General features: G+C 35.3%; 3 protein-coding genes across 3 annotated transcripts; 2 read left to right on the forward strand and 1 right to left on the reverse strand.

The window, feature by feature from the left end:
• Window positions 1-22,483: 22,483 nt before the first annotated feature.
• LOC102802448 (low-density lipoprotein receptor-related protein 2-like) lies at window positions 22,484-218,575 on the reverse strand. Its single transcript, XM_085495716.1, has 93 exons — window positions 218,431-218,575; window positions 190,996-191,106; window positions 190,617-190,733; window positions 189,953-190,069; window positions 189,457-189,579; window positions 186,722-186,829; window positions 184,667-184,783; window positions 183,621-183,752; window positions 182,632-182,748; window positions 181,551-181,673; window positions 180,418-180,581; window positions 179,360-179,583; window positions 178,494-178,691; window positions 178,029-178,234; window positions 176,831-176,971; window positions 173,880-174,083; window positions 173,383-173,581; window positions 172,186-172,510; window positions 167,163-167,259; window positions 166,165-166,293; window positions 163,442-163,566; window positions 161,218-161,365; window positions 159,376-159,489; window positions 157,910-158,026; window positions 157,419-157,538; window positions 156,458-156,580; window positions 153,480-153,611; window positions 148,523-148,639; window positions 146,309-146,437; window positions 144,932-145,054; window positions 143,955-144,080; window positions 142,355-142,560; window positions 138,988-139,172; window positions 138,189-138,417; window positions 136,278-136,452; window positions 135,643-135,768; window positions 134,869-135,053; window positions 134,394-134,537; window positions 133,360-133,454; window positions 132,780-132,948; window positions 131,436-131,538; window positions 128,821-129,063; window positions 127,916-128,014; window positions 119,621-119,809; window positions 117,594-117,729; window positions 112,855-113,029; window positions 111,836-112,061; window positions 102,328-102,456; window positions 101,784-102,014; window positions 100,644-100,812; window positions 99,521-99,679; window positions 96,349-96,581; window positions 93,798-93,932; window positions 92,467-92,592; window positions 91,307-91,423; window positions 90,021-90,146; window positions 87,894-88,019; window positions 85,269-85,391; window positions 84,607-84,738; window positions 81,796-81,927; window positions 81,367-81,486; window positions 80,668-80,793; window positions 79,255-79,371; window positions 76,314-76,439; window positions 75,413-75,547; window positions 74,074-74,332; window positions 73,637-73,765; window positions 73,252-73,428; window positions 70,826-71,049; window positions 69,748-69,993; window positions 59,403-59,519; window positions 59,115-59,237; window positions 56,923-57,042; window positions 53,371-53,496; window positions 52,192-52,308; window positions 51,058-51,174; window positions 42,690-42,809; window positions 41,928-42,065; window positions 41,606-41,731; window positions 41,288-41,413; window positions 40,880-41,020; window positions 40,105-40,230; window positions 39,373-39,510; window positions 38,904-39,048; window positions 36,962-37,102; window positions 35,473-35,693; window positions 33,731-33,904; window positions 33,058-33,180; window positions 32,355-32,445; window positions 31,109-31,176; window positions 29,533-29,626; window positions 26,872-26,977; window positions 22,484-26,103 (listed from the first exon to the last, which is right to left on the reverse strand). Exons 1-93 carry the CDS (start codon window positions 218,504-218,506, stop codon window positions 25,771-25,773), a joined length of 13,815 nt encoding a protein of 4,604 aa, XP_085351842.1. The 5' UTR covers window positions 218,507-218,575; the 3' UTR covers window positions 22,484-25,770.
• Window positions 218,576-254,027: 35,452 nt separating this feature from the next.
• LOC144362639 (UDP-galactose:fucoside alpha-3-galactosyltransferase-like) lies at window positions 254,028-255,086 on the forward strand. The gene has a single exon (XM_078013750.1). The coding sequence runs from the start codon at window positions 254,028-254,030 to the stop codon at window positions 255,084-255,086; it is 1,059 nt and encodes a 352-aa protein (XP_077869876.1).
• A 26,325-nt stretch (window positions 255,087-281,411) lies between these two features.
• Window positions 281,412-282,458, forward strand: LOC146728973 (uncharacterized). Its single transcript, XM_085495717.1, has one exon. It carries the CDS (start codon window positions 281,412-281,414, stop codon window positions 282,456-282,458), a length of 1,047 nt encoding a protein of 348 aa, XP_085351843.1.
• The last annotated feature ends 5,900 nt before the right edge of the window (window positions 282,459-288,358 follow it).

The following is a 288,358-nucleotide window of genomic DNA, read 5'->3' on the forward strand; positions in this document are numbered from 1 at the left end:
CTCTATACAAGATTCAATCTTTCATGATGAATTTTGATCTTCCGCCATTTTTCGTCATTTTCACTTCACTGGAAAGGACTTTCTCGCGTAGTTTGTTGAGTTGCCGATCTTCTTCTTGAGCTTGTTGAAGTTTTTATGCAGATACCACCTCACCGACAGCTTTGGGCACTTTCAGTTCTTTGATTGGCTTTAGATTGGCTAGTTTCTGAGCTCTGGTCTCCACAGCATTTGCCAACCCTGGTTGTTCTTGACTACCCGTCGTACAGAATCTGCCCGTCACTACTGGTTCCTTCCATGATGTATCCGGGTGGGACGCATCAGATACACCCTCAATATTCCCCAGTATCAGGTCATACACAGGATTCATGCACAATGCAGTTACATCACCAATAAAATAAGGAGTATTCACTTTTATTGTGGCCACTGGCACTTTTCGAATGGTTCCATCAATCAGGACACACGTTTTGTATTCACCGGTCAGCTGTCTACTTGACACTAGACTTTTTCGGACCACCACACTACTGCAACCACTGTCCCGCAAGACACTAACCAGTTTCCCATTGACTGTTCCCTTGGTTACTGGCATCCTTTTCACACCATGTGTACTGCATGCAGCACTCATCACTGGAAGCTTGTGCCCGCATGACAGAAGATACTCTTTACTTTGTGTGGCATTAGTTTCACCTGGCTCCACTGTCACCACCATACATGCATTACCTGTATCACCTCTTATAGACTGTTGGCAGCTGCTGCAGTGAGCACAAACTTGTCCACCATCTCCAGTTAGCAAGGCTGCCGTCTTGTGGGCCTTGGGTCTGTTTCTACAATCTTTGGCCACATGACCCACTTTACCACATATAAAGCACTTTCCTCTAAATTGACTGGTTTGGCTAGTCGACTTACCACATTGGCTCGATGAGTTACCAGGCTTTGAGTTTACTGTTCGCTGCTGACCCCGTTGGTTAGGTTTAGCATTCCCTTGCAATCCCCAATTTCCTCGTGCATCCAAATATTTTGAGGCTGAAGAAACCATTTCTTTGGCGTCCTTTGGCCAACGCTCTCTTATAAACAAAGCTAGGTCTTTGGAACATCCACAAACAAATTGTTCTCTGAGCAGTAAATCTGCAAGCCCTTCATAGGTATTTGGTGTGCTGGATAGTTCTACCCATCTTTCCAAGTAGTCACCAATACGGACCATAAACTGCTGAGCGGTTTCATCACACTCTGGCTTTGATGAACGGAACTTATCATGGTAACTCTCTTCAGTCAGCTGGTATGCCCTCAATAGTTCTGGTTTCAATGCATCATAATCATTAGCTGTTGCAACTGGCATTCGATTATATGTAGATACCCCCTTACCTTGTAACAAAGCACTGAGGTTCGCAGCCCAATCACCTCTTTCCCACTTCTGGGCAGTGGCATAGCGTTCAAACCTTTTAAGGTAGGCGTCCATGTCATCGACGTCTTCTCGGAAGTCTTGTAATCTAGGAGCACGTGCCTTAGCAAAATCGAAATGGGCCGCAGGCTGTTCTGCAGCTTCCCCTTTTAATTTCAGTTCTTGCAAATGAATTTGCATCTGTAAAAGTTCTTTTTCATGCGCCTCCCGTCGCCTATGCTCCTCTCTCTCACTAGCCCTGTTGTCCCTCTCTTTTGCCTGCTCTTCTCTAACAAAATCTTTCAAGGCACCCCCTTCCAGTCCCAATTCCTTCCCTAGCCTAGACAGTCTTTCTGCCTCCATACGTTGGTGCAGCGCAGTTTGCATACCCCTCAATTAACTACCCAAGCAGCATTGTACCCACGCCACAGTACTATATGGCAAAACACAAGCTGGCTGGTTAGTTGGAAGTCTTTAATCTAATGGCTGGATAAGGAAATCAACAAAAGTGACTAGAGATGACAGTTTGGCGACTATACAAACGCCGACAGTCCTCATTTGAAAATATAATTACCTTGTCACAAGTACAATAATAAAACTAGAAACTACATAGTATTACAATCGTCTTGTTTAACAGATTACGAAATATAACTTATGAAATGCTGCCTCTCAGTCTTAATATGTACAAAATTATATGGTTACAATACAAGTAGCACAGCAATACACTTGTTCACACTCGACAACTGGCCGCGAAAAGAATCGCATTTGACAATCTTTTACGTGCAACTAAATTTACACAAAATATATGCACAATATGAAATTAATTACTTACATGAGAATTCTTTCACACACTTCACGCTCAGCAACGGAGGGTCTAGAGGCCGGTCCCACTGAACCCCGCCTCGAGTTATCCCCAGCAACACCACACCACCACGCCGGTCACACCCAGTACTCAGCCACGCTGCCTGTGTCAAATTGACACAATACTGCTTTTTGGAAGTACCGAACTTACTTCCACTCGAATAGCAGAAAACTGGCTCAGAGAGCACTAGAGCGCAATACACCAATATATGGATACATCGACTGCCTAGAAAAGCTATGGTGCGGAATTTCTTCTAACCCACTGAGCAGAGTAATCTGACTTGTTGCTCCTTCACAGTCCAAAACGAAGTGTGCTTCTAACAGCACTACACTGTACTGGCTAAAACAAAGCCCTACTCATTAGCATAACAATGCCTAATACAGCTTCCACCTCAGCTATGTGGGCACCTGTAATTCCAGTGCCACCCATAATATGACAAATAACATGATACTATACTGTGGAGGTAGATCACCCAAATACAAACCCATACGCTTGCTCAAAACTGCAATACACACCAACTACCGCGTCATGGTGAGCAAATTGCTAGAACGCCAAATTACTCAGACTGAGGAGAACGTTAGACACCTTGTCCAAATTAAAATGAATATTCATCATTCCTAAATATTAGACACACAAACATAAAATTAAAATTCAAAACGAGAACAAGTAAAGGTTACAATCTTGGGTCTTTAAAATGCGCCGAAAATATAACTCAGTTGTGAAATGTCATACGCGCGAACGAGGATAGATATAGAGGGGACACGAAGTGTCCGTCCTTGCCTGAACTGAAATTATTTACATTTTAGTTAAGAGAAATCTGTATTTACCCCTGGGGTATACAACTCCTCCTCCTGGTTTTATTCCAAATACATGATCCCAAGGGAGATCAATGAGATTAATCAAAATTTAAATCGCTCAATATTGTGAGATAAAATTAAAATAACTAAATAAACGAATAAATAATTAGTCATGTCGTGTTTGTCAGCTCGTTTGATTATTGAAATTAAAACTATAAATATGCAAATTTGGGTAGAATGACCAGTATTATAGGCAATGCCCCTTAGCAAAATAATATGGCTATTCATAACAGCAGCTTATTTAAGGTTATATATACTTGTTCTGAGGTAATTCTCACCAATAAAGTAATTATGAAATTTTTTAACTGTAGATGATATATGGCCTCCTCGGCTGGAGTGTACATATATCACGTGTTTATCCGCGTGTGTGAGAATTGCGAATTTCCTAACCGTAATAATAAAACTGATTTATGGATATAATTTTTTTCTAAAATCAATCATAACTTAGCAGTTCCGAAAACGATTGTAGTAAGAAAATGTTGGGGTTATTTTCGTCACGTAATTCTTGGTAGTGTATTTAAGCCTCCTGGTCTTAATTAAACTTCAGGCAAACTTTAGAAGCAACCGGACTGTAATTAATGTAAACCGTATTGGAAATGATTGAAATGAATACAATAGCAGCCTCGGTATATGTTTATGTATATATGTACATAATTGAAGGTTAAAGATGAAGATATTTTGACGAAATAAACATAGAACTTCAAATCAATAGTGGCAGACTGCAGATGAAGACTCGTACTGGTTCGTATGAAAGTATACATCACTTTTGAATTCTCCCACTTTAATGAGAGAAACTGATTTATTGAACTCATGTGGAACACAATTGAGCATGTTTAATCACGAAAGACAGTGTAGTAATTACTCATGGAATGAGCAATCCATCTGGTACGATTTACATTACCGTGCATCAGCGGGAAACATTATTCGTATGTTCGACCATTTTAAAGTAACAAATGTATTCTTATGTTTAAATATGTAAACATTAATGATTGTTTCAGCGGCTTAATCTGGGTACAACATATGGCATTTTGATATATATTCTGTAATACAAATCATTAGAATTATTGTGTAAACTCCAACTGATCCTAATGCATTGTATCCCATATATTATTACAGTCCAGTGTGATAAAGCAGTGTAAATATGTTCGACATTTCTGTGTTCTATACTAGAAATATGGGTAGTATGATTATTATTATTAAACATTGCATATCGCTGGTAATCGATTCACAAACATCTAAATGTACATGTGCTTGTGATTTTATGCTGGTTGTTGTGATTCATAGTTATTAATTTCATTATTTTTAGTAGTTTCAGTTAAAACACTCATTTCTAAATCTAATTTCCAATTTGCCCGTTCAAGTACATTTGTTCCATTCATATCTATCGATTATTTCATTGATTGCATAATGTTGCCAATCACAAAACGATATATTGATAGCTCCAAAATAAACACATTTATGAATCACAGGAATGTAAGCGCGGTAATTATTTATGTAATGCGCTCTACAAAGTTTAGAACACGTGCTGACAAACCACAAACCCTGTTATTTGTTTGCGTACAAAATGCTGTGACAGCACTATATAAAATTAAATAAATTTGATATTGTTGGGCCTTTTATTTTCTCTGTGTATGCATGCATAAAACAGTCAAAATTATTAGCAAGAGACTCAAATACAAATCATGTGTAATGAGTCATATTCCCATATCACAGTAGCTTAACGGAACATCATAATATACGGACTGTTAAGTTGTACCTTTTTTCAAGTAAATGCTATGACATAGTATGTGAACAATATTATTCCGTCCATTTGTCAAGAAATTGTAGTCGTGTCAAATCTGTACCAACATTTAATGTGTTTGTGCTTGTATCAAAACTTCATGCGAAACCATCTTTTAGAGTTATAAATGAAAAATCATTCCCAAAATTGTTGTTCCTATGGTAACCATACCCATATCTGTACCAAACTTGAAACTCCATGTAGCAAAGGCAACCCCTAATAGAATTTTCATGGGAATCCATCAATAAAGTTTTACGTTATGAATAAAAAACACTCATCAAACATTTTCCTATGGTAACAATACCGATGCTTTTCACGGGCAACCACTCCCAGAAATTGTTAATGATAGTCCATCTATATATACATATATTTGTATTTCCCTGCTAACAAAACAAAAAAAGGGTTGGTTATTGTCAACCCAGGGATACTCTTATCCCTAGTGTAGACAATTGACTGATGAATACTCAAGTCTACATCTATTGTTGACTGTTGTTGCAACCACGTGATACTCCAAGTAACTTTTTCAAACCTTTGCTATTCCTGACTTATGTTGACTGGTGAAACAACATGAAACTCATTTCAATCATAGTGTTATCTGTTTTGATCTATGAATATTCATGTCTACACCTATTATTAACTGCTGCAACCTCCACATAATAAGTTCAGTCGTTTTTTGTTGACTAGTGTAAACCTCGTGTTTCGTGTTTGTTATGAGTGAAACTAGAGGGTTGCACGCTTAATTTACTTGTTAATTTTCAAATGTATTGAATGAAAGCATTAATTCTACATAGCCTGTTAGTTGATTCATAATTGTCAAATAAATCTGAAATTCGTTTTTTTTTGTAGATCTATAGTCTCCGACTTCTTGGCCGAAGATCGACTTCTTTGGTCTGATCGAATTCACCAAACCTAAATGATTATTAAAGATGAAAACCCATGGGATGTTCATACTAATGCTTCAAGACATAGGTAACAAAACAAGACGTGCACTCAAATTAGGCTTATAATCTTATAATCAATGTCATCCAGGATTCATGAACATAATCAAGACCAATTGTTGCTTCATCATCACTGAAGGAAAGTGATTACCAATCATGAGCGTCAGAGACTGGTCTTTTTCATATCAAGGAAATCCAAATGCAATCTCTGGCTTCCAGAGTTTGCTGTTTTTCCTAGTACAAATTTTCTATCTCGATCGTATCCTGCACCAGTTTTGATTTTCAAAATCTACACTTGCTGTTCTCTTCTTTATCAGATTCACCTTATTGACAGATATTTAATCAGTTACATCTGTAGTAAATCGCTACCAACATTTATAATTATTTACTGGGATTTGAGCAGTTGATGCGGCGATGAACATTCCTTCTTCTCTGCTAAAATTATATGTCAGCTAGCATGCAATCGAATGGTCTCATCCACCAAACCATCAGCACGTTTTAATGGTCAAATTTCACTATCGTTTACTATATCTTACTCTTCCCCCACAAGGGTGATGCAATGAGTGGAGGTAAATATATAGACAATGAAAATCATTAGATAATATCAATACAGGTTGTACCATACTTTCATTTATCGACTAAGCTTCTGCACGTCCCTGATATTTCATTCTACCATGTTTGATTGATGTACAATCTATAACAGCACATGCGCTTTCAATAGAAATAGACAGAAGCATCAATGCTGCTCACACATCAGCAAAATAACTGTCAAACGATCTTGCTGAGGTTTTTGTATTGCCGTTGTATTCATTGTGATTATGCCATATGCCTGTAGTCTTTGATGCAGGATTAGTATCTCAGTTAGATAAGTAATTCGTAGCAAATCTGCAGTTTGAGAATTTGTTTGATGCCTTGCAAATAAACCTTTTGCACTGTCAGAAAAGAATTATTTTGTTGTTTAGTGGTCAGACCAACACGTTACTCATAGATCTCACCATTTTGATTCAACAATACGTTATCTTGGTGCATATACATGTCCAAGCATTGGCAAGAACAGTTTCTCATTAGACATGATGGAAGACTTGCAAGTGAGATAGATCTTTCCAAATAAGATTTTCCTTACATCATTCGGTTATCAGGTCAGTGAGACACGGGCGGCCTAGAATGCTAGTCAATCGCTAAAAGAGAGAGCAGAAAGAGTATGGCAGTCCAAGAGACATATGAAAGAAAGAGAAAATATTGAAATGATTCTGCTAAATAAAATACTGATTGACAGATCGAGGTTTGGGCGGCATTAATAATTTTACTTACACACCCCCTCTCGTTGGAATGTCGTTATCTATTTGGCGGCAGTACGTTGATACTAATATGAGATTGGAATGTACATACACCTCTCTCAGCTATTGGGAATGGTGTCAGAACAAGGGGTGCTCATTCAAAAACCTTATCTTTTTTCTTCTAAAGGCGTAGACTAGAATCAATAAATTCATATTTGCTCAACCAGGCCACTATATGGTCTTTTTATGATGTATTTAGTTTTCATCCCAACTCACATTTCAGTGATGCCAAGACATAATGTTCTGACTAGCTCAGTATCATCGACCAACACCAGGAAGGATTAAGGCATGTTATTCGTTACAGATTCCTTACTTGTTGAGACGGGGCGGGTTCTGCAGTTTCTACACTGGAAATATGTGCTTTACTCTTATCCCTTGTTGTTACCATTCTCTTCTCCAGTGATTACTATTGTACACTATCACATATGTAGTATTACTTTCCAAACCGCCCTAGGATCTTTCATTATCTTGAAAAGTTAGTGGCTAGAATGTTTTTAAACCATTGCACATTATAAATGAGTGGCACGTAATGCCCCTTTAATTTGGTTTTAGGTTATTTTTTCTAGGACAATTAAATTAAATTTTGAAAGTATTACGGTGACCACGAACTTACCTCATGTCTATGTAATAAATCACACACCTTATGCGAGTATGTTCCTTGTACTAAACCATGCGGAAAGATTGGAACATTAATTACAATATCTTACAAGTCTGGGGGTATTACTTAAGTTTATTAAATTAATTTATATATACGACCAAGACTTCAAGACTGCACTTCATCTTCTTAAACATCGTCCAGCTTTGTGGATATTGGCTAGTACCCTAAAAGCGCCTCAGCACCTGTAATTGGAAAAAAGACGTGCCCTCGAAGTCTCGCTCATATTAAAAATGGGTTGTATTATTAAGTGGTAAAACTAATAAATTCAAGACTTCTATAATATCACCTCACGTAGTCACAGAGTTCCGATGTAAGGTATTCGTAATTGTGGGCAACAACAAACCGATTAAAATGAGAAAGGTAGAAATGCATGTTTCATTGATGCCATTGGAATAGCATTTATTACCATTTAGGTGTTACACATCCCGTGACAGTGAATGTAACAATCAGACGCTTTAATTACTCTAGATGTTCCTGTCATACAACGATCTTAATATATATTTCATACTTGTCCATGTACTTTATTAATTATGTGTTATACGTCTAGTCATCAAAATAATGTGATATTATCACGAGTATCCCAAAGTTGCAACACTCAACAATATGGACAGACATTATGACAGGAGTATCCCCTTTGGCATCACGTGAGGCCACAACAGCCAACACTAGTGGTAAAAAAAAGTATCCTGATGATGCAACAGTCAACACTAAGGGTGGACACATATATATTAAGATTGCAATAGTCAAGATATTGATAGACAGAAGATACTGAAAGTGGAACAACACTAATGGTATAATAGCGGTATACCTTGGTTGCTTCAATCATTAGTTAGTGTAGATAGGAGTATCTCGGGGATGCACTAAAAGTCATTAATAGGAGTATACAGGGTACCCCACGGTTGCTGCAGGCATTAGTTAGTGTAGACAGAAGTGTCTCGGGGATGAACAAACCGTCAACAATAGAAGTATATAGGGTACATTTGGTTGCTTCAGTCATTAGATAATGTGGACAGAAATAACTCGAGGATGCACCAACAGTCAACACTGAGGGTTGCCTTTATCGATTGGTTCCATTTATTTGATTATTTATTATATGTTAATTCGTTATTAGTTGATTTTGCATTACATTGGTAATCACGTTAATAGACATTAACGGTCGGCATAACATTAGCAGTTGCTACAAAACGTGCACGACTAACCGATCATTTTGTTTGTTAGCAAACCGATATAATATCGAGAACAGGGAAACAGATGAAAACATCCAAACGGAAACCATGGCGCGTGCAAACCGGAATGCATGCCACAGGAACCCTGTCACAGTGTCTCCGTATATGCATCAAGATTGTTGACATTTTCCATTTAGAAACGTATGTACACCTCCGGGTTATATAAGATATGGATCTCATTTCAACGTCCCCGGAGTTTAAGAGTTCAGAAAATGCGATCATTGACTCAATTAATGGAAATTTCGGTCACGAGACTGGTAAGGTGCTACGTAGTTAAAAATGAGGTTAATGTCTACCCCGAGCTTTGCGCGGATGAACATGCCATGCATATTCATCACTAAATGTCTAATGTTGGCTCATTAGCATATTGTGTGCTATTAGAAGAACCTGTAGTTGCATGACTAGAAATGAATTACTAAATCAACACATATTGTACTGAAAAGGAGTTAAGTTGTACACCTGAACATGGGTACTAATATCAATAATATATGAATATTTATTTGTTTTTTCCTTTTAAAATGTGAAGTTAATATTCAGTATTCAGCAGTATAATAAGAGGCAGTGATCTTCTAGCAGAATTCATTGCCATTGACGCTGCAGATTGGGGAATACTTGCTGTAACAAGATTGTACTCTTCGTTCAGTTTGGACTAAGTGAACTTTGAATCTGAATAGGAATTAGCATCTTACGGTCCAGCACAACCAAGTTGAATGTGCTGTAGTCTCTGTACACAGTAAACCAGAATTCCTACTAGTATTGCGTTTGCATTTATTTCAAGCCAGTTAGAGTAAAGCTTGAAACATGGTGTCAGAAGAAGTGATCTTGAACTAAGGAAACTAGGAAGACAGTAGCACCGAAGAAACGAAGATAAATGTCCTGCATTTAGAAAGAATTGTCACAACTGTAAAAAATTAAACCATTTTGCATCATGCTGTAGACAAGACAAGGCAAAACAAAACAGAGGGGTATCTACACCATTGAAGATAGTGAACAAGCATGTGGGTATGAAGAGATACAGACTGTAACTCTTACACTAGCAGGAGAACAAATTTATAATGTGACAGAAAGTGAATTTCCAAAACAAGTCTATGCCACTATGTATCCTGTAAATTTTCAACTGGACTTAGGGGCTACGTGTAACATAATCCCCATTGGAAAACTAGCTGGTTTGGAACAATAACAAATCATAGACCCTGGAAGATTACTGATTATGTACAATAATGCAACAGTGAAGCTAGTGGGACAAACTAAAGTAAAGATGGTGAATCCCAAGAATACTAAGCGATACATAGCAGAATTTGTTGTTGTAACGGATGAGATAGGCATTTCACTACTTGGTAGTGGAGCAATACAGCAGATGAGATTGGTGAATGTTCAACATGATCCATTCATAATAATTAATAAGGAACCAAAGAAAAATCCAGTATTGCCAGTTAGAGTTACTGATGGTCAGGTGAAGCCAATCACAGCTGAGCAGCTAATCAATGAATACAATGATGTATTTGAAGGCACTGGATACTAGCTGTGAAATATTACTTGGAGATGGGCCAATATGGGAAACCATGTGTCCACCCACCAAAGAAAGTTTCAGTCACTATAAAAGGACAACTCAAAAAGGAACTGGAAATGTTAACAAAAGAAAACATAATCACACCTGTAACAGAACCAACACCTTGAGTATAAGTCTAGTGATGGTTGTAAAGCCAGGAAAGATGAGAGCATGTATAGACCCACGTGATCTCAACAGAGCTTTTAAGAGAAGTCACTACCCACTGCCAACAATAGAAGATTTGTTGCCTGAAATAAGCAATGCAAAATTATCCAATGTATTAGATGCACAAAACTGTTGGCATGTTGAGCTAGATACAGTAAGCTCTTTTTCAAAACCTTCAACACTCATTTTGGTCGCTATCATTGGCTACGTATGCCATTTGGTATTTCAACATCACCAGAAGAGTATCAGCGCAGGCAAGGCCAAGCAATAGAGGGTCTTCCTGGCACTAAATCAATAGTGAATGTCATATTGATCTACGGAGAATGTGACACAGTTGAAAAAGGAACACCAGATCATGATCAGAAGTTAAGAGCTCTAATGAAAAAAATGCAGATAGCGCAATTAAATAAGAGCAAGATAAAAATGAGGCTAAAACAAGTTCCAATTATTGGGCACCTCATTACAAGTGAAGGACTGAAACCAGATTATGTGAAAGTTAAAGCAGTGTTAGAAATACCTGAGCCTACTAATGTAGCAGGTATTCAGAGATTCATTGGGTTTGACAACTACTTGAGGTAGAAGCCTACTCATGAATTAAAATACCCAGAATTTATTCGTTTTGCGATAAACTGTACTTCGAAGCAATATAAGAGTATTGACCTAAAATAAGTTGGGGTCAACAGCCGTTTTGGGGGGAAATTGATGGTTGTATTTTAGTGGAAAGTTGCCATTTCGACACTATTATAACAATTTTACCACAGGTTTCTATGACAGAGATATTATGCAATATTTCCAAATCTAGCTAAGAACAACTAAGAAAGCTAACCCTAAAAAAAATGACTGACGTTGGTTAGACACACATGACAAAGCAATTGAGGAAGTGAAGCAGTTGGTCACAGCACATCCAGTATTGAAGTACTATGATGGGAAGGAAGAATTGATGCTTCAAGCTGATGCGTCAGAATCAGGTTTGGGTGTAGCGCTCACATAGAAAAAAAACCAGTAGCATTTGGTAGCAGAGCATTGACGAATACAGAAACTCGCTGTGTTCAGCATGGGGCCTTTCCAACAATATACACATGGTAGGTCTGTTAACGTACAGTCAGACCATAAACCCTTAGAAACAATCTTAAAGAAGCTATTACAAAGTACCTCGAAATGGTTGTAGAGAATGTCGTTGAGACTGTAGCATTACAAAGTGAATCCGAAGTATTACCCAGGAAATCAAATGCATCTTGCAGACACGCTGAGTAGGGCAAATTTACCAAACAATGTAATAGATGACTTGCAGACAGAACTAGAAAGTGTTAATATGGAACAAAGCCTGCTCATTTCGGAATCAAAATGTCTTGATGTAAAGCAACATACAGACAGTGACAAAAATCTCAGATTTTGAAGTCCAGACTGGATTCCCACAGAATAAGGCAGGACTGCCTGCATTGATATATCCTTATTATCATGTTCGTGACGAGCTTAGTACATATAATGATATAATCTTCAGGGGTGAGCGTGCAGTTATTCCCAAGACACTCAGACAAGACATGCTACAGCGCATACATTCACCACAACTTGGAGCAGAAGGATGTATAAGAAGAGCCAAAGAATGTATATATTGGCCAAACATGACAAGTGAAGTAAAAGATTTCATAAGTAAGTGTGAAGTGTAAGTGTACATTGGATAAATAGCAACTGAAAGAGACATATGTACCACACAATGTGCCAGACCGACCTTGGGCCAAGGTTGGAATAGACGAATTTGTCCATGATGGAATAAATTACCTAATAACGGTAGATTACAATTCCAATTTCTGGGAAATTGATTACCTAGAAAACACCACAGCAAATACAATCATCAAATTCTCTCGTCATGGAATACCGGACACCTGCCTCTCAGAAACTGGCCTATATGAAGCATCAGAGGAATTTGACAAATTTAAGAAAACATGGGGGTTTGAACACATTACGTCATCCCCTCATTAGCCATAAAGCAATGGAAAGGTGGAAAATGCAGTAAAGTCAGCGAAATCCATAATGTGAAAATCACAGTTAGCTGGAGCAGATCCATACCTAGCGATGCTCGGTTTTAGAAACACCCCCACACAAGGCATGTGTACAAGCCCAGCACAGAGGTTGATGAACAGGCTGACAAAGACCCATCTACCGACGACAAATAAAATTCTCAAACCCAATATCGCTGGGAATGCTTTCATAAGTAAGTACACAGTAAACCAGAATTCCTACTAGTATTGCGTTAGAGTAAAGCTTGAAACACCTGCCAGGCGATATTGACATACGGCCGTTTTACTCTTCAAATTTGGCGCAATCTGATTAAATTCTGGTGCACCGAGAATTTAAGTGAGGTTATCGCTGCTGCACGCATGCGTATTGAGTACACCGCGCCTATTTTACTATGGCAGCCTTTACGGATGTGAATATCACCAACTGTAACAACGCCGTTGATCCAGGGCTACTAAGCGTAATCTTCGCATTGATTCAATGCAAACTGTACAGTGAATTATATTATATTATATAGTTTTCACTTTAGAATCCAACATGGGCTATGATGTTCACGAACCATACAAAATGGAAACCCGTTGCAAGTCCTGTATAGTACTTACTTTGTGATCCACCTGTTCAAAGAAAATAATGTACACCTACTTTTTCTGCAACTTGTCCAAACAGATTTGCTTTCAAATGACGCCGTTAAAAATTGTAAAGTTTCTGAAATAAAATTTATGTTTCTGGTCAGAAAATCGCTCTTTTGAAAAACTTTTGACTAGAAACATTTTGTAGTGCGAGGAATTACATGGCTGGGACACAGAAGAAGATACAATGTTCTGAATATCAGTAATGAATTTGAAAATAGAGGTCATGAAATGTGCTGGTCTTTTATTTGAAACCCGAAACATTTTTTTTAATTATTTGCCAACCCAGAAACATCAAGAATGTTCTAATGCATACTTTGCAGTATCCTCGTAATAACCTCATAGTAATATTTAATTACTAGAAAATATTTCACTGGCAAAACTGATTACCAAATTGCAAGAATAAAATGGGTTTTGTGCATTTTATTAAATGTTGTCTTTCAAAATTAAATTTAGAAAACCGTAACAGAAAAAGAATGGTTTAAATTCGATTTGTTTTTATCAATGACATTTTCCAGGCATATTTATTGGACTGTGAAAATCCATTACACTAATAGAAATCTACACACAAAAACCCAAATAGATTCAGGTTTTTTTTGTATGAATAATAATAGTGATATTTGAATCAGAATCAGTTAGTAGTGTTGCATATTATCATGTTCAGTGCTGATCATTTAACTCGAAAAAGATAGTCTATGTTAGGTATTCAAATCACAAAGGCTTTCAAATCATTTTACATTTATTGGTCTAAACACGTCTCCAAACCTCGAATATTTTTTTTTTTTGCTTTTAATTTAATTCAACCCACGAATGTCGATTGCCATGGTCAATGTGACAGATCAAGATATTTTAATTATAACAACGCTATGAATTAGTAGATATGCAAATTTGGGTGGCAACATCAGAATGTACTGATAAAGTTCACCACATCCAACGTTTGGTAAGAGGTGACGTTTTAAAATCTAAACAAACATGTACTTATAAAAGTTCAAACCATAGATGAACTATGAACGTGTCTGGTGTTATGCGCATGCATTACGAGTTCATCCGCGTATGTAACAATTGTGAATTACTTCCATGGAAATAAAGCATGGGGCGATTTTTCGCTTAGGCAAAGCGAAATGCATGGCACTACCTGGCCACTTAATTTAGTTATATATGAGATAATTTTACAAAATAAATGGATTATTTTTTCAAATTACCTTTGCCAATCTGATAGTGCTAAAATATATTCTCTTCTCATAGCGCTCATCAGCGCGTATATAAACTGTACATTTCCTCAATGTAATGAACTCCGCAGATTTATAGATGTCATTTGATTTTCCGATAAAAATAAAACTAAAAGAAAATAGGTTTATTTCCATCAAGACCGCTGTGTTAGTGATATCCACAAAATAATCAAAATCACAATATCGTCGTATATTTTGTTATGTTATCTACTGGGGAAAACGAGATAAACATTGACACTCCATGATGGAAGTCTATTTCTTTTGTTTATCTGCCTTTGTTCACGGTAACAGACATACTACCGACACTCCGTTGGAAAAACCTTGTAGGCTGTAATATGTTTTCCTGTCAAAATACTCATAACAAAAATACACGAGTAAACGTTAAGCCGGAAATCTCAAAATTCGTGACAAATTGACTACCAGGTACGTTACCGTACAGACCTATATATCTATGCTTTCAGATGAAATTTGGGTTGCTATGGTACCATGCCTCGTAAAATGTTATAACATTTCTGAATCAGAGATCTTATGCATCTGTTCAGTAACCTTCGTATATATATATTTCATCTAACTAACCATCATGAATAATCAATTGCCCAGCTCATCACGTAATCGCGCGTAATCACCGCTATTGTGTCCGAGTACTGAAATTACAGTTGATTGGTTAAGCATGTACACAATGTGACTTCGACTAATTAAACCTGATATGAGGTAAATGTTGTAATATACATGTATAATGTAACGACAGTAAGTTAAAGCGGGGACTCGTCACCTGCGCATGCGGCAGTCCACCATAGTGTGTCGCTATTTACAAACAAGCGTCTATCACGGGCCTTTGTGTATTCTGCGTGCGTTGTTATCATCACTTGAGGTCCCGACCCCTCCGCTTTAAACGTTTGGAAAATATTGCTTGTGCCGTTTATGTAACATTACAAGCGAATATTTTTATCAGAAACTGTTTGGAATGGTTTCCATGATAGCGTAGCGTGGACTCCCTGCACTGTGTAACTCACAAGAACGCTTGATTATATAGGTTTACGGCAGAGTAACTTGATCTTGTATTATCATGATAATTAATAAGCAGATATACAAATGCCATGTTCTTTTTTCTATACACTGAAACGAAATTGATCATGTGTTTAATCATGTGGGGTTTTTTTTGGAGGAAAAGATACCACAAAAAAAAACCATCGTCGACACTATTACGTATTCACCTAGAGGCCCTAAACTGCAGGTGATGGTTTTTGATAGCGGATATAAAAAGTCGCTGGAAAGATTAGCATATTTGGTGTGTAATAAACACCGAGCGTAACTATGCTAATTAATATGCACATATTGTTGATACGTATATGTAAATATTATAATGTTTTCTGTGGATGAAATTACTTTGGGATATCCTACAAAACATATGCATAACAGTATAGTAAATAGATTATTAATAATAAGAATTTAAACAATCTTGTATCTTGTATCTTTTAATCAATTTCCAATCATTTTGGCAGTTACATTTCCTAGTTGAACCTGCTCGTATTCGGACAGAAAAAAAAATGTTGTTTCCGGGTTACCTAACTAAAGGCTAAGTAGTGAAACCGACAGAGCTTCTCGTAGCTCCCCGGAGCTCTGCGGAGCTTCTCTGGGGATATAATAGCTCCCCGAAGCTCCGCAGATACCGGGATGGAAACCGCTGGTTTGATTTTGATCACCTCCCTTAGCCAAGGTTGTCGGCAGTAATTATTGTCGTGATGTATGTTAGTTTCTGTTGACTCTAAAACTCGTTTTATTTCTGTTGATTTTGAATGTGATTATTATACAATTATTAACAGCACAGCCGGATCATGATTTTTTTTTTTTTGAATAGAGTTGTTTATGCGTTAGGGCCACGAGTTTTAAATTTATTTTTTATTTTCATGTACTAGTATGTCCCTAATAAGCTTCTGTAGTTTTGTGTAAACTGATGTATGAAGTTCATATCGAAAGTCCGACGACCGTCGTCATACATGACACAATGCATGTGATTGGTCTGTTTTCGACGACCTCTCATTCTTACCAAATGTTATCTGCTATACCTATGCCATTATTAGCCAATCAGTGAGCACGTTTTATGTTTAAAAGGTCATCAAAGTACTCGTTGACGATAGCGGTATTCGATTACACATTCAAGATATCGAAGTCGAGATATGAGTCTCGTATCTTTGGCGTTACCGGAGACTGCAGGTATCGTTCCGAGATGCTGAAACTTAACAGTGTTATCGCACGCGTCATCATATGCCCGCGTGGTTAATGAGTTTTCACTTGTAGCTGTGAAGTTTTTACTCGATGTAACTGTAGATATATCACTCAGAGTAGCTAGCTGCGTCTTCAATGTACCCGTCCGACTCTAATCGTTACCTATCAGTTCTATCTTCAATGCTCCAGTTTTCGTTTCATTTTCAATATATATAGCGAGGAGAAAAACGATGTGATGGTAATCATCGTAGAGTGAGCATCCGATCACTTGACCGGTCGCGTACTTGCGATGCAACGTTACGACAAATGTTATTGTTTCGATTCAGAACTAACTGAAGTGTTACATGCTCCAAATTCGCGTTATATACATTTTATTGTAATAAGCCGGTTTCCTCAAAAACAAATAGAGATATCTTCGAAAATATAAAGTCGCCTGGCTGTAAATGTTACTTTTACATCCAGTAAGACATGCAAGGTATAAGTAAAACACCCACGTCCACCAGCCTGCTGCCTCAGCAGATCTTTTGAACACGTCTGTTTTTGAAGCACGCCCTCAAAGATTAAAAAGTCATGTAAACGTTGCTGGAGAAACTCGTTGCAGTTCTGTTTAACGTAGATGGACATGTCTTCAACATGAACAATGATTATGTTAGCGTGCATAGAGAAAATGTTTCAGCTAGTGTTATTGTTATACTATTTTATAATTCTTAGATACTGTCTAAACGATGAAATTATTGTAGAGTTAATTAACTTGACCTAATTAATGGATATTTCAGTCACAAGACTGGTGAGGCGCTACATAGTAAACATGTCATGCATATTCATTACTAAATGTATGATGTTGGTTCATTTGCAAATTGATCGTTTGATGATTTTACCCGATGGCGCGCTCTCTGACAGATATTAATTAGAATTATTAGAAGAACCTGTTGTTGACTAGAAATGTATTACTAAATCAACACATACTGTATACGAAGAAGAATTCAGTTGTACACTTGAACATGGATAATAATTATAATTAGTATTTATATGAATATATGAATATTTATTTTTTGAAATGTGAAGTTAATATTCAGCATTCAGCAGTATAATAAGAAGCAGAGGTCTTCGAGCAGAATTCATTGCCATTACTGCTGTAGATTGGGGAACACCTGCCAGACGATATTCACTTTTGGTGCAATGATCTGTAAGGTCAAACATATTTATATTGAATTGTAGTACAGGGTCAAATTCTTATGCGTATATTTTATATCTGTTTTGGGGTTGTGAAAGTGTTACTGTTTTGAACTTACTATATGCGCAAGATGTTTCGTGTAATTATTTTTGCTTATGAGCTGGGTCGACTGTAGAAATCAGCTTAAAACTTCTTAGTTTATTAAGCATATTGTAACCAGAAGAAAAATTAAAGTCCAATTACATAAACATAGATTTATTTAGAAATCATTTACGGCATTATGAAACATAGAGTTATGAAGGTAAGAGTTATTATTTATATTATATGTATCTTACCTTCATAACTATATACCTCCAAGATATACCTCCAATTCTTAGCTCTGGTAGTAGGGCTACATGTTGGGCTACATTACAGCATTTATGCTCAAACGGCGCAATTCAGCTGCAAGGGCCGAACTTCGGAGATGTACTCTACGCACTGTTGAGCTACTCATGTGCTCGTTAATTATTAGTTTCGTATCCGCAAAATGCCATTACATAGAAATATCTGCATCCCTGATACAAAACGCAGTAATATATGGCTTATAATGAAGTTATTAGAAATATTCCTGAATGATGTCACAAATGAATGGGGATGCCTCGAGAAACCTTGTTAAATTCAAAATGTATGCATTCAAAAATAGGAAAGCTTCTTATAGTGATTTAACCGAGACTAAAATATGTATTAGTTTGTTTTTGTTTGTTTGCATTATTTGTAGATGGGGCTTTTAATAGACTTAAATACTAAAGCATAATTCACTGGCATGAATGATTAACAGGTTGTAAGAATAACATATGTATAACACCTGAGCATCTATTTTGAAAACACAAACAGAAAGGAATTATAGTTCAATCCGATTTATTTCATCAATGAAATGTTTCAGCTATAATATTTATTGGACTGGAAATCTTTTAACCTAATTGAAATCTACACAAAATGCATATGAATGCACAAAACCCAAAATAGATTCAGAGGTTTTGTATGTATAAATAAAAACATGCATAGACAACTTAGTGATATTTTAATCAGAATTGGTTAGTAGTGTGGTATATTATCATTCTGACCATTTAACACAATTCGAAAATGAGAATATATGATATGTATTCAAATCATAACGGTTTTCAAACCGTTTGACATTTATTGTCGTAAACACATCTCCAAATCTGTGTTAGTGATATTCACATCGTGATAAAATTCACAATATTGACGTTTATTTTGTTATGTTATCTACTGAGGATATCAAGGTAAACATAGACACTCTATGGTGAACACTAGTTTTTTTTATCTACTTTTGTTTACTAGCTACGACCAAATAATCACAGACATATACTACCGACACTACGTTGAACAGGACAGTCATTTCATGTTTGGAAAAAAAAATCCATCACCCGGTTTGCTCAGGATATCTTCCGCGCAAGTACTAACCACGCAACTCATTTCAGATTAATTCAACTGCGGGGTCGGTTTGGCAACGACTTAGGCCAAATATACAAGCAAATTCACCAACTTTTCAATTGCTTATTTTTTATCACAACTTTCCACGATGTTTTTTAACATTTTACGATCAGCTCGTGTAACATTCGCTAATATTGGCTGCCTTCCTCTGGCTGTTATTCATGTTTCGAATTTACAACAACGGGGTTCGATAAGCCAACAACTTAGGTTACTTATATAAACAAATACATCTACCAATTTTGCAATCGCTTTGCACAACTTTACAAAAAAGTTCACCGTGATTTAACAGCTGAAAGCCACCATGTGACGACTGCATCAACAATTTGTTCTTTGAAAATTGAGGGGATTTGAAAACATTCCCTGAACTTAAAAAAATACAATAATTTCCACGACTTTCTACCATAAATGATTAACATCACAGGAAGTTGCCTCATACCCTTTCCATTTGTTGATGTAACCAAAAGAAATTCCATCACCTTATCGAACCCCGTAGTTCTAAGAGCGGACCATAAAATGTTTTTAAAAAAAGTGTGTAAAGTTGTGAAAAGCGATTGAGAAATTGGGGAGTTGGTTTTATGTTTCACCTAAGTCGTCGTCATGCCGACCCAGCAGTTAAATTTTAAAAAGCTTAAATAAATGATTAGAAAATACTCCATATAAAAGCAAATTATCACAACAGCGAACAGAAAATGGTAGACAAACTTTTTAGAAAGTGGTGAAAACCTATTGAAAATTTGGTAGATTCATTTGGGAATGTGTCCAATGTCGATTTATTGCGGATAGACCAGTATTCGGGCCCATGGGCCTAGACGTCCACGTATTGTCTTCTGCAACCAACCACACGAATAAATCGACAGGCCTCTGACAATGTTGGTAAATTTATAGGGCCGAATGAATAAAACGTTCGTGCTGGACACGTTCCCTTGTACGTACCTTATTGACGTTATAGAAATACACAAACGAAAATGGCTACAACTTGAGACGACGCCTCCACCGGCGTGAATAGGTTAATGCACGCGATTTGTTTAATACACACACGAAAAAATAATCATTCAAAAATAGCGCCTCCTACAGGCGCAAAAGGTAAATGCACGCGTTTTTTTCTTCTTTTTACACATACACATTTTCATTCGACCATTTTTCAATGCACATACATTTAATGAACACATGCACATATCAGTCATTTTAAAACACTCCATTAAAACGCACAGTCACGCCGTTTTTAAAATGCACACATCATTTTAAACACACACGGCACGGCCTCCAATAGGTTCGTAATTTTGAATTATTAGTACGTTGTATTCTAGTATACACAAAATAATAAATTTACATTCCGCGCCTCGTAAACGTACAAAATGATGTCTTTAAATTAACACTGCTCGGGAAATACGTTTGTTAAACATAGTATGATTTTGAATTTACATATTACCGCCGATGTTTTTTGAGTTGTCTACTTCTACTGTTCCGTTTTAAATATTATCGAAATCATCCCGTTATAATGTAATTAGTCTCTCCGGGAAATTTCATATTCAGAAATTAATTAAAACGATAACTCCCATTGTGGGTATTATTTCAAAATTGAGACACTGTGTTCCTAAATCAATCGTAGTAATGATTTATAAACTCATTTATTTTACTAAATTTGTCATATTGCATAGAAGTTTGGGCCATACTTATGAAACAACCTTAAAGCACATTCTACAAAAACGAGTTCTGAGGCTAATTTATTGGTCAAACTTTTTTTATGATCATTCCAAACCACTCTTTAAAAACATATATACATGATCTATGTAAATTACAAACAGGAATGTTAATTTTTGATCTGAAAATAATAATCATGCGAGATGTGTGCTAGATTATTTTGACCAAATTCAGCACTCGCACAGTACAAGATCTGTAGAAAACGCAAATTTCTTTGTAGAAAGGAAACGTTTAACTCAAAGTCAACACAGCCTAATTTAAGGTAATACCTTATTCTGGAACTCATTGCCAGTGTCATTAAAAAATATTACCTCTCGATACACATTTAAACAAGGTCTTAAAAAGTATCTCTGTAATAAATAACCCAGTATTGACTCATGTAACGGTTGTCACTCTCAGTTTTAAGTATTCTGATAATTTGACTAGTTTATAATTAGGGTAGGGACATGTTTTACTAGTTCTTTTTGAGCTATTTATCATGTTCCACATCATAATGACAAAGAATTATGTATTTAGCAAGTACCCTATTGTATTTACTTTTTGCTGAAACAAAATATACAATACAATACATTCGACAGAGTGGGGGGGGGGGAATATACGAGATTCCAATGTTTCATAATAAATGTTTTCGATTAATAATTGCCCTTTAACATAATATTCATGATATGTTTACGTCATAACAGTATTAGCATATTGTGTACGCACTTCCCATGCATCGGGTCCTTTTTCTGTATTCCACAACGCATTTGTCATCACAGTGATGTCAATTGCAGATTATATATTGCGCAATGTTCAATATATCAATGAGGTTTGTCAATAAAACCTAACTGATGGTGCTTAACGTTGTGTTCATATTCAAAGCCCACACATAAGTGACGCTACCAGATGTATATACACAAGCTAACAAGCCACACCAACCCAGCGACTGCTCAGATAGCAACAGATTTGTACACACTCCCACCAAGTCATACGCTGAAATATGTAATTACAATTCTGGCACCCCCATGAACATGAACATCAGTACATACCTCGTACTGCAAGCAATGCTATTTACATTTGTTTATCAATTTTCAGCAGTATCGTGTAAGCTACCATGAGCTATTTGTAAAATATAATTATATTTTCACAGTTCTACAAAATGGCAGTCGGCCATTTTGGGATTATATTACAGATCACCAATCTCATTTGAACAGACTGATCAAAGGTTTTCCCTTATAGGGGATTCAGTATGTGGAGGTCATGCGGTAGAAAACAAACCAAAGATGAATTTGGGATACATTTTGTGTAAAAAGCTTTATTTTCATTATAAACGGGACATATATTTTGTACCTTGAGCTGACGAGGTTAAAAAAATAGTGTTATATAAATTAGTAAATGTACGTTTAAAATAATTTTAAATACTTGTTTATTTAAGTCACACATGAGCAGATGAATTGCATAGATATATATTGATACAGACATTAAAAGGTAATTTGGAATTTAAAAAAAACAAGCCATGCATGGCACAGTCCCCGTTAGTTATCAAATTTAAGATATATAGTTTTGTTTATAGTAATATAGCTGGAATATAACCATGTCAGGAATATGATTTTTTAACATTAAAATGATTGACAATTGTATCTGATCGTCAAAAAAGTACTTGTCCATATTGAGAGATATTGCTCTGGAACAGCATTCAAAATCAGCCATTTTGAATACATGTATATATATAACATGACGTATAACGAATATATAAAATTTGAATATAATCAGTCAAAGCATGCAAGAGATATGGCTCTAGAAGCCCAATCATTAAAACAAAATGGCCGCCAGACAGCCATTTTGAATCCGATCTGAAAAATAAATGATGTGCATCAGGAACCTGTAATGTCTAACCTATGTACCAAGTTTGAACGAAATGCATCCATAAATGCTTGATATTTGATGATTTTTTAGCACAAAAATGGCCACCATTTGGCCATTTTGAATAGGATCGTCAAACCAATATATCTGTTCATCTATGACATGATGTATATTGAAAATTTAAAATTTGAACATAATCAGTGAAAGCAAGTCAGAGATATGGCACGAGAACCACATTCATTAAATTCTTATCTGAAAAACAAAATTATTTGCATTAAGGTCCCATAATGTCTAATGTATATACCACGTTTGAACAAAATCCATCTGTAAACAGCAGAGAAATGCTTGAGTTTGACGATTTTTTAGCACAAAAATGGCCGCCATTCGGCTATGTTGTATCAGATGGTGAAACAAATTGACGAGCATATGTATACTATCATGTATGATGTATGTATGAAGTTTGATTGTGATTGGTCCAGGCATTTCTAAGATACGCACTCAAAGACGCACGGACGGACGGACGGACGGACACACGGAGGACAAAACATAAGTCCTCGTTTTCGGACTACGTCCGAACGGGGACTAAAAAGATTATTACTCTAAAAAATGGACAGAAAATAATCCAACTTTTTTGCAAGTATGCACACCAATCTTGCTACAATCTAACTGTTTATGGAGGCACACAATACTTGGCTTATTGCATTAAAAACAAGCAATGCCAGTTAGCAAATTTAAGATGTATAGTTTTGTTTTTATAGTAATATAGTTGGAACATACACATGTCAAAGATATGGATCCAGAAGCTGATGCTTGATTATGATAATTTTTTAACATTAAAAGGATTGACATTAAGTCATCTTGTTAGGTATTGCTCTAGAACAGCATTAATTAAAACAAAATGGACACCGGCCGGCCAATAAGCAAATGTAACAAACGCTATAACTATCATAACTTAATTGCCATATTTGATTGGCAAGTGTGGGTATTCCTCATAATCACCAAAATACTAGGCATGTCGCATAGATCCTAGACTATACAATGAGATATTACTAGCATTGCTTCTAGGCATTATTATAGTAGTATATAGCGAGTGGAATGTTGGATAGATCCTAGAAAGTTCGGAGGTACAGTTACCAAGAATCCGTAATAGAGTCTGTTTTACAAAATATTATCAGAGATCATTTATCCTTGACAAAAACAGATTATAAAGTTTACAATGAAAAAAAAGAAAATTGATATATTTGGCTACAATTAAGCATTTGATTACAAAAGAGCCTATATACAATAGAGGTTCAACCTGCTAGAATACCGGTAGCTAAAAAAAAAAAACTGGTTAGAGTAAACATGAGGTATAAATGTGGAAAACAATTGTATTTTTCCGCCAAATTTCATAAAGAAGATCATCAATAAAACTTTATTGCAATACATCAATACAGTTGTTTTGCTATTAAATACAAAGTTAGTGAAGAATAATAATTTTACTGACACAATGGATCAAAAACTGTTACTACGTGTATCGACTTTCGCAATTCCATGATTTGTGGGTATTCGGCGAAGACTAACTTGCTGTCGTGGAAAAACAAAATCTAATGTTCACTGATACAGAATTTTGACCCTACCTGGTTCAATATTTTTGTTCAAAACAAAGATTAATAATTCATAATCCAATAAAAAAAAAATGGATAATTACAGCATTTGGTCCATCTGCATTCTTGAGATCATGAAATCTATGAATAGTGATTGACTGTACAAATATTCAATGAATTGAGTTATAAATTAAAGCGAGGGAGTCGTCACCTGCAGTTGCCTCAGATGGCCACAGTGTGTCATTGTTTACAAACAAGCGTCTACCCATGAGTCTTTGCGTTTTCAGCGTGTGTTGTTATCGTCGCTTGGGACTCAATTCCCGCGCATACGCAGGTGACGACCCTCCTGCTTTGAAATGGTAGTTGATTCTAATAATCGACAGAACAGGTCGGCTGTAGACGCATCTCTAAACACCATCGTCATAATCAATTGAAGAGATCAAATACAGATCTATTAGATACCTTTAAATTATACAACTATCAAACCGGTTAATGGAATAAGACTGAATGGAATCTACATGATTTGGTTTCTTATAAGTTCAAATAATAAATAAAATGCCATGGATTAACATTTTGAGTGTCATATGCTCAAAAGTATGTTCACATTTTTTGTAATTTTCACTAAATTCAATCTAAATTTTGGGCCGAACAGATGACTTTTGAAATTGCTTTAAGTTTTTGATCAACAATTTGATAATTTAAATCAAGATTTTCTGAGGAAAAGAGCAGACTACAATTGGAACCTTTTTTTCGCCAAGACAGTTTTATTTTGTGATCAAGTGATTTTGCAGTTGACTTTGGTAATCAAAGCGTTAATTGCATTAGTTTTGATTATTAAAAAGAAAAATATTATCACATGCTTTGGCGGTATTGGCAGCATTCATTTTTATCGCAATGCAAATGTGATAATAAAAAAACATTTATTGCAGAGAAAAGATGAGCATACAAGGTTCTTAGGGCTTGAACACCCAACTGTTTTAGAGAATGGTAAAATAATTAGATAACAATAAGATTAAAAAAAATGGTGACAAAATTTAAAACCTTGTTGCGGAACAGATTAAAATATTGCATTATAAATCTACCACAAAATCCTATTTACACATATGAATACACTAATGTTCGAAAATTAATGTTCGGATCTTGTCACCAACTCTGCTGTGTCTTCTTCGTCGTCTTCAGTCGGATTATACGCTGGCGACATGCCAGGCGGTAGCGGCTCTTTTACCTCGGGACTCGTCACCTGAGGTGGGGGTATTATTTCTGATCCGGGAACTGGAATGTTGAGCACCACATCTGTGGCTGCAGCACCGCCAATTTCAGATGAAATTGCAAATTTTTCAGGATCTGGTGGATCCGTGGAAGATTCACTAAGTGGCGGTAGTTGTATGTTGTATATTGGGTTGCTGAATGATGTGGATGACGTTGAATCGATCTTGAACTCTCCTTGCAACACAGGTTCCTGGAGAACACAAGGACAGAAATAAACATTCATTTACATTGATTAATCGCAAGTCGTTCAACAGCTTGGTCAGAATAAATAAATGTATTAATCACTGAAAATAATAAAACTCTGTAAAAAAACTATATCAGCACATGGTCAAAAATGCTTCTGAACTAGTTTTAACATTCAAATTGTCCTTTATATGCAGTAAAATACACGGCCAGCATTGACATGGTCAATAATATTGACATTGTATGCAAATACTTTCTTTCGTTTACATAGGATGCAAAAGCACTATACACAGCACACAATGGAAATAATATCCTGCCAATACACTTCAACATTAACACAATGCAAAATGTTATTGCTATTTTAGGTTGTTAATTAATTGCTAATTAAATTATAAATACAAGCAATTAAATGATGTAAAGGTCATTACATGAATACCGTAAAGTAAGTACTTGATCAGGCTGTATCAGCTAGGTGATTGTTGATATGATCACAATCATACTTATTCTGCATGCATTGTGTATACATGTACAAGAACAGGATGAAACATGATGCAAAGCGGCAACCGTGGCGCTTTAATTTTTGACAAATCTCAAAAAATCTAACAATAATCATCTGAAAAGTACAGAATATTTTTACATATTGTAAAATATTTACTAAATTTTATCATCATTTTAGACCATATGACTCGTTTCAGATATTGTCAATTTATATCAACATTAATGGGGTGAAAAAATACACAATGTACACTGAAAAGACAATGAGCAATAAGCATACCCCATTAGATGTAACGTCTGTATCATCGCTTAGATATGATGGTGTACCAAGATCTACATTCATACCATTACGGAAGGATACGCTTTGCTCACTTGTGTGCTTTGCCCTGTGAATAACAAAATTGTATATACATATTATTATCATCAGTCATCCAATTCACACCATCTATTTATTGTATCCTTCCACACTGTAGTGTACACAAGAGCTCTGAAATTATGACTCAGGAAGCAATTAATTATACAACCTAGGACTGAATAGCATGTCCATTGCATGTATGCTGTGAGTCTGCAGACCTTGTACAAATTATACAACCTAGGACAGAATAGCATGTCCATTGCATTACGCTGCAAGTCAGCAAACACTTGTACAAATTATACAATCTAGAACAGAATAGCATGTTCATTGCATGTATGCTGTAAGTCTGCAGACTTTGTACAAATTATACAATCTAGAACAGAATAGCATGTCCATTGCATGTATGCTGTAAGTCTGCAGACTTTGTACAAATTATAAAACCGAGGACTGAATAGCATGTCCATTGCATGTGCATGTATGCTGCAAGTCTGCAGACCTTGTACAAATTATACAATCTAGGACAGAATAGCATGTCCATTGCATGTATGCTGTAAGTCTGCAGACCTTGTACAAATTATACAACCTAGGACAGAATAGCATGTCCATTGCATGTATGCTGTGAGTCTGCAGACCTTGTACAAATTATACAATCTAGAACAGAATAGCATGTCCATTGCATGTATGCTGTGAGTCTGTAGACCTTGTACAAATTATACAACCTAGGACAGAATAGCATGTCCATTGCATGTATGCTGTAAGTCTGCAGACCTTGTACAAATTACACAATCTAGGACAGAATAGCATGTCCATTGCATGTATGCTGTAAGTCTGCAGACCTTGTACAAATTTTACAATCTAGAACAGAATAGCATGTCCATTGCATTACGCTGTAAGTCTGCAGACCTTGTACAAATTATACAATCTAGGACAGAATAGCATGTCCATTGCATGTATGCTGTAAGTCTGCAGACCTTGTACAAATTATACAACCTAGAACAGAATAGCATGTCCATTGCATGTATGCTGTGAGTCTGCAGACCTTGTACAAACTATACAACCTAGACAGAATAGCATGTCCATTGCATTACGCTGTGAGTCTGCAGACCTTGTACAAATTATACAATCTAGGACAGAATAGCATGTCCATTGCATGTATGCTGTAAGTCTGCAGACCTTGTACAAATTATACAACCTAGAACAGAATAGCATGTCCATTGCATGTATGCTGTGAGTCTGCAGACCTTGTACAAACTATACAACCTAGACAGAATAGCATGTCCATTGCATTACGCTGTGAGTCTGCACCCCTTGTACTAATTATACAACCTATGACAGAATAGCATGTCCATTGCATGTATGCTGTGAGTCTGCAGACCTTGTACAAATTATACAATCTAGAACAGAATAGCATGTCCATTGCATGTATGCTGTAAGTCTGCAGACCTTGTACAAATTATACAACCTATGACAGAATAGCATTTCCATTGCATGTATGCTGTAAGTCTGCAGACCTTGTACAAATTATACAATCTAGAACAGAATAGCATGTCCATTGCATGTATGCTGTGAGTCTGCAGACTTTGTACAAATTATACAACCTAGGACAGAATAGCATGTCCATTGCATTACGCTGTGAGTCTGCAGACCTTGTACAAATTATACAACCTAGGACAGAATAGCATGTCCATTGCATGTATGCTGTGAGTCTGCAGACCTTGTACAAATTATACGACCTAGGACAGAATAGCATGTCCATTGCATGTATGCTGTAAGTCTGCAGACCTTGTACAAATTATACAACCTAGAACAGAATAGCATGTCCATTGCATGTATGCTGTGAGTCTGCAGACCTTGTACAAATTATACAATCTACGACAGAATAGCATGTCCATTGCATGTATGCTGTAAGTCTGCAGACCTTGTACAAATTATACAACCTAGAACAGAATAGCATGTCCATTGCATTACGCTGTGAGTCTGCAGACCTTGTACTAATTATACAACCTAGGACAGAATAGCATGTCCATTGCATGTATGCTGTGAATCTGCAGACCTTGTACAAATTATACAACCTAGGACAGAATAGCATGTTCATTGCATGTATGCTGCAAGTCTGCAGACCTTGTACAAATTATACAATCTAGGACTTAATAGCATGTCCATTGCATGTATGCTGCGAGTCTGCAGACCTTGTACAAATTATACAACCTAGGACAGAATAGCATGTTCATTGCATGTATGCTGTAAGTCTGCAGACCTTGTACAAATTATACAACCTAGGACAGAATAGCATGTCCATTGCATTACGCTGTGAGTCTGCAGACCTTGTACAAATTATACAACCTAGGACAGAATAGCATGTCCATTGCATTACGCTGTGAGTCTGCACCCCTTGTACTAATTATTCAACCTATGACAGAATAGCATGTCCATTGCATGTATGCTGTGAGTCTGCAGACCTTGTACAAATTATACAACCTAGGACAGAATAGCATGTTCATTGCATGTATGCTGTGAATCTGCAGACCTTGTACAAATTATACAACCTAGGACAGAATAGCATGTTCATTGCATTAAAGTACTTACTTTCGTTTGTTTCGAATGAAGATGTAAATTAACACGACAACAACAAAGCCAAGTACCAGGACAACAATAAACACTGCCAGAAGTACATGAGTATCTATGAGAAAACATAGTTAAATAGTTGATGCCCTGTAATCTCAAATAACCAACTTTCTTTTGACAAGAATATGTGCAGCACATTAAATTAGGTGGGACATCAATATTTCTGGAAATGAACCCTAATTTTGCAGCCAACTGAAACAATTTTAATTTTCAGTTTTTACTCAAAAATTAGATCATTTTTGTCCCAATCTGAAGAGAAGTGCAGATTATAAAAAGAACTATTTTGTGATAAGAAGGAGGAACTGGTGGTGACTGGGGATTATGCAAATGAACCAAATAAATTATTATGCAAATCAATAAATTATTATTATTCATACATTTGGTTTCATTATAATGTGATGATGAGTAATTATTATGCAAATTAGATAATTATTATAAATGTATATAAACCCAAAACTAATTAGATCATCACAATGTCTTATATATCTACCAAAATTCATTGAAATAAGATGATAAGTATATGAGATATTGATTTTAGTAAAATTGATTAATTATGCAAATTGGGTAATTAGATGTGAATATTATTAACCCAAAATCAATCAGGTCTGTGCATTGTTCTATGACATCTATGTACCAAGTTTCATTGAAATGTGATGATTTGTACTTGAGATACAAGTGGAAAAGCCGAAAATTGACTAATTGCAAATTAGGTAATTAATACGAATGGATTTTTTACCCCAAACTAATCAAATCCGTGCACACTGGAGTCAAAAACAGCTACTGTAAAATACTTTATTTTCGCTGGAATTAATTTTCGCTGAAAAGGTTTTTTGGGCGTTTTGTATGGAATTTATTTTCACTGATTTTTGATGAGTGTAATGTGAAATATAGGAAAAAAAGTATATTCGCTGGATTTTATTTTCACGGAATCATCCCTTCAGCGAAAATAGCGAAAATAAATTCCAAGCGAAAATAAAGTATTCTACAGTATTTTAATTTTTAAAGATACCATAGTTGCTCTATTCAACATCTCCAATAAAAAATCACATTTCATGGACTATCATTAAAATATTATTTACTTTGAACGCAGTAAATATGCAAATGTTGTACTTTAAATACGATATTCAAATATGATAATCATCATTTAAATCATTAAGCATGCAGGTTCTAATTGGGGAACGAAATAGTATACAAAGTGGGGATATTAGGGTATATATATTTTCACCAAAAATTTCTCTTGGTTTGAGGCGTGACTAGAGTAAATAAAATGTGCATGTGAATTTACAAACGATGTAGGGTTGCAATGCAACAACTCATGTTGTATGTAAATTATGAGAAAATAATAATATTCCAATACTAAAATTCAGATAATAGACATAACCAATAGCTATCTACAAGTCACCTAACACCCATTTGTCATTTTCATTCAAACATTGACAAAGAAAAAAACCTCCTTATAGTAAAATTTATTTAAAACAAAAAAATTGTAATCTTGATGAGCGTATTTCTTCCTGTAAGTCTGATAGAATTGACTTACCCCTATCGCCAGCACCTTGCTTTCTGGCTAGTATCGAACAAAACTCTCCTTGCCAGTCACCTTGGCAACTAAAAACAAACATAAGGCAAAAACTGTAAGAACTATTAATGCATCACAAGAGGGCAGTGGACAAAATTATTTTAATCTGTATGTGTATTTGAGTTGAAGAAATTCAGGTTTACGCATAAGCCATATTGGTAACACATTCTGGTACCGTAAGGCCAGACTTTTATTATCCCTTGTATCGCAAACCCTCCGAATGAACAGGAGCCGAAAATGAAATAAAAATAAATTTTTATTTCAGCTTAATTTCTCGCGCCCGCTGACTTGTAAGCGCAAAAAATTGCTAAAAAAATATTATTTTTATCTTAATTTTTTTACTGCCCGCCGCATAACAAATCCAAGTTGCATTTTCGTGGGAGTATCATGATCAAAGTACCGAAGTCTCGCGCAGATGAGAAACAAGGTTATACATGGAATAAAATTATATTTAATTTCTTCTCTCCAATCAATTATATCACTTACAATTCTTTGAGAATCACACAAATCTAACAGGGAAAAAAAGAATTAATTTTATTTTTTTTCCCGCCCTCCTCAAAAAAATTGCCTTATAAAAAACCTGAGAAACAAGGAAAAAAAAAAAGTCTGGCCTAACTGTTACTGACAATATATTTCAACATTTGTTTAACAGTTAATGTTTGTTAAACATTTGGGGAGAAAAATTTTCAGTGATCAAGATTTTCTCGACTATAAAAATCAAGGGCAATATTACGAGTTGTTTTAGATAAATTAAACAATTTAGCGAAAATTAAAAATGTACCAACCATAAATTTGACATCAAAGACAGACGAGATGACACACGAATATCTGAATATATGCTAACTGATTTCATCTTGAGAAAAATAAACCCTAAATTTCTGATTCAAGCAAAATTTCAACCTTTTGTCATCTTTGACATTTCCCTCAGGGCCTTCGGTAACAGAGACTTTCGTTAAATTTCAATCATCAAATCACAGAGATCCTCGCAACAAAATGATTTACAGAAAATTGTCCATTTCGAAAATACTGTTACGGTACATCTCCCACAATAAATTGCAATAAAAATAGACATTGCAGCATAAATAATTTTTTCCCCCTAAAACATGAATTTCATGTATCCCACACAACAAATACATATTTGTGAATAAATTGTTCACAACAAAACTGGACTGTGGTATTTTTGCTTTGTTTTGATTATTACACTTACACACACACTATAGTATCATTGACTAAATTATGACATAGTCCACCATTTTGACACTGACATCGATAAGGGTCCTCCCTAGCTGCTTCTTTGGCTGAAAATTTAAATAAAACAAAAATAGATTTACTTTATTCAAGTGACTATCAAGTGTACATAGATTTGATTATTGTAATAACAATTTACACCTGCAGTTAAAAGCTGGATTTCAGAAAAAAAATTCCATAAAGTCATAAAAAATGTGATTTATATAGTTTTAGTATTCAAATATTTTAAAATTTTGCAGATATTCTAGATTCAAATCAAAGATGATGACGCTTAAAGAGGTTCAAGCCAAATTAAATCATCCCATTAGAATACCAAAAATGAAATACACAAATGGGGTAACCAGAAGATTTTTGAGATACAAGAATCTAAAATCATGGAAAATTGTCATTTTTACACTCTGGTTTCTAGAGTGACAATATTTATTCGTATCTCAAAATTTTTTTATGGTGATCTCGACAAAATTGTTAACGACATTGGCGACAACAATGACATACATGTTACAGGCTACATAGCATAAGCTAACCAGGATGCATCAGAAGGTCTTTAAAACTTAAAAAAAAATATGCTCACAGCTGACATCACTGAACATAGAGTTCAGGATTGGCACAATACTGGACCTAAGAATTGCAAACTCAATAAATTCCTCTGAAACTATACTTACGTCCTTGGCATACTGTGTAGCTATTTATCATGAAATTATCTCCGTTTGGACAAGCACATCGATAACTGTTAGGAACTAGTAAACATAGATGGCTACATTGACCTGCTTTACAACGTGATGTTTCTATATAGAAAAGATACATGTATGATTATTAAAATTGTTTATTTTATATACAGACAAGAATATTAATCAACAATGCAAGTGCATTGAATATTGTCAGCATAAATTCAATATTAACTACAGAATCATTCATTTTTAATAGTCTAAAACTTTGTTTCCTGACATGTACGATTCTTGATTTTTCTACAATGTTGATGGTTACTGTATTTTAACGCTTAATTACTCGAATAAACAGGATCTTATTTACTTATTTACCGTACAAGTCATCCCAACCCAACTGAATGCAAAAAACTATTTTGTTATCGCATAAACTCACTTTGTTTATGAAAAACATTTCATAACTAATATTACAGGATGGATCTTTGTGCCCTTGTACCCCCCTAACAATGGGTAAAATATATCCTATACTTGGGCACAACAACCATATTCGATCAGTTAAAAATGCCCAAAATACAAGCCCCAATCATGTGGAAAAGGCAAAAGCAATTGTTGTGCAAGTTCATGCAAAGAAAGGAAAACAATAATATGCTGTCATGATTAAACATGAACTTACCGTGTGGATACCTGACAAAATGATGAATTTTTAACGAGACGGGTAGAGTTAAGTCGCCAGCAACCACTGTAGGAATACCTCTTCCAAGTTTGTCACTCTTCATAACAGAAGTGTCATTGGTCCAGTACAGAAAGCCTTCAAACACGTCAAGGTAGTAAGGGTTGCCCAACAGTGCTGGAACAAATCATGTACACATTAGCCATAATTGTAATTATTTACGTTACATGTATTATAACATTACATGACACTATATGAAGTTTTTCTGGTGGCTTTTACAAAGAAGTTAATGAAAGAAATAACCTGGAGTAATAGCACATGTAATAGGATATTAAACTGAGGAAATGCTACAATTGGTACAATATTATATATGAACTGCTAAAAGTATGCTAAGTTCTATCTATTAAAGCCAAAATTCAACATGCAGAAATGTGTCAGGTATGATTTTGAGTATCTGGAACAACATCTGTAGGAAGATTTTGCCAAAGCTACAATAATAATAGATAATTGCATTACAGTGCCCTCATGAATCAGTTAGTTGCATTCCTCAGTAATAGTTCTATGTTGAACAGAATAGCTTCAAAACATGGTTCACTTATATTGGAGCTATAAACGTAAATGTCTCAAACAATTATGCTATGAAGAAATTAAGAACTGCTTGACAAACAAGATTTGAATGCTTGTCATTATTTCTACTGCATTTTAAACAGCACCCTCTATCATGTTTAGTGCTAGAACTGACTGCTCAGACTGACTGGAGACTAAAGTTTTTTTTAATACATAAGGTGAACTTTAAATTGCTGAAAGTTTATCTACATTTATGGATGAGCAAAGGTAAAAAAAATGTAGCATTATATTATACATCTATAAGAGAGGCAAGAATATTATATCGATTAATTTTGCTTGTTTATAATAGCATATTATTATATTAAAAGGAAATAAACCCTTAAAACAGAAAACTGAAGATATTATCATGGAATGAACTAGTATCCAATATCAAATTGGTAGCATAACTATATCTATAACAATAGTTTGCTAAGAATAATATTTATGCATATTAATGAGGTTACATATATTTTATGCATATTAATGAGGTTTAATGGAAATGTAATCAAATTGTGAAACAAAGTAAAGTTCCACAGTAACTCACCAAATGATACTCATATCAAGCTTGACTGAAATCATCTAATAGCTGCATGTACATGTGACAATATGCAAATTTATTTTAAACAAGCAGCCTGTCGGCTGAGATAGCTCCACTGTTAGCAGGGCACATTACAATTAAAAAATAACAATATGTATAGTATCAAAGCAATCGGACTTGCTGTTTTCAACAAGAATTCAGAAATATCACTTTTTACCAAAAAAGACAAAAATAATCATTAAAATTAGAGAATTGAAGATATCATCATCAAATGAACAAATCTGAGAGAGGTCTACCCAAGGTACATATACACTAAGTATCAAAGCATTCAGACTTGTTTCCAAGAAGAAGTCGAAAAAGTAAAAAGTTGACACAGACGACGAAGGACAATCACTCATATGATCAGCTCCATTCGACAAAGTCGACAGCGGAGCTAAAAATCATGACCAACATGTTGAACACATTTAACTGGGTATAACACAAAACAATGTTTCATAGCAACCCACTATGTGTATGATGAGTTGCCAGAAATTGTACAATTACACACCCACCCAGAAACACCACTCATCCTACAAGCAGCTGAGCGAAAGTCAAAACTTACGTCCTGATTTCAAAACTTTACGGTTACTGCCATCGTAGTTCATTGTCTCAATCAAGTTTTCTTTTTTATCACACCAGTAAATTCGATCTCCATTCGCAAAATCAATAGTGATTCCCGTTGGTTCAACAATTTGATCTGACACAAGGACTGTACGATTCTGGCCATTCATCCAAGCAGCTTCAATTCTAGGAGATAATCCACTGTCCACCCAATACATCCAGCTGTGGTGAGAACAAAAATATCAAAATTACTAAATGATTTTTTCAAGCCATTACCACATTGTAGATTTCACTTATAGTTAGGTACATGACTCAACATTGGAACTGCTTGGATAATTTGCTGGCTCAGAAAGAGTCAATGGCTAGTCTGCTAAATATTGTACTTGCTTATGCATCTCTAAACATAGTTAAACTATACATGGTCTGTAAATTTAAGGGTAGGCAGATCATAGCATAGGGTGGGGATGGAAATATTATTACATATGTGGGGCAGCATAAGATTGAGAGATGGACTACAAAGGGTCTAGCATGAAATTGAACGCATGCATGGCTTTCCACTTGCAAAAGCAAAGGCCCCAATCAATTCACTATTAAGTTTCCCCATTACACACTATATCCCTTTTAAAAAAAGAAAACTTTCAAAAATCACCAAAAATACAATTTTTGAAAGATCAATTGTGAAATCGATACCGGCTAACTATATTACAGATTAACCACATATACAAGTTTGATAATGATCGGTTGAATATTATTGAGTTATCATGTCCCCAAGAAAGTTTACGACAACGCTGGACATTTTACCACTGATAAAACTTTCCCTTCACTTCATTACGGGCAATCCAATTAAAGCACAAATCATGTACACCAATTAATTGTCAACTAGATCATTTTAATATTACCTATTTAACCAATAGCACACCTCGTTCTTTACCAAGTAATGATATGATAATGAGAATTTGTAATTGACATATACTTATTAATAAATATTATGGATATTGTTATTGACTTTCTACTAGGAATATATGGGTCACAAAATTACCTTTTTTACCGTTTCACCACCAGACTTTCTTGTGTCAAATTTGTTTGCACCTGTTACTCATATTCTTCATTATTTCTAGAAATGAACCCTAATTTTGGAACCGACAGACGAAGAAATAGTCAATTTTCAGTTTTTATTCAAAAGATTTGGCTATTTTTGTCCCAATCTTCTTAAGGACTAAAAACAGGACTAAATTGTAAATTTGTGATGAAAAGAGGGAACTGGTGGTGAAAAGGTTAACCCTGGGAAAGTCAACATTTGCACCTTTTGCAATACAAAATACAAAATACAGAAAACCTTTTACCATAATAATAATGCTGGCACAGGAAAAAAAGATGGAGACTATTAATGGGTGAAAGCAATTTTAAACTTATTCAAGTACACTTATGTTAAAATAATGCCACATCTAAACCTCACACAGCAATCAGACACTCTCTAAAATGAAACGTACCCTCTTCTTGGATTCACCACGATGGCGCCAGGTCGGCCGAGTCCTGTACTGATCAGAGTTTTCTGATATCGCCCATCCAACATAGATACCGAAATTTTAGGCAATGTAGTGTCATCACCAATGTCTGTCCAGTATAATAAACTGAAAGGGAAGAAGGAAATAACAGCTACTGATTGGTTAATAAGACGCACACTCCATGCTTTATGTTTAGTTTATTGGCCTGTGAAGCGCATACAAATTTAAAACAACCAATAAACGTCAGTCCATGGGAGGCATAGTCAACACATTCAGCACGAAAACTTGTATACTAATTTGGGTAATCTTATCACATACAAAAAAATGTATTACTTTTCCCATTTTTTTTTTTAAATGTTGATCAAGAACAATTTTTCCATTAGGTCAGCAAGGTAAACGTGTCACAAAAATCTGAGCACAGGGCTATAACAAAAGAATGAAGAAATACTGTGGAATACTTTATTTTCGCTGGAATTAATTTTCGCTGAAAAAGACTTTTGGGGCGTTTTGCTTGGAATTTATTTTCACTGATTTTTGGTGAGTTTAATGTGAAATGTAGAACAAGCAGCCTCTCGACTGAGATAACTCCGCTGTTAGCAATGCACATTTCAATTAAAGAACAGAAGATATCATTAGAAAATGAACAATATGCATACTATCAATGCAATGGGACTTGCCGTTTTCAACAAGAATTCAAAAATATAATTTTTAACCATAAATGATTGTGGTTTTTAGCAAGAAGAAAATATCACTTTTTACCAAAAATGACAAAAATATTCATCAAAATTAGAGAATTGAAGATATCATCATGAAATGAACAAATTTGAGAGTGTTCCATATGTAGTATCTATATATGTAATATCTGAAAGCAATTGGACTTGTCGTTTTTAACAAGAAGTCGAAAATATCACTTTTTACCAAAAATGACAAAAATATTTACCAAAATTAGAGAATTAAAGATATCATTACAAAATGAACAAATCTGAGAGAGGTCCACATGTAGTACCTATATATGTAATATCAAAGCAATTGGACTTGTGGTTTTTAACAAGAAGTTGAAAATATCACTTTTTACCAAAAATGACAAAAATATTCACCAAAATTTGAAAATTGAAGATATCATCATGAAATGAACAAATCTGAGAGAGATACACATGTAGTACCTATATATGTAATATCAAAGCAATTGGACTTGCGGTTTTTAACAAGAAGTCGAAAATATCACTTTTACCAAAAATGACAAAAATATTCACCAAAATTAGAGAATTGAAGATATAATCATGAAATGAACAAATCTGAGAGAGGTCTACCCAAGGTACATATACACCAAGTATCAAAGCATTCAGGCTTGTAGTTTTCAAGAAGAAGTCGAAAAAGTAAAACATTGACACGGATGCCGGACACTGCCGGACAATCACTCATATGATAAGCTCCGCTTGACAAAGTCGACAGCGGAGCTAAAAAAAAGTATATTCGCTGGATTTTATTTTCACGAAATCATCCCTTCAGCAAAAATAGCGAAAATTAATTCCAAGCGAAAATAAAGTATTCTACAGTAGTTTATTATTTTAAATTAACCTTTTCACTACCGGACTTCCTCGCCCAAACTTTTCTGCATTTTTTTCTTATAATAGTCAATATTCCTGGAAATGAACCCTAATTTTGGAGCCAACAGACCAAATTTTTTTGTCCCAAACTTCTTAAAAAAGTGCAGACTAGTTTGCGAATTTGTGTTGAAAAGAGGGAGCTGGTGGTGAAAAGGTTAATCGCATCACATCACATCAAATCAAATCATATGTAAAGCAAAAAAATAGCAGGATGTCGGCCATATTCATAAATATGATATAGAATATAGCTGGTACATGATTTCATAGAAAGTGAGCATGTTTATAAATCATTGTATATTAATTATACATTCAAACCGTACCCTTCTACCCAATCAACTGCAATTCCTTCCGGTCTGATTATGCCAGTGATACCCAGGTCTTGTGAGAATCCCACCTGTTCTGTCAAGTATGGTAGATAAGAACGCTTTACTGTCTGCAGTGAGGTATCTGTCCAGTAAACAATTGCTGAGAAGAAATTGGATGTTATTAGGATGAGGTCATGAGATTCAGATAACAAATAATTATATGTGCATACCGGTAATTAATTAGATATATGCATAATTAATGAGGTCACAACGAGTTTCAGCTCACAGTATTTATGCATCACAGCAAGTAAGATTTTAAGCATTTTAAATTGAGTATTGCAATAAGCTGAATGTTTAATGGAGCTTTACAGTTGTATGTTTTTATCATGGACTTTTCTTTTTTCTATTGTGCGCCAATGACAAAGATGCATTAAAATTACACAATGCTTTAACCTCACGCTTTCTAATTTGCATAAAAACTTACATTGGTTCCCATCAATTACATAGTAGTCCATTGCCCATGACCTTTTCTCTCCGGTGACAACATCCCCAAATCTATTCTGTTTTGGATTGTATCTTCTTATCTCTGGACCATCAGTATACATTAGGATCTCATCATCACCTGTGAAGAAACCAGGAAAACACATTCAATGAATGGGGTTACAGAGAGGTGTTCAGGTCACAGAGAGGTGTTTGGGTCACAGAGAGGTGTTCAGGTCACAGAGAGGTGTTCGAGTTACAGAAAGGAGTTTGGATTACAGAGAGGAGTTCAGGCTACAGAGAGATGTTTGGGTCACAGAGAGGTGTTTGGGTCACAGACAGCTGTTCGGGTCACAGACAGATGTTCGGGTCACAGACAGATGTTCGGGTCACAGACAGATGTTCGGGTCACAGAGAGGAGTTTGGATTACAGAGAGGTGTTCGGGTCACAGAGAGATGTTCGGGGTCACATAGAGGTGTTTGGGTCACAGAGGTGTTCTGGTTACTGAGAGGAGTTCAGGTTACAGGAGAGTAATTACAATTTACAGAGATGTTCAGGATACAGACATGTTTAGAGGCCTTTTACACTTATAGACATATAGTAAATATATTTGGTTTAGACAACTTTATGATATTCAGAATTCATATTATCATATGAAAAATATTGAATGTGGTTGGTAATTTTGCTTTCCTGACAACATTCTCAAATTCAGCTGTGAAGTTTAAGAACACTTACCTGAAGCCCTACAGTGTGATCCGTTCCGGTATTCATCTAAATAGCCACTTGAACACCCACAATGATATCCACCCTTGTTATTCAAACATACCTGCATACAAGTCGGCTCCAAACATTCATTTACATCTAGAATAAACCAGTTAATGAAATTACTAAATATGGCTTTTCCAATCGATGACCTTTGACCTCAATTGGCCTTCACCTTTCCACATTCGAAATATTAATTGTCTCGAACAATGTGAACTGTGTACACTGATTTTTGTTTTAAAATACGTTTCCCATACCATTTTGTACTTTCCAAATGATGATCAATTTCCTAATTTTTTTCAGAAAACTAAAATGCACATATCAAATTATTGAAATCACATCTTGCTTCTGCACAACAGCGCCCTCTATGTTACTTGGTAACTATGCTATTTTTAGATTATGCTAATAAAGCTGTTCTGTACAATGACCGCTATTTTTGGATTGTTGATATGTTGTCTGCTGGTCAACTCTTTCAAATACACAGCAGTCTGCATAAATACTCGTGGTCGGCGACATCAAATGAAGCATGTTAATGTTTTGAGATGTCCCACTGTCACAGTATTGGTCAGGAAAATGTTCAAAAAAAAAAAAAAAAAAAATGGACAGCAGAATTTAGGTTGCACTTCAAGTTTAAGAACATTCAAAAATTGAATCACTGAGCTTTGATCTTGACATGACTTCAAATTGTGAATTTCGAGCTCTGCAAGAAAATATTTTAAAATGTGTCCAAAAAAATAAAGTTTCTAACCTCTACAAGACCTCTTGTTACCAGGCACAGCTTGGTAGCCATCACCACAACTACAGAGAAAACCATCGGCTATATCCAGGCAATGGAGTTCGCAGCCGCCATTATTAACCAGGCATTCATTCAATGTTTGACCAGTTTTATCTGTAAAGAAACGGCGAAATTTTATGACTCGTCTTTTCAAATATTTCTTAACAATATACTGTATCAATTGTATGGAGTAATAAATACATATAATTGCCAACACAGAGGTTATTTTGTTTCAGTCAAGGGAAACAAAAAACTATATTGAAGTTTTCATTTTAACATAATTTTTAAACATGAAATTGTAACATGATTTCATATAACTGAGGTAATTTAAATAAGTTATAAAAATAAAAAGCTTGATGATAAACCCTTTTTAAAACTTACGGCAACCAGCCTCATCACTTTGATCCCCACAGTCATCAAATGTATCACAGACACTAAATACTGAAACACAGCGTTTATTAGAACATTTAAATTCGTCAAGGGTGCAGTCTCGAATCTCTGGTTCACCTAAAATATCAAAACAGATGTATTATTATTTTGTGAATTCTGGCTCGAAACGAATTCGAAAAATCAAACACAAAACTGTTATGACTACCAGCCACTAGTGCAACCATGAAAACACAGCAATCAACTTTCACCTAGTTTTTGGTGCTCATATGCATATTCGTGGATAATACAAATGTATATCTGAATACTCACACATATAATGCGTATTTTCATCACTGGCATCACCACAATTGTCAACACCATCACAAAGTCGCCATCTTGGAATACACCTATTATTGTTGCATCGAAATCTGGAGCTTTCAGGACAGTCTATTTCAGCTGTTTTGAAAAAAATAGATTATGATTCTAATCCTAGGGAGTATGTGAGTATAACAACTGAATGGGACTGGCCGAAGTTGCCACAGGGCTCCCTATGTTGGATATGATGAACATAATCAGATACAGCTAAAGGTACATAATGTATATCACTTGAATGTAGCTCAAACGAGCAAAATAAAAAAAAATTTAATCTTACCACAGATCATATCTGTCTCATCCGACCCATCACCACAGTCATTATCACCATCACATCGCCATGGTAATGGAACACAGACTGTATTGCTGCACTGAAACTTATTGGCTGGGCAGTACCTTCCATCTGGATAGCGGGGTGCTTTGTAATATTAAAAAAAAAAATGACTACATACTGTACTCCCTCCCTTTTCACCTTTTGCTCTGCAAAAAGCAATTTTTGTCAGCTTACACACGTAAGAAATTTTCAAAATTTTTTTTTAAATAATTGAAATTAAGCTCAATAGCCAAAGAGAAATTATATCCATTTGGTCAAAATTTTACAAACAAATTATAGGAAAAATACATAAAGTGCAAAATAATGATGTGAAAAAATGAAAATAAAATTTCATTTGAGATTTTATAACTGAAATGTTTGGCTCCATATGTGATTTTTTATAAAATATTTAGAAATTGGCTCAGTTACTGATTGACTCTGTTATTAATTTACTGTATAAAGGCACTCATAATATCAAAGTAATAAATGTATGAGAATTTTGTGAGACAGAAAAACCTGCAAAACTTGTAGCAATCAGCTGTTATTTGAAAGCATTCAGACAGTGATTTAATTCTTAAAATTATGTCCTTACAAATTCTCTCACTTTAGCAAAAACATATAGAAGTAAAAAGAAAATTGTGCAAAGTACTTCTTCAAGTTTCTTTTATCCATTGGCTGAAAAGTAAAATAGCAACAGAAAATATCAAGTGAGAGGAACGATATACTTACGACAGTCAATTTCATCAGAAGCATCATCTCTACAATCTTTATCCCCATTGCATACATAGCTATCAGGAACACAGTGACCACTAAGGCATTGAAAGTAACCGGGCACACAAGTTGTCAGGTCTGAATAAAAATGATATATGCTTGAAACAGTGACCAAAAAACTAATTTTTGGAATATGCATTCATATTTTGAGCAAGCAACAATCGAATTTGATCCATAAAAAATACAGTTGATAATGTTCTGTACAATGAGATATTATTAACTATTTCCATGGTTATAAGTGTTTCAACAATGTTCTGGCCATATCACAAGCAGTTTATTTGGTTGTTTCCATGGCAATTACATTAAAAAACCAGTCTTGTTACAAATCTCATGAAGGTCAACCCAAGAACCCTTCACACAAAGTATCACTATCGTAAATGGGAGCTCTTAAGGTAGCGAGAAGGGAAATTTTCACTTTTTTCTTGATTTTTCAAAAATTGATAAAACGGTTACTTTAGACCTTGATACATCACCCCAGGTTTACAAAAGATCGAAATTGCGAAATAACGTTGCTCAAATTAGTGTTTTAAAACACTAGCAGAAAAGACTACAACTGCCGTTTGGTGGATATTTGCATAGTGTTTATCTTTGGAAGGAATTAAATGATAACATCTTATCTGTATACTCTGTTGTTGACGATTCTGATATAACGGGTGGTAAGCTTCCAGTTGCAAACAATGCGTGTTTTAATTAACGTCCATTGTCAGCATTGTTGTCAGTCGAGACTTCGTCGGAGACTGAAACATGGTCATACAGTACTCATTTCGCCCAACCTTCCGCTTTTACATCGACCGCTTATCGCTTAATTTCCGACCACGCGGTCTTGTCCGACCGGAAACCGACCGCATTTTAATCGCGTTTTTTTTTTCGCTCGCTCGCTCATTGAAAACATTGACCGCTCGCCCAAACACTGAAAACTGGCACATGGGTGGTCGAAATGGTGGTTTTGATAGTAAAGTGTGAACATACAACTAGTATTAACTATTATTACATTCTGAACGACACTTCAAATCTAATAGTTGTATTACACTTGTATCGTGAAAGCAACTGAACTGGGACCTCTTGTTACGTGTTTTGGGTGCTTGTTCTAGATGTAATATTTATTTATTTTTTATTTTAATGAGACAGTTACGTGAAAAAAGCCTAGGTAACTCCTTTTGACAGAGCAGAGAAACGAGGAAATGTTAGTGATTAATTCCAAAAATAACGATATCGAATCCACATCGGTCCACGTCTGGTAAAATTTGACATTCAGTTTTTAAAATTAAGTCACGATCATTGAATGAGCTCGGTCTATACCGTATACGTACCGCAAAAGTGTTCCCACAAAAAATATTTTCGACTAAAAACGGCCACATGTCCTGAAAAAATCGAACAGAGCTTGACATGTATGAATAATTTATTGGGCTTAAAAGAAAAACGTGTCAAATTTAGTTAAAGCCATAACTATTTGGTGGCCAGTCGATGAACAATTCAAAACTCAGGATTCACACGGAAGTCCTTCAGGGCTGAAAATCATCGACGCTACTCTGGTTTACTTTATGTCACAACTTGCAGAGAAAACTGATTCGCGTGAGCTCTAATGTATCTTAGCCTAGTATTTTCTTTTTGAACTAAGGTCAAATTCCATCAGTTTGTCAAAATATATGTTTTTCAGCGAATAATTTTGAAGCCTGTCACAGCACAAAAAACTATGTGAATCGACGCCGGTGATTGGATTGTACGACGACCCTTCAATTAGCGTCAAATATGCTTTGTTACAACATCATTGACTGGCCGAGAGTCACCTGAGCGGAGCACGAACTGGGTCACAGAACCATATTTGCAAAATAACCACACCCACATTTTCAATCTTTTTTAGCGCGGAAGTTGCCAACAAATGTAAAAAAAATCGTGAATTTCATGGATTCGAATAAAATAAAGCAAGCGATTGATAAGGATGATTATTAATATTTTCCCCGATGCTCTTCGAATTTTTATTTTTTTTTATTTCAAGGTAAGAAATGGCTAGTTGAAGTTGCATCGTCTTCAATGCGGTTGTTTCACCGCGAACAACTCTAGCTCTGTTTTGGGCATGGTTTAGTTTGCGATGTAAAATAATACATATATTAAAATAATAATACTTGATTAATTATTTGGGGTTTCAGCCCACAAATTACGGACATGCTCTCCATGAATTACGGTCAATGTTTGTCTTCTGTCGGCTGATTGTCACGGTGTTGATCGACGCCCTTCCTAAACTCAGTATGGAGAAACCAACGGGGATCGACATTCCAAACAAACAATCGAAATTATCAACGAAAGACGAGATTTTTCTAGATATTTACAAACATACTGTCATGACAAACATATGTAAAATTAACAAATACACAAATACGTGTAATATTAGGTTTTATTTTAGGCTTAGAAATATTTTCTTTCACTCAGCCCATGCATGTAACTGCCATTTAGCTTTACGGTCCTTCAGCATCGGGGGAAAACAACAATAATTATACAAAACACATTGCGACAACTCAACAATCAGGAAAGAAACCCCAGACAACCATGTCGTACTTGTGTTGAAACACATTTTGTATTTTACATCAGAATATTGTTTAAAATAAAATATTCAGTCCAAGCCAAATCGAAGTCAAAGGGTCATGTTGCGTGCATATAATTATATATAGTTAAAACAAAAAAGTATTTGAACTTTTGTCAGGTGTTCAACATCTATAAAAAACAGAAAGACAATTATAAGACAATGTGAACCTCGGAAATTATTCTGTTAGTCCGAATTTTAAATGCGCGCGAGTGAGCAGGTGGGCGGTGATATTTCAGGGTTTGCGCGGTCGAAAATAAAGCGGAAATTGTCTGTTCGAATTCAACAAGCGGTCGCAAAAGCGAGAGAAAAGGGTGATTGGAAAGCGGAAGCGGGCGGGAGGTTGTGCGAAAGGAGTACTGTAACTTTGCACAACTTTCTTTTAAATCGTTTTATTTTCCAAGTCAATATTCTATTTTACTAATACATTTTTTTTCTAACGCAATGGCGAAGAAAAGAAAGAAAGCGTTGACAGACGAGGCAAAGAAAAATCTGCCACTCAGTGTCGCGTTCTGACACAGCAATTTTTTTCAAACATCGGCCATTTTGTTTCACCATGAAAACCGTTTTATTAGATGTCTTATCAGAGACACTTGAAGGATTAGCTTGTTTGTAAACTGTCAGCGTGTACAGTGGGACAGTAATGTTTGTCAGAGGATTATCCTTCGTTGTTCGTTTGCATAACAATGGAACGTTCCTGAGTACGGACTCAAATGCCAGCAGTTTTCTTCATTTTTCACGCTCGAGCTTGAAATTATTAATTATCTGACACTCTTTATGAGTTCTATGATATCAGTGGTTAATATGTTTGGCCATTTTAAGTGTATATTTATAATAATGCAGCAAATTTACAGTGTTTTATTAACCAAAACTGTTTTTCGCGTTTTTCTCGAGTTGAAGTTTTGATCGAGTACGACTCATTGGGACCGCCGCCAAATCAAGTGCGTTCGGACTAGGACATTCAAACTCGCAGTTATCGTTCAAAAGATAATGATGGTGCGAAATATGTCTGGGTTTTTAAAGAAAATGCTTTGTCACAGAATAATAGTCTGTTAAAGGTGCCAAGTATGAAATAATTTAAGGACAAAAAAACAAACCTGCATAGAAATCGGAATAATAGCTCTTTTGATTATCGGAGACGCATTTCAATGGGCTTGATTACGGACAATGCATGACGTAAATTTCACCAGGAAATTCCGCAGTGTGCTCTCGCAATCGCGTACTTAGTCATTTTTACAAGGTTCGCCATTTTTGATGTCACGTGATAATTATGTAAACAATGACTGTCCAGTTTGTGCGAACTTGTACCTCTATACTTAGTCTTTTGATATATATAACCTAAATTACTGTTCTGAACGAGACAACAGACAGAGAATGTTTTATTTAAAAACGTCACAAAACCCTTCTCGGTATTATATATCCAACATGTCATATATTTTCTGAAAGCTTATTATACAAACTTTGTAAAACTTGTTTTTATTTTAAATATCCAGAATGCGTTTTTGATTTTGGGTCAAAAATATGCTTTTTTGGACAAAAGTGGTTTAAAAAAAATTAGCTTAAAAACTTCAAGTCCGTTTGTGGGTAAAATTACATCACTGGCTACCTTGGCATACTACTAATTCAAATGCGTCCACTCATCTCTCTAATGGCTTTCAAAGTCGCACAGAATGACCTCAAAGTTCACTCTTTTCTATTTTTGCATAATTTATATATCCATGTTAATTGCGGACTTGTTATTTTTGTTCCACTCGCCGTAATAAACTGTCCGGACGCATTTTGAAGGGGGAACACCTTGTCAATAATGTGTGCAAATTTCGAGGCAAATGGCCAAAGCGTCTATCAGCTATTTTAATTTAAAACCCAAGAATTCACCAAAAATAGAAGACGAGAAAAAGGCTAATTTGCATATTTGCGCGTTAAACCGGGAATTACTGCTTTGTCATACTTTGTCATACTTTCTAGACTATTGAAATTGAAAGTTAACGTATAGACATAGACATTTATGTAAAATCGTTGGACCAGAACAACTGCTCTTGAATTTATAAATCAGAAACACGTCATTCATACCAGTGTTTTGATGGGGTCGGTAAAAACACGTGGCAATGCCCAGTAAATATGACGTAATCTCATGAATTATTAAACAGGGGGCGGTCCTAGGAAGGTGACCTTTTATCACGATCAAAACATCATGGCTTCTCTTCGATGTATTTTCAATAAAAAATCTACGAGTATTTCAGAGCCTATGGTTTACCGTGAAGAGTACAAAGTGGGATATTAAATTATTTATCCTTGATGATTTTTATGTAGTATTGAGAACCAACTCCAGGAAGCGAACGCACAATAATGAATAATCGCGTAATCCTAGAATCGAAACACGAGGCACAGAAGTTTTGTTCATCGTTTCCAATCCCATTTTTCCCAGTGCAACATATTTGTTAAAAGAAATATTTGCATTCTGTTCGTTTTTTAAGGAGGCATTTTTTTATTTTTTCCGATTTTGGCAACGCCTTATTCAGGGATTTTCTAAGACAGTCGCAGACAATCAGCGCACGGATGTACGTACAAAACATGCTGTTGTAGTGTGTACTACCGGCGACGGTCGCCTGCAAGATGAGAGCTCCAGCTCCTAGCGTAAAAGTTTTAAAATTTCGACCGGTTATAAATAATTAGTGTTGGAAATCTGACATGTTTTAAGAGTGCAAAATTAAGGTGCATTTTCGAGCGGTTGGATTTTTCTGAATAGAAATCGGCAAATGAAAAAAATAGGAGTGCGAAACAGTGTGCTTTGTTAGTTTTAAAAAAATGGAATGTCCGTCAAATTGACGTAAAATTACCCATTTTTCACGGAAAAAGCAAAGGTCGTGGCCGAGTTGCAGGCTAAAAAACTCAAAATTCAAAACAACTTCATCAATCAGTAAGTATTATGACAAGGAAAACAAAACATCAGACGCGGAGAAGCGGTCAGCGCGTCAAAAGAGTTGTTACCGTAATGTATCAAGTTACCTCTGTGATTTATTTTTCATTGAAATTATTTGGTTGTTTTCAATTAATTTTAGCGTACCTCTGCAATTTATTTTAGCATTGTCAGTTGTTTGCTTCATTGAATTAAACGGAGTTCGTCCGGTTGCAAACAAAGCTGTCTCGCACCACCTAGCAAAACTTGCGAATGATCGAAGTACAGGTACCCATTGGACAAAAGATACACAAAAGTTTGTATCTCCCCGACCCAGTGCAATATATCCGGTTAGAATCAAAGCTCACGTGTCCCTTATTTGAGGGACCAGATTCTGCCGTAAATTCGGGATGAGATTTAGAAAAAAATAAAATGGGACTTTTAAGGTGTATTTTGGCGTCATTTTCAGACATTTCAATCATTTCTGATGCCTAAAATAGAGTCTAAGTTTTACCGTAGTCATTGACGCCTATTCAAGAGTATGATGTTTATTGTGACTAGAGTGAATGGGTAAGCTTCGTTTCGACAATGAGCAGTTATCACTGTAAACAATGTTAAATTATTCTTCACATGCTCAGTTTATTTTTTGAGAACAATTATTTAAAAATAAAATCTCTCAGTCAATCAGAAACTCGGATTCATGCCTTCAGGGAAAGCCATGTTTGGACGCTCACATCGATTTTGTTTTTCGTTCGGTGGGCTGATGCCTTCAGTGTAGCTTTTGCCTCTTCCGACATAGAAATCATCTGAATCTTCTTTCTACCTCTCTTTCTTTTCACACCACGCATAATGTATTGATCAAAATTAGGAAAAAACGCTGAGGAAATATAATGTTTGGTTTCCTAGCGAGCGAGAACTGATTTGAGAATAATTGCACACGCGCGTGAATTGAATGAACTATGACCCGTACAATTTCGATTTGCATATTGTCAATCAAAGGTCTTGTTATTTGGTTACTCATGCAAATTAGGCAATTGGACATAAACATTGCCACGTGTGAGTGTTTTTTTATTTTTAACCAGGAAATAAACAGCAATTTTAACGGTGTTCCAATAAGAATTCATTGGTCAAATTTTCACAGAATGTTCTTTAGATAAAAATCTATATAAAAAACGAAAAAAACTATTTTTGATTGAAATTCACAAATAAACTGCATCTCTACCTTAAGTTAACGAGACTATTATTTGTGTTGAAAATTACGATTTTCACATTTATTTATTAATTGATGAAATGCACTATAAACTTTCATATGATAAAGTCAACATAACATAGAATGTCATGTAAGTTGGTTAAAATGTAGATTTTCTGAAGGAAAGCAAGGCAGCCTCAGTAGTGTTTTCCAAAATCAACAACACAGGTTTAATCTGTGTGCTTATAAGTTTCAAAGATAAACTCAAGACAAAGCAATGTTAGGATGTGTTATCAGTAGCTATCTGACACACAATGAGTGTTTCCAAACATTTGAGTGGTTTGTCTCCGCCCCTGTTTGTTTCACAGATTAGTCATTTGCATATGAATGTGTCAGACACAAGGTCACACAGCCACAGAAAAAAAATCATTGATTTTGGTGTTTTCATATGCCGAATTTATCCAAATATAGCTATCCCATTCCTTTATTTTTTTGGTTTCCAATAGCCTTACACATTTGGATGTCCCTACACATGTTAAAACAGACCTTGATGGGAAAACAAATTGATTGTGCCGATAAACAAGCTTGAAAATCTTTGCTGTGACTTCATGGACGTTTTCTAGGAGTTTATGTTTTTCAAAATACAAGGTCTTTAACAAAAAATAACGTATACTTATTGTCGTCGGATTAACACCAAATTTTCACAGCTTTAAGGTGACAATGAGAGGAACTTGAATGTGTCCAGACAAACTATTTCATCGAATATTTACCAACGAGTTGTGGTTTGAGTTGGGGGCAATGCGACTAAAACAGTAATTGAAATTCAGCACACTATTTTTTAAAACGCGTTGCTTGAATAAAACTGACCAGACACATTCAATTTACCAGACTATTGAAAAACTAGGAAAAGTGAAAAAAATACTTCTTACCGCCAGCATAAATGCGTAATTATTTTTTTTACAGAAAAAGTCATTTGTCACCTTTGATTGAGTAACGCGTCGTAGAATGCAGATACGGGCATGCAAAATACACTTGTGAAAAGCTTGAAGTCTGGCGATTCTAAAAATATATACTTTCCCGGGTCTATTTGTAGTCATTCAGTCACAATTAGAAGATGAAAACAAGTATGCAAATAATAGTCCCGCTACCTTAAATAATTGGTTGGCTTAATACAAGTAAATTAATCTTGTTTTTGTTTTTGTCTCACCACCGTATACCAGACAGCGTTTGTCATGTACTTTTTTTTTTTTTTTCCCAGAGGGGATTTTGTCATCTGCTCTGTATTTTTTTTTCTGTATTACAGAATAAAAAAAAAAATTGTTAAAAAAAAAAAAAAAAAAAAAAAAGTATCGAAGCAATTGGCCTGGTAGTTTTCAAGAGAAGTTAAAAAAAGAATTATTGACAGACAATACCCTATATGAGAAGCTCTAAGCTATCATCTTTGATGATAGCAGAGCTAAAAAGTTAATTATAATATTCATATGGGTAAATAGGATTTTTTTTGTCAACAATGTTCACTAAATTTCAGTAAAATGTGTCCGCTATGGTTATAAAGAAGAAAATCTTAAACAGAATTGCACATAAACCAAAAGTTATTACTAAAAAATTTGTAAATTATTTGGAGCAGTTATAGAAAAGATTAATGAATATTTAAAAAACTCACGGCAGTTCTGCTCATCTGAATCATCTTCACAATCGTTGTCATGGTCACAGATCCATCTACTAGGAATACAAGCACCGTTGTCACAGGCAAATTCACTCTCACTGCATGAACGAAGAGCTGTAAAGACAACCAAATTAATAGCACAATGAGAGAAAAAGCATGATTCAAAATACTCCCATATAGTACCACGTTGATACATTGCGTTATGAATTTCAGAATTTCACATAAACCAAAAGTTATTACTAAAAAAATTGTAAATTATTTGGAGCAGTTATAGAAACATACACAAAGCATCTACAATTGCTCACATGAAGCTCAAACACAACTGTGTCACATTACAGATAGACTCAATGGAAAGGCCAAAGTCATACATGTATTCATTCATCAATGAATGAAACTTTGGGATAACCTTGGTTAAGGTCTGCAGGTGATTTGTGTTTGACTAGGCCTTGTTGATGCTGGGATAAGACATTAAATTGTCACAATTATAGGATGGTCACATAGACCAGTTCCAAACATGAAATATGTTTTTTTTGTGAAAATGCAATTTTATGTCAGCATTTGTAATTAATTTGCACATGCACATTAAAATGAGATTAAATGACGGGAACTGTTGCTTGGCACTGAATAGGGAAGTTGTGCTATTTGATTAATTGTTTAATGGTGTTCTGAGATTTGTTATGTGTGCTGTGAATGATTAATAGCACATGTTCACAATCATTTTGTTTTGCTGTAAGAACTCCATGCGCTAACAATTCAAATCCTGTTGTGATGTGCCTGCATTGACAACGAAAAATACACATACACATGTACCTCATTCAACTCATTAATAACAAACTCCAATAAACCAATAGTAACATCTTAAAGTGCAACTTGAAAGTCATTTTTGATTCCCTATAATTTGTTTTTTTTTAATTAATATTATTTCATTATAAAGATTAGTATTCACTGAATATGTTGAAGCCTTGAAAATGAGGAGAAAAAAATCGTAAATATACAACTTTTTTAGATATCTATCAGTGATAGATATCCATCTTACTTTTATCAATACAACTTAACAGTTCATTGATCTCAGATGAAAAGATTGTCGATGAGTGCTTTCATCTATGAGAAACACAAAATGAAATTACTTACTGCAACTAAGTTCATCCGAGCTGTCGCCGCAGTCATTGTCACCGTCACATACCCATCTCTGCGGTATACAACGGTGATTGCCACAGCGGAATTCACCAACTTTGCACTCTCGAGATTCTGAAATGACAAATACAACACTTCTTAAGATTGAAGCCTACTCATGATTTTAAATGCCCAGAATTTTTTTTTTTTCCCAATAAATTGTAGTTTCTGGCAGCTTAATATCTTTGAGCAAACGATGGTTGCATTTTAGTGAATTATAGTTTGCATTTTGTCAGTATTATAACGCTTTTACCATAGGTACCATGGCAGAGATAATATGCCATATCTTAAATTGTAGGCTGGTGACATAGGCTGAAAAAATTATATATTGTGAATGTTGGGGTACGTTTTGTTGTTTTCAGTTATTTCAAAAATCCAGGCAGTAAAAAGTGGTGAAAAATGCATTTTTTTAACACTGTGCTCTATGGAATTGTTTTAAAAATAGCAATTTTTGAAAAATATTAGGGCAAGTTCCTCCAATTTCGTCACTGTAACACACATAAAGCTTCACGATTCTGCACAATAAACCAATGAACATTGTCATTCAATTTATTACTAACTTTCTCAAAAATTATGAGTAGACTTCTAACTTATATGTCAACAGAAATCATTAATGTATATCAATACTGCATTTAAATAAAGTCCATGCAAATTAATGTTACAGATTCGATATATATAGCGGTGGGACATATTGGCTTAGGAACAAATGAACAAAAGCACAAAAAAAAAACGATTTTCTAAAACCAACCATAGAGGGCATTCTGACATTCAATATTGAGTGCACAATGAAAATGTTTCGTAACACTAACCACAGAGGGCACTCTATAAAAAGATTTTCCAAAACCTACCATAGAGGGCATTTTGACATTCAATAGTGAGTGCACATTAAAAATGTTTCATAGCACTAACCACAGAGGGCATTTTATAAAAAGATTTTCCAAAACATACCATAGAGGGCATTTTTGACATTCAATAGTGAGTACACATTAAAAATATTTCATAGCACTAACCACAGAGGGCACTCTATAAAAGACTTTTCAAAACCTATCATAGAGGGCATTCTAATCAATGTTCACTAAGCTTGCATTCATTAAATTTTTCAAATGAAATGACACAAACAATGAAGAATTTACATACCACATTCCTCTGGGCTTTCATCGCTGTTGTCACGGCAATCATCTTTCCCATCACAAACAGACCATTCAGGGACACACCTATAGTTGCTATGGCAATCAAACCAACCAGCCTGGCATGGTCTTAATCCTAAATAAAAATCACAAATTTTGAACATAACTGTAAAAATCGATTCATTCACAATTAAATCACGTACGTTGTATAAAAGATAAATAAATTTTAGCTTTCCAAATATAATCATGTTCAGAGAAGATCAATGTTTACTATTTCCCTATCACTTAAACCACTTCTGGTTTGTATGACTACATTCTATCTATGACAAAAAACCCCACACCAATGCCTCACTTTTGAAACTAAATTTCATACCCCATAAACATATCATGAGGTTCCATTATAGTATTTATCCCTTTGTGACATTCCAAAAAATATCACGTTTACAGTAATGAACTTAAAAAATATTAGGTTGATAAAACGTGGACAATCATAGAATGCTTAGTGAACGCCCCTTGGAACTGGGAGGTTCCAACAGTTCACTCAGGAGTATAAATCAGAGTACAGTTTGTCATGCCTTTGAAAAATACCGTTTGGGTTTGGGAGACCAGCTAGTTTGAATGTATAAAACAAGCAGCCTATCGGCTGAGATAGCTCCGCTGTTAGCAATGCACATTTCAATTAAAGAACTGAAGACATCATTAGAAAATGAACAATATGAATAGTATCAAAGCAATCGGACTTACAGTTTTTAACAAGAAGTCGAAAATATCACTTTTTACCAAAAATTACAAAAATATTCACCAAAATAAATTAATTAGAGAATTGAAGACATCATCACAAAACGAACAAATCTGAGAGAGGTCCACATGTAGTACCTATATATGTAATATCAAAGCAATCGGACTTACAGTTTTCAACAAGAAGTCGAAAATATCACTTTTTACCAAAAATGACAAAAATATTCACCAAAATTAGAGAATTGAAGATATCATCACAAAATGAACAAATCTGAGAGAGGTCCACATGTAGTACCTATATATGTAATATCAAAGCAATCGGACTTGCGGTTTTTAACAAGAAGTCAAAAATATCACTTTTTACCAAAAATGACAAAAATATTCACCAAAATTAGAGAATTGAAGATATCATCACGAAATAAACAAATCTGAGAGAGGTCCACATGTAGTACCTATATATGTAGTATCAAAGCAATTGGACTTGCGGTTTTTAACAAGAAGTCGAAAATATCACTTTTCACCAAAAAATGACAAAAATATTCACCAAAAATAGAAAATTAAAGATATCATTACAAAATGAACAAATCTGAGAGAGGTCCACATGTAGTACCTATATATGTAATATCAAAGCATTTGCACTTGCGGTTTTTTACAAGAAGTCGAAAATATCAGTTTTTACCAAAGATGACAAAAATATTCACCAAAATTAGAGAATTAAAGATATCATTACAAAATGAACAAATCTGAGAGAGGTCCACATGTAGTACCTATATATGTAATATCAAAGCGATTGCACTTGTGGTTTTTAACAAGAAGTCGAAAATATCAGTTTTTACCAAAAATGACAAAAATATTCACCAAAATTAGAGAATTAAAGATATCATTACAAAATGAACAAATCTGAGAGAGGTCCACATGTAGTACCTATATATGTATTATCAAAGCAATTGCACTTGCGGTTTTTAACAAGAAGTCGAAAATATCAGTTTTTACCAAAAATGACAAAAATATTCACCAAAATTAGAGAATTGAAGATATCATCACGAAATGAACAAATCTGAGAGAGGTCCACATGTAGTACCTATATATGTAATATCAAAGCAATTGCACTTGCGGTTTTTAACAAGAAGTCGAAAATATCAGTTTTTACCAAAAATGACAAAAATATTCACCAAAATTAGAGAATTAAAGATATCAACATGAAATGAACAAACCTAAGAGAGGTCTACCCAAGGTACATATACACCAAGTATCAAAGCATTTAGGCTTGTAGTTTTCAAGAAGAAGTCGAAAAAGTAAAACATTGACACGGACGACGACGACGGACAATCACTCATATGATAAGCTCCGCTCGACAAAGTCGACAGCGGAGCTAAAAATATATTGGGTAGCTTTTTTTTCTCCAATGATGTACCTTCTAATAGATTATTTCCATTATAACCATGCATCAATAAAGGTTTGAAATATAAACAAGCAGCCTATCGGCTGAGATAGCTCCGCTGTTAGCAATGCACATTTCAATTAAAGAACTGAAGACATCATTAGAAAATGAACAATATGAATAGTATCAAAGCAATCGGACTTACAGTTTTCAACAAGAAGTCGAAAATATCACTTTTTACCGAAAATGACAAAAATATTCACCAAAATTAGAGAATTGAAGATATCATCACGAAATAAACAAATCTGAGAGAGGTCCACATGTAGTACCTATATATGTAGTATCAAAGCAATTGGACTTGCGGTTTTTAACAAGAAGTCGAAAATATCACTTTTCACCAAAAATTGACAAAAATATTCACCAAAAATAGAGAATTAAAGATATCATTACAAAATGAACAAATCTGAGAGAGGTCCACATGTAGTACCTATATATGTAATATCAAAGCATTTGCACTTGCGGTTTTTTACAAGAAGTCGAAAATATCAGTTTTTACCAAAAATGACAAAAATATTCACCAAAATTAGAGAATTAAAGATATCATTACAAAATGAACAAATCTGAGAGAGGTCCACATGTAGTACCTATATATGTAATATCAAAGCAATTGCACTTGTGGTTTTTAACAAGAAGTCGAAAATATCAGTTTTTACCAAAAATGACAAAAATATTCACCAAAATTAGAGAATTAAAGATATCATTACAAAATGAACAAATCTGAGAGAGGTCCACATGTAGTACCTATATATGTAATGTCAAAGCAATTGCACTTGCGGTTTTTAACAAGAAGTCGAAAATATCAGTTTTTACCAAAAATGACAAAAATATTCACCAAAATTAGAGAATTGAAGATATCATCACGAAATGAACAAATCTGAGAGAGGTCCACATGTAGTACCTATATATGTAATATCAAAGCAATTGCACTTGCGGTTTTTAACAAGAAGTCGAAAATATCAGTTTTTACCAAAAATGACAAAAATATTCACCAAAATTAGAGAATTAAAGATATCAACATGAAATGAACAAACCTAAGAGAGGTCTACCCAAGGTACATATACACCAAGTATCAAAGCATTTAGGCTTGTAGTTTTCAAGAAGAAGTCGAAAAAGTAAAACATTGACACGGACGACGACGACGGACGACGACGGACAATCACTCATATGATAAGCTCCGCTCGACAAAGTCGACAGCGGAGCTAAAAAATATGAATAGGTAGGGTTATCAGAAACAATTATTTTTTTCTCTGCATTGTTTAGAAGTTGATAGAAATTTCATGGAAATGTTATAATGGCATGAACCATCGATCACCCTCATCATCACAAAGACACACTTATTATCGTTCCCAATATATCTACAGCAGGAGTGGCTGGCTCACTTACTGCACTCAGCTTTTTCATCCGAGTCATCCCCACAATCATTATCAAAATCACAATGCCATGCTTCTGGAATACAAAACCCATTGTCACATGTATACATCCCGACATCACAAGTACGGGAATCTGAAATAGAAATAATATTGTTGACAAATATTATTAATTCTAAAAGGAAATTAAGGTCACTTTTTTTTGTTAATCTACTTATATTTTACTTTGGAAAAAACAGCACATCACTAGACATTACTGAATCATGTCCTATCATTCTGCTTCTGCATCAAAATATTTTTGTTTTGATGATAAATGGTGTCCACTTTCCACATTCAATATAAAGTGTTTTAATTTATATGCAGATTTTCTGGTCCAAATTTTTCTGCATTTTTTCTTATATTCTTCACTATTTCTGGAAATGAACCGTAATTATGGAGCCAACAGACAAACTTTGGCTATTTTTGTCCCAATCTTCAAAAACAAGTCATTGTCAATGACACATCCCTGTTCCGTTCATATTTGAGTGACATATACATTCAAAGCAGATCATGACTGAAATGCACCTGCATATGTACAACACATTGTGCTAAATCTGAACAAAATGCATCCATGCATGACTGAGATCCGGTTCTGGAATTGTGAAAATATGTGATTTTGATGCATTTTCGGCCTTAAAATGGCCATCATTCCGCTATTGTTAAGCAGATCATGAAACAAATGCACATATCTATTTGTGACATGATGTACCATGTGTGTGTGAAGTTTGAACTTGATCAATCCAGACATGTCTTGGATACGGATCCAGAACTGAATTCTTTAACAAAATGGCCGCCGGTCGGCCATTTCGAACTTCATCCGAAAAAAAAAAAAAGACGTGCATCAAGGTGCTATTATGTTTAATGTATGTACCAAATTTGAACAAAATCCATCCATGCATAACTGAGATACGGGTCCGGAATGGTGAAAATGTGCAATTTCAATGCATTTTCGGCCTTAAAGCGGCCCCCATTTGGCTATCGTTAATGAGATCATGAAACAAATGCACATACATATTTGTGACATGATGTACCTTGTGTGTGTGAAGTTTGAACTTGATCAATCCAGACATGTCTCGGATACGGATCCAGAACTGAATTCTTTAAAACAAAATGGCCGCCAGTCGGCTATTTCGAACTTGATCCGAAAAAAAAAATGACGTGCATCAAGGTCCTATTATGCTTAATGTATGTACCAAATTTGAATGAAATCCGTCCATGCATAACAGAGATCCGGGTCCGGAATGGTGAAAATGTGCGATTTCAATGCATTTTCGGCCTTAAAGCGGCCGCCATTTGGCTATCGTTAATGAGATCATGAAACAAATGCACATACATATTTGTGACATGACGTACCTTGTGTGTGTGAAGTTTGAACTCGATCAATCCAAGCATGTCTCAGATACGGATCCAGAACTGAATTCTTTAAAACAAAATGGCCGCCAGTCGGCCATTTCGAACCCGATCCAAAAAAAAAAATGACGTGCATCAAGGTCCTATTATGTTTAATGTATGTACCAAATTTGAACAAAATCCGTCCATGCATAACTGAGATCCGGGTCCGGAATGGTGAAAATGTGCGATTTTGATGCATTTTCGGCCTTAAAATGGCCGCTATTCGGCTATCGTTAATTGGATCATAAAAAAAATGCATGTGCATATGTCCCATATAATGTGTGATGTATGAGTGAAGTTTGAACTTAATCGGTCCATGCATGTTCGAGATACAGGTGATCACGGACGCACGGACGCACGGACGGACGGACGCACACAGGGCAAAACATAAGTCCCCGTTTTCGGACTGTGTCCGAACGGGGACTAATAAAAGGCAGACTATAAACAAGACTATTTTGTGATGAAAAAGGGGGACTAGTAGTGAAAACTTTAATGCTTTTGGGTCAGACATCCATGTGGTAAGCTAAGGTAGACTCCTCTGTTAATAATAATGTAGATATTTTGGACCACCAGCTACAAAAGACTCCCTAGTTAACCAAGTATTATTCAGTATGATTGTACACTGCAATTGTTATAACATCACCGTCAAAATATAGAAATATTTTGATAACACAAAATCAGAATAATTCTAGATTGAATACATTCCCAAACATGATGAAAATACTATTGACACTCTGCGGATGTTGAACAATGCATTATGGGTAATTCCCAACTTACCACAAAAGTCTGGGTCCTCATCAGAGTTATCTTTGCAGTCATCGTCGCCGTCACATAAAAAATTCTCTGACACGCAATGGTGGTTGTTACAGCGAAACTGTGATCTCTCACAGCTACGTAGTTCTACGCAAGCAAAAGTACATAGAATTGTTACAGCAAATCTAATAATCTAAGAAATTTTCTTTGCACCAAACAAATCTTACAATGTCTGATCAAAGTCTACAAAAATGTTTCGTACAATCTTGTACACTCATTAGACACATTGTTTCTTTGATAAATTGTACTTACCACAGTGTTCCTCGTCAGACATATCACCACAATCATTATCACCGTCACAAATCCACACAGATCGTGTACAGTTGAAGTTATCACACTGAAACCAACCTGGGTTACATACCCTTATTGCTGTAAACAAACCAATAGCATAATATGAACGGTGTAAAATTGACCACTTTGAGTGCAATTTTAGTCCATTATTTTATTATTGTCTTCAATTTCTTTGTTAATTTTAGAAGTAATAGACATAATTTCTCTTTGCTTACAGTTCCTAATCAACATTTTCGAAAAAAAAATACATTTTTTGAAGAGTTGATTTTGGCACACAAAAAGTTGAAAAACAAATAACAAATAACAAAAACAGTACAATCATTGTGACCTCCTTATGATGAATTCAACTTCAAACTATGTGGTTATACAAGCCAGAGCATTTCCCAATGACTTCCATAAATATCTAGCTCTGACTACAAATAACTCATTTGCACAAGATATTTTTGTTACATTACGCATGATGAATGCTGGGAGAAATATATTCAAGAAAAATAAGTATTGTTAATGTCTAATAACATAGATTCCTATGGGAATTGATCTGATAATAACCATTTTTGTGACATGATTTGAACTGGATAGAAACACTCAAAAAGATATAGCCTATAATTAAATAACAATATTGAATAACACTTTCAACCATACATGTATTTAACAATTGAAGTACTACGCATCAATCAAAGAAAGCTTAGAAGGACTCCCATGTGCTGAGAGTATTGGAGACACATTAAAAATAATTCGAAATTACTTGTACTTGAGATATTGATGGAAAAGCTGAAAACTAATTATGCAAATCAGAAAATTAATATATTAGAGTGTAAAACTAATGAGGTCTGCGCAATGTAACAGACCATCTAATAGTATGTACTAAGTTTTATTGAAATGTGATTAGAACCAAAAAATCAAAGAAAGCTTAGAAAGAACTCCCATGTGCTGAGAGTATTGGAGACACATTAAATATAATTCAAAATTACTTAGCTGAAAACTAATTATGCAAATCAGAAAATTAATATGACCAGATTTGAGTGTAAAACTAATGAGGTCTGCGCAATGTAACAGAACCAAAAAATTATGAATTATTATGCTTATTAGGGAATTAATATGAACAGATTTTTACCCCAAACTAATTAGGTTTGTACATTGTCCTAGAGCATCTTTGTACTAAGCTTCATTGAAATGGAATAATTAACACCGCGAAAACTCCAAAATTTCGACCCCTCTAAAAATTTGACCGCCTATTTATTTGCCGGGTTTCGGTGTTTTATTTACCTCCAAATTTTCGACTCCACTAAAAATTGCCGACTCATTCTTATTCGAAAATTGCGACCAGTTTTAGTTTTCCCCCAAACGAAAAAAAAACCGATGTGAGCGTTCAAACGGGACCTTCCTCAAAGGCATGAATCCGGGTTTCTGATTGACTGACAGATTTTTATTTTATTGGTAACGAAAATATATTCTAAATAAACGAAGTTTCAAATAAAAACGAACACAAAAATCTCGGCATGCTGCGTTTCTGAATTGTTGATTATTACTGTACTCAGTAGTGATTATAATAATGTACACAAAATAAATTTGTTGAATGGTTATGAAATACAAATAAAAGTCAACTTAGTTTCATCGTAAGCGAATGATTCCGGTCTCGTATAAACGTTTGATGCTGTAGGATATCCGCCATGTTCTCTTAGGTCAAATAGGTCAAATCGCTAATTAACCAATCAAAAAGCTGGATGATGCGAAAACGGCATGATTTTTTTTAAATAAAAAAATTAGTTGTTTTTAAAAAATAAACTGGTCATCTGAAGAATAATTTAACATTGTTCACAGTGATAACAGCTCATTCTCGAAAGGAAGCTTACCCGCTCACGCTAGTCACGATAAAAATCATACACGTGTACTCTTGAATAGACAGACGTCAATGACTACGGTAAAACTTAGACTCTATTTTAGCCGGCAGGATTGATTGAAATGTCCGAAAAATGACGCCAAAATACACCTTAAAAGTCCCATTTTATTTTCTTAAATCCCATTATATTTTTTAATCCAAGGGCGAATTTACGGCAGAATTTGGTCCCTCAAATCACCGGTACGGTGCTCAAATAAGGGACACGTGAGCTTTGATTCTAACCGGATACATTGCACTGGGTCGGGGAGATCGTTTGCTAAACTTCCATGTATCTTTTGTCCAATGGGTACCTGTACTTCGAACATTCACAAGTTTTCCTAGGTAGTGCGAGACAGCTTTGTCTTTTGACCTATTAGTTTTGTGCTGACCTCTTCTCCGCGTCTTGATGTTTTGTTTTGCTTGTCATAATACTCACTGATTGATGACTTTGTTTAGATTTTGAGTTACAACTCGGCCACGACCTTTGCTTTTACCGTGAAACATGAGGAAGTTTACGTCAATTGACGGACATTGCATTTTTTAAAAACTAATGAAGCACACTGTCTATCATCCCCATTTTTTTTTGCTGATTTCTATTCTGAAAAATTCGACCGTCCGAAAATGCACCTTAATTTTGACTCTAAAAACACGTCACATTTCTAACACAAATTATTTAAAACCAGTCGAAATTTTGGAGTTTTTACGGTACTTTAGATATCAGTGTGAAAGATTAAAATTGGTTAATTATGCAAATTAGGTAATTAATATGTACAGATTTTAACCCACAATTATTCAGGTCTGTCTATTGTCCTACAGCATCCATGTACATTCATTGATATGTGATGTATAGTACCTGAGATATCAGTGTGAAAGTTGGTTAATTATGCAAATTAGGTGATTAATATGCACAAATATTTACCGGAAACTAATTGGGTCTGCATAATTCTAGATTCATTGAAATATGATGATTAGTACTTTAGATATCAGTAGAAAAGCTGAAAATTAATTATGCAAATTAGGTAATTAATATGCACAATTATTTACCCTAAAACTAATCAGGTCTCTGCATAGTCCTAAAGGATCTATGTACCAAGTTTCATTGAAATGCGATGATTAGTACTTGAGATACCCGTGGAAAAGCTGAAAATTAACTAATTATGCAAATTAGGTGATTAATATGCACAAATATTTATCGAAAACAATCAATCTCTGCATAGTCCTTGAGTATGTAAGTACCAAGTTTCATTGAAATGTAATGCTAACTACTTATATCAAATGCTGAAAATTAATTAATTATGCAAATTAGGTAATTAATATGTACTGATATTACCATAAAAACTATCAGGTCTGTGCAGTGTCGTATGACATCTATGTACCAAGTTTCATTGAAATGTGATGATTAGTACTTGAGATATCAGTGGAAAAACCGAAAATTGACTAATCATTATGCAAATTAGGTAATTAGTATCCACGGATTATTACCAAAAACTAATCAAAACCTAGCATTAGTTCAGAGCATCTATGTACCAAGTTTCATCAAAATCCAATGAGTGGTTGTTTAGATATCAGTGGAACAGTCATGGAACCACTAAAAAATAGCTAATTATCATGCAAATTAGGTAATTAATATGCACGGATTTTTACCAAAAATTAATCAAATCTGCGCATATGTTCAGAGCATCTATGTACCAAGTTTCATCAAAATCCAATGAGTGGTTCTTTAGATATCAGTGGAACAGTCATAGAACAGCTAAAAATTAGCTAATTATCATGCAAATTAGGTAATTAACGAGCATGGATTTTTACCAAAACCTAATCAAATCTGCGCATTGGCCCAGAGCATCTATGCACCAAGTTTCATCAAAAACCAATGTATGGTTCTTGAGATAGCAGTGGAACAGTCGGACACACATACACACATACACACATACACACATACACACATACACACATACACACATACACACATACAGACACACTAACTGCAAAGACTCCCATTTTGTGCTTCGCACATGGGAGTCAATTATGAACTATGTTAATAAGGGAATTATTATGAACATATTAATATTAATATTAACCGCAAATTAATTAGGTTTGTACATTGTCCTAGAGCATATTTCTACAAAGTTTCACTGAAATGTGATGATTAATATTTGAGATATCAGTGAGAAAGTTGAAAATCGATTAATTATGTAAATTAGGTGATTAATATGCATAAATATTTACCGAAAACTAATAGGGTCCCTGCATTGTTTTAGATTCATTGAAATGTGATTAGTACTTGAGATATCAGTGGAATTAATTAACTATGCAAATTAGGTAATTAATATGCACAATTATTTACCCTGAAACTAATCAGGTCTCTGCATAGTCCTTGAGTATCTATGTACCAAGTTTCATTAACATGTAATGCTTACAACTTGAAATATCAAAAGCTGAAAATTAATTAATTATGCAAATTAGGTAAATAATATGTATTGATATTAGCCTCAAAATTATCAGGTCTGTGCAGTGTCCTATGACATCTATGTACGAAGTTTCACTGAAATGTGATGATTATTACTTGAGGTATCAGTGGAGAAAAACGAAAATTGTCTAATCATTATGCAAATTAGGTACTTAATATGCATGGCTTTTACCAAAAACTAATCAAATCTGCGCATAAGTTCAGAGCATCTATGCACCAAGTTTCATCAAAATCCATTGAGTGGTTCTCTAAATATCAGTGGAACAGTCATGGAACAGAGATCATGCAAATTAGGTAATTAATATGCATGGATTTTTACCAAAACCTAATCAAATCTGCGCATTGGCCCAGAGCATCTATGCACCAAGTTTCATCAGGCATTACAGGATGACAATCACTGAAGGTACATGCCGATCAATACAAACGCCATACTGCTTTTGTGCATATTTTTGCAAGATTTATATGATATACATGTACAATCTTTTTCTGGCATGTATTAATAATTTATTTAATTATTTTTGTGATAATAACATAGTATATTGAAACATTCCACTAGTGTTAAAACAAGCAGCCTGAGATACAAGTAGCTCCGCTGTTAGCAATGGTCATTTCAAATAAAGAATTGAAGATATCATTAGAAAATGAACAAATCTGAGAGAGGCCCACCAGTATTGCCTGTATGTATAATATTAATTTGAAAGGAATCGGACTTCCAGTTATCAATAAGAAATCAAAAATATTAATTTTTACCCAAAATTACAAAAATATTTACCAAAATTAGAGAATTGAGATATCATCATGAAATGAACGAATCTAAGAGACGTCACCTGATGTATATACACCTCAAGTATCAGGATAGTAGTTTTCAAAAAGAAGTTGAAAAAGTAACAAGCAGCCTGTCAGCTGAGATAGCTCCGCTGTTAGCAATGCACATTTCAATTAAAACAAGCAGCCTGTCGGCTGAGATAGCTCCGCTGTTAGCAATGCACATGGCAATTAAAGAACAGAAGATATCATTAGAAAATGAACAAATCTGAGAGAGGTCCACATGTAGTACCTATATATGTAATATCAAAGCAATTGGACTTGCGGTTTTCAACAAGAAGTCGAAAATATCACTTTTTACCAAAAATTACAAAAATATTCACCAAAATTAGAGAATTGAAGATATCATTACAAAATGAACAAATCTGAGAGAGGTCGACATGTAGTACCTATATATGTAATATCAAAGCAATTGGACTTGCGGTTTTCAACAAGAAGTCGAAAATATCACTTTTTACCAAAAATGACAAAAATATTCACCAAAATTAGAGAATTAAAGATATCATTACAAAATGAACAAATCTGAGAGAGGTCCACATGTAGTACCTATATATGTAATATCAAAGCAATTGCACTTGCGGTTTTCAACAAGAAGTCGAAAATATCACTTTTTACTAAAAATGACAAAAATATTCACCAAAATTAGAGAATTGAAGATATCATCATGAAATGAACAAATCTGAGAGAGGTCTACCCAAGGTACATATACACCAAGTATCAAAGCATTCAGGCTTGTAGTTTTCAAGAAGAAGTCGAAAAAGTAAAACATTGCCACGGACGACGGACGACGACAAAGTCGACAGCGGAGCTAAAAATGAAGATATCATTAGAAAATGAACAATATGTATAGTATGAAAGTAATCACAATTGCTGTTTTCAACAAGAAGTCGAAAATATTACTTTTCACCAAAAATGAGAAAAATATTCATCAAAATTAGATAATTGAAGATACAGTACAATTCTTGCGAAAGCTTTGGCTTTTGTGGCATCATTGTCGCCTCAGCATTGCATCATTGTGACATCAGCTTCGCGTCATTGAAAATTGAAGCTGTGTTCACCTCGCTTATTTTGTGGCATCATCGTTGCCTCAGCTTCGCAGTCTCATGGCAACAACATGGCATCAGTTTCAAAGTATTGTGACATGAGTATGACCTCATTATTTTCACACGGAAAGGCAGTAGATAAAAACACATGCACAGAAGTTTGATATGTAATCGATTTGAAATTCAAGGCGGTAAAAGGGAATAAAATAAATATGACCAAGAGTAAAATGACATTTAACAAAAATATCTTGTTTAATTATTTAATGTTGCAAGTATTGGGTACCAAAAACTTTGTGAAGTACATTTCAATCTGCAAGGTGACGAGTGTCATATTGACTGCAAGGAAAATCGTGATAAATTTAAATCACACAATGCAATCGTCATTTCGATACAACACAATTAGCTATACGAAATGAAATGGTGCGTCGGCGTTGTCCCCTGCCATCTTGATACAAAGTTCCAAAACAAGTGCGTACATTTCTAACTATGATTGGATGGTTGTGGTGGAGTCGGTCTGATAAAATTTTACATCCAATTTTCAAAATTAAGTCACGATCAGTGACCTGAGCTCGATCTATACGTACTTTAAAAATATTCTCACAAAAAATATTTTCAAATAAAAACCACATGCCGTACAAGAAATCGAATACACTTGACATGCAGAAATAATTTATTGGGCTTCAGAAAAAAACGTGTCCATTTAGTTGTAGCTGTAAATATTTGATGACCAGTCGATGAACAATTTGAAACTCATGATACACATAGAAGTCATTCGATACTGAATATCATTGACCCCAATCTGGTTTACCTTATTTCCCAACTTGCAAAACTGATTTGTATCTCAGCCCATTTTTTTCTTTCTTTTTTTGAACTGAGGTCAAACCCCAGCCGTTTGTCAAATTATACCGATGTTTTTCAGTGAATAATTGTGAAGCAAGTCACAGCACAAAAAAACTATGTGAATCGACGCCGGAGATTGGATGGTACGATGACCCTTAAATTAGCGTCAAATATGCTTTGTTACAATATCATTGATTGGCTGAGAGTCACCTGATCGGAGCACGACCTGGGTCACAGAACCATATTTGTTCGTATTATCAACAGGATTTTGCGAGAGTACCACACCCACATTTTCAACCTTTTTTAGCGCGGAAGTTGCCAACAAATGTCGAAAACTCGTGAATTTTATGGATTTGAATAAAACAAGTCATTGTCAATGACACGTCCCCGTTCCGTTCATATTTGAGTGACATATACATTCAAAGCAGATCATGACCGAAATGCACCTGCATATGTACAACACATTGTGCTAAATCTGAACAAAATCCATCCATGCATGACTGAGATCCGGTTCTGGAATTGTGAAAATATGTGATTTTGATGCATTTTCGGCCTTAAAATGGCCCCCATTTGGCTATCGTTAATGAGATCATGAAACAAATGCACATACATATTTGTGACATGATGTACCTTGTGTGTGTGAAGTTTGAACTTGATCAATCCAGACATGTCTCGGATACGGATCCAGAACTGAATTCTTTAAAACAAAATGGCCGCCAGTCGGCTATTTCGAACTTGATCCGAAAAAAAAATGACGTGCATCAAGGTCCTATTATGTTTAATGTATGTACCAAATTTGAATGAAATCCGTCCATGCATAACTGAGATCCGGGTCCGGAATGGTGAAAATGTGCGATTTCAATGCATTTTCGGCCTTAAAGCGACCGCCATTTGGCTATCGTTAATGAGATCATGAAACAAATGCACATACATATTTGTGACATGATGTACCTTGTGTGTGTGAAGTTTGAACTCGATCAATCCAAGCATGTCTCAGATACGGATCCAGAACTGAATTCTTTAAAACAAAATGGCCGCCAGTCGGCCATTTCGAACCCGATCCAAAAAAAAAAATGACGTGCATCAAGGTCCTATTATGTTTAATGTATGTACCAAATTTGAACAAAATCCGTCCATGCATAACTGAGATCCGGGTCCGGAATGGTGAAAATGTGCGATTTTGATGCATTTTCGGCCTTAAAATGGCCGCTATTTGGCTATCGTTAATGAGATCATGAAACAAATGCACATACATATTTGTGATATGATGTACCTTGTGTGTGTGAAGTTTGAACTTGATCAATCCAGACATGTCTCGGATACGGATCCAGAACTGAATTCTTTAAAACAAAATGGCCGCCAGTCGGCCATTTCGAACCCGATCCAAAAAAAAAAATGACGTGCATCAAGGTCCTATTATGTTTAATGTATGTACCAAATTTGAACAAAATCCGTCCATGCATAAATGAGATCCGGGTCCGGAATGGTGAAAATGTGCGATTTTGATGCATTTTCGGCCTTAAAATGGCCGCTATTCGGCTATCGTTAATCGGATCATGAAAAAAATGCATGTGCATATGTCCCATATAAGGTGTGATGTATGAGTGAAGTTTGAACTTAATCGGTCCATGCATGTTCAAGATACAGGTGATCACGGACGCACGGACGCACGGACGCACGGACGGACGGACGGACGGACGGACGCACACAGGGCAAAACATAAGTCCCCGTTTTCGAACTGCGTCCGAACGGGGACTAATAAAGCTAGCGATTGGTAAGACTGGTTAATAATATATCCCCCGATGTTGTTCGAATTTTTTTATTTTATTTCAAGGTGAGAAATGGATAATTGAAGTTCCATCGATTTCAAGGCGACTGTTTTACCATGACAACTCTACGCTGTGTTGTAGTTTCGCGAGGTAAAAAAAAATATATATAATAAATAGTACTTGTTTAATTATTTGATTTTACAGCCCGCAAATTACGGGACATGATCCCCATGAATTACGATAAATAAATGCTGATTGTGTTGAATGACGAACGTCAGGGCCGTTTGAAGAAACCAACGGGAATCGATATTCCAAACAAATTATTGGGACACAGTCGGTAGACATTTCAAACAAATGAAATTGTTAAAGAAAAACGAAATTTTCCCAGATATTTACGAACATACTGTCATACCAAATAAATGCAAAATTGACAAATACACAAAGAGATATTAGGTTTTATTTTAGCCTTAGAAATATTTTCTTTCACTCAGTCCATGCGTGGGACTTCTATTTAGCGTCATGGTCCTTCGGCTTGTCTTCTCCTTGGGGGAAATAACAATAATTATACAAATAGTAATCTCAACACAGTCAGGAAAAGAAACCCAGACAACCATGTCGTACTTCTGGTGAAATACATTTTGTAGCACTACGTCACACTTCAGAATATTGTTTAAAATAAAATAGTCAATCCCAGCCAAATCAAGGTCAAAGGGTCAGATTGCGTGCATATAATTATAGATAGTTAAAACAAAAAGTATTTGAACTTTTGACGGTTGTTCAACATCTATGCACGGTTACTAAAATAGTAACCGTGATCTATGAAAACCAGAACATTTTTTAGTAGTTTGAATTTTTTCACAGTCGAAAATAAAGTAGAAATTCAACAAGCGGTCGCAAAAGCGAGCGACTGAAAAGCGGAAGCAGGCGAGAGGTTGGGCGAAATGAGTTCTGTACTTCGTTGTTTGAACTCTGATGAAGCGATGCTGATGCCACATTGCCACAATGAAGCGAAGCGATAACCGCCTAACTTTTTAATGTCGCGACAATGACAATGCCATAATGATGCGATGCTGAAGCAAAGGTGAAGCTGAAGTGAAGCCAAAGCTTTCACGAGAACTGTTCTGTATCATCACAAAATGAACAAATCTATGAGAGGTCTATCTGAGATACCTACAAAAAGTCGAAAATATAATTTTCTACCAAAAATTACAAAAATATTCACCAAAATTAGAGAATTAAAGATATCATCACAAAATGAACAAAACTGAGAGAGGTCCAAATGTAGTACCTATATATATAAGCCGAACAAGTAAGAAGTTGACGCGGACGACGCAGACGGACAATCACTCACATAAGCTCCGCTCGACAAAGTCGACAGTGGAGCTAAAAAGTTCAAGTGGACGACGACAGACAATCACTCATATGATAAGCTGCATGACAAAGTCGACAACAAGCTAATAAGGCATGATAAAAGTGTACTCACGACAACTTGTAGGCTCATCTGAGGCATCTCTGCAATCTGCTTGACCATCACATTTCCATAGTAACGGGATACACTTCTCGTTATCAGCACATCTATACTGAGTATTACTACAGTTTGGCATACATTCACGTTGATTTGACTGCAGCACAAAGTCATCAGGGCAAGCACAGCTAAACGTAGTCCCCCCAGGGGAGATGAGACACAAATGGGAACAGCCTCCATTGTTGCTACCACAGGGATTCGGCACTGTAATTAAAGCAATAATATACGGTTAAAGAATCACTCTCATGGTTCCATGTTTTAACCTTTTCACCACCAGACTTTTCTGCCTAAATTTTTCTGCATTTTTTCTTATATTCTTCAATATTTCTGGAAATGAAACTTAATTTTGACGCCAACAACCAAATTTTGAGTTAATTTTCAGTTTTTACTCAAAAACATTAGCTATTTTTGTCCCAATCTCATCTGAAAACGTCCTATAATGTCCAACGTATATACATGTACCAAGTTTGAACAAAATCCATCTGTAAGCAGCAGAGAATTGCTTGATTTTGATGATTTTTTAGCACAAAAGTAGCCACCATTCAGCCATCTTGAATCAGATCGTTAAAACAATTGATGTGCATATGTATAATATCATGTATGATGTATGTGTGAAGTTTTATTGTGATTGGTCCAGGCATTTCTAAGATACAAGTGTGGATGCACGCACGCATAGGGTCAAAAATAAGTCTGAACCGGGAATAATAAAACCCTCATTTTTATTGTATGTGAAGCTATTGCTGTGAATATGCTCTTTAAAACACCCTAGTCGACATGTTGCATATTAAAATTTTGTGTAAACATGGGTTCCACACCTAACCGGATGTGGTGCGACAATCAGTTCACAAATATTGTTTTTTATACTAAAATCACAATAAAAGTCAGAAAAAATTCATTTTTATTGTCTGCAAAGCTGTTGCTATGAATAACTGGAGTAACTTAAATTTAAACGACAACTATCCAGAATCTGAGAGAGCTAGATAAAAAAATGTGACGCAGTGAAAAGCAAATTGTTTAAAAATGAAATCGGACTCACTTTCACGTTGTCTGAGTGGATGGTAGACATGGAGATCCATTGGTCTGTGTATGGTTGTTTGCAGCACAACCCTGTTTTCTCCAGTGAATTTATCAGCCTTATAAATAGCCTTAGTATTCCAATCTGTCCAATAAATGTAGTTTTCAAACAAGGAAATGGCAAATGGATGGGATATGCCTGTATCTGTGACACGATGCTGATTGGAACCATCCAAATCTGCAAACCTAAATGGTGTAAAAACAACAGTAACAATGAAATGGCAAATGGATGGGATATGCCTGTATCTGTGACACGATGCTGATTGGAACTACATGTATCCAAATCTGCAAACCTAAATGGTGTAAAAACAACAGTAACAATGAAATGGCAAATGGATGAGATATGCCTGTATCTGTGACACGATGCTGATTGGAACCATCCAAATCTGCAAACCTAAACGGTGTAAAAACAACAGTAACAATGAAATGGCGAATGGATGGGATATGCCTGTATCTGTGACACGATGCTGATTGGAACCATCCAAATCTGCAAACCTAAATGGTGTAAAAACAACAGTAACAATGAAATGGCGAATGGATGGGATAAATGTATGCTGGTATCTGTGACGCAATGCTGATTGGACACGAATTAGTTCCATTTTTAGTGTGCTATTCTCACATAAAATGTTGCACAAATTTCAATAGTTTTGATCAAGGAGCAATGTCACACAGTCTACTTGGTCCGAAATTATGATTGAATTTTGTGGAAATTTCCCCAAATTTAAGTGTGAAAACAATTTGGCGCTCAAAAGGTTCTCACATGTTCAAATTTTATAAGACCCATATGCACCATGTAGCACAATGACTCCAGCTTAAACTAATCCATCTAACAATTTTTTTACTTTATTTTCGAAACGGTAAATTGGAAAATATTTTCGCTTGGAATTAATTTTCGCTATTTTCGCTGAGGGAATAATTCAGTGAAAATAATATCCCTTATTTTCTATATTTTACATTCCAACTCGTCAAAAATCAGTGAAAATAAATTCCATACAAAACACCCAAAAGTCTTTTAAGCGAAAAATAATTCCAGCCTAAAATAAAACAAGCAGCCTGTCGGCTGAGATAGCTCCGCTGTTAGCAATGCACATTTCAATTAAAGAACAGAAGACATCATTAGAAAATGAACAATATGTATAGTATCGGACTTGCAGTTTTTAACAAGAAGTCGAAAATATCACTTTCTACCAAAAATGACAAAAATATTCACCAAAATTAGAGAATTGAAGATATCATCACGAAATGAACAAATCTGAGAAAGGTCTACATGTAGTATCTATATACACGTATGTAATATCAAAGCAAATGAACTTTTGGTTTTTAACAAGAAGTCGAAAATATCACTTTTTACCAAAAATTACAAAAATATTCACCAAAATTAGAGAATTGAAGATATCATCACAAAATGAACAAATCTGAGAGAGGTCCACATGTAGTACCTATATATATAATATCAAAGCAATCGGACTTACAGTTTTTAACAAGAAGTCGAAAATATCACTTTTTACCAAAAATGACAAAAATACTCACCAAAATTAGAGAATTGAAGATATCATCACGAAATGAACAAATCTGAGAAAGGTCCACATGTAGTACCTATATATATAATATCAAAGCAATCGGACTTACAGTTTTTAACAAGAAGTCGAAAATATCACTTTTTACCAAAAATGACAAAAAAATTCACCAAAATTAGAGAATTAAAGATATCATTAAAAAATGAACAAATCTGAGAGAGGTCCACATGTAGAACCTATATATGTATTAAATATCAAAGCAATTGCACTTGCGGTTTTTAACAAGAAGTCGAAAATATCACTTTTTACCAAAAATGACAAAAATATTCACCAAAATTAGAGAATTGAAGATATCAACATGAAATGAACAAACCTAAGAGAGGTCTACCCAAGGTACATATACACCAAGTATCAAAGCATTCAGGCTTGTAGTTTTCAAGAAGAAGTCGAAAAAGTAAAACATTGACACGGACGACGGAGACGACGGACGCCGGACGCCGACGGACAATCACTCATATGATAAGCTCCGCTCGACAAAGTCGACAGCGGAGCTAAAAAAAGTATTTTACAGTTACTGTAATAGATGATTTTATTCCTTTATCCCAAAAGAGCATTGAAGATATATGGATTTTTAATCAAAAATCCAAATATGCATACAAAATACATGTACCACACTCAGTCAATCTAACAACACTGGTTTAGCCCCTGGCAATATTTTCTCCCATTCATTTTGTTTAACCGCAGAGGCTTTCATCATGTAATGTGTTAAATTAATGGAAATTTTAGTCAATATTTAAATATTTCACCTGAAAATTGAAATATTGTTCACAATATTTAAGAGAAAAGTGACAAAAGATGACAGATTGCTTACTCTATATAGTCATAGTGTGCATCAACCCAGTAAATTCTGTCCGTAGTATAGTCTATTGTCAAACCATTAGGCCATCCCACTTTTTCACCTTGTATAACAATACTCTGGTTGGTGCCATCCATTCCTATACGCCCAATGTGTGCATAACTCAAACTCCAGTCAGTCCAGTAAACATATCTAAAAATAGAAGTGGTCATGAAATAGTGTACAATGGAACAACATAATTTGATAAAAATATACAATACTCAAAACTTCCTAAAATATGAAAAAAAATATGCAGACCATTTTGAATCTATTTTCGACAAGGTTCACATAATGTGCCAGATAATTTAAGATTATGCAAATTTGATGAAAATTACATAAATTATGCAAATATCACAGTTACCCTATTCTGGGATGCACGACAACCGCTCGAGGCTCAAATAAACCTTTGCTCACAAGCGTCTTTCGACTAGTTCCATCTAGTTCAGCAACGTCTATCATATCATTAGAACGATCAGCCCAATATATTTTCCTTCAAATAAAAAATAAATATATCACACTATTTATCAGAAATGACAATATAAGTATCAAGAATATTCTCATCAGTATATGAAATTATAATTCTGAATTTGGTGGAAGAAAAATATGCAAATCAGCTAATTAATATGCACAGATTGCTTCTTGCATCAGGTATTCAACCACATATATTGTAACACAGACAAAACAGAGCATACAACTCAATTCCTAATCTTTTTTTCCATAGCAACAGTGACTGATATACAAGATATTTACTGAAACAAAAGGCAGACAACTTAAATTTTTCCAGATTGTGAAACCTACCTTCCTACCCAGTCAATGCCGATTCCTTCACCATCTGGCACAAAATGGCTGACAATGGTTTCCAAGCCAGTACCGTTCAGGAAGATTCGCTGCATTACATGACTGGGTACATCGGTGAAATAAATGCGCTCCTCGGCAATGTGAATATCTAGTGCGACTACGTTGGAAAATCCCTGCCCAATAAGTTCATAGTTTGATAGGTCAATGGCCAGTTTACGAATATAGTAGCGATTGCTGAAAACAAGAAATGGGTCAAAATCTGGAAGAAATCAAAAAACGAAAAAATTAGTTGAATCAATAATTGTCAATGACAAGTCTGTCAAATTTTAATGAATTTTTAGCACTAAATAACCATCTTGAATGAGATCATAAAACAAATGCATGTACATGTATATGATGTGAAGTTTGAATGAAATCGATCCACGCATGTCTGAGATACAGACGTGTTTGGAAGCATGGACAGATGCCCAGAGTTGAAATAAGAAATCCCTGTTATTTGACTACTTCTCAATAAGGACGAATTAAAGGTATTTGCCAGGTGTGGTTATTCAAATATCAGGTGATAATTAACTGCTAGGTTCTAAAACTTGGTATACACAAATACAGAATGCCAGCTTCTAAGGACATAACAAAGGGGATTAATTTTGTGCTCCATACATTTGTACACAGTGAATTTTTATTGTCTCTGCATTTGACTAGTGTTTATGGAAATATTGAAATATACACAATATTGAATTCAGTGTATATTACTGAAAAAAAGGGTCATACATCATTGCTTGCTCAAAGCCCCGTAAAATGAATTGCAGCATGAGACAATGTGGTAATGTGGTAATCTTTTAATGGTGAAATAAGTTTCCAAGATCTCTGGTAAGATGTGTCAACTGAAAATTGATCAGGGAACAAAATCAAGCGATATCACATCTATTGTATACATACATTTGCATAATCTAGAAAGATATGTAAATAGGTGATTTTCTGAGATCTTGCATACTGTATGAAAGATGCGAACCGAACGTCTGCCACAAAAATCGAACAGTTTGATTTTGAACTTGAATTACTTTATTTCATAGCTCACATCGAAAGGCCGATCTTTGACAGGTGAATAGTGCATTTGGATACCTAACATCAAATGTGTATATGGCACTTTATTAAGCATAGAAATATCCCCCACAATACTTTCGTGTTTGTTGAATCCCACGCGATGTTTGACGCCACTATGACCTTGGTATGTCCTGTTTTTATGTGCAATTTCACGCATAGCACAGCGCCTCGTAGGGAACAAAAAATGGCCTATTGTACATTTCAACTGAAACAATCATAATATGATTTCAGAACTTACCATCTTCGTGCTTGCAAGTACGATTGTCGTATCCTTCTCTAATGTACCCCTCAGTACATTTACATATGTAGCTACCATGAGTGTTTTCGCAAATTTGACTGCAAACACCGGGGGTTTCCGTACATTCATCAACGTCTTTGAAAATAAAATATTATTATTAATTTTAAAACATAATTTATTGTGGGGCATCCTGCATAGTCAGCATCCTTTGAGTGATTAATGTCTCCCAGTAGAATTTTTTTTTTTCCAAAAATAGTGGGATCTGGTACACATTTATAGACAGAAAGCCTATGATTTACGATACAAATCTGGCACCACTGTGTTTGTTATCGAGCCCTATACAATATTACATAGCTCACATAAAATTTATGTTTACCACCAAGTAAAAAAAAAAGTTTTCTCCAATAACGTTAATTTTCAACCAAACAGGCAAATAATGATTTTGATCAATGTATTTAAATTTTTATCAATAACTGTTACAAAAACAAGCAATTTTGAGTAGCATGCAGAAATGATAAAAGTTAAAATTACACTTTATGGTTAAACTTTTCACCAGCAGAATTTTTTCTTATATTCTTCAATATTTCTGGAAATGAGCCCTAATTTTGGAGCCAACAAAATTTTTGTTGAGATTTTTGTTGCAATTTTCTGAAGTAAAGTGCAAACTATATAAATGTGACTATTTTGTGACGAAAAGAGGAAACTGGTTGTGAAAAGGTATTTTGCTTCTGACGAGTTGATAAATTCATCTCAAATTTCATCAAACGATGATAAAAAAATTGCATCATTACAATTAAAATATAATAATTAAAATTTATAAAAAAAAAATCAACAAAATTTTTTTTCAAAAAAATGACTCACAAATGGTTGACTATGGAAATAATAAACATCAAAAACTTACCTCTACATGCCTTGCCGTCTTCCATTAAAGCGTACCCTTTATTACATTCACAATGAAACCCAGTTACTGTATCCACACAGGTATGCTCACACTGGTTAGATAAAACGTCAGCACACTCATTGATATCTGGCAAAAAAATAATTTATAGTTCTTTTGTTACGCCACCTGTGATTGGCTTATAGATGCACACAACACAACAGGTTGCATGAACACTTAAGTTAGAAGCCTACTCATGAATGCAAATCCCAGAATTTATTCATTTTCGAATAAATTATACTTTAGAGCAATATAAGAAAGGATGGTTGTATTTTAGTGGACAGTGGCCATTTTGGCCATTTTATAATGCTTTTATTATAGGTTCCTATGGCAGAGATAATAAGTTTCTCTCTTTAACACAAAAGAATGTACTGTAAATTGACTAATTTTCGCTGGGTTAAAATTTCGCTGATTTACCATTTTAGGCATATTCAGTGGGTTTTAAATTCACAGTTTTATCATGTAGATAATGTGTTCTATACCAAATTTTACATATTCACTGGGTTTTAATTTAGCGCATTTCCAGTCAGCGAAATAAGCAAAATTAAAACCCAGTGAATAATTAAATTAATTGTCATGCGATTTATAACCAGTTTTTTCAAAAAGTATGAGTATTAGGCTTCTACCTTAAGCCAATAGCAAAGAAAAAGAAGAAGAAAGTACTAACTGCAATGTCTTATTTTCTTTCACCTTTTGTGATTGGCGAGGTACACAAAATACAACAGATTGCATGAATACTTAAGCCAGAAGAAATAAATACTCAAGCCATTAGCAAAGAAGAAAAAAATACTTAAGCCAATAGCAAAGAAACAAGCAGCCTATCGACTGAGATAGCTCCGCTGTTAGCAATGCACATTTCAATTAAAGAACTGAAGACATCATTAGAAAATGAACAAAATATATAGTATCAAAGCAATCGGACTTACAGTTTTTAACAAGAAGTCGAAAATATCACTTTCTACCAAAAATGACAAAAATATTCACCAAAATTAGAGAATTGAAGATATCATCATGAAATGAACAAATCTGAGAAAGGTCTACATGTAGTATCTATATAGAATAGAATATTGCTTTATTACAACGTTAAAGAAAATTTGACAATTCTTTTTTGGTTTCTACACATGTAGATGGTAATAAAGTTAAAAACAAACAAAACAAAAAGTGTGACAAACAAACAAGAAAAAGTAAACTACTGTGGTAACATTATTTGCTCTCTTATTGTATACACTGTTTTGATATATTTAATTAACCCCAGTAATTGTTGTCTAGTATTTGCATTCATAATACATATAAATTTGTCCTTGTTTTTGATACCATTGATGTTATCAAACAAGGAATATAATTCCTGTCTTTCAGATTCATAAAGTACACATTCTGTGATAAAGTGCACTTCATCCTCTATGACTAGGCACTTGATGCATTTTCTGTTCTCAATATTTGTTTTTGGTCGTGTATGTCTACCTGTTTCTATATGTAATTTGTGGCTGCTCAGTCTCAATTTGCTTAGAATTCTGATTGCTTGTCTATCATTAAGCTGATCTATGTATACTTCTTGTTTTATATCATTTTTGAAAAGCTGATATGTTCTGAGTTTTGAATCAGCCCTTTGCATGTCCTTCTTCAAGATAGCAAGACAGTCACTTGCAGAAAGTTTAACTTTGTGACATCTTGGTTAATACTGTATTCCTTTTTAATTTTTGTTAGTCTTGACAGCCAATGATCATTCTGGGTGTGATTCTGCATTTCAATCAATGCATTGTATGCAATATTGTCTTCCTTCAATGAAATCAAGTGTTTGAAATATGTAAATGACTTATAGTGTAAATAATAGACAAGTGGCAGTCTACCAGAATCCATTCTAACTGCTATGTTGCTTGTGTTGTTGATAACATTTAAAACATGTCTACAAAATTTGAGGTAAAATTTTTCAGTACATGTTGTATCCCATTTTTTATTTGTGCACAAGCCCCACCCACACCTCTCCTGCATATGTCAAAATTGGAATTTGTGTGGTTTCAAAAAGTTTGGTTTTGATTGAAGTGTTGTTGTTATCAGCATTCAATATTGATGTTTGTGCTTTTTCTGCTCTTCTGGCTTTCTCAGCAATATGTAATATCAAAGCAATTGGACTTGCAGTTTTTAACAAGAAGTCGAAAATATCACTTTTTACCAAAAATGACAAAAATATTCACCAAAATTAGAGAATTGAAGATATCATCACGAAATGAACAAATCTGAGAAAGGTTTACATGTTACAGTAGTAAATATATATGTAATATCAAAGCAATTGAGCTATTGGTTTTTAACATGAAGTCGAAAATATCACTTTTTACCAAAAATTACAAAAATATTCATCAAAATTAGAGAATTGAAAATATCACAAAATGAACAAATCTGAGAGAGGTCCACATGTAGTACCTATATATGTAATATCAAAGCAATCGGACTTACAGTGTTTAACAAGAAGTTGAAAATATCACTTTATACCAAAAATGACAAAAATATTCACCAAAATTAGAGAATTGAAGATATCATCACGAAATGAACAAATCTGAGAAATCTCTACATGTAGTATCTATATATGTAATATCAAAGCAATTGAACTATTGGTTTTTAACAAGAAGTCGAACATATCACTTTTTCCCAAAAATGGCAAAAATATTCACCAAAATTAGAGAATTGAAGATATCAACATGAAATGAACAAACCTAAGAGAGGTCTACCCAAGGTACATATACACCAAGTATCAAAGCATTCAGGCTTGTAGTTTTCAAGAAGAAGTCGAAAAAGTAAAACATTGACACGAACGACGGACAATCACTCATATGATAAGCTTCGCCCGACAAAGTCGACAGCGGAGCTAAAAAATATTTAAGCCAATAGCAAAGAAGAAAAAAATACTTACTGCAATGTCTTTCATCAGATTCATCATCACAATTATTATGTTTATTGCAGACCAAATCAAACGAAATACACTGATCATTGTCACACTGAAACTCAGGACACTCAACTGGGGGATGCTCTGAAAAAAAAGAATCCAACATCTGAAATTAAACAACTTTAGCTTTACAAACATGAATTACTGTGAAAGAAAACTTAATTCAAAACCCAGGACGCTGCATTATATAACTGCACATTTTTCTATCCTGTGCTTGGCCATTACGTACATAGCATACACTGTACAGGCAATACATATCTCGTTCAAATACAACGCAGATATAAACTGATAAACATCACTCATGTTCATAAATTGTATTTGATCATCACAAACATTGTCCAATCCAGACACATTTGGTTTTGTCATTTTTTTTCTCTTATTTACAAATACACCTGTAAACCCATTGAGCAGCTCTGCAAATACAGATCCAGGGCTTTTTTCTAGAAAAAAACTGCAAGAAGGAGCACTGCAATTCAGTGGAGCCACCAAGTGAGGGAGATCTCCCTACGAGGGTGTGGAGTTTTTGATAATTCTAAGTTAAAATGGAGCATTCTATGGCTACCTTGGGGCCAAAATTACTATCAGACAGGTCATAGTTGAAGACTGTGGCCACATGTGATCCCTGGTCAATCAAAAATTTATGGTTGCCACAGGATCTACTCCCCAGGGTAAGAGGTGCATGGCCATGGCATGAGGGCGCTGCGCCCCTGTTCCCTTGTTTAAACAAATCCCTGCAGATCACCTTGTACACATTAATGTTTTCTCAACCCTAACACACAGGTACAGTTACAACGTTATGCAGTGGAGCATTGAAAGCGAGGGAGTCGCCACCTGCGCATGTGTCAGATGGCCATAGCGTGTCATTGTTTACAAACAAGCATCTACCCATGAGCCTTTTGCATTTTTAGCGTGTGTTGTTATCATCGCTTGGGACTCAATTCTCGCATGTGCGCACCCTCCCACTTTAACTTCTATGTACATGTATATTTTTTTGTAGATGACAGTCACTGCAATTAGCAAGACAGAATCGAAACCAGCACTGAGTTATTCAAGATGCAATGTAGATGAGAACATTTAAAGTTGTACATTGATGAATACATTGAATTACGATTCATCAAGACCTGAAAATGATTTTTTTTTTTAAAGCACAGCTGAGTATTTGTTCAACAAAACAATGAATCTGTTTTGGTACATGCAATTTTGAAAATCATCGCACTTGTGTTTTTGCATTTGTTAACAAACTAATATACAGTATTTTATAGAACAATGTTACTACATGTATATGATGAGTTCAATGCAATTTGATCATCAAGCGTTGACAAATTTATATTTTTGTTCATATTTCATCTTTAATATCAAAGTATCTATTTTTTTACTTACCACACAAACTTGGAAGTTCATCTGATGTATCTTGGCAATCATTATCTCCATCACACACCCATTGTTTTGGAATGCATCGGGCGTTATGGCAACGAAACTCGGTCTGATTATTGCATCTTCTATATTCTGAAGAAAAAAAAAAGTCAATGAAAATCACAGTCCCTGTTGGTACTTTTTCAAAGTGATCTTTTAAGAGCAAAACACTAGATATCCTAAGAATTATCGATAAAAAACAACAACACTATTTCATGTAATGAATGCAGATGACAACTTTATATGCTTTTTTTCAAAACAAGCCATTTATTTTTAAATTAATAATTATTGAAATAAAAAAAATATGAATATATATATTTTGAACACAATCTGTCAAGATATGTGAAAGAATTAATAATCAAGGGCACGTAAAAAGTAAAACATGGCCGGCAACCAGCCATTTGAATCAAATCACTACAAAATATGATATATATCAGTTTTACCAAGTATCTTTGACAAAATCGATCAAAGCATGCTTGATGCGAACAATCATGACTTGTGCTTATCACAAGTTTTGTTTGGTTAGATGGGTGTCTTGTCTCCATGTGTGATAGAGGTGTGACCTAATTTAACGTTTTTGCTAAGATTTTCAGTAATGTAACTTTTTTAATTCTAGTCAGCTATAATGAATACTGTAATCTGAAAGTAGACATTTGGGTCACTCACCACAGCTACGCGGCTCATCAGAGTTATCTCCACAGTCGTTGTCATGGTCACATTTATATATTTCACGAATACAAATACCATTATCACATGTGAATTCAGAGTTATCACAATCTTCATGATCTGGAGAAAAAAACAAAAAAAACAAAAACAGAAATGACATTAGGGATATCATGTCTGCTTATGAAGTGGTGTTTGTGCTGATCGGAAGGTCCCAATTAAGTTCCAATGATACATAGGGATGTCAGTAAAACAAGTCTGGAGTCAATGGTTGCCATTTTGTTAATAAAACAAGCTTGGAGTCAATGGTGGCAATTTTGTCAGTAAAACAATCTTGGAGTCAATGATGGCAATTTTGTCAATAAAACAATCTTGGAGTCAATGGTGGCAATTTTGTCAGTAAAACAAGTTTAGAGACAACGATATACATACCACAACTTGCTTCATCCTCTGCATCATTGCAATCAGCATCTCCATCACATAACCATCGGAGTGGAATACATCTACCTCTTCCAATGATTGGCTCAGTACATGTGAAATATCCCGGACCACAGTTTCTTTCAACTATCCAAACATATAACATTGTCAGTATTTACCCATGCAAACGTTATATACATGTTCCTAGCTCAGGCTTATATTTTTGCAAGAAGCTTCTGGTCTGACTTAATACTTTCCCTGAATTTTAGCAAGAATCTTGGAATCTTTGCACCAGATTCTTATTTTGCTCATGAGAATACTTTCCTGCAATATTTTTGTTGACAGGGAACTCGAAAAGTATTACAAAAGAATTCTAATCAGAATGTCACTCAACCCATTACTAATTAACACAATTTATGTTTGTGAATATCATCTAATTGAACCAGTTACAAATAGTGAATGTTGTTACAGTGCCTTTGACTCTATGCATATTTAAAAACTACATTTCAAAGTGAAATTGAATTAATTTTGTATATTTATTTTAGTTCAAAAAACATCTTTTGTCCGGAGATCAACATGCAGATCAAGAATGCAAGGTGCATACAAGCAAGATCATTGCATGCAAGATCATTGCATGTAAGCATTATTGGGCACGCTTGCACCATCTCTGCATGTGCAGCAAAATTTAATGCAAAACTGAAGCTAGTTTAGTCAAATATTAATACTCAACTACAGAAGCCAAAAGGGAGGCATTACAACAGTGGAAGGTTAAGGAGAGGTTTGAGTCAAACAGAAGATTATATATTAAGTTCGTCATATTTTCATTATCATACCGAAAACGAAAAAAACAAAATTAGGGCCATCAGAAGAATTTTTGAGATACAAGGACTGGCCAAAATTGTCATTTTTAGGATGGTTTCTAAGGTTAGATTATTTATTCATATCTCACAATTTTGCTTGTTGACATACTACATACATATTACTATTGATTATAAAACTAATATTTGGGAAATAATTCAAAAAATACACACAATTTAGTTAGTTTCCGAAGTGATACTAGTTTTTGTTATATGAAATGGGAGGTAATCTCCCATAATGCATTGCATATATGTGCAGTAACATGCTCAGTATTGCAAAATTCAAACCACCTTAATGCTAATACTAATTAATACCACAACTATTAGCAGCATTGTATTAAATTAGGATCAAAAAATATCGAAAGTAAACTATCAAATGAATATAAACAGACCCGGAAAAATCAAATCGTTAGTTGTAGTAACAATCAAAATGAGGAAAATAAATTACGAACATACAGTTTATTCAAAAACACAATTTAAAACTGAAAAATACCTAGATGAAATAAAGGACTTCAGCATGAGAAGAATATTAATAAAATTCAGAATAAGTTACCATAATCTAGAAATTGAATTAGAACGAAGAAGGAAGCCGAAAGTGTAATGTAATGATTAAACAGTGGAAAATGAAATCTATGTTGTTTTAGACTGTGAGCGCTATGAGAAAGAACGAAAATTGCTGTTTATAGAATGTAACATAGGTAATAAATAAACAGAATAGAATAAACAATTTTATAAACATATGCAAACAACAGATTTCCACTAGTTAAATACTTAAAACAAACAATATACAAAAAATAACGTTATTGTTTGTAATTTTGTTTATAGTATTGTTATTGTAATTTTCGCTTTATTGTTGTATTTTTCTTACCATACATTACCCACAGATGGTAATTGTTGAGTAATAAAGTTATTATTATTATTAAACAAGTCATTGAAAATGACACAGTCCCCATTAAATTTTTGAAAGTTCTCTTCGTGCTTGTCATATTAAAGCTAAGGGGTTGTCGCGAAGGTGTCCTTGAAACTTGAGTTCTAAGTGGCGTATACAACAGATTGTTTATTTACATCAAAACATGTGTTTCTTGTAGTAGTAATATGGCCAAAAATAAAAACAGCCGTTGTTCAGCAATCTTTGATCTGATTATGAAACACACTGATATGTATGATGTATGTGCCAAATATGAATGAAAATGGTACATAAATTGTGGAAATATATTAGTAAGGCCGAAAAGTCAGATGGCTGTCAATCTGCCATCCTTGACCAGATTTTGAAACAAATTGTCATGGACATGCATTCTAACATCCTAACAAAGTACATGTATGTGCCAAATTTGAATGAAAACTGACAGAGCACGTCCAAGATACCGCATAAAAAAAACAAAACAAGATGCCTGCCAGTCGACTATCTTTGATCCAATTGCGAAATAAATCGTCATGGACATGTATCCTAACATAATCTATGTACCAAGTTTGAATGACAACTGACAAAGCATGTCCAAAATACAACATTTTCAAAAAACAAGATTGCTGCCAGTCGGCCATTTTGAATCGAATCGCTAAACCACTGCATGTGCATATGTCCCACATAAAGTACTAGGCACATGCAAAGAATGAACAGAATCGGTCCAAGGGATACTGAGATATGACTCCGGACGGACGCACCGACGCACAGATGCACGGACGGAGACCGAATTAAAAGTCCCCGTTTTCGGACTTCGTCCGAACGGGGACTAATAAAAGTTCTTGTTATCATAACTTATTGTGGCTGGCGGTTGAGTCAACAAACAAGCTGCTCTCTGATTGGTTAGAATGTTAGTTGTTAGGGTTAGTTAGCCAATCAAGTACAATCTTGTGAATATTTTCATAATTATAATTGTGGATGCTATGGTTGTAATGATGCAATACATGACATTTCACGAACTTGTTTTGGCTCTTAGCATTACAAAGATATTCTTTGAATCATTCTTACCACAATTGTGTCTTTCATCTTCATCTGAGTGGTCCCCGCAGTCATTATCAGAATCACAGATCCAGTTCAAAGGGATACACCGGCCACTATCACAAGTAAACTGATCGCCAAAACAGGTGAACTCCTCAGTACCTGTGACGGTGAGGACAGAAACAAAATTTATATTATCCATGGATAACTAATATTCAAAATTCTCCAATTTTTTGTTATAGTCATATGTAGCCCTCATAACACTACATATAATTTTTATAACAGAATTTTAGAGATACGATAGAAAGTTTCTGGCTAAGGAAACAATTGTAAACTATTCAAAACATGCATTTTTGTTAAATTTCCAGTAATATTGTTTTTCAAAGGTAGCTTACTACCTTAAAACCACATCCTTAGATAAATTATAAATCCCTGTTGTAAGGATAAAGAAAAAAAAACACATTTTTTCAGACTCGCATTTGTGAAATTTGTCTCTGTAAGAACTAAAAAGAAAACTTTTCTCTATCTGAATTGGGGAAAAAAAATTGTCCAAGTAAAAGTTTGCATGCTGAAAGCTACCGTGGATAAGTTGACAATGTGTTAAAATATTCAAAAAATTTAAAATATTATTTTATATTTCCCCATTAATCTATCAGCGGTGAATAAATCCACCAATGTATTGATCAACATACCACAGCTGCTAGGCTCATCTGACATGTCCCTACAGTCATTATCGCCGTCACAATGCCAGTACGGGGGAATACAACGTCCGCTGGTAACACATCGGAAATCACCACTATTACAAGGTATTCCAACTGAAAAAAAAAAAAAAAGAACAGGATTCGTAAAATACCTCAACGAAATCCTCTTTGTTTTCCAATGAATCCCTGGTTATTATGTATACAACAATGTGAGAGTGGGAGCGCAATCGTTCAGGCCCAAGTGAAGTTCAATGTCTGAATTGCATGACTACGTTATTATCCAGCCTTTAACACGTCAACTATAAAGATCGATTACGTTAGATTTGTACAAACCTCAAGTTTGAAAAATTGTGTACGTTTTTGTTCCGGTTTATTTTTTAAAATGAAACGAATTGAGAATTCTGTTGACCCGCTCTTGTCGGGTGCACCAGGTAACAAAACTTGGAAAAAAATGCAAACATATCATGGAGTACAATAAATTTTGTGATGGTAAAAAGTTGACTTTCACGCTCAAAGGGTAAAAAAATCCATTTAAAGTGCCTGTGCTGCTATTTTCACGCCTAACATTATCCATTGATACATAAATATTATTAATTTTTATGTTTCTAAGCATAAATAATTTTTTTTAAGTGAAAAAATGTGTTTTAAACTCAGTCTACGGCAACTTTATTTTTGTGTATTTTAAAACGAGGCTCCTCATTAGCTTCTCATTTGCATACAGAAATTCCCCTTGTGACGTCAGAAGGGGAAGTCGCATGGCAGCTTGCATTGCCGATACGTGTAAATAAGGCAAATTTCTTGTGCAGTTTTCTCTTCTTTGACTAAATTGTCACTTTAATATGTACTTGTTCGTCGAGGAAGAATAGACCATAATGAACACATAGTATCAATTTTTGTTGCATGGGGTTGAGTTAGATGCGAAATATGTCCGTTCTGGTGTAGCTGGTCACCGTGATGGTCACCGTGATTGTCACCGACACCGGCGCACGTTTGTACACTGTCGCTGAACACAATAGAATTTGACGTCGGAATTATCTCGTTATTTAGCAGGTTACTAAGCACGTCACTACACTGTTTTATTTCATCGATCGTCTGTGTAAAACTTTTAAAATTAAAATAAAAGAGAACATAATTTTACATTCTAAACATTAGACTATAGTGAAAAACGACAAATCACAGTTACTAAATAAATGACAGTTGCGTGGAAATAAATTTACATTTTGTTGAAATAGGTGAACGCGTCGGGTCACGACGAGGGCAAGTTTGTTAAAAGCGGCGTTTAATTGGATAACAAAAATAATCGAGATCGACACACCTACAGATAAATTGAGAGTGGATTCGAGTTAGCGTGATCCATGGCGTGATTGTCATAATTATAACATCATATTAAAACTTTGGTGGAAACACATTGACCAAGCCCGGATTCTTATTTCATAAATTATTACGCAGATCAAGCTGCAAGGACGGAGATAAAAAAAAAGAACAGAGGTGTGAATTCGACATTCAACACCAATCACCAAGCAATTCAGAAACTTTTAGCCTTCGAAAATGAAAACAATTAGCAGTGTGTAAGGGCTGTGTAATTTCCTGTTTGTCCGACGCTTCGTTTTCGTATCACTGTCAAAATTATTACTACCTTTTACTGAATGATCTCTATAAAACTATAATCACGATCGCAAAAAAAGTCAACTCATTTGAAACACTTGCCGGACGTCTCTTCTAAAATCCGCCTCGGTGATCATGGGCTGGTTCGAAATCTATTTCTTTCAAAAGTGTTGTGCCAGGTTTACGTTGTAGGTGTTTCTCTTTAAACATAGTTTTTTTTTTTTCATGGACAAGGACAGTTTTTCCACACAAAAAAAAAGAATCTGAGGTTAAGTGGCTTTCGTCCACTGATGTCGCACCTTCGGATCGATTAGAAACGTGTGAATACATACACTATGACTATACGTTTCACTGCAACTGCCCACAACACAACATCTGAAAACTCTCTCAAAAAAAATAAAATAGACAAAAAAAAAGAAAAAACGCCAACCGAAAAATGTATATCGTTTAAAACTATACTGAATGACCAGTGTTATCACGGCTCGGGGGTATGACTTCCTCTCACATTTTTATCATTTGGTGGTGCACTTTCGGCGAGAATCGGGAATCCGGAAACAGTCGACCGTTTCAGGATAGGTGGGCGTGGCTACAACACGAGAAATATTCCAAATTTACTTGGATACGAGTAATCATTTTCAGCAAAAAAAACAATAACTGCCCATTTCAGTGGGACACAGATCTGAAATAGGAAACGTGAGGGTGGGCATTGCACAGGCACTTTAAAGACACATAAACTACAAAGATGACCAAAAATTGACAAGACAAATTTACATAAAATACTAAACTGCACATGAGAAAGTCTGTAAAAAAAAAAAAAGGTCAGTGTTTGTCTCAGGGTACATTCCTGATTCTGTTGTGGAACCCCTTCATTGTGTTCCGACATTCCACGGTTTATTTATTCTGAGTATTATTAGGATAGAAATACATCATTCGTTTTCATCACCAACTCAGCATGTCATAGTATAGTTTGAAGAAACAAAATTTGACAAGGAAATCAATATATGTACATACAACAGAAAGTTGTGCTTTCATCAGACATGTCTCCACAGTCATTGTCTCCATCACACAACCAACGGCGTGGTAGGCACAATGTTGAGCTTTCGCACTGGTGGTAACCCGGTGCGCATGTACGTCCAGCTATAAAAAAAACAAAAGCCAGTTGATTAAATATTCTCAATATACAAAGAAGAAGAGAAATGAGAAAGTAATAAGTGTAGAGGAGATTAAGACATATTTGTCTTCAGATATATACTAATGTAACAATAATAATTTCTTATTTTATAGGTGTTCAGTATATTGTACAGGTGTTCGGCATATTGTACAGGTGTTCGGCATATTGTACATGTGTTCGGCATATTGTACATGTGTTCGGTATATTGTACAGGTGTTCAGTATATTGTACAGGTGTTCAGTATATTGTACAGGTGTTCGGCATATTGTACAGGTGTTCGGCATATTGTACAGGTGTTCGGCATATTGTACAGGTGTTCGGCATATTGTACATGTGTTCGGCATATTGTACAGGTGTTCGGCATATTGTACAGGTGTTCAGTATATTGTACAGGTGTTCAGTATATTGTACAGGTGTTCGGCAAAATGTACAGGTGCTCAGTATATTGTACAGGTGTTCAGTATATTGTACAGGTGTTCAGTATATTGTACAGGTGTTCGGCAAAATGTACAGGTGCTCAGTATATTGTACAGGTGCTCAGTATATTGTACAGGTGCTCAGTATATTGTACAGGTGTTCAGTATATTGTACAGGTGTCCAGTATATTGTATAGGTGTTCAGTATATTATATTGTATAGTGTTCAGTATATTATATTGTATAGTGTTCAGTATATTGTATAGGTGTTCAGTATATTGTACTGGTGTTCAGTATATTGTACTGGTGTTCAGTATATTGTATAGGTGTTCAGTATATTGTACAGGTGTTTGGTATATTGTATAGGTGTTCAGTTCATTTTGCATAGCTTCATCACAAAGACATTATAGGAGTCTCCAGTGCAAACTCAACAGCAAATAATAGATACACTCTGTCAATAAAAAAACATTTCCTTTATTTTACCAAACCAAACATGCGATTTTAGACTGTTAGCAAAATTCAAAAACCCAAATCTATGCACACTATTTTTTTTTGTAAATATGAACTGATCTTAGTAATGGATGACCTTCAAAATGTCACACATTTTCGTACTTTCGAGGGATACAAATTTAATAGAAATTTGTTAATCATTAGTTCAAATGAAACACTTTGAGAATTACTTACGAATTAGTTTTTACTATTTAGAACTCACAAATGGCAAATGAGTGTATTTTTCAGTATTATGTGAAAAACAGAAACAAACGACATCAGGCAAAAAACAAAAATAGTTTATCTGAGACTTACACGCCTGATTTCTCACGTATCGCAAAACAATTGAAGGGTCTATTTACGAAAGTACAAAAAAAACATAGTATAAGGTAGAAACAGAAAAGAATTATATAATATATATAATATCAATTTACACTAGTCTGAATTTATTTGTCCATTTTGCATTGAAGTTTAACTAGATATTGGCACAATTGTTATCAGTTTTGAAACTTTGCGTAACCAAGTGGACATCACTATCAGTATGAATATCAAACATGCATGGCGAAGTTCCATGTTTTACATTTGAAAAGTCTCATTTACTGAAATTTCAAAGCTAATGTTTCAAAATCAACAGCATACACAATTTGCCGAAAGCTGATGTCGACTCACAGTATACAGTGGAACAGGTGGCCGCATTGAATTTTACAAGAAATTCAAATAGAACATCTATTTGAAAGAAATTCAAATTAAAGCGAGAGGATCATCACATGCGCATGCGCAGGAATTGAGTTCCAAGCGATGATAACAACACAAGATAAAAACGCAAAGGCTCATGGGCAGATTTTGGGTGTTTGCATTCCTGAGTAAGCCTACTATATAACAACATTTCCCAATGTTTGTGAGCGATTGAAGTAAACTAAATGATTGATCACAATGTTTATCTAAACATAATTCAATGCAAAACAATCCACAAAGCTAAACAAGTACAAATTTAACTAAAATAGCAAGTGCCAATCTGATCAATTAGATCTATTGCAAGAACGTGGGAGAATGTGAGACTTACGACAATCTCGCTCATCTGATTGTTGTCCATCTCGACAATCGTCATGACCATCACAGACATCGTCCTTACTGATACATCGACTATTAGCACATGTAAAATCATTGATTGGGTCACAAGTAGGGAACGCTGCAGAGAAAAAATATAATAAATGGTCACCGCATTCTGTACTAGTCTGGAATCTGGCCATTCTAAGAACACCCAAAAACTGATCTCTTGATACGTAGTTGGCAAAATATTCTGTTTCATCACATTACTTTTTCAGTGTATTACCATGGGATTACGCAAGGACAGCTGACCAGTAGGCAAGACCTACCCACCCAACTCGCTAGTCTATTATTCATATTTTTTTCAAAGTCTCGTGATCATAGACGACACCACGTCTATATATTCTGCACCAGTAATACACAATACAGGACCAATACAATTCAAATACGCTACAAAGTCAATGTTTGATCCAATATCACCTAAATTGTTGAGCCAAATGATTATAGGTCCTAGGTCTAGTTACATTCCCAAAGAATGTAAAAATAAACAATAATACTGTTTTGAGCAAAACTCATGTTCATGTCAAATTGCAAACATGCTGTAGAATTTTGTGAGGGTCATGAAAACAGGAAGTTGAATTGTGGTCTCATTCCATGTACCAATATGGTGGCATCTCTTATATGAAATGCATTGCATTATGGGTACATCATATGCTATTTCAGTGCCAACTGGTCAAGAACTTAAGGTATAAGCCCCTCAAAACTTTTTAGAAATCACATGACAGTGTTTATTAGTTTATTGTGTAAAATCATGAAGTCAATGTTCCGTGATACCATTAAATAAAATTTTGTCATGATACCATTAAATAAAATTTTGTGTTCCAGTGACATACATTGTATTTGAGATTGTCCTAACATTTTTTTAAAAATCGCTCTGTTTAATAGAGCACAATTATAACGAAATAATTTAAGATATGATATATTATCTCCACCATAGGAAGCTGTGGTAAAAGCATTACAATACTGTCAAAATGGCCATTATCCACTAAAATACAACTATCATTCTTCCAAAAATTAAGGTGGTGACCCCCAACTTTTTTTAAATCAATATCCTTATATTGCCCAGAAGTACAATTGATTGAAAAATGAATGAATTCTGGGTATTCCCATTCATGATTAGAGTTCTACATTAAGAGGTTGTAAAATATTAATTAAAATAGTATACATGTAATGTTAATTCTCAATAGTTGATGAAATCAAGAATCAGTAACGACATCAACATTAGAATGTAGATCAACTTACGGCAATCAATTTCATCACTGCCATCTCGACAATCGTCATCGTAATCGCACCTCCAGCTGAGAAAGATACAGCGGCCATTATTGCAAGTAAAATCAGTTTGCCTGCATGTATGTTCAACTGTGAATAAAAAAAGTCACAAGAAAAAAATACTGTAAATCAGTGAAACTATAATGCAGGTTTGTTATTTGATCCAAGCAGGAGTGACATAATTCTCATTATTATACATCAGACAAAAAACTGGATGGAAGTATTTTAATTAAGGTACAGAAGAAAACTTTATTTTTGCTTGAAATTAATTTTTGCTATTTTCGCTGAAGGAATGATTCAGTGAAAATAAAATCCAGCGAATATACCTTTTTTCCTATATTTTACATTCAACTTGTCAAAAAATCAGTGAAAATAAATTCCATACAAGGCACCAAAAATGTCTTTTCAGCAAACATTATTTCCAGCTAAAATATAGTATTTCACAGTATTACAGATGTTTTCCTGATTTCGAAAATGCATGAAAATGAGAGAAAACACACTGAGAATTTACCAATTATATCTATGTCATGTGATGGTTATCAACCAATCAGGTTTGAGAATATTGCAAAGTTTGTACAAAGGACAGAACAGCAAGAGTATATCAACTAATGCACAGCCTCAAAGGACTGATGCATCGCAATGGACGACGTGATTGTGTACTATCTGAGTGCATACTTTGCAGAATCCTTGTAATAACCTTACATGTGTAAATTATTATAATATAATTATACATCTTCCCAATTCAACCGACTGCTATGTGAAGATCAGAACTCAGCTTTGAACTGAACTTTGTTTTCAAAAATGTCCACCATCTTGTAATTACTACGTAATCGTTTCATATTTGGAGTTTTCTAATAAAGTAGTATGCAGATACTCCATTGAATACTGAAAAACTATGGCACACTACAATACAGAGGTACTGTTCTAGATGTACACAATAACACTGATTAATTATTAAGTAGATGTACATGCTGATCTATTAGATCATGGAAGTGAGGGAACATAGTCACATGATAGTCACATGACATAAACGGACAAATCATGTTCACCTGTTATAATACAACATTTAAGGAAACAGCAATTACTAATATTTTATAAAATTTTCCAAAAATGTAGCGTAGTATTAAGCTTACAGCACATGAAATCTGCCTCGTCTGACGAATCACCGCAATCGTTGTCAATATCGCAGACCCAACGCATTGAAATACAACGGCCAGTATTGACACATGTGAAATCCTCTTCACAGTTTGAATCAACAGCTGCAAAAAAACAAAAAAAACACACATGTAGAACTAGTGTTTCAATTGATCCAAAAAACAAATTCAATTGTTAGCACATGTAAACTATGAGTGCTCTCACCTATATTGTGTCATATTACTGTAAATTACTTTATTTTCGCTTGGAATTAATTTTCGCTACCGATATTTTCGCTGAAGAGATGATTCAGTGAAAATAAAATCTAGTGAATATGATCTTTTTCTTATTTTTCACCTTCAACTCATCAAAAATCAGGGAAAATAAATTTCCTACAAAACGCCCAAAAAGTTTTCTAAGAAAATTAATTCGAGCTGAAATAAAGTATTTTACAGTATTATATCTATAACTCATGGTTGGTGGTAATCTTAAGGGCTGAATAAAATTAAGTCATTGACACAATATGGTAGTCTACATGTTTGCACTGAATTTAAACTTAAAAGTCTGAACAGACTTTCACCCTGTTCTACATAATATCAAAAAATCAGATAAAAAAAATCAATGTTTCAAAAATAATTTTTAAAAGCAGTTTCCCTTCCTCTCTTTTTCAAGTCAATAGTTTTGAATAGATGCCATGGTTGTATTTCAAATATTTTATATTTAATAATACTATAAAATCAGAATTACCAACTTCTTCAATATTGCCAGAACCATGTTTATAAATTCCTAATTTATTTTGATGAACATACGCGTGTGAATTTCTTGTAAACAAACAATGTACTTTTACATGCATTGCATGCATTGCATACGTCACCATGAGTCTCATATCGAACAGGACACGGCGCAATGAACATCGCCCCTTTAAGCAGTATTATGGGATATATTTTATTTGCAGCCTTTGACATGTAGTGTGTGCCATATACCAACTGCTACAATTATGGTATTAGTAAGGTGAACAGTTGTTTGCAATATTACCAAGTATTTCAAAGATTTGGTTGTGATTGTGTTTTCGGCATCTTAGAATGTCATCAAATAGTGTACGATAAATAGCAGTCCAGTTCTTATACATTTTCGGTCACTTCCAATTTGGATGATATTTATGATACTAGACATGGAATATTTCATTTCATGACTTAGCGACACATTACGACACACTAACTACTGATTTATGGATCAATTTATTTAACACGTTAAAATTACAATTGAAGAACAGCCGAAAAATGTCAAAAATCAGTAAGAACAATCAGAGAAAAAAAATGTGATAACTTACGAACACACATTCTTCCATTATTAGCAATTTTAAGGTTCTCCCCGTCTGGACACGAGCACTCTGTGGCCAGATTTGGCGCTGGCGTACAGATATGGCTACAGCCACCATTGTAGATATCACATACAGTTGTGTTACCTATAAATAAGATAAAACATAGCAAAACTATAGAAACCTTGATCATTTTTGTACTCGCTTGGTAAACACATACCTAAATTTGGCTCGGTATTTCACGAAGTAAAACATAGTATAATTATTACAACCTTGTTTATTAAGAATTAATTTATTAAATAATGAATGAGAATTCAGGCTGACCACAAACTAAACTTGTTGTTATGCGATTATCCAAATAATATATTATGAAAATGCATAAAAGTTCCTAAATAGTATTATAAAGCAAAATTTTGCCGAAAAATTCAGGCTAGACTTTCGGCAGGAAAAATACTTTATACGTACATGTATCTATTTTGAATGGCTATAAACTATTATATTGTAACCACAAGAACAAAATTTACGCTAGATTAACAACATCATTGAAACACAATCAACTAGGACAGACATTTTTTCGTCCATATATCTATTTTTTTACCTGAAAATTTTACATGCTAATTATACCACAAATGAACTTTGATATTTTATAGTGAATGTTAAGATTTCCAAGATTGAAAATGATCAGAAATGAATTGTTTGACTGATTGTAAGCACTTGACAATTTTAACTTACATAGGCACCAGTATCTAGTACTGTAGAAGTAGAAATTATTCGTGTGGTTTTAATTTCGCGATGAGTCCAAAGCACTTGGACTTGTGGTTTTTCACAAGAAGTCAAAAATATCATTTTTTACCAAAAATCACAAAAAATATTTACCAAAATTAGAGAATTAAAGATATCACCACAAAATGAACAAGCAGCCTGTTGGCTGAGATAGCTCCGCTGTTAGCAATGCACATGGCAATTAAAGAAGAGAAGATATCATTAGAAAATGAACAAATCTGAGAGAGGTCCACATGTAGTACCTATATGTATAATATATCAAAGCAATTGGACTTGCGGTTTTCAACAAGAAGTCGAAAATATCACTTTTTACCAAAAATCACAAAAATATTTACCAAAATTAGAGAATTAAAGATATCACCACAAAATGAACAAATCTGAGAGAGGTCCACATGTAGTACCTATATATGTAATATCAAAGCAATTGGACTTGCGGTTTTTAACAAGAAGTTGAAAATATCACTTTTTACCAAAAATGACAAAAATATTCAGCAAAATTAGAGAATTGAAGATAACATCATGAATTGAACAAATCTAAGAGAGGTTTACCCAAGGTACATATATACCAAGTATCAAAGCATTCATTCAGGCTTGCAGTTTGCAAAAAGAAGTCGAAAACGTTGACATGGATGTCAGCGGACAATCACTCATATGATAAGCTCTGCTTGACAAAGTCAACAGCGCAGCTAAAAATAAATGCATATTACATTAAATATGCTGAGTATTTTTTGTTACCAGGTGAAATTAATCAATTCATATGGCCAAAACGGTCAAAACGATGTTGGTTATACATATATGGACATTTTTCCCTGATCGTACGGCAAACACTTGTTTTCTAAGGGATGATACTTTTTGTATAACTTCCTAGTCCGTCTGGAAACATTATTCACTTAGTATTTAAAATAAAGAATACAGTAAATAGACTGCAATGAACTGCAAATAGTTGTTGTGTAATAGTGGTAGGCGTGCATGAAATAACCATTCCATTAGAAGCTGCACAAGACATTGACTGACTACTTCATGTGGTGTGACCCTTCATTTTATTTTGCGACAATCCGCGATAGTTAAACACTGCGAAATACTTGGACAGCTCAAAACTGCGAAATTAAATACTTGTTTCTACAGTACATAACATTGAACTTGGCTGAGATCTAACACTGTTTAATACCACATCAAAGTTTTGAAAAGAATTGCTAAAAACTATTATATTGTAATCACAAGAAAAAAATTTACGCTAGATTAACAACAATATTGACAACAACATCAACGACAACAAGGACAGACATTTTCCTTCCATATATCTTTCCCTTCAACTATGATAATACAGTCAAAGCAAGGATGAAAAATTTGTGAAAACGCACCTTTAAAGTTGTAAATCATTCATAAGCTTTATTTTAGTCATGTGACTATCATGACATATTTGAAAATCAAAATTTGCACAAATAATATCAGCTTTCTAATTGGTCGGGTGATTGAACTTCCTTAGCTGCCGTAAATGAAAAGAACGGATTTACAAAGATCCACTTCTGTTTTTAATAACTTTAGACTTTAGGGTTTGAAATAAGACAGAATGTAGCACACTTTACCCCCCCCCCCCCCCACAGAAAGCATGCAAATTCAGACCATTGTAGTCGCCAGATTTGGGGTTTAAAGCTCTATAAATGCTTTCAAGAGGAACAATTTGAGCTGTACCATGAACAGCTTTTTACTGATAAATTGTAATAAACTACATCAGAATACATTAACATTAAACTTATTTCCAATAAACTGTTGAACTCACATTGTTGGCGATCTTCAGCATAAGCATGTATATCCATGGGCATGTTCGAAAGTCCCTGAACTAATGTGACCTCTCCAGCACCGGTATGCTTTTCGGCTTTAAAGACAGCCATTAACTCCACATCGGTCCAATAGATATAATTACCATATAAGGTCATGCCATGGGAGAGTATCGAATGACTGATGACAACTTCACGATTGCTCCCATCAATGTTAATTCTCTCAATTTTATTTCTGAAAGGCAATAAAATATACATTGCTGAAAACTAAATCAACACGCACTGAAAATGATAAGTCCCTGTTCTGTACTAGCAGCAGTTCAGAAGTGTGGGTGTAAATTTGATCAAGTCACACAACATCACACAACCTATGGAACAACTTATGAGTATAGTACTTAATTGCAAACTCTCAACTGAATCTAGCGATATATAAGGAAAGAATAGTCATGGACATGAACAAAAAAATAGCCGCTCTTCCGCTTCTTCTTCTTCTTCTTCTTCTTCTTCTTCTTCAAAAAAAAAATATGTATGATGTGCACCACTCTCCTTTGCAGAGTCTTTGAGCTTATGACCTGGCCTAGTGAGCCACAGAGAGCTGCAACTAGACTCTGTCACAGGCTAATTTGAATAATAATGACCAGATCTACTTTTTGCTTTGCCATGAGCACATTCGCGTTGTCGTGGGGTGCCTCAAGCGGCGTGGCAGTGGTTACCCATGGCAACAAAAGGGTTCCCCAAGGAAGTAGATGCATTGGATCATTGCTACATGTATGCGAGAGAGACTCATGTAAAATGTATGAAATTTATTTTAAAATCACGTCAGCTTGCATTTTATGTTTGAGAAAATTATCTAAACATCTTTTTACCTATCGATTTTGTTGTTTGCCAACTTTTTCCCAACCTTCCCCAGCTTTGCATGGACGTGTGGTAAAACCTTCCCCACGTGGCATAGCAGACGAACGAAGAAAACTAGGCGAAGAAGTGAGCGCATTATACGTTGAATCAACGATTCACATCTATGTTTCCTACCACAGGATCTACTTTTTCATTATTTTAACATTTTGAAAAGATTTTAGCACTGAATGTAAACATATTTGATGTATTTATTTTAAATAACACACAATTCTTCCAAAAGAAGCTTAGGATATAACAAACAAATCAATTTTAAACAAGCAGCTTGTCGACTGAGATAGCTCCACTGTTAGCATTGGACATTTCATTTCCAGAAGTCGAAAATATAACTTTTTACCAAAAATTACAAAAATAATCACTAAAATTAGAGAATTAAAGATATCATCACGAAATGAACAATTCTGAGAGAGGTCCAAATGTAGTATCTATATATGTAATATCAAAGCAATTGGACTTGCGGTTTTTAACAAGAACTTGAAAATATCACTTTTTACCAAAAATGAAGATATTGAAGATATCATCATGAAATGAACAAATCTAAGAGAGGTCTACCCAAGGTACATATACACCAAGTATCAAAGCATTAAGGCTTGTAATTTTCAAGAAGAAGTCAAAAAAGTAAAACATTGACACAGACGACGACGAACAATTACTCATATGATAAGCTCCGCTCGACAATGTCGACACGGAGCTAAAAAAGAAAACAGAAAACTTTAAGACAAGAAGAGAAACACGAGCGATGTAGTCAAACAACAGACATTATGGCAGCCATGTTTGTTTCACCTCTATCAATACAGTATTACCCATGATGCACTATTTCCATAAGCATGGGTACATGTATGTGGAAGTTCATTGCCAAGCGTACTGCGGTCAAGAACAAGGTAAGAAATTACGTGACGAGACCAACCTGATTTGCCTTCGGTTTCCGGGTTCGGGTGCGTTTCATAAAATATATAATTATATACAAGAAGATCGATACGCACTACACCGCCGAGTGTAGTAGAAACACTCCCAATGGCAATAGGAAGTTCGAAGGAAGCTAATACAGTTGATATATAAAAGACGAAGTAAATGGAAATCACTCAGTCCTCGTGAAGGCACAAACGTATTTAAATGAGTTGGTGAACAGGAGACGATGGCAATTCCACGTTGTGGCAGATTTACACACTACTACAGTTCGACTAAAGTTTACAAACACCGCAAGTCGTATAATGCCAAAACAGTAACATAATTTCACAACTTTCGAAATATGTACGAACGGGAAAACTTTTACTGGTGGACATGGACACTTGAAAGAGCAGCCCACAAAGCTTATCACACAAAGCCTAAACTATCAGAAATTCGTACCACATAATCCGAGTGATGGTATAACAAAATAACTCAGCATTTGTAAATTCAATCCATCGAAAAAGTATAAAAAACATTTTCATAAACAATTTTTATTATATAAATACACTTTGAAAAGAAACATGATTCATAAACATAAATCTATTTGAATACATTCTCACTAAAAATTACACAATACTTATTTTTCGATGGTGTTTCTTCACAGCACAAACTCTTTAAATCATGCACACGTGTGAGTACTTTGGTGACACATTTTATAGCTACGCCCAAAATAGTCCATTATTTATTGCGCAACTGTGACCAAACAATATTATTCTGTTAACATCCACACATTTTCATAAAATCTCTATGCACTTTTTGACCATTCATAAATAAAATACACTGCAATTTATTCCAGAAAACCAATTTCGTTGTACATTCCTACATTCTTGCATATTAAATGAGGGGTTCAGACACATTCCAAGCAGAACATTCTCTTGAACTAATAACAAAGATGGTCAATCCTTTCCCAGCAATAATAAGGTTATTACAAGGATACCGAAAAGTATGCACTCAAGACAGTACCGCTGCTGCATCGACCTCCGTTGCACATCGATCGATACTACCGCTGTGATGTCTTCGTGCATGATTTGCAGTATCCTCGTAATAACCTCATATTATCATTACAGGTTGAAAGCAGGTTATAAAGCAGAATAAAGTCTGAATTGGTAACATCAGCCATTTCTTAAATAACATACAAGTTGCAATTACGATGTAATCAAGATGGTTCGAAAATAGATGCATGATATTAAAATTTCAATAATTGACCAATCACAAATATCGTACAGAACATACATATACATAACACTGTGTAAGAGGTTAACTACATGGATCATCAAGACTTTGACATTTAATGTTTCTACTTTCAACACTTACCGCTCATTGTCGCACCAATATAATTTATTTTCATCATAGTCTATAGTCAAACCACCTGGAGATCCAATATCTGTAGATACAAACTGTTCTCGATAGTTGCCGGACATTGTTGAACGCTCTATCAGAGAAAGCTGCCCCCGGCTAATCCAATAAATCTGCCTGCAAAGAATGAAGAAAACTTTCCAGCAACATAATTCATTCAAATCACAAGTCAAAATTGACGTGACAGTGTTTGTTATGCAGCAGTAAACAAAACTGTCAGTCAGCATGACAGTGTTTGTTATGCAGCAGTAAACAAAACTGTCAGTCAGCCATTTTGAATCAGAACCTGAATAATAATGTGGTCACCATTCTGGCGTTTTTAATTGGATTGTGAAACAAATGCATGTGTACAAGTGAGGCGTGATATATGATGTATGTGTAAAGTTTGAACATGAATGATCAAGACAAGTCGAAGATATGACTCCACATCAGCAATTATTAACAAAATGGCCTTCTGTCGGCTATTTTTAATATGATCAGCAAAACAAAGTGACATGCATCAAGGTTCCATAATGTCGAAAGTTTAAATGTAGTCTATTTATACATGGCCAGAATGACAAAAATGCTTGATTTAATTAATTTTTAGCACTAAAATGACCAACACTTGGGCATCATGAATCTGATCACAAAACGAATGTAACATGCATGATTACGTATTCCCAAATGTGTATGTTTGAATGTCATTTTACAGACATTTCAGAAATACGATTCAGGAACAGCATTCGTTTTAATATAATCTGCAAAACAAAATGACATGCATGAAGCTCCCATAATGTACATGTATATTCTTGCATTGAATAAGATTCTGCCATTCATAACTGAGATCTGGTTTAAGTATGACAGCAATGCTTGATGAAGAATTCATAGCACAAACATGGCTACCATTCAGCCATCTCGAATAATATCAAAATTTAAATGCATATGTATCCCTAGATGCATAATGTACATGTAATGTGTAACATTTGAAAATGACCATTCAGGCATATCCAAGATCAAGTTTAAGTCTCTGTTTCTGACTTTGTGCGAACAGCGACTACAAATTTCCACAAAATTGATACAATTATCAAATCAATGTACATACCCCTTACATGGGTCCACGATGATTCCTCTTGGATTGTTAGCATTATTAATTATTGTCATTCTGTCAGTGCCATCCATGTTAATTGCGAAAATAATTGATGATAACAAGTCAGTCACATATATCTTTTTGTTAACCCAGTCAAAAGCAATGCCAGACAGCATGTTCACATCTGAAGATTAAAAAAAGATATATCATGGATACAGTTAATTGTTAACAACGACAACAACGACAACGGTAAGCATTACACCTTACCTGTAGTGTATATTATTATTACAGGCAAGATCAAGGGTCAAAAGATATTGATATATAATATATAATAATCTTTTCAAATAACATAACTGTTTCCATCAAATTTTATGCATTTTTTCTAAAAATTTTTGGTTAATTTTGAAACAAACAAGCATATTAATTTCCCATTAGCTATGTGTTTCGATCAAAATCTTTGAAGAAATATCGACATGATACAGGCTTAAATGCACGAAAAATGACAAAAGGGTTTAGGTTAAAACCTACATTTAGCTTTCTTGAGATTGTTTTATGCAACTCATCAACTTCGTACTCATGAAGAGGTTTATTGATTTCTTATCTGACGTGTAAATTTAAAAAAACATGTTTCGCAAAATAAACCCATTAAATGCCAATGTTAGCATTTAATACCATTCATAAAATTATACATGTATGTTATATTTCAGAACTGCAGCTAATAGAAAATTATGTCTATTTGGTTCAAAAATTATCAAAAATATCAAGTATCAAAGCATTCAGTTTTCAAGAAGAAGTTGAAAAAGTGAAAAAGTTGACACAAACGACACCGGACTGACAAGCTCCGCTTGACAAAGTCGACAGCAGAGCTAAAAATGGGTAAAATGCAAAAATTCTGGCATTCAAGGATTAAAGCATTTTTATACAGAATATATATCAAATTTGTTTGACTTCAAAAGTAAACAATAAATTTGCATTCAGTCACAAAATTAGTGTGGTACAGTTACTGTTGTGCAAAAACACAAATAAACACATATTAAAAATCAAGATGTGAAAAGTTTATTTCTGAATCATACAAGAAAATTAAACAACTCAAAACATATTTCACAATTCCTTTCAAAAAAAAACACAAATGAACATTAACGAGACTGAACTGACCTTCGTCTGTTACAATCACAGGGTCACTACTTGGGTCATCCAATGCACGATATCGAACAGAACTGGTAAATATTTCTGTGTAGAACAACAGCTTTTCTTGGTAGTCAAAATCCAAACTATAAGTGCGGCCAGGAACAGTCATAGGTGGCCTTGGCTGAGAATGATCTGTGGCATCAAAGTGCAAACTCCGAACCTGACCTTCATTGGCAAGGAGCAGGAAAGCATCAACATCTGAAAAGGCAACATAATCGTGAGCTTCCTCTTATGATCAAAGCCATTGTTAATTGCTTTAACAATAATTCACCATCAATGATCTATTTGGTTGAAATTGGATTTGAAATCTTTGATGATCAAATTTGATACCACACTGATCAAAATTTGAAATCTTTGATCAAATTTGACACCGTTGATATAAAATTTGAAATATTTGATACTACTGATCAAAATTTTAAATCTTTGATCAAATTTGATATCACCTAACATAATTTGAAATCTTTGATACTACAAATCAAAATTGAATATCTTTGATCAAAATTAAAATTACCTCCGCAGCTTTTACCATCATTCAGCAAAGTTCCTGTCGCACAAGCACAATGAAAGCTATTGTCTGGTCTCCCAAAACAAAGCTGCTGACAGTCGCCATTGGAAGTGTAACACCCTCCTGGGTTAGCACCTGCAAGTCATGAAACAAACATTGTTTACAAAAAACAGTATTTTATATCTCAAAGTAGTTGCACACCATTTTAGAAAGTTTTGGACAAAAATAAAAAAAAATGTCAGCAAGATAATTATATGTTGTTCAATAAATCCTGGAATTTAGCTATACCAAGTACACTCAAGAATGAGCTGGTGAATCTATAATTAACTATGCAGTCGGTCCAGAATTCTGTGATTGACTTAGGGCATTACTATGGAAACACACTTGTGCATACTTCAGACCAATTCAGTCTATTTATTATATGTAGATTTTTCCAAAGTTTCAAGATCATATGAATCCATTTCACTTTATACACTAATAGGTACTTATAAAACTATGTACTGTAGAATACTTTATTTTCGATTAGAATTAATATTCGCTGATGGCATGTTTCAGTGAAAATAAAATCCAGTGAAACAGCGTCCGGATTACTTTCGGAAATTCCGTCGCGTTTCGGAAAGTTTTAATTTTCAAAACTTTTGAATATTTATTTGTGCTTTTAGGTTAGTGAGAAGGTTATAATAATTCTTCATTTCACTTTAACACTGTTTTTACACCCCTCAGACCCCTTTAAAAAGTCACTTCTGGCCATTATAATGGCCACTATTTTCTTAATGGCCAGAGTATTGACCAGAATTTTTTAGGTGGCCAAAATATTTACCAGTGTTTTTAAAATGGCGGTTTTAATGACCCATGTTTTTTATACTGGTCAGAATAATTACAATTGCTTTTTAAATGATGGAGTTGATGAACATTTTTTTTTTTGATGGGCAGTATAATGGTCATTTTATTTTTCATTACATACATAAAATGACCAGTATTTTTGTTCATGTCTCTAAATATAATGGCCCAGAAAACAGCCTCAATATACGTGTGGGAATTTATTTTTCCCAAGTTTTACTGAAGCTTGCAAGTACACTTAAATGAAATTTCGCGAATATTGCCTCGATCCCCAGTGAAATTTCATAGTAACGCTGATGCCAGTGACTGCTGGTGGACTGCATAACCTGCGGAGTATTTAGATGGTGTTGAATCATAGGACGATTGCAGTACTGCAACTGGCACATCAAGGTATGAATTTGTAATTATTTTACAATGACTTCAATACAATATTAGATACTTTTGTTGTTGTTTATGTAGCAGGATAGTCTTTTGGGGCTTTCGTTTTTGTTCAGTCATGGCACACTGTGTAAGTAATGCTTCATTATTATTCATAATTGTCAAACAACAAGCTCAAGTAGGTGTTAATGAGGATTAGCTCCTATGTTTGTTAATACAAGAAAAGTATAAACAAAGGTTATTTCCAACTCCTGAAATCTGCAAAAAAACATCAACGTAAATTTGTTTCCATTCATGGCAATGTTTTCAAATTATTTTAATAAAATAAATTTAACTGACTGCAAAATGTTTGTTTTTTTAAATTTTCGAAGACTATGTATATTGTTTTTTTTTTCTCTTCAGACAATACCAGCAATAGTATACTGTACACTGGGAAATCTAATTTAGTAATCATGTATTAACTATACATGTATATATTATGCCCATAACGTCAAATACCATACAGAATCCCTTTTTCCTGTAAACTAGTATAGATGATATATGCCTACAGTGTGCAACAGTTCATTTTTCTTTGCGCACAAAAGAAAAAAGTAAACCTCATACTCAAAATAACTTTTAATTTAGCATGGATTTAAACTAAATTTCAATTGAATCTAATATTCTTTGCTCATCTTTGAGCCCAATTTGATTTGAATGAGTTGTAGAGATCAATATAAAAGGGAAGTGAACCTGAATGTATGCACCTAAAGTAGGAATAAACAGAAGACACTTATTCGTAGCATTCACGTAGAGCTCTTTAGCAAAGGCTAAGAGGTCCAATACATTACCCTGTGCTAAAAAAATGTGCATGAATACAGGCTAAGAAATACAAGGTACAGAGTAAATCTGGTCAGTCCAAAGCCTTAGCACAGGCAAAACAAAACATGCATGAACGCTTAGCTCGGCTAAAAAAACCATTGTATTTAATGTTCATTTAGGAGATTTACTACTATATTCATAACTTTTTATTTTGGTGTGCCATTTCCTGCATAACAATCAACGCTAACACATATAGAGAGATTGACTCAAGAAAAAATGTACCGATGATGAGACTGTGCTACTTCCTGTTATTCTGCAATTTGCACTTTCTGAATTTGCTTTGGTATTGTTTTATAACTGTAGAACTAACTTTCCTAGTTACTCTTACTGAGCACTCATAGTTAAAATTTCTGAAGATTTTGCCTATTCTTAATAAGTTTGGGCATTCCTTACCCCGTGCTAACCATTGTTTCCTTCTGTGCATGAACTCAAACATATGAGATTAGCTTAAATCTTAGCTCGTACTTTGTGTAGCATGAACACTACTATTGAAGATACAGGGGGCAAATGGGCGAGACTTAAACAAAATATAATGAAGGTGTAATATTCAGTCAGTAAATGTCCTGGGCGTTTCTGGGTCAGCCAAATTGATCATGGGTACTCTGGCTCAACTGGGACAAAAAAATATTTAGTCTATACATGTATAACATTACTTAAATCATAGACCTTAGAGAACAGGGACATACTACTGTGGCTACCCCTTTCATGTAACCTTAGTTATAATCCTCTACCCAAATTAACACCTTAGAGAAACTGATAATAAAGCTATGTCAACACCACTGTTACATCTTTTTCTATTTCATAAGCCAAACATGGCTGCCAGGGTGTAGCTACACAAAATGAGACAATTTTGTGGTTGGAATATAATCAGAAAAATTAAATTTGATCAAAACTTGAATAGCCAAGTCCATTCTATTGATACGAGTGAAACTAAAAATTAATAATTTTTATTCCACTATGAAATCAGGAAAGGGAAACAAAAATGGTAAGTTTTCTCTGCAAGGAAACAAAACTGCCTAAAAGTAAACAATGACAAAGAAAATTTGTGTCATTATAACAAGTGGATTTTTCATCATATTTAGAACAGATATAGCATAGTGCACTTGTTATACACTGACTAATGGGAATACTAGTAAAAACTGTTTCAGATGTATAAATCTTCTAGGTACATGTATATGTATTAATGAGATTATACAGGAGGTTATAACCCACATTGCACATTGTCTCAGACAGAAGTTGCATGACCCTGTTTTCTAAGGTCATGCTTAAATCATAACCATCCGAATACCATTATTTCACTTTTCAAACTAAACTGTTTTATATTTTTAATAGCATTTTTTTGATTTTGAAAAAAAAATATAGAAACAATATTACACTTAACATAATTACTCTATTAGCAGCACATGCGCTTAGGTAAATTACAGGGATCTTCAACGGTCGAAATATGTAATATTTTCATGATTTAGTATCCACAAATGTAATTTTAGAGCAAATATGGTATTGTATTGGATCATAATTATAATACAATTATTTATTTTGTGAAAGTACCTGGGGATCGATGAAGTTGTACATGCATGGTGGCATTCCCATTGTGGAGGGACTCTATAATTTTGTATGTACACAACTTCCTACTTTGAAAGACAAAATCATGCAGCTGCATTGTTACATAACATTCTTTTGTCTCTTTAGGAAGTTAAATCCCCCTATTGTTCTCAGAAATTAGGTTCCCAAGTACAGCTATGTACTGTCCACAGAGGGACTGTGTACTGTCTTAGTCTCTCAAGAGATGAACTGTGTGTATATATGGCACAACCCCTTAATATATTCGGTTAGGAAACAATTTGATGTTATTCTGTTTTATTTGATATTTATATTTTTTCAATCAGAATGTACCGGGTATCATCTTTTTGGAAGTATATCTGAGTTGCATAGGGGAAAAATTTACATATCACAAGATGTCATTTTATCCACATTGTTATTTGTGAGGACAGAAATATGCCAGAATACACAGACACCACACATTTTTGTTTCCAAAATTGATTACAAAGTGTCTTAATTAAAAACTGGTCATTGTGAGCTAATAGCAATCTGAATTATTTTTTGCAGATAATGACAATTTAAAAAAAGGAAATACTATATAAATGGAAGGTAAGAAGTTGAAGAACCAGAATTTATGGACGTGACGTTAAGGGGAAAAAAAAGTTTAACCAGTATTGATGGATGCAATGGTTTAGCATTTGCATGTTTATCAGTTTTACATTTGCACACAGATTTTGAAAGTTCCAAGTGTGTAGAGTTACTGTACATTCCTTTTTTTATGTTTTCCCTCAAATAAAAGTGACATCTTTCAACTGGTATTTCATGATTTTCAGCTATCTTATATAGTTCTTCTTGCTGACCCTTTTGTACACACCCACACTCACTCCACAATCTTTCATTTTCTTAATAATAATTAACAGGAAAACATTATTGAAAAAATCCTGTAGAGATCAAAAACATGAACAAATTTGACACGCCTACATCTTTGAGAAAAAATATTTTACACTAGAAAAAGAATAGCACAAAAACAAAGAGGAGAAAAAACATTTTGCACAGCCCCCTCCTTAAGCTAATCGCCTCTCAAGAAAACTTGATGAATATCTGGAGGAGTATGACATTGCAAACCTAAAATATTATTATCCACTAAAACAGTCTGTATGGCTGTGCACTACATCATGATTTTTCAAAACAAAACATTGCATACTTTTAATATTGCTTACATATTCTTGTTTTGTCTAATGTTTTCATTAATTATCCAATTTCTGTACTTTATGTGTTTGTACACTGAGCTGAATAATTAAGATGATGTTTTGAAGCACAGCGATAGAGGGACTGTGTTTGAAGCAATGTTTTAACCCCCCCACTCCCCCCATATGACTTTTTTACTTTGCAAAGCTGTACCTCCCAGATCTTTAGTTGTTTATGCATAGATGGTCTTTGGTTATAAATTATTTACTTTCCAGTCATTTTTGAAGTGTAAACCTTTGTCATACTTTCTGCTGTGTTGACTTCCTGTCACTATGCTTTTGTTTCCCTTTGGTTAGCTAAACATATGAACGCTTGTTGAAAATCACACTTGGAAGTAAGAGTTTCTAATGGAATAGCAAGCAATCTAATCTATTCCTGAAATTGTTAAATTATATATAGTGTTATTTGGAAATGTCAAAATAAACTTCTAGGAATCTGTTATTCAGTTCAAAAAATAAACTGGTTGCATGCAGAATCTCAGAGAAACAATTGCATGTATATGCAAGAATGGACGGATGTTGCAGCAGCAGAAGTTTGGGCCTGGACATTCCAGTCGCATTTTTAAAATGATTTTAAATAATGTACGTATTCTTAAACTGTTACATGAGAGGGGCCAGAGCATGAAATAATATTTTAGTTTTGGGAACTATGCAAAGATGTGTGTTCAGTAATTCAATACCTTTGATGAGCCATTATTAAATTAGCATACTAAGGGTTAGATTTGAATAGATTCCTAGTAAGATTGGTGCATTCTTAATTCAAAAAAACTTAAGTTTTAATACTACTAAATTATACATATGTTTGATATAATTTATTGTAAAACATTAATGTTGTTGTGAAAATAGTTTCATACAAAACGGTGAAAATTTGCCAAAATCCTTATATGTGTTGCCAGTGATATGCTAGTTTCCATTGTTATTTAAATGTACTCATCAGGGAGGTAATCCATTACAAAACATCACTAATCCACAGTAGTCTGGTTTCAGGCTACACCAAGTCATAGTCATAAGAGGGACTTTGACCAAGTACAGGCTAAGATATAAGTGAATCCCAAATGTTTGCATATCAGCTATACCCAATTGTGTTCACTCACAGGAGGGCCCAACAGTTATAGCACAGGCCAGTGTTGAGGGTCTCTGCACTGGCTAAGAACACCCAAACTTGTTTCCCAAGGGAGGCAGCAATTATGAACAAACAATTAAACAGCAATGGTACAGTGCCATAACTACACTGTTAACCGAAATAAACCAACCACAAATTATCGAAACAACCACCATATATTTCTCTCCCTTAATATTTTTTTTTTCATTCCTTTTCCATGTTTTATTGATTTATAATGCTTATTTTTTTTATTAATATCATCACCAGTTTTTTCAATTGTTTTTTTTTAAACCATTGTGGTACTTCCGATACTAGTTTGCTGATAGTTGTTAGAAGGGAATTTTTGTGATGTTGATTGGTACACTCAAAAGCAATATCACATGTGCAATTTACGTTACACCCCAAAACGGGATGCGTGCGCATGCGAAACACCATATCTTCGACTTCTGGGGAAGTCGTCTACTAGTATCCATGGAACTATAAACCCCAGGAAGAACAACGAAACTAAGAGGATTAAAAAAACCTTTGTCTTAGTTTATCTTACAGTGCTTTCGCTTTTGTTTCCACGACATTAGTCATACTCCATGTTAGTTGCCGCCGATACGCCTGTATCAACCGCTTTGCTGGAAACAGAAAACTTGAAAAAAAAAATTCATATCTGCGCAGTAAAATATTTCATTCACTACGCATGCGCAAACAAGTCGGTCTGCAGCGTGACCTTCAGTGTACCGGAAATCATGCAACGGGTCGGAGTTTTAGCGAGTTTTCATAATTTTCAATGTCGTTTTTAGATTATTTATTGCTTTTTTCAATCCTCGAAAAAATAAGGTTGCGAAAGTTTGCGAAACATGGGGTTTGGTATGCTGTTTGTTGTTGAGATATCCCGACTTATTCCGTGTTTCCCTTCGATCGCCAGAAGTGGCAATGTGTTTTTGTTTCCCGTTGAATGTCGCTCATTTATCAGTGTTTTTGTCTTGGCGCCATTGTTTTTTATGCTATAACCGAAACAACTCGATCACGTGATATCCCGAAGTCGCTCGATTGACTCCGAAAATGACCGATAGCCTGAGATAAACGTTCATTTGCGTAAATCGGCTTATTTTTTAATGCGACAAAATAAACAGTCAAAATAAACATTCGACATCGCGGCAACTATCATAGTTCAAAGGAAACGAAGTGGTTGTTCTTCCTGTGGTTTATAGTTCCATGTAGTATCCCACCAGTCATTAATTACTCCGTACACGCTTCCACACTGATTGGGTCGCTGTAGTAGAGCATACAACAACGCCAATTTGGTTCCCTGTCTACGACATGCACTAATAAAACTCTGCATTCTGTAACGCCGTTATATACTGTTCCTGTGCATCCAAATAAGTCGGTCTGTCTACGCTCGTGTTCCAGTGCACTTCGCTTCATAAATTAGAATGAAACATGTCAGCAGCAGAAATTTTGCGTTCGTAAACAGCGCCCCTTAGCCCCCGTGCTAAGGACTGGCCCTCCCAATGCATGGATGCAATTGGGTCTAGTCAAAATGCAAACATCAGCTAAAATCTTAGCCAGTACTTCATGTAGCATGAACACTATTATTGTCCAGCATTATAATACCGTGAACAAAAAAACATGCCATTCACTGCTAAGTCAGCTAGCGCTACACACATGGAGCTCTATGCTAGACCCCCTCCCCCATATAACTTACTGAACCACCCAACCCAGTTGTGTACACATGCAGTAGTCGTGGAATATTTTCACAGATAATTTTCATATCACATTAAACCATTCATAATAGAGAAAATAGCAAAATATAAAAATAAAGCAGAGCATCATGGGTATTTTTTAGTTGACTGTGTCTTAGCCACTTTAAAATCACCTTCCATCAACCCTTCAACATAAACTTCTACAGTTTATAACACATGTTATGAAAAGTTTCAATTTAAAATGTTATAGTTTGGGTGTATTTGAAGACTAAACTTTAGTTTTTTGTCATTATTAAAATGGGAATTTTGTTTATGTTTGAGCTTAACCGCATTCATAAAGACAGGCTCTTTTTTCGGATTAATAACTCGCTGTTTATGTGACTTTTTGGAGTAACCAGCTGTTTATGTGACTTTTTTTGGTGGAAAGTCAGTTGCTGAGTATTTTGGGGGGTTGCACACTTTTCAAAGGTTCAGTAGTGAATGTCTTGTTTGTTTGTTTGTTTGTTCAAGGTATTAAAATGCTGGATATTGCCTTTATAAGAACAGGATGTAGTACAGAGTCTCATTGTCAGTCCATTTTTATCTCAAGAATAATGTCACAGAATGTGCTTGTATTGATTGTCAAGTTTAGTATAGTTATGAATAAGAATAGTTATGAATATAATAGTTAAATTTTCAAATGGACATCAAGTACAATGGTATTTTGGGTGATTAGCCTGGGCTCAATGTTTGCACACACTTCGTTAGCGCCCGTGATAAGGGTCTAGGCCGAATTTTGAAAACGGGTCATCTTCTATGTTCAATAATAACCTATTGCATTATACTATATATTATTAAGTCAACAGTATCAAGTGCATGATTTGTTGTGATTTTAAAAACAAATTAACCCAAAACGTCAAATTTTTTCAAGATATATAATTCCATATTTCAAATTTTTCAAAATCTTGTATTTTACGTTTACCTACAATTGTACTGGCTTAAAATTGAAGCAAACTGAAGCGAGTGAGGAAAAAGAGGAGAGCTGTCAATCCCCATGTGCCATTACCGGGTATATCTGTGACATGAAAAAAAACATGACCATTTTATTCATGTAATGAAAAATAAAATGATCATTATAATACCCATTAAAAAAATAGATTGTCACCCACTCCATCATTAAATAAAAAATTACTATTATTCTGACCAGTGTAAAAATAGTGGTCATTATAACTACCAGTTTGAAAATACTGGCCAATATTTTGACCATTAAAAAATTTCTGGTTGGTATTCTGGCCATTAAAAAAAAAGTGGCCATTACAGTGGCCAGAAGTGACTTTTCAAAGGGGTCTGAGGGGTGAAAAAAACAGAGTTAAAGTGAAATGAAAAATTATTATAACCTCCTCACTAGCCTAAAAGTATGAATAAATATTCAAAAGTTGTGAAAATTAAATCTTTCCGAAACGCGACGGAATTTCCGAAAGTTATCCGGACGCTGTTGTGAATATACCTCATGTTTCACATTGAACTCGTCAAAAATCAATGAAAATAAATTCCATACAAAACGATTAAAAAGTGTTTTCAGCGAAAATTAATTGCAGCTAAAAAAAAGTGTTACATTATTGCATATGTTGAGATGTGGTGTATCCTGCTGTATGTTCACTCGCTTCGCTAATTAAAGTACGGCCGTAGGGTACACAGCATCACTCATAAAAATAACTTCCATATACAACAAAAGCCACATGGAGGGTGTGGGGTTCTGTCATAGTACTCAGTATTTAAATTTGTTTTCATGCAATGAGTTTTTATGACAAAAGTGGTTGTGACTATGACAACCACAAAATCATCAGTTTCAACCTTTGCTATACAATAAAACTTACCTATTGGCTGTATCTCATCGTCAAATATCGCAACATCTCGAAGGGACTCTATTCCAGTCTTGATGAAAGTTGGATAATTCACGTCGCCAGGCTCTTTACTCGCTTTGTAGACATTTTTTAGGCTTCTGTCAACCCAGAAGACTTCATCTTTGAAGATAGCTAGGCCATATGGATTCGGAAGATCAGAGCGAACAGTTTCTATGTTAGTACCATCCCAAGAGACTCTCTAAAAAAAAAACAGACATGGTCAGAATATTTAAATACAGATTAATAATTCAGAATAATCAGACGAAAACAGGAGATGTCGACTATATATTAACTATTAGAGACAAACACACATGCAAAAGCCGGCCGACTCAAAATATTTTTGGCCGTTGTCATGGCAACAGTAGGACAGAACTATTTTTTTAGTCCACCTTTTTAGGTGTCTATTTTCTTGGCAATGAATATCAAAATAACAAATAGTAATTTTGAACCCACACTCAAACTGAGTAAAATGAGATATTGACAGAGTTCTTGTGAATACAACCATTTTGAATAAATTACAGAAGAGACACTGGGTAATAAGCTGGTGAAAACGCAGGGTTTTTTTTTTGAAAAAATGAAATAGAGGGAGCACACACAGGTGAGGGAGTAGTTAGCACAGAAACAACATAGTGGATCACCCTGGAAATGTCATATCGGAAAGTTTCGGCACAGTTTTAATGGTGTATTTGACGCCATTGAAATATTTTTGGAGTAATTTTAGTGTATTTGTGTTGCTGGGATGTTTTCATGCAGAAAAATATATTTGAGAAAGATTTCATGTTGTAAGGCAGCATGGAAGTGTATGGCTCATGAAATATATTTATGACTTGAAAGTTCAATCGGCAATTTGGTAATCTTGTTACACTGTTCAGGAGTCTTAACTTAAGTTTTTGAAAAGTGCAAAGGAATTCTTTGCATGACGACCAAATACTGTTTTTTATGATCACAACATGGCTGGCACACCTAAACTGAACAGTGCCCTCTAACTGTACCTGAATTTGCTCTGAGTCTGTGTCCACCCAGTAGACTTTGTGGGTTTGGTAATCAACACAGATATCACGTGGGTACACTGTATTTTCATTCTGGACCAGGACTAATCTATTGCTACCATCTAAATTACTTCTTTCAATCTTCGGCTGTTGGCCGTAATCGCACCAATATAAGTACCTGAGAAAATCAAGTGACAGTGACAGTGGTTATCATGGTGCCTCATGTTCAATACAAGTCCCATACATATCACACCAGTTGTTTTTCCTCTCATATTGATAATTCCAAAAACACACAGAGCATTAGTCAAGGTCAAGGTTGAATGCTACTCAATAATGAAAATAATCTTTATGTCATTTTCTTTATTTTCACATACATGTATGTTACATTTCATGTCACGAGGATGACGAAAATGTAATAACAAGCAGCCTATGGGCTGAGATAGCTCGGCTGTTAGCAATGCACATTTCAATTAAAGAACTGAAGACATCATTAGAAAATGAACAATATGTATAGTATCAAAGCAATCGGATTTTCAGTTTTTAACAAGAAGTCGAAAATATCACTTTTTACCAAAAATGACAAAAATATTCACCAAAATTAGAGAATTGAAGACATCATCACAAAATGAACAAATCTGAGAGAGGTACTCATGTAGTACCTATATATGTAATATCAAAGCAATTGGACTTGCGGTTTTTAACAAGAAGTCAAAAATATCATTTTTTACCAAAAATGACAAAAATATTCACCAAAATTAGAGAATTGAAGATATGATCATGAAATGAACAAATCTGAAAGAGGTCCCAAGGTACACGAAGTATCAAAGCATTCAGGCTTGTAGTTTTCAAGAAGAAGTCGAAAAAGTAAAACATTGACACGGACGTCGACAACGGACAATCACTCATATGATAAGCTCCGCTCGACAAAGTCGACAGCGGAGCTAAAAATATGGATAAGTTATATCTTACTTTTTGGTGACAAAGCGCACACATTTCGAATCCCCGGTTAATTAAAAACAAAAATAAACAATTATTTGAGAAAGTACGTCAAAGTACAGTTCTTTGAGGATTGTGCATCATGTCGCCATAAGCGACGGTCCTCGGTACACGACACTATGAATAAGGTATTTCCAGAGGTCAGCGTTCGTTTTTTATAGGCAGCCTCATCTGCAGTTGAATAAACTTTGTCTTGAATAAACGCTTACAGTAGTAAACCCATGGGCAGCAAATCGGAATAAATATTCATGGTGTTCGCTGCATTTGTTTTTTCGGATTTAGCGTCGCCGCACTCCTGAAAGAATTGTTTGCCCACAAATAAATTGATATGTTTTAGAGACAACTATCTGGTCTTGACAAATTAACGTAAAGATAACTCCGTCAATTCTAAATATAAACAATCGTTTGAATAGTGTGAACGAGAGGTTTGAACCACTGTTTTTATGCAAATTCATGCAGTCATCTCTGGACTATTGTCTAGATTTTGAAACCGCAAAATTGGGTTTTATTCGAGTGGTTTAAGTTGACACCAGGATAACGCATTACAAATTGCCATTTGACAGAGAGATGGCCACACAGCCTTGTCATGTAGTCCAAAACATGAATATGACTTCTGTGGCAAAATGCACTATGTGTCAGCACTAGCACTTGCAATTTGCACATACAGAAAAAAAAAAAAGTTAGAAGAGACAACAGTGACACCCAATGTCCGGAACTGTCGCCTGGCACAAAAAAAAAAATTTAAATCAAAGAAAGCTTAGAAAGAACTCCCATGTGCTGAGAGTATTGGAGACACATTAAATATAATTCGAAATTACTTAGCTGAAAACTAATTATGCAAATCAGAAAATTAATATGACCAGATTTGAGTGTAAAACTAATGAGGTCTGCGCAATGTAACAGAAAATCTATGTCTCCAAGTTTAATTGAAATGTGATTAGAACCAAAAAATTATGAATTATTATGCTTATTAGGGAATTAATATGAACAGATTTTTACCCCAAACTAATTAGGTTTGTACATTGTCCTAGAGCATCTTTGTACTAAGTTTCATTGAAATGGAATAATTAGCACCGTAAAAACTCCAAAATTTCGACCCCTCTAAAAATTCGACAGCCTATTTATTTGCCGGGTTTCGGTGTTTTATTTACCTCCAAATTTTCGACTCCACTAAAAATTGCCGACTCATTCTTATTCGAAAATTGCGACCAGTTTTAGTTTTCCCCCAAACGAAAAAAAAACCGATGTGAGCGTTCAAACGGGACCTTCCTCGAAGGCATGAATCCGGGTTTCTGATTGACTGAGAGATTTTTATTTTATTGGTAACGAAAATATATTCTAAATAAACGAAGTTTCAAATAAAAACGAACACAAAAATCTCGGCATGCTGCGTTTCTGAATTGTTGATTATTACTGTACTCAGTAGTGATTATAATAATGTACACAAAATAAATTTGTTGAATGGTTATGAAATACAAATAAAAGTCAACTTAGTTTCATCGTAAGCGAATGATTCCGGTCTCGTATAAACGTTTGATGCTGTAGGATATCCGCCATGTTCTCTTAGGTCAAATAGGTCAAATCGCTAATTAACCAATCAAAAAGCTGGATGATGCCAACGTGTTCAAATTACCATAGCTTATTTAAATATGTTAATGTTATTGAACGCAATGTGGAAGAGATTGATGTTGTAGTACGATGTTTTGGCTTGGATTTTGATGCGAAAACGGCATGATTTTTTTTAAATAAAAAAATTAGTTGTTTTTAAAAAATAAACTGGTCATCTGAAGAATAATTTAACATTGTTCACAGTGATAACAGCTCATTCTCGAAAGGAAGCTTACCCGCTCACGCTAGTCACGATAAAAATCATACACGTGTACTCTTGAATAGACAGACGTCAATGACTACGATAAAACTTACTCTATTTTAGCCGGCAGGATTGATTGAAATGTCCGAAAAATGACGCCAAAATACACCTTAAAAGTCCCATTTTATTTTCTTCAATCCCATTTTATTTTTTAATCCAAGGGCGAATTTACGGCAGAATTTGGTCCCTCAAATAAGGGACACGTGAGCTTTGATTCTAACCGGATACATTGCACTGGGTCGGGGAGATAGTTTGCTAAACTTCCATGTATCTTTTGTCCAATGGGTACCTGTACTTCGAACATTCGCAAGTTTTCCTAGGTAGTGCGAGACAGCTTTGTCTTTTGACCTATTAGTTTTGTGCTGACCTCTTCTCCGCGTCTTGATGTTTTGTTTTGCTTGTCATAATACTCACTGATTGATGACTTTGTTTAGATTTTGAGTTACAACTCGGCCACGACCTTTGCTTTTACCGTGAAACATGAGGAAGTTTACGTCAATTGACGGACATTGCATTTTTTAAAAACTAATGAAGCACACTGTCTATCATCCCCATTTTTTCATTTGCTGATTTCTATTCTGAAAAATTCGACCGTCCGAAAATGCACCTTAATTTTGACTCTAAAAACACATCACATTTCTAACACCAATTATTTAAAACCGGTCGAAATTTTGGAGTTTTTATGGTACTTTAGATATCAGTGTGAAAGCTTAAAATTGGTTAATTATGCAAATTAGGTAATTAATATGTACAGATTTTAACCCACAATTATTCAGGTCTGTCTATTGTCCTACAGCATCCATGTACATTCATTGATATGTGATGTATAGTACCTGAGATATCAGTGTGAAAGTTGGTTAATTATGCAAATTAGGTAATTAATATGCACAAATATTTACCGGAAACTAATTGGGTCTGCATAATTCTACATTCATTGAAATGTGATGATTAGTACTTTAGATATCAGTAGAAAAGCTGAAAATTAATTATGCAAATTAGGTAATTAATATGCACAATTATTTACCCTAAAACTAATCAGGTCTCTGCATAGTCCTAAAGGATCTATGTACCAAGTTTCATTGAAATGCGATGATTAGTACTTGAGATACCGGTGGAAAAGCTGAAAATTAACTAATTATGCAAATTAGGTGATTAATATGCACAAATATTTATCGAAAACAATCAATCTCTGCATAGTCCTTGAGTATGTAAGTACCAAGTTTCATTGAAATGTAATGCTAACTACTTATATCAAATGCTGAAAATTAATTAATTATGCAAATTAGGTAATTAATATGTACTGATATTACCATAAAAACTATCAGGTCTGTGCAGTGTCGTATGACATCTATGTACCAAGTTTCATTGAAATGTGATGATTAGTACTTGAGATATCAGTGGAAAAACCGAAAATTGACTAATCATTATGCAAATTAGGTAATTAGTATCCACGGATTATTACCAAAAACTAATCAAAACCTAGCATATGTTCAGAGCATCTATGTACCAAGTTTCATCAAAATCCAATGAGTGGTTCTTTAGATATCAGTGGAACAGTCATAGAACAGCTAAAAATTAGCTAATTATCATGCAAATTACTAATAGGTAATTAACGAGCATGGATTTTTACCAAAACCTAATCAAATCTGCGCATTGGCCCAGAGCATCTATGCACCAAGTTTCATCAAAAACCGATGTATGGTTCTTGAGATAGCAGTGGAACAGTCGGACACACATACACACACACATACACACATACACACATACAGACACACTAACACACTAACTGCAAAGACTCCCATTTTGTGCTTCGCACATGGGAGTCAAAAAACAAGAAAAAAAGTTTAATGAAATGATAAATGATACACGGCCATACTTTTTGACAGGGTTGACTGCGATAGCCCTTGGTAAGTCTTCAACCGTTTTAAGCAACACCAGTCTATAAGAGCCATCAAGTCTACATACTTCAATATAAGTTTCAGATTCAAAAGCATTTGTGAAATAAAGGTTTCCTGTTGAAGAAAAAGAAATAAAGAATATTTATTTGTTCGAATCATTAGTTGTGTTCTTACTACAGCCTTAGCATTTGAAAAAATCTACTATTAAATACTAAGATAATAATAGGTTGTGTCACATGAACACAAGGTGGGCACACAGAAGAGATAAAAATGATTGTTGAGTAACTATAGAGTAAAGTAAAAAAAAAAAAGCTTGTATACCAGTGTGCGTTTCTTTGAAATGAAATGGCTGAATGTTGGCCATTTAGAATTTGATTTGAAAAAGAAAATAACGGGATCAAGGTAGGTCCCAATAATGTTCAACAACCAAGGACTACAAGGATGCTTGATTTCCATACATTGAAATGGCCGCTACAAGTATTCAGCCATCTTGAATCTTATTGTAAAGCAAATGAAGGTGCACTTGTATCCCAAGGTGTATGTGTGAAAGTCTAGCCAATGTCCAACTACAGGAGCAGGCACACAGACACAGATGGATACAAACACCAAAGTGAATCTACAATATGATACATTTCTGTAAATTAAGTGGCACTTCATCTTCATTTCGTCTAGTGGAAAAAAAAAGTTATAGAAACAAAAGAAATGAAATAATGTATATGTAGTAAAAGCCATGCATGGCACAGTCCCCGTTAGTTATCAAATTTAAGATATATAGTTTTGTTTATAGTAATATAGCTGGAATATAACCATGTCAGCAATATGATTTTTTAACATTAAAATTTGTGTCTGATCGTCAAACAAGTACTTGTCCATATTGAGAGATATTGCTCTGGAACAGCATTCAAAATCAGCCATTTTGAATACATGTATATATATAACATGATGTATAACGAATATATAAAATTTGAATATAATCAGTCAAAGCATTTAGGAGATATGGCTCTAGAAGCCGCCAGAATCCAATCTGAAAAATAAAATGATGTGCATCAGGAACACATAATGTCTAATATATGTACCAAGTTTGAACGAAATCCATTCATAAATGCCAGAAATGCTTGATATTTGATGATTTTTTAGCACAAAAATGACCATCATTCGGTCATTTTGAATAAGATCGTCAAACCAATATATCTGTTTATCTATGACATGTACAATAAATATTTAAAATTTGAATATAATCAGTCAAAACAAGTTGGAGATATGGCACGAGAACCACATTCATTAAAACAAAATGGCCGCCAGTCGACCATTTTGAATTTTATCTGAAAAACAAAATTATTTGCATCAAGGTCCCATAATGTCTAATGTATATACCAAGTTTGTACAAAATCCATCTGTAAACAGCCGAGAAATGCTTGATTTTGATGATTTTTAGCACACAAATGGCCGCCATTCGGCCATCTTAAATCAGACCGTGAAACAAATTGACGTGCATATGTATAATATCATGTATGATGTATGTGTGAAGTTTGATTGTGATTGGTCCAGGCATTTCTAAGATACAAGTCTGGACGCACGCACACACACACACACGCACGCACGCATGGACGAACACACACATAGAGGTCAAAACATAAGTCCCCATTTTTGGACTGCGTCCGAACAGGGACTAATGACACTTTTGAATTGTTTCAGGTGAAGTGGGAAAACTTTACCTAATGTTGGTTTGTGCATCATACAATTCACAAACTTTATATATACTTTGTAATCTGTCTTCATTTATGTTTTTTTTTTTTACTATTTTTGTTGTAAATTACTGTTAATTTTTGTATTTATTTACTTAAGTTCATTATTTTTTGTTTACGAGTAATAAAAAAATGTCAAAAAAACATCCTTGTTTTCGTTTTTTGACCAAACAGGAGGTAACAAATAGCAAGTGCAATGTATTATGGGAATTTTAATACAGATATTAAACTAATCACAGAAATATTTCAATGTGACGTACCTGCTATCCAATCAACAGTCAGTCCGCGGATACCATTTTTGCCAATACCGGTTGTTATAAGATTCCTCAGCCGACTGCCATCTGGTTTAATTCGTTGGATACCATTTGCATTTCTATTAGCTGCATTGAAATCAGCGAAATATATATACTGATCTTCCATATGGACATCAACGTGAAGCGTAAAACGACCTGAGGAATAGACAAAAGTATTAGGATGATTTACAACATTGTGCCAAGTTGACGATGTTCACCGCATACATTAGGCAAAGTGTGAAAACTGCCAATTTCAGCTGGAACGAGGATTTCACTTGCAACAGCAACAGCATCTTTGTAGGTGTGGCAGTGAATTACAATTGAATAAAAATTTAAGGTCTGTTGGTATCAATTTCGGCCAAAAAAAACTTAGATTAGTAACATAAATAACGTGTAGGAGAAGTATTTAACATTTTCACAGTCTTCTCAGACCACTGTTGAAGCCTAGTTTTCAATACTTGGTCACACCATATTCACAATAGTCCAAACAGACCCTCCAATTTGATTACTTGGAAGAGTAAAATGATGTCTAGTGGCCAAGTTCTATGACTTCATACAAAGTGGAAGCTGGGGCTATTCGAGCAAAGGCTCGAAGTTGGGAGAGTGTGTTAAGTAATTTTATGTTTCACTTACATTTAATAATTTTGATCATGTTTAAAGTTAAACAAGTCATTTAAAATGACACAGTCCCTGTTAAATTTTTGAAAGTTCTCTTTGTGCTCGTCATATTAAAGTGGAGGGGTTGTCGCGAGTGTGTCCCAAGTGGCATATACAACAGATTGTTTATTTACATTAAATCCGAACACGTGTTTCTTGACAACCCCTCTGGTTTAAGACATAGCAAAGAAAAAAGGAGATCACAAGTGAAAGAATGTCCAAGTTATCACATTTTAAACAAACAAGATGGCCACCAGTCGGCCATATTTGATCAAATTGCAAATTGAATTGACATGTACATGTATCCATTAATGACATACTAAATATCAATGAAAATGATACATGGGTGACAGAGATATAGTAATATGGCCAGAAATAAAAACAGCCGTTATTCGGGCATCTTTGATCTGATTATGAAACAAAGTTTTAAAACTAGCGGCGAAGGCGCATATTAGTTTTTATGTTTATATAAGAGATTGCATACTTACCTTTGGTTAATGAAATTTTAATTTCATAAACAAATGGGATAATTGCCAATTATCATATAATACTGGTTAAATAAAATCGAAATAACAGTGGATAGCTCCCGTAGGGGGCGTCCTTCCCCTGTCATCTGATTTGCATACTTCCAGATCTTTTTGACCACGATATTGATTCGTAGCTATTTATCTGGGGTGGTTTTGGGTGGGAAGGTAAGTATGCAATCTCTTATATAAACATAAAAACTAATATGCGCCTTCGGCGCTAGTTTTAAAAGTTTATTACAGAGTATTGCATACTAACCCCTTTGGTTAATGAAATTTTAATTTCATAAACAAATGGGACAGATTACCAGAGAATATCTCTTGGCAGATAAATACTACCCCACCTGATTATGGAATTGAAAAAAATTCCATCCCCCCAACTGTATAACTCCCGCTAACTGAATAATTCTTGCAGTTGCGGAAAGTTACATGCCCTATTGTTTCGTTACAACTTGGCCTGTCACTAGGTAGCCTAACGAGTGTAGGCCCTGTGACTCGGCCGCTAGGTCTTTCAGGTAATAAGAGAGAAAAGTGTTGCTAGTTTTCCAGGACCCGGCTGCTAGCACCTGGGCTAAAGAAGCTCCGCTAGCAAATGCCAGTGTATTACCTATGCCTCTTAAGTCATGCATCTTGGCAGTGACTTTGCCTGCCTCTGTGCTCAAATACTTATCACTATAAGCGTGGTAAACCGTCTCTTTTACCCATCTCGCTAACGTGAATTTCGACGCCGCTGAGCTTTGTTTACCTTTTTGGTAACAAACGAACATCGACCTTTGACCCCTTCTGACCCCGGAAGTACGTTTCTTATAATAAGCTAGCGCACGTACCGGACAAAGAATTCTGTCTTGTTTTTCATTGGAAATATTGCTCAGTGCCGGGATAACGATCGGAGTCGCCGTCTCGTGCAGTTTCTGATTTTTTTCCTCTGAATTTTACTGATGTCATTAAAATCGCTTTATCGGGATAAAACACCGTAAAATTGTCTTCAAATGACAGAGCGTGTATTTCGCTAACTCGCCTCCCTGAAGCGAGTGCTAGTAGAAAAACAGTCTTTTTCGTCCAGTCCTGTAGTGACGCCAATTCCTTCGGTTCGTATGGGAATTGTCGTAGCGCTTCAAGGACTACTGACAAGCTCCATGCAGGTGCTTTGTACCTCTCAATGGGGCCCGCCTGTGTAATAAAGCCCTTGAACAGATCGGAGATTGTCGGGTCATCCGAAATGTTTTTGTCTAGGCTTAGTTTGAGTACAGAGTTGATCGCCGATTTATAGTTTTCTACTGTCCCCGGTTTCAACTTTTTTTCGTTGATCAAATAAGAAAAAAACTCCGCTACTTGGGGCAAAGAGGGATAGAGTGGATGTATATCCCCTGCAAGACACCAATTACGAAATTTTTCCCAGTGGTATTGATACAATCCATTTGAGGAATCCCTAAGCCCGGCCGTCGTTGTTTGCGACACTTGGCTTGAAAACCCTTGCGCAATTCTAAATTGCTGGATAGTTTCCACACGTGAAGTTGGTACAGCTCCGGGTTGGTTGGTGTATAACCGCCGGGTTGTGTCAACGTGATTTCTTGTGGCAGGCTTCTCGGATGGTCCGTTAGCAGAGACAGCAGTAACGGAAACCAAGTCTGAGACGGCCAGTTCGGTGCCACTAGAATCATGTGCGAGTTCTCCGATTGTTCCAGTTTTTGTAACGTTCGGTGGATCAATGGAAATGGTGGGAATGCGTAACTGAACATTCCGCCCCACTCCATCTGAAGTGCGTCCCACGTCAGTGACTGTTTGTCCGGATAACGCGTCACAAAAACGGGACGTTTTTTGTTTTCCGGTGTTGCAAACAGATCTACCTGGGGTTCCCCCCACATGTCGAACACTAGGTTTACTGCCGTCTGTGACAGCTCCCATTCTGTGTCGTCGTAGGGTTTCCCCCGGGATAGCGAGTCCGCTACACCGTTTTGGACTCTCGGTATATGTTTGCACATCAGCTCGACTTTGTTTTGTGCACACCACTTTAGCACTGCTACAGCATGGTCGTTTAACGACTGTGATTTCGTTCCCCCTTCCTTGTTGAGGTAAGCTACTACAGTCTGATTGTCGGATCTTATTAACACGGCCCGGTTTTTTACCGCTTTTTTGAAGGATTGCAGGGAGAACTGCACCGCTAGCATTTCCAGTCGGTTTATGTGAAATTTCCTTTGTTTTTCGTTCCACTGACCGTGTGCAATCCCGTCCATGCAGTGCCCTCCCCAGCCCGTCATGGATGCGTCCGTCACCAACGTTACTGTCGGTTTCGCCTTGTCCATGGGAATCCCCGCCGTGAGGTTCTTGAGGTTGCCCCACCACGGAAGTGATTCCAGAAAGGCCGGTGTGAACAGTACCGGTTTTTCGTATTTTATCCCGTCCTTTGATTGTCGCACTAGGCGTTGGATCGGTCTGGACTGTAGCGCCGCTCTCGGTACTAAGCCCCTCATCGAAGTTAACATCCCCACTAGTCGCATTACCTGGCGTAGTGTGGCTTGTTTTTGTTTTAGAAATGATTGTATCATTTTTTGTACATTGTCGATTCTGTGCTGGGCTGGTCGGATCATGCCTTTCTCCGCATCCAGTTCCATGCCCAGAAAGACTATTTTCTGCGTCGGTATTAATTCTGATTTTTCCATATTTATCAGAAAACCTAGCTTTAACAGTAGACTGACAGTCCGCTCGGTTGATTGACAAATCAGGTTCCGATTTTGACTTTTTATCAGCCAGTCGTCTAAGTAGGGGTTGACGTCTGCTGCGTTCTTGTGCAGTAACGCCACCACTGTGCGTAGAACTTTTGTAAATAGAAGTGGGGCTGACGTCAGGCCGAAAGGTAGGACGGTGTACTGATACGTTACACCGTTCACCACGAATCGTAACAAGCGCCTGCTTTCTGTGTGTATTGGTATGTGCAGGTAAGCGTCGGTCAAGTCGAGGGACGTCATCCAGTCCCCTTTTTGAATTGACGCTCTCACTAGTGCCGGAGTTAACATTTTGAACGTTTCTTTCTTCACAAATTTGTTCAACTCCTTTAAATCCAGCACCAGCCTGTACCCACCGTTGGATTTCTTGACGGGAAATAACCTCGAGATGAAAGAATTTTTCGGGTTTTGTACCCGCTGAATTACCTTTTTTTCGAGTAGTATTTCCACGCTTTCTTTCAGTATTGTTGACTGAGTAGAGCCCGGTTTCCCCGAAATACATGTTCTTTTTTTGCATTTCGGTTCTTTTATCAACGGTATTCGATACCCGTGTGTTATTATCGATATCACATACGGATCGTTTATAGTTTCTTTCCACCGGGGAATACATTTCTGCAGACGCAGTGCCACCGGCGTCGAGGGACTCACCAACCCTCGGTCGCTTGTGGCGGTATACATTGACATCGCCGATTTCTCCATTTCCCCCTGGAGTGAATGCGGCTTTATATCCCCGTTTAACGTCCTTCCCCCCCTTTTTTTCCAACCTGGAGGGGAGTAGGGACTCTGCCTTACGGGTTTCTGTTTTTTCACCGGTCGATGCGTCATTCTCCCTAGGTCCACGCATTCGGTCGGTTGTTTGTTTATACGATCGCCCACCGACCTGAGGTGCGGCCGACAGTGTTTTTGTTGTGCACGATTGAGTTCCCGCCATCCTGGGCACTGAACAAAATCGCTTAATGCACGATGTTTTGCACGACTTGGTTCCCGCCGACCTGGGCACTGAACCGAATCGTTTAATGCAAGTGGTATATGTGTAAGGGGATCTGTGGTTTGATTTGTTTGACAAAAATACTCGGAGACTTGAGTAATATTTGACATGTTTAATCGCACCTTGTTTTGATACATTACCATATTTGCTGACGTATAGTCAGGAAGACTTTTTAGTGTTACCAGTCTGTTTCGAGAATTGTTTATTCTGTCGCTGCTGGTTTTCACTTTTTCCTTTTGCCTGATTCGGGTTTGCCTTTGCGTTTCCCTTGTGCTGACCCGTAGTAGCTTGGTTAACTGGCTTCGCCTTGGTCGCGATGCTCTGTTTGTTATTAGCGGCTTGCTTGGCTTTAAAGGCGCCTTCGATCATCACACGGTTAACTTTTGCCGCTGCTTTCTCATTCAACTTAGAATTCACAGCGCTGAGTTTTCCGTCGAATAATTTTGGTCCCTCTGAAATCGATCGTCGCCAATTCGTTCTTGATTTCAGCGTTGGCGGCTGTCTTTAGCATAGCGGACCAAACTGCTGCACGGCGAGAGTGTTGAATAGTCGCTCGTAACTGGAGGTGACTCTGTATTATGTCAGCGTCGACGACGTTAGTCGCGACCAACAGCGGCTCTAATGTGCTAAACAGTTCATCCTTGGTGATGTTGCCTGTTTTGAATTTCGCTAACTGAATTTGTGTAGTAGTAGTGAAAAATTCTCTATGGCTTAATGCAAGAGAAGTGTCCCAAACGTTGTTTTCCAATCTACATAGCGTTGACTGGGACAGGCAATACGGGATGTAAACTTGTGGTTTGCCGAGTGGATGTTTCGTTATACTTCCTTCGGCGACCATTTCCCGGACGCATGGCTCCAGTTCTGGTGGTTGTACGCCGAGAGGTCGTTCGTGCAGGCTGGCGTCGGTACCGACCGGTGTTTTCCACTCATCAGCGGGCGGTATGACTTTTTGGTAGCGTCTGCTCCAATCGTCCCGGTTAGTCCCCAAGAAGTCGTCCTTGGTGGCTGTAGCGGTTTTCTCGGTAACTTCACGATCCCATTTGCCTCCTCCGATCACGCGTTGTGTTATAGCAGCGCCCTGTGTCAGTCGGGGAGACCATGGTAGCATTGCTGAAGTCGTAAAAGTGTCCTTTTTCGGCAGTGTAGACAAACCGATCGAGAAACGTGGGGCGTCCGCCATCGGTGGAATCGGTAGAGGTAAGATTTTCTTGACCATAACCGCACCTTTCGTGATAGCATCGGAGCGGATTTTGAATTCGGGGTCCTCCTTGTCGGTACCACTCGCTGTTGTGGTTTTCGACGAGCCGGCCTCCCCCGCGTTGCTTGTAGCATCTTCAGTAGAAAAAATCACGCCTGCCTCAGCCAGTGCGTCTTCAACATTTTCTCGCACCACTGTTGTGTAGGATTTTTTCTTTTCCGCCTGGAGAGCGCTGACACTCCATGCTTTTGGTGGTACCTCTTCGTCTACTGGGTTTTCCAAAACTTTAATTTTTCTGGTCAGTAGATCCACCTTGTTCTGTAAATGAGCTATAACACTTTGCTCATTGTCAGTCTCCTTTGGACGTTTTTGGCTGGGTTCGTCTGCCAATAGTTCGTCCTCAGCGTTGGTAGGTACCGATGAAACCGAAGACTCCTCCAAATGACGTTTTTTGGATTTCTTCTTTCCTGATTTTCCCGTTGACTTGCGTAGGCGGGAATCCCAGTTCCAAGTTTCTATCGGCCAGGCGAGGCAAACACCGCAGTTGATGTGCCCATTACATTTTCTGCCACGTGGAATGCAAATACGGTGATCATCGTAAGTGAGCATCGATATATGGCACTCTTCACACTTTCGTCCGAAAGTGTTTGAATCCGAAGTGCTGGGATGAACGGTGTTCAACTCTCCGGTATCCATATTTTCCGCCATCTTGAAACTGAAGGCGGGCTTTTGAGTTTCGTTACTAAAACTACAATTTTTTACTCAAGGTGACTAAGTACGAAGTTCTTGATGTCCACAAGAGCTTCCTGACACACTAATAGTTCGGTGGCTGTGTTGATGGGTGGTAACAATGTATTTCCACCGCAAAAACAATGATATTTTGGCAAGCCCAAATTTCAACCGTGAATCAATCTCGTGGTTAAAAATGGAAGTATGCAAATCAGATGACAGGGGAAGGACGCCCCCTACGGGAGCTATCCACTGTTATTTCGATTTTATTTAACCAGTATTATATGATAATTGGCAATTATCCCATTTGTTTATGAAATTAAAATTTCATTAACCAAAGGGGTTAGTATGCAATACTCTGTAATAAACTGACATGTATGATGTATGTGCCAAATACGAATGAAAATGGTACATAAATTGTGGAAATATAGTAGTAAGGCCAAAAATTCAGATGGCTGTTTATCGGCCATCCTTGATCCGATTTTGAAACAAATTGTCATGGACATGTATCCTAACATGTATAAAGTATGTGTTAAATTTGAATAAAAACTGAAAAAGCATGTCCAAGATACCACATTTAAAAAAACAACAAGATGCCTGCCAGTACTAGTAGGCCATCTTTAATCCAATTGCGGAAGAAATTGTCATAGACATGTATCCTAACATGTATAATCTATGTACCAAATTTGAATGAAAACTGACAAAGCCTGTCCAAAATACGATATTTTTAAACAAGCAGCCTCTCGGCTGAGATAGCTCCGCTGTTAGCAATGCACATTTCAATTAAAGAACAGAAGATATCATTAGAAAATTAACAATATGCATAGTATCAATGCTATGGGACTTGCTGTTTTCAATAAGAATTCAAAAATATCATTTTTCACAATAAATGATTGTGATTTTTAACAAGAAGTCAAAAATATCACTTTTTACTACAAATGACAAAAATATTCACCAAAATTAGAGAAGTAAAGATATCATTACAACATGAACAAATCTTAGAGAGGTCCACATGTACTACTTATATATTTAATATCAAAGCAATTGGACTTGTGGTTTTTAACAAGAAGTTGAAAATATAATTTTTTACCAAAAATGACAAAAATATTCACCAAAATTAGAGAATTGAAGATATGATCATAAAATGAACAAACGGACGACGGACGGCGACGAACAATCACTCATATGATAAGCTCCGCTCGACAAAGTTGACAGCGGAGCTAAAAAGATGGCTGCCAGTCGGCCATTTTGAATCGAATCGCTAAACCACTGCATGTGCATATGTCCCACATAAAGTACTAGGCACATGCAAAAAATGAACGGAATCGGTCCAAAGGATTCTAAAATATGACTCCGGACGGATGCACAGACAGACGCACGGACGGATGGAGACCGAACAGGAACTAAAAATGGGTTTGCACTCTTATATAAGATATTACAGACCTTGTCCTGCAATTGGCACCATGGCTTCCTCGTGGTCATCCGAGAAGCTGAATCCTCTTATAACGGTCAGCTGAGACACAACCGCAAATGAAGTGTGATCTAAAAAAAAAAAAAAAAAAGTTAGCTCACAAATATTGAGAGCAAAAATTCTCCACGTTTGTTGATTTTGACCAGATTTTTCTTTCACTCAGAAGAATTAATAACTGTAAACCATGAATGACAGATTTTTGCAGATTTTATGAATCAGGAAGAAAAGTACGAAATGTTGTTAATAGCAATGAAGAAATTTTAATACTGAATTACATGGACTACTATGAAATCTTAATCTGTATACAACATCAAATTATCATTATGATAATGAATACAATTGAGCACCAAAGCCAACTTTTGTCACCATTCAGCAAAATAGTTCTATATACCGTATATGCATATTAATTAGGTAATTTGCATATCATTAACCCTTTGAGTACCAAAGTCAACTTTTGTTACCATTCACAAAATAGTTCTATATACTGCATGTGCATATTAATTAGGTAATTTGCATATTATTAACCCTTTGAGCACCAAAGTCAACTTTTGTCACCATTCACAAAATAGTTCTATATACCATATGTGCATATTAATTAGGTAATATGCATATCATTAACCATATGAGCACCAAAGTCAACTTTTGTCACCATTCACAAAATAGTTCTATATACCATATGTGCATATTAATTAGGTAATTTGCATATCATTAATCATTTGAGCACCAGAGTCAACTTTTGTCACTTCACAAAATCGGCATGCATAAACATTTCCATCAAAACTTAAGCCAAAAAATGATTTGGTAAAAAATTAACATGAAAAGAACAAGAATGTCAGTAAAAGAAATGTCATTCCAAAGTTAAACCCAGTACACTTACTATTACAGCTAACACCATCAGGAGCGAGCTGAAACCCAATAGTACACTTGCAGACCTTTGTTGCAGGACCATTTGGCAGGCAAAGATGGTGACATCGCCCGTTGTTTACTTTACATGCGTTTGTAATAGTACTATCCTGGGCAAAGATCTTCAGCGCTTGTACATCACGAAAATTATTTCTTAAGTTAACAGGATCGCTACCATCTGATTTTTGAACTCGGGTTATGACCTCAAAGCCGATGTCTAAAAACAGATGAGAATACATTTAAATTTAGAATATGAATGAATGATTTGAACAGCAACTAGTAACAACCAAAACAATTACAACCTTGCCCATTGAGAATCTAGATTAACTAGATTACAACAAATGGATGTATGGGAAAAAATAAATAATGCAGCACAAATTTGTCCTTGTACGGCAAAAGTGAAAGTCCTGGAACAATGCCATTATATTTAAACATTTTGGACAAAAAATAAAGGGCAAAAATAAGTTGTGAACAATACTGACCAAAAATGAACAAGAAAAATTAAGTCATTACATGTATAATTACATAAAAAAATTAATCAATATTGAAACACTTCATAAAAAATACCATATTTGTTTTCACAGTTAACAATGTAAAAAGCAATATGTAAAATATTAAAAAAAGAAATGGCAGATTGCATGAAGATCCACAGAATGTGGAAACCAAAATTCAACTGTAAGGTCCTCGCTGATTGGTATCTGATGTTGGAGGATTTGGATTTTGAATACGCCGTATATTTTAGGCTCTGTGAAGTTTTGTGAGGTCGTTTTTGTTTTGTTTCCAGTAAGAGACTTTTCCAACTAAAATGCTAAATATGGTTCAATTTTATTGGCGAATGGCATAAAGTTATTATGACAAATCGTTTGTGAATTTCTGACTATTTTGTGAGTTTTTATGATCAGTGACGTTTCAAGATGGCTACCCTTATAGAGTAATAATGTGTCGTCACAGAAAGCGCTGTGTCGTCACAGAAAGCGCTGGATCGTCACAGAAAGCGCTGTGTCGTCACAGAAAGCGCTGTGTCATCACAGAAAGCGCTGTGTCGTCACAGAAAGCGCTGTGTCGTCACAGAAAGCGCTGTGTCGTCACAGAAAGCGCTGTGTCGTCACAGAAAGTGCTGTGTCGTCACAGACCTGTGTCTTATGATGCCCTACTAGCAGTTTTGGCTAAAATAGCACCACTTTTAAATTAGTGTTCATACCCGGAACTTCTTTTTACAATTTAAATTGTTTTTTAATCACATATTTAAGTGAAATATTATTTAGTGAGTGAAATATTATTTAGGAGTGAAATATTATTTAGAGAGTGAAATATTATTTAGAGAGTGAAATAGGAGTGAAATATTATTTAGTGAGTGAAATATTATTTAGTGAGTGAAATATTATTTAGTGAGTGAAATATTATTTAGAAGTGAAATATTATTTAGTGAGTGAAATATTATTTAGTGAGTGAAATATTATTTAGGAGTGAAATATTATTTAGTGAGTGAAATATTATTTAGTGAGTGAAATATTATTTAGAGAGTGAAATATTATTTAGAGAGTGAAATAGGAGTGAAATATTATTTAGTGAGTGAAATATTATTTAGTGAGTGAAATATTATTTAGTGAGTGAAATATTATTTAGTGAGTGAAATATTATTTAGTGAGTGAAATATTATTTAGAGAGTGAAATATTATTTAGAGAGTGAAATATTTAGTGAGTGAAATATTATTTAGTGAGTGAAATATTATTTAGAGAGTGAAATATTATTTAGTGAGTGAAATATTATTTAGTGAGTGAAATATTATTTAGTGAGTGAAATATTATTTAGTGAGTGAAATATTATTTAGTGAGTGAAATATTATTTAGAAGTGAAATATTATTTAGGAGTGAAATATTATTTAGTGAGTGAAATATTATTTAGTGAGTGAAATATTATTTAGGAGTGAAATATTATTTAGTGAGTGAAATATTATTTAGGAGTGAAATATTATTTAGTGAGTGAAATATTATTTAGTGAGTGAAATATTATGTAGTGAGTGAAATATTATTTAGTGAGTGAAATATTATTTAGTGAGTGAAATATTATTTAGTGAGTAAAATATTATTTAGTGAGTAAAGTATTAATGTCATGCATAATTCAATCTTTGGAACAGAGGAAACAAACACTAACTAATTTGTGTTTCAAGTTCAAAATTTTCTGTGTAATTTTAGGGTTCAACTAGCTTGAAATAGAATGTCTTTGAATGTAAAAGGTCATGTGTAGAACACACACGACAGGATGAGCTATCAGTGTAAACTGACTGCTGAGGGCAAAATTTGTTGATCAAGCTCATTTCTACATTGTCTCTAAGTTTCACTTATCATTATGTAGTGAAGAAATAACTGAAATGATTTATTACATTGGTAAAATACGTGCCGACCGTCCAATGACTTTGAAACATTCAAAGTTTTGAACAATTTCCTTGCACGATATGCATCAGATCAGTGTCAAAAGAACGCCGACCTGTAGCGTCAAGGCAATAATGGTGAATAAATGAACACTGATTATACTACCATCTGTATGCAAGATGACTGTAAAACCAAGCACTGAAATATAACATGTACCTGAATAATAAAGATAACTGCCGTAAACCGCTAAACCTTTTGGAGTTGCAAGGTTCGTTACAAGATCTTGCTTTGATGTGCCATCAACGTTACAGGTTCCAATCTGCAGTAATAAACACAAAATGTTATGAACCAATTTATTACAACAGTATAATAATTATGCACATTTTCAGTGCATAAAAGATTAATATTGTTAGTAAAGTATTAATATTACTTGTCAATGATTAACAAGGTTAGTGATTTATTTTTAAAACATTTTAACAAGCGACCTCAAAATAGCTCCACTGACCTACACTACAAGAACATTGTGGCAGTCAAGTCGAGCAACGCACACCCATAAATAAGACTTCTTCTTGAAAACTATCGGCTCAAATTTGATTTCAAGTATCAAAAACAATTGTGCTGGTAATTTTCAAGAAGAAATCAAAAATACCAAAAATGATAAAAATATGTGCCAAAAATAGAGAATTGAAAATATCGTCATGAACGAACAAATCTGACATGGGTCCACCCATGGTACCTACATACCAAGTATCAAAGGTATTGAGCTGGTAGTTATAAAAATTGAAATTGTTTACGAACAATCACCTACATTTACATGAACAGCTCTGCTCTGTCATCTATGATGACAGCGGAGCTAAAAAGTTTAGAACAGTATTTTTTGGATATATACAAAGTGGACTAAAGACAGGCCATAACAGGCTAATATGGTTAGTAGTTTAATCATGTTTGTTATCTCACAAATGTTGATCATCAAACATTGAAAACAATAGAAATTGGTGTTCTGTAAAACGTCATATCAACACTCGTTCTTGAATGTACAAGTACTCTTTTCACAAGTTTGAGTTTCCTTCAAATGGAGTAAACTACACTACGACATTGACAAGTTCAAGGTTATTGTTGTTCTGTTCAATGACTTCACTTTGTTTACAATAGATGGAAAATAAATTACTTCACTAAATGTTAACATTCACACGGCATAAGACATTTTTCGTTGCTGTTTCAGGCTATAATCTCTCATTATATTACACAAGCAGAGAAAAAAACAGTATCAAGAGAATATCGAAAAAATATGCACTCAGATTTGCATCTCCTGATAAAAAAAAATGTTATGAAAATGTGGCTTTTTAGTGAAAAAAGAAATTTACTGGACATGTGAGTTGTGGTAATCAGGGATTCTTTGATGGTCCCCAACACCAAGTGAGCACATCTCCTGATAAAAAAAGTTTCATAAAAATTTGACTTTTTAGTGAAAAAGAAGTTTATTGGACATGTGCATTGTGGGAATCAGTGATTCATTGATGATCCTCAACACAAAGTGAGCACATAAATCTTTAATTATACCATTTTAAGGACACTGTCGCTCCAATACAGTTGTTGCTGTTTAATATCTATAGTCAGGTATTCCACTTGGCCAAGATTGCCATTAACAACAGTTTGTGGATTTGTACCGTCCATCCTGCCCTTGGAAATCCTCGTCAGAGTGGGAGTAACTTCAGCCCAGTAAATCATTCTAAAGAACAAAATAAAATTGATGAACAACTACATACAGCTAAGACCCGAGTTAGGAATTTGAAAATAGAAAAATTTCCTACCAATCAACAAATTTAATTAATTTAATTGTCACACTAAACTGCAAATGTACAAGTGTGCAAAGTACGATGGTTTAGAGTTAGAATTACAAGAATTAGTTGAAAAATGAATATATGGGACTCAATAAAACTAAATTCAGAGTCCTCATTTATAAATGTACCCCTGTTTCATAATAAACACGAAATGTAAATTAAACAAATCAAGAGATGACTGCAAATAAATGTCATCACACATACAAAATATGGCATCAAAATGCACTGTAAACTCATCATCACCATTTACATAAAAAACGTAAAATTATTTGACATATTACTTTCAGCCAACTCATTACCCCAGAGATGGATCCACGCATATGGCACCTGGAATGCCAACATTATCGCTGAAGACAACTGTACGGTAATTTTTCTCTTCATCCAACTTCATCACCTGAACAAGGAAAAAAACAAGTCAGCAAAGAAGTGAAATAAAAACCAGTAATGAGTTCGCTGCAGAGAATGTTGAAAAGCCAAGAGGCAATGCAGAGACAATGATGATACTGATGCAAATTTTCCCAATAAACAATTCAAATACAATGAATAAATCAAATCCTGAAGCGATGAAGAACTTCTGTGATGCGAAGAGATGATGATCGATACTTGCCATCAATAAAAATAGTTACTATACATGTAAGCCATGGATGGCACAGTCCCCGTTAGTTATCAAATTTAAGATAATATGGAATATAACCATGTCAGGAATATGATTTTTTAACATTAAAATGATTGACATTTGTATCTGATCGTCAAAGAAGGACTTGTCCATATTGAGAGATATTGCTCTGGAACAACATTCAAAACCAGCCATTTTGAATACATGTATATATATATATATATATATATATATATATATAACATGAGATTTGATTGTGATTGGTCCAGGCATTTCTAAGATACAGGTCCAGACGCACGCACGCACATACGTACACGAAGGCCAAAACATAAGTCCCCGTTTTCGGACTGCGTTCAAACGGGGACTAATAAGCAGCTGTGGTTGAGACATCAGTTGTTTGCAAACTATATGTCATTGAATGTCCGAAAACAAATATCGCTCACTGATACCAGCTCACAAACTACTGTAGTATTGTTACCCAGGAGTTATCTTATTAGCAGCAGTGTGAACACCTAAAGTAAATCTTCATGAGCAAACTGTTGGTGTACTGATTTGGTTCATCGACCTCCAACCTAAATATGTGTTGCAGCGGTCAAAACGTTAACAAGTGCAACAGCTCTAACTTTGCGTTTCTGGCATTCACCTGGTCCTGACAATCATTCAAGCCTTTTTGAGAAGATTATGAATCTAAGACAGCGAGATACAAATTAGATTTACCTCAATTATGTGTTCGTTTGGATTACTCCAGAATATGTTGCGAGATACCCAATCAATCGCAATACTAAGAGGTGCCCCTACATATGCAGTTGGGACAAACATCTCAGGAGAAGATCCATTCATTTGTGATCTGTAAATTTCACCCTAAAATTGATAAAACAACAACAACAGTTATTTTAAACTTAAACTCTATTCTAAAAAGAAAAGTGCAAATTATATGATTTTGTTTTGAATTTATTGAAACTTTCAACAAAACTAAGAATAAAATTACTTATAAAGCCGGTTTGGTATTTGTAGTTTTCAATGAATTGATGTTTATTATTGTTGCCTACATGTGCTTCTATTGGAACTATAATAAATGTATAATTTCTTTCTACGCATATTTGCTTAGATAGTGAATGCGAGAAAGAGCAAAATAAATTTGTTTAGGATTTATTCACATAACCCAGGGAAATCGTTTTCCAATGAAACTGACCGAGTCCACATCATCATACTCCTTCTTCACCCAGTAAATATATTGCTGATCCTGGTCAAAATCCACGTCATGAATTAAGTCTGTGTCTGTAATCACTACCATGGCATCCATGGATTGCTTGGCTGGATCAAGATGTATCCCGCTGATTTGATCTACTCTTACGTACAACAGGAATGGGTCATTAGCTGTGAAAATAATTCAAAACTAGCTGCCATGAAATCGTCCGGTACACCTCAAGGAAGGCCAGTTTGGAAGATTTCATCAGTATGTAAATTTAACAGAAAACTCCTAAAGCCTGCAAACTAGAAACAATATCATGAAGAATCCCCAAATAATATTTACATATTCTACAAAACCATGTAGCATGTGACAGCAGTATGTAGCATGTGACAGCTAGAGTAGTATGTAGCATGTGACAGCAGTGTGTAGCATGTGACAGAGTAGTATGTAGCATGTGACAGCTAGAGTAGTATGTAGCATGTGACAGCAGTGTGTAGCATGTGACAGCAGTGTGTAGCATGTGACAGAGTAGTATGTAGCATGTGACAGCAGTAGTATGTAGCATGTGACAGCAGTATTTAGCAGTGTGCACACTCTTGGAAAACAAATTTAAATTACATCATTCTTTCAACATCTGACAACAATAGGAAACATATTATCAATGCTAAGAAACAAAAATTTACATTCAAACTGTTGATTTTCAGCAGAAGCCTGCCAAAGATGAAATTTCAAGAACAAGAAACTTCAAGGTGGACTTTTCATCGGTTAACTTACATTGTTCGCACATCAGACCATCTGCGTTCAGTTCATATCCAGGTGAACACATGCATGTAAAACCAGCGTCATTCGGGGCAAGAACACAAAGATGTGAACAACCGCTATTTTCACAGAAATTACGACCTATTGTAAGAATTGACAAAGAAATTGATGAATGTATATCTATATTGTTAATACATCTGACAGTAAATGAACAAGAATTTCAGTCTGGTTAACAACAATTACTCACAATGTGCAATAACTTAATAATAATGCCAATAAAGAAGTTTCGAGAAAAAAAAAATATTATGGAGACGAACGAATTTTCTGGTGAATATTAAAACCATAACTGCGAATGTATGTTCATCAATGCGCTTAGACATGAGCGTAATTAGCATATTTTCCCAAAGCATAATTCAAGTTAAATGATAATAAGATTTCCATCATTTTGATGAGTTGGACATGTGATTAAAAGGTTGTTATATTTTTTCAAGTGCAACTTAAGAAGTCTGCCTGGTAAGTACTAAAACCAAATCAGATAGCTAGTATTCAAGAAGAAGACGAAAATGTATACCTCTGATAGCAATAGACAACAAAGGTGAAAGGGTATAGTGCATCAAGGTAAACAGTGTTGCCGGGTAATTTTAACTTACTAGTTGGCTGTAGAGCAGGGTGATTGATGTGTATGCCAAGTGGATGGGAGAGTGAGACGACTGCACTACGATTCTGACCAGTGTATTTATTTACACGCATTGCTTCGTTATTCTCTCGGTCAGTCCAATAAACAAAGTCTTCAAATAAAGCCATATGATGAAGACCGCTGATGAACTGAAATAAATAATATTAAAAAGCTGTTTGATATGAGGACTGTGACCAATCTGATCCACAATAATTCAAAGGACTTGATAATGCAGTCAAGCGGACACAGCAAAAAGTTATATTATGTGAATTACCTAATTTGTATGCACAGAGAAATATGTAGCATGTGACAGAGCAATTGCAGCATGTGAGAGTAGTATGTAGCACGTGACAGTAGCATGTAGCACGTGACAGTAGCATGTAGCATGTGACAGCAGTATGTAGCATGTGACAGAGTAGCATGTAGCATGTGACAGAGTAATTGTAGCATGTGACAGAGCAGTATGTAGCATGTGACAGAGCAGTATGTAGCATGTGACAGAGTAGCATGTAGCATGTGACAGAGTAGCATGTAGCACGTGACAGAGCAGTATGGAAAATGTGACAGAGAAATTGTAACATGTGACAGAGTAGTATGTAGCACGTGACAGTAGCATGTAGCATGTGACAGCAGTATGTAGCACGTGACAGTAGCATGTAGCATGTGACAGAGCAGTATGTAGCACGTGACAGTAGCATGTAGCATGTGACAGAGCAGTGTGTAGCATGTGACAGAGCAGTATGTAGCATGTGACAGAGTAGCATGTAGCATGTGACAGAGTAGCATGTAGCATGTGACAGAGTAATTGTAGCATGTGACAGAGCAATTGCAGCATGTGAGAGTAGTATGTAGCACGTGACAGTAGCATGTAGCACGTGACAGTAGCATGTAGCATGTGACAGCAGTATGTAGCATGTGACAGAGTAGCATGTAGCATGTGACAGAGTAATTGTAGCATGTGACAGAGCAGTATGTAGCATGTGACAGAGCAGTATGTAGCATGTGACAGAGTAGCATGTAGCATGTGACAGAGTAGCATGTAGCACGTGACAGAGCAGTATGTAGCATGTGACAGAGTAGCATGTAGCATGTGACAGAGTAGCATGTAGCATGTGACAGAGTAATTGTAGCATGTGACAGAGCAGTATGTAGCATGTGACAGAGCAGCATGTAGCATGTGACAGAGTAGCATGTAGCATGTGACAGAGTAGCATGTAGCATGTGACAAGGTAGCATGTAGCACGTGACAGAGCAGTATGGAAAATGTGACAGAGAAATTGTAACATGTGACAGAGCAGTATGTAGCATGTGACAGCAGTATGTAGCATGTGACAGCAGTATGTAGCATGTGACAGCAGTATGTAGCATATGACAGAGTAGTATGTAGCATGTGACAGAGCAGTATGTAGCATGTGACATCAGTGTGTAGCATGTGACAGCAGTATGTTGCATATGTGACAGAGTAGTATGTGGCATGTGACAGTAGTATGTGGCATGTGACAGCAGTATGTAGCATGTGACAGCAGTATGTAGCATGTGACAGCAGTATGTAGCATGTGACAGCAGTATGTAGCATGTGAGAGTAGTATGTAGCATGTGACAGCAGTATGTAGCATGTGACAGCAGTATGTAGCATGTGACAGCAGTATGTAGCATGTGACAGCAGTATGTAGCATGTGACAGAGTAGCATTCAACATGTGACAGAAATAGCACATTATAATTATTTAAAAGTACAATGCAATACAATATCTACTCCATCAGTAAAAGATTGACCTCTAGGCAGCATATTTAACTTCACAACTCCACTGTGTTTCGGCAGCCATGATCACAATGCTATTGTGCATACTTAGCAGGTCTCCTTATAATAAAATCAAATAAACCCACCTGCGTACTGCCAATCACATGATGCCTATTATTTCCATCGTAGTCACAAAACTCAATAAAATCAAGACGACGATCTCCAAAGTATACTCTTTCAGTCGGCAGATCAAGTGTCAAACCATTTGGCCAATAGATTCTGTCAGTGACAATAACGGTTCTATCGCTTCCATCCATGCCAGCTCTTTCAATTCTTGGGCTGCGACCCCAATCAGTCCAGAACAACAGATGCTGACTGGTGTAATAAAAACAAAAGAATATTTTGAACATAGCATTACAATTACAACCGTGGCCATTGAAAATCTAGATTAAATAACTTGATGGTTGGATGCAAACTATTGATGCACAATCTTTTCTTTGCATGGTGAAAGTGAAAGTCGTGAAACAATGCAATAATATATCAAAACATTTTGTGCAGAAAATACAGACTAAAATTTAAGTACAAACAAACCTGACCACAAATAAAAAAGAAATTACTTAATATTCATGTTCCTCAAATAATACTACAAGTACTGCATTTATCTCAATGTTTCAGGATATTCAAAATCAAATTTGGGGAGATTTTATACTAACAGATCAAATGTTAACAACGACGACGATAACATGGACAGATTTGTTGAACTACTGATATACTGGACAAAACTAGGAATAAATATTTAAAGTTGGTGAATGAGAACACTCTTAAAATGTAATAACATTTCTGAAATTATTCGATAAAAAGTCTTTAGAAAATTTAAATACATAATCCACAGTCGGAAAATTTTAATGATTAGGAAATCACACAGCATCATCAAACTATGCTTACTTTTCTCTGGGATCAACAGCCATTCCTCTGGGATTTGTGATATTTTCTGAGAGGAGCACAGCACGATGTGATCCGTCTAACCTGGACACTTCAATCGTTTCTAATGAATAGTCCATCCAGTAGAGGTTGCGTCCAATCCAATCTACAACAATATTCTCAGTAAACACAAGACCAGCATCAATCACCTGTAACAAGTTATTATCAATAAATTAACTAATCAATAAATTAGTTAATCAATAAATTCTTCATGACATGCATCGCTTCACCTGGTCTGTTACAATAACAAGTTAGTAAAACATAGCATAACAATTATAACCTTGCCCATTGAGAATCTAGATAAGAGATTCAGGATAAATACCCACCAAAATTGATATTGGTTGACACTTTATAGAGATTGAAAAGATGTCGAAGTTGGACAATGATCAGAAGAAAGCTGTTTGGCTTACTGTAGCAACACTATTTTAAATTATTTTTCATCAATATTTCACCGAATGTACAAGGGTGACATGCAAAACTCAAACTTGGCCAGGATTCCGAACTGCTTTATAATACAAGTATATCTAAATTTGAAAAAGATTGGATAAAAACAGTTTGAGTTATTGTAACCTACAGAGATCAAAGAGCAGTGGTCATCGCACTGCACTTGTGCGACATTTGCGTTGATAAACATTGATTTTCCAACAATCCAATTAGCTCTAATGGAAATCACAAGTATGAGGATTGACCTGGACCCTACCGCCAGTGACTCCTTCAACATCTCCAATCACCTAAAAAATATCTAATTAAAGCTTGGTAACGTCTCAGTTTGCAACTATCAAAGACACCATCTTTGTTTATGTGTGACCTATTTTGTGACGCGTGGCGTATTCATTTTGAATACTTTTCACTTTATCTATAAAGATATAGTCAAGGTTATATGAATGAACATTACATAGTCCCAGTCAATTAATTGTCAAGTTCAGGAAATGTATTCATTCACTAAAAAAAAACAAAATAAACAGATGTCGGCCATTTCATCTAATCAGACAAACAAAATGATGTGCGTTAAGGTCCTGTAATGTTCAACGTACATATTCTACTACGTATTCCGACTACAAAACATTCTGCGCTTAAATTCCACCAACCCTTTGCGAGTTGCAGCTACAATAACATTTTGTCACTTTCGCCACCAATGCCACCAAAGTAATTTCAAACCATGAAATATTCAATGACAAGACATGAATGTCACATTCCCAGTTATTTAATTATAAAATACTGCAAACAATTAAATTAATATGTACTCTATGTGGGTACAACTCATCATAAAGTGATTTCCCTTAATCTGATAACTGAAAACTTTCATTGACCCAGTTCCAAAATCTCAGAGTACACAAGTGCAACCAAACTATGTCTCATACATGCTCATGAAACTGCATTCATAAATCTGAGTATACCTTGATGTACCTTTAATAACAACTTTCATTATCACCACTATAACTCCCATCAAAATGTAGCCCTGACACCCCTCTACAATTTCGCACTGAGATAGGTAATTGTACGACCCATCTATAACTGATTCAGATCAAGGTAATGACCAGGTCATAACATCACCAAAAAACCCTAGCATTACAATGTAAGCTAATTATTTATTATGAGCATGCTCAGTTGTTCTCTCAGTGGTGTTGGGAGGTAGTTTGGAATGAAAATCATGAAAAAGACCCATTTAGGATTTTCAGATCTGGAAAAAAAAAATATGTGCATACTAGACAGAGACTTGTTCATCAATCTGCCAAGTTTCATCAATATCTGCAGGAGAATTTCTGAGAAAATGTTAGAGATGTCACAATTGGAAAATTGAAATAAGAATTAATAGTCAGCCTTCCAGGCTGCGCCTGAAACAGGGACTAAACATGGTCACCATTTTAAAAGCATGTCATTACCTACAGAAATGTCAATTACCGGTAAACATCAGGAAAATCAATTAAAATTAAAAATTTCAATTAAAGAACTGAAGATATCATTAGATAATTAACAATATGTACAATATCAAATCAAGCGGAAACAAGCCATGCATGGCACAGTCCCCGTTAGTTATCAAATTTAAGATATATAGTTTTGTTTATAGTAATATAGACATAAACATGTCAGGGATATGATTATGATGATTGTTTAACATTAAAATGATTGACATTTGTATCTGATCATCAAACGAGCATTGAGAGATATTGCTCTGGAACAGCATTAATTAAAACAAAATCAGCCATTTTGAATACATGTATAATGAATATATAAAATTTGAACATAATCAGTCAAAGCATATAAGAGATATGGCACTAGCGTTGCATTCATTAATACAAAATGGCCACCAGTCGACTATTTTAAATCCGATCTGAAAAATAAAATGACGTGCATCAGGAACCCATAATGTCTAATGTATGTACCAAGTTTGAACAAAATCTAGCCATAAATGCTTGATATTTGATGATTTTTTAGCACAAAAAATGGCCACCATTTGGCCATTTTTAATAGGATAGTCAAACCAATATATCTGTATATCTATGACATGATCTATAATGAATATTCAAAATTTGAACGTAATCAGTCACAGGAAGTAAGAGACATGGCACTAGAACCACATTCATTAAAACAAAATGGCTGCCAGGTGACCAGTTTTAATCTTATCTGAAAAACAAAATGATGTGCATTAAGGTCCTATAATGTCTAATGTATATACCAATTTTGAACAAAATCCATCTGTAAACAGCCAAAAAATGCTTGATTTTGATGATTTTTAGCACAAAAATGGTCGCCATTCGGCCATGTTGAATCAGATCGTGAAACAAATTGACGTGCATATGTATAATACCATGTATGCTGTATGTGTGAAGTTTGATTGTGATTGGTCCAGGCATTTCTAAGATACAGATCCGGACACACGCACGCACACACACACACACACACACACACACACACACACACGCACGGAGGTCAAAACATAAGTCCCAGTTTTCAGACTGCGTCAAAACGGGGATTAAATATCACCTTTTATCAAAAATGACAAAAATATTCATCAAAATTAAAGAATTGAAGATATCATCATGAAATGAACAAATCTGATAGAGGTTTACCTGAGGTACCTATATGCACACAGTATCGAAGCAATCAGACTTGCTGTTTTTTAACAAGAAGTCGAAAATATCACTTTTTACCAAAAATGACATATTGAAATGAGTATTGAAGAAATCATCATGAAATGAACAAATCTAATAGAGGTCTACTCAAGGTACATATACACCAAGTATCAAAGCATTCAGGCTTGTAGTTTTATTATGAGTAACAAAATGGTTGTTGTGAATAATTTTCAGACTACACGTATTTTCATGCTTACCACTTGTTTGTTTGTCCCATTCAAGTATGACCTAGAAATCCTGTTAACAGAAGCTTCAGTCCAATAAATTCGCCCTTCTGATGCATCAAAATCCACTGCCAAGACATTTGACAGACTGTCCCATATAACTGTACTTTCTGCTGTCTGTATATCATGTCGAATAATCGAGTCAACATTTGAAACAACCATATAAACAGGAGCTGAATCTAAAAGTGATATGTTTGAATAAAAGAAATCACCACATTCAATTTCACAAGTACTATAATAACAAAGCAAAGTGTTATCAATATGAAAACAAGCAGCCTCTCGGCTGAGATACATGTAGCTTCGCTGTTAGGAATGCACATTTCAATTAAAGAATTAAAGAAATCATCATGGAATGAATAAATCTAAGAGAAGTCTACTCAAGGTACATGTACATATAGACACCAAGTATAACAGCAATAGGACTTGCAGTTTTCCAGAAGTCGAAAATAAAATTTGTTACTAAAAATTACAAAAATATTCACTGAAAATAGAGAATTTGAAATATCATCACAAAACAAACAAATCTCAGAGAGGTCCATTAAAGATACATATATATCAAGTATCAATACAGTGTATAAGGGATTTTCATCAACAGCAAAGCTAATAAACAGGTTGCATATCCACTGATAAATCTTAATATCTATGTTTGAGATGTACACCAGTATTGTGAACTCAATCTGAATCAAAGTACTGTAAAATATTTTTGCTTGGAAACTATTTTCGCTACTTTTGTTTAAGGGGTGAATTCAGTGAAAATAAATTCCAGGGAATATACCTTTTTTCCTATATTTTACAATCAATTCATAACAAATCAGTGAAATTAAATTTCATACAAAACACCCAAAATATCTTTCCAGCAAAATTTTATTTCAGCTAAAATATTTTACAGTATAATAAATTTACATTATTAAGGCTGTTGGCTGCCATTAAAACAAAGCCCAGACAAAAATATACGGTCATCAAACTTCTTTCTGCACAAGACAAGTCAAATCTCTATGAAAATCTCTATTTATTAAATTGGTTTCTGATGGAATTTTGTTTTAACAGTTTTTTTTCCCAAAAAAATAATACTGAGAGAAAACTTAAGAGGTTTATGATACATGTCCCAATCAATAAATATGCGACACAGGCTTTCTACATTTGAACTCTGTATCAGTGAGTTACAATTTAACCTTTTCACCACCAGACTTTCTCGCCCACATTTTTCTTATATTCTTCAATATTTCTGGAAATGAACTCTAATTTTAAAGCCAACGGTCAATTTCCAGTTTTTACTCAAAAATATTTTGCTATTTCTCAAGAAAAGTACAGACTATAAACGGGACAATTTCGTGAATTTGTGATGAAAAGAGGGAACTCATGATGAAAAGATTAATCCCAAATAAAATTTTATTCCAACTACAAGCACCCCATTTATAAAATACAATGAGACTTTTGATTTGCAAAGATGTTCCTAAGAATACTACATTGTTGCAAGCGAGATTGATAGAGAATGTATTATATAAAGAGAAAGCAGTGTTGTTGGTTAGTATATTTCACCACCCGCTGTAAGAACCTTCCTGATCAGACTTACTTGTAGATTTGCATGTGTGCCTATCCGGCTCTAACATGTAACCATCTCCACATTCACATTTAAAGGAATATTTCTCGTCAATACAAGTCTGACTACAAGCGCCTGGTGGTTCACACTCATTGATGTCTAGAAAGAGAATTGAATGGGGGCATTGTAAAAAAAAAAAAATATTAATAAAATTATTAATTATGTTCATTAATTGATAACTATATAATTTTTATGCAAATAGATGATAATAAATATACAATAAAGCAAGAGCATTGATTGGTTCATAGTCAATGTATTCCCGTACTGTCTGATTGAATACTTTTCGGTATCCTCTTAATAGCCAAATAATAATATAATCAAAAATGTATCAATATTTGCAACGAAAAAATATTTAGTGATAGAATTCTATTTCTTACAGCAATTCAGCGTCTGTTTTAATTTAAGAAAAGTCTAATAATGTTGGTGGCGCAATTTACCCCTAAATGTTTTAGAACGACAGAAAATTCTATTGTTTTTGGTGCTAGAATAATTAGTTATAAAAAGAAATGCAAAATTTCTAAGTATGCAAATAATATGCACTACTCTTTATAGTAGTAATATTGTAAATAATATATATTCCTATTTTACAATTATATACAAATGAGATAATGATAAGAATAATTTAGTAATAAAGCAAATAAGATTTCTAAAATTACTGTGAGGTTATTACGAGGATACTGCAAAGTATGCAGGAAGACAGCACAGGGAGTACAGATTTAGCAAACTTCTTTGTGCGGTCAAACCCTTGTGGCAGCCATTTAGTGCACGCTGTAACTTACGACGTTACGGTGACAGATGTATAATAATAGTTGTTATTTTTACTTCTAAATGTATCTAGTGGACAAAAGCAACTCACAACAAAAACACTGGTGTCAGCAAAAAAACTGGAATAGATCTCAGAACAATCATGCAAATTAGCTTATTATGCATGCATAATATTTCATACATACCTGCGCATACTTTTGAATCATTCAGAAGTTGTTGTCCAAGTAGACAAACACATTCAGCACCGAACGGAGTCTGCAAACACTGATGAGAGCAGCCTCCATTGTTGATCATGCAACTATCATCATCTAGGAAAAAATATAAAAAGTACTTTTTCCTTAAATTATGTTTTGTTTTGTTTTCAAATTATGTTAAACTTGAATGAATTTATTAATTCTGTATCAACTAAATGCACTTCACAAAATGATTTAAGGCTGTTTGAGCCGAATTCAAATTTTACACTACTGAGCATGTTACTGCACATATATGCAATGCATTGTGGGAGATAACTAAATTTTACACTACCGGGCATGTTACTGCACATATATGCAATGCATTGTGGGAGATAACTAAATTTTACACTACTGAGCATGTTACTGCACATACTAGTACATGTATATGCAATGCATTATGGGATATAACCTCCATTGTATATGAAACTGAAGGAAAACTCATCATCTTGGAAACTTGCTAAATTATATGTAAATTTTTTTAAAATAATAATTTTAAATTTGTTATATTTTATATCAATAATAATAGACGACTTACATGTATATGCAATGCATTATGGGATATATCGTCCATTGTATATTAAGTTGATGGAAAACTAATCACCTTGGAAACTTGCTAAATTATATGTAATTTTTTTTTTAAATAATAATTTTATATTTGTTATATTTCATATCAATAATAATAGATGACTTTTTCATTCTATGTCATTGAGCGAGATTTTGAGATATGAATTTATGTGTAAAAATAATTTTCCATATTTTGTATCTGAAAATGCAACTGAGACCTCAATATTGTTTTTTCTCATTTTCAATATTCTAATGATAGAAAATCAAGATGATGAAAGTATGACAAATATGACATATAATCTCTGGCTCAAACTTCCATGATACATTTATGGCACGTGTTGAAATAAACTGACCAGAAAAACAGCTATCATCTACATTCATCTCATGTGTAAATTCCTACATGTAGGAGCAGTACCAACAGCAGTGTATTGGTCAGCGACATGACAGACAACTTTCTTGATTTTTTACAGGTAATGTTTTATTATTACATGTAGTTTTTTTTTCCTTTGTTCTTTAACATTGTCAAATATAATGTCCAAAACCATTCCAGAATAATACCCTGGCTAGCAGTGTCTTTTTCATAACTTAATTAAATTGCCTCCAAGCACTGGAAATTAGAACTGCTCAATTTGGGTATTGAAAGTCCCACTATATTTTAATGTGGGTGCTTGAATAAAAATTGCATGCTTGTGATCAAATAATACACTGACGGTGCTCAAATATAGAATGCTGGAGTATGGGGTCTAAAATATATATTGTACTTACTGCAAATTGGACTTTCATCATGCCCAAGTGGGCATTCCTCAACGCCATTGCAGACATCATTATTGTCTATGCATTGTGTTGTACCAGGACACAACCACTGGTTGTCAGGACAACTGAATGGTTGGGTTGCTATGAAGTGAACATAACTGTTATTAGAAGAATAAATTATAATAATACACGTGTACATATAAGTTGGGTGTTAGAACTTCATGTATCATGCAATGCATAACATAACTTCATCTATCATGCAATGCATTGTGGGTTGTTGAGGTGATGACGATGATGTCAGAAACAGCAGTAATCCTACTGGTTAGAAAGTGTGGTTAGATTTTGTTATTGTCCTAGCAACAAATAATGAACAATTTGTTCCAAACCTGTTTGCAGCATGTTCACTAAGAAGTATTACTAATATTTTTCCTATATTCCTGGGAGCGGAGATCCGGGTATTTACACTGCCTGGCAACAACTGCCAGGGAAAACAATGATAGAAAACTGTACTTTGGGCCAGTTATTAAGACTCTCCTGAACAGTGTAACTAGATTACCCCTACACGTGCTTATAAATTTGGTCATTCAGAATCATCTCATAGTTGAGTTTATGCTGTTTTCACCGCCTCTTCTTCCACAGCAGCTCGTTCAAAGCCCATAGAAATACATGGAACAGCGGTGCATGTCTGTGATGTAGCTCCACCTTAAGAATTGCTAGTAAACTAGATACTTGCATTTACTTTAGTTTGTTATAAAATGCAACTTTTTACCTAACTATTTCAATTCAAAAGTCAACTATTGTTGTAATTTATCAAAACTTTCAACCCTCGAAAATTGAGTTTATTTAATTGATAAAATTGGAAAATGTTGCAGGTAAATAGTGGCATTCAAAAATTCAAACTTTGTTTGTTTGTTTGTTATCCGACACCCATTGTAAACACCCAATTTTCTATTAGGTCTCAAGTTATGACCAAGGATGTAGGGCGACGAAACTGACAGCCAAGCTGCAATGTTTGAGAAAAAAAATGTCAGTCAATAATAGACAGGTTATAACTGACAAAAGTTAGCAAAATATAAACCAAAATTTTTGAACTAATGATGACTGACCTCAAAAATGAGATTGAGAAAAATTAAATTAAGATGTAAAGCACTGTGCCACATCATTAGAAATAGATGTATTAAGCCATAGAAATCAATCAATTTCTTCAAATATTAAAGAACAAGCAGTCTCTCGGCTGAGATAGCTCTGCTGTTAGCAATGCACATTTCAATTAAAGAACAGAAGATATCATTAGAAAATGAACAATATGTATAGTATCAAGCAATGGGACTTGCTGTTTTCAACAAGAATTCAAAAATATCACTTTTTACCAAAAATTACACAAATATTTGCCAAAATTAGAGAATTAAAGATATCATTACAAAATGAACAAATCTGAGAGAGGTCCACATGTAGTACCTATATATGTAATGTCAAAGCAATTGGACTTGCGGTTTTTAACAAGAAGTCGAAAATATCACTTTTTACCAAAAATGACAAAAATATTCACCAAAATTAGAGAATTGAAGATATCAACATGAAATGAACAAACCTAAAAGAGGTCTACACAAGGTACATATACACCAAGTATCAAAGCATTCAGGCTTGTAGTTTTCAAGAAGAAGTCGAAAAAATAAAACATTGACACGGACGACGACAGAAAACGACGAACAATCACTCATATGATAAGCTCCGCTCGACAAAGTCGACAGCCGAGCTAAAAAAACGCCTCGACAAACTAGAAATCCTACACATACAAAAATATAAATAAATTGAAGAATTATGAACTGAAAATGCATGCCAATGAACAAAAGGAAGAGACTTGCATGTAAGATGATGTAAGATGCAATGGATCTGATTGGCAGGCAGAACAATGGATCTGATTGTCAGGCAGACACAATGCATCTGATTGGCTGGCAGAAACAATGGATCTGATTGGCAGGCAGAAACAATGGATCTGATTGGCAGGCAGAAACAATGGATCCGATTGGCAGGCAGAAACTATAGATCTGATTAGCAGGCAGACACAAAGGATCTGATTGGCAGGCAGAAAAAATGGATCTGATTGGCAGACAGAAAAAATGGATCTGATTGGCAGGCAGAAACAATGGATCTGATTGGCAGGCAGAAACAATGGATCTGATTGGCAGGCAGAAACAAGAATTCCTGAGCATTAAATGAACTTACGACACACAAGTTCATCAGAACCATCAACACAATCATTGTACTGATCACACACCCAATGACTGGGGATGCATACATGAGAGTCACATTTGAAATCGGTAGGGTTGCAAGTTACTGCCCCTGTAAAACATTTACAAATGAACAAATAAACACAGAAAAGAAGTAAAATTAAATATAGTGTATTGAAGCAAAAAATACAATAAAAGAACTTATTAAGACAGAAACTTTGTGATAGAAATCATACAACCATATGCTTATAAACAAGGTACAGGACATTGCATATAACGCTCAAAAACAGAACACATATGCATGGCCTCAGAAACAGAACACATATGCATGGCCTTGGAAACAACAGAACACATATGCATGGCCTCGGGAACAGAACACATATGCATGGCCTCGAGAACAGAACACATATGCATGGCCTCGGAAACAACAGAACACATATGCATGGTCTCAGAAACAACAGAACACATATGCATGGCCTCGCAAACAACAGAACACATATGCATGGGCTCGCATAACATTAAAACACATATGCATGGCCTCGCAAACAACAGAACACATATGCATGGCCTTGGAAACAACAGAACACATATGCATGGCCTCGGGAACAGAACACATATGCATGGCCTTGGGAACAACAGAACACATATGCATGGTCTCAGAAACAACAGAACACATATGCATGGCCTCAGAAACAACAGAACACATATGCATGGCCTCAGAAACAACAGAATACATATGCATGGCCTCAGAAACAACAGAACACATATGCATGTCCTCGGAAACAACAGAACACATATGCATGACCTCGGAAACAACAGAACACATATGCATGGCCTCAGAAACAACAGAACACATATGCATGACCTCGGAAACAACAGAACACATATGCATGGCCTCGGAAACAACAGAACACATATGCATGGCCTCGGAAACAACAGAACACATATGCATGGCCTCAGAAACAACAGAACACATATGCATGGCCTCAGAAACAACAGAACACATATGCATGGCCTCGGAAACAACAGAACACATATGCATGGCCTCGCAAACAACAGAACACATATGCATGGGCTCGCATAACATTAAAACACATATGCATGGCCTCGCAAACAACAGAACACATATGCATGGCCTTGGAAACAGAACACATATGCATGGCCTTGGGAACAACAGAACACATATGCATGGTCTCAGAAACAACAGAACACATATGCATGGCCTCAGAAACAACAGAACACATATGCATGGCCTCAGAAACAACAGAATACATATGCATGGCCTCAGAAACAACAGAACACATATGCATGTCCTCGGAAACAACAGATCACATATGCATGACCTCGGAAACAACAGAACACATATGCATGGCCTCAGAAACAACAGAACACATATGCATGACCTCGGAAACAACAGAACACATATGCATGGCCTCGGAAACAACAGAACACATATGCATGGCCTCGGAAACAACAGAACACATATGCATGGCCTCAGAAACAACAGAACACATATGCATGGCCTCGGAAACAACAGAACACATATGCATGGCCTCGAAAACAACAGAACACATATGCATGGCCTCGGAAACAACAGAACACATATGCATGGCCTCGGAAACAACAGAACACATATGCATGGCCTCGGAAACAACAGAACACATATGCATGGCCTCGGAAACAACAGAACACATATGCATGGCCTCGGAAACAACAGAACACATATGCATGGCCTTGGAAACAACAGAACACATATGCATGGCCTCGGAAACAACAGAACACATATGCTTGGCCTCGAAAACAACAGAACACATATGCATGGCCTCGAAAACAACAGAACACATATGCATGGCCTCGGAAACAACAGAACACATATGCATGGCCTCAGAAACAACAGAACACATATGCATGGCCTCGGAAACAACAGAACACATATGCATGGCCTCGGAAACAACAGAACACATATGCATGGCCTCGGAAACAACAGAACACATATGCATGGCCTTGGAAACAACAGAACACATATGCATGGCCTCGGAAACAACAGAACACATATGCATGGCCTCGAAAACAACAGAACACATATGCATGGCCTCGGAAACAACAGAACACATGTGCATGACCTCGCATAACATTAAAACACATATACATGGCCTCGAAAACAACAGAACACATATGCATGGCCTCGGAAACGACAGAACATATATGCATGGCCTCGGAAACAACAGAACATATATGCATGGCCTCGGAAACAACAGAACACATATGCATGGCCTCGGAAACAACAGAACACATATGCATGGCCTTGGAAACAACAGAACACATATGCACGACCTCGCATAACATTAAAACACGTACATGTGTGCATGGTCTCAGAAACAACAGAACACATATGCATGGCCTCGGAAACAACAGAACACATATGCATGGCCTCGGAAACAACAGAACACATATGCATGGCCTCGGAAACAACAGAACACATATGCATGGCCTCGGAAACAACAGAACACATATGCATGGCCTCGGAAACAACAGAACACATATGCATGGCCTTGGAAACAACAGAACACATATGCATGGCCTCGGAAACAACAGAACACATATGCATGGCCTCGAAAACAACAGAACACATATGCATGGCCTCGAAAACAACAGAACACATATGCATGGCCTCGGAAACAACAGAACACATATGCATGGCCTCAGAAACAACAGAACACATATGCATGGCCTCGGAAACAACAGAACACATATGCATGGCCTCGGAAACAACAGAACACATATGCATGGCCTCGGAAACAACAGAACACATATGCATGGCCTTGGAAACAACAGAACACATATGCATGGCCTCGGAAACAACAGAACACATATGCATGGCCTCGAAAACAACAGAACACATATGCATGGCCTCGGAAACAACAGAACACATGTGCATGACCTCGCATAACATTAAAACACATATACATGGCCTCGAAAACAACAGAACACATATGCATGGCCTCGGAAACGACAGAACATATATGCATGGCCTCGGAAACAACAGAACATATATGCATGGCCTCGGAAACAACAGAACACATATGCATGGCCTCGGAAACAACAGAACACATATGCATGGCCTTGGAAACAACAGAACACATATGCACGACCTCGCATAACATTAAAACACGTACATGTGTGCATGGTCTCAGAAACAACAGAACACATATGCATGGCCTCGGAAACAACAGAACACATATGCATGGCCTTGGAAACAACAGAACACATATGCATGGCCTCTGAAACAACAGAACACATATGCATGGCCTCGAAAACAACAGAACACAAATGCATGGCCTCGAAAACAACAGAACACAAATGCATGGCCTCGCATAACATTAAAACACATATACATGGCCTCGAAAACAACAGAACACATATGCATGGCCTCGGAAACAACAGAACACATATGCATGGGGTCGGAAACAACAGAACACATATGCATGGCCTCGGACACAACAGAACACATATGCATGGCCTCGGAAACAACAGAACACATATGCATGGCCTCGGAAACAACAGAACACATATGCATGGCCTCGGAAACAACAGAACACATATGCATGGCCTCGGAAACAACAGAACACATATGCATGACCTCGCATAACATTAAAACACGTACATGTATGCATGGTCTCAGAAACAACAGAACACATATGCATGGTCTCAGAAACAACAGAACACATGTGCATGACCTCGCATAACATTAAAACACATATACATGGCCTCGGAAACAACAGAACACATATGCATGGCCTTGGAAACAACAGAACACATATGCACGACCTCGCATAACATTAAAACACGTACATGTGTGCATGGTCTCAGAAACAACAGAACACATATGCATGGCCTCGGAAACAACAGAACACATATGCATGGCCTTGGAAACAACAGAACACATATGCATGGCCTCGGAAACAACAGAACACATATGCATGGCCTCGAAAACAACAGAACACAAATGCATGGCCTCGAAAACAACAGAACACAAATGCATGGCCTCGCATAACATTAAAACACATATACATGGCCTCGAAAACAACAGAACACATATACATGGCCTCGAAAACAACAGAACACATATGCATGGCCTCGGAAACAACAGAACACATATGCATGGGGTCGGAAACAACAGAACACATATGCATGGCCTCGGAAACAACAGAACACATATGCATGGCCTCGGAAACAACAGAACACATATGCATGGCCTCGGAAACAACAGAACACATATGCATGGCCTCGGAAACAACAGAACACATATGCATGACCTCGCATAACATTAAAACACGTACATGTATGCATGGTCTCAGAAACAACAGAACACATATGCATGGTCTCAGAAACAACAGAACACATGTGCATGACCTCGCATAACATTAAAACACATATACATGGCCTCGCAAACAACAGAAAACATATGCATGGCCAAACACACAATAGAACACAGGTACATGACCTCATACCCAACAGAACACATATCTGCAATGTGATCTACTATGAATGATTTAAGTTATATGGCTTGTCTTAGATGACCAGAGTGACATTTTCATGGCTAGAAAATTCCACAATTTTCACAGACTCAAGACTTTGTTGTGAAAGTTGATGGTCAAGACTATTTATACTCATTGGACAGTGCCTTTCATTACCCACAATGCCATACACCAACAGATATGGGCTTTTAGAACTATCAGTAAGTACCGGTAAGCTTTAATTTACACTTCCTTTTTTAACTGCTGAGTGGGCAGCCGACCTCAGCAGTTTAAACCGCAAACTTTCTGGTGCAACACAACACGCCAACAATTGCGCCACACATCAGGCTACTTTGCATAATACCATGTGGCAGCAAAAGACAATAATTTGAATATATTTCACATAATTGACTTAAACAAAATGAACAGTCTTACCGCACTCGCCATGTTCGTCGCTGTTATCATCACAGTCAAGATGCCCATCACATTCCCAGTTGCCCGGGATACAGGTACCACTACCAACACACTGAAATTCATCACTATGGCAACCATTTGGTGGTCTTGTAGCTACACGATTTTAAGACAATAATATATTGAAAATTGTATCAGGGTTGTAACCCAATATTACGACTAACTAATCAATGAAATAACACATACTATATGTATGTGTCACTTTCATGCTTGCAGTGTTGTGAGATTTTTCAAAAGAAGGACTGCCAGTGAGTACATGTTGGGCAAATGGATAAATTTTATGACAGATGACAGTTCAACTTCATGGCTGTAAAATTGCATATTACCGAATTCTGTCGTAAATTCACCCATCCGAAAAATCGCCCTTTCAAAAAATGATCATCAGATATTTTTTGGGGACTCGTATTTTCATTGAAAAAATCACCTACGCCGACTTTCAACGCCAGCAGTTGGACCACCCAAAACGAAAGAAACTATTGCAGAAGCTAATCTAAAATTTGATACATTTTTTTCTTGCTGGATTGAAAAGTAGACCGCCTAAAATTTCATTACAATGTCACCCAGCGCATCTTTCTCAAAAAAAACATTAACGAAGCTTGTGCACCAAATTATTTTTCATTTTATTAGTTACGAAAGTATATTCTAAAAAAAGTTTCAAATAAAAACGAACACAACTGCATTGCTTAGTAGCAAATGATCGCGGTAGCGCAATCCGGTCATGCTGCGTTTCACAATTGATTATTACCTAGTAGTGATTATAATAACGTGCAAAAAATAAATTTGTTGAATTGTTATGAAATGCAAATAAATTTCAACTTATTTCATCATAAGCAAATGATTCCGGTTGCATCTTTTGGCTTGGATTTTGATGGGAAAGCGACATGATTTGAAATAAAAAAAAAAAAGTTGTTTTCAAAAGATAAACTGAGCATTTGAAGAATAATTTAACATTGTTTACAGAGATAACAGCTCATTGTCCAAACAAAGCATACCCATTCACCGCTAGTTGCAATAAACATCATGATAATCTTGAATAGGTGTCAATGACTACGGTGAACTTTTTTGGCACCAGGAAAGATTAAAATAACATTCTTGGTCCCATTTTATTTTTTTTAAAACCCAAACTGCCAAACAGAATCCGGTATTAGATTGCCTCTTATGTATATGCTACATGTACTCATGTGCTAAAACAAGTATTCAGGCCTATTATAAGCCCTCCTAGGATCAGCCACTGTAACAAATTTTAGCGGGCTTGGTGCATAGTCCTATGAGCTATGATTGGTTAACAAGAGAATAGCATTGAAATGGCGTCTGCTATCGTTATTTGTGCTAGTTCTCGTCGAGTTAAACATGTAATAAAGACAAATAAATTGAATAAACACAATACCAATATACGAAAGTCAAGAAAGAACTGAAAGACAATTGAATAATATTGAATCAATAATACAAATGAATATCACAGTAATAATTAGGGAAATAATAGCGGATTATTTTCACTCTCATCGACAGGATCCCAGAGGACAACATTATAAAACATAGTTGAACTCTGGTGACCTTGCCCTTTGTTATATAATATAATTCCCTTTATCATAGTTTGATTCAATATAAATATGCATTGTCATAATTAATTTTGAATACAAACAAGTTTTGGGGTTGAACCAACAGTGGGGAATCAGTCTACCGAATGTCCTTAAAAGATGTAAATATCTTACAAAAACATTGGTGCCTTATTTGTTTAATTATTTTAAGGGACATAATTTCCAGCTTTCTTCAAAGTAATTCAGATATTTTAGTATAAAAACAAATGTCTCATTGAAAAAAAAAAGTGCTGCATTTAGATGTGAATAGATTCATAAAACATGCAAGATAACAGAAAATTTTAGCTGGCTTTAGTCCAAGTATTTTGTACAGGTGTCTGTCAAAAATTAATGATTCACTGAGACAAATATGAACTGCCTCATTGTGTGACTACTGTATTATATGAAAAGTAAAAAAAAAACACCCTTTATGAATAGCTATCATGTTGCAAGCTCTGCTTTGTATGTAAATCAACTTAAATAGTTAGTTGGTGTCCAGTGGAGGGAGAAGTCAACAGTACTGTTGCCTCCTGAGAATCTACATCTTCAAACACTGCAATCTTTGAAGTGCGTTTTTAAACTAGTATTATAAAAACTCTATCATTCTGTTCTAATAGCTGAAACATATTCCTGTGAGTTTTCATTTGTCGAATGAACTGTTTGTCAAATACAGAACACATATATTTTAGAATAATTTTCTTTTTAAAATGAAATGTTTTGCTTTTAATGTATTTTTTATGTATTGTTTTTGATTTGATAACTTTGAACTAAACAGATTTTCTATTAGCTTCAGATCTTGATCAAAGTTAGGCACCCAGTTCATAGGAGTGCTTATATTGATTTTCTGACATCTTGTTTTCTGTAAAGATTTTATTGGTAGGTTTGCAAATGTGTATCAGACTGTGCAATCTCACCATGAGTTGGTTTTGAAACCCAGTATGAGTTTCTGAGATACATTACCAAGGATATTATTACAAGATAAATCATTTGCTTCATTAAACACAAACAACAATGCATATTTCCACTGAGATCAGTGACCTTTGATGTGTATCACCAGTGATCAGTCAAGTAGAAACAGTCAAAATATTTTATCAGATTTTCTCGATTTTTGCATGATATTTTCATACAGGACATCTGTTGTTCAAACTCAGGGAAGACTTTATACTGATGAATAAGGTGACCAAGTTTGATAAAGTTTGGAATAGAATTAGTAAAGTTATTATGCACACAATAACAATTATTAACGACGACGACGACAACAACGACAACGCCGGACAAAATTTTTCCCTTAATATACCTTTCCCTTCCATCTTTGATGGTACAGGCAAGGTAACAACCAATAAAATTGAAACTAGAGCTACTTACGACAGTCTTCCTCATCTGAATGATCCTCGCAGTCCCATGCACCGTCACATCGCAGATTCAGGCTGATGCATTGCTTTGAACTCGTACACTGGAACTCACTGCTCGTGTTGCAATCGTGAACAGCTACAATAAAAATCAAAATTTGTCAATGTTAAAGAATACAAGCAGCCTGATGGCTGAGATAGTTCCTCTGTTAGCAATGCACATTTCAGTTAAAGAACTGAAGATATTGTTAGAAAATGAACAATATGTATAGTATCAAAGCAATCGGACTTGCTGTTTTTAACAAGAATTAAAAAATATCACTATTTACCAAAAATGACAAAAATATTCACCAAAATTAGAGAACTAAAGATATCATCACAAAATGAACAAATCTGAGAGACGTCTATCTGTACCGGTAGTACCTATATATATAATAGCAAAGCAATCAGACTTGCGGTTTTCAACAAGAAGTCGCGAATATCACTTTTTCCCAAAAATGACAAAAATATTCACCAAAATTAGAGAACTAAAGATATCATCACGAAATGAAAAAATCTGAGAGAGGCCTATCTGTAGTACCTATATATATAATAGCAAAGCAATCAGACTTGCGGTTTTTAACAAGAATTAAAAAATATCACTTTTTACCAAAAATATTCACCAAAATTAGAGAATTAAAGATATCATCACGAAATGAACAAATCTACGAGAGGTCTGCCCAAGGTACATATACACCAAGTATCAAAGCATTCAGGCTTGTAGTTTTCAAGAAGAAGTCGAAAAAGTAAAAAGTTGACACGGTCGACGGACGGACGCCGAGGGAGAATCACTCATATGATAAGCTCAGCTCGACAGAGGAGCTAAAAATGATATCTGATTTATTAGTAATCCAATATCATGAGTCATTTGGTAGACATTCTTTACTGAAATTACACTGAAAATTCATATACAGCAAAAACAACTGCATGCAACTTACGACAGTTGACTTCATCACTTCCATCAGCACAGTTACTGATTCCATCGCACACCCAAACAAGTGAGATACACCTCATAACACTTGTGCAAGAAAAATACCCAGGTGCACAAACGTGTGATTCTGGAAATTGAAAAAAAAATTATCTAGCATTCATTTTTACAAAACGTTGTCAAATATACTTTATATTTGACAACATAAAATGTGGTTAATTGTCAAGAAGATTTCATCAAAAGAAAAACAAATTGGCATGCATAATAAATTTAAACAAAAATCAGTGAAGGACCATTAAGAAAATAGGACATTGCCGTCTGTCGGCCATTTTGAATCAAATCATGAAGTATAAAGATAATGTACCTTGAATCAAAGTTTCAGCATAAACATTCAACAATGAAAAATGATGCATGTGTATTATCAGTAGTGATTATTATACTATTAAGTCAAAAAGTTTGGAAACAAGATAGGTCAAAGGTCAAGATAATCAATAAGCTTACCACAATCTTTTTCATCCGACCCATCCCCGCAGTCATTGTCTGTGTCACACTTCCATTGTGTAGAAATGCAATTACCATTATCACAAGTAAAATCAGAACTGCTACAGGAAGGTGGTACTGCAACAAACAAACAAACAAACAAACAAACAAACAAACAAACAAACAAACAAACAAACATCAAGTGTCAATATTGTTGATTTTTAATATTTTGTGAAATTAAGTTTAGTTTAACTTAACGTAACACTGACACTTTTTTGTTTTTCTGTCATATCTTTATTGTTTTTTGTACTGTTTTTCTAATGTTTTCATTTGTTCCAGCTTCTTTGTTTTCCCTATATGTATTTCGTATATTCGCAAATAAAAAAATATTGAAAAAAACAAACAAAAAAAAACATCAAGTGTCAACATACACTATACAAAATAGGCTTATCTCTACATGCTTTGATCAGATATACATTCTCCATAATACAATGTTAGAGGGCATACTATACTAAAGTATACTACGAGACACTAGATACGCGAGTATATGTCCTTTGGTGTCATGACATATCCTCACCATTTTGCTGTTAATGTTGACTCCTGTTCCGCTGGCGATGCAGAGGGCATAGAGAGGCAAGATTCATGAACATACAAATCTATATTAACAGTGTCCAGAATCATCAAAAATATTCACTATATACGAGATTATTCACAAAATATTGTCACAGTGATTTATGTTTTTTCTCCAGGTATTGTTTTCGATGCGAAGCATCACTGACAATACCTAGCTTATGATGCACGAGAATGTAAATTCTGGTATTTTGTGTATAACCTCATTATTATGAAAACCAGAGCAGTATAAAGATGAGTTTGTACAGTGTTGGGTTTGCGTAACATTTTTTTTTGCATATTAACATCCAATGTTGCCTCGGATCCACTATCCTCCGCACCACCTGCTATCTGCTGTTTCAATCTCTCAGACTGAGTTTTGGGGTGTAATGGGGAAAATCATGGGCAGGAATAGTGACATTTAAAACTTTATCGTGTTGTTTTAAAACTTTTGAAATATTTCACTAAATAAATTTACACAAGAGAAAATTGGTTTGAAAAGTGGTTATGAACATCTACCATTAAGACGACAGTATTCTGTCTAGTCTTCTGTAGGTACTACATGTTTTAATACTCTCTGATATTCAAATACACTTGTTGGACAGTTTTTACAGCTACTACATGTATGAAAGCACTGAAGAGAGATTACAGCCTTTCTTATGGTCTGATCGAGAATAAAAACAAACACCAATTTGCACCAATGAAGTGTTCACGTGTAATGTATTCAATTATGCAAATTTCCAATACGTCACTGAATAGTGGCAAATTATTTCTAAAGGCACAAGGGATATTTTAGCTGAGCTTTTTGAAAAGTTTACACAACAGATGCTGAACAAAGATTTTGTCTATAGCTGGGCTAACAACAGGTATTCACTTACTGCAGTCTTCTTCATCAGAATTATCTCCACAGTCGTTGTCCCCATCACATTGCCAGTTTGCCATTATACACAGATTGTTAGCACAGGTGAATGCCATGGGTGAACACGTATGATCTACAGAAGAAAACAACAAGTGTCAATCAGTGGGACTGTAAAAAAAACGGCGTTGAAACTAATTTGTTGATGTTGGATGTTAGTTATAATGGTTGATAGTATCAATTGAATTCTTGTTTGTACATAAAGAATGTAAACAGACAGGTGTGACTCAAGATAAAAATATCTAATTTTAAGTTACATAAATAAACGCGAAGATATCAAATTTGAAGATACATAAACGCAAAGATATTTTTGAGGTATTTCCACCGTCAATAACAAGCTATACAAATGTAGATGATGGTTAATTTTGACAAAATAATGCCATTTGAGCTTTTGCAAAACACTGCATTTCAAAGTTCAAAATCAAACTATTTTTGCGACAGATATTTGGTCCACACTTTTCACAAGATTTTGAAGCGAACGGTAAACCACCTATATTGCGACATGATGACAAAATTGCAAAATAAACATGCATTTCTAGAATTACTAATTTGAATAGCTACAGTAAGAAAAAATATTTTCATGTTCATGTTCATCTCAATCTGCTGAAATAGCATCCTTAGCTGAGTATAGTGTATGTTTTCACATTACTGTTTCCATGTTTACTGCTTAAAATCAAAAAAAAAAAAAAAAAAAAATACCATACTACTGGATTCTGTTGTAAATTCGCCCTGGGCCATTAAACTGCAGTTTGGGTTCTTAAAAAATAAAATGAGGCAATTTATTTTTCGTTTTTTTCAGCCTTTTTTTTTTTAAGGTGTATTTTTTTAATATTTTGGCGTCATTGCTCGGACATTTCAATAATTTCTGACACCAAAAATAGTCTAATTTAAGTTTTACAGTAGTCATTGATGCCTATTCAAGAGTATGATGTTTATTGTGACTAGTGTGAACAATGAGCTGTTATCACTGTAAACAATGTTAAATTATTCTTCAAATGCTCAGTTTATCTTTTGAAAAAAACTAATTTTTTGAATTAAAAAAATAAATTATGCAGTTTTCCCATCAAAATCCAAGCCAAAAAAATCGTACTACAACATTAAATCCCCTTCGTGTTGGTTCAATTATACTAACATATTTAATGAGCTATGGTAATTTGAACACATTGGCATCATCCATCATTTTGATTGATTAATTAGTGATTTGACCTACCATCCCAGGTCAAAACATGGCATGTAATCTCCAGCATTTAATATGAGACCAGAATCATTTGCTTACGATGAAAACTAAGTTGAATTTTTTTTTGAATTTCATAACAATTCAACGAATATATTATTTGTATGTTATTACTATAATCAACAATTGTGAAACGTAGCATGACTGGATTTTGCTATCGTGATCATTTGTATTCGGTTTTATTTGTATAATAAAATTTCAAAAAATTATTGTATTTGGCGTACCAGGTTGTTAATGTGATTTAATTTGGAGAAAGATGGCACTTTTTAATTCAGCAAGAAAAAAATGTATCAAATTTTTGATAAGTTTCTTTCGTCCTGGCCAGTCCAACTGCGTAGGTGGATTTTTCAATGAAGATAGAAGTCCCAAAAAAATATTTTATGATAATTTTTTGAAATTTTTAACCTCAAATAAGGGCCCACCAGCTGTGAAATCACCCAGGGCGATTTTTTGGATAGGCCAGTTTACGACAGAATACAGTATTTGGAAACAAAAAATCATGTGACCTTTGCTCCGAGTGATATTTTTGTGTAGGACATACAGCTACAAATTCAAGGTTACACTTATCACCTTCACAGTTTTCTTCATCACTGTTGTCATGGCAATCATCCTCCCCATCACACCGCCAAAATTTATATACACACCGACTATTGTTACAAGTGAATGAGTATTCCGGACAAAGATCTATTGGCGACTCGTCAGGGTCTGCAATACATGACTGTGAATATTGAGAAATAAAGTAATACGAGATTAATAACCAACTGACAATGAGATAACAGTGAACAAATAAATAACAGATATGCAGCAATCAATAATCAAAGAAAGCTTATAAAGAACTCCTGTGTGCTGAGAGAATTGAAAACATATTAAAAAATTAAGAATCTTAAAACTCTCATATTTACCAGGGTCTTTGACAACAACTATTATATATATATAAATTGTACAGCGCCTCTGAACAATACATTGTATTGGATACTGGCGCTATATAAATTCCATTGATTGATTCATTGATTAATTAGTCTTCCAAACAAGAAGCCCAGCAACTAATAAATGTTTGCTATTTGAAATGCACACCGTGAAAACAATATGGTCCACATTATTGAAGTTTATTACACTTACAGAAAATACATTTAATCTGTAGTTTTTAGTCTAATTTATTCCAGCACAAGTAAGATTTTTTGGCTAATAATAATTAGATAATCAATATGCATGATTTTAAGGATGCCGTACATGTTTTTGGTATTGATTTTCTAAACTGATATTTTCATATAAAATATTTACTGAACCACACAAAGCCATATATTGATGGAAAGCCTATTTCACACTGGATATGAAATCGACAAGATAGTGTGTGTATGGACATGTAAAGTCACGTGATCTCTGTGTAAACACAGAAAGCTATTTTCGGTAAAAAATAATTGAATCAATGAATAAACGAATTTAGTGGAACATTGGCAACAAAACAGTTTTTCATATGATGCTCACCACCTTTCAGCGTTGAATGAGATATATATCTACATGATAGTTGGAGAAGAAATATTAATTTAGCTATCTTGAAAAAACAATGCTATCTGGTTCATCCCAGTATTCAGAAATTATAACGTAATTTCGAAACAAATAGGAAAATAGAAAAATCCCAGCGCTGCTTAAGAGAGAACATATTGAAGAGTGTCCGTGCGAAAAATTAGTATAATGTGTCCACTAGAACTTGAGATCAAAGGCCTGCAGTTGCCATGAACCGCTGTTTTTTTTAACCGAGAAAACGGCAAAAACAGCAGCAACGTATCGTCGGCTAACTCAAAATCCGTTTGTCCCATGGATCAAAACAAACTCATAACAACTAGTCATGGTATCTGTCTGTCATAATCACGCAGATATGCGTGGTCGCAATTGGTTATAAAGTACGAAATTATGCTTCCGAATCCAATAGGAAAAACTGTTTCATGGCATGACAAAGCCGCGCCAAAATGACGTCATGATTTACATATTCATTATTAAGTTGTGGGAGAAGACACTCCTTTTCTGGAAGACTCATTACCATACATTGCCCTCCATGGAAGTATTAAATTCTCTTGTTCTGCTGCTGAACCAATATCCGTGGCTGAACGCACCACCAGAGTCAACTACATGTAGTTTTCTTTCCAAGACTTTTTTTTTTACTACGCAAGATGTCTCAACGAAGATTTGTATTATCTGATTTGAATGGCAATTAGGGGGAGAGAAGTCACAGCGAGTGCTGAACTGAATCGGGAGATGCGATCGCTTGGGTTTAAAGTTGTCTGTCGATCAGGAGGTGAATTTTCAGTTTGTTTGCTCTGTTATTATTTTTTAGATTTGTAAAATAACCTGTTCACCATAAAACATGTTTTCCGTTTTTTAGTTCCCAAAACTGTTGTGACAAAATTAATGTGATGATTCTTTTTCCATCTACCGGTATCGGAAAATCCGCTGGCGGGGACTACTGTCGGTATCTTACATTCAGTTCACTTTCTATATCATGTATAACAAATCTAACTTCATTGAATCCGTCAAGTTATTTATTGAGAATGTGAAGATTAAGAAAAATAAAACAGGTAAAACAAGGATGCTCACACACACAGACGCGTACGTTTTCTTTTACAGCTGGCTTGTCTCAGGCTTTATGTGTAATTTTATGTGTGCTTCACTCTCGGGCGCAAAAGTCAACTGACAACATGTGGTCGAATCAGAGAGAGAAAGATCAAAACAACAAAGCAATATGAACACATCCTGCTCAACATGTAAGTGAAGAATGAAATCATTGTTTGGTACATACCATCTGGGTTCCAGTATCGATCTTCATTCCATAGGGACAGCCACAATGTCTTGTAAATGACGGCATAGGGAAACAAAAATGACTACAGTCCCCATTCTGTCCATGCCTTGAGCATGCATTTTCACCTTGGGATTTAAAAAAAAAAAAAATTGTTGGAAGTTAATTATTAAATGATATTATCTGTCATCGTAACGCCATGAGTTACAGCGTGGCATAATTTTGCTGTATTTTATGGGGTATTTTCATCCTGCCATATAAAGAAATGCGAATTCCAAATATGGAATGATTACGCATACAAGCGTCCTCCAAGAATAACAAGTCATTGAAAATGACACAGTCCCCATTAAATTTTTGAAAGTTCTCTTTGTGCTCGTCATATTAAAGCTGAGGGGTTGTCGCGAGCGTGTCCTTGAAACTTCAGTTCCAAGTGACGCATACAACGAATTGTAGAACACGTGTTCCGTGTAGTAGTAATATGGCCAAAAATAAAAGTTGCCGTTATTTGACCATCTTTGATCTGATTATGAAACACACTGATATGTATGATGTATGTACCAAATACGAATGAAAATGGTACATAAATTATGGAAATATAGTAGTAAGGCCAAAAAGTCGGATGGCTGTCAATCGACCATCCTTGACCAGATTTTGAAACAAATTGTCATGGACATGCATCCTAACATGTATAAAGTACATGTATGTGCCAAATTTGGATGAAAACTGAGAGAGCACGTCCAAGATAGCACATGAAAAACCAAACCAAGATGCCTGCCAGTCGACCATCCTTAATCCAATTGTGAAATAAATTGTCATGGACATGTATCCATGTATAATCTATGTACCAAGTTTGAATGACAACTGACAAAGCATGTCCAAAATACAACATTTAAAAAAAAACAAGATGGCTGCCAGTCGGCCATTTTGAATCGAATCGCTAAACCACTGCATGTGCATATGTCCCACATAAGGTACTATGTACATGCAAAGAATGAACAGAATCGGTCCACAGGATTCTGAAATATGACTCTGGACAGACTGACGCATAGACGAACGGACACACGGACAGACAGACAGACTCAGGAACCCATGGACGGTCGGGTACATGTATCCTAACACGTATGATCTATGTACTAAATTTGAATGAAAACTGACAAAGCATGTCCAAAATACAACATTTTCAAAAAACAAGATTGCTGCCAGTCGGCCATCTTTGATCCAATTGTGAAATAAATCGTCATGAACATGTATCCTAACATGTATGATCTATGTACCAAGTTTGAATGAAAACTGACAAAGCATGTCCAAAATACAACTTTTTCAAAAAACAAGATGGCTGCCAGTCGGTCATATTGAATCGAATCGTTAAACCACTGCATGTGCATATGTCCCACATAAAGTACTAGGCACATGCAAAGAATGAACAGAATCGGTCCAAGGGATTCTGAGATATGACTCCGGGCGGACGCACGGACACCGAATCATAAGTCTAAAAACAAACATGGCTGCCACCAGGGTTTGATCAGACTCCACACAAAAAAAGTCCACTGTTTCCGTTCAAAATTTTTTGGATTTCGGCATTCCCATGAAACATTCTTAGAAGGAAAAGATGTATAATAATAAGGTTATTACAAGGATACCTCAAAGTATGCACTCAGACAGTACTTCACTGCATCGTTGTGTGTCGGTTGATACTCCCGATGTACTGCCTTCGCACATACTTTGAGGTATCCTCGTAATAACCTCATATTACTATATACTGCTTTAATTTCACAAGAAATTACTTTCTCATAAAAGACAAATAATAGTGACAAGTCAGTTCCAAAAATCTCATGAAATCACAACACACATATCCAGAAATACACTATTGTTTTTGTAAATCAAAGAGAATCATAAAATTGTGTAACAGAGCCATGGAGTGTCAGCAACTTTCACAAAAAATTTGTTTTCCCAAATGCTATAGAATAAACAAATCAACATCTGTAGCAGTAAAAATAAGCCATTGTTAATGATATAGTCCCCGCTTGTATTTAAAAAACGTAAACTATAAATATTTGTTAAGTTAATCTACAGGTCTCAATTAACCTTTTCACAACCAGTTCCCTCTTTTCACCACAAATTCACAAAATAGTTCTGTATAGTCTGCACTTTCCTTCGAAAAATTGGCACGAAAATAGCCAATTGTTTTTTTTAGTTAAAACTGAATATTGACTGAAATTTCATCTGTTGGCTCAAAAATGAGGATATTAGAAAAACAAATTTTAGCGAGATTGTCAGGATAATATCACTGTACATATGACTCATCAATCAAGGTCCCACTTTAGAATATAGTATATATGGATTGTATTGAAGTTCTCAAGCAATGCAATAATTTATCTTAACAAAAATCAGCAAGAAAAAAATAGATTAATTAGCTTAAATATATTAAAAATTATATAAAAAGGAAATAAATGTATACACAATCAAAATAACATATCAGTATTGCAGTAGGTGAATATTATAATACATCTTAGACTGTCATCAAATGCTAGTAATGTACATATCCATTGTGTGCATGTACTTGTATTCATGTTTAACCATGAAATGTTGCATGCAAAATTAAACTAAAACCAAACTTCTTCATGATTACCCAGAGCAATGTGATGATTATTCATTTTATGCAAATAAGTTAATTAATATGCATGATTCTTAACCTAATATGGCAATAGTTGAATTTCCTCTCTTACCTGATTGCATGTTAATATCATAAACTTTTATATTAGTTGCGTCATTCAAACCTTCTCGGATGATGACTGTTGCAGAACCATTCACTCTTTGTATCTTGTTGAATCCAGCATCCAATAAATAAATAAAATCTTAAAAATAACAAGGCATTGTTAATGACACAGTCCCTGTTGCAATTGCCGGAAATGTTATGTTTGCCTATTAAAGATAAAGTAATATGGCCAAAAAGCAAGATAGCCACCAATCAGTCAACTTTGATCTTATTATGAAACAAATTGTCATGGGAATATATCGTAACATGTATATTGTATGTGCCAAATTTGAATAAAAAGTGACCGAGTATGTCCAAGATACTACATTTTCAAAAAAAAAATGGCTGTCAGTCGGCCATGTAGGATAGAATCACTAAGCCACTACATGTGCATACATCCCACATAAAGTACTTTGGCACATGCAAAGAATGAACAAACTCAGTCCAGAGGATCTTAAAATACTTTAGAATACTTTATTTTCGCTTGGAATTTATTTTCGCTATTTTCGCTGAAGGGATGATTCTGTGAAAATAAAATCCAGCGAATATACTTTTTTTCCTATATTTCCTATTAAACTCATGAAAAATCAGTGAAAATAAATTCCAAGCAAAACGCCCAAAAAGCTTTTTCAGCGAAAATTAATTCCAGCGAAAATAAAGTATTCCACAGTATGTCTGAAAGATGTAGGAGACTAATACAAGTCCCTTTTTCAAACTTTATTTGAATGGAGACTAATAAAAATATATTCTATTATGTAAGTATAACTAACAAAATGTGCTATAAAAGCACACCTTTAATAAATTTAAGATCACTTGATTTCCTCTATCAGAATCACACTTGCAACAGAACTACTTTTATATATATATTCACTAAAAAAATATCTACTTTTAGCTTAGAAATTTTAGAAAATAGTCCAAGAAGAAAAAAACAGTACATATAGTCAAATTAATGAAAGTAAAATACCTTACCTCCATTCACAGTTATGGACACCGGCTGAGACGTGCTTTGGACACTGATGGTTTGACGGGATGATCCATCAAACTCAGATCGCTCTATTTTGTTGAGCTGTAAATATGTTGTAAAGAGATCAAGGGTAGCATGTGAATATATAAACAATCTTCTTTTCAAAAGTAAACTTACCTAACTTTACAAGACAACATTTTAATAACTTTTCCTTTAATGACTAAGCCTACTTATCTTTACAACTTTCCCTTTTATGACCAAGCCTACTTATCTTTATAACTTTCCCATTTATCACTAAGCCTACTTATCTTTACAACTTTTCCTTTTTATGACTAAGCCTACTTATCTTTATAACTTTCCTTTTATGACTAAGCCTACTTATCTTTATAACTTTCCTTTTATGACTAAGCCTACTTATCTTTATAACTTTCCTATTATGACTAAGCCTACTTATCTTAATAACTTTTCCTTTTTATGACTAAGCCTACTTATCTTTATAGCTTTTCCTTTTATGACTACGCCTACTTATCTTTATAACTTTCCTTTTATGACTAAGCCTACTTATCTTTATAACTTTCCTTTTATGACTAAGCCTACTTATCTTTATAACTTTTCCTTTTATGACTAAGCCTACATATCTTTATAACTTTCCTTTTTATGACTAAGCCTACTTATCTTTATAACTTTTCCTTTTATGACTAAGCCTACTTATCTTTATAACTTTCCTTTTATGACTAAGCCTACTTATCTTAATAACTTTTCCTTTTTATGACTAAGCCTACTTATCTTTATAACTTTTCCTTTTATGACTAATCCTACTTATCTTTATAACTTTCCTTTTATGACTAAGCCTACTTATCCTAATAACTTTTCCTTTTTATGACTAAGCCTACTTATCTTAATAACTTTTCCTTTTTATGACTAAGCCTACATATCTTTATAACTTTCCTTTTTATGACTAAGCCTACTTATCTTTATAACTTTTCCTTTTATGACTAAGCCTACTTATCTTTATAACTTTCCTTTTATGACTAAGCCTACTTATCTTTATAACTTTCCCTTTTAATGACTAAGCCTACTTATCTTTATAACTTTTCCTTTTAATGACTAAGCCTACTTATCTTTATAACTTTCCCATTTATGACTAAGCCTACTTATCTTTATAACTTTCCTTTTATGACAAAGCCTACTTATTTTCATAACTTTCTTTTTTATGTCTAAGCCTACTTATCTTTACAACTTTCCCTTTTATGATTAAGCCTACTTATCTTTATAACTTTTCCTTTTAATGACTAAGCCTACTTATCTTTATAACTTTTCCTCTTATGACCAAGCCTACTTATCTTTACAACTTTCCCATTTATGACTGAGCCTACTTATCTTTATAACTTCCCATTTATGACTGAGCCTACTCATCTTTACGACTTTCCCTTTTATGACTAAGCCTACTTATCTTTACAACTTTTCCTTTTTATGACTAAGCCTACTTATCTTTATAACTTTCCCTTTTATGACTAAGCCTACTTATCTTTACAACTTTTCCTTTTTATGACTGAGCCTACTTATCTTTACAACTTTCCTTTTTAATGACTAAGCCTACTTATCTTTATAACTTTTCCTTTTTATGACTAAGCCTACTTATCTTTATAACTTTCCCATTTATGACTAAGCCTACTTATCTTTATAACTTTTCCTTTTATGACTAAGCCTACTTATCTTTATAACTTTCCTTTTATGACTAAGCCTACTTATCTTAATAACTTTTCCTTTTTATGACTAAGCCTACTTATCTTTATAACTTTTCCTTTTATGACTAATCCTACTTATCTTTATAACTTTCCTTTTATGACTAAGCCTACTTATCCTAATAACTTTTCCTTTTTATGACTAAGCCTACTTATCTTTATAACTTTTCCTTTTATGACTAAGCCTACTTATCTTTATAACTTTCCTTTTATGACTAAGCCTACTTATCTTAATAACTTTTCCTTTTTATGACTAAGCCTACTTATCTTTATAACTTTTCCTTTTATGACTAATCCTACTTATCTTTATAACTTTCCTTTTATGACTAAGCCTACTTATCCTAATAACTTTTCCTTTTTATGACTAAGCCTACTTATCTTAATAACTTTTCCTTTTTATGACTAAGCCTACATATCTTTATAACTTTCCTTTTTATGACTAAGCCTACTTATCTTTATAACTTTTCCTTTTATGACTAAGCCTACTTATCTTTATAACTTTCCTTTTATGACTAAGCCTACTTATCTTTATAACTTTCCCTTTTAATGACTAAGCCTACTTATCTTTATAACTTTTCCTTTTAATGACTAAGCCTACTTATCTTTATAACTTTCCCATTTATGACTAAGCCTACTTATCTTTATAACTTTCCTTTTATGACAAAGCCTACTTATTTTCATAACTTTCTTTTTTATGTCTAAGCCTACTTATCTTTACAACTTTCCCTTTTATGATTAAGCCTACTTATCTTTATAACTTTTCCTTTTAATGACTAAGCCTACTTATCTTTATAACTTTTCCTCTTATGACCAAGCCTACTTATCTTTACAACTTTCCCATTTATGACTGAGCCTACTTATCTTTATAACTTCCCATTTATGACTGAGCCTACTCATCTTTACGACTTTCCCTTTTATGACTAAGCCTACTTATCTTTACAACTTTTCCTTTTTATGACTAAGCCTACTTATCTTTATAACTTTCCCTTTTATGACTAAGCCTACTTATCTTTACAACTTTTCCTTTTTATGACTGAGCCTACTTATCTTTACAACTTTCCTTTTTAATGACTAAGCCTACTTATCTTTATAACTTTTCCTTTTTATGACTAAGCCTACTTATCTTTATAACTTTCCCATTTATGACTAAGCCTACTTATCTTTATAACTTTTCCCATTTATGACTGAGCCTACTTATCTTTATAACTTTCCCATTTATCACTAAGCCTACTTATCTTTACAACTTTCCTTTTATGACTAAGTCTACTTATCTTTATAACTTTCCTTTTATGACTAAGCTTACTTATCTTTATAACTTTCCCATTTATGACTAAGCCTACTTATCTTTACAACTTTCCCATTTATGACTAAGCCTACTTATCTTTACAACTTTCCCTTTTTATGACTAAGCCTACTTATCTTTATAACTTTCCCATTTATGACTAAGCCTACTTATCTTTACAACTTTCCCTTTTATGACTGAGCCTACTTACCTTTACAACTTTCCCTTTTATGACCAAGCCTACTTATCTTTATAACTTTCCCATCTATCACTAAGCCTACTTATCTTTATAACTTTTCCTTTTATGACTAAGCCTACTTATCTTTATAACTTTCCCATTTATGACTAAGCCTACTTATCTTTATAACTTTCCCATTTATGACTAAGCCTACTTATCTTTACAACTTTCCCATTTATGACTAAGCCTACTTATCTTTATAACTTTCCCTTTTTATGACTAAGCCTACTTATCTTTATAACTTTCCCATTTATGACTAAGCCTACTTATCTTTACAACTTTCCCTTTTATGACTGAGCCTACTTACCTTTACAACTTTCCCTTTTATGACCAAGCCTACTTATCTTTATAACTTTCCCATCTATCACTAAGCCTACTTATCTTTATAACTTTTCCTTTTATGACTAAGCCTACTTATCTTTATAACTTTCCTTTTATGACTAAGCCTACTTATCTTTATAACTTTCCTTTTATGACTAAGCCTACTTATCTTTATAACTTTTCCTTTTATGACTAAGCCTACTTATCTTTATAACTTTCCTTTTATGACTAAGCCTACTTATCTTTATAACTTTCCCTTTTAATGACTAAGCCTACTTATCTTTATAACTTTCCCTTTTAATGACTAAGCCTACTTATCTTTATAACTTTTCCTCTTATGACCAAGCCTACTTATCTTTACAACTTTCCCATTTATGACTGAGCCTACTTATCTTTATAACTTCCCATTTATGACTGAGCCTACTTATCTTTATAACTTTTCCTTTTATGACTAAGCCTACTTATCTTTATAACTTTCCTTTTATGACTAAGCCTACTTATCTTTATAACTTTCCCTTTTAATGACTAAGCCTACTTATCTTTATAACTTTTCCTTTTATGACTAAGCCTACTTATCTTTATAACTTTCTTTTCATGACTAAGCCTACTTATCTTTATAACTTTCCCTTTTAATGACTAAGCCTACTTATCTTTATAACTTTTCCTTTTAATGACTAAGCCTACTTATCTTTATAACTTTTCCTCTTATGACCAAGCCTACTTATCTTTACAACTTTCCCATTTATGACTGAGCCTACTTATCTTTATAACTTCCCATTTATGACTGAGCCTACTTATCTTTATAACTTTCCCATTTATCACTAAGCCTACTTATCTTTATAACTTTCTTTTTTATGACTAAGCCTACTTAACTTTATAGTTTTTCCTTTTATGACTAAGCCTACTTATCTTTATAACTTTCCTTTTATGACTAAGCCTACTTATCTTTATAACTTTTCCTTTTATGACTAAGCCTACTTATCTTTATAACTTTTCCTTTTAATGACTAAGCCTACTTATCTTTATAACTTTTCCTCTTATGACCAAGCCTACTTATCTTTATAACTTTTCCTTTTATGACCAAGCCTACTTATCTTTACAACTTTCCCATTTATGACTGAGCCTACTTATCTTTATAACTTCCCATTTATGACTGAGCCTACTTATCTTTATAACTTTCCCATTTATCACTAAGCCTACTTATCTTTATAACTTTCTTTTTTATGACTAAGCCTACTTATCTTTATAAACATTTCCTAAAAATAAGAAAACTACACAATGGGATATTATATGTAAATTGATCTAATATAAATGCGCATATTTGACAGTCTATCTTCACATATACTGACACAACTGAAGCCACTAAAATAAAAGTAGTCCCATTACCAACTAAGCAACAGCCTTTAAAATAATGTTAGTTGTTAAGTTAAACACATACTCACAGTCACATCTGACCAGTACAGTTTTCTAGCTTGAAAATCTATTGCAAGTCCATGAGGATCACCCAACTCTGTATTAATTATTGTTGTTTTATTACTGCCATCTCCCCTAGTTCTAAAGATTGCTGCGGGTCTACGTACTTCTGACCAAAACAAATATCTAATAAGAATAAAAATGATATTAATAGTAAAACTGTCAGTACTAATACATGTACAATGAAAATAAGTGTAGTTCCACAATTGGTTAGTCCCACAGTGTGTACATTTAATTGGTTGAAATAGTGTTAAAATAAAATTAAAATAGAGTAGTGTCAAAACATAACACACCCTGACTCAAAGAAAGTCAAGGTTGATGTGGTCAATGATTTTTAAAAACATTTGTGATGTTAATTATTCTAAATGCACGAAATCACATTGCAATCGTCACCTGGTGTTGAACCAAACTCAATCAGTTTGATGATGGATCCTTACATGTATTCACACAATATTATACACGCTGTACTTGTAATAAGGTTCCAATTATTGTTTTTAAGTAAACTACCAAACAAAACAAAACAAAACAAAACAAAACAAAATGTTGCACACTGCATGTTAAACTGTCAAGGTATTTCGAGGTCTCAACATTTGTTACTCTTGTGACTTTTTTTTTGGCAAACTGCAAGTGGTGATAGATAGCAAATGTGGAGCAAGTTGCCATAGAAACCAATATTCCATATTTTAGACTGCATGACAGTGCTGCGTGGCCATCTTCATATCATATTGGCATATGGCAATTTAATGTATTTTATGACCAAGTATTGTCAGTTTGTTGTACATGCACAACTACAGTGGATTTCAGTAAATTTGATATGCTGATATATAATTAATGAGCTCATACATGTATGACCATAAAGGGTCATCTGATAGGTTAACCATGCCAATTGTCCGATGCCATCATTATAGCACTGGCTGCATATTCCTTTCTGCAACAGTGTTTTAGATATCACAGTAATGCATATTAAGAGGATCACATGACTATCAGGTGTTGATCACATGACTATCAGGTGTCGATCACATGACTATCAGGTGTTGATCACATGACTATCAGGTGTCGATCACATGACTATCAGGTGTTAGTCATATTCCTTGTCCAATGCATACGAGTAGGGAGCAAGTGTGAAAATGTCAGATTTATCAAAAAAGTAATAATTTGGTCTTTACCCTTCCATTGGGTGGACAACGACTGATACCGGTTGTCGGAGGTTGGTGATGAGTGTTCTCTGCACAGATGTCTGCATTAACCATACTACAGACAATGAATTGAGCATAGAGTCCACATAATAGAGGTTATTAGACACCCAATCAATGGCAATGCTAACGACGTGGCTAAACATCTTATTATGAACTACGGGCTCATAACCTGAATAGAGATAAGAAAGCAATTATTTAATTATTATACATTATCATAATAACAGTTTTTTTTTATATAGTGCTTTTTGACAAACTACATGAAAGATCAGATCTATCCCAATGACCAATAATATTCACTGTTACACAGGTTTCTCTAAAGATAACCAATCAAAAAGCTTGTTACACAGGTTTCTTTTAAGATAACCAATCAAAAAGCTTGTTACACAGGTTTCTTTTAAGATAACCAATCAAAAAGCTTGTTACACAGGTTTCTTTTAAGATAACCAATCAAAAAGCTTGTTACAGACCTGAACCATCTAGCTTTGTCCGAGCAATCCATTGTTTGTTGATGTCAGAAAAATAAAGGAATTCATTTCGCACATCATAATCCACACCACTGTATTTTGAGCCTCTATCCGACACTGGAAAAATTGCATCTCCTCTCTTGTTCAGATCCAGTGAAATTCCTCGAATGACATGGTCTTGTGTTACCAGGAGAAATTTATCTATTTCTGCAAATACAATATAGAAAATAGACAACAGTAGCAGAAAAGCAGCTACTTACAGAGTTTCAGAGCATGTAAAACAAGCCATGCATGGCACAGTCCCAGTTAGTTATCGAATTTAAGATAAATAGTTTTGTTTATAGTAATATAGCTGGAATATAAACATGTCAGGAATATGATTATTATGATGATTGTTTAACATTTAAATGATTGACATTTGTATCTGATCGTCAAACGAGTATTGAGAGATATTGCTCTGGAACAGCATCAATTAAAACAAAATCAGCCATTTTTAATACATGTATAATGAATATATAATATTTGAACATAGTCAGTCAAAGCATGTCAGAGATACATGTATGGATCTAGAAGCCCATTCATTAAAACAAAATGGCCACTAGTCAGCCATTCTGAACTTGATCTAATGTATGTACCAAGGTGAACAAAATCCATCCATAAATGCAAGAAATGCTTGATTTTCATGATTTTTTAGCACAAAAATGGCTACCATTCGGCCATTTTTAATAGGATCGTCAAACCAATATATCTGTATATATATGACATGATGCATAATGAATATTTAAAATTTGAACATAATCAGTCATAGCAAGTCAGCAAGTCAGAGATATGGCACTAGAACCACATTCATTAAAACAAAATGGCCGCCAGTCAACCATTTTGAATCTTATCTGAAAACAAAATGTGCATCAAGGTCCTATAATGTGCAACGTCTATACAGAGTTTGAACAAAATCCATCTGTTAACAGCCGAGAAATACTTTATTTTGATGATTTTTAGAACAAAAATGGCCGCCATTCGACCATCTTGAATTAGATCGTGAAACAAATTGATGTATGATGTATGTGTGAAATTTCATTGTAATTGGTCCAGGCATTTCTAAGATACAGGCACGCACACACGCACGCACGGAGGTCAAAACACAAGTCCGAACAGGGACTAACAAGCGACCTGGCGGTCGAAATAGCTCCGCTGTCTTCATTATCATGGAACAAGAATCAGTAAAGTGGCATTGTGGTTGTAATACAGTCAGTCATTTAGAGAACATTGCACTTGAGTTACAGTTGCTTGCAGTTGCAATTATGAACGTTTATAGTGTTCATAAGGATAGTGCATTTCATTGGACAAACATCATTGAGGCTAAACTTCGTGGATGTGCAAAAACCTGAGAAATAGTCGAGAAAAAAAAAATATGTTTTTGTTTGAAAATTGTAATCATGTTTTTGAAATGTTATCCTTTCTAATAACATTATACATGTACATATACGTAATTATTTTGTTACACCCAAGAACAAATGTTCAATAAATCAGTGCAGTAATAATCTTATGATCAGATATAAGAGTCAATTACTCAGTTTTACATAAGACATTGCTGAATGCAAGATCAATTGTTGTGCCATACACTGGGGGAAAAATCTGGTATCTTATTTTTTAATTTTCTGTGGAATGTTGATACACAAAAAGTTTTGCTGGAAATACCTTCAGCCAAAAATTTGACACTGCAAGAAATATTACTTGAGCAACTGTGATTGCATTGTCACTAGTTGCATGTGAATATTTAACAAAAGACAAACACAAAAATAATTTTAATGGAAAGTAATATTTATTACGTAAAAACACTTCCACAAACAGCACAGTGAACTCACTCTAATTGGAATAGTACAACACTGGGATAGTAATAACTGAAACTAAAAGTAACATTATTCATATGCAAATTACGACATTAAATCACATTCTTGGGCATATCGGAAGATAAGATGGATATTGTTAGGCAACTGTTTGAAAGTATACTGACCGTCCAAATTATTATGTGTGCAATTTAAGGGACCTGATCGATATAAGCAGAATAATCATCGCATTTGTCATCAAAAATACCAGTTAATTAACTTACTTGTGCTATTACATATTCAAAGTATACTTAAAAGTTGTATTATGTTTTATATTTAGTTGAAAGCCCTCTGTAAATAGGGCTTACGGTTTTGAACTAACAGTAGTTATCAAAAATAACATTTTTTACCAAAAATGAGAAAAATATTCACTAAAAATGCAAATTTGCATATTTTGAGATGAATTCAACAAATCTGAGAGAGGACCACCCCATGTATCCTTTGCTGCTAATATGAAAGCAATTGGACTTACGATTTAGGAATAGTTGTTGAAAATAAAACAAGCAGCCAGTCGACTGAGATAGCTCCGCTGTTAGCAATGCACATTTCAATTATTAAAAGAACAGGAGATATCACTTTTCACCAAAAATGACAAAAATAATCATCAAAATTAGATACTTGAAGATATCATCATGAAATGAACAAATTTGAGAGTGGTCCACATGTAGTACCTATATATGTAATATTAAAGCAATTGGACTTGCGGTTTTCAAAAAAAAGTCAAAAATATCACTTTTTACCAAAAATGACAGAAATATTCACTAAAATTAGAGAATTACAGATATCATTACAAAATGAACAAACCTAAGAGAGGTCTACCGAAGGTACATATACACCAAGTATCAAAGCATTCATGCTTGTAGTTTTGTAGAAGAAGTCGAAAAAGTAAAACATTGAAACAAACGGACGACGACGACGGACAATCACTCATATCACTCAACAAAGTTGACAGCGGAGCTAAAAAAAAACAAAAACAGGGACCCCCTACAAATGATCAGACTTTCACATGTCAGCTTAGTTCCCCCCCCTTCCCCCGCATACATAATGGTAGAATATTTATTTACTTACTTGTACATGATATCTGATCACTGTCAAGTTCATAGCCGGTTTTACATTTACATCTGTATCCAAGACCACCATTGTCCGTTGTGTGACTAACAACACACAGCTGTTGGCAGCCACCATTAATGCTACCACATGGATTAGGTACTGTGGGAATATGAGGACAATATTTTACCACATAAGAAAACACACTGACTCGCTCTCTAATGAACAGCTGCAGATACTTTCATGTAAAATGCATGCAAGGTTTTGTCTCTGTATCAACTGTGATTAATTTAAATCCCATTTTGAAAATTTGTGAGGAATCATCTGCTGAACAATATATACTGTGAAATACTTTATTTTCGCTTGGAATTAATTTTCGCCATTTTCGCCGTAGGAATGATTTAGTGAAAATAAAATCCATGAATATACCTTTCTACTTATATTTTACATTCAACTCGTCAACAATAGGTGAAAACAAATTCCATACAAAATACCCATATTTCAGCAAAAATTAATTCCAGCAAAGATAATTTTACAATACATCATGAATTGTTGAGATTGCTGTGAGGTGTTGAACAATTAACAGAAGAATATGAATTTATCTGTAAACATCAGATACAGTTAAAAAGGGTTTATTTAGTAGTAGAGTTCATGCATATTTACCTGTGACCTGACATATTTACCTGTGACCCGACATATTTACCTGTGACCCGACATATTAACCTGTGACCCGACGAATTAACCTGTGACCCGACATATACATATACCCTATCTTTACCTATTGTGTGCACCAGTCTTCATTTTGAATCAGCGCGAAAATAGATTCAAAGAATTTAAAGAACTGCTGCTCATGGTCCTTTTAAGTTACAGAAGCATTAAATTTTCTAAAACTTTCTTTGAGTATTGAGACAATCATGCAACATATTCGATAGTATGAATTTGCACAAATTTAAGTAAAACTTTTCAATCATGGTATTCTGTGTTTGAATGGTAATGACCATGAGAGCTTTCCATTGACTCATGCTAGTGTTCTGATGCATGTAAATTCATGCATCTCTGTTTTGAATTCTCACAAGTAAGATTTGAAACAAGAATTTTAAAATACTCCCTGTTGTGCCAGTCAGCCATCTTGAGTCAAATTTGCAAATCAATGTGATGTAGATAAGCTACCCAGTGGGTTTACTTACCAGTGGGTTTACTTACCAGTGGGTTTACTTACCAGTGGGTTGTTTTGCTGGATGGTAAGCTGTCACACCCATTGGTTTAGCACTCTCTGTCTGCACAATGATGGTGTAATCTGATTCCATGAACTTGTTAACTTTTAAGAGTCCCATTTTTGTCCAATCAGATACGTATACATACTGTTCAAATACTGTTATATCTAAAGGATGCGGTACATAGAGACCACCCGATATGAGTGTTTCCCTTTGAATAAAACAAAAAAAAGATTAATTTGAAAAAAATTCATTGATGTTCAGATAAAATTGGTTATTATATGGTACATGAGAGCATGTGATAATTTAGCATGAAAAACTGTCCACCTTGTTGGTGAAACAAACAAAAAATTGTCAAATTTGAATTTAATGATGTACAATAAAACATTGTGTGACCCAAAAACTTGCAAACAAATTTGGCAATCTGTTTTTTCTGCGAGACTCATAGATGCCTTCCTGTCTGGACATACCTGTTTTGACCATTGTAAGTAACACTCTGAACATAGTCCAATCGTCCATCAACCCAGAATATCCTTTTGGATGCAATGTCTACTGTCAAACCATTCGGCCAAATGACCTTGTCTGACACCAAGATGACGACATTAGACCCATCCATGAATGCCCTCTTAATAGCAGGGTATTTGCCCCAATCGCTAATAAACATGTACCTGCATAAAAACAACAAGTAACCAAGTCAGGAACATGTATTATATTTGTTTAAAAGTGCATCTCCAATAAACTAACAATGGAATTTTTGTAGGCTGGATTATTAAAATATAAATTTATTTGACACCTCTTTCATTTACATTTTAAAGTATATGTGTTACTATGGTATGTATGTTATATTTGAGTGGTAGGTTAAACAAGCAGCCTGTCAGCTAATATAGATCTGCTGTTTAGACAAAAAAAGCCATTTTTACAATAAATTACAAAGATTTTCACTAAAATTAGAGAATTGATTCAGAAGGTATTGTCACAAAATTAACAAATCTGACTGAGGTCCATCTAAGGTTTCCACACATGAAATTTTGAAGCAATTGGGCTTGCCGTTTTCAAGAAACAGTTAAAAATATTTTTTTTTTATCAAAAAGTACAATTATATTCATCAAAATTAGAGATTTGAAGATATCTTGAAATGAACAAATTTGAGAGAGGTCTACTATCAAAGCAATCAGATCAAGAAGAATTTGAAAAAGTAAAAAGGTGACGCGGACATTCATACATGTACGATAATTTTCAAAGTCAACAACACAACAACCAAACAGACATCCCAAGATAGTCTTAATTGTTATAAAGCTTAGCTTAATTTGTAGTTTATAAGAATATCGGTACTTGCCCTTCTGTCGGGTCCAGACCGATTCCTCGTGGTTGGTTAAGACCCTCAGTAAGCAAGGGCGCCCTCAGGCTACCGTCCATTTCGCATATATCAATCTGCCCAATGTAGCTTTCTACAACATAAAGTTTATTTCCAATCCAGTCAACTGCGACATTTTCTGGTGTATGTAGTCCAATATCCAAAACAACTTCTACTCCAGTACCATCAATGTTTGATGAATAAAGCTGAGAAAAACAAAACAAAAAAACAAGCCTTCGTGACTATTGCCTTTTTTTAGAAGTCAGCTGTTTATTCAACAAAGCATATAATTATACAGCTCGTACTGAGAATAGAATTTAATATTAAGGTAGAGATGCAGTTTACCTGATAGGTATTTTAATTAGTTGATTAGGAAACCAAGGTGACCTCCCTTGTCCACAAAACTAATATTTTCGGAAAGCTTATTGTATGAATGTTAAATTTTTTTTAGCATTTTTTTTATGGACACTGTAGTTTGAAATATGCACAAAAAGTGCTTTTTTGGTCAAAAGTGATTTAAAAAAAATTAGCTTCTAAACCATGCTTCTGTTTCCTGTCAAAATTGGTTCATGGGTACATCTGTTTACTATGAAGAAAGTGTCGTCTTGAAAACTGTCTACCAGTTGTCAATTTTGCAAGGCAGCAGCTCAAATTTCACTACTTCAACGGCGTTTTGAAGATAAACACAATCAAGACTGTTTGGATAATAAAAAGTAAAAAAAAAAATTCACTTCCAAGTGCCCACAAACCTGCATCTCTGCCTTAAATAAAAATTTGTATTTGTGTTGAACAAATCATATATAAGGCCTCACATGTGTTTTAGCCGTCATCTGAAGCTAACAGAAATATTTGAATAATAATTTAATAAATATAATGTAAAACCACCAATATCTCATAATATTTAGCGATAGTATGTCAAAAAGTCAATGTGCTTGCATAGACCAATCAGCTTGCTGGGACTGTGACTGCATGGAGATGCAGAAAATTACTACACTGAGCTGCAATGATATCTCGGATAAAATAAAGTTCATTGAACTTACTTTATTGTGCGTGTCATCAGTCCAGAAAAGTATCTGACTTGCATAGTGGAAGTCAACACCTATGGCATTTTCGGTCTCTACAACAGTTTCAATGTTACTGCCATCAATGTCCACACTCATTATGGCATTCCTTAACGAAAAAAAAATTTTGGCCGCTCCCCCACCTGCAAAGAAGTTCAAACATCATGATTGACCTCAAAAATATCACACATCCTGATACTTTAGAGATGTACAAATTCATTGTCAAAGAGAACTTATTTATTAAAGAGAGAGAGTCGTCACTTGCGCAAGCGTCAGATGGCCATACAGTGTCATTATTTACAAACATCCATGAACCTTTGCGTTTTTAGCGCGTGTTGTTATCGTCTCTTGAGATTCAATTACCGAGCGTGCACAGATGACAACCCTCTCCCTTTAATTTCTTCTAAATTTGTAAGCATTTGTCATTGGAATTGAAAAACATTACATGACAAAAAATTCACATAATGTTAAGTTTTTTTTGTATCGATAGTTTATATAGAGCATTGCCATGGTTTTCTTGTATCAGTAAAACAACCAATCGAGTTACAGCAAGGTAACAATATGAGTCAACACCTAGCAATTTGTTGTTGTTGAAAGTACAACCTTTTTTTTGTTTTCAATGTTCTCCTTTTATAGATAACAATTTTAGTTTCCGTTGTAATTACTTGTACATTGTAGCTTCCATTTTTGACAGTAATTATGAAGGTTGTTTAACACATTCTGCGTATCTGTGTTTATTTCATAGATTAATACAAAATCTTATGTATAGAAGAGTGAATTTTTTTTTATTGCCATTTAAAATGAACTTGATCTCCTGCTGTATTTTTTTTGTTTTGGTCTTGTAAAATCATTTTTATCTCATCCGGGAGGCATCACATGTGTGAGCAAATAAATAATCCTGTGAGCCCCCCCCCCCCCCCCCCCCCCAAAAAGCCAAAGCTATTATTCAGAGGGCTAGCTGAAGACTACTTACTCAGCATAGAAAAAATGGGTTTCAATTGATGGAAAAATAGTGGTCAAAAACTTCATGAGAATAAAGTAATAATACCATAGCACTGTGATTGGGTAATTAGAATAAAAACATCTCGTAATTAACCAATCATAATGCTTACCTATTGCTTTACAATGGCTATTATTTTCAATTTGATAACCCTCGTAACATGAACACCTGTACGCACTTGGAACATTGTGACACAGCTGATCACAGCTACCCCATACTCCACACTCGTCATAATCTGCAAACCCGAAAAAATAAAAAATCATACTTTCAGAAAATATATATTTTACAAGGTTTACACTAGTTATTCTTAATTTACTGCTTGTTAACAAATATTTTTTGTACAAATCTAATGTACATAAAGTTATTGCGAGGATACCGCAAAGTATGCATGAAGACAGTAAGAGAATCAAATGCAGTGTAGTAGAATGTTATGCGACTACGTACTGCCCGAATTCAAACTATGTGGTATCCTCATAATGACCTTATTATCATAATACACCTTTACGAACCAATCGCTTGATACAGAAACCCCAGAGATGGGTAAAATGATCATTCCATTTGGAATTCACATTTCCTAATATGGTAGGCTGCAGATAGAATTTTCAATACCGCAAAATTACGACACACTGTAACTTGTGGAAATACAGTGACAACTGTACAGTGTATAACTATAATATCGTAACACCCCCCACCCCCCATCCCACCCCTCAGTAATTTTTAGGGTTACTCCATATTCCCACTATACTTTTTGGACAAGATTTCACTTTAATAAAAAACAAATTCATTGACACACAACATTCATAGTACTGTAAAATGACTAATTTTCACTGGGTTTAAATTTCACTGATTTACCATTTCAGGCATATTCAGTGGGTTTTGAATTCACGGTTTTATCATTTAGATAATGTGTTCTATGCTAAATTTTACATATTCACTGGGTTTTAATTTAGCACATTTTCCAGTCAGCGAAATAAGCAAAATTAAAACCCAGTGAATAATTAATCCTTTTACAGTAATTGAAAGAAAGTAACACTAAAAAAAAGTATGAGTATATATAGATTTGACTCCATCCGTATTAAATACAAGTTACATGTATAAGAACAAGTTCAACAATTATGATGAAAATATGAATCTAACAAAGTACATTTATATATAAGGAATTTCTCAGAAAAAAATACTTTTTGAGACCTCACCTACACACGTTCTGTTATCTGTGTCTAATATATATCCAACATCACAGTAGCATATGCCACCAGTTGGTGACACATGGCAGTCATTTTCACAACCGAGAATACCGCAATTATTTTCACCTAAAGATATAAGATAATCAGTATGTTCTCTAATAATACTTTTTATTTGATGATGCACAGAGATTCAGCAAACAGTTCTAATATCACTGAACTGACTGCCGATGCTTTTTCAATCAGAAACAACAAACAGTAGCAATGGAATTGGTTAAAACACCGTACACACAACAATTTTTGTCAACATGTTTTCAGACTGTGAGCGAGCCATAGTACTTGTTTTTATCCCTCATTGTTCCCATTACCATAGTTACGTAGATCAGGGAAACAGATGCAATGAAGAGAAAGAATAGAACACAATAGCACGGAAAACAAAAGTATTATTTTGTTGGCCCATTGGGGGCGCTAAAACTGGCGATATTCGGTCTATGGGTTGCAAGCTTGCATAACTTTTTTTCCTTTTGAAATTTCATGTTCAGTGCGAGATGGATTCAAGGCATACAAAAGAATCTACTTTTCTAAAGGAAAAAAGATGACTGATAAATGTGATGTACATTTCTAAGAAAAATTAATTTATAAAATAGTGTGATTGTCCATGAAGAGTGATAAATGTGGTACTAGTGGAAAACAAAACAGTCTTGTAAATCTCTCACAAGAAAATAAAGAGACAACAAATGGAATGATACCAATTTTTTGTCAGTGACATTGTAAAAACCAAAAACATTCAAATAGTAAAATCTTTAGAGTGGCACAAATATAAACGCATTTAAATAATTTCTATAAAAATAATCTTATTTTTTTATAACTTCATATTGTCTACAGTTCTTATGTAGCATGCTTAGTAACTTTCAGAGAATGACTAAATCACAGATGAATTTTTAACTCGTCTTTGCATGGTTGCTACCTTTTATGCAAATAAATTGATACAATGAACTCACTACAATAGTTTCCTTGTCCACTCTCGTCTTCACTATTCGGACAGTCTGGCTGATTATTGCAGACTTCTGATAATTCAATACACGTTCCTGACAATGGACAGGCCCACTTTAAAGGTGGACATGATCGTTGCTCTTGAATAGAAAAACACAATATGAAAATTACCTTATTAGTATGCAAATAACATCTAAGACACTGGTTCATAAAAGTGGAAAATCTAATTAAATTTGTCGTATGGCACCATGGACAGTTGCATGTACATTACATTGTGTCTCTGTAGAAGATTGCATTCAACAAACAAACAACTAGATAAGGTTAAATTTCAATCCATTATACTCAGTCTGTACTATTTTTAAAAAAATTGCATTACGTAGTTATTGAGTTCCCAAGTTTAAGAAATATATAAAATTTGAACACGAACAGTTACAAAATGTCTGAGATATGGCTTCAAAACTGCATTCACTAATTAGAAACAAATTGGTCACCAGTCGGCCATTTTGAAACTGATCTGACAAACAAAGTGATGTGCATTAAGGTCAAGTTTGAACAAAATCTGTCCATGCATGACCAGATCCAAACCAAGAATTGCAGAAATGCTTGATTTTGGTGAATAACAATTTGGTTGTCTTGAATAACCAAATAAATAAATATGCACATGTGCAACATGATTTATGATGTATATGTAAAATTTGAATATGATTAGTCTGCAAAATTCGGAGATAAAACCCTCGAACAGCATTCATTAAAACAAAATGACAACCATTATGGCCATAACATAATGGCCATCTGTATATTTATGACATGATGTATAATGAATATATAAAATGTTAACATAATCAGTCAAAGCATGTCAGACATATGACACTAGAACCACATTCATTAAAACAAAATGGCCACCAGTCGGCTATTTTGAATCCGATTTGAAAAAAAATGACGTACATCAAGGTCTAAAGTAATGAACAAAATAGATCCACCAGTAAACAGCCGAAATCTGGTTTTGGAAAAATTCGAACAAAATCCATCCAACCACAACCAAGATGACACTCACCACATCTTTTTTCGTCTGATAAATCAAGGCAGTCATCAGCTCCATCGCACACCCATTCCTGAGGTACACAGTTGGAATTTTCACATGTGAACTCAGCACTGGAGCATGATGGGTACACTGTAAGAGAAATATGACATAAAAATATGCTGTTGTTTTTTAGCACCCAAAAAGTTATTCATAGGAGTGTTTATTACAATTATCTGACATCTTGTTTTCTGTTAGGATAGTTTATGAATTTTATTGGTACCGTAAAAATCATATTTGAGGCTGCAGCTTTAATATAAGCCTCACCCAAAACTTTCACAAACCAAACAGCCACCACATATTTCAGTAAAAGATATACAATTTAATTTTAAATTAAGGCATGATTTTTTTGAACATTTCAATCTTTCCTGAAGCCTAGACTAGAGTCTAATTTAGGTTTTCCGTAGTCATTGACGCCTATTCAAGAGTAGTGTTTATTGTGAGTATAGCGTGAATGGGTTAACTGCGTTTCGACAATGAGCTGTTATCATCATAAAAAGTGTTAAATTCTTCTTCAGTGCTCAGCTTATCTTTCGAAAACAACTAATTTCTTGATTTAAAAAAAAATCATGCCGTTTTCCCATCAAAATCAAAGCGGTAAATCTCTTCCGTGTTGCATTCACCATGAAGTCGCTGACCTACATTAACATATTTAAATGAGCTATGGTAATTCAAACACGTTGGCACCATTCAGTGCTTCGATTGGTTAATTAGCTTGGACTTGGACAAACATGGCGGATATCTCGGACGTGACCGAAATCATTCGCTTGCGGTGAAACTACGGTAAGTTGAATTTGCATAACAATTCAACAAACTTATTTTTTGTACGTTATTGTAATCACTACTTAGTAATAATCATCAATTGTAACACTTCGAAAACAAGTAAGTTATTAACTTGTGAAACGCAGCATATCCAGCCAGATTACCGTGATCATTTGCTACTAAGCAATGCATTAGTGTTTGTTTTTATTTGAAACTTCTTTTAGAATATACTTTTCGTTATCAACAAAAATAAATGCATATTACATTAAATATACCGGTACTGAGTACCATATTTTTTTTGTTATCATGTGAACAGTTTTTTTTTTTGATTGACTGTAATTTCCCTGATGTCTAAATTAGAGCATGGAAAGTACCACACTACCGATACTAACAAATTAGTGTGACGTCTATTCAAGAGATTATACGGTACCATAATCGGCAAATGCGTACAAATCTATTTGTGGATATTATTTAATGTGCAGCATGTTGTACAGTGTAAATTTGTTTGTCTGTGTGTGAAAATCCAAAAGTGCACTTAGAATTGCAACAAAGTTGCAATTGAGTGTCGTGCATCTCATTAGCATATTATTATCCCTTCAGGCCTTTGTTTTCTGAAAACATTTCTCACTGTTACCGAAGTGAATGCTCTAATTAAAGCCGCACCAAGACTTTCACGCATTTGAAGTCGCCCGTTGAAAAAATGAATTTTAATTCAAGCCGAGGCCTCAATTAGGAATTTTACGGTATGTTTGCAAATGTGTATTAGACTGGGCAACGATCCTCTCAATGAGTTGATTGAAAACCCAGTCTAGTATCCCCATGGGATTTGGGAGGTACATTACCAATGATATTGATTACAAGATAAATGATTTACTTCATTGAACACATACAGCAATACAGGGATCAGTGACCTTTGAATGTGTATCACCAGTAATCAGTAAAGTAGAAACAGTCAACAAATTTTATCAGATTTTGACTACTAATTTCTCAATTTTTGCATGATATTTTCACACAGGACATCTGCCATTCACAATAAGGGAAGATTTTATACTGATGAATTAGGTGACCTAGTTTGATAAAGTTTGGAATAGAATTAGTAAAGTTATTAACAACGACGATGACGACAAAAACGATGACAGACATTTTTCCCTCAATATAACTTTCCCTTTCATCTTTGATGATACAGGCAAGGTAAACAGTAATTCACACGGCAAAATTCATCTTTTGTTATGTCGCTTACGACCAACAATATTCATAGATATCACTCACCGCAGTCAGCCTCATCTGATTCATCTAAGCAGTCTGATTGATGGTTACAATACAGTTGTCTTGGGATACAAGAACCATCCGCACATTCAAACTCTAATATACCACATTCTGAAAATTATAAAATATTATAATAATTGTCAAAACTGAAAGAAAATGTTTAAAGCAATTAATGATGATTATGCTGATAAAAGGGAGCACATATTCTCATTGCATCATAATTCAGTTTAAACTATTGAACAGCAGACATTGCAGTGTATGTAGAAAATATAAATGTTTCACTCAAGAGTAAATATTTCTTATAGCATAGCAACTTTATAATGTACTGAAGTTACGCAATTATTGCAGTTAAACTGTAAAAACTACAAATAATGCGTTTTTAAGTGCTGTGTTATTCTGGAGAAAATTCACATTAATGTCAAAGACCACACTAAACAAAAATGCAAATTACAAAGAAAGATAAGATTGATCTTATAGATAAACATAACAGATGGATGATTTTCCATTCGCTGCTATTTTCTGACGCCACTATGACCTTTCTGTGTCCTGTTTTTTACGTTTAATTTCATATACACATAATGCGAGATTTCACAGTGAATAGAACATGGTCTATCATATCCTTGCCTAAATGAATATGTTAACAAATCTCAAATATCAGGATGTATGACCTCGGGTCAGAAAATACCAGGATGTGTGACATTTAGTGGTCTGAAAGTACCAGGATGGTTGACCTTTAGGGATCAGAAAGTACCAGGATGGTTGACCTTTATGGGTCAGAAAGTACCAGGATGGTTGACCTTTAGGGGTCAGAAAGTACCAGGATGGTTGACCTTTAGGGGTCAGAAAGTACCAGGATGTGTGACCTTTAGTGGGCAGAAAGTACCAGGATAGTTGACCTTTAGGGGTCAGAAAGTACCAGGATGTGTGACCTTTAGTAGTCAGAAAGTACCAGGATGTGTGACCTTTAGTACAGTTAAAGTCCTAATATAAACCGCATACGTAATAGTAACCGCACCCCCAATTCCGGCTTCGGGGTTAAAGAGTTCTTAACAAAAATTGAAAACTTGAAAAGTACCTATTACTAACCGCACCCCCAATTCAACAAGACCGTGACTGACTTCATTGTTTCAACCAGCTGTTCCAAAACGGCATTGTTCCTAATCCTATTCATTTGTTTCGACAACATGCCTAAAGATATTCACACCTATTTATTGTTCAGCGGTGATAAGATGTCAGACAGGCATTGAAACTGCTTTTGTTCTGGCGGCGACCTCTGTCAATACTCTTTCTGAATACGTCTGTGTTTCGTAAGTTTTAGACAATGAGCTTTTATCACCGTAAAAATGTTAAACTGAGCATTGAAGAATAATTTATCTTTCAAAAACAAATAATTTTTTTATTTAAAAAAAAAAATCATGCCGTTTTCCCATGGAAATCAAAGGCAAAAGATCGCACTACATTATCGGTAAATCTCTTCCGTGTTGCGTTCACCATGAGGTCGCTGAACTGTCATTAACATATTTAAATGAGCTATGTAATTTAGACACGTGGGCAACCATCCAGCATTTTGATTGGTTAATTAGCGACTTGACCTATCCAGTCAATAATACGTCACACGAGCATTCAAAAACATGGCGGATATCGTATCGGCTGTTTACATGTGACTGAAATCATTCGCTTACGGGGAAACTAAGTTGAATTTTACTTGCATTTTATAACAATTCAACGAATTTATTTTTCGTGCGTTATTGTAATCAGTACTAAATAATAATCACCAATATCAACACTTCGAAAACAAGTAAGTTATTCACTTGTGACCCGGATCGAGCTACCGTTCTGTGATCATTTGCTACTAAGCAGTGCATTCGTGTTTTTATTTGAAACTTATGTTAGAATATACTTTTCGTTACCAAGAAAATTAAAAAAATAAATGCATATTACATTAAAAATAATGAGTATTTTTTGTATCATGTGGAAATTTTTTTGATTGACTGTAATTTTTCAACATTTCGTAACGCCTATTTTAGAACCAAAATAAGGCCTTTCACTCTTCCCCGACGCCTATTCAGGAGATTGTACGGTGTATTGTTTGTTTTGTGCATGTTTTGTGGACAAAAAATGACCACGCCCATTTAGTGATTGCAATATGTACGTAATAGAAACCGCACCCCGAACTTGAGCTTTTGATCCCAATTTTTAAATTGATACATTGTAATATAAACCGCGGTTTATAATAGGACTTTAACGGTAGTCAGAAAGTACAGAGTAACCCTAGAGTTCATGCATCAGGCTTATTAATTTGTTTCAGTTACAAAAAAAAAAGTTCATGACAGGGATGATAACAGACATTGTTTTGTTTTTTTCAAGGATCAATGCAACTTCAAAAATTATATTCTGCGACCCAGATTAAAGGACCTATGGCTAATAGATTAAAATTCAGTAAAGTACACTCTAATAGACTATTTTCAAATGGCCGCTTGCTTTTTTCTCCCAAATAGTCTCTATCGCCATGGCATCCATTTTCAAATATCATGGTTTCCATGGCTACAGGAACAGTAGACGTGATGGTGTTTGAAAATGGAACACTATTCAGTGTACAAAAGCTAGTCACGTACCTCTCTCATCTTGATGAGATTTCGGCAACCATTAATAAAATCTATTGTTTAATAATGTTTACAAAAGTGCATAAATCTACTATATTGAGCAAACAATATGTGGCGAGACATTACAAATCATACCTGAGTTACAATTGTTTTCATCTGTGCCATCTCGGCAGTCAAAGACTCCATCACAACGTCTGGATGCCGGAACACATGTACCATCGAAGCACGTTATGTCAGTGCTTTCACAGTCTCTGTATTCTGAGAGTGAAAAATGCAACAACAGGTCAAATTTAATCGTAACCACTAGACACACAAATTTTTAACAAGAATTGTAGCTGATAAAAAATTATGAACATAAATATTGCCACAAATCTGATGGAGGTCCTACCAAGGTATCAATTAAGCAACCAAGCTCGCACTTTTCAATAAGAAGTGGAAAATATTATTTTAACCCAAAAGTCAATTTCAAGTTTGACAAAATTTTTAAAACAAATTTTTGATTTCCATGGATGCCACAGGAGAATCCAAAACACAAGTCCCTATTTCAGACTGGGTGTACATGTGCGCGTAGACTAAAAACAACAATTTTGTCACAATTGATATGAAATTTTTCGAAGGACACTAAACTTACCACAGTTGAACTCATCTGATGAATCACTACAGTCATTTTCATGGTCGCACTTCCATTGTATTGGAATACAGTTGCCATTTGCACACTTAAACTGGCTATCATTACACATATGCTCAGCTGAAAAAAAAAATTCAAAAACAAAACAAAAAAATTCTCATGAGGTATTGTTTTTTATTGGTATTTTTATTTTAACCTTGTTATAAAAATTGTGCTTTTCTTCAAATTTGTCATGAATGTGTATGAGAAATCCATTATGAGTGATGTCACTACCAAGTTTGGATGACATTTTGCCGAGGCAAGTCTAAGAAACAGTTGACATGTTCAAATGTTGCATTACGAGGAGTAAAATATTAAACTGCCAGTAGGTGAAAGGTCATCAAAACAAAAAACAAACTGATCAACATGCACATATACATATATACCATGACTTAAATTTGTACGTAACATCGGACATCTCCAAGGATGTCTGAAATATGACATCATTTCAGACTACGTCTGATGGAGACGAAAATTAAATTAATTAAAATATTAAAAACAATAATTTTATCATTGAAACTTCAAGGGCAATCATAACTGTGCTATGCTGCCCATAGCAACAATTTTCAGATGGATGATTTCATGCAGGGAAGCTGATTACCAAATCTAAGACGAAGCGTAAACTTACGACAACTTTGACTCTCATCAGCATTGTCTCCACAGTCATCATCACCATCACAAACCCATTCAGATAAAATACATCTCCCTGATGGACATCTGAATTCATCATCAATACACTGTTGTGCTGAAACGAGAAATTACTGAAGTTCGTTAGTGAATGAATCTCGGCCAGTGGAATTTGCCTACCCATTGAGTCTGTGGCACACTCACCAAGGGTAGGGGTCGATTCTTTTGATGTTCAGCCTAAGGTAGGATTTGAACTTGGATCTACCGATCATGAGTCCGATGCGACCAACAACTATATGCTATCAGTGACCTGTCACATTATCACATATCACATGTGTGTGTGTGTGTGTGTTTCAGGGACTGAATATTAATATACATACCAGTACAGCCAACTTCATCTGATGCATCCAGACAGTCTTCTATGCCATCACAAATCCACGTTGTGTCTATACACTGCCCATTATTGCAACTGAACTCGTCATGCTGACAAGCTGAATTACAAAAGAGATTTTACCTTTAGTTAAAAAAGAATTGACAGGCACACTGAGGTGAAGTAAGTCCCCGTTGTTAGATTAACAAATTTACTGTGATCACACGTATGGGTTGGTAGAATTTTATTCTATTTTTTGTTTGTATTTTGGGTAGTTTTCCATGAGGTCCTAACTTTTTTCCTGTGCTGGTCACGCCAACGACTAAGTTCCTTGCTGTGACAATCAAAGTGGTCATACGTCACATGCAAATTCACGTTCCCGCAAATAGCGTTGTGAGTTTCGAAGTATATTTTTTCGACCTGTTGCCTGTTAGATTAATAAGCTTGATGCATTAATATTTCTCAACAGCTGATAGATTTAGTCAGTTGGATGTTAGGTTAATAAGGTTAGTGCATTAATATTAAGTGTTGTGATAAGACTTATATGCCAGTACTGTTTACAGTGGGTATCAAGACTGAAATGTTGTTTGTTTTGCTCTTGTGAATTGATGTTATCCATTTAATAGCTTGAGAGATCAGTGTGCTTAATAAACCTCCCAATAATTTCAACTTAATATATGGTATTGTCGCCTCTTGTGGATGAGCGACATGTGTGACAGTGTTTGTGCCCCATATAGTATATGGTGTTGATAGTGATTGCTGCTGTGGTATTCCCTATAGAGCTAGTTTTATCTGGTGTGAACAGCGCCCTCATCACTGGTATATGCCGCTTGCCAATCCTGATCATGCAGTATCAGGAGAAGACTCATAGTGGAGAAGTTAACTCAACCCAGTCTCACCCACAGTTCAATTAATTAATATCTCCCTGACCCTGGTCTGACCTTCACCTGAGCTGGCCTGACGAGACTGGGGCTACATACAGTTTGATTTTGCATGCAATTTTTCTTTTTCTTTCACTCTATGACTAACTGTACAATATGTAATGAAATGAATCCAAGAATATTAAGATTTTTTTTTTTATGGAAAAGCTTTTCAGAAATTTAATGGTACTTGGAGTATAGATGTAATAATCATAAGTGAAATTCGTAATTCTTAATCCAATATGGCCGCTGTTTATAGAAAACTAAATTTCAGTACAATTTATTATTTTCACAGTCATGTGGGACTGCATAACACAATAGATAAAGCATTGCACACACAACTATTTCACAGTATTAGACTACTGGTTATTCCAACATACAATGAACATGTAGGTCTTCCAAATTTTCAAGGTACATGTACTGACTTTAATAACAAGAAATATTTCAAATATCAAAAATAACTGAAATATCAAAAATAACTGAAATATCAAAAATAACTGAAATATCAAAAATAAATCCAAAATGTTTTTCCATAGTTTTTCAAGAATGTTGATTAAGACCTATAGCCAAAGAGCAATTAAGCCAAACAAAAAAAAGGAAAATAATAATATTAAACGGATTGAAGAGTGTTTCCTTGAACAGAGAAAAAAATGTTTAAAGAAATTACATGCAAGGCACTGCTCAAAGCATAATCTAAAGATGTCATTGTATCCCTTGCTATAATTTATTCATAAACCATGGTAACAGAAGCATCAATACGAATTACAGTGTCACATAACAATTTAATGAACGAAATCCATTGTGTCATGTATTTTATTTCATGTACTAATAAAGAAAATATAAATATCTTTATGATGAAATACAGTGTACAATTTTCTCGACTACTCAATTTTGGAATTTTGTTCTGAAATACTTAATTTTTCTTGTGAACATGCTACATCAACAAAATTAATGACACTGATGTACATGTATATGTGAGGCTATGAGTCAGAACATTTCAATTGTGAAATGATATTTCATTTTTCATGACTCATCTAATCATGTGTATCATATTACAACTACATGTATATATGTACACCAGGTTAAATGTAGGTCTCACACTACAATTAAATTATAAATAGATTTGTCAATTAAACAAAATAGAAAATGAAGAGCACTTCCTTCTTAAACGCAGCCTTTATAAAAACAAGCAGCCTCTCGGATGAGATAGCTCCGCTGTTAGCAATGCACATTTCAATTAAAGAACAGAAGATATCATTAGAAAATGAACAATATGTATATAAAAAGCAACGGGACAAATCTGAAAGAAGTCCACATGTAGTACCTATATATGTAATATCAAAGAAATTTGACTTGCGGTTTTTAACAAGAAGTCGAAAATATCACTTTTTACCAAAAATGACAAAAATATTCACCAAAATTAGAGAATTGAAGATATGATCATGAAATGAACAAATCTGAGAGAGGTCTACCCAAGGTACATATACACCAAGTATCAAAGCATTCAGGCTTGTTGTTTTCAAGAAGTCGAAAAAGTAAAACATTGACACGGACGACGACAGAGGACAATCACTCATATAATAAGCTCTGCTCGACAAAGTCGACAGCAGAGGTACATGTAAAGAAGAAATGAGCTTCTCAAAATTTTGCTGATAAAACTTCCTGACAAAAAAAAAATAGTTGAAATACTAAACAACGATAGTACAAAATGTATATCATATTGGTTCCTCAAACTGCTACATGTAAGTACATGTACATACATGTACATGATTGTTTTAAAATTCAAGAGAACAACTTGAAAAGAATACTAAAATTAAAGTAAATTTTGTTATTTATTTTGAGGTAGCTGCCCTTAAAATAAATAAAAAAATTTACTTTAATTTTTATATTCTATTTACTTTAAATAATGTTTTATACTCTTATACCGTAGAATACTTTATTTTCGCTTGGAATTTATTTTCGCTATTTTCGCTGAAGGGATGATTCCGTGAAAATAAAATCCAGTGAATATACTTTTTTTCTATATTTCACATTAAACTCATGACAAATCAGTGAAAATAAATTCCAAGCAAAACGCCCAAAAAGCCTTTTCAGCGAAAATTAATTCCAGCGAAAATAAAGTATTCCACAGTACTTTTTTTCATTGCTATGCCTTTATTGTATTTTATTATCAAAGTCCCATAGAGGATATGATAACAATAAAGATGATTATTATTACTGTAAAATCTCTATTAGAAGCCGCAGCTTCTAATAGAGCATCTACACATATGAGAAATGGTGAAATTTTGATTCTTAATTATTCAAAAATAATGGGTGCGACTTCTATTACGGATGCGGCTTCTAATACAGATTTAAGGGACATAGGCTACAATGATAATTTGAATATCAAGGCTATAGCACTCAAATATGTAGTAATTTTTTTTACAGAAATCGTTGTACTGAAATATAGTTCTTACATGTATTTACAAGGCTTGAACTTCACGAAGATATCAAAGTTTATTGCCCTGCTGCCCATTGAGTTTGCCCCAGTGCCTTTTGATATTCTCCGTTATTCTGATGTGTTAAGGCCATTTTATAAATTTAACCTTAAAAATGGATGCTCTCTCAACTCCAAATTTCAAGCCTGGTATATAGCATTAGCCTCAAATTCATCCCCAAAAAAGTTAAATACTGTAATTTCTTTATTAAGAGCACATTAACCAAACTTGCATTGTCGTGGAATTTCAAAAACCTTAATTTGGATGTTTAGGTTTCTCCAGATGTAGTCTCGCCCATGTACATTCCATGATGGAAATTTCCTTTACGTATATGAAACTCGTATCGCCTACATTTTATTTCAGCCAATTGAATTCAAGTATTTTAATCATATGACAATATGCGACGTATTTTACTTTTTTTCACTAAATCTTCAATCACAAAATCAAAGGGTTGGGTTAATGTGGTAGCATATTATACATAGTAAAAAAGTTTGAAATACGAGCATGTTATATCACTTAAGGAAATATTTAAACTATAAATTAATTTATTTTGAAAGTAAATAAAGAGGTTGGGTTTTTTAATTTTTTTAATTAACAAATGTCCAGGTATATAATTTGTATTTGTCTTGCATTCACCAAATGATATTTTATTCAATGACTGGCTACTAACAAGACAACAGATTACATGTTGTACCAAAGACGTTAAGCAAAAAGTGTTGGATCAGTGGTACACTCTGCTTCGAAAGATTTGTGGAATGATGTAAATGAAATGTAGGTTTACTATAATAGTTACATGGGTTGTGAATAACGTCACAGAAATACAGACGGTTAAGTTTTTCGATAACGATACAATCACAACCTGTATACCATTTATTTCCCAAATGACTGTAACAGGAACGCGGTAAAAACAGATATTGAACTGCACGCGAACAGAAGTTAAACAAACACTGATTGGTCAAATGCTGACCTTGCGCGAAGCTAGATTGACCCTAATTTACATAATTTATGCATTACACTATAGAATAGACTGGGTGTGACAGAAAGCAATTAATTTTCAGACACACCGCGTACAGGAGTTCTCAGGCATGAACGTTGTTTATGGTATTCGTAGTTGACGGTGGAGTGCCAAATAATCAAGTCCTCATTATTTTAGTGTAAATTCTTATGTGCTAGTTTTGAAAAATCTTTATAAATACAGAAATAAACCAAATTTGTCATGTACATGTAGATACTGAAAACTTTGCTTGCTCAAGCCTATTTTTTGAGTTATCGCACTCTTACTTCGACTGTACAAATAATGTACAAAATCAAAGTTATTTAAGGAGTTGGTTGTAAATGTATCAATAACTAGCATATATAGTATAGCAAGACTAAGGGTATATCATTTTTTATCGCTGGTAAGATTATTTCGCACGTAATCAAAGTAACTTTCAATATGCACACGCATCTAGAGACAGACGCATCATGAGTGGCCGCACAGCTGCAATTAGTAAAGTTTCTGGATTTCACAGCAAACATTCAATATTGAGCCCAGACTAGTGAATTATGTTTTTAATAATCTAGCATGGTGTGTACAAATGTACCTTGTTTTACAAACGACAGACATGTATAATAATGCAAAGTAGGTAGCATGGTACACGTAAACAATGATACAAGCATTGGACGAAAAATTGTAGGTCACATGATCTATATGGCGAACACCTATTGGTCAGCTCTGTCACACTCCTATTTATTATGAAGAGCGCGATGAAAGCGTTATTCAAACGTTTTATTAAAAGGCTTGCAGCTATGTCTTGTATGTGCTAGACAGACATACATGTATCCAAACAACTCAGACCAATACGAGTTCGAGACAAAACATGTTACCACAGCAATGCTCATACATTGTAGTACTTCTTTTTTCATTTCTAGAATGTTAGTAATAACTTATTTTAGCCAAGAAACATTCATTTATTTTTTCTAGTACATGTACTAACTACAAAAATACTACTTGATAGTCAAACCTGGAATGCCTGGTACTCTAAAATTGTTTTTAATCTAATGAGACATTTTTTGTAAATTCCATGAGTCAGAAAAAAAATTGCAATAGTAGTGAAAATGGAAGTATTTATTTGTTTACAAAGAGATTGAGTTACAGAGAGTGAAATTCAGTGATGTTGAATGATAAGAAAATTTTGCGAAAGTCACCATTTTTCCTGACTTGCGATATTCACAGAAATGTCAAATGTCAAAGCAGTTGAGTAAAATGCAATTCAAAAAGACTGACAAGATATACATGTAAATATGAGATAATTACAATGACAATTTTCTTTAACTCGTACAATTACATGTCTGGAGCAGCATATGTAACCATGGTAATGATACAATAGTACTACAAGTATAGTTACATGTGCATGTATGTTGTCATAGCAATTCTATAACTGAGCTAATTTGGCCAATTTAGTTGACTTTGCAAAAAAAAATGCGCCTTTTAATAATTAATCAATAAAATCCCACATGATAAATTCTGATTGGAAACACAGACTACAAAACTGAATTCCAAAGTGACTTTTTTTCTGCTAAACACGTCGTGAAAAATTATTATACACGACATTAAGAACAGCAACTTTACCCAGGGGTAATACATGTACTTGTACAGGTCAGTTACATGATACATACAACACCCTGTGAATATCATTTAGTACGTTACAATAATGCATTAAAACTCAATGCAACAGAAATGTTGGTGATTTGTGAGTGTTCGCATGTATAAAACCACGACTACAGAAATTTTTGTAATTTGTGAGTGTACGCATTACAAACATACTACTACATGTACAGGCTTTATATTTGTGTCGTATGTACAAAACAGTCACTACAGAACTTTTTGTAATTTGTGAGTGTACGCATTACAAACATACTACCGGTACTACATGTACAGGCTTTATATTTGTTTCATACATGTATGTACAAAACAGTCACTACAGAAATGTTTGTAGTTTGTGAGTGTTTGCATGTACAAAACTACCACTACACCCCGCCTCCAAATTTACAGCATTTTACAAGTCATTTATCCGATTATAAAATCTGACAAAGGTCCACATGTAGTACCTATATATATATAATATCAAAGCAATCGGACTTGCTGTTTTTAACAAGAAGTCGAAAGTGTAACTTTTTAACAAAAATGACAAAATTATTCATTAAAATTAGAGAATTAAAGATATCACAAAATGAACAAATCTACAAGAGGTCTGCCCTAGGTACTTATACACCAAGTATCAAAGCAATAAGAATTGTAGTTTTCAAGAAGAAGTTGAAAAAGTAAAACATTGACACGAACGACAGACGCTGGGTGACGCTGGATATGATGGATATGATAAGTTCTGCTCGACAAAGTCGACAGCAGAGCTAAAAAAGTTATTATTCAGTAAATATTTCACCAAATAACAATACTGTATTTGTTCCAATAATATTATATGCGTTATGTACATGACAGAGGTATATCTAATAAGGTCAAACTAATTAATATTTAAATGAACCAGTATACAATAAACGTACTGTTTGGTTTGCATGTATATTGAAGACAATCTTCTAATTGAGCAATTTATGGTAAGCCAATTACATTTCAAGACATTTTTAGAAGTCAAGCCTTGAATGAGTTCTGATTACTGAAATTCAAGTGTAACCATGGTTATAAAGTTAAATTTGTTGATAAGTTGAAATAAAAGAATTGCAGGAGAAACCTATTTTCCAACTCAAAATTTTTATTTATGATTTATAAACAATAGTGCGTGGGATTCGTGATTTTCTACTTACTGCGAGATCTCGTGTTACACATGAAAGGTGCGAGCCTTAACTTAATTTTTTAGGTCAATGTTGAAATGCTGACATTTCATATATAGGAGTACGAGAAACTTCATCAAGATTACATCATCAAAAGTATATACTGTAAAATACTGTAGAATACTTTATTAGTCCCCGTTCGGACGCAGTCCGAAAACGGGGACTTATGTTTTGCCCTGTGTGCGTCCGTCCGTGCGTCCGTGATCACCTGTATCTCGAACATGCATGGACCGATGGAGTTCAAACTTCACTCATACATCACACATTATATGGACATATGCACATGCATTTTTTTCATGATCCGATTAACGATAGCCGAATAGCGGCCATTTTAAGGCCGAAAATGCATCAAAATCGCACATTTTCACCATTCCGGACCCGGATCTCAGTTATGCATGGACGGATTTTGTTCAAATTTGGTACATACATTAAACATAATAGGACCTTGATGCACGTCATTTTTTTTTTTGGAACGGGTTCGAAATGGCTGACTGGTGGCCATTTTGTTTTAAAGAATTCAGTTCTGGATCCGTATCTGAGACATGCTTGGATTGATCGAGTTCAAACTTCACACACACAAGGTACATCATGTCACAAATATGTATGTGCATTTGTTTCATGATCTCATTAACGATAGCCAAATGGCGGCCGCTTTAAGGCCGAAAATGCATTGAAATCGCACATTTTCACCATTCCAGACCCGGATCTCAGTTATGCATGGACGGATTTTGTTCAAATTTGGTACATACATTAAGCATAATAGGACCTTGATGCACGTCATTTTTTTTTTGAATCGGGTTCGAAATGGCCGACTGGCGGCCATTTTGTTTTAAAGAATTCAGTTCTGGATCCGTATCTGAGACATGCTTGGATTGATCGAGTTCAAACTTCACACACACAAGGTACATCATGTCACAAATATGTATGTGCATTTGTTTCATGATCTCATTAACGATAGCCAAATGGCGGCCGCTTTAAGGCCGAAAATGCATTGAAATCGCACATTTTCACCATTCCGGACCCGGATCTCAGTTATGCATGGACGGATTTCATTCAAATTTGGTACATACATTAAACATAATAGGACCTTGATGCACGTCATTTTTTTTTTCGGATCAAGTTCGAAATAGCCGACTGGCGGCCATTTTGTTTTAAAGAATTCAGTTCTGGATCCGTATCCGAGACATGTCTGGATTGATCAAGTTCAAACTTCACACACACAAGGTACATCATGTCACAAATATGTATGTGTATTTGTTTCATGATCTCATTAACGATAGCCAAATGGCGGCCGCTTTAAGGCCGAAAATGCATTGAAATCGCACATTTTCACAATACCGGACCCGGATCTCAGTTATGCATGGACGGATTTCATACAAATTTGGTACATACATTAAACATAATAGGACCTTGATGCACGTCATTTTTTTTTTCGGATCAAGTTCGAAATAGCCGACTGGCGGCCATTTTGTTTTAAAGAATTCAGTTCTGGTTCCGTATCCGAGACATGCTTGGATTGATCGAGTTCAAACTTCACACACACAAGGTACATCATGTCACAAATATGTATGTGCATTTGTTTCATGATCTCATTAACGATAGCCAAATGGCGGCCGCTTTAAGGCCGAAAATGCATTGAAATCGCACATTTTCACCATTCCGGACCCGTATCTCAGTTATGCATGGATGGATTTTGTTCAAATTTGGTACATACATTAAACATAATAGGACCTTGATGTACGTCTTTTTTTTTTTCGGATCAAGTTCGAAATGGCCGACTGGCGGCCATTTTGTTAAATAATTCAGTTCTGGATCCGTATCCAAGACATGTCTGGATTGATCAAGTTCAAACTTCACACACACATGGTACATCATGTCACAAATAGAGATGTGCATTTGTTTCATGATCTGCTTAACAATAGCGAAATGATGGCCATTTTAAGGCCGAAAATGCATCAAAATCACGTATTTTCACAATTCCAGAACCGGATCTCGGCCATGCATGGATGGATTTTGTTCAGATTTAGCACAATGTGTTGTACATATGCAGGTGCATTTCGGTCATGATCTGCTTTGAATGTATATGTCACTCAAATATGAACGGAACGGGGACGTGTCATTGACAATGACTTGTTTTCAGTTGGAATTAATTTTCACTATTTTCGCTGAAGAGATGATTCACAGTGAAAATAAAATCCAGCAAATATACCTTAATATTTTACATTCAACTTGTCAAAAATCACTGGAAAAATTCCATACAAAACACCAAAAAGTCTTTTCAGCGAAAATTAATTCCAGCTAAAATAAAGTATTTGACAGTAGCGCATTAATAAGCATGGAAATACCCCAAAATAGTTTCGCATTTGCAGAATCGCACCAAACCCTTGTTCTATTTCTACATATGATTTCACGCATACCATAAGATCTTACAGCGAACGCAATGTTTTTTTATAATGCTAAACACCACACCTACATGTACATGTAATAGATTGAAATTCCTATGCACTCAAATTCTTATCATTACTTGAAGTAGATGTACACTGACACCATAGCTATACACAGCTACATGTATAAACACAATTCTATCTACATGTAACATGTGTTTTGAATTTATCTAATTAGGATATGTACATTGTATGCATTAGCCTGATCAAAATAAGAAGACTCAAACCCATTGAAATAGGATCTGAGGCGTAGATATGCTATATAATGCTGACCAGATGGTTTGGCAAACAGCTTTGTACAAAGCAGGATTTAATGACATAACAAATAAGTTATAAACAAATTTGGCGTTTTGATAAAAAAACAAGCCATGCATGGCACAGTCCCCGTTAGTTATCAGATTTAAGATATATAATTTTGTTTATAGTAATATAACTGGAATATAATCATGTAAGGAATATGATTTTTGTAACATTAATTAAAATGATTGACATTTGTATCTGATCGTCAAGTAAGTACTTGTCCATATTGAGAGAAATTGCTCTGAAACAGCATTCAAAATCAGCCATATTGAATACATGTATATATATAACATGATGTATAACGAATATATAAAATTTAAATATAATAAGTCAAAGCATTTAAGAGATATGGCTCTAGAAGCCCAATCATTAAAAAACAAAATGGCCGCCAGTCAGCCATTTTGAATCCAATCTGAAAAATAAAATGATGAGCATCAGAAACGATTTGATGATTTTTTAGCACAAAAATGACCACCATTCGGCCATTTTGAATAGGATAGTCAAACCAATATATCTGTCTATCTATGACATGATGCATAATGAATATTTAAAATCTGAACATAATCAGTGAAAGCAAGTCAGAGATATAGCACGACAACCGCATTCATTAATACAAAATGGCCGCCAGTCGGCCATTTTGAATCTTATCTGAAAAACAAAATCATTTGCATCAAGGTCCCATAATGTCTAATGTATATACCACGTTTGAACAAAATCCATCTGTAAACAACCGAGAAATGGTTGATTTTTTGAATTTTTTAGCACAAAAATGGCTGATATTCGGCCATCTTGAATCAGATCGTAAAACAAAATGATGTGCATCAAGGTCCAATAAGGTCCACTTTGACGCTATGACCTTTGTTTATCCTGTTTTAATGTTTGATTTCAAGCATAATCCAAGATATTGCAGTGATCTACTGGGGGTATTAAGTACTGTCACAACCAAGTAATAGACCCACATGCCCAATTCAAGCACCAGAAAGTGCTAAACCTTTCTTCAAGTACAGTTACAGGAAGTATTCTGTACGTCCCAAATATCAGAGAACAAAAAATAAATGAACTACTAAATAATGGCTTTGTGAAAAAACTCAACTTTCAAAATGAGATTGTATTATAAAAATTATTGATAACTGATAGAAGAGGGTGGTTATTTTACCATGCCCAGTATTAGTAGGATACATACCTATTTGTAGTTGAACTTCAAATAGGGGTTATTGACCTCTACAGTGAAAGTGTGTCACTGACAAAAAATGGTGGCCAATAAGCCACTGTACCCTGAGTAAATATGCCAATTCCCCTTTTTTTTATCATCAGTATCAATTTCATTATTCTATTCACTTATTTCTACATCTAACAAATGTTTCATTTCAGTAACAAAAATTCCCAAATTTAAAAATGATCATATAAAATATAATAGAATAAAAAATTTTACGACTGATTCAACAACATGGACAAACATATTCCCCTTTATATACCTTTTTTGTAAGGCCAAGTATGCTGATTAATTACAATCATACATGTACATGTATGTATCAGAAACTGACGTCTACCATAATTTTATTTTTAAATGTTACACTGCTAAAAATGTATCATTCTCTTTGGTTTATATGCAAGGAAATGCTCACGATTGGAAAACATTCCGGTTCTCCTGGAAAACAGACAAAGTTTGTTAACCTCTTCAGGTCAGAGATCACAATTGGAAGAGTTAATAGAAAAGGGAGGCAATTTGGACATGTACCAAATTGAGTATGCAATGTTAGATTGTTCACACAAGTTTTAAATTGTTGCCCGATTTAAAAACAAGCAGGCTGTCGGCTGAGATAGCTCCGCTGTTAGCAATGCACATTTCAATTATAGAACTGAAGCTATATATCATTAAAAAATGAACAATATGTATAGTATCAAAGCAATCGGGCTTGCTGTTTTCAACAAGAAGTCGCACTAGCACTATTAAATTAGAAATAAATTAGAAATGTAAATTAGAAATGTGCAGTACAACTAACCAAAATTTAATATTCACTTGCATCATAAATAGTAGTACTGCACTTGCAAAATACTTAAAAAATACAATTTATAAAACCTAATTGTAATACGTATTTTATATATACCCTTTGATTTGTTTGTAATTTTGAAACTTTTGTTGTTTTTGTTTATTTGTGTTTGTTTTTTCGGATCTGTATCCTTACCATACAGCACCCACTGATGGTGCAGTTGTGTAATAAAGTTATTATTACAGAAAATACATGGCTCGCCAGAAGTAATTAATTCCTGGTATTGCATCAGGCGACAAGAATTTTAATCCCAGGGAAACTGGTGTGAGGCAAACAGCTGACTTAAATAATTGAGGAAAAGTAAACAAGTGACTTATTTAAAACAGATACATTTGTACTTCTGCCGACTTCATTTTCCTTTTCACTTTAACTGCAAAATTATAACCTAGAGTGTTTGACATTTTAAAGGGTGGTTACAGTCATCGCGCAGTGGGTGTTCAAATTTCGCGTAAACACAATATATTTTACGCATGTACATGTACGTGTATACGAGTCCCATCAGAGGTACATTACTGTACTCGACCGCGTTAGCGCCCAGGGGCCTCAACTCAGAAAATCACGATTTTTTAGGGGTGGGCGCTTACCCGAGCACCCCCCTCGAAAAAGAGTGCAAATGAAAAATTTGATTCATCAAGTGACAGATTACGTCTTTGAGGGAAAATCAAATTACGAAATTAGTTGAGTCGTCATTGATTTTCACAATGAAGAAACAGAAAGATCACAAAAAATATGCACATTTTATTACAATATTAATTTCGTACCACAAGAATTTATGAAATTAAAAACATTTGAGTCTGTTGGAACACAGTCAAAGTCAAAATTGTCATATTATCTCCACTGATGAAGGTGTTGGATCGTACGCAAACTCTCGATGAAAATCGCTTTCCACCATGATGCATTTGCAGATTTTACCTGCAGCAGCGTCCTTTGACCTAATGGGTCAAGTTGGTTATTAACCAATCAGAATGCTGTGTTTTACTGACGCAATTCTTCGGAAATTCTCGAAGACTTTCCGGTAACGCAATGCGGAAGTGAATTATCGATGTTGAAGTACGATCTGTTGGAATTGATTTCAGCAAATAAACGACATGGTTTTTCCAAAAAACTAGTAACTAGCCATTTTTGAGAGGTAAACTGAATATGGCATGAAATATTTCCCGCATTTACTTGTATTAACAGGGTATTGTCGAAGCATACTTTACGCACGGTTACCGTGTTCTACGCATTCACAACATGTTCACAGCGGTCGATATCCACGCTGTATCATATAAAAAACGATTACCAAGATTCGTTACGCAAGACCAAGTTTTAAATTAGTTGCATTTTGAAGGGGTGGGCGCTTTGCCGAATGTGACCCCAAATATAAAAATTGCGCAAAAGTGGGGGGGTGGGCGCTTGCCCGGGCATGGGCGCTAACACGGTCGCGTACGGTACTTGGGGTTTGCAACTCGCATTGTACTGTATGGTGCCATCATGTCAAGATCCCATTGAAGTCTCATCTAGTAGATAGCGAGACTGAGGCTACGACCTTCTGACATGATATATATCAATGTTCAAGGTTTGTAATGAAAAAATAAAACTTTTCTTGCCACCATCATAGTGAAAAATGTAATACATCGAAAATGTACAGAAAATATAGTTCTCGTAATTCGTCATATCGTGGGCAGCTATTTTGATCCACCTGGACATCCCAGTATCCTAGTTACCTCGGGCATGCGCATTCGCATTTTTCTGAGTTGGAACGCTTATGCGAGAGCGAGATTGTAACGGGATCTTGGTATCATGTCACCGTAGTTGCAAACCCCAAGTAATGTACCTCTGGTCCCATATCGAATAGGATGTGAGCCAAAAAAAATTCTACAAAGAAGACACAAAGGTCAACGACCTGAGCCACATCAGAATCTGCTGGTACATGTACATGTACATGACCAATATTTACATACATGTAGGTTAAAAACAAAGAAAAATTTAATAGTACTGGAATTTTAATTTTTGCATTAGCACATCGGATTAATATAAATTACAGTGTTGTTTCTATGGTTTCTATTGGCTTGCATGTGCTTCTATTGGCGATGTACATGTACCTCTAATGAAGCAAATTTCATATACAATGTACTCAACAGTTTTTGTGCTATTTTGCAACCAAAATGTCCAGGGACAGCCCAACATAGATTTACATGATTTTGACGATTTAAATCAGATATCTTGAATATATTGGAATTACTTGTCAGACTCAGTTCCAGCTGCAGACTCTCAGCTCATACATGATACAGCATGTAACTTTTTCAAACATTCATAAATTTTAAATCTATATAATATAATTTTTTTTTAAATTTTGATCAAGACTCAAGATTATGCCCATTTGGTCAAAAACAATTTCAAAAAAAATAAACCAAAATATGTAAAAACAGGAAATTTTGTTGAAAAAGATTTTTGCCGCACAAAGGGTTGAAAAACATAAACTACTGTAAAATATTGTTCTTCTCGTTCAAGTTACATTTTTAGATCATTTCTATAGCTATATTTAAGAGTCAAGGACTATTTACTTGGATGAGTGGGCTATACTTGAGAAGTGAAACTTCGGAATTCAAGAATGTAGTTTTTATTTTATGCATTACAATGTTACATGCTATAAAACCATCAAGTAGCCAAAGTTTATCTACATTGTAAACTCATACCATAGCTATTTCATAATGTCAACACTTGAGCACATTGGGGTACTGACCCCCAGCAATGACTATAGAATCAGCTGCAGCATACTGTAAAACGCTTTTAATTTTAGAGACACACAAATTTGCATGAGTTTGAAAAATCTGCAAAATTATGTAGCCAGGCGGAACAAACTATGATTCAGAGAGACATACATGTACATGTAATTCATAACGGACTATCTCCAAATTTCGTCTGCTTGAAGGCTATAAAATCACCATATCAAAACTGAAAGCAAAAAGTGAACTGACAGACATAATGGTACCTGGTCTGTGACCTCAATTGCAGGGTCAGGAAAATGAGCAAAGATAGCAACATTATTTTACTGCCCAAATTTGAATAAATTTGTAGACATTTTCTATAATTTTCACTGAATTTAATTTTAATTTTGCATGAAACAGACAAACTATAGCAAACTATAAATGGACTTATTTTGTGGATGGTGCCTGAAGTTGACATAGGGTTAACGATGTTGTAATACACAAATAAACACCATAAAGATTTTAGTAGTCCAGAAAACATCAAATTACCAAACCTGGTGATGGTCGTTTCCATGGAGCTGACAGTATCAAATAACGCAAGTTTATTTTCGCATATGTGTACCAGTAAAAGTTAATCTTTAACAATTACAAAGTGAGATGCAATGTACATACATGTACTTGTTTCATAGCCTATAACACAGACAAGCAGTATGTGGTGGTATACTTCAAATCAGATGATAGTTATTACAAAACTGTACTATGAATATCTTGTTCCAATTATTTACAAGGGTCTATCAATATTATACAGTGGGAGGGGTGTGAAATATGTCCTATTAATTATGAGGGTCTATCAATATTATTAAATGGGAGGGGTGAGAAATATGTCCTATTATTTATGAGGGTCTATCAATATTATTCAATGGGAGGGGTTAGAAATAAGTCCTATTATTTATGAGGGTTCATCAATATCATTCAATGGGAGGGGTGAGAAATATGTCTTATTATTCACAAGGGTCTATCAATAATATTCAATGGGAGGGTTGAGAAATACATCCTATTATTTAAAAGGGTCAATCAATATTATTCAGGGGGAGGGATAAGAAATACATCCTATTAATTACGAGGGTCCATCAATATTATTCAATGGGAGGGGTGAGAAATACGTCCTATTATTTACAAGGGTCAATCAATATATTTAGTAGGAGGGTGAAAAATATACTTTTTGATGATCAACACCTAAATATATGTATATTCTACAGCTTGTTTGAACTGAAGTATAGGTACATGTAAACAGTTCAGTACCATAAAATCTGTATTAGAAGTTGCACCAATTCGATTTAAACGAAAAATTTGAAACATTAAACTTCACCATTCTTATACATGTATGTGTGTATGTGTAGATGCTCTAATTTTAATAGAAGCAGCGGTTTCTAAAACAGATGTTACAGTAACGAAAGCTACATGTATAAAATGGCATACTTTTGAACACGCGCAATCCACTCCTACTGTAGGTCTCCCTATTGCTTGTATATTGTCAACAGTTGTAAAATAACTGTCATCGGTTATCAGGTCACTGTCTGCCCTTATAAAGAGTAGTGGGATACTGTTTCTTGAGGTCAACGGTTCAGGTCATGGGTGACAACTCTACAACTTTCAAACAGGATCTCCTTGGAGATTACACCACTATATGTTATTCTCACCACAGGTAAGGGATAGACAATCATAAATTGTAGGAGGGGGTTTATTTCAGATTGCACCAATAACTGTTGTTCTGACTGCAGTAAGGAGTTGACAATCACAAATAATGCCCCCCCCCCCTCCATGATTACACCAAGAACTGTTACTACATGTATGAGCACAGGCAGAGACAAATCGGAGTAGGGGGTTCTGAGATTATACAACTATCTGACTATGACAACAGATAAGGGATTGGCCATCACAAACCACGGGGGGGGGGGGGGGGGGAATGGAGTTGCTGGGCAACCAATTCAAATTACTCTGACCACAGATAAGGGATGAACCATCAGTCAACTTGGGGGGAGCTTAGAAGAGTAATTGCATAGTAATCTAGCCCCATTGACTAAGTGATCCATCAATGCTCAATTTTTTTTCTTTTGAAACACCCTATCCAAGATTGCTTTTGTGACCTGATATCTGTAAATACACAACTGTCAAATTGTTGCATTTTAAGATTTTTTTGCTTTGAAAAATAAGTGTCATAAAACTTAACGTGCCAGGATTGATTATAAATACTTCCTCAAATATTATTGCTCTTTTACACTCTTAAAAACAGACCAAACAGTGAACACATCGACTTCAGAGAATTGGAATTCAATTAAAAAACAAACAGCATTTCGACTGAGATAGCTCTGCTGTTAGCAATGCACAATTCAATTAGAGAATTGAAAATATCATGACGAAATGAACAAATCTGAGAGAGGTGCCTGTACAAATGTATGTACATGTATAATATCAAAGCAACCAAACTTCAATTGTTTAACAAGAATTCAAAAATATTACTTTTTACCAAAAATGACAAAAATATTCACTGAAATTAGAAAATTAAAGTTATCCTCATGAAATGAACAAACCTAAGAGAGGTCTACCCAAGGTACATATATACCAAGTATCAAAGCAATCAGGCTTGTAGTTTTCAGAAAGAAGTCGAAAAGGTAAAAAGTTAACACGAACACCAGGCAATGACAAAAAATCACTCATACATGTATGATAGCAGACAATAAGAAACAGGCCTAAAACTAATAATTTAATTTAAAATTATTTTTAACATAATGTATCTATTACCAATAAATTGCGATACATACATTTTCATTTTTTACATACAGGTTAACATTAAAATAATTTCAAGTACTATTCATGCAACCATGTTCCCCTGGAAACTACACAGTAAAATCATGTACTATTGATTACTTAATAATAAATTTATTGCATCCTTAAAGATATATGCTGCATTTACACAATAGCATTTTATTACCTAAATCATAACACTAGTGATTGTCTCAGACTCATGACTGTTTCTTTTTTCTCTCAGCTCAACAGGATAATACTCTGACAAGCATTGTGCCTTGTAAAGAAACAACACAAGCATGACACCAAAATCGTTTTCTGCCATGTTGTTTTCATACTAAGTTATTGAGTACTCTGTTCTGAACGAACTAGATTGAACTGGGGCATATCTTGACTATCGTTCAGCCCAGACTGTGTAAACACATTAGAGATAATCTTTTGTTAATCGATGGGGGGGAACAGTAGATTGGCTCCGATAGAATGCTGTCATGCAAAAGTAGCAACAGTTTCCATGGATTAACAGCAATTAAGCAATAGAACACAAAACTAAAGTACTTAAACATCACCATGGCAACCTAGAAAAACATTGAGATTTACAGAGATATCCCAGTGTCAATGTTTGTGATGATGATAAATTCAAAAAAATGCTAGATTATACTGGCATTAAATACATGTATGGAATTCAATGCAACAAAATAAGATGACTTGGACACTTGAATTATTTATTTTAGTTTTGTTTTTTTAAACTATCCATCATATAGATGTGATGCATCTCGAGAGAACATTGAACTACCTGAATCAATTTCAGTTCTTTTTTAATTCAATGTATTGAATTGAACTGTATTGAACTGTATTGAAAAGAGAAATCAAGGGTGAGTTACTATTAAAGAAAACAAATCCAGACAAAGTGACAATGTAAAACTGCTCTTCAGATGTATGTATACTATACTACATGTATTAATTATTATTATTATACATCTGTCACCGTAACGCCATAAGTTACAGCGTGCCGTAATTTTGCGGTATTTTACGGGGTATTTTCATCCTACCATGTAAGAAAATGTGAATTCCAAATATGGAATGATTACGCACATAAACGTCCGCTAATAATAAAAACATACATGGCTGCTATCAGGGTTTGACCGGACTCCACACAAAGAAGTTAGCTGATTCTGTTTCAAACTTTTTGGATTTCGGCATTCCCATTATGTATATTGTATCCTTGGAAGGGAAAGATGTATAATGTATAAGAATTAGGTTATTAAGTATGCACTCGCCACGTCAGTCGATACTCCAGCTGTACTGTCTTCGTGCATACTTTGAGGTATTCTCGTAATAACCTCTTATTATTAATAAATAAACCATAAGCAATTAGAATTACTTATGAGTGCCAATGTTTCTAACATAATTTTTTACTAGTTACGCATACACGTACATAAATCACAGATGTTTCTATGGTCAAAATAAATTGTAATGAGTAAGTATACCACAAATGCGATTCTTTGTTTTTGCTCACGCTTCTTATGGGGATGTGTTTCTAATAGAGCAATTATGGTGATGTGTTCTAATAGAGCAATTATGGTGATGGCAATACAGTATGGCTGCATTATCTGATGCAAACTATTATTATATTACATTTGTTGATGTCTCCAAAAGTTGACACTATATACAACTTCATTGTAACTGTTTCTTCCCAGCAAGTCTCAGAAGCAAGTTAACAGACTGATTATGAATTGGCTGACAGATTGGTTTTTCAGTAAACAGTTTTCTTGCCAAATTTGCTGGCGCCGACTGGCGAGTGACCACTCTATATCAATCTATATTGCAGTAGGGGACAATGCTACTACGCTGTTACCAATTTAATTAACTGTAATCATTTCAATACCATCTTGTCTATACAAGTTCTTAAAGTATAAGCAAGATAGAGGAATTTAAACTAACCACATACACATGTATATCTATAGTTGCCTGACGTAATGATATGCATTCTTTAAAACCATTATAAACACATCCTTTAGACACATGTACTCGTACATCTGGCAGCTTGAAACATGTAAGTTGTATCTCAGACAAGATGTACTGCAATCAAGTGGTGCCAACAAGTCTAGAATAAGCCAACTGTCGAATATACAGAGCTATTAAGCAGTTAAATTTCAAACTTGCTGACCCAATATTTCTAAGGCTGTAAAAATCCAATGAAATGTGCACCGTTACAAAAGCTAAATATTTTTTCCCCAATTCACAGAAAAAGAATTTACAGAAAAAGAAATTGCTCTTGTGAAATTAAAACGCTACAGTCATCTTCTAGTGTGCATTTAAATTTTGTGTAAAACGAACGATATATTTTAATTTCATTGTTTACATATTGTATTTGCTCTATTAGAAGGGCATTTCTTGTACAGTCAAACCTTTGTATAAATCTAAAGGACTTCATTAAAATTGGTGGAAAGGGTGGTCTTTATATGGAGGTTTGATTTCAGGAATCATACTTATGACATTATATCTTGACTAGCAAATAATAAGATGTTAATTTTGCTTAACACATATATTTGAGTTGATTAAAATCAAAATTATTTCATAAACAGAATGCCAATTATTTTGATTTCTAAACAAAGGTGAATCTGCCATGAGACAGGTGGTCTTACACAGGTCGCTCATTTGTTATGGTTCGGGACTGCCTAAAAAGTGATCACTAAACATATAGGCAGGTGATGTTTATATAGAGGTTGTCACTAACACAGGATTGACTTTATAAATGAATATATTACTTATTTTGTCCATAGAAATGCCCCTTTAAGTTACGAAAGCCCATGTGCTATTAGTACAGCATGGAACACAGTTGCATGGGACCCATAAAAACATTACACCGCATGAAAACTGTTGTCTTATTCTCAATACACATGTACAAGTAAATCTCATCGCTTCAACAAACATTCCAAGACAGTTGTGAGAATTTGTTCCAACATAATCAAAACTGATTCTTGCTAGAGGCTTATTTATTTAAAACATTCACCACCCTTGACTCAACGTAATATTGAAGCGGGAGGTTTGTCACCTGCACACACGCGGTAACTGAGTCCCAATCAGCGATAATAACACATGCTAAAACCGCAAAGGCTCATGGGTAGACACTTGTTGGTAAACAGTGACACCCTATGGCCAGCTGACACATGCGCAGATGACGACTCCCTCGCTTTAACTAAATTATGTCAAACTTAAATCATTTACTACAAAACAATTTGAATTTCTATCACAATTTATTTATGCTTTACTGTAAAATACTTCATTTTAGCTAGAATTAATTTTCGCTGAAAGGACTTTTTAGGTGTTTTGTGTAGAATTTATTTTCACTGATTTATGACAAGTTGAATGTAAAATATAGGGAAAAAGTTATATTTGCTGGACTTTATTTTCACAGAATCATTCCTTCAGCGAAAATTAATTCCAAGCGAAAATAAAGTATTTTACAGTATTCAACTTTATGCCTCTAAATGCAAAGACAATAATAGTATGCTAATATCAAAGGCCGTTGGCCGGCACACAGCACATGTTCAAATTTCGTGTAAGCTACACACATTGTAAATGTCTATGTTGTCAGTATATCTAATAGAAATTAAATATGTGAAATTGTTCCATCAGTTCAGATTAGAAGACAATTACTCATCCATATAAAACTAAAAACATAATCGAAGTATTTGATTCCCCTTATAGTGGAGACAGTGTACTTAAATGATTATTATGTTTGAATTTTATTCTACATTCATGAATTGTCACTTGTATAGTACCTATACACGTATGTATAATATATCAAAAAAATTGGACTTGTTGTTTTTAACAAGGAGTCGAAAATATCAAAATTTTCCCAAAATTGACAAAAATATTCATCAAAATTAGAGAAATGAAGATATCATCATGAATTGAACAAATCTAAGAGAGGCCTACCCAAGGCACATATAACACCAAGTATCAAAACATTCAGGCTTGTAGTTTTCAAGAAGACGTTGAAAAAGTAAAACATTGACACGGACTGACAATCACTCAATTGATAAGCTACGCTCAACAAAGTTAGTAGCGAATCTAAAAAAAAATAATGTAATTGTGTATAAATTGTATTTGATGAGCTCTTTCATCTGGAGAGAATTATGTTCTTCGCCCTGTCTTCTGCTTTGACATGTGTACGCGGAACTACAGAGAGTGATGACATCCCTAAAGCCATAAAGAAATAATCATGACATTTTCATTTCATTGATACGTCTGTGAGACAGTGTGGATATACTACCATAACAACTTAATCACATCTATAAATTATTATTTTCATGGACAAAACAAACAAAAATTTATGAATTTGTCAATGTTTGATAAAAAATAGAGATATTTCTTTTGTTAATCCCAGACATCTGCCTCTGTACATGAACGTCAAATAACTTGAAATGTTTCAAAGATGTCACAGGTTATTTCAGAGTTAATAACACATTGATAAGATTCAATCACTAACAGTTTTTCCCGACAAAGCTTTGAAGCGGAGGGTTGTCACATGCGTTTGTAAACAATTAACAAATCACTATGGCCGATTGCCGCATGTGCAGGTGACGACTCCTTCGCTTTAATATACAACTAAAGCCTTATTCAAAAACATCAACAATTCATATTTTATTGAAAATACAACCAGACAAATCAACACCTATAGAAAACCGGCTCCCACATCAAACATTAATAACTTTGGTTTCTTGATGAATTTTTGACAAATTGTGTGAACACCTCTTATATATGTAGATGAGAGATTATACAACAAAGACCTACATTATAACTGATATGATAATATTCCAAAAATTTGCAACCAATCTGCCTACCAAGTAACAAGCATGAGCATTTGTATCTTAATGTACACCAATAAACATTTCTACCATATTAATAATCTACCGAAGGGGGAGGGGGGAAACTTTGACTTTTAAAAAAATAAACATTAAAATATCACATACATGAATATGTAGATTATTTACACAATACATGATTCTTTGTATTAATAGCAAATAATATTTTTTCAATGGAAAGTGTGAAATTCATAAATATTGATAACATTTTTTTTTTTAATACATTGTATTAATAAACAAAATTCTGTTAAGCAATTTTCTCAAACAGGCAAACAAACAAAAAACGGCAAAGGAAAATCAGAACAATGGGGGCCCTGAACTTTACTAGCTTGGACCTGTAATTTATTGTATGAAATACAGTAACTTTTGGTTTACAGCTATAAAATGTTAGTAATGACACAGGTTAGAAAAGGTTAGATTTCAGTCACCGTTTTTTCTGATTTCAAATACGCTATGAATACATATGTATATAGCATCAAATTGCTTTCAATAATTATATTGAACCATTTCTGTTTTTAAACAAAAGCCAGATAAACTTTTAACCTTTTCCTAAAAGAACCTGGCTTGCTGAATATTACCCATAAGTCTCAGTATCTCAAACTTTGTCTTTTAAAAATGGCTGGGGAGATAAAAATGGCTATCCTGAACACAGTGCTGTGAATTATTAAGGGACGTCGGCTTTCAAAATTTCTACAAAATAGTCTCTATAGTGATTATCTTTTGCTGGTCTTGATTTGGGCAAGTGATAAGCGAGTGGAATGATTACTCTCCATTTGAGAACATCTGTACTAGTACATGTATCTCTGTCTGATTTGGTGATTAACTTCATATTTACGAAATGTTCATTGTTTTACTGGTTCATGTATAAAAGTATGGAAGACTTTTTTTCCTTTTAAATATTTTTGTTCCAGTCACTGTTGTCTGTCCTAATGTTTTTTTTGTATTTGATGCTAATTGCAAAGCGTAAATGTACTTGCAACAAAGTCTCCAAAATCATGGGTCTAGAAGGTAGTGTGTGCCCCCATTAATAAAGCTGATTTATCATTGAGCTAAGAAAATCAAACTCAGAGTATTCCTGGTGCAAGTCTGACCGAGACACTCACCACTAACAATCGCTCAAAAACCACGAAAGATAATAATTGGTCCTTTTGGGGGTGTAATTATATTATTCTGTGTCATGTTTTTGAAAAATGCCACAAATTCCTTATTATTTTCAAAATTTTTGAAAACTTTCTAGCATTATGCAGTGTTTTTTTTTGGTTTATTTGTATGTTTTCTTCAAAGCCAATTAAATATTATTATTATAATTGCATATTCAAATTCACAATTACATGTAAAAGCTCAAGAAGCTATTATTATTTTTTAATTTCAACATCTGCTATAATTATGAAAATATTTACAGCTCCATTATCAAATGATTTCTTTTCAATTTATAAACAAAAATAAAATTGCTTTTAATATTTATATATACTTCATGACCCTTTCAGTTTGTTTGACACGTTAGTCCCTGACGTACTCGAATCTAGCGCTTATTTTTTTTTCGAGACGTCTAGACTCGTGTGGCGCAGCAAATGCATGCACATGGTTTGGAAGGATCAAGAGTTTGTGCGATTGGAAAATCAGGATATTGCTCAGACAACATTTAAACATAGTTTAAATTACATGAATGCAATGAGTTTTAAATCAGTAATAAATCTTTGTGTATAAGTCTTAAGGCTATTTTGATAAACAACAACCACAGAAAATAGCAACGCACTCTACCTACATGTACATGTATTCACCAATCTTCACTGAAGGCTATATTTATTGATTTTGAATAAACAAATATAAATATGGCTATTAAGGTCCTTTATGATATTCCAATAATATGGTAGGCTGGAATTTCATGACAAACAGTGACAACTTGATAGACTGCCAGCAGTTCAAAGGTCAATGCAATGATTTCAGATTTTTTTTATATATAGGTCACTAATGCTAAATAAAAATCCGGACAAAGCATTTTGAGATGATACACTTATTCAGTTTCTGAGTTCTCAGTAGAGGGAATACTAAAAACAACAGGATACTTTGCCTAGACTGCAAAAGCCAGCTGATGATCTACATGCGTGGACCCTGTTCTCCCCAGTGAATACAAGCATACTCAAGTGACTAATTTGCATATCTATTAACTGTATGTAAATAAAAAGAACTAATATTATTAATAAAGCACTTCAATGTCAAACAGGATTAATTTCCATGAATTTCAGAAGTTTTAAAAAAAGTTTAGGTGCAGTGAAAATGAACTTAGTTGTGTAAGCAGAAATTGCAGATTTTGTAGAATTCACTTCTCAGGACCAACTGAACTTAAAATTGATTCAACGATGTTGGCTGTTTTCTTAGCTAATTACCAATTTATGTAGTCACTTTGCAAACGGAAAATTATAAAATTGAAAAATGAGTTTTGCCGATACATTATGCAATAAATATTTAGAAAGAAATTAGGACTACGATTGTGGGGTGTTACAGTGATCCGTATATAGCATGGTTTTGACAAAACAAACATTTTTAAATAATAATTAGTGTAATATTCAAAATAAACACCACTGTTCTGCAAATAATGACATACATTTGTATGTTTGAATAATGACCATTAAAATTTGTCTTTAAGCCATTGGTGGGAATAGTGACATATTAAATATGTTTCAAGGACAAATCCAAACAAGTGACCTGGTGACTGGAAATCATTGCACACAGCTGTATGTGAAACTACATTTTGTGTTTCTAAATAGTTTAGAATGTGTACATGCCTTTGTTGATCTTAGTGTAATTTTTATTGTTGGCCATTATTTTGTTTTCATAAATAATATTTATAATCAAAAATCCAGTACATGTAAGTGCAATGCAGTTGTTAAGGGCTATGAGTATGGCCAACACCGTAGACCACAGAAGCAGATTTCAGATTGGCCATTTAGAGTCCATCAAAACAAAATTTAACCCAAATTAATATTTTAACTAAAAAATAATTACCAGAAATTAATACTTGTGGCCTGTATAATAAATGTTGTGTTTAATCACAACTGTACCAACCAACCACTAAAAATAAAACTCTCAGTAGTAATAATAGAATCACAATTTTGACCAATGTGCTTTTAGAAGAGAGAGGCAAAGTTGGCCGTGTTAAACAGTTTCTTTTTTGTGTTGGTGTGGCGGGTGGGTGGGTGGGGGTCACTTAGGTACGCACCAATATTTAGGTAAATATTTTGATAAGGCAGATTATCAAACTTTCAGGGGATACGTTACTTTTAATCAAATAATACACTTTATAGATATGAACTGATACGCTGAAAATATCTAGAGTTTTCCAATGTACATGTATAATATTCACTGAAAACAAACACTTGAAAGCCTTAGGGGTGACAAGGTGTCACAAAAAACATACATTCAAGATGTTTAAAACATACACATTGAGGCTCCTCGTTTAATGCGAAAAGGGGTATTTTTCTTCATCATGATTTAAGGTGGAAAAACTCATAGTGGTCAGGTATTAATGTGAAATGTACGCTTTTAATTGTACATATTTTAATTAATATATATACATGTATCATCATAAATGTAAGACATATTTCCTGTAAAAACCCGTCTATAATTTAGTATTAGTTAATGTGGAAAGTTTTTAATTGACTGTCAATCAGTTTTTGTTTGAGATAAACTGTCTTTATATATAACTGTAATTATACAATATTCCCTCGTATCTTTCTTCGTTTCGCTGGGGGAAATACGAGTGTAAGAGTGTAAGAGACGTATCACTTAGAGTCCAAGTTTTGTTGCCAAGCTGTTTAATAAACCAAATTCAGAATTGTTTATTTGTCTTTCTTTTGGATTTTGTTTGAAATAGTAAATATTCGTGCACTCAAGCACCAAACACGTTCCTGTTTAGGTGTTGAAAATTCAGGTTGCTTACCGACTCACATTGGGTTTCACTAAATTTGTTATCACCCTCCATTCTGTGTAAATAATTGATGTAAATTTTGTATGGATGGTAACATAATATTCAGACCTTAGAATGTTCTTTGAAAAATACATTGTATTCACCATGCAGACACACAACACATTCTCTAAGACAGACCGGAAACGGAAACAAGACAAAAACAAAAGATTTTTCAAGTTAGCGTGGGGGAAATAACGTTGCTAAGTATTATCGTCAGGGAAAGCTATTGTTTAAGCTAGTCTGTGATTGGTTGTTGGCAATGTTTGGGGGATTTTGACCAGTTTGTGACGTAGGCTTGTTTTAGAGAATTCACGGAGAGTGGCCAATCACTAGGATGCTAATATACATAAATTTGTCATACGTTATATTATTTTCTATCAACAGTTAGGTAATCACTTTGCTTGTGTGTGAGACATTTTAAAAGTTATGTTTCAAATATACCAGGATAAAAAACATATTTTGTCATTAAAAAAATATAAAAATAATAACATTACTTTCACTTTCAGAAGCATTCTACCATATTTTATTCAAAATACGTGTACTATACGAATTTTATTCCAATAGAATCATGTAAGACATGATCAGATAGATACAACCACTGGTATAATCGACTGTAATTGCCAAATACTGTTCAATCATCATGAAAAATCAAATAGATTTTTCCTCCGTACCAAACTGACCTGTTTATTTTCGAATCACTGATAAATTGGTTGGATCAATATAGCCCTGTGTTTCGACCGCTACACCACCTTACAAAGCCTGGAACAACAGACATACACACAGGGCTAGGGACGTCAGTACATCAACTTTTCGCGTATAAATAACAAAGCGTGGTCGCATACATGTATAACGACGACAACGTGTATGTGTTCTCACGTTAAATCGCGCAGTCCATCCATGATCTGACATGGCCGTTGCGCGTGGGGGGCAACCTTACGTACATTGTACGTTCTGGGACCTGACATACTTCATCAAGGAAGTAGTGGTCTCAAGTGTCGCCGTTATACGAGCTCGTTGAAGAAATCTTGACCATCTCGATTGGTAAACTGCGTTACAATTCAATAAGTCTCCCCGGTTCCCGGGTCGTTTACTCACCTATATTGCTATATATCTGCCCCAGAAACACAAGCAGGGTCGCGACGAGCAGAAAGCATGATGTCTCTGGTACCATGATCGCCACGGGATGGCTAAAATACAAGCAATATACCCTAACGATACGGCATTCGATCTTCAATGAGAGTGCGTGTAAGTGATGTATGCTAATCACTTTCAATCATGGCGCCCTTAATCTGCATAAGAAAGGCGATCGTGACCTTTGTTGATTTTCTAGGGAACTCCATCGTTTCTCGAAGCAAAACACACATATCGCATTGATAGTGTTGATGACGCATGCAATTTCCCACGTATTTCATACACGTGTTTCTCATTAAAATGCCTGTTATTCATGTTCCCGCCTCCCCGTGCGTTGGTCCGCGGAGCAGGGTTACCCCTAGCCCTGCGTACAGTGCTGTGTGTACGGGACGCGTTCGGTTGATAGATGTCCCCACCACAGCCCTGCGTACCTCCATAGACAAAGTCCGGGAGGGAGCGCACCGTAATTGGTGCGCAAGTTAAAAATAAGTAGTTTCCCAGCCGAAATCGGTTGAAATGACGAGAGTTATCCGTAACAACCATTACAAAGTTATCTGAAACTGAAATGTCTTTAAAATGCGACTAGTAAAGACGGACAAAATGTAAACGCGTAGGTACTGGAGAAATTATCCACCAAGCGCCGCCATTTTTAATTTCATTCACGCAAGAGAATGTGTTTGTTTTTAGGTCAAAGTAGCCGATTTCATCCACAATTGGACTCCGAACTGGGAGTTCTGGATATATCTGGTGATCGATCACCATTTTTGGTACCTGGGCATGCTATTTCATTAAAAAAATTATATTTTTCAAAGTCCCGTACTTTGTTTATGGAGGTTGAATGCGTCCCGTACACACAGCACTGTACGCAGGGCTAGGTTACCCCATATTTCTCGTCGACTATGAACAATATTTTCACGCCTCAATCTCGACACAGCCCCTCCTTCACGATGGTGGACTACGTTTAATCAGAGTCGAGAAGGCTTTTTGACGTATCCCGTCAATACGCTAATCTGAATGCCAGGTCTCGTTGTAAAAAAAAGAAAAAAGCACAAACAAAATAAATAAAATAACATTTATGATATATTATTCTTATATTGTAATAATGTATTTTATCTCACTGTAATGATAATTTAAATAATAATAATAATAATAATAATAATAATAACATTAATAATAATAATCAAAGTTTAAATTGAATAAGACTACGACAACAAAGTAATGTTTTTGTTGCTGTCTATGCTCGACATCTGAGCTTTTGTTGTAAGGAAAATTACGTAAAAACAAATTGAGCAGCGAATTGTTCGTTGGTTGTTGTTGTTGCTGTCTGTCTGTCTGTCTGTCTGTCTGTCTGTCTGTCTGTCTGTCTGTCCGTCCGCCCGTGCTTCTCAGTCAATATATCGGACATGTAAAAAGCTATTTCACCCAAACTTGGTACACATATGAAGTACTAAGTCCTTTTTTAATTTTCTTTTTACCGATTTTAATGCAACTCCCTACAAAGGCGTACCACTAAAATGTACATACGCACGAGCATTTTGTTTTTGTATTTGCTCGTGCTGAATATGTTTTGGGGGTAAAATGCGTCGTTTTTTGTTCAACAAAAAAGGTGAACACTATGTTGTCGCTGAGACTTTCGAAATGCATCAGAAAACAATATTTATTGTATACTACCTGAACTCATAAATTACTTCGTTTTACTGATCCGTTTATTTCTAAATCTTTTCACTTTTACGTGTTTTATGATTACGCGCGTTACAGTTAAGCGTCTTTTAATAATAATAAAAAACAAACATGTCTGCCACCAAAGTTTGACGGACTCCACACAAAGAAGTTCGCTGATTTTTGTCTAAACTTTTTGGATTCCGACATTCCCATGATGTATTCTTGGAAGGAAAAGATGTATAATAATAATAAGGTTATTATACCTTAAAGTATGCACTCAGACAGTACGCCGTCGTCGTAGATAGTACACATCTTTTTCACGTAGACATTGCCTTCATGCTGTGCGAACGTGGGAGAGAGCGCGCCGGGGAATTGTGTTTGGCCAATCCGTGCACTGCGCGGGCATTTCAATTATTTTAGCCAGAATCCGGGGTAACCTAAAACAAGCACCATCTCTCGTCCCGAAAGTATTAAAGTACATGTAATTGGTTCACGTTTTTATCGGTCGCATAATAAATTATTGAGATTCCAATGTCATCGGTGTGTCGTTTCTTAAAGCGGGAGGATCGTCACATTCGCACGCGCGGGAATTGAGTCCCAAGCGATGCTAACAACACGCTAAAAACGCAAAAGCTCACGGGTAGAAGCTTGTTTGTAAACAATGACACGCTATGGACATCTGACACATGCTCAGATAACGACCCCCTTTAACCTGCGAAACTTTAAATTCTTGGACTTTTAATACGCCATGTTTTAGGATAAAAATGTATTCGCAGAATATTAGTGTTGAGTCCCGGGAATGCGTCTAAGTCCGTCGCTGAGGGCGCAAAAACCATGCTTGAAAAGACGAAAGATTCGGAGAGGCTGTGATACACGTGGTATTGATTATTCTGTCATCAAAACATGGCCACGATTTGTCACCCATAGGCCCACATTAGCGCACATCGTTTATAGAAGATGAATATCAAGTCAGTATAACAGATAACGGCTAATAGTTTGCAATATGATCCATCGTTAAAAGTTAGCAAAAGTTAAGTTTAATCGAGTATGGATAGTACTTGCATGAGAGACAATCTGAGCAAACCAGGTGAAAAAACATATATTTTTTTGGTTTCGGCACACTCAAGAAAAAGGCATTAAGCAATTTTTTGTCTATTCATTATTGCTGTGATGTCAAACATTTAGAGGAGAAAGTCATGTTGATTATTTAAGTTTTCGAAGTTTATGAAACGTTTTAAAATTTGTATGAATTCTACGAACAACCAGTTTTTGCAATTGAAAAGTGGGTGGGTTGACATATATATTTGACCTAAGTCATTGTCCTATCGACGCCGCTGTTTAAGAGCAATATGTAAAAGTTTTGGTAAAAGCCCCTCTTATCAAAAGATTATACCACTATCAAAGAGTAAAATGATAAACAAACTGCTTACAAAGTTGTGAAAAGTGATTGCAAAGTTTGTTGTCATACTATCGAGATCCATCGTTAAAAGTTCGCAAAATGAATAAATATGTTGTAAATAGCCGTTCTATTGTCGTAGGTATGTAGAGGTTATAGGTCAACTGACGATAGACCCAAGTGGAAACGATTGCAATTTTGAAACATTACTAAACATTAAATAACCTCCAATTGGGATAACATTCAAATGAACACATAGCTGAGTGGTCAGGTGATCTGTCTCTAACACAATTTAAGATTAATCGAGCATGGTTAGTACGGAGACAATCTGAGCAAACCAGGTGAAAAAATATATATTTTTTTGGTTTCGGCACACACAAGAAAAGTCGTAAAGCATTTTTTTTGTTTATCCTTTATTGCTGTGATGTCAAACATTTATATGAGAAAGTCATGTTGATTATTTAGCTTTTTGAAGTTTTTGGAATGTTTTAAAATTTATATGAATTTTCAATGAACAACTAGTTTTTGCAGTCGCCGCATGATGACCTGAGCTGTTAAAACAGCGTGAAAAGTTGTGTAAAGCGATTGCAAAGTTGGTAGATTTGTGTATATATTTGACGTAAATTGTTGTCATATCGTAAATAGCCGTTCTATTGTCGTAGGTATGTAGAGGTCATAGGTCAACTAGCGACGGGCACAAGTGGAAACGATAGCAATTTTGAAACATTTCTAAACATTAAATGGCCCCTAATATTGGGATTATATTCAAATGAACACATAGCTGAGTGGTCAGGTGATCCGTCTCTAACAAAAGGTAAGATCAATCGAGCATGTATGTTACTTGCATGGGAGACAATCTGAGCGATAAACAAACTGCTTACAAAGTTGTTAAAAGTGATTGCAGTGTTTGCAAATTCACATCGAAATGTGATATATCTTGCCCTCCTATCGCTTTCCATCGTTAAATGTTCGCAAAAATGAATAAATATGTCGTAATTGGCCGTTCTATTGTAGGTATGTAGAGGTCATAGGTCAACCGACGACAGACACAAGTGGAAACGATAGCAATTTTGAAACATTTCTAAACATTAAATGGCCCCTAATTAGAATAAAATTCAAGTGAAAACATAGCTGAGTGGTCAGGTGATTGGTCTTTAACAAAAGTTAAGATCAATCGAGCATGGATAGTACTTGCATGGGAGTCAATCTGAGCAAACCAGGTGGAAAAAATATATTTTTTTTTGGTTTCGGCACACACAAGAAAAGGGCGTAAAGAAATTTTTTGTCTATCCTTTATTGCTGTGATGTCAAACATTTATAGTAGAAAGTCATGTTGATTATATAGGTTTTTGAAATTCATGAAACGGTTTAAAATTTGTATGAATTTTCAATAAACAACTAGTTTTTGCAGTCGCCGCTTGATGACCTGAGCTGTTAAGACAGCGTGCAAAGTTGTGCAAAGCGATTGCAAAGTTAGTAGATTTGTTTACATATTTGAAGTAAGTTGTTGTCATATCGAACCGTGACGTTATACAGTAGAAAAATGAATAAAATCCAAGTGAAAACCCCTATATTAGCGGACAGTCATATGAGCTGACCGTAACATGTGCAAAAAACAGCCTAAAATAAAAAGATTTAAAAAGCAATTGAAAAGTGGGTGGTTTGGCATATATATGTGACCTAAGTCATTGTCAAATCGACGCCGCAGTTAAATTTAGAGAAATGTTGGTAAAAGTTTTGGAAAAAGTCCCTCTTATCAGGAGATTATACCACTATCAAAGAGTAAAATGATAAACAAACTGCTTACAAAGTTGAAAAAAGTGATTGCAAAGTTATTCGTTTAACAGGTAAGTCTGCCATATTTTGTTGACCAGTCTCAACTCGGTAACGTCGACAGGTTACACACCTGGATACAAGCTTTCTCACTGCTGTGTTAGCACACAAGATCCAGTATTTTTGTCTGAGTTTGTTCAGCATGGACCTTCTACTTAAATGCCCCAACGATCTATGGACTGATAGGAAGATTCTGTTTTCTTTTTAAAAAAATCAGGCAGTTCATCTAGATGATGAAGCACTAGCCACTCTCCTATGCGAAGTCAATCCATAATGTGCGTCCCATCTCTCAGGTGTCAGAGGATCCAAATGATTTAAGGGCCATAACGCCAAATCATCTTCTGTTGCTCCAGTCAAATAGTACATTACCGCCTGGAGTCTTTGACGGACATGACAATTATTCACGTCACAGATGGCGACAAGTGAAATATCTCGCCAACATATTCTGGAAGAGGTGGCTCAGAGAATATTTACCCTTGCTCCAGGAAAGGCAGAAATGGCTGAAGTCTCGAAGAAATCCCGCAGTTGGGGATGTTGTTTTGATCATCGACACTTCAGTTCCCATGAATGCATGACCATTGGGCAGGGTCGTAGAAGTCATGACAGAAAGGAACTGGTTCGAATGAGCACAGACTAAAACCAATGTGCTGCTGCGACCAGTTGACAAATCGTGTACCCTGCTGGAAGTAGATACAGACTGTGGCTCGATCGATTCCGTGCCATCTCCAAGCAATGCCTGAGTTGGTTTTCGTTTCTCCACTTGTTACTTAGTTTTCATGATTTTTACTTCGGCGACCATAGCGTGGGCATGTCTGCATGTCTGAATTCATCACCTTGTGATTGATGTATTTTACGGTGGCTAAAGTGAGATGTTATGGTACAACATATACTACTTGGCTGTGATACGATAAATAAAGGCATTTATATATTGAAATATACGTCTCCCGAGTTTTATGAAAAACGCATTGGCGAGGATGAAATCCAGCTGTCCAACGTTTATAAACATTTCTATGAGTCATTGATAACATGGAACTCAAAGTAGATTTAGAGAAACTTGTTTATAGCCACTGCATCCTGTTTACACAGAATGCTGCGTTTTTGTTGCGATACCTTAATGAGATGTATGAATGACCATGCATAGCAACATTTCTATTCGCCAAATTAATTTGACAGAAGTATTGATGTCCAAATATCCTTTAAATAAAATCAAAACATTTACAAAATTCAGATAGTTGTTATGATAGCGACTCCATGTTCACACATTTGGTTCACACGCCATTAGACTATTGTTTAGAATCAATAACTTGCATGTTTAGGGTGGAGATTATAAACATATATTACAGGAATTTTATAAATAGATTGTTTGTATTTAGTAGTGGCGACATCACATGGCTTTAACCGTGAGACATAACCCTGGTAATCACGTGATCGTGCAAACAACTGCAGCGATTGGCTGGTCGCATGGTTACTCTTCCACGCCTTAGGGATTTTACTTTTAATATAGAGTTTGTAAACTTTGGTAAGAGGGAGAGAACGAGAGAACGGTGCAGCGAGGGATTACCTCGACTGACTGATTGTGTGAATAAAGCTGGACCATCTGTAATGAACTTATGTGCATTCATTTGGGTCGAATCTGGTACCTCTACGAGTAAGTGACATCGGCCAAGCGAGACGAAGCTCCCTGATCCCTGAAAACAATGCTAGTGTTCATGAGACGGTCCTAATTTTAAGTCTGTATTTGACCTAAACCAAGGTTATTTTCCATTATAATATATATGTGTATGCGTTTTAAAATATACTATATTCTGAAGTAATGACCCCTTATATTATTCAAAATGATGCTGTTAACACTAGAAGATCCCGAATCATGGAATATTGTTTACTGGAATTTTTATGAAAACTGTATTAGTGAACATTCCCAATTATAGAAGGTGTTGTCTTGCATACGTACAGAGGTCACGCGACGCAAAGAAACATACCCTTGAATACTAAGCAGTGGGGTCCACTGATTGTAAAGTTGTAGGGTTAGAATTAGAGTTTAGAAAAGGGGTGGGGGTACATTGGAAAATCGTAGCCTAGTATAGTCATGAGACCATCTCAGAATATAACTTGTATGCTTGGGTAATCATGTGTTTTACTGAATGATTAATCAGCTGTGTGATATTTCCCCCACCACTTACCCAAACATTTGTTTTTATCTCTCCTAATGACATGTGTTCTATAAGAACTGCACAACGCTCTGACTGAAAAAAACAGTATATTTTCCGGTTCTCACCTCAAACAATATGCGAGAGTGTAGGGATAATAATGAGAATTGTGAAAAATATAGCTTTCCAATTCGTTGCCAACAAATCGAACCTGTTTTTCAGGATAACATCATGATTACTCAACAGAGCCCTTTAACAACACGAGGGCAGGAATCTTGCTTAACCTCTTACCCGAGGACAAAACGAGCAAGAAAACTGCCCTGTGCATTAAATGTTGTAATATTGCAGATTTTAAGGCTTGTATGGAGGTATATATAAATACATCCAAGATTAGATTAATGCTTCATATTGAAATACACACGGAACAATGACTCTATCTGAATATCAGTCTTGAGGTCAATGACAGTGTACGCAGACCTAGACAAGCCCTATATTTTTTAATTGCAATAGGCTAAAATAAACGACCATCACGCTACTAATGGCACAGTAGACTCTAATGGATCACTGTGTCTCTTGACTTTGGTCTGGTAAAATTGCCGGACACTCGGCTAGAAAATCCCCTCTTAGTAATGAGAACAGTGCCAGACTCATGAAGAGAATTCTGTGTTCTTGTGTCAGGAGTGATGGGTCATCTGGCAGGAGCACTGGCTAGGCTCCTATTGCCAAATTCATTCATTTATTGTTGTCAGTACTTTTCCCATTACAACAGGAGTAGGAATGGTGGGAGCTCATACATGTATCCTATATATGTTGCATCCGCCAGTGTTCCTCAATTCAGATTGGCTTCTAACTATTCCCATCTTATTGCACACGGTGGCTTTGTGTGGGGTATTTCTCCTCTGTTTGTGACATATAATCGCAGTCAAGCTTAAGATCATCTAGACTTTGCGGGTTACATGATATTTGTATCTCAAACCATGACCCACATCACTTGAATTTAGTATTTAGGCCTGAACTGGGCATTCCCAAAAAGTTCATTAATTGTATAAGCTAAGTGGTATGACTGACCTATTACCACCAGCTGCAGTGCTCCAATCTTGAAACACTGCTCTGGACCTGATGTACAGCCGGGCGATTGACAGTGTAAGTAATTCCGTGAAATTGCATGATACTTTACTTTATCAACAGCTTTCGGTATATGCAAGGTTTATTTGTACCATGTAATCTATGAAGTACGGAGTGGCGTACCTCTGCTGGATGTCACATCCTGAAATATACCGGTTAAGTTATCTAAGCTATATGGTTGGGCGTGGACCGAGCCACAGGAGGGAAGTGTACCAGTGTGACTTTGGCTAGAAAAACCATGGGAAATGATGCTACATGAAATAAGGAACAGGGAACCACCTCAACTAGTGAGCCCAGTAAACACATTTACCGACACTTCAAAATTATGGCCCATGACCAGGCTTTCAATGGTGGATGCCCTGACCCTATGAAGGAGACGACAGTTGCCCATACCTAGCTAGGTAACCACATTTAGAATGCTCTTGTTAATATACTAATACATCTTGTTCCCCGCCCAATAACAAGATCTGAGGCGCCCATCAGGGTTTGTGCTAGTGTCTCGGCAAGACGAGTCCCACTTAAAAAATGTTAAGAAATTGAAATTTGACCCTCAATAACTTTATTAGAGATTGGACCCCAACTTGCCTGAAAAACTGGGTCCCTCTTCAATAATTGTAGTCTGGGAAGCAAAATATGGGGTTAACGCAATCCCTGCGCCCATACTCTAGTTCATTGAATGTTTTATACTCCATGACTTCCTAAAAAACGCTTTTTCAACTGGGAAGTGGTGCGCTGAGCAACAATATTTTAAATAATATCTGTGTACAGACACAATGGCATAGAGGACTTAATGATCAACAAATTACTTGTTTCCCTATTGAGTGAGATCGGAAATCACAGTGGCATTAGTTAGACCATAATATTTGGCGTCCACTGCAACTTCTTTATGTAGCGTGTAGTATGGCATAATTTCCTGACTTCCTGACTTGGGCATCCGACAATTTATGCAACACTGTATGGATCATTGGAAATATAAAAGGGATGCACGTACATGTACACGTAATCTAATCGTGCATTAGCTTTTGCCATAACCTGAGGGGGAAGCCTATTCATGCTATGCTTAACGATATTTTTTCCAAGGAAGAATAACAAATCATGAACAGCCTCATGTATTTGTTTATCCCATTAACATTTAATTTTAATTGCCTGACTGCAATTAATACCTCCCTGTTTGTTGTTGCTTCTGCATCGAATTGTAACTTGTACACTGGCAACACCCAGTTCTCATTTGGATGTTCTATTTTCTGTGCAGAATCCTGTGACTGCTAACATTCTGCTCTAACACTATTTTCTCTCACCATACGATTATAGTAGAAATTCACGTTCTAATGACTAACACTAGCAGCTAGTAGTGAACTCTCCAAAAGTGGTTCTAGTAAGCCCAAGTATACTTACTGTCTAATTATTAGTGCTAGATGCCTGTTTTCTATCTATCTTAGATTTTGATGTGCGTTTTTGTAGCTCTGTAGTTGACTTTGTCGAGCAGAGGTTATCATATGAGTGATTGTCCATTGTTGTCCGTCGTCTTTGTCAACCTTTTACATTTTCGATTCTTCTTGAAAACTACAATGCTGAATGCTTTGATACTTGATGTACCTTGAGTGAATCTCTCTTAGATTTGTTCTTTTCGTTATGATATCTGTAATTCTCTAAATTTGATTAATATTTTTGTCATTTTTGTTCATTTTCTAATGATATTTTCTGATCTTTTATTGAAATGTGCATTGCTGACAGCGGAGCTATCTCAGTCAACAGGCTGCTTGTTTAGAGGTTATAATACATGTTTACGTAAATGCCTTTTCTTCTGAGCACTTTTCTTCTATGACACAAAATATGCATATTGTTCTAACACAATCATAAAAATGTGTTTCATTAATTAACAACGCATGACAATACTATGGTCTAGAGATAATCAATATTCAAAATGATACTGCCAAGATAGTGTCCTTGGTCATGTGGTCATCTGGAACACTTCAGTCTCAATGATACCATTATTTGGTCTAGTTTCAGGCATTACTTGTCAGAAGACAATATAACTGAAGATAGTGGATGCTGGACAGTGCTGGACAATGTTTTTGAAATAGACTATGAATTCTACAATAGATCTATTGTCGGGAAGTACAAGCAACTATATATTCAGCAATTGGCACCAGAAAGGCATGCATATGTGACTTTGGGAACATAGAGCAATGCCCAGAGTGAAGGTTGCACATTCTATGTGTTTCTGTGAAGGAAGGGATTGTTTTCATGGAGAATCTCATTTATATCATCTGACGTTTAGAGGATTACAAGCCATCTAACAAACTGGTGGGTAATATTATCACACCAGGTATACAAACGATGCCAGTATTCCTATTATGTTATTTGGGTTTTAAAATTGGTGACAATTGTCAAAGATTTATAGTTATGGTACATTTCGTCACTAACAAATCCCACAAATCATATGTGATTCAAATATTCAAACAGCGGCAGTATGTTTCCCCGCATGAAGATCGTAATATATATCATGTTTGTTTTGACATCTCGAATTCAGGTGTATACTTGCTCAATGTTTGCGGTGAATGGCCACGCTCTTAGCAGTTTGCACTGCATCATTGCATGCAAAACCCGGGTAAAATAGTCCAAAAACCCGGGTAAAATAGTCCAAAAACTTACATCACCTGTCTCCACAAAAGTGCCATGTGCAAAACAAATTTGACGAAAGTAAGACGGAACCGGTGATATCATGAAATTAGAAATTTCAGCCACCAATGAAACAGCCCTATTGTAGATATTTGCAAACTTACCAAAGATATTATAACGTCAAATAATGTTTAGCAAGTCTTGATGCACGAATTTTTCTTGAAAAAGAAATGTGGGAGCAGGCCATTTAGAACCATACAAAAGCTAGTCCGATTTGCAGTAGTTATTACAGTTTGTTTATCGCGAACACAATCTTATGTGGCACAGTCCTTTGTGAACAGAGTGTTGGATAACAGGGTGTGCCAGATAATGAATACTGAGGTGTGTTATTTCAAGGGAAAATATATTGGTGTTCTATCAAAGGAAATATATCACTGTGAACTTCCAAAAATACATAACATAAAAATTAAGTCTTATTTGTGTGGTACTCATTAATGCAGACTCCTGGATATTTGGCATCGAAATCTGGTATTTTTATGGTTCCATGTGAGTGTGCTTAGTTCTTATGACCTTTCAACTTGGTGGTTCGTTGTTGTGTGCCATCATTGAGGATTACTTGCTGTAATGTGCCATCCTGGTTATCGTTCATGGATGTATGTCATATTTGGTATTTAGTACACCATGTTTGGGGGACAATATCACTGACTATAACACAAGACGCACGAGAACTCTAGATACTTGTATAACTTTATTATTCAAACTTTTAGTGTTCAAACTATTATAAGAGTTCATGAGTATGCACCAAGGCTGTAAACCATTGCTTGGTGACATATTTATATTGTACCACTCATGTTGTTATTGGCAATGATTTTAGACGAATATACTCTGTGTAGTTTGTCTTGCAACTCAGTTGCATTTGTTGTAATTGTTTGTTAGTTTCGGCTGAAAGTCCCGACCATTGCGGCCGCCTTTACGATCATTTTGTAACACTGTTACACTGCTTCCGCTCTTAGCAGCTAGTTCATTTTGGACGGGGAGTTTTTTGTTTTTAAGAAAATTTGAACAGTGAAACTACATGTGGACCATTTACTAGACATACACGCTAGTGTATGTTTTCAACACCTTCTCCTCACACTATATAAATCACAGAACAGTCTTGATCTGTAATATGAAACGGAGGATCGGCTTGTGATGCAATATGGTGAAAATCATCACTTAGTTGCCAATTGCTTGTTAGACTCGAAGCATGTAATTAAAACAGCAAACTCGGGGAGCACAGGTTTGATGGGTCATCTGGCAGATGAAATGGCTATGTGTTACCAGTACATTCTCAAATACAATGTGAATAGGCTGGATGCGAGTCTCAGTTACTCTGGGACTTTGCATTGCCAACAATGACTCTGCGAGGCGATTGTCTCCAAGCTCTGTTTTACTGTTTATTCCACCACACCAAAGCTGGCTTATCTTAAGATTTCAAACACCATCCCTGCTAGAGTTAATCCCGACTTCCGTTAGATAACTCTAACAACTGTCTAAGGGTGGCTTACTTTGCAGGGCGAGTGACTTCACCAGCAACCCATTCTGCTGGCTTAGAGTACACTTTGAGTGCTTCTTGGAGTACCAGTCTTTGCTTGGATGAAGTTATTCTCACAAAGCTCTCTTGATATCAGGTCATTAGGGAGTAATAAGATAGAGGAGTTGGACATCACTGACCATGCTCTTTGCCAGCAAGTCATTCGCTTTCTGTAAACTCACACTCACCATTACTGGATCTTTCAACAAGGACAACAACACCAGAGTTGATAGCCATAATGGGAGGATCTGTTGGTTAACTGTAACGTTGATCGTATTTTCGATTTGCAATTACCAAGACGTCTGTCGCCTTCAAGAGAAAACTCTGCACACTAGCAAACAACTACTCCTCCTCCCACCAATTAACAGGAGTTATTGTTATTGCTCAACTGTTGTGATATGTGTTACAGTTGTCAATCTAAACCTACTAGAAACATGTCACCTTACCGTGACCGCATCTATGATTTTTGTCTTTAAAAATGGGGCTAATCTGCACTGGCTCGGAAGGTTGTAAATGATTAGCTAGTTTGAATTTGCATAACAATACTGACAATGAACGTGCATTCAACGCCACAAGTTATTTGTTTTTTTAGCCAATCAGAATTCATCTTCCGAGCCAGTGCAGATCAGCCGTAAAAATGTATCTTGAATTTTCATTGGATCTGTTCATAATTCCGTACGCCATTTTCTATTTCCATTGACCCGACAATCTATCGCAGTATTCTCTGCCAAATAAACAATAGGGTGCATACCTCTTCGTCAAATCGGAAATTGCGGGAAGTTATGAACAATGTTGTCTCCACCATAATTGAAATGAGAGGTTACTTCAAGTTGAAGAAGACGATTGAGGGCGTGATTTGGGCTCCGATAGTTGGGCCCGGCGTATACACAGTCGGGGTCATGTCGGGGCTCAACCCTATCGGTGTTCAACCCCAAGGGTTTATTTGAGCCCAACTTGGCTCGAGCCGAACAGGTATACACGGCTCGAGCCGTAGGGCTCCGATAAAATGCTGCCCTGTGAACGTAGCAATTGATGCTAGTGTGGGGGGGGGGGGTCGGTTTCTTTACCACGATTAACCTTGGTTATATGATTACATGATATAACCATGAAATTAAAAAGTGTAAATAACAACGCATTTTAAATACATTTTAAATGAATTCTTATTTGGTAAGTGTAGTACGAGTAGAAAACAAATTTACAAACATCTAGTGTGATGTGTAATTGTTTTGGATTTTTCTACGTTTTGCCTTTATGAATTCTTTCGAGCTAGGTGCAGCATGCTGATTGTTCGGCTTTAAAATACTTCTGGTGGTTCTATGTGAAGTCTTGCATTACAACATATGATATGATTGTACATGATTTAGCAGTTTTTTCGAGGGTCAGTCTCTCACCGATTGTCCTGCTGCGGGTCATTATCTAGATAATGTTGAACTTGTCCACCTACCACTTAGACTTTCTTTATTTGTCCCAGGGTTATTTATAGAAAATATCAATTGTTCGGGTTGTAGAAGCATGGCCCTGCTTGTGTTTGAACTTGTTATCCCACGCTCAAAAGCAGGCTTCATGTCCTTTGATCTACCAGGAATTTCGATGTTACTGAATGGCTTTTGAACATTGCCACATTCGAAGTGTAACCATGCGACTTAAGTAAACACTTATCATGTGATTTACAATTGGTCACTGCAATATCATTAATTACGACAAATGAAATTGATCAGGCCACCTTATTTCTAATGCTGGATTATGTGTTATGATCATCTGCATCAGATTACTGGTTTCCCCTTAAAAACTTCTTACTCTTATCGTTGATATCGACTTGTCGTTTGTACTGCGCATTTATAACGCACTCATGTTCATCACTAAACTGTAACAAATGTAAACTCAACCTTACTTATTTTGATGGCTGGCAGTGAAAATATAAATTATCAAAGATCAATAATTTACTGTTTCTGATTTAAATACACTTATATTGTGATTTCTACTTCATTCATTGGCTCGTAGATTACAATTAACTATGACATTGTTAACTTCGAAGCATTGAAGTAATGATAATGTTCACAATTGACCCTTACATCAATGGTAAACGAAATATAAGAGACGTATGGCTCAGTTCACGAAACCGACCATTAGTGTGTTTGTTATTCTTCGAGTTTAGGAGAATGATAAACGCTAAAATCAAAGACATTGTAATTATATCTGTAAATATTTCCATGGGATAATACAATCTAAACCCCGCCCCTATTTTGGAATATTATTTATTGCACTTCATGATTCGAAAACAATGGTAAAAATAGATTCCACCGTGATGATTGTTTGAATCACGTGTTTATATTGTATTGAATGTTAATTTTACCCGCTTGATGGCGCTGTTTCCCAAGTCATGTAGTTTATTGTATGCTGTATTTTACTGTATGAATTGTTATGTACAGCAATTTGCTTATTGACTGTTTGTGTTTGTTTGCAGTCAATCGTTACTTGTCATGCGATATTAGGACAGGAATAAATTGGTTGCAAATTATATTTGTGTACATTGGATTGTTTCATATTGTACCCCAGAGTTTGTTCATAATTCTCTACACATACTGCCTCCACAAAATGTTACTGCCAGAGGGCGTTCGGTCTCTTCAAATTCCTGTGAACTGCTAGACGCCAGAATCGTACTGACATCACCAATTAATTAAACATTTTATGGTGTCATACAGTGTCATTTTGTTATACGATGTCATTTTATGGTCGTATAACCCTCTTCTATTAGGTGTGGAATATTATTTGTAACATTATCTGGTAAAAAAATAAAATATAGTCGATTTTACCTTGATTATTGTTCGAATATAGTGTGATGTAGCTGTGGCAAGATAAATAGTATTGGGTTAATTATTGAAAATTTTAGCTCTCATGTATGAATTAAACAACTATAATGAATCTATTATAGCAGAATTATTCCAAGATTAGTCACTGAAATAATGCAGTCACAATTCGTTTGAGTTTAGAGTAGGCGTATTTCACCCCACAAGCTTTCCGACCGTGAGATATAGAAACACATGTCTGTGGTTGTAACCAAGCTGTCAATCACGTGTGCGTCGGTCAAAGTGAATATTTATCATGTAATTTACAATTTTCACTACAATATACTTTACGACGAAATAAAAAGGGAGTGTGACACCCTCAATTGTTGACTCCCTACTTTCATGATTAGGTCTTATTTCTTTATTAGGAATCACCTGCCCGACAAATCACGCGGTTGGAAATTTCCGAAAAGTTACCCAAAATTATTTAGTCAAGTAACATACTTGTAAGACACAATCTAGTCGGAGCTGACTGTTGTAGTGTATTGAGTCATAGAGGTCATGCCCCCTGACCACCTTTTACCTCTTCACCCATGATGCAACAGTGTATGTTATATAGTAATGGCTGCCACTAAATAACATCTAGTTACCAAGTTCAATCTAAGTGTTATCGTGCGCATCAGCAAGGGTCTGACGGAATATCATAACTGTACATGCTCACGGTAAACCCGGTCAACATATATTCGAATTGGGCTCTGTTCCGTCAAAAAGGTTAGTAATGATTCAAAACGTATTTACACGTCATGTACACGAGTAATTATTTTGGGGGAATTGTTCCATTGATATGTATGCTGACGATCAAACTCTGTCATCGTCTGAACCAACTATCAATGTAGTGGCAAAGTGTATTATTGATTATGTTTGGACACTATTGCGTTCGGTTAATTGCAATACATGTAAACCAACACATTCAAATCAATATCTGTGCTCGCTGGATCCCGTCAAAGGCTAAATAATATTGGTAAAGGGTTTTTAGTTAATTTTAATTTTAATGGTAAAAGAATTGAAAATGTCAGTTTCAAAAAGTCGGTTGGAGTGGTAATAGATAAAACCCAATCACTGAACTATCATGTAGATATCCTTTGTTAACTGTTTAACCCAAGAATTCGTATTCTTCTGAGTTCGCAGCTTTTTACATATTTCCGCCAGGAAAACATTGTATTTTTCATTTATCAAGTCGTTATTGAACTGTTGCTGAATAGTATGGGGTAATCATATTTTTGCGGGGTTTATGGGCTTAAAAACGGAAAGTTCAGGTGATTTCTTAAGATTTGAGCCGTTCAAATGACATACTAGTAGTATCTTGCTTATTGACTACTTTCAAAGTATGTTTATTTAAATGCAACCAATAATATATTTTTCAGAAAAAACCCAGCATTAGAAATAAAGTGGCCTGATCAATTTCATTCGTCGTAAACAACGATATTGCAGTGACCATTTGTAAATCACATTATAAGTGTTTACTTCGACTGATACACGCCAAAAACATATAGTTTCACGTGATTATCAGCACGACAACGTTGATGCCAGGAAGGTGTATCTTGTAAGTCACACTGTTAAAACGCTTAGATTACATAACACCCCCCCATTCTATCGTAATGTAAGAGTTGTTACTGTAAAACATGTTGAATAATGGAATGTTTATGCAATAAAATGTTATTTTCAATGGCACATGAGAAATGAAAAAAACAAATAATTTTATGAATAACGTTTATCTTCTTCATTTATCACAGATGGAAGCCACGATCAGGGTAAAATTGACATCATTTATTTGTTCTTGCATTAACATGTGACGAATAATATTCAACAACGAACACGATGAAATTCGGGTTTAACTCAAAATTACAGGTGTCGAAAAATATATAATTTGCGATCAAGTGTAGATTGTTAACCATCAATCGTATACCATGAACGGTTCCCCGGATGCAAAAGTCGTAGCCGGTGCTCTGTCCTTCTAAACTGCACTTTTAATGGCTGCACACTTTTTTTGTAATAAAACAAGATTGGGGGTTCATGCTATTGGAATAACAAGGCTGTGTAACTGCACAGTCAAGTAGAATGACGACTGTATTTTTCAAAACAGAACTACAAAAGAGATATCACAGTACATTCGGAGAATGTCCGTCCTCATCCGGCGACTATGAAAACTTCCATATACATGCAAAACGAGAGCTACAAAAACTTTGAACATATTCTACCGTTTACTCAATATTAAGATAAAAAAGAGGAGCAGCATGGGAATACGAATCAGAGAAAGTGATGAGGCGTACTATTTTTTTCTGTAAGAGATATATTGGTTGAACTAGAATAGCATATGTATTACCCCAGATTTCCAGGCAATATGTAATGTGTGGTAGAATTAGGGAATTGTATGAGAGAATGAGGATATTTCTAGGTACAAAATGACGTAGTTGTGAAATTAATCCAATTATTGGTGCGATAACTTTGCCAATTTTATCAATGTGAGCTTTCCATGACATATTCTGGTCAATGGAACGCCAAGGTAATTGGCGACATATACGCCCTCTATCGATGACCCGTTAATTTCCAGGCTGCCCTCAGTAGTGACGGATCGTTGTGGTGTTTTTATTATCAGGTAATTTGTTTTTCTAGGATAAATAGTAAGTTTGTTAGCACAGCGCCATTCACGAACCCTTTGAATTTCAAAGTAATTATCAATTTCTGAGAGATTGATATTATTGTTTTGAATGAATTTAAATAGGTTAATATGGTAATATCTGCAAAAAGTCGAAAATCAAAAGAATTGGTAGAGTTGGCTATATTATTAATACATATTAAAAATAAGATTTGACCTACTATCGACCTTTGTAGAACCCCGCAGGTAATAGGTCATGGCAAAGATGAAGTGTTATCAATACATACAAATTGTTGGCGATTAGAAAAGTAGTTTTTAAACCATAATAGAGGAAGAGCTCTAATACTATAGTGTTCTAGTTTGATTGATTTGCATACTTTGCCCAAAAAGGGTAGAATGGGTATTGGCGGTAGTTGTTAACATCATTTGCTATTTTAAGAGCATTAGGAAATATACCTTGGCGAATTGAACAATTGATAATGTGGGCAAGGAGATGAGAGATGATATGGCTAGCATGCTTGATAAATTTAGGGGCGACACCATCATGTCCTACTGATTTTCCAGTGATTTCATTGAATATATCGCTCTAATTCACAGGTCGAAAATGAAAAGAGTCACGATAATTGCCAGTTAAATATTCAGTAAAGTTGCCCGAGACAATAATGTTATCCGCAAGTTTGGATCCGATATTGGTGAAAAAATTGTTAAACTCTTCAACAATATGTGTTGTTTCTGTCAGGATTTTTTCACAGGGCAACTGACTAAACGAATTTAAAGTACGTTGTGATGTTTTAGTTGATTTATTTAAAATACTGAAATATATTTTCAATCTTCATTCCTTAAATAGAATATAATAGTATTTGAAATGGAAGGGTGAATAATTTCGTGAAAATAGCTAAAGTGTTGTGACTACGTCTTGGCATTTTAGTAATATGATATGAGTAACGAATAGACCAAACGCCCCAAGGCCAGTTTTTGAGAAGTAGTTAAAGCCATAAGCCTCCAATATATTATTCTACCCCTCATTAAGGTCAATCTCCTTAACTACAATGTCAGGCTCAATTAACAACGTCATAATCAATTATATTTAATGGGACTATGATTTGGGACTATGATTCTATTGATTATTAAGCATTATGTATGTGAATCACATTAAGTATGTGATTCCACAAAGCACCATAAAAATAGCTGATTTTAAACACAGCATACGTGTTCTTGTACAGGAAACTCTGGTAGCTAAGGCAACAAAACGCGTTGTCACAAAACATAAGGACGGATTAGTGAGATAAAAGAAACTCATTCACACAGCAAACATGTCACAATTTAAACTGTAGCTACGTTCTCACACGTCTAAAAACCGCCGGTGTTGACAGTGTTTTGTTGTTGTCTTGCAAGTAATGGCTAATCTGCTGAATTGTCTGCTCGCGTTGTCACTTAGTAAAAACACAGGTGCTTTGCGCCCTCAACGAATCATATCACGGAAGGATCAATAAACAAATGGAAAGTCAATCGAAAAAATGGCGTCCCCTCTAGTAAATACATTTGCTTTGTTTCTGTTTTCCGTGTGTTTTTACGCTCGAGAGGAAGGCAACGACGATCGATTAATCGAGATTCCGAAAAGCAAGAAATCGCCAACAATAGACCCAGCAACCCGAGCGATTTGGACTCAACAACGCGAAAACAACTGGTTTGAAGAAATAGTGTTATGAACGTGGGATAACAGAGATTGGCTAGAAAATTCTACTTCTAACCTCTGACGCCATCTTGTGTAATGTATTGCATAAATAAGTCGACGATAGAGGGCTTTTGGTCGTCGTATTGTGTTCACACGGCACATTCCATTGTGCAAGAGCCGGTGTGAGACTGGCGTTTAGGATCTGGACTACCCCTTTTACGAAGGTGTCAACAACTCCGGCGCCACACACATTTTAACAACGTTCTCAAATAAAAGGCGTTGTGACTACGGCTTATTTCGTCAAGTGAGAACACCATTTGTGTGTGATACTCACGTGATTGCCAGTCGGGTAACAGTTTACAATATAATGGTGGTCTATGTCTACAACAGTCTGAAAGCTGAGAGTGAAGAGAGGTGTTCACCATCACGTGACAGACGAAAATTTCAGATCAACTTGTATATTACCCACAGCTACATTACACTATGAGGGCAAGATGCAAATACTCGCCAAGGTTAAATCTATTTTAATCAGTGTTTTCCAAGCATAGAGAGGGATAAATACTATTCCATATGACGGTGGTTAGTCTGTGTGTTTCACTTTGTTTGTAGCGTACAGCTCGCAATTGTTTTGTAGGCAGCTGTTGCTAAGCAGATCAAAGTGTGCTAGTTCAGATTGCACAAATTATCCAAGCAGGTTCTCTGGACGTGACTAAACAAATATGTTAAACAAGTAATAGCCGAGCTGCACACCATTATGCAATCTGAGTGGAACAAGGTTTATCTATGGCTGTCTATCTGAGTAAATTTATTTTCAGTAGAACATCGAAATAATCACCATCAATTTATTAAAATTGTGTTTGAAATGATTTGGGGTAAAATTATTCATTATAATTTATTATTATGTGTCTACACATGTACAGTACGAACAATAGTAATAACAGAGTTCTCTTGTTTATATGTTAAACAGTACAGTGGCAAATTCAATGGAAGGCAGATTTTTGGTTCAGAAATTTTTTTTTACAGGGATTAGGGAATTTATCTCGGAAAGCACAGAAAATGAATGTGGAAAAATTATCCCTTAAGGACAAAATGTTTTTTTTTCTAAATAACATTATATGGCTGTACAAATGTATGGCTATTTTATCTCATCGGGGTTCTAAGAAAAAATGGGAAATGAAGCTATATGTTTGACGTCAACTAATAACCTCACCACTGGCGGACCATAATTTTATTAATTATTACTTAACCATTTCTGTTTGTCATTTCATTATTTCACTTAATTATATTTGATTCACAAATGTGACAACAGTTGTAAGCACACAATGCTTGGTTTGTATCGTCCATACAGATTGTGGTTTGAAGACTTCTCTATAATATGACTATGACTGGACAAAATGGTATTTATAAGCACATTGCAAGAGTTGTTGAGAAAGAAATTTTCTTTTTTCTTGAGGATGCTATCCAGCAGAACACAGGGGAGTTGCAACTACTCCGAGCTATATTTTTAAATGTTTACTTGTTCAAGCGTATATATCTATCCACTTCATCATGAAATGCCATGATTGTAATGAGAGAATAGGTGTGAAGTTGTTCCAAGGCGACCTGATGCTATGCACAAGTTGTAATGAAAAAGGTCAACATCAACGGAAAGTGAAAATGACAAGATGGCGACGTCCATGCCCATGCTGCAACCCATCAGTACAAAACTATTGAATATCGGAAATGATTTAATGGGGGTGAAAAAAAAGTAAGCGGACTTGGTCAGGTCATTTGATTTTTTTAATGAGAAATATGAAGCTCTGTCCATTCGTCTTGAACAGGTGTTTCAAAGTAACAAAGAACTCGAACAAGTAAACACAGACTTGAGTCAACGGGTGATAGCGCTGGAAAGAGAAGTTACCGATCTTGATCAATATCAATGGAGAATTAACCTGGAAGTTAGTGGCGTGCCCATGAGTGAAGATACAACAGCCATTGTATTGTCAGTATTTAAGAAAGTCAATCTAGAGATACAGGCAAGTGATATCGAAATTGCCCATCGTCTACCTACAAGAGCAAATGACAGTGCAGCAGCAAACAACGACCAATTTAAGTTTACCACCGAAATTTTAGAAATTCCATTTACGAAAATAGAAAGAACTTGAAAGACGTTACAGCGAGAAATTTTGGATTTAACAGCACCGGAATGAATCTTTATAAATGAAAATTTAGTATTAGCAACACGTCAACTACTGTTTCAGGTAAATTTTGCAAGAAAGAAAGCTGGGTATAGATTTTTATGGACATATAATGGAAAGATTTTTAATAAGAAAATGTTTAGGTATGCTTATCTCAGGTGAACATGATATACCCCGCACGGTTTAATACATCTAAATTGTGGTAGTGAAATAGCAATGTGAATTAATTTATATTAGACTCATCGTCATTACATTAATTCCAATGTAATAATTACTCTGTACAAGACTTCAATACACAATTTCTAAACTGTCCACCATGTGCATTGTCCATTTTACACATGAATATCCGATCATTAAACAAAAATATTGATCAACTAAAATTATTATGTGAAAATACATTTGTTACGTTCACACGACAGCATTTTATCAAAGCCCAACGGCTCGAGCCGGCTCGAGCCAGCAAAAATTACCGTGTAAACGCGTTCGGCTCGAGCCAAGTTCGGCTACACTAAACCCTCGGGGTTGAACTCCGATAGGGTTGAATCCCGACATGGCTCCGATCGTGTAAACGCATCGGGGCCCAACTATCGGGGCCGAAATCACGCCCTCGATCGTCTTCCTCAAGTAACCTCTCATTTCAATTATGGCGGAGACAACATCTTTCATAATTTCACGCAATTTCCGACTTGAATAAGAGGTACGCGTCCTAATATATGGTAACGAATTATTGCGATAGATTAATAGCTTAACGGGAAACAAAAAATGGTGTACGAAATTATGCGACAAAAACTTGAAAGGAAACTTTTTGAAGACACTAAAGATAAAAATCGTAGAAGCGATCGCGGTACGGTGACGTGTTCCTGGTAGGTTTAGATTCTTCCATAGTCCCTCTATAATAGATAGAGAGAATCTGTGATTCTTCCTAGTAGTTTAGATATCACTACAGTTGAATAGTTATGTAACCGGTCTTAATACCGGGTCCCAGGTTTTATCCTAAATTTCCAAAGAATTTGCTCGGATGCAGTGTAATACAATCAACTCAACGTTTATTATACAATGGCTAACACTGTACTATTGAAAGTACCATAAACCTAGGCAAGTCTATGGTAAAGGATACACCATTTCAAGTAAACATCCATTGATACTCTATTACAGTATTCTTATTCCCTTGCTGGAAATAAATAGTAGGAAATACAGTACACTTATCCGGCATACATAAAGTTCAAACTGGGTGGCCAACCCAGTTTAATCTATGATATTCAAGTCCTAACTACAGTTCTGTTTTCTTTCGTCACACCAGTTGGTAGGAATTCCTCTTTATCCTGCGATCCTAAGATACGCTCTTGCAATGCACACTGGGTAGAATTACATCAACTAGATCTTGCCGGTAGAACGGTTTGATGCCACACTGAAATGATTATAAAGCACCCAAGGACCAACAAAGTTCACATATAACACAAAAGAAGAATTTCTGGCAGCGCGCGATGTGCGGCAGGATCACTTTCGTTCAGGCGGGTGTTGGGGCAAGGGTCAAATAACCTCATTGCTATTCATGAGCATACGCACCAATAGAGGGCGCAGTACATATAATAATACCACTCGGGTTACAGTTACAAAATGGTAATTTTGCATGACAAAAACTTCAGCGAATAAGCTGTATTAATCGCATTTTAGCTGCCGTGTTTCCTGTTTGCTCGAAATACTAGTGCCTAAATCATAATACTAGTACCAGTCATTGTCTTTTTAGCTCCATGCTCAGTCTCTTTTTTCTCCTAGCTGAACAGCATCAAGACAAGCATCAACTGAATCGAACTCTGGCAGATCTCGGCTCTCGTTCAGCTCCCGACTGTATGAACGCATTGGAGATAATCCCCTGTTAATCCGTGGGAGGAGCAGTAGTTCGGCTCCGATAGAATGTTGCCATGTGAACATAGCAATTATAATCACAATTCCATGTCACCATGTCTTATTTTAATATCCAAAATTACACACTTATCAAGAAATGTCGTACAGTGCACTTGGGGAAGGAGTGGCAGCATTTATCCACAATTCGCTTGATTACCGTGTATTGAACTATAGCAATATGCCCCACTCTGAAACCTTGTGGCTAGAACTACACTTGAACTCTGGTTCTTTAACTTAGGCATTATATATAGGAAACCAGGAACAAATGTGGATGACTTCAGTACTGGCCTAGAAAACTACCTTATGAATATAAATGTTACTAAATCAACGTGTATCCTAATTGGTGTTTATAATATTGATTATAATAATCAATCAGCTACAGTAAATCAGAATTACATCAATTCTATGGCCAGTATCAATTACAAACAACTATTCAATAAACCCATACGTTCAACAAATAGTTCATCAACAATAATTGATCACATATATTCAAACTTCTATGATTATGTTGTGCACTGTGGCAATATTCTGACAGATTTAACAAACCATTTTTACATTCATTGAAAATATTAACAAAATGTACCAAATGCAGAATTGTATATTATACTCGAGACTTTTCCCGGTATAATATTGACAATTTTTATCTGAAATTAAACAGTATCAAGTGGTTTGATAATGGTCAAATAAAGCGTATAATACTTTTTCGTCTAATTTTAGCACTATTTGTGACAAAGTTGTTCAAGATGAAAAAAAAGATCAAAACTACCCAAGAAGCCATGAATAACGAGGGGCATTACAAAATCAATCAGACACAAAAATAAACTATACGAGAAAGTGATTATGAGTAATTACAATCCAAATCGTCTGTCTGCTTACAAAACCTACAGAACTATTATAAGAACTATTCTTAGAAAATCTAAAAAAATATTACTCCAATTTAATCAATCTGAATAAAAACAACCCTACTAAACTCTGGAAAACGATAAATAATTTAACAGGAAGGGCCACTGGGAATGGTGGTAGACTCCCTAAACTGCTTACTTTTCATGGCCCAATAAAAATAACCAGTTTAATAGATACTTTGCTAATATTTGGGAGGAACTTGCTATGAATATTAATATATCTGCCGATCTATTGGATTACTTCACAACTACCAATTGGAATTCCTTCTTTCTCCAACCAGTTACCATCCACGAAATAGAATCTGATCTAAAATAATTAAACCCGCGTAAATCCTGTGGCCATGACTATTATACTGATTATTCCCGTCTTCTAAGAGATGCTGCCCCTTTCATTAAAATACCTCTTTGTCACATTATAAATCAGTCCTTTATGTCTGGTGTATTCCCCGATCAAATAAAAATAGCCAAAATTACTCCTATTTTCAAGAGTCGTTTTTAAACCATAATAGAAGAAGACTTCTAATACCATAGTGTATTAGTTTGCAGCACAGAATTTCATGATTAATGGTGTCAAACGTATTACTTCAACAATATCTGTTGTTTCTGTCAGGATTTTTTTAACAGGGCAACTGACTAAACGAATTTAAAGTACGTTGTGATGTTTTAGTTGATTTATTTGAAATACTGAAATATATTTTTAATCTTCATTCCTAAAATAGAATATAATAGTATTTGAAATGGAAGGGTGAATAATTTCCTGAAAATAGCTAAAGCTTTTTGACTACGTCTTGGCATTTTAGCAACATGATGATGAACGAATAGACCAAACGCCCCAATGCCGGTTTTTGAGAAGTAGTTAACAAGCCATAAGCCTCTAATATATAGTTCTACCCCCCCCACGTGTAAGGGTCAATCTCCTTAACTACAATGTCAGGTTCAACTAACAACGTCATAATATTCTTTATGGACTGGCAAATGAACTTAAATCTATAAAAATATTTTAACGGCAATAAATACGAACCCATTATAAACTTTCTTTCTTAACAATGGACACTACATTCCAGCTAAGTTGGTCATTTACTGACCGTCCGACAACGGACGTTTTCTTGGAGTTGATGTTGTAGCCACAGGTTGATTTCACAGTTGTTTAAAACTGTAGTCGGTGAACGAGAAACAATTGCTAGACAAGAAGCAGTTTGGTTTACAGTTCCAGATTCTGGCATAGCTCATCTAAGAATATCTGAAATGCGCCGATGATCTTCCGTTGAGGACTGTATGGTCACAGTCAGCTGCATCGGTGTCACTGGGTGTATCCAGCAACACCAATACCAGCTGAATGCGAGTATCGTAGTGCTGTAAACTTAACACGTTATATTTATAATTGGTTGTGATGGAATGCCGGCTTTCGTCCGGGTAACAGTGAGTCCAATTGGTCTTTCGGTATATTTCCCATCTACAGAATAATATCGTCAGCCAAGCATAGAGAGGGATAAATACTATTCCATATGACGGTGGTTAGCTTGTGTGTTTCACTTTGTTTGGAGCGTACAGCTCGCATTTGTTTTGTAAGCAGCTGTTGCAAAGCAGATTAAAGTGTGCTATTTCAGATTGCACAATTTATCCAAGCAAATTCTCTGGACCTAACTAAACAAATATGTTAAACAAGTAATAAGTGCACACCATTGTGCAATCTGCGTTGAACCTGTACAAGATTTATCTATGGCTGTCTATGAGAGTAAATTTATTTTGAGTAGAACATCGAAATAATTACAATCATTTCATTAGAATTGTGTTTGCACTGAATTGGTAGATTTTTTTCATTTTAATTTATTATTATGTATTTACACCTGTTAATTAAGAAAAATGGTAATAACAGAGTTCTCTTGTTTATACGTTAAACAGCACAGTGGCAAAATCAATGGAAGGCAGATTCTTGGCTCACGAAAAAATAGCCAGGGATTAGGGAATTTATCTCGGAAAACACAGAAAATGAATGTGGAAAAATTATCCCTTAAGGACAAAATGTTGTCTTTTCTAAATAACATTATATGACTGTACAAATGTATGGCTATTTATCTCATCGGGGTTCTGAGAAAAATTGGGAAATGTAACTGTATGATTGACTTCAACTAATAACCTCACCACTGGCGGACCATAATTTTTTACCAAATCTCTTATCGCTGCATATCGTCAATTTCTTCTGCTGATTTCTCTAAGGACATTGCTACCATCCGGATCTACATCAACAACCTTCTGATTTGAACTCCGCTGTTACTACTTACAATTCTGCTGTCTCTTGTCTTCTCAATAAGCATGCACCAATCAAGAAGCGCATCATCACTATTCGTCCAGACACCAAGTGGTATACTGCTGAATTAAACCAGGCAAAGAATCATCGTAGGGCCACAGAGCGAAAATGGCGAGAAACTAGGATTGAAATCCATCATCAAATCTACAAAGACACATGTCGCCATGTCAACAAGCTAATACGCGAGACCAAGTGCAGTTACTACACCAACCTCATTAAAGAATGTGCCAATGACCAGAGCAAGCTATTTAGAATCATTTCTACACTGTTCAGCCAATATATTGCTCTACCAACCCACACTTCCACCCATGAACTCACCAAACGTTTCAGTCAATATTTCACTACAAATATCAAGGATATTCGCACCAACCTGGACACTACTGATATTAGTACTCAGTTCACCAATTTGGAAATTCATACTGCATCAACCCTGCCTTCATTCACCTCTGCCAATCCATTTGATATTCGTAAGCTCATCATGAAGTCACCTAACAAGTCATGCCTGCTGGATCCTCTTCCTACACCACTACTCAAGCCTTGTCTTGATTGATTGCTTCCATATATATCAATGACTATTAATCTTTCTCTTCAATCCGGCGAAGTGCCAGCACTATTCAAGTCTGCAATCGTCACTCCACTACTTAAGAAGACATCACTTGATCACAATACACTCAAGAACTATCGTCCTGTCTCCAACTTGCCGTTTCTCGCCAAAGTCTTGGAGAGGATTGTTGCTTCTCAACTGACGGACTATCTTACTGCAAACTCACTTCTGGAACCACTGCAATCTGCATATAGAAAGTACCACAGCACTGAAACAGCTCTTCTGAAAATCCATAATGACATTTGTTCTTTCATCGACTCTGGTAACTACGTATTACTCTGTCTCCTGGATCTATCCGCTGCATTTGACACTATCGATCATAATATTCTGCTCAACAGAATGTCCAATCTTGGTGTTACTGATATGGCTCTCCAGTGATTTGAATCATATCTTCAACGTCGATGTCAATCAGTTTCAGTTTCAAGTGTCACTAGTGAGCCATGTCAGCTTCACTTTGGGGTACCACAAGCTCTGTACTTGGCCCTATTCTGTTCACCATCTATAATTCCCCCTTGGGTAAACTCATTCGTCAACACAACTTAGACTTTCACCAGTATTCTGATGACAACCAGCTCTATCTCGCTTTCACTCGCAAGGACTCCATCTCGGCTGTAGCCTCAATTGAGGCTTGCACGCTTGACGCAAAACAAGCTCCAACTCAACGACTCTAAGACTAAAGTACTGCTCATTCGCTCTAAGTTTACCAAGTTGCCTGATCCAATTGACAAAATCACTATTTGTACCAGTTCAGTTGCACCAGTTACATCTACTCGTAACATGGGAGTTACTTTTGACAATACTCATATGTTCAACACTTACATCAAGATTACTTGCAGATCCATCTACAACCATCTTCATCACATCGGTCGCATTAGGAAATATCTCAGTAATGACACCTGCCAGACATTAATTAATGCTGTTCTATCTGCTAAGCTTGATTATGGGAATTCATTATTATTTGGACTGCCGGACAATAGCATCAATCTTCTTCAACATGCTCAAAACAATGCTGCAAGAATCATCACCTGCACTAGAAAATATAATTACATATCTCCAGTTCTACAGAAGTTACATTGGCTACCTGTTCGTTATAGGATTGACTACAAGCTTATGCTGTTGACATTCAAAGCTCTGAATGGATTGCTCCAAACTGCATTCTTCATGTGTACTACTTCATGTGTACACACCCAGCCGCTGTCTTCGTTCTTCCAATAAGAAGTTTCTTCATAACACTAACTACAGACAGAAAACATATGGTGACGTGCTTTCTCATATGCAGCTCCAAAACTCTGGAATGACCTTCCACTTGATCTTCGTGAAGTTACTGATGTCAATATTTTAAAACGAGACTTAAGACCTACTTGTTCAGCAAAGCCTACAGTGTGGAATAACTCTACAGATTTGTAGTGTTTGCTTTCAGCGTCTTTGAAGACAGACAGACAGACAGACAGATTTTGAGAAGTGGTTACATGTCCTGTTTTGAAAAGCTAATTATGTGATAGAAGATTTGATTTTAATTTTCAATCTCAAATTAAAGACTGTTAAACGGATTCTATGAATACATATTTCTTAAGCAAATATATAAAGCTCGAAATTAGAGATCAGGTTATCATAGAGATCAACTTAAGTTTTGTGAATTACAATACCGTATTGACCACATTTACTTTATAAGTGTTTACTTTGACTGGTGTTCACGAGATTATCAGTGGGATTACAGTTTACAGACAAGTGTTTCAATATCACACAGCTCGGACGCTTGAGGCTAAAAACCCTATAAAAAGCCTCAAATATTTATGCAATAAGACCTATACGGTATTGTATGAGTGTATTTCATTCAAAATTGTACAAGTCATTAAAGAAATAACTGATTCCTTGCAAATAATGCGACATAAAACCATACAACTACGAAGTTATTCTCATCATCTCGCACAGTCGACAATGGCGTGCGATTATTATGTGACTCCCAGAGAGAAAAAAACCGACACACATTTATTCATGACCAAGTAAATCAGTTAATGACACAAAGAACATAAAGTTTGTTCGACGTTAAGTTTTGTCAGTGTTTCAATTACAAAACGGTGAAGTATTTAGTGCCAGCCAACCAATCTGTCAAACCAGCAGTAGATGTCTAGTGCTGAACATTGGCGTCTTACACATGCGCAGTACAAATGACATATCGGTATCAATGGTACACAGGCACGAGGGGTTTTAAGTGAAAGCCATTGATCTGCTCCAGGTGATCGTTAAACAATAATTGTTTTTAAAATCTCAAGCATCAAAAATGAAATGGCCTGGTTAATTTATTTCGTCGTCTACCAGACTGAATGGGAAGGTTAAATTCACTAGGCTAGGTCCATTAAATAACGAAAACGAACTTACATTGCACGTCAGCACTCGCACTCGCAGAGAGTCATTTATCGTCTGACAAAAATATGTTCAAAAGACATTCCGTAAGAATTTAGAGAATAACGAGGAGCCTAGAACGCCTTCTGGCAGTCGAATTTAGTGATAAGTTTGAGTGGTCTGGTTTGAAGAGCAAATTTATCCATAACTTCAACGTAATCTGTAGCAGTAATCCATGGTAACAAGATTTGGGTTTTGAACTGTTATTCACCTTGCCATGTGTATTTCAATCAAAAATAAACAAATCAAGAATTTTCCGATAATTCCTATCATGCAATTAACCGATTTACATAAAAGTTTTAACCAACAAACATTATCTATAATTTATTAATTATATAATCGTCAAACTGAATACTTAGTTATGATGTAAGATTTAAGATTATGTTGCAAAGACAAGTCCAAGTGATCGTCCCCACGCTGGTCGACAGTTCACAGTAGACCGAGTAGAAAGATTCTTAATGAATATCAACTATGCCGAGCGTGTTGCTGCCGGTGTCACAGTATATTTTGCTGAAGTGATTGAGTTGCCGCGGAATACTGGATTTAGCCGGTAACGCCACATGTTACAACAGAAAGTCTAAAATTTGTCCGGTCATTTACAATTGACTTTCCAAAACCAGGAAGAATTGAGCCAGCTCATGTCTGGAGTGTCCGTCGCCAGGGCGATGTATTGCCTTGGAGTATGACGACATTCATTGCGGTGTTTATTTTTGTTTTCTGCCGTTCTCGGTCTCAAGAACATCAGGAAGTTTACGCAATCAAGTCTGATTTAATATGCTCTAATTCTTTTTTACTATTTAAAACAACATGTTCAGTACGGATGTGTTACACAACTAATGATTAAATTATGTCAGTTAATTAATCAAATAATGAACACGACAAAAGAAAAAAGGTTCACACCAACTGAATCATCATATATTATGAAATCAACATCTTGAACATTATATTGGTTGCTTAAATTAAACTGCCATTCTGTCATGGTCAATGACATGAGCCAATCTTAGTCATAATTCCTGATTGGTGTGACCATTGTTGACTGCAGAGTACCCTAAAGCAATTTACAAATCGCATGTGTTTACAATGTCTAGGGAAATTATGATATGTGTAACCAATAATCGATGAGACAGGAAGATCAGAATATAATTTCACTCAATCATGTAATATACATGATTTTTGGCATGGATACTATCATTGCAACATAATTTCACGTTAAAAAATATTGACATTACGTCTTTTATAAACAGGGAAACAAACTTGTGTCTCGGCCAATGTTTCAAGTCTCATGCGTCAATTTGTCATACATTTCACTATTTGCCAATGTTTTGTGTTCTGAATACTTAAAACTGAAAACCTAATTGAAACTATACATGCAAAAAAAATATTCTGTTATTTACTTAAACTACTTTATTAAATAGTCACATATTTTGTTTGTTCGTTATATTTTTTCCAAGTATGAACTTCGTGTTGAGTCAGTGCAAACATGTTGAACCTGTATAAAACACGTGCTAACGACCACAGTGTACAGCAGTGTAGTTTGTTAGTTGGATGTACGTGTAATAAGGATAACTGAGCATGTACGCTAACATGCACCGGACATACTTCCTGGGGGGGGGGATCCCTTTATATGCAGGTAAGTACAGAATCAATGTCGGAATTATATACTCTTGTTGACGTGTATTTCTGTACAATTTACATCACTGTTTATGACAATGTTTAATAGAAGTTAGAATAGAATCATTCACAACCGTACTCTCGGCTATCAGCGGACAATTTTACAGACAGGATAAGGTTATCCAAACTGTGGATTTGTTTGATATAGTATTTTATAAAAAATGTATTCTAATTTCAATATGTGTTTTGCTGAGTGAAATTTTCGCAATCTTCATGTAAATTTCAACGTTATTTGCAGTTCGTCATATTAGAACTACCGTTCATGTTACGAATATATACGTTTGTTATGTATTCGTAGTATATTGTATAGTTGAATTGCTATATAAACATGATTATTTTAATTTGTATTAAATTATATGATTTTGTGGTATGGTACGCGGTATCTGCATCCAAACATATAGAAATGCAAATTCTATTTATAGTACAATTACGTGGTATTTTCAAGATGGTTGACGTTTTTTCACCGATAAAGTTTCAATCTTTTTAACCGTTTTACCGTTAACTGTTCACCCAGACAGTACTAGGTCACATCGACTTCTGTAAAGAATCCGGAACAAGATATAGAATGTATGTTCACGAAGATTGAAACATTCATTTTTTAACACCAAAACTAGTAGTATTCAATTTCATGATTGTATTCAGTTGGCATGGCTACTAAGGTGACAGGTCAATAAGGTGTATCAGTAACTTGTAAGATAGTGTCGCAAAATCCTTATCAACACCCTTAGCATGGTTTGTATGAGGCAGCTTCACCTGTACGTACAGTCTTGTATATAGTCACTTGTTTGTTTGTTGATTTGTGCTTTTCAATAAAATATTATTTGTGTGTATAAAAGCAGGATCACCATAAAACCGGATAGACGAACAAGTTTGTTATCATTGTAGTACTCTCTTACAACAATGGCGACGATTGTTAGTGGAATGGAGTTAATTGTGTGAGGCTCCACCAAACTGTCAAAATTGAAGTAAGATTTCCAAAAGCAAACATTTGTCTCGATATTTTATTAGAAACCGCACCAAAAAAAAAACGAAACTTCGAAATATCTTGTATGATGGCACAGCATGACAGCTTCATAAGTGCACTAAAGATCGTGTAGTTTTCAAGGTTCATAATTCAAGAGACAGTTACGGACTGGACAAAAGTGACGAACATTCAGGATAGTTAGGCATTGCCATGTACATTGCAAAAAAAACAACAGCTAGCAAAACATTGATAAATCGAATACATCAAATTTCTACGTAGTTACCATGGGAGTAACACAATTATAACATTATTTTCGAAGCTGGAGAAACACTACACAGCAAAATGTTCAGTAAAAACCTAGTATTGAAGACGTTAACTATATTAATTGCTTTGAATTCTTAGTGACCGCAAAACTCATATTTGCTGCAAACATTGTATATGCTATAACTTCTTTGTTATTTGGGATAAAAAAGTGCACAATAAGTTAATCAAATAATTTGTCTGAAGTAGCAAACAATATATTATCTTTAGAGCATCAATTGCAATTATTTGCTTTGAAATCTAACATTCATTATATCAACCTTTACATTATAAAACCATTATTATTGACAACTGTGGTCCCCCATTTCAAGCAATTTTTTGTAAGGACAAGATGCGTTCCACCCGTGCTTGTATACAGTTCATGGTAAGACAAGTGGAGATACTCTTACTCAACATCAACTGTCAACTGTGTCGAGTGTGTTGCGTCGGTGCCCTAGTATATATGGCTGCAGTACTGTGGGAATACTGTAGTTGGTTGATAATGTCGCCTTTAACAGGGAGTTTATAATCCTTCCCGGCATTTGCATTGGGGCATCCGAAATGACGAGAAATTTATTAGCATTAACTAAGATTTTCAAAACCATACATTTGTCTCAATATTTTATTAGTAACCGCACCGAAAAAAACGATATTTCGAAATATTTTTATTATGGCACTGCATGACAGCTTCGAAAGAGCACTAACGATCGTGTCATTTTATGCTGCATCGATTTTACCTTGAAAATTGTGATAAGTGGACAAGATAAGTATTGCTTTAATTATTGGAAATCTTAGTTCTCGCGTGATTATAAACAATGTAATACATCTATTATAGCAGATCATTCTAAGTTTTAACGAGTGTCACTAAAACTATAATATTACTGTAACAATACGTTTGAGTTTAGAGTAGATGTCTTTCATCCCACAAGCTTTCCGACCGTGAGATATAGAAACACATGTCTGTCGTATATTGTAACCAAGCTGGCAATCACGTTGCATCAGTCAAAGTGAACACCTATTACGTGATTTACAATTGTCACTACAATATACTGTGCAACGAAATAAAAGATTAAGGCCACTGAAAAGTGAGAAATCCTCAATTGTTGGCTCTCAACTTTCATGATTAGGTCATATTTCCTTATTAGCAGTTACCTGCCCGACTAATCATGCTATTGGAAATTTCCGAAGAATTTTTCAAGATCATTTATTCAAGTAACTTGTTACTTATAAGACGCACGCTAATCGGAGATGACTGTACATGCTCAAGGTAAATCTGGTCAATATATATTCGAATTGGGCTCTGTTCCGTCAAAAAGGTGAGTTATGATTCAAAACGTATTTACAAGTCATGTACACGAGTAATTATTTTTGGGAATTGTTCCATTGATATGTATGCTGACGATCAAACTGTGGACCAAGTATCAATGTAGTGTATTAATGTTTATGTTTGACCATATTTGCGTACAATTAATTGCAATACATGTAAATCAACTATTCAAATCAATATATGTGCTCGCTGGATCCCATCAAAAGCTAAATAATATTGGTGAAGGTTCTTAGTTAATTTTAATTTTAATGGTGAAATAATTGAAAATGTCAGTTTCAAAAAGTTGGTCGGAGTGTTAATAAATAAAATTCTATCATTGGACTACCATGTAGATGTCCTTTGTGAACAGTTTAGCCCAATAATTCGTATTCTTATGAGAGTTCGCAGCTTTTTACCTCTTCCCGGCAGGAGAAAAGGTGAGGGTGTGGGGGTTTTGTCATATTACTAATTCCAGTTGGCCTTTTCATTTCATTTCATTTAATATCACCCTGCATATGTTTACTTCGTTACGCATATCCTTCCTCATTCAATCAGATTGCATGTGCATCGCACCTCCTTCAATTTTACGTAAGCTCATATCATTCTTGCTAGACCACGTTCTACGTGCCACATCGCAAAATCTTCCGTCATTTATATTGTTTCATCACAAAACAATGGAAAAGCAGTAAAGAAATCTGGTTCAAATTCAACCATCATGAAACCATGTCAATAATGTTAGTTCATTTGTATAACAGTATAAACGATGAATCTGTGCATAACCAGCTGAATAGTCATCTACTAAACAATCAAACACTACAATAAAACTACCAAACAGTCCAACTCTCGTTCAGCACAGCCAAGAAGTGCCAATGCACCAATCGCGCAGGCTGATCTATTTTTGACATTTGCTGAGTGAAGCAATTTGATTACAGTCGGCATTATATATCAATGACATTTACGAGCTATTCACTAACACTATTATGTTTAAGTCTGTTGCAATTTATATGAATGTAAACTGAGTGGCAATCGTGGAAGGTTATCGGTGGTTACTTTAGATTCACACAGGAAGTGGTGTCTGGTATTTTACTCTGAACGCAACCGAAAAAAAAATGCACATGACATGTATAGTGGTCGGTGGAAACGTTTAATATTTACTTGAATGTGAGGTAACACATTGTAGGTATATATAATATATAATTGATCGCCACACAAATCTGTTAAAGGACTTTCATAGCATATTCCATTTGAAAATAGGGAAATGTATCACATATCATATTACTCATGTCATGTAGACGTGTTGGCAGAACTCACAAAATGCTTTCAAACGTACAATAATTCCACCTCAACTATTATTTATGCATGGATTGTACCCTAGTTTTGAAGACAGAAGAATCAGTCGTACCCAGTCTCTTCTGAATATAAAGTCCTCCCCATGGAAAAATGACTCGGACTGCAGCCGCGACATTTTAGATCGCATTGTATCAGACAACCAAGAAGAATCAAACCCACAGTCTGGCTAATATCAGTATAACATGCAAGGCTAAATATGCACAGGACAACAACTCGTTTTGTCTTATGTCTGTGTGTTGTATCTCTGACATTCACGTGGTTTCTAGGTAACGACCTCTCTTTTATGATATGGTGGAACAATCAACAACGCCTGGGTTCTGAGACAACAGGCCATGAACAGGAAAGCAGGGGTGACTCACCCAAGATCACGCTTCGACCTGATGAGGATCGGGCCAACACAATTGTACAAGAAAACCCATTACTTGAAATGGGTACAGCTATACAGAAACGTCATGGCTTTATCGTTGTGCAGTTTTTGAACCATGCTTACTTAAATATGGCAAAGAGTTGGATTTGCAACGTTGATTGTTTTGATGACGTATTAGAGCAAACTGTGTTTATTACTACTGACCAAGCTGCACGAAATGGGTTACTTGGTTGGCGACCTCACCTGAATGTTTTGCTTATAGAATTCGGAACAGAAGATTCTATGTCATTTGGGCATGTTAATTATTATCAATTTGGACTGTTCCGTGTAAGGATAATTAATAAGTTGTTGGCGAGTAATATTAGTGTATTAATGACTGAATCCGACGCTGTGTGGTTTGGAAACCCTCTTCATTTTTTTCGTAAACTGATACATCCATCAGATATGCACGTTAATGTCGCAAATTACGATAGCGGGGACGGTTTCTGTGCTTGTTTCTTGTTTATAAACGCGACAAGAGCGACACAAAGAGTGTGGAATACATTGTCCATGAGACTCGGTAAACGTATGAGCACGTTTGACGATGGACTAGAAAATATTGGTGGTAAAGGTATGGAACAAGTAATGTTATCGAACATCGCAATTCGAGAAGACCCAATCGATCTGAACTATCTATCCAAAAACAGATTTGTCAGCGGGCAGTGGTACAATAGCGTAAAAATGCAACACAGCCTCACTCCAGTTGTTCTACAAAACAACCATGTTATTGGCAACGAGAACAAAATCAGAAGAGCCCAAAAATGGGGGCACTGGTTTTTAACACCTGATATGGTGCAATGTATAGCCAATGTCTGTCAAAATTTAACTTCCAAATTTCATTACAAATAAGGCGATTTATTCAAAACGAGTGGTCTGGGGTAAACTCTGACTCATGCCGTGGACTTCCTGTTTGTACTGTTTGTCCTGTCGTACATCTTCGGTAATAACTCCGAAAGCAAAGTCCCATATCTTTAACAGAACGTAGCGATTACAACTTGCAAACAGATTCTGATTCGATTGTTGTTTAAGCAGCAATTTTTGTTTTGTTTTATTTTACCTCATTTAACAAATGTGAACGGTGTCAATATTCAAAACTGTATTTTTTTCTGTTTTAGGCATACTTTAGAATGATAGATCTTGACTTAATACTAATTTCAGCCAGCCTCTCGCTCGCTTACGCTTTTCGATCGTTTTTTGTGAGCCATATAATATTCAAGGTATTGCCAAGCCAACTATCCTATGTTTGCACGTCATGGTGGTGTCAACTGCATATCGTCGACTGACGCTATTGCTTATAGCGAGTACGCTAACAGGTGACTCCCGATTTCAGTATGTTAAATTTCTCGTCGTTTCGGATGCCCCAATGCAAATGCCGGGAAGGATTACAAACTCCCTGTTAAAGGCGACATTATCAACCAACTACAGTATTCCCATAGTACTGCAGCCATATATACTAGGGCACCGACGCAATACACTCGACACAGTTGACAGTTGATGTTGAGTAAGAGTATCTCCACTTGCCTTACCATGAACTGTATACAAGCACGGGTGGAACGCATCTTGTCCTTACAAAAAAATGCTTGAAATGGGGGACCACAGTTGTCAATAATAATGGTTTTATAATGTAAAGGTTGATATAATGAATGTTAGATTTCAAAGCAATTAATTTCAATTAATGCTCTAAAGATAATATATTGTTTGCTACTTCAGACAAATTATTTGATTAACTTATTGTGCACTTTTTTTATCCCAAATAACAAAGAAGTTATAGCATATAAAATGTTTGCAGCAAATATGAGTTTTGCAGTCACTAAGAATCCAAAGCAATTAATATAGTTAACGTCTTCAATTCTAGGTTTTTACTGAACATGTTGCTGTGTAGTGGTTCTCCAGCTTCGAAAATAATGTTATAATTGTGTTACTCTCATGGTAACTACGTAGAAATTTGATATATTCGATTTATCAATGTTTTGCTAGTTGTGGTTTTTGTTTTGCAATGTACATGGCAATGCCTAACTATCCTGAATGTTCGTCACTTTTGTCCAGTCCGTAACTGTCTCTTGAATTATGAACCTTAAAAACTACGCGATCGTTAGTGCACTTTCGAAGCTGTCATGCAGTGCCATCATACAAGATATTTCGAAGTTTCGTTTTTTTTGGTGCGGTTTCTAATAAAATATCGAGACAAATGTTTGCTTTTGGAAATCTTACTTCAATTTTGACAGTTTGGTGGAGCCTCACACAATTAACTCCATTCCACTAACAATCGTCGCCATTGTTGTAAGAGAGCACTACAATGATAAAAAACTTGTTTGTCTATCCGGTTTTATGGTGATCCTGCTTTTATACACACAAATAATATTTTATTGAATAGCACAAATCAACAAACAAACAAGTGTCTATATACAAGACTGTACGTACAGGTGAAGCTGCCTCATACAAACTATGCTAAGGGTGTTGATAAGGATTTTGCGACACTATCTTACAAGTTACTGATACACCTTATTGACCTGTCACCTTAGTAGCCATGCCAACTGAATACAACCATGAAATTGAATGCTACTAGTTTTGGTGTTAAAACATGAATGTTTCAATCTTCGTGAACATACATTCTATATCTTGTTCCGGATTCTTTACGGAAGTCGATGTGACCTAGTACTGTCTGGGTGAACAGTTAACGGTAAAACGGTTAAAAAGATTGAAACTTTATCGGTGAAAAAAACGTCAACCATCTTGAAAATACCATGTAATTGTACTATAAATAGAATTTGCATTTCTATATGTTTGGATGCAGATACCGCGTACCATACCACAAAATCATATAATTTAATACAAATTAAAATAATCATGTTTATATAGCAATTCAACTATACAATATACTACGAATACATAACAAACGTATATATTCGTAACATGAACGGTAGTTCTAACATGGCGAACTGCAAATTTACATGAAGATTGCGAAAAGTTCACTCAACAAAACACATATTGAAATTATCATATATTTTTTATAAAATACTATATCAAAGAAATCCACAGTTTGGATAACTTTATGCTGTCTGCAAAATTGTCCGCCGATAGCCGAGAGTACGGTTGTGAATGATTCTATTCTAACTTCTATTAAAAATTGTCATAAACAGTGATGTAAATTGTACAAAAATACACGTCAACAAGAGTATATTATTCCGACATCGATTCTGTACTTCGCTGCAAATATTAGTAAAGGGATTCCCCCATTAAGTATGTCCGGTGCATGTTAGCGTACATGCTCAGTTATCCTTATTACACGTACATACAACTAACAAACTACACTGCTGTACACTGTGGTCGTTAGCACGTGTTTTATACAGGTTCAACATGTTTGCACTGAATCAACACGAAGTTCATACAGTCACTCCCCACGTGAACACTCAGATATTTAGTGGAAAAATATAACGAACAAACAAAATATGCGACTATTTAAAAAAAACGTAAATAGCAGAATATTTTTTTTTTGGCATGTATAGTTTCAATTAAGTTTTCAGTTTTAAGTATTCAGAACACAAAACATTGGCAAATAGTGAAATGTATGACAAATTGACGCATGAGACTTGAAACATTGGCCGAGACACAAGTTTGTTTCCCTGTTTATAAAAGACGTAATGTCAATATGTTTCAACGTAAAATTATGTTGCAATGATACTATCCATGCCAAAAATCGTGTGTATTACATGATTGAGTGAAATTATATTCTGATCTTCCTGTCTCATCGATTATTGGTTACACATATCATAATTTCCCTAGACATTGTAAACACATACGATTTGTAAAATGCTTTAGGGTACTCTGCAGTCAACAATGGTCACACCAATCAGGAATTATGACTAACAATGGCTCATGCCATTGACCATGACTGTTGATTATTAGACAGAATGGCATTTTAATTCAATCACCCAATACGATGTACAACAAGTTGAGTTTATATGTGATGATTTAGCTGGTGTGCACCTATTCCCTTTTGTAATGTCAATTAATTAATTAATTAATTATTTGGCATAATGTAATCAATAATTGTGTAACCCATCCGTACTGAGCATGTACTATTCACAATTTTTGCCATTAATTTCATGATGTAAAATAGTCAAAAAGAAATTAGTTTACTTGATTGCAAAAAACCCTGATGTTCCTGGGACAGAGAACGCCAGGTAACAGATAATCACCGCCATGAATATCGTCAACACACTTTTACTCCAAGACAATACATCACCCTGGCAACTGAGACTCCCGGCATGACCTTGTTCAATTTTTTCCTCGTTTTGCAAATGACTTGGACAAATTTTAGACTTTCTGTTGTCACATGTGGCGTCACCGGCCAACTCCAGTATTTCCGCGGCAAAGTAATCAATTACTTGTACTGGAGCTTCGGTAGCAACACGCTCGGCGTAGTTGATATTCAGTAAGAATCTTTCTACTCGGTCTACTGTGAACTGTCGACCAGCGTGGGGACGATCACTTGGACTTGTCTTTGCAACATAATCTTTTGAAGTAGTCAGTAATACATGCTACAGATCACGTTGAAGTTATAGTTAAATTTGCTCTTCAAACCAGACCACTTAATCTTATCTCATAATTCGACTGCTAAAAAGCGTTCTATGCTCTTAGTTATTCTTCAAATTCTAACGGACTACTAGAATGTTTTCTGAACATATTTTTGTCAGACAATATTCCAAACATTGCGTTTCTCTGTTGACTCCGGCCATTTTTAATGTGTAATTTGCGAGTGCTGACATACACTTTAAATTCGTATTCGTCATCGAATTAACCTCGCTTAGTGCCTTCCCATTCAGTCTGCTAGACGGCGAAATAAATTAACCGGGCCATTTCGTTTTTGATACTTGATTTTTCAGAAAAAAAATATTGTCTAATATCACCTGGAGCAGATCAACAGTTTCCCCTTAAAAACCCTCCTGCCTGTGTGTCATTGATACCGACATATCATTTGTACTGCACATGTGTAATACGCCAATGTTCATCACTTAGAAAGCTAGTGGTACTTTGATGGATTCGGGGTTGGCTGGCACTAAATAACTTACTTGTACAATCAAAGGTGAATAATTCACCATTTTGTCATTGAAACACTGAAAAATAAACATTTAACGCCGAACACACTTTATGTTCTTTGTCTCATTAACTGGTTTACTTGGTCTTTAATAAATGTGTTCTCTATTTTTTCCTTCTGGGAGTCACATTATAATTGCACGCCATTGTCGACTATGCGATGTATCGAGATGATGAGAATAACTTCGTAGTTTTATGGCTCTCTGGTCGTAGTTTTTGCAGGAAGTCGATTATTTCTTTAGTGACTTGTACAATTTGGAATGTAATACACTAATACAATACCTTATAGGTCTTATTGCAGAAATATTTGAGGCTTTAACGAGCATTGTAACTAATATTATTCTGAGCGGGGACCGGGTGTAGGGTCTTGAGCCTCAAATTTCCGAGCTGTGTGACAGAGAAACACTTGTCTGTAAACTGTAATCCCACTGACAATAACGTAAGCATCAGTCAAAGTAAACACATATAAATTAAATGTGGTTAATACGGTATTATAATTTACAAAAAATAAGTTAATCACGTTGATAACCTGATTTCTAAATTCGAGTATATAATATTTGCTTAAAAAGTATGTATTCATAGAATCCGTTTAACAGTCTTGAATTTGAGAGTGAAAATCAAAATCAAATCTTCTATTATATAATTAGCTTCTCAAAACAGGACACGTAACCACTCCTCAAAATCCGATGGTTGGATGGCATCTGGGTGTTTTCCATGGACTTCGTGACATTTTGATATTGGGTGTTGGCATAATTAGAGCACCCTTAGTCTTCCAAATTGTGTGATCTACAAATGTACATTATCCTGTCGTCATGCTCTAGCATAACTTCACTAACAATCAGCGGCAATATTATGAAATCATGAGTAACTCACGTAGACTGTAGTAATTATCAATTAGAAAATAATTTACCATTGTATTCTTGTAACGCTTAACACACATTTAGAGTCAATGTGCGATTAACTGACATCACTGTTTTAGCTTTGTCACATATAAATACAGATTATAGTGTTATCTGTTCGTAATATTCACACTCAGTGCACCTTTGAAACTACGATATTGATGTGTTCCTTAATGTTGTTGAGTTTTTGTGTGAGTGGGAGATTCTACAATGATAAATAAGTCCCTTTTAAAAACACATTCACTCATATTGTTTTCTCATAGTTGGTCGAAACACTTTTCTCTGGTTTAAGTATTATTGGTTTATAATATTCAACTGCAGTGAATTTTGAATGAGAAATATATCTGTACTCATCACCAATTAGGATACACGTTGATTTAGTAACATTTATATTCATAAGGTGGTTTTCTAGGCCAGTACTGAAGTCAACCACATTTGTTCCTGGTTTCCTATATATAATGCATATGTTAAAGAACCAGAGTTCAAGTGTAGTTCTAGCCATATGGTTTCAGAGTGGGGCATATTGATATAGTTCAATACACGGTAATCAAGCAAATTGTGGATATATGCTGCCACTCCTCCCCCAAGTGCACTAGTACGACATTTCTTGACAAGAGTGTAATTTTGGATCTTAAAATAAGACGAGTCATTCATTTGCCAGGTTTCAGATAAAGCGATGACATGGAATTTTGATTATAATGTATTTTCACATAATAATTTTAGTTAGTCAATATTTTTGTTTTAATGTTCGGATATTCATGTGTAAAATGGACAATGCACTTGGTGGAGAGTTTGGAAATTGTGTATTGAAGTCTTGTACAGAGTAACTATTGCATTGGAATTAATGTAATGCAGAGTCCAATATAAATTAATTTACATTGCTATTTCACTACCACAATTTAGATGTATTAAACAATGCGAGGTATGTCATTTTCACCTGATATAAGCATACATCTTGAATTAACATTTTTTTAATATAAATCTGTCCATTATTTGTCCATAAAAATCTATACCCAGCTCTTTCCTTGCAAAATTTATCTTAAACATTAGTTGACGTGTTGCTAATACTAAATTTCATTTCTAAAGATTCTCACGGTGCTGTTAAATCCAAAATGTCTCGCTGTAACGTCTTTTTCTATTTTCGTAAATGGAATTTCTAGAATTTCTGATGGTAAACTTAACGATAATTGGTCGGGGTTTGGTGTGTTCGTTTTCACTGTTATTTGCTCTTGTGGGAAGACAATGGGTGATGTCAATATAATTTGCCTGTATCTCTGGATTGACTTTCTTAAATACTGACAATACGATGCCTGTTGTATCTTTATTTTCACTCATGGGCACGCCACTAACTTCCAGGTTAATTCTCCGTTGATATTGATTAAGATCGGTAACTTCTCTTTCCAGCGCTATCACCCGTTGACTCAAGTCTTTGTTTACTTGTTCGAGCTCGTTGTTACTTTGAAACCCCTGGTCAAGAGGAATGGACAGAGTTTCATATTTCTTATTAAAAAATTAAAAGAGCTGACCAAGTCCGCTTAATTTTTCTTTGACCTCAATTAAATCATTTCCGATCTTCAGTAGTTGTGTACTGATTGGTGGCAGCATGGCCTGCAGTTGGTCAGCCGCTGGCATATCAATGGGCATGGACGTCGCCATCTTGTCACTTTCACCTTCGGTTGATGTTGACCTTTTTACATTACAACTTGTGCATAGCATCAGGTCGCCTTGGAACAACTTCACACCTATTCTGGCATTATAATCATGGCATTTCATGATGAAGTGGCTAAATCTATATGCTTGAACAAGTAAACATTTAAAAAATATAGCTCGGAGCAGCTGCAACTCCCCTGTGTTCTGCTGGATAGCATCCTCAAGATACAAGAAAATTTCTCTCTCAACAACTCTTGCAATGTTCATATGAATACTATTTTGTCCAGTCATAGTCATATTATAGAGAAGTCTTAAAACCACAATCTGTATGGACAATACAAACCAAGCATTATGTGCTTACAACTGTTGTCACATTTGTGAATCAAATATAATTAAGTGAAATAATGAAATGACAAACAGAAATGGTTAAATAATAATTAAAATTATGGTCCGCCAGTGGTGAGGTAAATAGTTGACATCAAACATATAGCTACATTTCCCAATTTTTGTACTGCCATATAATGTTATTTAGAAAAGACAACATTTTGTCCTTAAAAGATAAGTTTTCCATATTCATTTTCTGTGCTTTCCGAAATAAATTCCCTAATCCCTGGGCATTTATTTTGTGAGCCAGGAATCTGCCTTCCATTGAATTTGCCACTGTACTGTTTAACGTATAAACAAGAGAACTCTGTTATTACTATTTTTCTTACTGTACATGTGCAGATACATAATAATAAATTATAAATATAGCTGCATAGCAGCGATGACGGGTTTCGAGCCTGCGTGGCTCATGGCAAATTGAAAGATCATTCATAATTAAGGAGTTGTTTGATGTTATTAATCATGATATTATATGCTAAATTGCTTTTCAAACAAGCAAGCAGTTTTTAAGAAGATAATTTTTTGAGGCTTTTTGCATTTTTGTGATTAATTCAAGATGGCCACCAAAACCACTTGAATCGTGAGAAATATTTTCATGAACACATAATCATATTATTGAATGGATGTTGTATGCCAAGTTTAGTTTAAATCTGGCAAATTGTTCATGAGTTATAGCATAATTTCACTTTTTACTAAATCCAAGATGGCTGCCAAAGGAAGCCATTTAAAAAAATCTGCTCCAGTAACTTTGTAGAGCTATCAACAGAGATACTATATGCTAAATTGCATGTGAAACAAGAGGGAAGTTTTTCACAAAATGATTTTTTGAGTTTTTCTTGCATGTTTTGGATAAATTCAAGATGGCCGACAAAACCACTTGAATCATGGGAAATATTTTCATGAACACATAACCATCATATTGAACGGATGTTGTATGCCAACTTTGGTTTCAATCTGGCAAATTGTTCATGAGTTATAGCGTAATTTCACTTTTTACTAAATCAAAGATGGCTGCCAAAGGAAGCCATTTTTCAAAAATCTGCTTAAGTAACTTGGCAGAGCTATCAGCAGAGATACTATATGTTAAATTGATTGTCAAACAAGCATGCAGTTTTTAAGAAGATATTTTTTTGAGGTTTTTTGCATTTTTTGATAAATTCAAGATGGCTGCCAAAACCACTTGAATCATGGGAAATTGTTCATGAGTTATAGCGTACTTTCACTTTTTACTAAATCCAAGAAGGCTGTCAAAGGAAGCCATTTTTTAAAAATCTACTTCAGTAATTTTGTAGAGCTATGGACATAAGTGCTGCAAAGCAAATTTCTAAGCACATGAACGAGCCATTTTTAAGAAGAAGATTTTAAAATGTTTTGGTCATTTTCAGTAAATCCAATATGGCGGCCAAGGTAACATGTCCGCTAAAGATTGTATTGATGATATTTGCTAGACATGAGCCAATGATGCCACACAAAAAAACCCGAAGTTCCATGACCCCCAGAAAGTGGTGCAATTGAGCACTTCCGGTTGTTTGTGTTCTACCTAAGATAGCGGCCAGGTCATGTGACCTACATAGCTGCTTTTCGGGCGTGCACCACAACTCATGGCCCTTTATCAGCATACAAAATGGCAAATCAATCGCAGCATTATTTTTTAAGTTACAGTGATTTAAAAAAAAAACGGTGGAAAAAAAATAAGAATAAACATAGCAATTACAAATGAATAATTTTACCAAATCATTACAAACACAATTCTAATAAAATGATGATGATTATTTCGATGTTCTACACAAAATAAATTTACTCGCATAGACAGCCATAGATAAACCCTGTACAGGTTCCACTCAGATTGCACAATGGTGTGCAGCTCGGCTATTGTTTAACATATTTGTTTAGACAGGTTCAGAGAATCTGCTTGGATAAATTGTCCAATCTGAAATAGCACACTTTAATCTGCTTAGCAACAGCTGCTTACAAACAAATGCGAGCTGTACGCTCCAAACAAAGTGAAACACACAAGCTAACCACCTTCATATGGAATAGTATTTATCACTCTCTATGCTTGGAAAACACTGATTAAAATAGATTTAACCTTGCCGAGTATTTGCATCTTGCCCTCATAGTGTAATGCAGTTGTGGGTAATATACAAGTTGATCCAACATTTTCTGAAATTTTCGTCTGTCACGTGATGATGAACACCTACAGTTCAGCTTTTATTACAGCTGTTATTGGGTGAAAGAAAGATCTTTCACTCTCAGCTTTCAGACTGTGTAGACAGAGACCACCATTATATTGTAAACTGTTACCCAACTGGCAATCACGTGAGTATCACACACAAGTGGTGTTCTCACTTGACAAAATAAGCCATAGTCACAACGCCTTTTATTTGAGAACGTTGTTAAAATGTGTGTGGCGCCGGAGTTGTTGACACCGTCGTAAAAGGGGTAGTCCAGATCCTAAACGCCAGTCTCACACCGGCTCTTGCACAATGGAATGTGCCGTGTGAACATAATACGACGGCCAAAAGCCCTCTATCGCCGACTTATTTATGCAATACATTACACAAGATAGTGCCAGAGGTTACAAGTGGAATTTTCTAGCCAATCTCTGTTATCCCACGTTTATAACACTATTTCTTCAAACCAGTTGTTTTCGCGTTGTTGAGTCCAAATCGCTCGGGTTGCTGGGTCTATTGTTGCGTTATTCATCATTTCTCAGTCTTGTTCGACCTGACAAGTTGGCGATTTCTCGCTTTTCGAAATCTCAATTATCGTCGTTGCCTTCTTCTCGAGCGTAAAACACACGGAAAAACAGAAACAAAGCAAATGTATTTACCAGATGGGACGCCATTTTGTCAATTGACCTTTCAATTTGTTTATTGACCTATCCGTGATATGATTCGTTGAGGGCGCAAAACACCTGTGTTTAAGTGAGAACGCGAGCAGACAATTCAGCAGATTAGCCATTACTTGCAAGACAAGAAAAAAACACTGTCAACACCAGCGGTTTTTAGACGTGTGAGAACGTAGCTACAGTATAAATTGTGTCATGTTTGCTGTGTAAATGATTTCTTTTACCTCACTAATCCGCCCTTATGTTTTGTGACAACACGTTTTGTTGCCTTAGCTACCAGAGTTTCCTGTACAAGAACACGTATGCTGTGTTTAAAATCAAATATTTTTATGGTGCTGTGTGGAATCACATACTTTGAAATGGAGGGGGCATATAGGGTTTACCACGGAAGACATAAACGAGGTTAGTTTCCTGTGCAAGCGCGTCTAACCTTAGCAGATTTCTCAAAATCAAATACTTGTGTACAATTCTAATTGAAGTGCAATCATATAATGCTTATTATATTATACCAGTATATTGATGGTGTTAATCCATTGATTTGATTGGTCCAAACACAAAATTTGCATATGCAATCCATGGTATATTGGCTGATAATGCACGGCTAAACCAAGTGGCCCTGGAACATGAATTGACTACAGGTTTAATACGGAAATATATAAAACCGGTATTATTTGATTTTTAGGGAAATACAGTGGTTGAATTTTAGAAGAATATTGAAAAAAATACTGAATTAAAAACATCTGAAAAGTTATATAACTATAATATTGCTTTTTGTTAATGGTGGGATCCAAGTTGTGAGCGTCGGTCGTTGGGTGATTGTCGTTCGCCACACAAACCTAAACCACCGTCCCTTAATACCGTGAGGTGCCTGCACGAACGCCAGAACGCTATGTTCACAGTGTTGTTACTTTGAGATGGATTGCGAACTTCCAACAAAGAAAACATGATCTTTAAGTACAAGATATAATTGAGGGATTTAATGACATAAAAATGCAAAAACTATGAGTCACAGGCAAAAATGTATGCCACCAATAACAACCGGTGTCCGGTAGCGACAGCTGACAAAATTGCAGTGCACCCGGGTAATTGCCATCTGTTTCAAAAAAACACGGGACAACGCAGGATTCGACGACGATATATGGTATTGTAATTCTTCACTATGGGTAAATAAATTACAGGAGATGATGAAGGTAATTTCGAAAGCTACAGATTTGTGCCGAGTGTACACCAACCACTGTATTAGAGCGACGGCGTGCAAAGTCTTTCGGCCGGAGTTGAGACAAGGCATATCATGTACGTGTCACAAAAACGATGCGGAAATCCGATCTTACACCATCAAACTTACCCCAGAACAACGACAAAACTTGTCAGTCATACTGTCACAAAACTTTGGTGTTGAGGGACTGTGACCAAAGGTATCCAGGTCAGATGTTGGAACTGAGGTCGCTGTGCCGGTCGCCGTACATGATACACCGCGTACCGCCGCGTACCGCTGAACGTCAAATATCCACAGTTACAAGTAGTATGATAAGTCACAAAACCGGTTTATTTCACAACTGTACTTTCAATGGGGGAAATTACAGTCCAAATTGTACAAAAACCGGAATGAAAACGTGGAAAATCCGTTGTTTAAATGATCCAAACTGTACACGACCCTGTATTTCAAATCGCGTTGTGCGTCGGTAAAAGGTCAGAAAGGTCATCCTTTGTTATGCTAATTTGTGTGTTTACGCTGCTCTATTCAACGTGGATATGTGTTTTTTTCATGTGGAATAAAAAGTAGTTTGTATTCAATTTGAACTGTGTTGCGCATGTAATTTTTGTATGCATTCAGCGTACAACTACATACTATTCTTATAAATATTCATGTTCAAGGGCCATAATCATGATCTTTTAGTAGATCATGATGAAAGTAAACTCTTTTTTTACAAGTTTTATCGAATTGTCAATATACTGGTATAATATAATAGCAATAACCCCCGCCGAAGTTGGGTATACCACATGATATTGCACAATTCACTCCATATATGCACTCGCCTGCGGCTCGTGCATATATGTCGTGAATTGTGCAATATCTCGTGGTATACCCGCCTTCGGCGGGGGTTATTGCTTAAATAATTAATAGAATCATGGTCCCATTAAATACAATTGATTATGATGTTGTTAGTTAAACCTGACATTGTAGTTAAGGAGATTGACCCTTACACGGGGGGGGGGGGGGTAAAACGATATATTAGAGACTTATTGCTACTTAACTACTTCTCAAAAACCCACCTTGGGTCGTTTGGTCTATTCGTTATTCATCATGTTGCTAAAATACAATGACGTAGACACTAAACTTTAGCTCTTTTTGTGAAATTTCAAATTTCCGTTTTATATACTATTATAGTATATTATATTTAAGGAATGAAAAGTAAAAATATATTTCAGCAGAACGATTGTTCACATCTTGTTTTATGGTGTAATGTTGCTGTATTTAAAAACTAAATAGAGTATGGGTTAATTATTGAGTTGTTCAGATTTCACGTGACGGTGAACGCAGGCACATTCTAATATTACTATTATGACATTACGGTTGAATTGGAGAGGTTCTGTCAGCGTAATTCAATCCGTCTATGCGATATAGAAATACCGTTATGTTGTAAGCGGGAGTATCGACCGACGCGCAGAGGAAGTCGATGCGACGGCGTACTCCTTGAGATGAAAATACCCCGTAAAATACCGAGAAATTACGGCACGCTCTAACTTATGGCGTTACGGTGACAGATATGCGAGTCAATAATATAGTTTACGATGAAATAAATTAATCAAGTCACATACCTTCATTCGTATGCACGAGTTTTATATTTGTAATAGAAATATTTGTTCATGAAATCTGCAGGAAAATTCTTGATTTTTCAATTCTTAATGAAATACACAAGGCAAGGTGAATAACAGTTCAAAACTAAAATCCTGTTACCATGGATTTCTGCTACAGATTGCGTTGAAATTAAGGATAAGTTTGCTCCTCAGACCAGAACACTTACTATTTTTCTCCAAATTATACTGCCAGAAAGCGTTCTATGATTTTCGATATTCTTCAAACTCATGCTGACTGCTAGAATGGTTTCTGAACATATTTTTGTGTCTGTCGACAGACGACAAACATTGCGTGTCACTGTTGTTTCTCCGGCTTAATCTGTAATTTGCAAGTGTGAATGTACCTTGCCTAGACTCAGTGTATTTAGCTTTCCCATTCAGTCTGCTAGAATGACATCAGCAGTAGAGAAACATTTCATCTCTGGAAAGCTACTGGTACTGTTTTGTATTCGGGGTTGGCTGTAACTAAATACTTCACCGTTTTGTTATTGAAACACTGGTAAAAATTGCATTAAACGTGGAACACTTTATGTTTGGTGTGTCATTAACTGACTCACTTGGTCTTGAATAAATGTGTCGCATAGAATTGAATGTAATCTACCGATACAATACCTTATAGGCCTCATTTCAGAAATGTTCGGGGATTTAACGAGTGCCACTGTAACTAATATTACTCTAACCGGGGGCCAGGGTAGGGTCTTCAGCCTCAAGCCCTCTAGCTGTGTGACATAGAACCACTTGTCTGTCGTGAGCTGTAATTACACTGACAGCCATTGTGAGTATCAGTCAAGGTATCAGTCAATGTAACCACTTATGATAATACGGTTGATAATACGGTATTATAATTTACCAAAAACTAAGTTGATCTGGCTGATAACCTTATTTATAATTTCGAATTTTATATTTGTATAAAAAATATACATTCATTAAATTCGTCTAACTGACTTGAATTTGAGAGTGGAAATAAAATAAAATCTTCTATCATAGAATCTGTGTGACTTTAAAACTACGATATTTCTGTGTTCTTAATGTTGTTGAGTGTGTGTGTGAGTGGGGGATTCTACAGTATTAAATAAGTATCTGTATGTTTAAAAAACATATTTTGTCATTTTCTTTTCTCATAGATAGTCGGAAGGCCAGGAATACTGTTTTCTCAAGGTGTTATTGGCCTATAATATTCAACTCCAGTGAATCGTATTGAGAAATATATCTGTACTCATTATGTGAAAGAACTGGTTAGTAATAATGCAGATTTTATTAGTTGACGTCGAACTTATACACTGTAAATCGCGGAAGCACTTTCATGTTTTCCTTCATATAATAAAACACTTGTATTTTCTATCAAAACAGTAGTGTTTTAGTATTTTTAGAAACGTGTTTTAGGGAGTTATCCAATCACTTTTTGATGAAAATTAACGACATTGTAAACACACAAAAATACACTTTTCCGAAATAAAACACTAGGTGTTTTACGGTGACATAAATGTGTAATTAAAGTGTTTATTGATGGAACATTTAAGGACTATATATAAATATATATATCTGTTTAATTGGTTCCTCTTATTAGTAAATAGCGCCCTCACTCAACAATATTTAGAATGAGTGGTTGGTCAAAAGTTTGATGAGTCAGGTGCATCTATTGGCTAAGCTTGTTGTACATACATGCAAATGGAGGGGTTTGTAATGACTGGTTGTAATGCGGTATCCAGTTGTTTTCAAGATGCAGCCTGATATTTGTTGCTTTCTTGGTTGTTCAATTATGGTTAAAATTTGTGTGGTGAATGGAAGATGTGTTTATTGTTTGTTGAGTCATTGTGTAGACACCCTGCAGCTTTAAATGGTATGGTCCAAATCAAAATTCGATATGGCGGTGTTGAATATCTGTGCGCTATGGCAGTGTCGTCTAAAAACATGGCATCAAAATGATTTTTGTTTATTTATTTACTGTTGTAGATCCTGAGAACCAGCCATTGTATATGATGTCGGGAATAAATGGTTTTCTGAACAAGCTTTATTAATTATTGCTGGCAATATTCCAGTATGAATTTGGAGCAAACTGTGACACCAAATCTAGTCATTGTATTGTTATGTTTCTAAAATATTTTTTTTTAAATAAAATAAATTAAATAGAAATATTATGTGTATTTTTGTATGTGGAAATATGGCTGGCCCACTCAAAAATATAAAGAAGTGAGGTCTGCAGTTCATTTTTTTTTATTTGTGAAAAAAACTGGTATTTTACAGAGTATAAACAATAAAACTCTCTCAGTGCAAGGCTAGTTCACCAACATGTCTATTCTCTTGCTTGAGTGACTACCCTTTATGTTTTTACATTTTAGCATTTCTTTTATTTGGGAAGGTTCTTCCATAAAAATAGAACAGATATAATGAATTAATTTTAATATTTTATTTTAATTTCAGAACTAAAGCTCAATCACTACCTGAGAAATCATATATCGCACAAGTATTCACTGTGCCTAGGCTACAAAATCTATAGGAACAAGTTAAGTCATATATATATATATATATATTATGGTGGAAACTCTTTTAAATGTGTGGCCAGTGAAATTACTTTATTAAAACATGTCTTCAGTTGAGACATTTTTCTACCTGTCGTGATTAAAAACACTTTACAAAATGTGTGTCTAGTAAAAGCACTTTTAAAAGTGTTGTGATAATAAGCACTTTATATATACATGTTTCTGGTCGAAACACTTTTAAAAATGTGTTATGGGCGAAAACATCCCTCAAATGTTCCACTAAAAATGTTTTCATAATATACACTTCTCGCAATTATGCAGATTATAAACACTTTAAGTGTTTTTAAAGTGGGGACAAGCTTATAAACACTTAAAATGTTTTATCAACAAACAGAAAAATGTTTTATTTTAAAACAGTAGTGTTGTAAAATAACTCATTTGCGATTTTAAGAAAAACACTTAATGTGTTTAATTATAAATCACCTAAAAGTGATTTTAAAGTGGGGACAAAAATGTGTCATATTTCAAAACACATAGATTTACAGTGTAGGACATCTTCCAATTTTAGATGGACGTCTACTTGTGCGAACAACCTTTCAAATATATGCGTGCCTCCAAATTATTGGCACTGTACAAGTGCAGATACATGAAGAAAGAATATAACAACAAATTTTACATCACATCTTTAATTTTAATAAGATGCTGATGATTTGGCTGTCTTACTCGAAATGAATTTACTCTCATAGACGGCCATAGATAAAACTGTACAGGTACATACACATTGGACTATTGAATGCAGCTCCGCCATTAATTAATAATATATTTGTTTAATTAGGTTAAGACGGTCTACTTGAATAATCTCATGTATAAGTAATTCAAAATAACACAATTTAATCTTTTTAGATTCGTATGTTCTCTGATATGAAATATAACAGCTACTTGCAAATGAGCTGAAAGCCCCAAACAACACGGTTTCCGTTGAGCCTTACCAATAACATTAATAAAACAAGACTTGTTTTATTGAACAACGACAATATGACTTGCTGCAGCTTCTTTATTATTATTTGTTTATTCAGGTCTAGAGAATCTGCGTGGATAAATAGTGTAATCTGAAGTTGCACACTTAAATCTGCTTTAATTCGACTGTTAACTGTTATGATAAGCAACAGCTGCTTACAAACAAATACGAGCTTGATGCTCCAAACAAAGTGAAATATACATGTTAACCACCGTCATATGGAATAGTATTTATCGATCTCCACGTTAGGCAAATAATGATTAAAATAGATTTAAACTCGACATAGTGTAATGTAGCTGTGGGTAATATACAAGTTGTTCTAACGACAGAAATATTCATCTATCACATGACAGTGAACACCTACAGTTCAGCTGTTATCATAGCTGCTATTGAGTGAGAGAAGGAGTCTTTCACCCTCAGTTTTTCGACCATGTGACGTAGACCACCTGTATTTTGTAAACATTAACCCCACTAGAAATCACGTGAGTATCACACACTTAATAATATCGTTAATGCAATGGTATGGTTTACAACTTACTAAGTTGATCATGTTACATACATTCATTCATTCGAATGCACGAGATTTATTTGTATTAGACATATTTGCTAATGAAATCTGCCTCAAAACCCTTAAATTGTTCTGCATTCTGAGCCAAATACAAATTCATGGTCAATAACATGTTACAATTTAAATCATATTCCCATGGATTACCACTACAGATTAAAATTTAATTCATTGATCATCTTTTTAATACGCTCTTCAGATCAGAACACTTACATATTTCTCAAAATCAATCTTTCGTGGCTGTAGTTATTCTTCAAATCCTTCAGGATCGCCAACAGATCGCGGTGAAATTTAATTCAACCCCTCCACTACTGTTATTGTTATTGTGTAATGTAGCTGTGTTAAATGAAGAAGATAAGTACTATTGATAAAATTACTATAATTTGCTGCTCTCATATGCCAGTGAAAATAACACATCTTTGTTGCAGGAACATTCTGATATTTCACAGGTTTCACTGTAAAACAGTTGCATTACGATGAGGGGTGACGGAATGTTTTGTAAATCAAGCTTTCTATGTGACCCATAAATATACACTATGTCATCACTGATAATCACTTGAAACTATTTGGTGAATATAAGACAAAGTGAACGCTTATAACATTTATAATTGGTCTCTAGAAAATAAATTGATCAGACCACCTATTAATTTATAATGCTATTTTTTTTACAAAGAAAACTAATATATTATCTCACGATCACCTGCAACAGATTACAAGTTTCTGCAGATAAAAATACACTTTTTGCATATACCGTTGAGACAAATATGTCCTTGTTATGTCGTTTGTACTGCGCATGTGTAATACGTCAATGTTCATTACTAGAGGACTAATGATTGGTTGTAACATACGCTATCTCCGCCGTATGTACTTTGATGGGTGGGGGTTGACTGGCACTAAATAACTTATTGGGATAATACACTTTACGTTATGTGTGCCATTAACTGATATATCGACTCTGCGAAGGAAAGTTGGTTGATTTCATAACCAGTTCTTCCCTGATTTCTACAGGTTTTCAATATCTATTTTATTTCCTGTATTTCTCCATATAAAACTTAGTACGTCGGCATAGATAACAATCGCAATTATATTGTTTCATGTTTGCTGTGTGAATGATTTTCTTTTATCTCACTAATATTATGTAATGTTATATGTTATTACTGATGATTATATGAGTAACGATGATTATACAAGCTCTGCTGAGCCCATCCATCGGAAATAAGATGCTGGCCCTTATGTTTAGTGACAACACGTTTGATTGCCTTGGCTACTCGAGTTTCCTCTACAAGAACACGTAAGCTTTGTTTAAAATCAGCTATTTTTTATGGCACATACTGTGAGGTGGAGGGGTGGAGTATAGGTTTTACCATGAAAGACATAAACGAGATTTGTAACGAAAAAATAGGCACCCATAGTTTTCTGTGCAAGCACACCTAACTTTAGCGGATTTCTTTTTTGAACTGATAACAATCAAAGACTTGTACAACTCTAATTGAAGTGCAATCATATAATGCTTAATAATTAATAGAATCATGGTTCCAATAAATACAATTGATTATGACGTTGTTAGTTGAGCCTGACATTGTAGTTAAGGCGGGGGTGGTGCGATATAATAGAGGTTTATGGCCTTTTAACTACTTCTCAAAAACCGACCTTGGGGCGTTTGGTCTATTCGTTATTCATCATATTGCTAAAATACAATGACGTAGTCACTAAACTTTAGCTACTTTAACGAAATTATTTACCCCTCCGTTTGAAATACTATTATATTCTATTTAAGGAAAGAAGAGTAAAACTATATTTCAGCTGAACGATTCATTTCTTTTTTTCATAGTGTAAAGTAGCTGTACCTAATAATAAAATAGAGTATGGATTAATTATTGAGATGTTCAGATTTCACGTGAGGATGAACGGTGGTACATTCTACTATTACTACTCTGACACTGCAGTTGAATTAGAGGGGTTCATTCAGCATTAATCATTCCATCTATGCGACATAGAAACACCGTTCGATTGTAACTGTAAACGCACGAGCAATAACACGAGTGACTTTTAATTTGGTCGATGCATTATTAGGAGGTTATTACGAGGATACCTCAAAGTATGCACGAAGACAGTACAGCTGGAGTATCGAGCGACGCGCAGCTGCGTATTGTTTGGGTTCACTGATTGAAGGATTTTTGAAAAAAACACGAAAAGTGGGCGTTAAAGGGCGTTTTGTCCTTTGAATTTGGAATGAAACATAGGCACTTCTAAGATTAAAGTTTAATATGGGTAAATAAATAATTGACAAATGTCCACAAAAACATTTGTGGCTTCATGAAATGTATTGTAAACCACATTATAAACAATTTAATTCAAGATGATAGCTGATATCCAATTGAATCTTGTAAGTTGCAATTCACCAAGCAATTGAATGGTCATAATGAAATGCTATTGTTTGTGTTGTTATTTGTGTTGTTATTGTTGTTTATGATGTTCTTTCAGCTATCGACTATATAATGTTACTATCATTGAGTGTTACTAATTACTGCGTATGATATATATCACGCCGTCTATTGACGGAGTTCTTCTATGACATGAATTTATGACACAATAGCACAATATCGCTTTGATCTACGAAATTTCATCAACAAAGATTTTACTATTTTTTAGATGAAAACGACAGCAAAACTACGCTTATCGTTCTTAATTTTTAAATATGTGCTTTTTTGATAATTGCAAGACCACTAGCTTTGACCACTTTTTGTAGTTAGTATTACTGATAGAACATTGATTTGTATTGAATTTATTATACATTCGAAAGAAGACACAAATACTGCAAAAATAGGATCTCCTAGAAAATATACTTATATATATTTCAGGGAAACAGTCTTCCAACTGCTGTTTCATTATTAACGAAATTTTGTCAACGTAGCGGAATTTACGTTTTAAATTAATTTCTTGTACGTTGTACAGACGGACATTACAGTAACAACGAACAATGTAATAACTGTATTGGCACGAAATTACGCTTTTTGAAAACACTATATGTATTTAATCATAAATTGAATTAAATGGAATCAAATTGAATTGAATTATTCAATGTTACTGACAGTGTTACAATTGGGGTCTATATGAACATAATTATTTCCACTTCTCAGTTATTTCCTCCTGCAAATTTGAGTTTCAATATTGATTATCTTAATATTGAGTAAACGGTAGAATGTGTTCAAAGTTTGTGTAGCTCTAGTTTTGCATGTATATGCAAGTTTTCATAGTCGCCGGATGAACGATAAATGTACTGCACTCTCTTGCGCAGTTCTCTTTTGCATAATACATTCGTCATTTCACTTGACTGTGCAGTTACACAGCCGTGTTTTACATTATTCCCATAACAGGAACCCCAATCTTATCTCAAAACGGTATAGAATAACATACTATTTACACGTTGTATGTTATTATTTTTTACCTGTGCCGGGGCATGAGAACAATTTTTTTCAAAGTGAGCCATTGGGAAAAAAATATAATCGACTGCCGTCCACATTAGTTCAAGTGTATTTTCGGTCAATCACACTGGCCATTCCTGCAGGTAGCAATACTCTGGAATAACCCGAATTATCCAAATAAAATGATGCAGCCATTAAAAGTGCAGTTTGGAGGGACAGAGCACCGGTTACGAATTTCAGAAACCGGGGAACCATTCACGATATACGATTTATGATTAACAATCTACGCTCCACTTGATCACAACTCCTATATATTTCGACGTCTTCCAAAGTTTCAGTTTCACTTTCGGGCAAAAATTTCGACACCAGTGATTTGGAGTTAAACCCGAATTTCATGGTGTCTTACGCGACCCCTCCTCTTCCATGTTGATTATTATTCATGACATGTTAGTGTTAGAACAAATAAATGATGTAAATTTTACCCTGGTCATGGCTTCTATCTGTGATAAATGAAGAAGATAAGTGTTATTCGTAAACTTATTTGTTTTTGGCTCTCATGTGCCATTGAAAATAATGCATATTTTATTCTATAATAATTCCATTATTCAACAGGTTTTACTGTAACAACTGTTACATTACCATATAATAAGCGGGTGTTATGTAACCTAAGCTTTCTAATATACACCTTCCTGGTATCAACGTTGTCGTACTGATAATCACTTGAAACTATATGTCCTTGGCGTGTATAAGTCGATGTAAACACATATAATGAGATTTGCAATTGGACACTGCAATTGCACTATCATTGTTTACGACAAATGCAATTGATCAGGCCACTTTATTTCTAATGCTGAGTTTTTCAACAAAAAAAAACAATATATTGTGTTACGATCATCTGCATCAGATCACCGGTTTCCATTTAAACACCTCTTACTCTTATCGTTTATACCGACTTGTCGTTTGTACTGCGCATATTTAAACCCTCATTTTCAACACTAGAGGCTTACTGCTAAATTGTAACAAATGTAAACTCAGCCATGCCTACTTTGATGGCAACAGGGTTGGTTGGTAGCGAATTATCAATAATTCACTGTTTTCACACACTTATACTACAATAATTGCCTCGCAGAATACAATTAATTAAGACATAAGAGGCGTATTGCTCCCTAACCACTACTCAAACAATGACTACTCGGGGGCGTTCAGTGTGTCTGTTATTTTTGCAGTAACAAATACTGTGAAAATGCCTATGTTATTGCAGAGTGTTATTTTGACTATAGTACTCTACCATTGTGATTGATTGAGTGGGATGTGGGTCTTTCACCCACAAGCTTTCTAACAATATAATATAAAAAGACTTGTGTGAGTGTCGTAAAATGTAAACCCATTGAAAATCACATGATCATAAGATAGTGTAAACACGTATAGTGTCGTTAATGTGTTTATATTATAATTTTCAACGAACTAAGTTGATCAGTTCACATACATTATTTCTAATGCACGAGTTTTATATTTCCATTATAAATATTTGGTAATGAAATCATTGGAACACTCTGAATTGTTGAATTGGGTTCAATAAACATAGTCAGGTGAATAACTGTTTAAAACCTAAATTATGTCCCTACATTATTACCACTACAGATTGCGTTGAATAAATTTGCTCTTCAGACCAAGACATTAGCCGCCTTCACACAGTTTGACTGCTAGAGGACGTTCGGTCTCTTCGTTATTCTTTAATTTACTGCGAACTGTTAGACGCCAAAATCTAACTGACACCACTAGTAAAGTAAACATTTCATAGTTTCATACAGTGTCCTTTTATGGTGTCATAATTGTCTTCTATTACTTGTGGAATATTATTTATCACATTTTTGAGTATTAAGAAAAATAAATGAAGTCGATTTTACCTTGATAATTGTTCAAATTTTGTAATTTTCTGTTTTAAGTGGACAAGATAAATAGTATTGCTTTAATTATTGGAAGTCTTAGTTCCCACGTGATGATAAACAATTATAATGCATCTGTTATAGCAGATCATTCTAAGTGAGATATAGAAATACAAGTCTGTCGTAAATTGTAATCAAGCTGCCAATTACATGTGCATTAGTCAAAGTAAACACTTATCATGTGATTTACAATTGTCACTACAACATACTTAGCAACGAAATAAAATAATAAGGCCACTAGAAAGCAAGAAACCCTCAATTGTTGTCTCTCAACTTTCATGATTAGGTCATATTTCCTTATTGGCAGTTACCGACTATTCATGCGATTGGAAATTTCTCAAGATTGTTTATTCAAATAACTTGTTACTTATAATACGCACGCTAATCGGAGCTGACTGTACATGCTCACGGTAAACCTGGTCAATATATATTCTATTTCGGCTCTGTTCTGTCAAAAACGTGAGTTATGATTCAAAACGTATTTACACGTCATGTACACGAGTAATTATTTTGGGGGAATTGTCATTGATATGTATGCTGACGATCAAACTCTGGACCAATTATCAATGTAGTGTATTAATGATTATGTTTGGCCACTTTTGCGTTCAGTTAATTGCAATACATGTAAATCAACACATTCAAATCAATATCTGTGCTCGCTGGATCCCGTCAAAAGCTAAATAATATTGGTGAAGGTTCTAATTTTAATTTTAATGGTGAAATAATGTCAGTTTCTAAAAGTCGGTCGGAATGGTAATAGATAAAACTCAATCATTGGACTATCATGTAGATATCCGTTGTGAACAGTTTAGCCCAATATTCCAATTGGCCTTTGACATTTCATTTCATTCAGCATCACCCTGCATATGTTTACTTCGTTACCCATAACCTTCATCATCCAATCAGATTGCATATCCATCGCCCCTCCTTCAAATTTACGTAAGCTCATATCATCTTGCTAGACTACGTTCTAAGTGCCACGTCGCGAAATCTTCCGTCATTTATATCGTTCCACCACAAAACAATGGTAAAAGCAGAAAAGAAGAAATCTGGTTCAACTTCAATCACCATGAAAATCAATCAATAATGTTAGCTTATTTGTCAACATTAGCAACGACGAATCTGTGCATAACCAGCTGTGTAGGCGTCTACTAAATAATCAAACACTACAATGAACTTTCAAACAGACCAACTCTCGTCCAGCACAGCCAAGAAGTGCCAATGCACCAATCCCGCCGGCTGATCTATTCTTGTCATTTGCTGAGCGAGGCACCTTTAATACAGTCAGCACCAGGAGTAAATGCACTGATATTTACACCAGATATCTTCCTTCATAATACATATCCATCCATCAAAACACATATCTTATTCGATCCTATCAACCAATCCTTTTCGACAGAAGCCTCTTCTTCTCACCCAACTGGCTACGATAGCAAGCGTAAATGCCATACAAAGCCAGAGTGTCCCCATGACAGAGCGAATGTTTTTAGTAACATTCCATACTACATGTCCATTGACGGATAACAAACAACAGTATTAGTGGTGGGAACAGTATTAGGGGAACATGCTTCACTTCACTTCATGCATGAACAGTATCCTACAATAATTCTTCATCTACAACGCATCATACTGACCATGGTGCTTTCATCCATCAACACCTTGCACCTACTACTAGCTCCAGCAGTTACCAGTAAATACAGTAATAATGCTTCAGCCAACCACACTACTCAAGATTTTCACTACCACCCACGTTTCATTGCATCCATACTCCTCGACATCACACATTGTGTATATGTGGGAAAAACTGAAATTATATGGACCACAAATGCAAGATCAGCACAATTTCAAAGTTACTGGTATCAGAAGCAATTGCAAAGGAAGTCAAGCATGGTCTGATTCTCCTTTTCAACATTTTAAATATCATCATCTATTACCTTAGAGTATGAGAAAAGCAAAAATAGCAAGCATCCTGGATCTTTCACAGCTAACTGAAAACTAAGTAAATGACTACATTTCAAAAGAAAACTATTACAGCTGCAATGTTGATGATGCTGCAACCATGATCCCTGTTCAAAACACGCAATCACGCTCTGTCCAGTACGTAAGAAACTGACTTTCGCCTACCCATTTTCTTTTTAACCAAATCGCGACTGCACACCATTCAGTGATATTACCCTCTATCTCAATGGCTTTCTGATTTTTGGCCCACCATAATTACAATATTAAGTGCTCCAAGCTTGGCACCTCAACCCCCCACTGAGAAGTCAATAGACCAGCATCAACAATGATATTCCTATGAATATGCCCATTCAGACTCTGTCCAGTACGTAAGAAATTTACTTTGGTCTGCCCATTTTCTGTTCAACCAAATCGCCACCGCACACCATACCATACAGCGATATCACCTTAATGGCTTTCTGATAGTTGTCCCACCATAATCACAATATTAAATGCTCCACGCTTGGCACCTCAACTCCCACCGAGAAGTTGACAGACCAGCATCAACAATGACATTCCTAGTAATATGCTCATTATGCCCCAAACGAGTCCACTTGTCTGTTTAGGCTTTTGTTGTATCTTTGTTTCCGGTCACAGCTTACTACAGCACGTTGGAAAAATAATTTTAAAGGTCAGATCATGTTGTTAAAATCACTTACAGTTTTTGTGAATTTACATGACGCAGATTGAGCAGAACTAAATTAGTTAATAAATTTGACTCGTCTTCTATTTCGTCTTCGAGAAACCCTCTGACTTGAACTCCCATAAGATTGATCTCCGTCATGTTTCTAGGCGGAGATCATGCCCTATTATCTCTTCATCACAGAGAGTTGGAATAACTTACTGTGAAAGCAAAGATAAATAAAACATCAACATTGCAGTATAATTCTCACAAAGTAGCTAGTGTTTCCTCTGGTAATGACTTATGTTATGTAGCTCGTTCGTTAGCAAACCAGTGTTGTCGTCCGTTCTATCTTGCAAAAATCAATGAGTGATCAAAGCGCTGTTAATTGGCGGAAAGAACCATACTTCAGGCTCTTGGTGTCATGAATGATGTACTTAATGTAATGTCGCCCCCAAGCGCCGAGTTAGAGAGGATTGGGAACTAGCTGTATGACATCACGCAATCAAATTCGTGATTCTATTTTGAGCGTACAGGATTATCGACACTCCAGGCTTTCAACAAGTAGTCTTCTAATACTAGCACTTGCCAGTTACATTGATTACTTTGATTGCATACTTTTGATAGGAAATGAGAGAAATAAATATAACGTTGTAATAAAGTAGTATCGAAATAACGTATAAAATAGTGTACAGGATATATATTCTATATATGTCAATGACATTTACAAGCTATTCACTAATACTACTATGTTTAAGACTACACACAGAAAGTGGTGTCTGGTAGTTCACGCTGAACGCAACCGAAACAAAAATTGCATGTGACATGTATGGTGGTTGGTGGCAACGTATTTATACGTTTATAATATATATATATAAATGTTTACTTGAATGTAAGGTAAAACATTATAGTTATATAAAATATATAATTGATCACAACACAGATCTTTTCATTCACAATTTCAGTATGTAAATTTAATGAGAATACTGACTAAAACATCTGAAAAATCAACTATGACGCACACGTGTACTACATCTACGTATTCGATAAATGTTAAAGGACTTTCATAGCATATTCCATTCGAAAATAGGGAAATGTACCACATTTCATATTACTTATGTCTAGACGTGTTGACAGAACTCGCTAAATGCTTTCAAAAGTACAATAATTCCACCTCAACTATTATTTATACATAGTTTGTACCATAGTTTTCAAGACAGATGAATCAGTCGTACCCAGTCTCTTCTGAATGTAAAGTCCTCCCCATGGAAAAATGTCTCGGGCTGCAGCCGCTACATTTTAGATCGCATTATATTATACAAACCAGGAGAAATCAACCCCACAATCTGGACAACTCCAGTCTGATACGCAAGGCTAAATATGTCCACGACATCAACTCATTTTGTCTTATGCCTGTGTGTTGTATTTCTGACATTCACGTGGTTTCTAGGTGGGGACCTCCCTTATAGAAGATGGTGGAACAATCAACAACGCTCAGGTTCTGAGACGACTGGCTATGAACAGAAAAGCAGGGCTGACTCACCCAAGATCACGCTTGAACCTGATGAGGATGAGACCAACACAATTGTACAAGAAAACCCATTACTTGAAATGGGCACAGCTATACAGAAACGTTATGGTTTTATCGTTGTGCAGTTTTTGAACCATGCTTACTTGAATATGACAAAGAGTTGGATTTGCAACGTGGATTGTTTTGGTGACGTATTAGAGCAAACGGTGTTTATTACTACTGACCAAGCTGCGTACGATGGATTGCTTAGTTGGCGACCTCACCTGAATGTCTTGCTTATAGAATTCGGAACAAAAGATTCTATGTCATATGGGCGTGTCAATTATTATCAGTTTGGACTGTTCCGTGTAAGGATAATTAATAAGTTGTTGGCGAGTAATATTAGTGTATTAATGACTGAATCCGATGCTGTGTGGTTTGGAAACCCTCTTCGTTTTTTCCGTAAACTGATACATCCATCAGATATGCACGTTAATGTCGCAAATTACGCTAAAGGGGATGGTTTCTGCGCTTGTTTCTTGTTTCTAAACGCGACAAGAGCGACACAAAGAGTGTGGAATACATTGACCATGAGACTAGGAAACCGTATGAGCACGTTTGAAGACGGACTAGAAAATATTGGTGGCAAAGGTTCGGAACAAGTAATGTTATCGAACATCGCAATTCGTGAAGACCCAATCGAACTGAACTATCTATCCAAAGACAGATTTGTCAGCGGGCAGTGGTACAATAACGTAGAAATGCAACACAACCTCACTCCAGTTGTTCTGCAAAACAACTATGTTATTGGCAACACGAACAAAATCAGAAGAGCTAAAAAATGGGGACACTGGTTTTTATCACGTGATATGATGGAATGTATAGCCAATGCATGTCAAATAAATAAGGCGATTTAATCAAAAGGAGTGTTCTGGGGCAAACCCTGACCCATGCCGTGGACCTCCTGTTCGTAATGCTATATGAAAATGCTAAACCAACTATCACGTGAAATCAAATAAAAATCATTTTAAAATAACGTAACTAGTAATTTGATTCATTGACCCGGGAGAAAAAAAAAAGAGCTTTGAGATAACAATCGTTGAGCAGGTGTGGGTTTTAATGTTAGTAGACTTACATGAATACTAACGAATTTCATATAACCAATTGTTGTTGCTGCTGTTTTTTTGTTTTCTTTTTTGCCTTTTTCCGATTTGTATTTAGTCGTACATCTTCGGTAATAACTTCGAAAGCAAAGTCCCATATCTTTAACAGAACGTATCGATTACAACTTGCAAACAGATTCTAATTCGATCGTCGCTTAAGCAGCGATTTTGTTGATATTCAAAACTGTATTTTTTTCTGTTGTTTGCATACTTCAGAATGATAGATCTTGACCTAATACTAATTTCACTCAACCTCTCGCTCGACTCCGCTTTTCGGATGTCCAATTGCAAATGCCAGAAAGAATTATAAACTTCCTGTTAAAGGCGACATTACCAACCAACTACAGTATTTCCACAGTAGATTACTGCAGCCATATATAGAATGGCACCGACATAACACACTCGACACAGTTGAGTCTCTCCACTTACTGTGAACTGTATACTAGCACGGGTGGAACGTAACTTGCCCTTGGAAAAAAATCGTTTGAAACAGGGGAACACAGAAATAATGGTTCATAATGGAAAGGTTGATATCCGGAAATTTAGATTTCAAAGCAATTAATTGCAATTGATGCTCTAAAGATAATACATTGTTTGCTACTTCAAACACATTAATTAATTAACTTATTGAACACTTTTTCTATTCCAAAAAACAAAGAAGTTAGAGCATATAAAATGTTTGGAGCAAATATGAGTTTTGCAGTCACTAAGAATCCAGCGCAAATAATATAATTAACGTCTTCAATACTAATTTTTTTACTGATCATTTTTCTGTCAACATTGTTTCTCTAGCTTCGAAAAGAATTTTATAATTGTGTTACTTTCATTGTAACAACGTAGAAATTGGATGTATTTTGATCAATTTTTTGCCAGCTTTTGTTTTTTGCAATATACATGAGAATGCTAAACTATCCTCAATGTTCGTCACTTATGTCTAATCTGTAACTGTCTCTTGAATTATGGACCTTAAAAACTACGCGATCGTTAGTGCACTTTCGAAGCTGTCATGCAGTGCCATCATAAAAAATATCTCGAAATATCGTTTTCTAATAAACTATTGAGACAAATATTTGTTTTTGAAAATCTTACTCCAACAGTTTGGTGGAACGTTATTTAACTCCATTCCAGTAACAATCGGCGTCAGTGTAGCAAGAGAGCACTACAATGATCGAAATAATCTTGTTTGTCTACCGGGTTTTTATGGTGATCCTGCTTTCGTCATTTATACACTCAAATAATATTTTATTGAAAAACACCAACAAACAAGTGACTATATACAAGACTGCACATGCAGGTGAAGCCTCATACAAACTATATATGGGTGTCGATAAGGTTTTGTGACACTATCTTACAAGTTATAGATAAACCTTACTGACCTGTCACCTTAGTAGCCATGCCAACTGAATACAATCATGAGATTAAATACTACGAGTTTTTGTGTTAAAACATGACTGTTTCAATTTTTCGTAAAAATACATTCTAAGTCTAATTCCGAATTCTCATCGATCCGCATATTATTTAATACAAATTAAAACAATCGTGTTTATATAGCAATTCAACTATGCAATTTACTACGAATACATACTAATAATATACTTATATATTCGTAACATGAACGGTAGTTCCAGCATGGCGATCTGCAAATAACGTTAAAATTGACATGACGAATGCGAAAAGTCCACTCAGCAAAAAACACACATTGAAATTATAATACATTTGGTATAAAATACTATATCAAAGAAATCGCGGTCTGGATAACATTAAGCTGGGACTTCTTGAATGATACTCCTAAACATTATCATAAACAGTGATGTAAATTGTACAGAAATACACGTACTGAACATGTTGTTTCAAATAGTCAAAAATAAATTAGAGCATGTCATATAGTAAATTTACTTAATTGGGAAAAACTCCGATGTTCCTGAGACAGAGAACGCCAGGAAACAGATAATCACCGCCATGAATGTCGTCAACACACTTATGATCCAAGGCAATACATCACTCTGGCGACGGAGACTCCCGACATGAGCTTGTTCAATTCTTGCTCGTTTTGCAAATGACGTGAACAAATTTTTGACTTTCTGTTGTCACATGTGGCGTTACCGACCAACTCCAGTATTTCCGCGGCAAATTGGTCAATTACTTCAGCAAAATATACTGGGGCACCGGCAACAACACGCTCGACATAGTTGATATTCAGTAAGAATATGTCTACTCGGCCTATTGTGAACTGTCAACCAACCAACTGTCTTTGCAACATATTCTTTTGAAGTAGTCAGTATGACGATTATATACAAATTAAATTTGATTGCACTTAATTGCATATGTTACTACAAAGTTAATGTTTGTTGGTTAACACTTTTATGTAAATCGGTTAATTGCATGATATAAATTATCGGAAAATCCTTGATTTGTTCATATTTGAGTGAAATACACATGGCAAGGTGAATAACAGTTCAAAACCCAAATCTTGTTACCATGGCTTACTGCTACAGATTACGTTGAAGTTATGGATAAATTTGCTCTTCAAGCCAGACCACTTAATCTCAAAATTCGACTGCTGGAAGGCGTTCTAGGCTTTTCGTTATTCTTTAAATTCTTGCGGACTACTAGAATGTTTTCTGAACACATTTTTGTCAGACGATAGTTCCGAACGTTGTGTGCTCTTTTGACTCTCCAGCCATTTTTAATTTGCAAGTGCGAGTGCTGACATACAATTTAAGTTCGTTATCGAATTAATCTTGCCGAGTGTGTTCAGTCTTCCCATTCAGTCTGCTAGACAACGAAATAATTTTACCAGGCCATTTTAATTTTGATGCTTGATTTTTCAAAAAAAAATATTGTCTAACGATCACCTGGAGCAGAAAAAAAACTCTTCTAAGAGACCACCCTGCGCGCCCGATATTCCCTTTCGTTTCGGCTTACCAATGGCAGCTATATTTTTACGCTCCATGTTACAAGCACGACGAAAGACATGTTACAGTTTTCTGACTGAGAATTATCTAGAGTACACAGTATCTAGTGTGCTGATCGACTCATTACGGTAAAGGCTTTCCATTATTAGGGGTTACGTTTTTGCCTGTTTTTTAGTTGTATTGTCGGCTCAGTTTACTTTCACCGGATTCCGAATTTTGGCGTGGTGATTTTACTCGTTCCTTTTTCTATCTCACTTTCGTAATTTTGCAGACTCTAATATGCCCAAGTCTCAAAAAAAGACGAAGAATGTCCCGCTTCAGACGGAACATAGGACATGCTCTTCCTGCTATTCGCTTCTGCCCCCATATGTGTTGTCATGCCTGCTTTAATTGTGTCAGGGACAGGGAATGCCTTGAGGGGATTTGTGATTTATGGGACCATAAAATGTGGCTCAGGTACGAAGGCTGAAGGCAAGTGATCTAGGGCTGGTAGAGGTCGCGAAAAGAAGGGGAAATCCCATACTGCCGCCACTAGTGTGTCGATTCTATGAGTGAGAAATATTTCCCTACGCTTGGTAGTCACTTGTAACGTTCAGAGTGGTCAATCGGTCAACCGCTTTTGCGGGAAGATCGGAGTTCCTGGTCACCACGGCGACTGACATTGATAAACGGCATGTTCTCTCTGGGGTGCCGACATCAGCACTAAGTCCCGCGACGGAATCGGCACATCTTTTAGAGACCAAGCCAGTTCAATCCACCAGTACTTTACCATTACAGACGGTGATGCATTGCGCGATCACAGGGACAGGCCCAGTTGCCTCCCTGTATCGGTACTAGTCAAGGTGAAAAACTACTTTCCCAGGGTGAAGAGATGGCTTGGACAATCTGGATGCGTAGTCTGGCTTCAAAAGTCAACTCCCTTCTGCAGTTCCAGGGTAGAAATCAGGAGGACCTGGGGGGTAAGTCAGATGGGGGGGGGGCTGAGATATTACCAGTGTTGGTACCCCTGTACAGGGTGGTACACAACCCTCATATGGAGGACAACGACCACTTTCCCGACAGGAGGGGGGCTAGCCTAGCTGTCCCTTACTATATGCAGTTAAGGTCACAGCTTGTGAACTGTGCAGTGATGCCCGTGAGACTCTTGTTTTGCATGGGTCGGTGGTAATCCCACCCACCCCCGGATGGGGGAGTTGCCTTTGGACTCGTTTTCATTGGCGCTCTCTTCCACTGCCGGCATGGAGACCACGTCCACCAGCCAACTCCCCTGGGCACCTCATGTGACCCAGGCTATGGAGGGAGCTCAGAAGGCGATGGAGGGGCGATTGGTAAAATGGACAAACAGCTTGAACCTGGTTTCGAAGTGATCATGCCCAATGCCTTCCATTGGGTCAATCAATTCCCCATTGGGGCTGCACGAACTGTCAATGGTTCCCCTGAGTGGGACACTCACGCAGTACCACAGTCTTCTCCATGGGTTCCCCGTCCTGATCCCGGTACCCATACTTTTGTGAAAGTGGGTAGTACGGATTGGGAAGGCCATGTTGTGTGGTCATTTGACCGGCACCAGAGCCTACTAGTGCATAGGGTTTCATGGGCGGAACTTAGACCCATCAATTTTTTAGAATGGGTTACTTTAGCTTTAGAGCGTCAGCTCACCTCGCTAAGTTCCCACCGTCTGGATGCTCAGCAACGAACCACGATCTTCGGGCAGATGGGCCAGTTCCTTGTGGCGCAGAGAGTCACTATGTATGATATCCTGCAAGTCCATACTGCCCTCTTGGCAGGAGCGGTTTCGGCTGAGCACGAGGCAGTTCTGAGTCTGTGTGCCTATCCTAATCAAGTGGGAGACGAGTTTGATCTCCTGCGAAGAAGGCTTTGGGGCGTGACTATTTAGGGGCCGGTTAGTGGATGCAGTAAACAGTTGGGTGTTTGTGGAAGATCAGCATATCCAATTGAAGCAATCAACCCTGTTGGCCAAAGTAGCTAGTATGTCTGGTCAAGAGGTTCAAACCAAAACCGCAAGGTAGTAAGTCCGCCGCTCGGAGCCACAACTAGCGAGAATTAAAGCGCTCATGGTCTTCTTCAAAGTGGCAGAAGAAGACAAGTAGCAGGAAGCGTCAGAGAAAGCCCAAGAAACGAGACATTGGTGGTGGGCGTTCTGACACTTCTGGGGACTGCGTATTCTCTTTGAAGGCTTCACCGGCTATATGGACATGGATGGGAGTAAGACTCTGGGTCTCCCTCCCCGGGGTCCTCGGGCGCAGTCTCCCCCTCTTTGTCCTCCCTTTTGTGAACCCCCTGTCCGCTCCTTATGCAGCACATACCAGCTTGGTGCAGGAGGATTTCTGATCCCTGGACGCTCAAAGTAGTGGCGCGTGGGTATTAGATTCCACTTTGGTCTCCTCCTCCTCCGACTCCTCACCCTCCCTCAGGTCTTTTGCCAAGGAACGAGGTCAAGTTGGAGACGATCCGACAGGAAGTAGCAAGCCTTCTGGAGAAAAAGGCGATACGCCTAGTGGGGAACCCCCATATCACCAAGATTATATTCCCACATCTTCCTTGTTTGGAAGAGTTTGGGGGTTGGCGTTCAGTTCTAGACCTCAGTCGGCGGAATGGGTTTGTGGAACTCAAGTGCTTCCGGATGGAAACACTGGCTTTGGTACTTCTGTCAGTGCACTTGGGCGATTGGTTGGCATCACTGGATTTGCTGGTTGCAGTCTGTCCTACTGTCTGAAT

Source organism: Saccoglossus kowalevskii, chromosome 22, assembly GCF_978046115.1.
Source record: "Saccoglossus kowalevskii chromosome 22, keSacKowa6.1, whole genome shotgun sequence".
In the NCBI taxonomy this organism is placed as follows: domain Eukaryota; kingdom Metazoa; phylum Hemichordata; class Enteropneusta; family Harrimaniidae; genus Saccoglossus; species Saccoglossus kowalevskii.

Excerpts from the sequence above, each read along its gene's own strand:
- LOC102802448 (XM_085495716.1), bottom strand. The coding sequence starts at position 218,506 with ATGGTACCAGAGACATCATGCTTTCTGCTCGTCGCGACCCTGCTTGTG. Across the intron at positions 186,830-189,456 it reads TGAAAACAATTGTAACTCAG|AATGTGGTATATTAGAGTTT; the intron begins GTATGATTTGTA and ends TATAATTTTCAG. Across the intron at positions 57,043-59,114 it reads TGAGGACCCAGACTTTTGTG|ATTCCCGTACTTGTGATGTC; the intron begins GTAAGTTGGGAA and ends TTTCTATTTCAG.
- LOC144362639 (XM_078013750.1), top strand. The coding sequence starts at position 254,028 with ATGCACAGGACAACAACTCGTTTTGTCTTATGTCTGTGTGTTGTATCT.
- LOC146728973 (XM_085495717.1), top strand. The coding sequence starts at position 281,412 with ATGTCCACGACATCAACTCATTTTGTCTTATGCCTGTGTGTTGTATTT.